Source organism: Gavia stellata, chromosome 4 (assembly GCF_030936135.1).
Source record: "Gavia stellata isolate bGavSte3 chromosome 4, bGavSte3.hap2, whole genome shotgun sequence".
NCBI classification, from domain to species: Eukaryota; Metazoa; Chordata; class Aves; order Gaviiformes; family Gaviidae; genus Gavia; species Gavia stellata.
Genome location: NC_082597.1, coordinates 8,014,403 through 8,302,760, shown reverse-complemented (window position 1 = coordinate 8,302,760; position 288,358 = coordinate 8,014,403). Strand labels below are relative to the sequence as shown.

The 288,358-nt window shown below is 46.2% G+C and overlaps 1 protein-coding gene across 3 annotated transcripts; it reads left to right on the top strand.

Annotated features, from left to right (window-relative positions):
• The first annotated feature begins 73,222 nt into the window (after positions 1 to 73,222).
• Positions 73,223 to 285,904, top strand: FRMD4A (FERM domain containing 4A). 3 transcript variants are annotated; one of them, XM_059816142.1, is made up of 24 exons: positions 94,587 to 94,763; positions 149,431 to 149,496; positions 182,930 to 183,024; positions 190,975 to 191,067; positions 205,133 to 205,217; positions 209,540 to 209,596; positions 212,109 to 212,131; positions 219,817 to 219,900; positions 229,028 to 229,093; positions 229,304 to 229,361; positions 231,157 to 231,243; positions 246,549 to 246,625; positions 251,114 to 251,252; positions 258,059 to 258,200; positions 267,107 to 267,240; positions 270,594 to 270,716; positions 273,863 to 274,091; positions 275,320 to 275,376; positions 275,858 to 276,095; positions 276,513 to 276,677; positions 278,496 to 279,355; positions 281,896 to 281,992; positions 283,760 to 283,831; positions 285,872 to 285,904. In XM_059816142.1, the coding sequence occupies exons 1-23, from the start codon at positions 94,605 to 94,607 to the stop codon at positions 283,827 to 283,829; spliced, it is 3,204 nt and encodes a 1,067-aa protein (XP_059672125.1). In that variant the 5' UTR covers positions 94,587 to 94,604; the 3' UTR covers positions 283,830 to 283,831; positions 285,872 to 285,904. The 3 variants fall into 3 exon arrangements, with proteins under 3 accessions (XP_059672126.1, XP_059672125.1, XP_059672124.1); XM_059816143.1 differs by lacking the exons at positions 94,587 to 94,763; positions 285,872 to 285,904 and adding an exon at positions 73,223 to 73,315 and having other exon boundaries at positions 283,760 to 283,910; XM_059816141.1 differs by lacking the exon at positions 285,872 to 285,904 and having other exon boundaries at positions 283,760 to 283,910.
• Positions 285,905 to 288,358: the final 2,454 nt, after the last annotated feature.

Below are 288,358 nucleotides of genomic sequence, written 5' to 3'. Positions count from 1 at the left end.
GAATCACAGGTTGTATCCGCTGGGGAAGGTTGTAAAGTCTTAACTGCTGTAAAAATGGGAAAGCTGAAAAAATGGGAAAGTTGTGAGGATGGTTATGAAACAAAAATGATGGTTGTCCCAAAATGCCAGCATAGTAGTTATCTGTGGAGGAAAATAGCTATCCTACACGGCCGTCTGATGTATTAGGTCATTCTGAAGGCAGTTACTGGTAGGGACTGTGTGCATTTAATATTTGGGACGATATGGAATGCAATAAAGCACTTGCACAATGCATATTTCACGTACAAAACAGCTGATCTGTGACCAGTGCATACCAGCATAGCCCTAAGCACGTCAGCACACACTTCAGTAGTGGTCAGCTATTATAATATTTTACTGGTTTTAGATGAACCCAAAAATATGTGTGCAGCTGGGCATCTGGGCTTTCTTCCTGAGAATGCACACCTAATGTACTTCAACTTTCCCTGCATTCCTTTTTTATCTACATTGCAATATAAACCCCACCAAATCTATGACACCAAAAGTCTGACCCCATTTGGGATTCAACCAGCAAGACAAAAATCCCAGGCCCTGCAGGTTGTTCCAGTTCAGAGGAGATCTGAAGACAGATACAGGTGTCTTTTTGATGTGATTTATAAACATATAACAATGTCAATAAACATACGAAGTCCTGTTTCCCTGAGCACAGCAGGTATCAAACAAATGAGAGGACAGTTTTCCTGCTCAAGGTGCCGCCTTCTTTCATGCAACACCCACCACACCTGTGTTTTTCCTCGGTGCCTTGGTCCTTAGCTTGGTTGTACTATGAGGGAGGTTTTTCTCCTCTCCCTGATGTAGTCACAGGGTATCACAACACATGGAAGACCACCTAAGGGAGTCAATCCCTTCTTCTCTTCAAGCTCCAGGTCCCCATTTGGGTTTTTTAAGGAAAGCGCTTGTCCCTTTTGTGCAGGAGCTCAGCTTTTGTGGAGGTGCTGTGTTGCAGCTTCCCAGCACCCAGCCTCTCCCCTCGTTCAGAACAGCAAAACCTCCCAAAATGCAGCTGTCCCCAGGCACAGCCATTGACTCGGGTCACATATCACAGGCTGGACGCTGCTATTAAAGGCTGATTTAATAGTAAATGCTGTATAAATAGCAGTAATAAAAATGCACCACTCCTTCTTTTACAAAACCTTGTTCATGGGTCTCCCATGCAATAAAACCCAGAGGAAAGTGGTGGCTCTCGTGGCATGTCATGGGGTCCCCTGGGCTGCAGCGCTGATGGGGCACAGCCCAAAGCAGCAGCCAAACCCATTCCAGTCTCTCTGAAAGCGTGCAGATATCATCGCTCTTCTGCTCATCCAGGGTTTGGTAGCACAAACGCTTGCAAAGCTTGGCTCTGCTGAAGGAACATTAAAGGTAGAAGCAATCTCCTGGGTAGACAGCACTTAAACCACTTGGGGCTTTGAAGGCAGGAGGTCAAAAACAAAATATCAAGTCGGTTATCAGCCAGTCCTGTCTTCCCTTCCTCCCCTCCCTCTGGCTTAGAGCTGCAGGAGCTCCGGTCCTTTGATGTAAACCTGTCAGACACTTTGGTTTCTTCCCTGCTCTGCCCTGCCCTATTCTTCCACATACACATTTGTGTGAGATTTTAATTATAGGCATGATCATATTGGTAAGAAAACCCTTCCTTAATTACACGCTCAATTAATTCTAGTAGCTTAGGAGCTGAAAGACGAAGTTAGGTGAAATCATTACTGCTTCATCTAAAGCTGGATGTCTCCACGGCCAGGTTTGGAATAATAGTGTGGAAGTCATTTTTCCTTAGAAAAATGGATTTAATTTAGAAGACATTAAATTATTTTGGATAGAGGGCATTAGAGTATTATCTGGTGCCACTGAAACTCTTTTCCAACAAGACTAATTACTTACAGAACTAATCTTCTCAGTAAATATTTTGTGATCAGGCCCAAGAAATATATTGTACAAATAAGGCAATATTCAGCCTCATTATGGCTGGCACAATGCCTCCCATAATGTATTGTGGTCTTTAAAGAGAGAGATCAGGTGAGATGAGAGATCAAACATGTCTTCATGATGTCAGATACCTCTCCATGGCACCAGTGCCTCAATGTTTATCCTCACACCCTCGCTGGTAGTTGGGTAGCACAGTTATGGGTACTGATGGGACCCGGGTAAGGATGCCTGAGAAACACCCAGGCTGAAGCCAGGTCATCTGAGCTTTAAGTCAGGACCTGTCCCTGTCTCTATTAGACCGGTGGCTCCCAATATCTGGGGCAGGAACCCTGTGTTGCATCTCCAGGATCCCTGCTGACACACACAACAGCATGGAAAATAAGGCACAAGTGCAGGGAAAACAAAATCCAAGCAGGAATAAACGGTCTAGGAGGTAGGGGGGGATGCGGACAGAGGATTAGGACTGGAATAAGGAGTTTGAGAAGTGGTGACCAGAACTAAATAGGTGAGGTCTGGAGCAGATGAGTGAGGGATGGAGGGGCAAAGATATGGCAGAAGAGTTGTGCCTGTGGTGTGGAAATCTCCTTCTGCCCAGACTCCATGTCCCAGCTGGATGCGGGTGGTAAAATGCACACGTATAAAACTGCTTTGTAAAGAGAGAACACCATCAAGATACAAAGTTGGGAAATACCGAAGCAAGGGACATCCCTGCAGCCCTGTCGCATCTAATTATGCAGTCCCACACTGGTTTTCCACAAGTTTCTTCTCATCTTGTGCACAAGATGGACAGTAGTCAGATAATGAGCAGCTATTCCTTATTTTGTATTCTCCTCATTTCTCAGTGAATAACCCTAGGTCTTATTTATTGAATACTGCCCTGAAAACAGAATTATTCATTTTCTCATGTATTTTTTTCTGTAGAACTAATTGCAACAGCATCAAAACCTGTAATCAGACTCCATTTAACTGATGCAGAACTGAGCTATGAAGGAATTATTAAAGGTCTCCTCCAGTTTTGGGCCATTTCTGACTTTTCCGCATCCTTAACATCATACAGCGCTTTCTGTGATCAGCGTGCCCCTCACCATTTGCCTCTGGCAGAGCCCAGGCTTTCTTCAAGTCATGTGCCAGGGGTGTCGCTCACAAACCCAAAAATAAAGCGTAGATGTCAAGGATCATTAGTTAAAGTTTGGGATATATGAATCACCCATCACCAACTGTCTTCACCCAAAGACTATTTCATCTTCTGCAGTGCTCCTCCGCCTCACTCCCTGTGCACCTTCTGTCTGCCACAAATGCCAGCGAGCCCTTTAGAAACCAGACGCCTTCACTGATTCATCCTTAAGACAGCTCCACCCTAGACAAGGAAGAAGGAAACCATGGGGGAAGAGGTTAGGGTGAAGAGAGCATATGATCATGCAATTAAAAATTGCGTCATAAAACATCCACTTATGCCTGGCATTTTCTAACTTTTCACCCTGATATTCACCCAATGCAGTTTCCCTGTGTATAATACCAACAGGCATATGACTGTTGTCATATGGCTGTTTTTTACTTAACCTCATGTTATTAATTCCCTCTAAGAGTTCAAGATAAATTGACTGCAGTTAATCATTCCTCCTTGCACCTTTTCGGAGTAACCCAGACTGACAAAACAGATAGTTGTGGGAGTAGATGTGAGCAGAGCTGAACCGATGATACGAAAAGGCCAGGCAGCTTCTGAATGCACAAATAAAAATACAGCACTGTGGCAAAACCGTATGCTGCTGGTGGGGAGTGGATTTGTGTCCTTCCATTTGCATCTCTCTCTATGCCATCTTTGCCCAGAATAAATGTCTTTGTCCATATGGAAAGCTGCATCTGATTATTTGCCCTCAGCTGACAGGGTAGCAAAGAAAGCTTTATAAAAGGGGTGTGAATTTTACAATGTGTTGCAACGCATTTTTAGAAATATGTGTCTGCGTATGCCAGTAGTTACTCTATTTTAAATCACTCATGCACATTTACTGATGGTATTTGTGTTTTTGTTGAGTGCAGATTTTCTACTTAGTAAACACAATATTATTATTAAGGTACATTGTCAGGTAGATTAAGAAGAAAACATTAAACATAAATATTTTTTGGCATTTCTTTAACCTCCAACCAGCTCTTTTCAGGTTCTAAATACATTTTTTTGCTTAGACAACAGTTTTGTCACATATGTCTGGGTTTGAGGTTTTTTTGAAGATCCTCTTAAATGGGTGATAACAGTATTCTGGTGCTTCAGCAAGCACAAGGGGAAACGTCAGCCAAATGTTTGAAACCTCTCCCATAGACATCACAAACCTCTTTCACCAAGTGAGCCGGCATTTCTCCTGGATACAGGAAAAAGAAAAAGGAAAGGTGGCAGAAGAAGTGGGTGACTGAGATAACATTGTGTAGGGTCAGAGTCTCTGCTGGCATAACTCCTGAAACTCAGCAGAGATAAACTGTAGTTTCTCACACATGCAGCTGAGTCCCAGGCTTATTTGTGAGAATGACTCACGTTAATATGGGAACATCACAGATGAACAGAAAGATGGTAAAGTTGTTTGGGAGGCCATCAAAGGCTGGAAAATAACAAATACCAAAGAAAAAAGAAAATATGACATTTTTCAATCTGGACAGAAAAAAAGAGAGGGTTTTTTTCCATGTTTTTTTTTTCTGTGAAAAGTATGTACACCATTAAAGCCATTAATCTTCCCTGGGAGATATCACCCACAGTACAAACAGGGAGATGAAATACAGCTATGTTGCCTATTATGTATGTTGCAAAAGAATTAATGTCAGTGGAGAAAAGACCAAACCCAAAGGGAATGAAATGCAGGGCAGAGACTCAGCAATGCAAACTTGTGCTCTACCACCAACCTTGAAGGAACCGTGCCAGTTCATATTCAGTCAGGAATGTGGCCACTCCTTTGTCTATGTGATGCTCCATTCAGTGCAGAATAAGGACCAAAAACTAGGAATTCTTTAAAGCTTTCACTTCTAGAGATTAACTGGTAAATTCTTACAAGATATGATGCCTTTGTAGACAAGCCATGGAATTTTTTAGCAAAGAATCAGGAATATTTGCATTGGTATCAAGAAACAAAACTAAAATCAAACCAGACTGAAACTCAGAACCAAGGAGACATTCCGGGTGATTTGTGAAAACGAGAAATCTTAGAAATATTTCCAAATACCTAAGGAAATGGTTAAAGACTCCCAGAAGCAAAAATTAATGCTGAGCATTTACATTCATTTGACAGAATTTATCTACTCTTCTGCTCCATAAAACCTCAGTGCAGTACTTAACCTGCAACCCCCAGTGATGTCTGGTGTGTGTTACTTCCCAGCCCCAGCGTTGTTCAGAGACGTGCTCTGGAATGCAGAATGAAGTATATGGTGGGGTCTGTGGGCTGAAGGGAAATCATTATTACACAGTAATCAATACTGTGCATCTTCCGTGGCTTCTCAGCATCTCTAGCATCCTACCATAGCTGTCAGAGGTTGGGATTGGTTTTTTTTCTGATTTGAATAAGGTCATAGTTTGTTTGTGGGCTTTTGATTTGAATCGATTTTCTTCCTTTTATGATGATGACAACACTCCTAAATTAGCCAGCAGCACTGAAGCCTCAGTATACATCATTTTAGCACCTGGGACAAATGCACTGATGGTGGGGGTAAATGTTATTCTCTCAAAATCAGTGCAGCTGAAAGTGCAGTATTTTGTATGAATTTATTCCATATGTTTTGTGGTTTTTTAAGTGTAGGAGTGAGACAAGGAGAAGGGAGCAGGATCAAGTGCTTTCCTCCCTGTAATTTGTTGATAAAGGGGATAGACACAGTCCTACTGATGCCAGACTTGCAAAAGCAAAGACTTTTACCATTCCTAGGTGGTCCTAGAGATGGACCGTCTGGACACAGCTTGGGGTGGCCCATGATGCCAAGATCCCTCTGCCAGAGAGTAATGGGATTCACTGAGTCTCTAAGAGCCACACAGGGTGGAAATTTGGCTTAAAATTTTCCTGTCAAAGCTTTTCCAGATTGCTTACTTCCAAGATGTCTTGGTCATAACATGTTAGCCTCAGACTTTCTCCAAATCTACATCAAGGTTTCAGGAGCATCCCAGAGCACTCAGTTGGTGGACTTCCCCAGGGCCAAGGACTCTGCATTTGCCCAAGAAAACTCACCCACAGGTTCCCTGCACCCCAGCAGTTCTCCAGTGGGAAGGACCTAGCATGGCAAGGTCTTGGCCCTGGTCCAAGAAGGACCAGGAGCTTGCAGGTCCTTTGGTTTGGTACTGAGGACCTGAAGTAACTGGTGTCCTTGCTGTTAAGTCTCGGCTCCTCCTCAGGAGGGGTGAAGACCTTGATACTTTTTCTTTTCACAAGGATTTAGTTGATGGGTCTTTTGCTGGGACTAGGGGTTGCAAACACCCTGGAGAGGGTGGGGAAGGTTTCAGTGTCCAGGTCCCAGAGGGAAGAGGCCAGTTGGGAAGTAGATGTTTTCCAGCCCAGCACCATCACTGCCCCATGATGCCTCATCTTCTTCTTCCAGCAAACTTAAGAGCTTTCCACTGTGGCCTCAGAAACCTCTATGTGTTGGCTCCTTTCCCAGCTCTGAATCGTCCTCACAGATTCATAGAAATACTGTTGAAATAACACACTCCCATGGATAACACCCTATAAACTTCTGCTGCATTCTCCCACTGCACTTACTGCGAGACGAGAAATGTTAATGCCTCCAGGGTGTCCTCTTAACTGCATGGCTTCAGTCCAATAGAAGCATATGTACAAATTAGCTGTGATTGCCAGTGTGCACAGTGGTAGTGCTGCTCAGGAAGATCTCTGCTGGTATTAACACAAATACAGGAGGTAATTCCAGGGAGAAGTCAGCCATGGTTTGGTATTAATCCTCAGGGACAAGGCATAAGGATTTTCTGGATTGAGTCTCATGCAAAAGAAACCATGGTAATAATAGGGTTCTCCAGCCAGCTGATTATGAGAGATTAATTAATACCTGGTGCAACGTGAGTATATTCCATACCTTATGTAGAAAGGCAGAAGAAAGTGGAAACGTATTTTGGTGAAGGAGCAAGTAAGTGCCCGTGAGGAACGGGCGAAAAGTATTGAATTACGTCTGTATTATTCTTAAGTGATTGTTCCGAGTCCCCGAAGGCCATGGATGCCTTATAAATTAATTGAAAAAACAATGAGGGGAATAAAGAAAAAAAGCAATGGCTGTAAATCCGAAGTGATGCCACTCTTGTGCTTGCTGCTTTAGCATGTAGGGCTCTCATCTTTAAATGCATTTGTGGCGTGCTCAGAGTGAGCAACCTCCTTCACCAGCAAACTCGCAAAACACCAGCCCTGACCTTATCCCAACGCTGTATGAAAGTTGATTAAGTCCTAAAGATTGTTTATTCCCCTTTGAAACTGGTATTCTGAGTTGGCCAGGTTTTGTTCTGGGGATTTTTTTAAAGGAACAGGTCAGGCAAGCAATGAACACTGATACATGTGCTCTTGCCATGTGCTGGCCAGACCATCTTCCAGGCAAGATAGCAAACTCTTCTCCAGTCCCATCCACGTCGTGGTCTGAGGCTCTTGGTACCAAAGGTTTGGTGGTGTCATCGGTGGCAGCCTTTTGCCCGCTGGTGCAAAAGCATGGGCTGCTCCTATGCTTTATGCAGCTCAGCAGAGCTTTGATAATAGGGTTTGAAGGCTGGTTAGCAGCTGTATTCATCTGTAATAAGGCAGCTACAAAGTTAAGGTATGCAATTATTAATGTGGTCACTAGAAAAGCGCTCAGGAGGAAAAAACAAGGGAACTGCCAGGCAATTGCATGAAAATAGAGACAGATGAAAAATGAGCCCCAGAAGGTAGATGCTCTGAGAAAGAAAGGGTGGGTGTGAGCTCTTGAGGACTGCTGGATTCAGAAACACTTGCAGTTGAACCTTGCTTGACATGCTTGTTGCTTCCCTGGCCTTAGGGAAGTTATTAAATCTCTGGTTTTATCTCCCCCCGCTTTCTAAATTGAAGTTGTAATACCTGCCCACCTACTCACCTTTCAAAAGAATATTCTGAAGCTCTGTTTGTAAACTTCTCAGGAAATAGCATATGCCAAACTCTCTCAGTATACAGCAACATTTATTAAAAAAATAGGGCTGGAAGACACTCGGGCTCAGAGACAAAATAGGCACATTTGCACTGTTCACAGTAGGAGTTTGTCCAAACAGTTGTCAATACTTCCAGCACGGGATATTTGACCCCCAGGTAACCAGCTCCTTTCCCTGTGCTTAACTAGTCTTATGGTTAAAGAGGGTTTCCTAATGGCCACTTCATTTCTCTCTGCAGAGTAAGCAAGATATTGTCCTTCTTTGCAATTAATCCCAGCCCTATCTACCACCTTTTTATGACAAACTGCTTCACAATCCCTCAGGCTTCTCTTTTCTGGACCACAGAAACCTACATCATTTAACCTTTCTTCACTGGTCACATTTTCTAAACCATAATCATTCTTATTGCCCTCTTCCAGAATTTGTACAATAATTTCTTAGAAGGTGGTCTGCAAACACGGTCACAATCTCTAGGTCATAGAGATGTCTGCTACTTCTTGAATACGTCCCTCAGATGAGGTTTGCCTTTTTATCTTTACTATTTTTTTGCAATATAGCATCATGCTGTTAATTCTTGTGCAGTTTGGGATTCAAAACACTACAATCTAAATTATATTCTACATGGCATGGAGATTTATCCTACCTGCTGCCTTTTATTGTTGCGAAACCTTTTACATCTTTTCTAATTTGCCAACCTCCAATATTTTTCTCTCCACACATACCCACATGCCAATTTTTATTGGCAAAGTGTTGTAAAATTTAACAGAAAATGCTACTATTGCTACAGGTTTACTTTAACCATCCTATAAAAAATAATATAAAATAAAAGCCCCACTGTAAAATGCTTTAAAACCCCATGAGCAGAATATTCATCTCTGTTACGTTTTATAGGGTTTTAGAGCGACTCCAACAAACCCTTATGAATTTAGGGCTAAATCTAGCTTGTGTAACTTGCCGTAACTTTGACTACATTATAGCCATACCAATTCACAGCAAGCGAGGCGCCAGCCTGTAAGCTCTACTGCGTGCTGTAGGAACTGTGCTTCTCAGGGCTGACTGAGGCACTGTACACTTTGGACCAGATCTCACACCTCGCAAGCCTCATGCGTGCAAGGAGGGAGTAACATAAGTGATGGGAGGAGATGGCCTCTTTGCATCTCTGAAGTGTGACCTCGATTTCTCTTTTCCAGGGCAAGTAATAAAAAGCTGGCACAGAAGTGCAGCTAAAACTCCCTCTTTTTCAAGCATGAAATAACAGAGGTATCTTCCAAGTCCTCAGCACTGTAAGTAGTTACACGAGGTGCTGATCTTTCAGTGCTGACCACCAGATGTGGGTCTAGCTTGTGGTGAAAGAGCAACCCCAAATCCCACACCAAGGTTTGTTGCAGACCTTTCTATTACGCTTCCAGTGGCTCCATCGCACCCAACGACAGCAGGAGCCAACATTTAGTCTTTGATCCAAGCCCAGACTTCTGCTTGGCTCATGGCAAGGCATTGCATGCTGGGACATATAGTCCTTGCTGGGTAATTAAGGGAAAAGATGGACACAATTTGGTAAATCACCACTAAATTAAGCCCAACACAATGACTCTTGGCAGGCTGCGAGCGCGACACTTAATTGAGGAAAATTTGGCCCTCACCATTGTTCCACGTGAATCTACCAAGTACCTTGCATATTGATTACTTACTAATCAGGAAACATACTTTAGCAGTTTATTCCTGTATAAACTTCTCAGGCATGCAGATGCCTTAAAGCAGGCTACGTTGCTACCAATTGTATTTTTAATTGCTGTGTTTAGAGAGTCTCATTGATCTAATCAGAGCTAAATAAGCCCCATGGTACTTCCCATAGTAAAGTTTACTGAGGATGTGTTTCTTTAATTTGCTATAATGAAACCTTCTGCTGTGCTGTCACCGGTCAAATGCAATGCCAGCGAGCAGAGGGGGATGCTCCATGCTTTAATAAATTTGTTGTTACTTCTGCAGTTCAGAAATCCTGTCACTGAGGCAGTAGGAAAGCAGCTGGGTGACATTATCAGTAATTGCTTAATATTGTCATTGCATTTGCTTACAAGGAAAAAAAGCCACAGACTATCAATCAGCTGACAGAATATTCATAGTCTGTGATAATAGTAAGTGCTTTTTGAATGTCATGGCAACAGTCACACACGCAACGTGATCTTGTACTTGATTACTTCCTGCTGCATTCCTGATAGCGTCCATATTGCTCCATTAATTTTGCTCTCTCTTTTTTTTTTTAAATCTCATTTGTGTTTGGCAAGGGCACAAAACAGGCAGCAGCTTTTCCCAGAGACTCCCAGTGAGCAGGACCTCTTGGGGTATCTGTAGCTCTTCTGTAGCCTAGATATGTCCTATATTGGATGCAGCATTCCTGAGTGTATTTTAGGAATTATGTCTGGATTATTACAGCAAGTAATCTCTGAAATCAGATTTGAGAATGACTTTTGTGAAAAAGATTTAGAATAATCTCATTAAATAATTTGTTGGAAGGGCTTTTCAGACAAGGGGAAATAAATTGATTTGTCAAAGACACATCTGGACCTGACTCATTCTCTGCTTGTCCTAGTGGCCTGTGTTTTTCAATTGCTTTATCTCATTCATATTTGTGGATTCATGGCTTTTAAAGGCCAGAAAACATGAGCATTTAGTCTTCTGCATTAGACTTTACTAATTAGAATTAGTAATTTCTGTATCAAGTCCATAACTTTTGAACAGGCAGTGGCATATATTTTTAGAAAGAGCTGCTTGGAGGGCTGCAGCTGGTTGGTAAGCTGCTACATCCTCTTCTAAGTTGTTCTAGATATTAATAACCATTCTTCTTCTTCAACAACAACAAGAAAAAATGAAAGAAGACGAAAAACCTGAGATCATTATTTGCAGTCTGAATTTGCTCAGCCTCAACTGTTGTCCCTTAGAGCTCATTACAACTTTTACTTGAGCTTGAAGAGCTGTCCTGGGTGAAATCTCCTCATGCAAGTGCTAATAGGTCATAATCGAGTTATCTCTTAACCTTCCCAAGGATAAACTGCTTTAGATAAATTGGTTTAACAAAAGTGAAAAGTTCTGCTGGGGTGCAGGTGTCTGAACTCATGTTAGACAGCTCCTGGACTCCAGTTTGACCTCCGTTGTGTTTCACCTAAGGACCATTTCTAGTCCAGCAGAGACTTGAACTGCAGGGTCACTCTGACAAGAAGGTGCAAAGGTGTGAAGGGACCAGCAGGAATGGACTTAGAAGTATTTGTTTTATAGCACTTGAACCAATAGCCCAGTTCAGCCATCACCCACTGCAAACGAACTCTGCCAACACAAATTTTCTAGCTCAGTTTGCCTTCCAAATGTTATCAAAAGTATTTTAAATACTTTGATAATTTTGTTGTAATACCTTGGCCATTTTCCTCTTTCTTTTTAAAAAAAGAAGAAAAGGGAAAGGCAATGATTGACCAGGAAAGTAAGGAGAATAAGTAGCCTTGTCTACCCTGAAGGAAGACAATTGCAACTTCCAATTTTACCTTTTCTTTTCGTTCCCAGCTCTATCAGATCCTCCTTATGTCATTTCTTATTTAGTCCTCACGTGCTCAACTTCCTTGATGATCATAGTGGGAATAATGGCAATGTTGGGCATTTAGTCCATCCCTGTAGGCATGGCCACCTCTGGGGCAAGTGACCACTCCCACGATGATGTCCAAGGACTCTGCTGTTCCTCTGCTAACAGATTATTTGGTTGTATTATTTATAAAGTGCTTTGATAGGCTCGTTTACCGGGAGCTAAGTAATGGCAAGGCCTTTGTGGGCTGGATGCTTGTCAGACGCTACTATATTAAGTCTACAAGTGAAAATCAAACTGCCTGGCTTCAAAGACGTTTGGCTGGTGTAAATTAACCTGTATTTCAGAAGTTCTGGAGCAGATGTCATACTTTGCCCTGGAGACCTCATTACTGCTCAAATGTATGCATGGATTTTGCCACATTAACGAAGCAGCGGGGCCCCCTCCCCCACAAAGCAGGATTAGCTGCTGGTGTCTGTAGTTATTTTTGTCAAAAACCTTTTGAAAGCCTGTGCAAGGAGAGGAGGAGGAGGGAAAGTTCAGAAAAAGCCAGTATCTGTCTTTATTAATTACAGGATGATTAATTATTTAATCTGCCCAGATATCTGTATGCACAACTTGGCCGATTCTCATTTATCAGGCTTTTAGCACCATTAATCAAGGGAAGTTTTAAATGTGAAGGAAGACAGGTTGATTTAAGGTGCTGCATGGTGGTGACCCCTCCATCACGTGTGCTGCCCGGCCCCAGCGCTGCGGCCATTGATCACAGCGGGGGCTGGCACTGCCTCCTGCCAACGAGCACCCGGCGTTTGGGCCACTCCGCGATTTGCCTCGGGCTCCTGCAGGGCTACTTCTCCAAATTTTGACATGAAGTTTGACACCCACCATGGACTCAAGTGAAAGCACAAGCTAGAGAGCAAAGGGGGGTCTGGAAACAGCATTGACTTAGGGCAGCTGAAGAAAGGTTGCCCCTTTTCAACCGAGACCATGACGGTCCCTCTTCTGGGACCATATTCTGGGATGGTTCTCAGGAGCACTGGATGATGCCTTAGCTTAACCCTCCTCCATCGTGGTTTGCTACCTCGGGAAGTGCATGCAAGTTTCCAGCATGCACGTAGTCGCTCAGGAGATGCTCGGTAATTTGTCATGCTGCCACAAGGTTGATCGTATCTACTCAGCTCCCGGAGTACACATCCAAGCAGAAGTCATTTCCCTACCTTCTTTAAACTCCTAGGCAAGACCCAGGTCTGGGGTTCAGGAGGGAAAAGAATAAGCATGCATGGACAATAAAGCGTCCTACTTTGCCGGAGTGCTCTTCTCCAGGTTAACGAGGGCGCAAGGAAGAGGTAGGTGGATGTTAGCTCCAACCTGGGCACAGACTGGTTTTTTCTTTTTTTTTCTCCCCACCTTCTGCTTAGGACTTGGGAATTGCCAGTTTATCAGACTGCAGTTGCCAACTCCCATGATTTTAGAATAATTTTAGAATGAACCTTATGTTATTGGAATTGGTTTTAGATCCTTAGCTCCTGGAGTCAGGTTATACTGGAAGGTGGCTGCCAGATTTCATTTTAAAGCACAGTTTAGCTTCATGATTGCTAGGAGAAGCTTAACAGTAAAACCCAAAGGATTATTAGAGGGTTAAAAGAAGTCAGATGGCATATACAAACTTCAATTTTTATTTTTCATGTACTACTTTTTCCTGATTTATGACGAATATCAATGATTTAGGGTATGCAGAAATATTCATAAACAATTGAGCCAAGGTATCTGGAGCACTTGCACACTCCTTTTTCATGGCAGAAGCTCCCCATTGCTGAGGTTGTATATCCTCATGCTGTATAATTGGTTTGCTTGCCACTGTGTGGCCATACCTGACATTGGCTTTGCCACCCTCTGCTAATCATTCTTGTTCAGCCATTTCATGAGCTGGTTAGAAAAAAAAAAAATTAATCGGTGTCCAAATTTGCCTGTGCTGCACTGAAGGTAAATGTATACCTTGCATTTATAATGAAATCTTTGTTCAAAAAATGTAGTTGAATAGCAAAGAAGTCTTACAGATCTATTCAGTTTTTATTTTAAAATAAGGAAATTGGTGGCCGTTTAGAGTTGCAGTCCTTGTTCCAACTCTGGGTGGCAGAACACGGACGTACCTACAGTCTCAAACACACTGCCTCTGCCTTCTCACGCACAGATTTCTGTTATTGAAGACAAGAGAAGACCCTCAGCCTCATTAGCCATAGCAGTATCCTGAGCGTTAAACATACCCATAAGGCCAATCTCCAGGCATGACGCTGGCAGCAGAACAATGTGTGTTCTGTCTGTCAGGAGGAGCAAGGATGATTTTTCCCTTCTAAGGAGGGTTAAAGATCACCTTTCATTAGTGAACTGCCAGTGAGTGAGGTGTCTTATCATAATGATCAGGGAAGGGTGGTTCGTGTCAGTCAAGGACACTACAGACCACAGGATGCCATTACAAACGATTCATGAGGCTTTGATATGCCTCATTTTATTGTAGACTTTTCCTTTCTAAGGAGAATCTCCCTCTTTCTCCTGCACACATCTATTTTTGGAAATGACTGGTCATTAGTTATCATTACAGTGTTATTTCACTGAAGTTACCTAAGTATCGCTTTGGTACCCAAATAAAATGCACAGAGCTCTTAAGATGCCATGCAGGCAATGGTGTGGCTACTACAGGTATGGATAGACAAGAGCTGGTCTCCAGCAGATACCTGAATATAGGCTCTCACCCCTTCCTCATTCCCTCCAGTACATCACAGTAAGTGGCCATGGACTATTTCTGCAGATTAACTGCCATCCTGTGAATTCAAACCCTCACCTAGCCCACAGTGATTTATGTAGGACCATAGGAGAAAGAACATAAAATGAGGATTTATCTTATAATGAGACACCAAGCTAGGAGCCAAGTGATAGGAGTTCTGTTCCTATTTCTGCTGCAATTTTTGGCAAACCACCTAATCTCCCAGTTTCCCATTCCTGACAAGGGATGACAACACTTTTTTTCCTAATCTCTATTTTATGTAGGTAAATTTTCATCTTCATTCTGCAGAGTCCACTTCTGATGTGCATGTTTAGTGCCTCATTAATAGGACTTAATTTGAGCAGGGAACTGCCAACCAACAGACAAGCATCAGAACATGTCTGTGGAGTATTTTTTGACCTTGCTTTCCTTTTTGTGTCTCAGTGATGGACTTGTGAGTCATAGGACTCACCAACAGAGCCTCTTCCCATCATAAAGCTCTAATTGCAAATTAACCTTTGTTTGATTCCTTGTAAAAACATTATTCTTCCTGTAATTGAAAAAGAAGGGAGCACAGTAACAAAGCACTTATTTATTGCTCAGCTTTGTCTGAAATGTTAAATGTTATGTTATCAACTGCTGCCTAACTTGTGAACTAATTAAAAATAGTCCTTTGAATAATGTAAGTACATAGGATTCTCAGGGATTCTATAAGTAATAACTGCACTGCCAAGATACTTTGACACCTTAGAAATGCTGCTTTTTCATGGAGCTAGTACAACAAGTTTTGGATTTTTAGCATGAATACATGTTCATACTAATGAGAAAGAAAATTTAACAGTGTTTGTAGCTAAATTATCTTTTACTATTAAACATTTCTTTACATTGGCATCAATTCACTTGTCCTAAAAACATTTAAATACTGAGGACTGATTTTGCAATTTCTTTGCATGCAAAACTCTCAGTGAAATAATTTGAGATTTTTATGTACCATCAGCTTGCAGGACATTAATAATCGAATTCAAAGCTTTGTGTAACAGTGGGAAGCCTCCTACTGATATCAACTAGTTTTTCATCCACCCATAACTGAAGAGCAAAGATATTTTTTCTGTTGAAGCTCTTTCATATGAAAGTCTCAATAGATACCAATAAACTGAGCATGTCAGTCGTTATAGAAAGATCAGAAAAAAGGCTTTTAGTTAGTAGGGAATGGCACCCAGTATTTTCCTGCCTCTTTTTGTAGGCTTGAGTCAACATGTTTGATGATTAAAAACATCTGTGGGAGCAAGTTTTGAGTCTAGTGAGGAGAAAAGAAATATTTCGACTCTGTAAGTTCTCACTGTAATAAACAACTCTTTTCCTGAGTCTATAATGGACTAGATCAATAAAACAATTGACGGTAACCATGGGAGAAGAAGAATAACAGCCTCATTTAGCATTTATAGACTGCCGCTCCTGAAAGACTTTCTAAATGCTTTAATTAAGCATCACAACAACCATATGATGTAGTACAGGAAGAGTAATTATCTATATTTTACAGGTGGAGATTGGCACAAAAAGGCACCCTCTCCGAGGTCACGTGAGGATGACTGGGAATGACTGGTCATTAGTTATTATTACAGTGTTATTTCACTGAAGTTACCTAAGTATCACTTTGGTACCCAAATAAAATGCACAGAGCTCTTAAGATGCCATGCAGGCAATGGTGTGGCTACTACAGGTATGGACAGACACGAGCTGGTCTCCAGCAGATACCTGAATATAGGCTCTCACCCCTTCCTCATTCCCTCCAGTACATCACAGTAAGTGGCCATGGACTATTTCTGCAGATTAAATGCCATCCTGTGAATTCAAACCCTTTGAAAGTCTTTGGCAAAGCTGATAGTGGCAGTCATGTTACTTCACTCCCAGTCTTTTACCCCAAACTTTGGAGGACATACACTCCCCTCTATGTATTGTCATTTGTAGGCCAACCTTGAGAGATCTCTGTAGGTAGAATTCTGGGTGAACCCACCAGGAATTAAGTGAACAAAGCGTTCATAGGACAAAAGTAGACTATAGCCAGTGTTTCATTAAAGGAGGAGTGAACAAGTTTTGGAGGTATAGGAAGTACCCAGTTACTGCCAGATCTCTGCAAAGTAGTTGGGAGTGTTCAGCTTGTGTATATCTTTGTCCCTCATTTTTTTCCTGATGGTTTTGTCTGAATGTGAAAGAAGTTACTAAAGACATGGATTATGGAAAAGTCTCTGTTGCTTCCATTTCGAGGAGAATTTCTAGCCAGGATTGCTGCAGATAAGTTCTCCAGTGAGGCAGTTTTCATACACTCCATCTTGGTGTTGCACACTTGGGTGTTCTGGATGACTCTCAATGGCTTTAGGGGGAATATCCATGTTCTTGGAGTGGCATTTCAGTGCTCTAAAGGCTTACCAGGCACCGACTACAGTGTCAACGTCACTGATAAATCAGTGTCAGAAAATTCTGGAAAACGCTCTCGAAATTGAAGAAACCCTTATATCTGCCAAAGGGTGGTCCTTCCCTTTGCAAAGCTTGTAGCTTACCTCTTGAAATCACTGTCTGACAATTTATACTCAGTGCCACTATATTTTCGCTGTATAGTCCTAGAATAAATGGTCTTGTGACTAAGACTCAGATCCAAGAAAGGACTTAGATGTCTTGAGCGGAACATGATGCTGCTTTGGGTACTGAGACTCTCCATTGTGTGAGGGGAGATTGGCGAAAATCAGAACAGAAACTATGAGCAGGCTGAGTGGGGAACTGCCTGAAGTCAACACTTTCAGAGTCATATTCAGACATCAGAAATCTCACCTATGTGTTCCTAGTATTTTTTAGTGTTTGGCTCCAGATTATCAAAACACCTGGCTTATAAGACCCAGTAGCAATGCTGGGTGCTCCCCAATGTGTGATCACCTGCAGCTAGCCAAGAGACAATGCAGAAGAGAAGGTGCTTTCATCCTGAAATTTGATGTGTAAGTACTTATCTGCAGCCTTCCCTTCAAAAATTAAGCAGAAATTATTTAAAGAGAAAAATTACAGAGGTGAAAGAATCTCCCCTCCTGCCTTACACTGTTGTGCTCTCCTAAGAAAGGAGGGAGCAAGGCTCAGTTTTCAGTTCTGTGAGGAGGTGTCACACCTTCATTGCTCATGTCCCAGGAGCATGGTCTGACCTGGCCAGAGGTGTCCTCAGATAGCACCCACTCTCCATCGTCCCTGGTGAGGACCTCCCACCACATTTGCCTGGAGAGAAAGGGAGCATTGAAGAGCAGGAGAAGTCTTCTTCCAGGACCTCCCCATTATTTTATCTGACGATGTTCAGTGCAGAGTGCATCTACTCTGGGGATTTTGAAGTACAACTGTGAGACATGTAATTCTAGATGCTAGATTGGTACATAGCAAAAGTGGGCTCCATCCCCAGTGAGAGATTTTCTGTGTCTTTGATTTTCTTTATCCCTCGTCGTTCCATACCCCATCTGAGAAACATGACCAGTACTCTTTCTTTTTCTGTCCCCTCTGTCTTACTGAACTAAATAGCAGCTTCTTCCTTGTTTTACTCTTGGCACATTTTTGTTGACTTGGATAACGGGCAACTCCAAGGGAGTGATATGTTATGAAAATAAATAAGAACTAAGCACTTGCAAATGCAGCATACCAAGTCTACCAAGACTGGACCCTACTTTCTGCGCTAGCTTTTCCCAAGCTGCCTTCACTTACAACTTCAGGCCCTTGACCTTAGTTGGCAGTAGAAGCTGTGGAGGAAACAGCGATGAATGCAATTCTGTGTAGGCAAAGATATTCTTCCAGGCAGAGATCCTGGAACCCACTCACCAGGTGCAGCATGAGCCACAAGACATTTATTTATTCAAGGATGTTTATGACATCTTCCATTACAAGCACACATGTGCCCAGAGAACTGAACCATGGCTGCTTTTCTACACCACAGCCTCACCTCTCAGGCAGCCAAAATGACCTTCTCTCAGAAGCATGAAATAACTACAGGCCAAAATCCATGGCTCTGCTAGGAAGCATGGCAGCCTATACTTAGAGAGGAGAGAAGCTGACGGAGGATTTCTATTTCCCATGTATTTTTTATGCAAGCAGCGTTTGGAGTAGATTGTATTACAAGTAGCATAATTGTCTGGAGTGCTTTTACCAATGTGTGCCTAGTAAAAATGGCCTTTCGCTTTCCCCTCCACAGCATTTTCAAATATCTCTGTGCAGAGTGCATCTTTTATCTTCAGGAAAACCATCCAAGGGATGGAATTTTAAGCCGGGTGTTTTTCTGTTTGGTTTTCTGTTGCTCTTGTTGTTGTTTGGTTGTTTTTTTAATTTATAAGCTAGTCTGTAGGGTTGGAGAAATGTTTTGACAGAGAGGAAAGAGATGATAATAGATAATGGGCTAATCCATTTGTTGTGGCTGCTTTACCACTGAAATTTGTATACATTGGAGACTGCTAATAAAAATGGAGACATTTACACATAATTTAGTTGATTGAGTTAGTTCTAACTCTTTCACAGCTGCCTCTGAAGTGCATAGTTACTTAATGTTATCATTTTGAGAAGGTTTTTACTTTAGATGGATGCCAGAGATGCAGGCTACTCTTATTAGGAGACATTCTGTGCCATCCTTGTACTGTGCTTTATATAATTAGTGTATACTTAAACAGTACAGCTATTTAATAACCCCTCTGTGTGTTCCATGTAATGATTATAATTATGCCAGTGACTGAACGCAGAACCGGAGCATCCAACAGGATGTCCCTGTGATGCAGAACGGCATGAATTTTAATCAATTCCTCACCCAGATTTGGCCGGGAGATTCCAGGTGCAGGCTGCTGGGCTGCCTGTGCAAACCACGCAATGCTCAACCACACGTGGAAACAAAGGTCTTCATGAGGCCCTTCCAAGGACTGATTCTTCTCCCAATCCACAAGCCACTCCAGTACTGGGAATATTCACTCTGACTGCAGAAAGCCTTGGACTGGGTACGTGGACAATAGGAACTGCGAGCAAAGTTATCTTCTGGCTGAGTCAGCGGTGGCTAAAACTAATGCTTGCTCCCCAAAATGAAGGTTTAATTTAATTTTTTTTCCCTCTTATTAACTGTTCACATATCGCCAACATACTGTGCATACTTCTTGGCAGAGAGAGCTCTGCAAAGGATTCCAGATAAGAGTAAAAGCCTAGAGTGCATGGGCCTCCATGTGCCTACAGGCATTAAAAATTAGCCCTCAGCCCCTCCAATTCATTACGCACTTCTCTGCGAGCTACATTTCAGCAGCTGTCTCAGTGGTGTTTGAGCCAAAGAAGGACAAGACAGAAGTGTTTTTAATGAAAAGATTATTTCTGATCAAGATTATTTTCCTATTAGGAAAATCCAGAAAATCCCTTTAAAACTAGTGTTCTGCAACTTTGTGTGAAAATTACACTTCTTCCAAGTTCACAGGTTGTTCATAAGCTGATCTGCACATTCCTAATGTAAGGTGTTGAAACATTTTCCTGGTGGGAATCATATCTTAATAGCAAAATAGTCCAGCAGGCCCCCTCCCTTCCCTCTCTGAGGTTTATGCTTCCTGGTGTCGGTGACAGTACTTGGCCAGTTGAAAAGTCACATCAGAAGAAAGTGCTCAGTGGTGCTCAGTGCCATTGCTTTGAAGCCATTACTAAGGATAAGCCTTTATATTGAAAAAAACAAAGCAGATGTACCCTTCTTCACAGCTTTGCCCATTACCAGAGGCAGCATCATCTCTTCACTGAGGTGCTCTACTCAAGCTTAGTGTCTGGGGCTATGGGAAGGAGGCCACTGACCAAATTCAGGTGCCATCCATCACCTCCTATGCTGCTCCTGGTGCCAGACCTCGCAGAGATATCTCTGTTCAGCCTTCTGCCAGGTGGATGCTGGCCATGGCCAGGGCATCATAGTCTGCTCTTCCCTGCAGTAATGCATTATTTATGCTCAATTATTCAGCAAACAGTCTATGCTAACAAACTTCAGTTGGTCAGTTGTTTCTAAGTTGCCTTGTTCCCATCACAGATCCCACCGTGACCAGAGGACATGCCACTATTTTACACCAGTGGAGGACCTACCCTAAATTGCTGACATCCCTGATTTGCCGCAGTGATCTTTTTATTTTCTCCTTTTGAAAAGGAGAGTAGCAAAAAGCAAGTAACATGCAGAATTATTCATGCAAAACTTCTTCAGAGCTCTTCGATATTCAGCATATTCATGAACGGTTGTTAGTTCTTGGCATACTTTTGCACAAAGAGTAATCTGATGACGAATCCTTCAGTTTACCCTCCTGCAATCCAGTCTGCTCTGCAAGTTACTCCCTTTGGCATCAAAATCCTCTCAGCCAAAATGTCTTTTATGTTCTTCATTGACAACCCTTTACTTGTCATGGCTTGGGTTGCCTAATTTCATTAACTTGCTGATTAGAAGGACAATGACAGTAATTTTGATTTCTTTGGAATGATAAAATAGAGGTCTAGATTGATTTCTAGTACAGGTGGTTGAGCTGGAAGAAAATCATACCTGTAGGAGGACGTACTGAGCTCAATGTATTTTGGTGTAGTACACTTCAACAAAAGTTAGACCTTTTCTTGCTTCATACAAATGTAGAACTGTTTGAGATCAGGCTCCTGTACAGCTAAAGGAGAGACACAGCCCAGTGCTCAGTGGTTTCTGTCCTTCTGTGGCTACAGCCATCCCCTGGGGTGGGGAGGGTGGGATAAATTTCTGTGCTCAGCACATGAAGATCATCAGAAAGCTGTATTTTGGATTGATCACAGTTGTTACTATCTGAAATACCTGACTGAGAAGTTCAGTCTGCCCTAGGCTCCTTGTATACTCCGTGGAGAGAGACAGGCACACCAGGGAGGGGAGCAGAAGTTAGACTGAATATCACAAGTGCTTCTTTTTTCAATATATATCTCTGCTCAACTTGAGACTGAGATCTGGCATGAAACTCTGATATAGGTCCTCAGCATCTTTCAAACCCACAGCACTATCACCACCTATCAACTGTGAGTACCTTGAGAGTCAGAACTCAACATCCCACTCAACGAAGATGTCTTTTACCCTAGAAACAACAGTAATGTTGAGGGAATAATAGAAGGAAGATTTGCTAAAATGCACTATCCGAGCAAACAGAGAAAATGTGTTTCATAGGTTAGCATGTTGCCCGTAAGCAGATATGACAACTTAATTTCCTAACATGGCACATGGGAAACTTGAAATGAGCTTTTCAGTTAAGTGCAGAACACAGAGCGTGTCTCCACAGTGTGTTTAATGAAGGCTTTCAGCCATATCTCTGCTCTGACTGCTTTTCAGCTTCCTTATTCTGTCTCTTTCCTTCCACAAAATGTATTTCCAGATATAACTGCCAAAGAGAGTGTTTCTGTCTATGTCTATTGGCTTGACAACACCATAGTGTGGACAGGGATACCCTTAGATGCTTCTTTTACAACAAAAACCTTCAGGACCTGAATTCTGGGTTTCAGTGTTGCACTTATGAGTTTTTCTAGCTGGGAGAAATGATGTAAAAATGCTTCAGCACACAGGCAAATAAGACGCTATAATGGAATCATCTTGGCATTAAAAAACACAACTAATTTTCATATCCAGGATGTACAAGGCTAGTCAACATTGACATCCTTGTTCCTGTAAGGTAAGGGTTAAATGGGACATCTCTTCTTATCCCTGGGAGAGGGAGACGTCTGAGGATCACATAGTCTAGCATAGAGCACGTATGGCTCAAGATATCAGGCAGACACCCAACTGCTCTATGTTGTTTCAGGACAGCAGTCTTGCACAGTTCCCGGAGGAACAAAAACCAGAGACATGGACATGTTCAACAAAGCACTTAATTTACACTGATTTACAGCAGTTGACATTTCAGCACTTAAAATTTTACCTACTAAGATAATGTACATCCCAACAGAGGATGCCACTGAGCAAGCAGTGACAGCAGGTAGTGTTGCAGAGAAATGTAGCGGCTGTGATCCAGGGTATTCAAGGGGAAAAAAAAGTAAATCCAAGCAGAAGTCTCCAGATTCAGCAGACCAAGGACAGGCATTGGCACAAAGGTTTTCCAAAGTGCTTGAGAGATGCTAAAGAAAGTCTTTTGCATAAGCCAGATGCTCAGAAAGTAATTCTGAAACTGGGTGTCAATTTTTTCCACCTAAACCATATGTGTGCAAACATTTGCCAGTCAAATGATTGCTGATGCATTCAAGTTTCTAGCTTAAGGCACCCATGGGCTGCAAGTATGGACCTTATATTCTGTGTGTGTGAGGGGGTGTCTGCAGCAAAATGAAGAAGACTACAGCTCACTCCCTTCTTGCTTTGGCATGCTTTTGGTGACCTGCATGTAGTAATGGCCAGGACACCATGTGTGAGTGCCACTGCTGTGTGTGAAGCCACATGAAGCTGTTGCGGGTATGACAGCAGATGTTTCATCCAGCCCTTCTCTTTGCTGCTGTCTCTCCTACCACGGAGGCACAAATTTTTAAGGCTGAAAGGTCTGTTTTGAAAATCAAGCTGGGTGGCCCCTTGGTTTGCCTGCAGCAGGCAGTAGGCATTGCTATGGCCTGGGTTAATGGGGAAAGAGCAGAGTGTATTTCCCCAATGTGTTACTTGCTCATTAAGGTCAGATTTCGGCCAGTAAAGTCTTTGATCTGAGTCCCTGTGTAGCTGAGGAACAAGCATCTCCACCCTTGAGATCCTGCTCTGAGCAGGAGAAGCTGCGGTGATCTCTGAAAAAAATTAAAAAATTAAGCCGCAAGTGCTGGCAAATCCATGATACGACCATGGGAGATCCATTCCCACAGCCAGCATCCCTCCCAGTCAGAAATGAGTGCCATGTTCCCAGTCTGATGCTGCCTGCCTGCAATACCCAGCTGTTGGATCTGTTCTCTCAGCCCCCCCCACCCCCCGAACCTTTCCTCCCTGCAGACAGCGGTGGGTCGCGGTGGTGCTGGGTCCTGACACAGGCACGGTGTTCCTCAACTCCTTGTGCCTGCCGCATAGCTTAGAAAGTTGCCACTGCAAAGTGCTACAGGAGCGAAAAGTGTTATCACTCTATATTGGTGGCCTGAGAAAATTATAGCTGACTTTCTGAGGTTTTTTTAAAGCTGGTAGCTCTACCTCACTGCCCAGAGTAATTTAACTTTGCAGACTATGAAGGGAGAATGCTAAAGTGGTTTTGACTGGGAGTTAATCCATTAATTCCTCCAAAGTACCCAAATGTGTCAATCTTTGGCTGCAGCTTTCAGCTTCTAATAAATTGTCCAGGGACACAATTCGGGTGTTATTTCAAATGTGAGATGACAAGATGAGGAAACCAACCAAGCAGCTTATTGCAGAACATACAGGTTTTGATCTTCATTATCAGCTTCCCCATCTGCAGAATTTGGGGTGCACCCAGCAGCTGATCAGGAAGGGAGCTGGTCTGGGGAAGGCTGACCTCTGCTTTCCCAGCCTTGGTGACCGGTGTGGGTAAGCTCTGCAGCATGCAGAGCAGAGCCAACCTTCCCGGCATACAGCACAGCTGGAAATCCTAATTCTCATTTGGCCAAACTTCTCATTATCTCAATGACTTTATAATCAGTGCTGGAGTAGCCAGGAAAGAGTTACTTCAAACAGCTCTGATTGTGTTAAGGTCCTTTAGAAAGTCTTTGTTGGCTTTGCCTCCCCAGGCAGGGTGCTCAGGGCTTAAAAGGACACTAAAATTTAGCAAAAAAAAAGAGAGAAAAGGACAGAGCAGAAGTGAGAGGGTGGCCTGGCCCTACCACTCCGCCTTTTGGTTGTTCCCATCCCCTCCAGGATCATGGCTTGTGGACCAGTACACAACACCAGAAGTACTTAGAAACATCTTTGCATGGAAAAGAATGAAGCAATAATCAGGGCTTAATTTTGTACATCAGGTCAGCCAAGTGAGCTCTCTTGTTTTATTTCTGAAGGTTTTTGGCCCCTCGAGTCCAAGAGGCACTGAGATGAAATTGGGCTGGGATGTCTTTTGTGTGTAAATTACAGTTTCAGGTACAAGATGGCTCTTGTATATGTTGGAAAAATGGGTGTAACACATCATGTGTGTTTATAGCTCATAATTGTTGTTTTTTTAATAGATGCCTGATGGTCTTTAAGCAGACTGTGATTCCAAGTGTCGTTATGACTTTCATATAGCGTGAACACTGCAAAGTTATTAAGAACATTGTTCTTGCAGATGAAATGATTAACATAAAAATGAATCATACAGCTAAAGAAACCCAAAGCTAAACTTTGCTCACACAAACATGGTGTGCATGTGAACCATTGGTGTTTAGTTAGAATCGCGTGTTACACAGATCTCACTTACGACCACTGCTTTTGCCCACAGAGCATGAAGATGTAAAGCTTTTTATTTTCTTGCTGATATCTATCCCAAGGGAATGTCATTTCTTACAGGAATCCTTCACAGTAGAGTTTAGCTCCTGCAAACATGTGTCTCACCTTTACTTTACATTGAGAGTAAGCATCTTAGTTCTGTTTTGTGCCGTTGCTGCTGCTTTGGAGTCCGGTCCTGCCAATTGTTGAGCACCTTCGCCTTCCACGAACATCAGGGCACGTTTAAGAGGCACGGTAGGAACTCAGTACCAAGTAGGCTCAGACTGCAATGCATCAGTATTAAGGTCAGACTTACAATGCATTAATATCGCTCAACAGAAATATTAGCTGTCAAGAAGCTTTGAATTGTTCTTTTTATGGCTTAGGGAACAGTATTATAGCAAGAATGATGAGAATGTAAATTTAGAGGGTGTTTACAAGGTGGGAAAACAAGAGTCAACATAAACGGGCTATTATCTGTATTTGGTATTGCCTGATTCTCAGTGAAATGAACGTGAAGAATTTGTGCTGAGTAGGCTTTTCCAAGGATAGTTGAGACAAGGACTTGTTCCCAGGGGAGGATTAAGAGCAGACGGTGATGGAGATGAGCCGCAATACAAGACGTCAGGTTTTGCACCCCACAGCAGTGTTTCCAAAAACAAATGATGGAAGATGACTACAGCCTTGATGAAGCCATTTACCTCATCATGATCTATGAAATAGTGTCTTTCTCCCCTACCCCAAGCCCCCAGAAGATCTGCAGGGGTTAGTGGGGTCAGCTCCTTCTGTCAAAAATGCTGTGGCTTGCCAAAAAGATGTTGAGACAATGCAGAGAACAGAGATGAAATTTCTTCAGACTATTTTTAAAAAAAGCTTCCAGAATAGCTCCAAATAATATAAAAACTGTGAGTTCATTATGGATGTCGTTTTTAGAGCTGTAACACCAGCACAAAAATACATGTCAAGAAATTCAGAGGTGAAACTGCAAGAGGCAAAGATGTGAAGACAGCCACTATTTCTTAATAAATGTATTTATGAAAAAATATTTTGCTCTTAGGCACTGTTAAGTCCACTGATGACATCAACCCTTAAAGTATGTCTCATAAAGGTCTGGTCAGGTCAAAGGAAACACACTGGGCTGACCTTAAAAGGGAATATTTTGAAAAACTTTTGGCAGATTGGAAAATATAACTGCCTTCAATTTAAATAAAGATGGTGATTCCAAATATTATAGTATCTTTCATGTAATGGAACACCATGAAGTTATTAAAATATCTGTTTAGCAGAGGCAGCAGTGAGCCGAAAAAATAAATATTGTGTATAAAGAAAACCTGAAGTAATAATTGGCTTCAAGGGCCATATCGGGCATGCATACGGGTTGTGCTAAATTGCAGTCAGATATCAGCTGCTAGTTCAAAAATGGTTCATTTCATTTGAAATATTTTGCAATTATTTACCACAAAGCAAAATGAAATGACAAAACATTTTAGCATATTTACCGATTTTTTTTCCTTTTTAGGAGATAAACCTACTCATTCAACTCTATCCAAAATTGCAAATAGCTTTGATTATTCTTTGGAGATGCTTAATCAATACATGTTGTTATTTTACTTCCAGAATAGGGTTTTACAAAAAGGTCATAAGTTGAGTGCTTCTGGAATATGAAATGTCTTGGAAACCTTCTAGAAAGTATGTCCTATAGGAGACTTCAAAATGGTTCTGTGGGAATAGGAAAATCCTGTTAGCTGTGGTTCTGCCACTGAATTAATGTAAAAATGGAAATAGTCTTTGAAAGCAAGAACGATGAGGCAAAATTCTATGACCTGGTGTGTACAGGTCAGACTAAATAATGAAAATTCTCGAATTGTAGCCTTAATAATCTATGAAAAATATCCTTAAAGTATCCCAGGAATCCAGCCATTCTTCCTCTCTCAAAAACAATTTTACCACGTTGGGTTTTTTTGCCCTCTCTTCCTTGTGATGAAGTGCTCCACATTCCCAATACATCACGATATTGCTATTGTCTCCAATTTAATCCACTGGTAATCATATTATCCTTCCCCTCTATATTGATCTGGATGAAGCACTGGCTCCAGCAGCTCCCTTTGGTGCTTTTAGGCCTCACCAAAGGGCAATATCTTCAACCACTGGAATAAAGTCTGGTGTAATTAAGGACCTGATGTAAGAGTCAGCATGCTGGAGACTGCATTACATGTACTTAATTGGATACTGCGCTCGGTATGCACACACACACCAAGTGGTTAGTCTTTATACAGAAAGGGACTGTAAATGTTTGGGCTGGTACTAAAACAAAGCTCCACGACTGAAGAATTAATTTGCTTTTCCCAAACTCTCTGGTGGTGCCTAGCACTGCGGTAAACACTCGATCCTGAGCGATTCTGCAACGTGCAAAATATCCCCCAAGTGAAGCAGACTGTAACAGGATTGAGTTATGGGGCTTTGCCATCTTGTAGGCATTTGGCTATGGCTGGATATTCTGTACATGTTAATGTAGAGTGAGTTCCAAAGCCCTTCCACCATCTGATGATGTCTCTGATAGGTGCTAGATTTGGTAAAATACTATCCTTCTTGGTTCATAGAAACAGCATTGAAAGTATGTGTTTGCCTCACGCTGATCACGTTTATCTATGTATTCATCTATTGTGAGAGCCCATTGTTGAGCATCTTTGACTTTGCTTAAAATAACAGAACAAAGCAAAATCAGCAACAAAAACTTGAGAAACCTTCAGCCGAACGTGCCTCAATGGGTAGGACATCCATAGCAGGTCTTTCAACACCTCCACCTCAATGGTCACCCCTTCTTTTGACTTGACAGTGTGAAAAGATAAAGTTTGGCCCCAAAATCTTCAACACCAAGACCTCCAGATTTGGACATTTTTTCTAAGCTGAGAGCTGAGTGGAGATCACATTCCCTCCCTGACTCCTCCTATGCAGTTCCAGACCAGGTCTGGAATGATCTAAGCATGTGAACATCCCCTTGAAGGTCATCAGTAGCTTCAACTCTTTATTGACTTTTTAGGGCTAAGTTGTTCCTGTCTGGCTTTTTCATCTACCTGAAGTTCATCTGTCCCACTACTTTGGGATAATATGTCACACAACTCTGTTGCAGTCAGGACAGTTGCACAATACGCAGGACATGAACCTGATTAACATCTGTAGAATAGCTGTGTTACTGGCTGTATGTTTTCCAAGCAGGTGATCCTCTGGTTGTTCCCTTCCTTGGAGGTAGGATAGGATCTGAAGTGCCTCAGTGCTCTTCATGGGGCACACAGGGAGAGGAGAATTGGCGCACTTGCAGCTTCAATTTCAGGATGTATTACATTCAGTGCAAGTGTTGGTTAGAAATGCTATGTTTCTTTAACAATTAGCAATTTCTTATTTGAGTGTGGTAAATGAATAACTTTTTATATATCAGAAACAAAACACGTTGCCTATGATTTAGTGTAGCTTACCAAGCTCTTTATTTATAATAAAAGCTTTTTGATTAGGAGCTGTGCATAGTAAACATCTCTTTCTGTATTTGAGGAGCTGAGGTTCTGGGTATCTTCCGGCCTTCACCAGGATAGCGTCCCTTCTCCCTTCAGACTGGACTCTTGTTCCCAGCCTGTCATTCCCTGGTTTGGGTCTGGCTGTTGCAGACCTTAGCTTAGCATACAACCGCTCGTGCTGCTAGCTGCCCACAGCCCTCATCCAGATCCCCACATTTTGACCACACTGGCATCCATAATTTTATTCTAGAGATTAAAAACAGGAAAAGAGAGCTCAGCTCCATCTTCCTAACCTGTTTTAAGAAAACAAACTACTTTGGCAGCTCCCCTTCACCATCACAGCCCCACGCGAGGCTCTCCACTTGGCTAAGTTAAATAATCCATAGCTTTACCTATGCTGGGGGGATCCACAGGGACAATCACATGAGCAAAAGTCATGCAGGCGGCTGGCTGAACCACTCTTTGATCTAAAATCTTCTGTGTGGAGTCAGTAAACCTTTCAGAAATGGGATCATCAAGTATAAAGCATCTTCCTCTCTCTCTGTCTCTCATGCTGCTACACACTGACTTGCTTGGAACAACTGTTGCCTAGAAGGAAAACTTCTTCCTTTTAATGTGTTTTTGGGGCAAGGGGAAGGAGGGAGGGGGGGCTTAATCGTCTTCCCAGCAAGCTTCACTAGATGGCAGCAAGCAGAGGCAAATAAGTTAGAAACCTCAGCGACCAGCTGCTTACTCCAGCATTACACCCCAAAACAAAAGGCTGTTCTTGTGACGGAGCAGCTCCCTAAATAAGATCAGGATTTATTTGCAGTTAATGTCTCTTCAGCCTCTGTGAAGGCTGCGATTGTCAGGAGACTAAGTCTGAGCTGGAAAACGCCTGCCTTCACCTGCTCTTCCGCAGGGATGCAGAAGCGTGCATGCCTCTCAGCTTCTCTCTCTGTGGGGTCAGTTTGTCAGGTCATCGCTCGGTTGTTCTTTTCCCTTTGGAGGTCCAGCTTTGCTGTAGCCCCAAAACAACCTCAAAGGGTCTCCAAATGACAAGGAAGCTGCCGTGTCCAGTACCCTGAGAGACTCCCCCGCTGTCCCCAGGGCATGGGGCCGTGAGCCTCACAGCAGATTTTTCAGTGCCAGCAGAAGTAGTTTGGCTTTCCTGCTGAAGACCTCCCTCCCTCCTGCTCGGCATCTGCGGTTTGGTTTGGGCAGGAGGTCTTCAGCTCAGTAGTGGCTGTAACCCTTTGATTTGAAGCTGGGCACCCAGCTTGCCCCTCTCCTCTCCTTTCTCGGTGGCACAGTGGCTGGTGGCAGTGCTGTGCTCCGTGCCATGGGTGCCACCTGGGGACGGCGTGTGGGGATATCAGAGATTAATCCCACCGCTCGCTGTGTTGGACTAGAAGGTGCTAATTGCTGCCAGGAGACTTTTCCCTGCAGGTTCCCTGTGGACACTGTCAAAGCAGGCTGAGGAGAGCTGGGCAGGAGTCACTGTGCTGTCAGAAATGACAGATCGTCAAAAACAGAATTCACCAAAATAGGTTTGTTTTAGCAAAACTCTCCACGGGAGACTTCCCAGGCCAGCTGGTGGGAAGGAGTGCGGCAGGGTGACTAGTCACTAGACACCATCCTCAAGCCCCTGTCCCAGGCAGGTCTTGCAGTGCTGGCCTGGTACCAGCCGCCTGTGGGAAGTCCCAGAGGTCTCAAGTTTTCTTTCCTGCAGAAATGCAACAAACCCCAAATTTAAAATCCCATTTTTCTACTCAGAAAAGATTTTTTTTTTTTTTCTGACCAGCTCTCATCCCAGGCCCCCCAAAGGAGCAACCCAACCCCTCTGTGCCGTGAAGACACACAGCGCCCAGCTCCTGGCAGACCCAGAGAACACAGCAAGGTGTTCCTGGTGCAAACACAAGGCTTGAATGTCCTTTCACATTTTAGCACCGAAGGGAAAAATCCAGAGAAATGTTTGCAATTAGCTAAGACTGTCAACACAGAGCTCACTGGAGCAATGGACAGGGAAGACTTCTGAGCTGCAGAGAATCATCTGCTGTCATTTATATTCAATTTAAGTATTACCTAATACAGATTCAAAGGACCAAAGTCTGGAATACAACACTAGTCTGGTCTGTCCCCATCATTTCCAAATTAAAGGCACAAGTCCCTCTTACTATCTCTCTTGCTGGATCTGTGACTCTTTCTTCATGGCCAAGAGAAGATCCATCTTCCGTAAGAGTGGAGAGGGTGTCTGCACCCAGAAAGCCTGGGAGCCTGGTGATGAGAGTGCTCCTCACGGGCACCAGCTGCAACGTCCCCCAGAGAAGCCCTGGAAGGCCAATCTCCCTGTGTCCCTAGTAGATGGCACGTGGTTAAAATCAGGAGATGGGTTAGTTTAGATGGAGGGTGCTACCTGTGAAGGTCTCTGGAGGACCCTGCCTCTCTCCGTTGGCTTTTGGGGGAACTTAGACTCTTATTTTAAGAGGACTGGATGACCTGCTCAGGGTTAATCATTTCACATTTAGGTGATGTAATGCCTGAGTGAGACAGAATGGACCCAAGGCCCGAGGCTATGTGTCTCATATCAATTTCTCTTACAAACAGAAATAGCCTTGCAAGACTCAATTCTCCCTGGCTTCATTATAGCCCTCAGAAGTTATTTTGAATTGAAAGTCCTTTCTAAAGCATGGTTTTAAAGGAAATATTTGCTGCTTGGATAGATTTACAAGTTAGGTAACACTATGAAGAGATTTTCTCACCTTTCAATAGCCTTCCTTTCCTGCGGGACATTGAAGTGTCATACAGATGAACAACACAATGCCATTTTCAGTCGCATAAAATCAACCTTAGTTTAATGGGCGATAACAGCCCCCAAATGCACCTTGCCTATCCCTGGGAATCAGCTGTGCAAGACCCATACAGCCTTGCTGACATCAAGGATGACACTCCCATGACTTTCCAGGGCAATTACTGGGAATGGGAAATTACTCCCTTTTGTTCCTTATGCCCACTTAGAATGAAGTTGCTATAACGAAATAAATATATTAAACCCAGCTATTCCTTATACCTACTTGTTGTGAAACCATGTGATGTTGTCCCAGGAAGCCTCAGCAATCTTTCAACCTCATTACTATTAAGACTCTTAAAATAACTACGACCAAGCAACACCAGTGCTTGGATTTTTTAAAAGTGTAAAGTAAAAACGAGCTTTCAGCAGTAACACTGATGTTGATAATATCAGACTCTCCAGTTCTGGGCACGAACAGCCATCTTCTGCTCATAACCCAGCAGGGACTCCAAATCTGTATCAGTTACTTTGAATGCGAAGCTTTTGAAAGCACCAGCTGTGCCGTGTTAATTTGCTACTACGGAGCTTAGCAAGACCAGAGCGCTGAATTGCCTGCAACGCTCGTGTTATTGATGTGGCTGATCAGGAGCTTTCAAGGTTGGTTTGAGGTGATGTAACCCACACCTCACTAAGGAGATTGGACGTGTTAAAGTGAGGTTACTGCAAGCAGTGGACTGTTGCATCTTCTGCAAGACTTCGCTGCTAATTATTGCAAAGCCACTGGTCTCTGCCACGAGGATTGTTTCAGCTTTTGATTGCACTGGTTTAGGAAGCAAAGAGACATGTGGTACATTTTAATATCCCAGTTAAAAAGGAGTCCATGGAAAACTAGCAGAGAACTGAGCATACCACCCAGAAAAGGACAGCATCAGCATTTTCCCTCCATTCATAAGGTCCACCCTTACAAGCAGCTGTTTTCTAAAAGCTTTGAGGTTGCCATGTAGGAAGATGGAAACACGGCCTGCTACTTGCTAATGAGATTACGGACTCTAATGCCCTCCACAGAGACCAAAAATCCCCACTCTGTAAAGGACTTAGGATGATTAAAGGTGAGCTCTTACACAGCACTGTCACAGCGGTGCCTACCCCCCGGCAGGGACAACCTACGGCACACACCGAGGGATACCTGCAAAATCCCCCATCCCACTGTGGTCAGCTGCTGAATTACTGATAAATGCTCTTGAGAATCTATTAATCACCACTGGTTTCGTGGGATGACATCATTCGGCGGAGGAGGAGAGCGTATGGCCTGTGGCACAAAGCTGGGTTTTAGGTAGAGCGAGTCTAGATTTTGAGTAAATCAAAACCAGAAGTCCCTGCTTTCAGATCCCTCTCCAAAAACCCAAGAAAAGGTCTCTTAAAAACCCTCAAGGGAGCGAGTTTATGACAAAAACAACAGAGGCTCCCCGGCCTCTGGATTCCCTTCTGCACCACATCTGCCACATGCTTTAGGCCATAACTGCTTTAGGGCAGTATGTTCCTACGTGTTTAGCAGCCCAGATCCAAGCCTTGGATGACACAGAACAAATAATGATAGATTTCCCTCCCAATTAATGCTGGTAATGGCACTGTTTAGTGAAAGAATCATTTCAACTTTGATTTGGCAGTGGGATTCACTGCAATGCAATGGTTGAGGCTCTTATTTATCCCTGCTATGACACTACAGGAATGTGTGGGAGCACCTCATCTCAGCAACTGGCACTGGAAAGCTTCTTCTCCTGTGCCTGATCTGCAGATCGGTTCAATATCTGTTTCAACACACACCTCCCCTGAGCATCACTGAAGAGACCGGTCTATTTGTCCTGGTGCTGGAGCTTCTACTGTTTACAAAGGGAGCATCTTCAGGGTCCATGTTGGTTTAGCTGTATTTATTTCACACATGTAGGTGGTCAAGCCAGATGTGGGCCAACGTAAGATCATGATTTCTACAATACTATGAACCCAAGGAGTTTTAGCAGTTTGCTTAAAGTACTGTGACATCTATACGTCTGTATGTGGGGGGAGGAAGATACTGTTGTTATCTTTTATATTGAAAGTCTCTGATAGCATATGCAAGAAGACAGGGCACAGACTTATTAGAAGAACAGCCTATGGTGAATTGAATGGTTTCTGGCAGCTATAACAATGCAAAATTGAAGGAGAAGGTTTATCACTCAGGGATGAGACCTGAAGGCTCAATCCTTCCAGCTTAAAGGAATAGGTAGCTGCAAATGTGAAGCTGGGTCTCCACCTGGATTGGACCTAAAACAGTGTAAGTCAGTGTTTCTGGTAAGTTACTCTTGTTTTTTAATGCTGTAAATTTGAGATCAGCCAGGTCCTTTGTATCCGTAGTGGGTACACTAAATTCATCATTGTTTGAACTCAGAGAAGCAGGTGGCTGTGCCATGGAGAAAGAAGAGCTAGGGTTTGACAGACCCTATTCCTGTTACTGTCTCTGACCTCCTCAGTTACCCTCGGCAAAGCTCTCCCCATCTCTTAGCTTCAGTTACCTGATGATAAAATAGGGGGAACCATCCTGCTCCTCCAAAGGAGAATGGCTGTATTACTCGGACCATACATCCCCAACCTGCTGGAGCCATTAGCATCACAAGGTGGAAGAATTCCACTCGACAAGGAGAAGTAGGTTGACTGGTGATATTTAGTATTCCCATATCATCAGAAGAGAGGATACTTTCAGCAATGAAGCCTTGGGGTCTTGCTCTTGGGATCACTTCTCCTCCAGTTCCCATAGCCTCTGTCAGGAGAGGACATTTGCAGCTGAATTGGTGCAGACCAGAACTTGGCTGCAAACAGCCAGGGCTGAGCTCTGGTCCCAAAGCGCAGGGTAAAACTTGCCCTGAGCATAATTGTGTTCTTAATCGTCTCTCTATAACATTTTCTTCTTTTTCTTAGTATCACTTTAGTTTGCCAAAGTCAATATTTCAGGTGTTGTTTGCTTTTAATTTGACGTTTATTCCCAGCGTTCAGATTTTATTAATTCAACCCCTTTTTATTATTGTTTGTCGACATTAATTGAGGAGCATATATCATTTGTAGATGGAGTAGTATGACTACTAAAAGGCTCCCTGACATAATTTGATGCCCTGTTAACAGTAGCAATAATTTGAGCAATTAGTGAGGCCTTGACACGGGCTTTAGCTTCTCCGTCACATAGGAATACCTCCTCGGTGCAGCTGCCATGCTATTTATACTCCCCCGTCAAGTCCCAGACTGAAATAGTGCCCCAGGAGAGCAGCCTGTAATCAGTCCCTTTGCAATGACTGGATGAGCACTAAATAAGTCCTGGCCTTGATTATATTAACGAAGCTGCGTGGGGAATGCCCATCCAGAAATCCCCAGATGCCGTGCTGATAGAGAAGTTTGTGTGCTGACAGCATCCCTTCCCCCTTCCCCTGCCCCAAGGAAATCCCGGACAGTCCCTTTGCCAATGACCATGGCTTTGATAACAGAAGGGTCACTTCAGTTCTTGGGGACTGAACCTGCTGGGACCCTCCACCAAGAGAAGCTGAAGCAACCTCCTAACTATTCATCTTGGTCTTCTCTGGTGGATCATGGCTTTGTCCCTGAGGTTAAACATACCTCTGTGGCTCCTTGTGTAAAGTGCAGGGTGGCAATGTTAACGGGAGTCTCCTACACCAGTAAGTACTGGCTGAACTCCTGGAGACTGGCAGGGCATCACTGGTACGGCCAAGTGGCACATCAGTGTCTCAGAGGAGGTCTCCAAGGGACACAGTCCTGTGTTTTACCACCTCATACTTTGGATGGGGACTTGAGGCAGCAATGGCTCACACACAGGAGAATGAAAACTCTCGATGGAGCTGGAATTGCCTCAGACCCTGAAGGTACCTCTGCACCCTGAGACCATCCCTTTCCCTAGCGATGCAGGATTAGGGCCTGAATCAGAAGAGTCATGAAGAGCAACCCAAGTCCTTGACTGGTCGGTCAGGCAAGATTCAGCCCACAGGTCCCTTTGGTGCACTGCGACACAAAAACAGATGCTTTATCTCTAGCAAAGAAAAGCTTCATTAAGCACCCTGGAAAAATTCACACGGAAAAAAACCCTGTGCAACGTCAGAGCTTAAAGCCACCATGTTAAAGCTCTATTTTTGGATCTCATTAAAATAGATACAATCTGCACATAAAATAAATTACTTGCCTTACAAATTTCAGATCAGTTAGAGAATTACCAGTAAGAGCAGTAATTAACAAACTTGTTCTGCTTTTTACTATCAAGACCCTGATTCAGCACAGGGTTTTGGTGGGGCTTGTGCTTGGCTGAGCTTCCCTCACATGGCAGAGGGCAGGTCACAAGCATCCTCCAAGCCCAGCGGAGTGCTCCCCTCTGCCTCTGCTCGGCAGACTTGGAGGGCTTCACACTAGACAGAGCCCCATGAGCTCAGTCACCCACACCTCAGCGTTTCCTCCACGCACCAAGACCAACACAGGAGGGTTTGAAGCCACCTGCTCGCCGCAGCAGTGGCGGGGATGCAGTGGAGACGCAATGGCAATATTTGCAGGTCACCATCCCTGATGTGGTTAGCAGGATGTGCTTGTTAGCAGTTTGGGCCGGGGGCAAGTTTGAGCTGGCTTATAGGTATCTAACATACCATGTTGATTAACTATATGTTGTGTGTTCAGGAGGAATCATTATGATCAGCTAATCTGCCCTGCAACACGACACGGACCTGCAGCCTCACTCCTGCATCACCAGCGTAAGGAAAGGTCCGCTCCCAAGAATCTCTCCTGCCGGAGGCATGCCTGCAGCCAGGGTCGAGTTGCCTCCTAGACTTACCCTTTCCTTTCACTGAAGTTCATCAGCAGGATTTTGGTATGAGCTTAAAGCTAAGCCAGGTCAGATCTAGTGAACTCACAGTTAAAATAGCTTAAAGTCTGTATTTCGCAGAAACAGACCTCAAGACTGACAGGTTGAAAGACTGCATAAAATAAGGGCAGAGGAGACAAGAGAGTGCAGTCTGCTGTTGCTTTAGCAAGCAAATGGCCTCTGCAACTAGGAACAATTTCATTCTTTTCCTGTGAGTTACTGCATGACGTGATCAAACAGGAATAAGTATCTGAAATTAAAGGCCAAAAAAATAGTGCAATTGAATTGCTGATTTCTCTGTAAGGCTCCCTGAGATAAAAGAGTTGTCCCCAGGGAAAAGAGAGACCGGCGGAAAGCATGAAAGGCACGGTTGATGTCTTTTCTGCTTTGCATATAATCCCCTGAAAATTGGAATGTCCAAACGCTTGTGACGACACAAGCGGGACTAATACTCTGGGATCACATGAGCAATTATCTGATTCACAGGTGAAGATGGTAATAAAGTGGCTGAAAAGCCGACTGCCAGTGAGAGGGCAAGAAACAGCAGGCTCGCCTGGTTATGGGTCATGCCACAAACACCTCTTGAGATCAAGCGGTAAAAATAATTAGGGTTGGGAAGGCAAGGAGTGAGGTTCCCAGATGGTGTGGGTGATAGATAAGGAGTCGTCCTTTTTATCTGCTGCCAGGCCATCCGTTCATCCAGTTTTGTGGCTGACTCAGATCTCTGTCGACATGCGGGTCTCTGTGCCGGTGGAGCTGTCGGGGCAGTGTTGCTTCCAGCCTGGATTAAAGGATAGGCAAGCTGTGTCTTGCTTTGAGACCTGGTTATTTGATTTTATGTTTATACAACAGAGGAGAGAGAAACTCTTGCCAGGGTGAAGATGGGTTGACACCCCTTTCTAGAGGACTAGCAGCTGGGAGCTCGAGGGCGGATAACTCGGCTGCATCACCCATGACTCCCATTCCACGCTGTGTGATGCTGGGTGTAGCAGGGATGACCTTTGCCCAACCTGTGGCCCTTTATGATGCTTGTGGAAGCCCTGTCCAAAGAGTAGCTCCATCCTTGTTTGCTCCTTTGTCAAATAACAAACACGGTGGTCATCCCACCATAGCCATGATGATCTGCCATGATGATCTGCAAACCAATCTGCCTTTCCTTTCCAGGTCTGCCAGTGTCCACACACGAGTTGCAATTTGCCCAGAGAGAAAGTAAAAAATGGTCTTTTATAGCTCCCTACGTATCTGATTTTGTGCAGGAGAAAGATCTGGCTTTAGTCTAATGGTGCATTCAATCAAGATCTTTGTTGAGGAGCATGTAGAAGGAACATCCTCTGTTGTTGCAGTTACCTGAATAGCAGTAACATTTGCAGTTACACGGGCTGCAACAAAAACCTCTCTGGCATCTTCGGCCTCCAGGGAATAAGGTGATCAACCCTGAGGTCAGGAAGAAACACTGTTCCTTAGGGCAGCATTGCACAGCTACGGCTGCTTTGCAATTCCAGGGCCTTTCTTTTAAAGCACACAGCCCTAAGCCTCCAGCAGATAGAGTGGTTGGCTTTTCCCGCGTGGAGATGTGTCCTCAGAAGGACCAATTTTTGCATAAGGTCTGTCCGCAAAGCAGAGAGCAGTCAGCAGCTGCCCATTAAGCTACCCAGACTTTCTCTGGCTATATCGGCGATGGCAGAACAGAGCAGACGCAGACTGTCTTGCATGTTCACATGAGGGTTGCTTGTGGTGGAGTCTTTCTCTGTGGGTCATGCTGATAGCAGAAAGTGTGATGCTGATAGCAGGAAAGTGTGTGGGCAACCCTGCCATTACAGACATGTATGACCACACCAGCAGTGTAGGAGAAGCTGTTGATGGGCTTTAGTTGAAAGGATGCCAAGCTAAACTGGCTTGCTTGAGAAGGCATTTTATGGATCCATTTTATCTGCTGTGCAGTGGCATGCCTGGTGCTATGTTTCAGGTCAGGATTGGTAATCTCAAAATGCACGGTCTGCACAAATAAGGTGCAGAGAGGACGGGCAGTGCCAGCATCTTCCCCTTCCCTGCACCCCCCTGCAGCAGGTGATGTTCACAGGCACCTCCTGCTAAGTGCTCCTAGAGGGAAAGGAAAATCTAGCAAAATCCCTTCCAGTGTGACTGCGAAACAGACTCCTTCCCAAGCCCATGCTGCTTTTGAACGCATTCATGCTGTAGAGGATTGTGTAAGAGCATCCTTCTTTGGACAAAGAGGCAAGATGTGCCAAAGGCAGAGATATAAACCTCTAGAGGAAGATACTCAGTGGGAAGAAGAAAAGGAACTGGGGTTACAGAAGAAAAACCTGTTTTCGTGGGAGTTGGTAGGGGTAGCGTTTGCAATGATGTGCCCGCAAACCATCCGTCTTCAAGAGGCGGCGAGAAGCAGAGGGAACACTAGGTCGTGCTGTTTCCCCAAATTCTTGTGCAGCGGTGCTGGGGCTGGATTGCACATTTCTCACAGGGACCGAGGGGTTTTTTCTGCTGTGGGTTAGCAGAAAACTTTTATCACACTCTTTGGGTGTTCTTGCAAGGAAAGTAATTGCATTTGCTGCGTGAAATGCTTTAAGCAGAGAGGTAAAGGCGCAGGGCAGGTCTTTATAGGGAACCAGACTTCCTGCGCTCAAACGTGAGAAACGCTGCTTATATTATAGAGAAGGAATGATGAATAAGAGCAACAGTTTGGAGGGTTTAATTAGCCTTCCTGCTATTCCCATCAAGAGGGGAAAAATAAAGTGGGAATTCTCTTAGGATACAAACTCAACTTTGTGCTGGCACGAGGACAAAAGAATGCCATCTGAGCGCGGGAAGGAGGTGGCCCTGTCTGAGTCTATTGTACTACTTAAGTGTGTTGAACACTTGAATTCACTCTACCTTAAGGCTGAGCATTTAGCAAACTGCTGCAAAGTAATCCTGTGTTTCAGTAGGGAAAGAGCTCAAACGAGTGGTGTATTGGCTTTGTTTCCTTTGCACGGTAAGGAAAACTCTCTGCTCCCAAAGAAGAGTTTCTTTGTGTTCCTGCTGTTAAACTGGCTTGTGCCCCCCAAGGCTTTTAAATGAATACATGAAATCAGTGTGGGGATTTTGAGCTCTGTAAAATTCATTGCTGTGTGCGCACTTCAGCAGCACACAGGAGCTTTAAGTATTTTCCTTTAATTTAGCAGGGAGCTGTTGCAGCTGCTGTGGCACTTCAAAGACCATTCTGTGTATTGCTCCTGCACCTGACTAACACAAGGCTACGGCGTTGTTCAACTGCCAGTTTAGAGGGAAATGGCTTTGCAAGCAGCAGCCAGTGCTGCCTGATGCTCTTAAGCCTGGCTATAGCCACACCAGGTCTGTGTGTGCTACCCCATCACTCCAGTCTCGTCCAGTCAATCCAGCTTCATACCAGCTGGGACCATCCTGAGCCTCTTGTCCAGTCTCTTGCCTAAATATAGACCACCTGAGCTGGTTTCTGTCTTCTCATGGAGTGTCTGCAGCACTTCCTACTGCAGGACAGTCTGGATATTTCCAGTGACAATGTTTTTTTCGTGTGCAAATCACATGCTGAGGACTCTTCACTTACTAGCAAGCATGTTGCAGCTGTGCTGGGACATGAACCATGTTCTCAGTCAGAACCAAACCACTAGCCTCCCTTAACTGCATGCTGCAAACCTCACATGGCTTCAGAGCCACAGGATGCGTGTTGTGGATCTCAGAGAGCTGAGAAAAGATGAGCTCCATAAATAATTTGCAGGTGATAGCAGCCCAAGACCCAGTGCAGGCAGGGCTGGGCCAGCTCACCTGCTACTCCCACAGCTGGGGAGTCAGATTGACCTGCAGCCCTTTCCCCATCGCAACTGACCAAATAATTTATATGCAAAAGTAATATTTACAAATCCATGCTCTTGTGCCTGCCTTTGTAACCCCATTGCTGAGTTGATTGCTGGAAAATAGCCATGAGAAGTAGCAGACTGGTAAGAAAATGAGAGGTTTCTGCTGTTTAGGTCACCAAGCTATGTCCTATCTGAGTCAGTAGCAGCCAACAGATGAAGAAGAGAAGGCTGGTTTTGGTCACTCAGGGGCATGAGGCAGCTGTGAACCTGGTCCATCTGCCTATCTGGGCAAAGCAAAAGCAGCGATTCAGTAAAACCAGCCAATGCGGTTTTGTCTGCTTGGAAAAATAAATATAAAATGAGTGGATGGATTCATCCTGCTGCTTGTGAAATGAAAGCTGTCAACCCTGCGAGGGTAAGTGCAGGTCTATGAGCAGGCACGTGTTAAAGGACCTGCACACACTGCCCAGTAACTGTCCTGGAGGCGGCATGGTCCCAGAGCACCCTCCCAGAAAGAGCCATGCTCGGGACGTGTGCTTGTATCACAACATAACGGGAGGTTGGAAGAGAACTCTGGAGATTACCTCATCCAACCACCTGCTCAAAGCAGGGTCACCTACATACAGCAGGTTGCTCAGGGCCATGTCCAGCTGGGTTTTGAGTATCTCCAAGGACGGAGACTCCACAACTTCTCTGGGCAACCCGTGCCAGTGCTCGGTCACCGTCACAGTAAAAAGTGCATCTCCAGCCCTGCTCCCACCAGCCTCATCACAAAGGGCGCATTGCACAGATTTCTTGCCTCCTGCAACAGAAGGCTGAGACACCCTGCAAGACAGGTGTGATTCAATTTATCTGTGCTGTACCTATTTCACAAAGAGAGAGAAAACTTCAAATGCCAAAGCAAGCAATCAGGCTTTTAAAAGATCCTCAGAGTCATGAAATCATCACTGTTACAAGCAGAAGTTCTAATGCTTTTTTCCTCCCTTCATTTCTCTTTTTCCTCTTTTTTTGGCTATATAATGAAAAGTTTGAAATGGTCATAGTTCCCCAGCTTCAACCCAGAAGCGATCTCTTACTAATAGGGCTTAGGAGTAATGCTTTTATTTTACTACCTGGCAGGGTTTTTTGGGAGCTTTTTGTACAGGGTGTTGACAGAGTCCTGGATGCAGGATGCTCCGTTGGTCTCAGATGTTCCTGTCTTCCTAAGCTGTGTTGTGACCATTTACATCTCAAAGCTACTGAAAACAGGGTATTTGCTTATAAGAAGTGCAGTCATATCTGTCAAAGACTATAAGACTGTAGTCCCTTATATGACATAATAACTGCACAAACAGGCACTGAGGCTCCAGAATAGAATAGCTTAATTGGTTTGCTTTCCCTAGGAGATACTGTGCCAGACAATGAACCACAACAGCTTAAATCTATGCTTAACAATAGCTTCGTCTATAAATAGGATATTTTTAAGCAATGGGAAGAACATTCTGGGGTAGAACTAGATAACGTTTTTCAGATGAATGGTTTATTAGCTAATAAATGCAGTTTCAGGCTGACTGAAACTATCCACAGTCACAGACTGAATTCAACTAATGTTTTCTGCTACAAAAAGGGGGACCCTATTTTTCTTGACAAACCAGAAAAGCTGCGTTCTAACATCTCAACATGAAACACTGAAATCATTCACTTAAAAAAACTCTTCATCTTAGAATTCAGCTTGGTTTTATTTCTTTATTTTGAAAAGCATACCCCCAAATTAAATGAATTGCTTTGGTTTGGGTCCATCCCAGATAAATTCTTTCAGCTTTATAGCAGGGAAAGCAAAAGATTTAGAAGGGACCGTCTTAGTCTGTTCCCACAGGTCTGCTCTGGGGCTTTGCTTGCTTTTTCCAGTGGCTTTGGAGTGTGAACATAATGTACAGCTCATGAGCTTGTCTTTACAGCTGATAAAGCGAGTTACACCAGGGTCATGCTGAAATGAACCCTGGATACAGGTCAAGTACATAAAATAGAGTTCTCCTCTAGCGGCCCCACGTTACAGACCTGATTTATGTTTCTAGCGCTTGTGGTTCTGTTTGGAGCCTGGCATGGTTACACGCAATCTGCCCAGCCAAGCTTGAAAGCTTCTCTTTTCTCAACTTGCTTTATAAGGTGGGGAAGGTAAGAGGCGTAAGAATCAGCTTTAAAAACCAGAGATTGATGGAGGCGACACCAGTGGGTCTCGCTGCACCAAATGCATTCGCTGTCTGTAATCTGTGGGAAGAAAACTTGCTGAAATCATTCGTGCAAATAGACAAAATATGCCTTTTCCAGGCAATCTAACATTTGAAAAGTCTCATTAATAATGGTTGCAAAGTGTGGAGAAACTATGGTTTCTGTCTATGGGTCACAAGGCATTTTGCAAGTATTATCTGAATGTCAGAAGATAAAAGGGAAGAGATCATTCTAGGCCTGATTTTCATAAAGGTTTTGTGGAGGTGCGTGGAGAGATTATTCAAAATATCTAAGCACATTAAATGTATGCAAGTCCTCTTAAAAGCAATGGGGTTTAGACACCGAACTTACTATTACTTTTTGCAAATCATAATCAGAAAAGGGGACATTTAAACTAAGCAACTTCAGGTGTCTAATGCACATGCTTAAATAGACTACGATGTCCCTGCATTGCTCTGCATTCCATGCCGAGTGTGGGAGGGAAGGTAAAGCTACATCACGCTCCTGCTCTGAATCACACTCAGGAGGACTCTCTCTCTGAGATAACATGAACCATGATGTAACGTAACAGCTCTGCTAGGTCAAACCAAGGTTCATCTGCTCCAAAACCCAGCCTCCAACAGCATCCAGCCACAAACACTCAGGAGAAGGGAAAAACAAGGCAAGTCTGGAGAGACACTTCCCCAGTTCATCCTCCCACTGCCCAACAGTCGCTAGTTCAGCCACTTCCTGACTTCAGCATATTTAACAACCCTTTATGGACTTTTCCTATGTTAATTTGCCTAATTATGTTTCCAATCCACTTACGCTATTGACCTCCCCTGCATCCGCTGGTGATACTTTCCCTACTTTCACCATGACCTATTCAAATAAGAGCTTTTTCTCGTTCTAACTCTGCAGCCTCATCGTGTCATTGCATAGTCCTTAGTCCTTGTGTTATACCATAAAATAATTAAAAAAAGAATAATCCTTCTCTATTCACCATCTCTGTGTCCTTCCTGATTTTATACACTTTGATCTTATCTTCAGTCTGTCATCTTTCCCAGCCTGAACACTCCTTATCTATTTAATCCCTCTGCATAAGAAACTGTTTCCTACCTATATAGGGATCCTGTGGTTAAAGCTTAATGTGGCTTGCTACATCAGTCAGTGAGGATACATTCCCCTTGCCCAATACTGAAGTGCAGATGCCTTTGAGGTGGCATACAGCAGGCGTTGGACTGTGCCCAGTGTCAGGACTGAGCAGGGAAGGTAATGGAAAGAGTTGTGTTCAGCTGGCTCTGTGGAGGAAATGTGTGAGGCAAGAAAATAATAAGCCAGTTCAAATATACTCTCTTCTGGGCACAGAAATGCTGCTTCTCTGGGATTCACAGATCACAAAAGGTCTGCAAACCTTTTAAGAGAAGCCACAGATCTTGTTTTTTCTTAGAAGCCATGTAGACCAGAAGCTACTCTAATGCATTCAGACCTCAGTCCGTGATGTGCTTGGTGGTCACAGCTCCCAAAGAGGCCCTTAGGAAATGTAGATTCTCAGCATTTATAATGATCAGTCCAAATATACATGATGTAATCAAAATAACTGGGGGTTGGCAACAACATCCACAGTTTGGGTGTGCTTCTCATTCATTTCCCTGTGCTCAGGTGTTGTTCTCAGAAGCTGGATTTCTAAAACTGTTTGAGAAAGTCTTTCTTCAGCAATCCTGCATGCTGCCTTTTCCCATCCCGTTTCGGTTTTCTAAGTTGCCTTTCACACTAGAATGAAAACAAATAAGACTTTTCCAACTTGAGGAGACAACAGCTAAGGGAGACAGAACAAGAAAAAGCAATGGGTTGCAATAGGTGAGAAGCGAGTGGCAAAGCATGTCCTAGAGAAGTGGGAGAACCGCGCTCCTCTTCCATCTGCTCAGCACTCTGCCTGCTTGGCTGATGAGGCACACATTTCTCTCCCATTTTGCCAAAAAAACTCCTGTGCTGATCATAGAAAACATTCCACCACGTTTGTCAAAATTGGCCTGTTCATCCTAAAACTATGAATCTTCTTTCTGTTCAATATATGTATTTAAGAACATCAGAAAAATATTTTTCTAGGTGGTATACAAAGGGAAATGTTCCATGTGTGTGAGTGTCTCCTCCTTCCCTCAACACAGTGAGAGCGGTCACATAACCAAGGGGTATGCAGAGATGCTTGCAAGTAACTGAATTATCACAGATTAGCAAGTTATTACTGTTAATTTAAATTAATGTTTTATGTTATATTATAATGTGCTGGAAGCATGCAAACATCTTCACTTCGAGGTGATGACTAGTAATCTGTTAAGCCACGATAACTTCAGCTCTTGCAGTGCATCTCCCTTCTTGAGTGAAAAGCTGTAATGTTTAATGCTGGTTTAGGCAGCGACAGGTGACTGCTGCAGTGACATAAATAAAGTTTGCATGTCCTCGGTACTTGAGTCAGAGCACACTAAAACATCCTTTTAAAATTAAGCAGACCATATATTTTAATATCCACAAGCATCAGAAGGATGTTTGGAAGAACAAAAGGGTGATTCTCTGTCCTGGGGGTTAAATGCTCCTTGTGCCTCCCACCGTTCACATGCAGGTCCAGGCCAGTAGAGATGCAAATGTCAAACCCAGCCCAGATCCTGTCCTTGGAGGATCTCATGTGCCTTCCAGAAAGGCTGAGCACTTTTACCACAGCCGCAACCATCCACCGCATGTGTTAAGTGGGATTTTCACGTGCTTCAGCTGATCACTCAGGTGGCGTTGAAGGCTTTTGCCATACAATCCCAAAGCAGCAGGGATCTCCAGGGATGTGGTCCCAGCCATTAAGCTGCTGCTTTGAGAGTTTTCCTCTCACTTTGTAGCATGCATAACATCTCTGTGCTATATGCTTTTTAATCTTTAGAGGTCTCTCACCGCCCCATGCCGCCAACCTTCCCCTCTGCCTCTCCAAGCCCTTTTTTTTTTTTTTGGGGGGGGGGTTGGTTTTTTTTTTTGGTTTTTTTTTTTTTTAGGTTGGACTTGATGATCTTACAGGTCTTTTCCAACCTTAGTGATTCTGTGATTCTGTGATTGATCAGGTACCGTCAGTATCAGTGGAGACATGGCCATATATAACTGTTGGGGACCTGCCCCATTGACAGTGATGAGCAGCTTGATTTCCAGGCTGCTTTTCCCTCCCTTATCTGCACCCCGCTTCCCCTCATGCCACTGCCCCTTGCTTTCACCGGGAGGGTGAATCATGTCCCAGAGCAAAGCTGTTCTCAAGGGCTCGGAGCTGAGCCTATGAGCGGCTGTGAACAATGCAAGACAGGGACAGCCTCTCCCTCCTGACCTCCAGGAAGGTGAGAAAATGATGTAGGGAAATGTAAACACCAAGCTACATGGCCAGGATGGTGAAAAGAATGGGGATATTTTCATTCGTTTTGATTGCTTTCCTTAAAGTGATGAATAAACCCAAATATCTGATCTCATAACTCTACACCTGCCTGTTTTCATCAGCAGAACAAGAGTAGTCTGCAAGCGTTGTCTGTCCATATGTTAGATCTGATTGCTATGAGAGGAGGGATGTACCAGCTAGCAATGTATGAGTTTATTCAGCTCCAAAATCGTCCTTCTTCATTTCTTCGGATTAGCCAGCAGGTCATTTGGGACTTGGTACTTGTTTTACAGTATAGAAAGTGTGCAAAGGTACAGAGGCAGGAAGAAAACCCTTCCGTAGGTGTTTGCATGACACCTCGCACCTGGGGACTGCTCTGTTGAGCTCAGCGGGGTCCCTGATGTGGTGACTTCTTACATATGGAAAAAGGAAAGAGAAAGAGGATGTGAGTGAACACTGCTGAGAGAGGTGCCTCAGGAGAGGCTATGCCTCAGCAGAGAGAGTAAGCACCGTCACCTTATTAGTAACCTCTTTTTTAAGGAGGAAGAGGGCCATCTTGATGCTCTCCGGTGTCTGGGCTTTGCTAGAGTGCAGCTCTAACAAAGGGCACACCACTGTTAGAGGCGTTTCAGGGCTGAAGGAATTAAGGATACTGGCTTGTACCTAGAGTTGAAACAGAAATTGCTGTGGGGCTTAAACCTGTTTTTAACAAGAGTACGTAGCTTGCCAGATCTGGTGAGAGATTAGCAATTTAATTATATAGGCCTTGGCTTCCTGCTTTCCACTAAGTGCCTAAAACACCTCCAAAGAGGCCCATTACCTTACCTTTTTTTCCACTCTCACATTAACTAGGCAGTTCAGAGCAACATAAACACAGAAGCAGGAGAGGGGTTCCCTTGCAGAGGTCTCGGGGTTTTGTAGTTAAGTGCCGCCGGATGGATCTGTCAGAGCAACCGACGAAAGCAAAACCCGTCACTCCCCGGAGCAACCAGAGTCCAGAGTCCAGATTTATCTCCAGAGTCCCTGCAAGCGCTTCCCGTTTGTCCCCTGTTGAACTCACCGAGGAGACACCGGCTCTTCTCGGGTGGCTGGGGCTTTGAGAGAGAGGGAGGCAAAGTGAGCGGTGTGTCTGTAGGCACAAAGATTTGGGGCAGAAAGTCTCGGCAGGAGCCTCGGGGATGTCACAGCGGGTGGCTGAGTCCTGATCATGTGGGAAATAGGGGAAGGGCAGGCAGAAAGCTGCTGAGAAACGTGTGACATCCAACCTGCTGAACTCCAAAAGGCTGTTTGAAATAGGGATCCAGGAGGAAGAAGTGGCAGCCAGGGCCTTTTTGTGTTTTCCTTTCGCAGGAAGCAAATTTATTAAGGATTGTGAGGTCCCATAGCATAAGCAATGAACTCTCCACAATTGTTTTGCTTTCCAGCACTGGCTGTGGAGCATTTTCAGACAGTCCTGCTTCACAGATGCTCTTCAGAAGTGGGAACTGACTTGTGTTGCTTGTGCAAGTCCATGCATGCAGGTAGCCATTGCAGTCCCCGTGATGTGCTAAGACTGTTTTAGCATCTCTGGATTCAGCCCTGCTCTGCTCTCCCAACATCACCTACATCCCCAGCAGGCATGCACTGATCCACAGGGTTTGGGTCCCACCAGTTTATGTACCTGAGCCTGTTTTTGCAGTAAGGCTTCTGCTAAGGAGTGTAGGGAGCAGATACCATGTGCTTTTAACAGGGATTTTCCTGGCAAATGCCCGTATGACTCAGAAAAGTAGTGATTTCTGCATCCCCTACGCCTTTGTACATCCACTGGGCAGAGCTGGGAAAGGATCAAACGCAGGAGCACAGGGCTGCTGCTGCTGTCTGTTTTACCTAAAATTCTTTAGAAACTAAAGCAAGAACATCTACTCTGCAGGCAGCACAGGAAATCTTGCAAGGACGTAATGGAGCGTAATCAGTGACAGATTTGTCATCTCTATTCCACCGCTGCGGCATGGGGAGGAATCGCCGCTGATCGTTTCAGCGAAGCACCGTGATAGAGGAGACCACTGCCTGTTCAAGCTATTTTTACATTGTGTTAAGCCAGGCTTCAGTCTCTGGGACAGGGAGAGAGAAATGCGTTTCAGTCATTTGGCCCTGGGGGTCAGCCCGCTTTGGGGGTCCTGCTGGGGTAGGGCGAGGATATAAGACAGGGTGCAATGGCACTGCTCGAGGTGTCACAGTCTCCGCAATGCCTGACTTGTGTGATCTAATCATGCCTTCAAAGGTAAGCTATGCTTCAGACTTGGGATCAGAAAGTCATTTCCCCAGATCATATTGTCAGGAGTGTTGTGCCTTTACCAGGCGCGGCTTCCAGTCTGCTCCCTGGAACCCTCCGGGAAATTCGTCTAATGCATCCTAAGGTTGTGTAGGAGCATTGGCAATGCTTTGATACCTCCTGCCATGGTTTCCAGCCTCATTTGCAATAGACTGTTGGCGGTTTTTGTGATGATGGGGGCACGGGAAGAAGATGCTCTCTGGCTGTTCCTAAAATAAACATCGTTCCTAGGAGCACCTCCAGCGGAAGGAGTGTAAAGTGGCTGAGCCAGCCAAGGTGGTCTTTCCCATCTCCCTCTTGCTGCTGGCTCTTGCCAGGCTTTGAGTAGGGGATTCATCCGACTGAGTTGTCGAGGGTCCCTCTAGGAGTCAGTGGAAGGAAAGGCTGAAGGCCCACGGCATGAATGGCCGCCTTTTTGGAAGTGCTTGTTGGTCTTCTTTGACCATGGACAGCCAGGTGAAGCCTGTGTTAGCCAAGATACCCTCCCTGGAGGGAGCCCAGTGAGGGTGAAATGAATCTGGGGGACCAGATGTCAGGTCATGGAGAAGGACATCCCCCTGGGAGTCTCATATTCCCTGAACGCTTCCTAAAGCCTCGACTCCTCCAACCAAGTGTATATCTGCCAATGTCAGACTCAGTCAGAAAAGAGAAGATTTTTTTACCCTTCACCATCCTGGAGAAGAGCATTACAGTACAGCAAAGTATAACAAAACAAGGAGGCAACGAGAAAGAGCCCAAACAGTATTTTCTATTTTGAGTTCCATAGTTGGAGGCTTTTTTTTCTTAGCAAATAAAATCATGCTGAGGTCTGATTCATGTTTTTTTAATGCCTCAGAAGTCTGCAATGTCATTCTCCTGGTTTGGCATCCTAATTCAAAGTGAAATACATAAAGCCAAAAGGAGTGTGTCAAGGAGTTTCTCTAGCTTTCATCATCTTTTTTTCCATAAGCAGGCGCTGTCCTTTTTTAACTGACTAGCAATGTGTAAAAAGGAATAGAGGGAAGGGCTTGGTAATAAAATGTTAAAGAGATTGTTATTATTATTTTCAGTGGTATCGGGATAGAGCCTGTATGCATATAATACCAGCTAAACATTCAGCAACTGAAACTTGTTCTTACCAAGCTCGTAACAACGCACCGCAGCGTACTTGCAGTGTGCAGCTATTAGGACAAATTAACAGCTATTAATAGTTGCTGTCAGCAACTGGATACATACCATAAGAGGAACTTTACCTTTACACAAAATAAGGATATGAAAAAATACGCGAGGATGAGGCGCAAGCTCCCGCGGCTCTGCAGACCCACGCGGGTGCCGGCCGAGCTCAGTGTCTGCACGCCCCTGATGAAGGTGAGCTGCTCGCGCCGGGGCGGAGGTGGATGAGGGGGATGCGGAGGGCTGGGACGGGGCAGTGGCGATGGGAGAAAATTTAATTACGGACTTCTGTGGGAGTTTCCCAAAACACAAATCTTTTGAAGGTGGAGGAGGGAGCGGGATAGGGGAATGGGGAAGTGGGGACTTCTTCCCTGAGAGATGGAGACCTCTAGGACATCCTCTGGCCAGGTTAAATGAGAGATTTCTTCACTACATTAAGTGTTTTCAAATTCAGGCTAAAAGAGAAAGTGGGAGCCCACAGGGACTGCTGAGAGCGGTCAGTTGGGAGCAGGTTGGAAAAACATCCTCCTTAATCCCCATCCGCAGTGAGGAGAGGTGCAGGTTTCTGCTCCGATCTGCCTCTGGAGAAACCTCTACCTCTCGCTGACTATGTACAGACCAGCTGCCTAAAAAGGGGGGTTAAAATCACTGAAAATCTGCCGGCTCCCCTCCATCCCCCATCACCTCTACAGCATTTTATCATGTGCATAGTTTAAAGTTTCAGGACATTGCTTCTTCTTGAGTCATCAAGCTCTGTGAGCTAAAAGCCCATGCGTCACAGAGCAGGAAACATCGCAGATGTTTCTAAATGCCCAGCCTTACAGGAGGTGCCAGGGAAATACCCTGTCATTGCCTGAGGATAATTTCTGTGAGCTGTGTTAGACATGAGCTAGAGGAGGAAGGAGGCAAGAGGACATGAAGTCAGGACATTGTTTCGGTACTTTTAGGTGTATTAAATTCCTCTGTGCCTCCATGTATCTCACTATGAGTAAGTGATAACGCAAGCTGAGAGCGTCGTACCCACCGCATCAGGCAGGTTAATTCACTTCTGCTTGCAAAATACCTGGGAATCTCCGAGCAAAGTGGAGTGGGTGTCCCATGTTCACTGCAGCAGACCCGAGCAATAAAAGCCTTCAGCAAGCACAGTGTGATGGAGAGGGGCTCGGCTGCCTAAAGCCCCGCTGGTGTGGACTCCAGCCGCATGGGTAGCGCTGAGGCCGAGGACTGCCGTTTGCATCGCCGGGCCCCCAGCCCTCTTGCTGTGCCAGACTTTGTAGAAATACTAATAGCAGAATTACAGGCATGCATCACCAGGGGACTGTAAATATCATTTTTAATTAACTGGCTATTCTACAGAGAAGACTTTGTGCAGTGCTGAGAGACATGGGAACAAAGTTCAGCCTGTCCCTGTGACAGAGCTCCAAATTTCCCCTGCTCTTTCCCGACCCAGTGCCAGCAAACAGATGTGCTCTGTGCCTCCTATTTATGCGCTCCCAAGAAATTAGCACCCCGTTAAGCTACACAATGCAGTGCATTTATTTTTATTTCACTGTGCTGCAGCCTTTCAATGTTAACTCTGCACAATTTCTTACTGGAATCAAATCCAGGCTAGCAGCAAGAGCTGCTTAAATCAACGGCCTATGAGGGCATGAATTTTGTGCAGCAGAACTAGTGCCTATAGCTTAAGATAAACCAGCCCCCAAGCTGCAAAGTCCGGTGTTTGACCCAGGTCTAAAAGGGAAAGGACAGAGGAGGAAGACTTAACTTCCAAATACCTGAAGCTGGGACTGTGATTTGTCTGCAGACCCATTTTAAGGCAATAAGCAGCTACATTTATATCTCCTGAATCTGCCTATTATTTCAAGATCTTGCCCAAATGAGTGAAAGTGACATGACAAAGCAGCACTGTAGGGAGCCAAAAATGTATAAAAAGCAATTGATCCATTATAGATGCGGTCTTGGGCAAGCTCAGTCTATTTTTAATCATTTTAATAATGCAGCTGATTTGCTACATCAAGGAGGGAAGCTGAAGAGGGACCCCTCCCAGCAAGCTAAATAATAGGCTCACGTGTCTCAGTGGCATCTGGACACCTCTGAGAGCATGCACAGCCCAGTGGTCTCCCGGGAAAATGGTATCACTGCGGAAGCCCTGCCCAGCAGGTCACCTTGAGGCATGGGAGACCCCAAAGACAAACAGATGATGCTTTAGAAAAGCAAAAGGAGAAGCCAGTGAGACATTGAATTGTGGCAAATAGGATTAGAAAAGGGGAAGGTTTCTTGATAATTTTAAAAAAGCACATTTCTGTTGCTGTCATTTGGCCAGGTGAATTGTGTTGCAGAGATTACTGCCCTGGGAGGCATATTTGGGTATGCATAGACTAACCATGTCAGGGAACCACTGATTTCTCCATGTTCTCCACGTTCTCAATGACCACAGCCCTCTCTCTCCATCTGAAAAAGCCAAGACCCCTCGAGCATCACTGACTCAGCTCGCCTCTGTCAAAGACAAAATGGCTCCTCCATCCTTGGGTGGCTTGTTTGGCCCCGAGGGAACTCTGGAAGAAAGAAAAATTGAGGTTTCCCCTCCCTTTTCCAGAGTGGCCTTTAAATGAGAGTGCATGTGAGAAGGACAGGAGACAGATGCCTTCTAGCCAAAGGATGGCTTTCAGGGCACTCAGTTAAATCATGAAAATAAAACAACATCTTAGTTACAGAGAGCAGTGTGAGGCCATCAAAGAAAGAGGGACCACCCAGCGCGGAGAGCAACGCGATGAGGGCAGTGAAAAAAGTCAGACAGCAGCAGTTATGCCCAGGAAGGAGATGAGATACTGGTTGAATATAGCAACAATAAACCAGAAATTATAGCTGTGATTTTTAAACTTGAAAGCTGAGTGCTCTACCACACCTGGGACTCTTCAGAGGCAGGATCATCCGGGACTCCATTTTGCTGTCACTAATCTCGCTTCATAAAACAAACAGAAATATCCACTTTAAAGGCTGGAAAAAGGCTGGGGTGAGCCTTGATGCTAAACCTGCCAGGGTAAAGCGACTCTGGTCATCGCTTTCCTTCCTTGTAATACCTCGGGGCTGCTGGCGCTTCCCATCTGGGGACTTTCTTATAAAAACGTTTATCTTGTTGTCGTGTGGAAGCGGCATTTTTTCTCCGTTATGGAGCTATGTCAATCCCACTGCGGGTGAGAGGTCAGGAATGGGACTCCCACGCTCATTCTTCATCTGGCGGCATGGGCCAGCCCCGGCCTGGCAAGCCCGTCAGCTGCAAGCAGTGACTTCTCCGTCCCATTGCCAGCAAGGAGATGGACAGACACGTGGGATCGCGGCTGGCCCGTTGAGCAGCCCTCAGATGCGTTGTAGCCTTGCCTGGCAGTGCACTATGTACCTGCAGGCTTGGCCCGCGCAATTTAGGACAAGGAGTTGCTCTCGAAGGAAAGCTATGTTTGTAACTGGGGTTGCCATCGGCCGTGCTCTGCCTCTTTATCCATGGATGTTCCTGAAAGTCAGCTTTGCCAGCAGTAATATAGTTACAGGTCAAAGAAGCTGCCCCTCCACGGGGTGTCATCACTTTGGGACAAAGGCAAGACTTACAAATAAAGGGAAATAAACATACATAAATCCATCTTATAAAAAAAATAAATAAAATTTAAAAAAGCATACCTGCTGTGAGGGAGACAGGTAGCTCCTGTTCAGTAGATTGGAGCTACAGGCTGCTTAGGCCATTGATCAGCAAACAGTGTCGCACCACTTCATCAGCTTCAGCATGCACACACCTTCCATGCAAGCCTAGCAGTAATACCCAAACATCTGGTGACTTCATGGAGTCTCTGACATTTCTGTCTTTTGGGGGTCAAGGCACTTCATGGAGAACTTTGTTGTGCAGAGTCTGGAATTGGCTTAGGCATTTAGGAAAATTCGTGATGAATTTGGAGCAGTTTTCTCACACGGGACTGAAACTTAAGAGCAGTCATACTGGGTCAAAACAAAGGTCCGTGCAGTGTCACATCTCCAGCAGTGGCTATGAGTGATGCAGAGAGGAGAGTGGAAAACATACATGATACTTTCCCTGTATATTCTCCCACCTTCCACATGTTTTCAGTTCAGGGACCTGCTGTGTTGGATGTCGTCTCTAAATGTCCGGTGTCCCTCTGTGGATTTATCATCCTTTAATTTGTCCAGTCTTTTTCTGAACCCGGGTAAAACTTTGCATCCTTACCATCCTTTGGCAAGGAGTGCCACAGATCAACTATCAGCTGTGCTTGTATCACTTCCCTTAATTTGTTCCGAGAATGGCTCCTGCCAGCTTCATTTGATGCACCCTTACTCTTGTATTGGGCAAAACATTGAACAGGTGATCCCTTTTTGCCCTCTCCATGTCACTCACCATCATTCCATATATCTCTTCAGCGTCTCCTTCAGGCATATTTTTTTTTTTCCAGATCAAAGAATCCATTTTGCTTACTTAGTTATTTCTTTCTAGGAGACATTTTTTTACATGTAATCATCTTTACTGCCTTTCCTCGAATCTTCTCCATCATCTCTGTATCTTTTCTGGAGATAAAGGGATCAGAAGATAGTATTCAAGATGTAAGCAAACGCTGGTTTTATTCAGTGGTATAATAATATTCTCTTTTGATTGCCCCTTGGTAATTGTTAATATTTAATTTGCTTATTCCACCACTACTGAGCAATGAACTGACAGTTCATAGAACTACTGTAATCCAAATAGCTTACTCCTGAGTGAGCCCAGAGCCCATAATTTTACATGTGAAGTTCAGAAGATTTTCCCTGCCATGAACATTACTTCACATTTGGCTACATTAAATTTAATTTGCTGTTTTATTGCTCATTTACTTAGTCTCTTCATATCTTTCTGTAGGTCCTTGTTCTCACTACCCTGAATACCATGGTGTCACCTGCAAACTGTGCTCCTGCACTGCTCACCCCTTTTCTCAGGTTGTCTATGAATAGGTAGAGCAGCACATGTCCTCACCTAGATGCCTGGATAAAACCAAAAGCCCATCTCCTTAGTGCTTTGACTGCACAGGCTCAAGGTTTTCAGGACTCCTTCTCAGGAGATATTTTGTCATAGCTAAATCCCTTCATCAGAAGAAGTTGTTCCATTTCATCCTGGAGCATAGCTTTGAGGCTGAGCTATAGGGTGATCTTGAGCCTTTGATACAGCATTAGGTTAATTCATTCATTGAAAAATTATCAGCAAGGCCTTCAGCTGACATTGAAAGCTACTGCAGGATGGGGTTGACTTGCGGCATCCTGAACCAAGGTGAAGACAGATGGCTGTGCCCTGGGCCAGCTGGAGCCTGCACGGGTTCACACTTAGCTCCAGATTCGGCGAATTATTGCAATCCAACCTGGAGGTGTCAGGTTGATGAGTTCCTAAGTCCAGGATTTTGTGTGGGAAGGAAAGCTGGAGGTGGAAGGAGGGTTTTGGAAGCTGATGCTTCACTGTCATCCAAGTTTACCAAGAGGACGGGACCTCTCTCTTCACCTTCCCCAAAGAGAACAGCTTCACACTTTGTTGCAGCACATCTGTTACTTGCTCTCAAGAGGAGAAAGCATAGAAAAACCTATGTAGGAGATGAAAAAGACTCATCTTCAAATCATCACTTTGATTATTTAAAGCAGAGAAGTTCATAAAAGTTCTCCGCTACTTGGGTAGAAACACATCCTTGCTGAGTTGCCATCCCGTCTCACACTTGCGGGGTGGCAAAAGCACTGCCCCAAAGGGGCTTTCACCCATGTTTTTCATAAATGTTCATAATCCAAAATTACTTACGACTTGGCCCTTTGGCTAAACCAGTGGAGGTGACCCAGGCTTCTTTTTCTGGGAGGCTCCATGACCTAGGCATGCTTTTTGCCTCGCAGGAATTATCAGCCTGTTCTTCTCCCCAGACTCCTCAGCTCCAATCTTTGCAAGCTGGGCTGGCCCAAACATAGCATCCTGGGACTAAATAGTCTCAGATCTGCTCTCTAACCCTTTCTTGTCAGCTTTTGGCTTTGCTCACTGAACTTTGTGCTCTGTTTTTACACTCCTGTCTTTGTAAGCCAGCCCCTGCAAGGGCTACTTTTTCCTACCATCACCAACCACCTTCACCCCTAAAACTCCCCTAAGAAAACACTTCTGGGACCCAGTGTGTCCCCACGTAACATTTCAGCTTTTGAAAACCAGCATATTTTGCTGAAATCTCATTTTGGCAAAATGTTCCAACTGTCTCCACTTTTCGGCTCTCTTCTGATATCTTATTCCCAAATGGCAGAAGAAAACTAGGAAGGAAGTGGAGGGAAAATGTGGGTGTAGAAGAACATCCTGTTCTGCACAAATACCCTGGTGTGTTGTCAGATGGATGCTCTGCTTTAAATAGAAGAGGTCTCATGCTTGAAAAGGCCAAAATAATAAATTCTCAGAATTAGAAAAGATGGAAATAATGATTTAATAAAGAAAGTGTTTGGACTTAACTGCATTAAAGTTTCAACCAAGTTAGAGCTTCTCATTATCACATACTATCTCACTTTTTTGTGCACCTATAATGCAGAGCGCAGAGGGTTTCGAATAGTCCCTGGGGAACCCAGTGAAATTTTGTTTCTTGTTTATTTTATTTGAGAGGCTATTTCCATAAAAGAGGTCATCTGGGGTAAGCAACGTTAAAGTGAGAGTTAGAAGAGAGGCAATGGGATAGATTCAGAAGTCCCTAAGCTTTGGTGCCTTTGAAGAACTTCTGCTTAGATTTGATTATGTGACTCTGATTTCTGCTATCCACCTTTTGCAAGTGGTTGAGTGAAACAACTTTCTGCACTGTGGTGACCTTTTATTTTTTTACCGTCAGTATTTTTTTTTACCACGGCCACACCACCTGCTTCAGTTATCACTAGAACAAGGAGACAATTTTTTTTTTCATATTCTGCACATTTTCTATATTTTAGAACTTTTCCCATTGTGCTTTGCTTTGAATCTGAAATTCTTAGTGCAGTTTGAAGGAAAAATTGAAAGAGAGATACGCAGCCAGCTGAATATGAGGCAGCAGTGTGCCCAGGTGGCCAAGAAGGCCAACGGCATCCTGGCCTGTATCAGAAATGGTGTGGCCAGCAGGAGCAGGGAGGTGATCGTGCCTCTGTACTCGGTGCTGATGAGGCCACACCTCGAATACTGTGTTCAGTTTTGGACCCCTCACTACAAGAAGAACATTGAGGTGCTGGAGAGTGTCCAGAGAAGGGCGACGAAGCTGGTGAGGGGTCTGGAGCACAAGTCTGATGAGGAGCGGCTGAGGGAGCTGGGGTTGTTCAGTCTGGAGAAGAGGAGGCTGAGGGGAGACCTCATCGCTCTCTACAACTACCTGAAAGGGGGTTGCAGAGAGGTGGGTGCTGGTCTCTTCTCCCAAATGACAAGTGACAGGAGAAGAGGAAATGGCCTCAAGTTGTGCCAGGGGAGGTTTAGGCTGGATATTAGGAAAATTTTTTTTACTGAGAGAGTGGTGAAACACTGGAACAGGCTGCCCAGGGAAGTGGTGGAGTCACCATCACTGGAGGTGTTCAAGGAATGTGTGGACGAGGCATTGTGGGACATGGGTGGGACATGGCTTACTGGGCATCGTGGTGTTGGTTTGATGGTTGGACTTGATGATCTTACAGGTCTTTTCCAACCTTAGTGATTCTGTGATTCTGTGAAAATACCCTGCAGTCTAGGAGTTAGGAAAATTCTACAAGACTTACTTCAGCAAAGCAACTTTTTACATCAACAGCATTTTCCCCAAACTTCTGACCAGCTCTAAAGACAGTTAGTGTTGATCAGTAGGAAAATTGTTAAGCTGAGTATTCCAACCGCAAGAGTGTAAGAGCTGGTATATCTCATATCTCTGCTATTTATTGTTGTGATAATGGAAGCCCAGGCCATGTAAAGCCAAGCCTGGGTGAGAACCTATGAACCCATTCATCTTCCTTGCCGTCACCAGTGGAGCATGTGGTGTTTTTAGTGACGGGTGTTTCTTGAACGGGAATCAGGGAAGCCATTATGTGTTCCCTTAAGCCATTTCTTGTGCCTGACACTATTTTCTCCATCAGTTTTGAAATAATCTTGGAATTCATCTTTCTGAAGACAAAAATAAGCCTGTGTTGGAGTCAAAGAGACTGTCACATGGACACTGCGTTCTGACCCTGGAAGATGTCTCCTGTTGTTTTCGCTGTGGCCAATACAATGCAGCACAAGTGACGTGGTTGCTCTGTGCTACTGCACAGAGGGATCCTACAGAAAAGGATCTTTAATTTCATATTTTAGTATGTAACACATAGCCTTTGTGCAATAAATGGGGTGGGGAGGGGAGAAGTGATCACACGTTTGGTTCCAGTAAAGTTCTTGTTGCGGTCAGACTGGTTGGACAGTGGTATCAGTTAGAGGCAGACAAACGCATGATTCAATCCTGGTGGACCTCTGTTGGCTCGTACTGACACAGCCTGAGCACTGCTTGCTGTGGACCAGAGACGGGGACTTGCAAAAGGGCAGTCATGCATCCTTGTACCCAGCCTGCTCTTGTTGACACTGTAGCTTCCTGGCATCTCTGAATTTCATAGAATCATCGAATCATAGAATCATTTAGGTTGGAAAAGACCTGTAAGATCATCAAGTCCAACCGTAAACCTAACCCTGCTAAGTCCACCACTAAACCATGTCCCTAAGTGTCTCATCCACATGTCTTTTAAATACCTCCAGGGATGGTGATTCAACCACCTCACTGGGCAGCCTGTTCCAACGCCTGACAACCCTTTCAATGAAGAAGTTTTTCCTAATATCCAATCTAAACCTCCCCTGGCGCAACTTGCAGCCATTTCCTCTTGTCCTGTCACTTGTCACTTGGGAGAAGAGACCAACACCCACCTCTCTGCAACCCCCTTTCAGGTAATTGTAGAGAGCGATGAGGTCTCCCCTCAGCCTCCTCTTCTCCAGACTGAACAACCCCAGTTCCCTCAGCTGCTCCTCATCGGACTTGTGCTCCAGACCCCTCACCAGCTTCGTCGCCCTTCTCTGGACACGCTCCAGTACCTCAATGTTCTTCTTGTAGTGAGGGGCCCAAAACTGAACACAGTATTTGAGTTGCATGCATACCAGAGGAGATGAAGGCTTACCAGCAGTCAGGACTCCTTCTGCAAATACTTCCTAGAGAGCAGAGCACATGAAATCCTGTCTGCAGTGAAACCCACGTGGCCCCATGCAGCAGTGAGCAATGCATGCTAGCTCACTCATCAGCATATTGCATTATGGTTCCCTGAGTTTTGACCGCCTTCGGTGTAATACCCTTCAAATATATTTCTTTGTGGTTTGAGCCATGCTCATTAAAACACCCCTCCACTCAGACTGCTGAAAATAGACACTTTGTCAAAGCTTTAATGAAAGGGCAGCGTGTGGATGATGAACAGGTTTTCTCTGCAGTAGACAAGCTTCTCGTGCTGGGTTTATTTCTGCAGCAGCTAACCTATTATCTGATGCAGGGCCTTGTGTGAATGAGAGTTGGTCCATCCAGAAAATGAATTACATGCCCTTCTTTGCTAGTGAAACTATCCATCATATCATGTCCCAAATGGTCTATCATGTTGTTGTCTAGTAAAACTCGGCCATCAGAGGCAGCTCCTGTTCAGATGCTGATGCTAGATGTCTGAAAATGTGATTTCAGCTATAACTCTGCCGACATTTAGTTGGAATTTATGACTAGAGGTCCCTCTAAGCTCCATCAACTCTATCCATCTCACACCTTTATAAATAATGATGGTCTTCAGTTTCTGAATCCTTTAGGGCAGCCTTGTGGGTTTTTTTCAGTGTTTGGAATACATCACATGCAAGATTTCATTCTGAGATTTCAAACTGTGTGGGTACATAACAAATAAATAAAAAAGAGTTTGGCCAAGTAATGTGGACATCATGGAGGGCAGTTTAGTGAACTTGGCAAGGTCTAGGATGCAGGAGACTTTGGCACCGCTCCTGGCCACACCAAGACTTTCAGTATTTCTCCTTTTTGTGCCTCAGTTTCCTTTCTATTTGGTTCCCTGCTAGCATTAACCAAAATCCTTGAAGGATCGCTATTGGGTTTAGCTTCGGTTGGATCAGGTCCATCAGTACCTTACATGTGGTGCTGTGAGAGCTGCAGACAAAAAGTGCTAAGCAAGCAGAAATGTCACCTTTTCTTCATTGACTTAAGTAGGAGCGGATGTGTGGAGGAACAGCAAGCACTTAGGATCATGCTTTAAACTTTCCATAAATATAGTAAAAGGAAGGGTCTAGACCTGAGAAGTGCTTAGCATCCTGGATGGGGATGTTGCAGAGCTGAAGGGGTTGAACGGTGGAAAGACATTTCAGAGGGGGTGACAGGGTGTTTGCAGAGTCAAACCCTGTAGGATTATTTGAGGTTATTCCCCTTCGTACATAACCTCAGCAGTCACCACTGTAGTCCGATGCTTTGTGGAGCGGGTAAGGGAATCTATTAATACTCTTAGGAAAAAATTAGTATCCAAACAACTTTTGTTTCCTTGTTTTTTACACGTCTGTGCTCTCCTCTGTCACTAGCTACAGCGCAGAGCCTGATATGCTCTGACAAAGAGCTATTGATGGTGTGCTTGTGTGAATTGGCCCAGCACTGGTCACAGCCAACTTCTGTGGGACCTGCTGCCCCGTTTTACAATACGCTCCAGTGTGCTGAGCCATTTGTGAAAGGTCAGAAATGAACAGAGAAATGGACTGGAGTCAAAAACAAGTAGTCCTATAAATATCAGTCATAGTCAAAGGCAGTTTATTCCATTCCTCCCCTCTCTCTCCCTCTGTGTGTGTCTCTCCCTCCCTCTGTTGTGGTTTCCCAGATATAACTCCATGTTTCTCACTGGAGAGCTCTGAAAGGAAAGCAGCACGCACGTTGCAGCTTCTGCTCCCATCTTGCACACATGGAATAATCCTCAGTCCCTCAAGCAGGACTGACAGCCGGCACGGAGTCCAGGCATCATCTGGACTCAGATGTTAAGTTTTGATTTCTCGGATTTTCTTTATCTGTGAGAAACTCATTTGCTACAGTTTGAGAACTAGCTTTGGCCACAGCCAGTTTGGATTGGGACTCCTGAGGGCTCTTCTCCGTCCGGAGCTAACATTTGCCTTCACGATGACTTTAGCAGCTAAATTAGAGGATATTGAAGTGACACTGGAGCACCTACTAATGGATGTGTTCGTAAGTAAGCTACAATTTCCTATTTAAAGCAAGATGCTAATAATCCAGAAGGCGGCGTACAAATTTAATGGTGTATCCAAGTGCTGCATTAACTTAATTCCTTTACATTTCATGATAAACTGTGTGTCCGACCCTACCAATGTGTTGTGGTATAGCTGAAGCATCTACTGCAAGAGGTAATATGCAAAACTGGAACAGTGTGACTCCAGGGCAGGCTATATTCTGCATTAGTTTTTTATATCATCTGAAATTCTGTTGAAGCACATGAAGAGGAAGAGAGATTTGGTGGGAACAGTTTGAGGAATATCCCTGTAAAAGAAGTGCATTGACAGAACATTTAATCTATGTATTGCTTAGCATCAAGTGTCCTTGGCTTTAGGATTTTGACAGCTATTAGATTACAGTCTTTTACTAGTTTAACTTCTGGGTTAGTTTTGCAATAAATGGAGGAACAAGCAAAAGTAGTCATGTTTTCAAGAAAATCAAGTTTATTCCTCCTGGATATATCAAACTCTTTAAACCAGTGTTAATATGGAATTGCTTCCTTGAAATCATCAAAGGTCAGTGAAGCAATGTATGATTTGCTTCTGCACGCCTAAGATAAAAACCTGTCTCTATAATCTCTTTTTAAGAATTTCTTAAAAATACCAAAACATTTCAAAACAGACTCCTGCTTTTTCTGACACAACTTGATGGGTTTTGCCTAAAGGTCAGGGATGGCCATGTTTTGGAACTTTTGGGGGGCATGGGGGGGAAAACAATGATGAGGGATTGCCAGATCATTTATCTTCTTCAAAAAAAAGTAATGCCAAGGTAATCTGTACTCTCTGAATTCAGGTTATGAGAAATAAGATGGCAAGTGACATTCAGAATTTTCATTTTGGCATCTCTTAAATCAAACGCTTCAAATTTCAGGGTCTAGCAATGAGGAATCTTAGGCATCAACGACAAAAGTGAAAAACAGGAGAGCTTGCCAGCTTTCTAGCCTGTGGTCCGGTTACTAAGGTGTCCATCTGTGCCATGAAATGGATTCAAGTCCCTCTGGGTTGGCATCTCCTCTCAGCCCTTTGTGGAGTGCTCAGTCCCCTTTCCCACAGGTTCCTGCGACGGGAGGTAGAGGAAATCAGTTGGAGGCTGCCCTGTCAAAGCCTCTACGTAGGGTATGAAATACTGAAATATTCTTTGGGCTGTAATATTTGAATCAACCTAATAACTGTTTGCCACTCTGGGTTGAACTCCTTTCCCCAGCTCTGAGTACCATGCACCCCAGGGAAAATCCCGAAGGGTTTAAAACCCCATGACAAGCAAAGATGCAACATCCGCATCTTATGACCACAGCATGCTGTGAAAGTTACTCTGCGTGGGAAGGGGCCAGTGCTTTCTTTAGACTGTTTGCAGTTGCTGTAGAATAAACTTGGTGCCACGATCCCTCTTGGTCTATTCGTAGCTCAGCATCACTTCATCGAGCGGGGTGCTTGACACCTGGGAGACTGAAAGCCTCCATGGGGCAGGTGTCATTTAACAGTGGGTGCTTAGAGGCATTTTGTCGCAGCGTAGCTCCAAGCAGTATCTCAGAGACTGCCAAGATCTAGAAAGTCAGGGTTGACCGAGTTGATTGAGGCTGAACAATTCTACATGTGTCTGGCTGTGTTTGAAGGGCATGAAAAGCCTCCCACCTTGCTGGGAGCCACCCAGCCCTATAAAAGCAGTCATAGGGAATAATTCCTTTTCTGGCTTTTCATGTCCCATTGTGAGCACTGTTTTGGAGATGTGTCTAGACTTTGTCTATTCTTATGTCCATCCCTTGCTTCCATCCAAGTGTCTTTCCTCATGCGTTTTGGGGGTATTTGGGTGTTTTTTTTGTAATGAAGGTAACAGTAGACCACATAAAATATGGACCAAATTCTCCAGAGGTGCAAGTGGCCTCAATCTGTGAAACCAATGGATCTCTTCTCAGGTTGAGTTTTGAACTGGTCCCTCAAATGTGTAATTCCAGAAACCCAGTGAAACGTCCCCAGCTGGGACACTGCAGTCACAGATGAAATCGTGATGCAGGGACATGTATATGCGGTGCCACGCTGTGCCATGCCGGAGCCCCAGCTGGCTCTGGAAGAGCTAGTGTGTCTGTGCAGCATTGTGCAAGGGCACACTGCAGTAGTGTCGCGCTTCTCCCCCCTCGTCCCTCTGCAGAGCCTGGGGCTGTAAGACTCGGGGGTAGCATGTCCAGACTTCACATCTCAATTTGACTATCAGGACTGTGAATCTAATCTAGCATTTATGCAAATCAAGGAAATAAGCTTTCCCTGACAAGCAATCATGTTTCCAACTAGCTGGGTTCTTTTAAAAACTACCTAGGAATTATGGCACAAAGAATTTTGGATAACCTAGACCAAATATTCTGAATGCAGAAACATTTCATCTGACACGATCAGGCACAATTTTCAGACTTTACTCATACATCACCTTGCCTCACGGCTATTTTTGATCTTAAACTACCTGTCCATTGAGCGATGCTAAAAATGATCTCTACTACTGGATACAGAAAAGTAAATATGAAAGGCAATATGAAGGAAAGGCAAAACATAAAGCTCTGGCTGTTATAGATCATACTAGCAGCTAGGTTCATTGGAGGTCATTAATCCATTACCAAGTGTTTTGCCGTTACCGGCAAGACTAGTACTTGGGTGAGGAGCACGGGGCCGCACCAGCAGGGCTGAATGGGCTGCAGGCAGATGGACTGCCAGGTAACAGGACCCTCCTGGGAATGATCTTGAAGCCTGCTCCATACCATGCATCTTCATCCATGTCAGGTTTATTGCTGAAAGAGTGAAGCCATCTGTCACCATAATGCTCCTCTTACAATTCTCCGGTGCCCTCCACTGCTCCAAACCAGGTGATTGCTTACAAAATTGGGAAACTGTGGTCTGTGGAGCCTTGACTTGTCTTTTTTTTCCTTTGAAGAAACCTAGTTTTAATGCTGGTTGGACTGCAGGGGCAGTAACCCATTCCCAGATCAGTGGACCCTGACAAAGCCCACTTGAACAGCTTGTAGCAAGCTAGCAAACCCATTTTATCATAGTGTAGAGAGAAAGGTTATAGTAGAGAGCAAATGAGAAGTAACCAGCAGTTTCTAAAGAAAACTAAGTCCTAGCTCAGCTCAAACTAACCCTGTTATTGTAATTTGGCTTCTGCAGGAATACAGACTGAAGAAAGACTATAGGATTGGTCCAGTTTTTCTCTGGACAAGGTTTTTAGCTTAGCTGCCCTGCAGGAGCTCACCTGGAGTGAGTTCAGCAGAGTTTCACAGGGAGGATGGCAAGCCTTGGCAGCAGATATATTTAACACTTCCTCTGGAAAGCTAATATTACACAGGAACACTTTTTAATTTTGTTGTTGTTGTTTTATTTTTTGCGGAGATGGGATTTGCATCCACATGGCATGAGCTGCCACTTTCTTCCAGGACATAGTGTATTTGCCACGTTGTCATCCCGCTATCAGAAAAGCAGCTGTTGCTGCACTGACACTTCCTTTCCCCTGTTACCAAGGGGTGTTGGAGAGCTTTGCTGGGCTCTATGAGGTGAGATAAAAGGGAAGCCTCTGACATGACATTTCATAATTAGCTGTCAGCACCGGCGGGCTGCCACCAAGCTGCTTGATGAGCTGGGACTTGGCTGCCTGGAGAAACCCGGACAGGGAGACAGGGGCCGAAGTAGGGAAGCAGTGCAGAGACAAGCTCAGCAGGTTTCTCGGGTGTGCTCAGGAGAAAAGGGAGTCTGGGTAAGAAATACAGGCTCTGAGTCCTTGTTTTACTGCTTGCAAAAGATATCCCTGAGCCAAACCCTCCTTGTCTCTGGACACGCTAATTAGTCTTGCGCAGTCTGTGAAAGGAGACCTTTGAGGTACACCTCAGGTCCAACCTTGCTGACTTCCAAGCCTCACCTTAGGCACAGCTAGATACAGCCTCCATGATACACCATGCCCAGCATGCCTGGGGCACTTTGCATGGGATGTCTGGGAGGGTTCGGGAGTGAGGTGGGCTGTGGAGCCCACCCCGCTGAGGGATGCTTTTCCCTGCATCATGGATGTGGCTTTAGACCTGGAAGAAACAGACTCTCGGGCAAACAGGCAAAGGGATAATAATCCTGGTGGAAAAGTGAGCCTGAAGTAGTCAAGCACCAGCTGGCCTCAAAAAGGAGACTGATTTCTGCAGGCAGGCGTGATGGAGCTGTAGTGGATATCCCAGGAGAGAAAGAGAGCCTTAGATGAAGTCCTTAAACCAGGAACACTGTATCCCTGAACCACTTCAAATACAACCTGGGAAACAATAGGCAATTTATCTCCAATGGTTCATGGGGTCTTAGACACCATCCAAACACAACCAAGCCTGTCAAATCCGCAGTACACTCCAGAGCTCCATCTACATTCCTGCAGACATGTATTTCCACAGCTGGCTCCTCAGCCTTCCTCCCACCACACTACACTGATAAATATATATGTATGCATATATGTGTATATATATATAAAAATATATGTTTTTTATATATAGATATATATATAAAAATACCTGTGTGTATATACCTAGGAGACTCTCTGATGAAAGTTACATTCATGAGGGCTTCCTGGCATGGAGAGGGGCTGTGGTTGCTTTGCCCTGCGTGGACGTAGCAGTCAGGATTTGCTATGCTCCAGCCTGAGAAACAGCTGCTCTTCTCCTTCCCCATGTTGTCAAGTCCTGTCAGAGTTAACACCAAAATAGCAAGGATATGAAACGAAATCTCTGTCTCTAATACCATAACTTAGTCAGAGGAAGTCAGAGGAAATTACCTGGGATGCTGCAAGTATTCTGGCTCATTCTTCTGCCAGCTAGTGATGAACAGGAATTAAGATCTGAGTCAAACTCCAGTATCCAGCCAGACCTAAAGCTGGATATTTGAAGGAGAAGAAATCAAACTCTAACACTGAAGGGTCCAAAATGAGGGTCAGGTCCCTTGGCCAGAGGGTGCCAAGAGGAGGCAGGGCTCCCTGGCAGACTTTAGCAATGGGGATGGCACCATGAGATGGACAAGGCCACCACATCCCAGTAAGGATCTGGAGTGGTCACTACCAATGCCCACATATTCCAGCTCTTAAAACCAAGCTGCCAAGAGAGGGGCATTTAAGCGACCCAGCTCTTTATTAATAATAGAGAAGTAGCAACAAAAGCGGCTGTGATAAGTGCCAGCTCTTCTCCTCATCATTATACAGATAAGGAAACTGAGACAGAGGGATATGAAAAAATTGAAGCAGCACCCTCCTCTGTCCTGCTTAAAAAGGAGTAGAAATCCAACTTTCAGAATCACAGTTTGATGATTTTTTCCCTCCAGAGCATAATGCTGCACCACAACTGCAGAATAATCCAACCGTCAATGCCTGGGACACAGATGTCCAGCGCCAAGAATTAAGTGTGCCTTTGCATCTAGTCCTAGCACGCTCTGGCATAGATGGGTGTTATTCTTTGTTCATTCTTGAGGCAATTACACCATTAACCTTCGTATTTTCTCATGCCATCAACACTGGTAAATGGTAACCATTCTCATAGCTGGTACTGAGGACAATTGGAGAGAGGAGGGGTGCAGAAAGATGGTTGTGGCAACCTTGCTTCAACCATTTGCACAGTGAACCCTGCACACAGCAGTCTCCATCTCTGCTGTAATCAAACAAACATTCTTGCAGTTAGTATCGACTCCTGGTGTCTGTGTTACATTTTTCTTAATAACCATTGCAATAATAAGACATTATCAACGTGTAAAGCGATCCATTAACCTCTATAGCGGCAATAAATTGTGTGGCTTTGCCAGGCTGCCAGGACTTGCTAATTGAAGAGCAAGCAGCAAGTTCGTACTTGGAGCAGTCGCAAATCATGCATAATGCAAAAGCGTGGGTGCTAACCTCACCCTCTGCAATATAATGGCTATTTCCATGTGTTTATTTATCGGAGAAATCAGTTCTTTGAAGCAGCTCCTAATGTGTTTCTCTCTGGCAACAGCAACATCTTCTGGTTTATCTTCAGCATCTGGCTTGCAGGAGATTTAAAGCCTCATCTTGCACTGCTGGAGTCAGCTTGAGTTTTGCCAGTGTGGTAGGTAGGAGCAGAATCTGGCCCCTTGACCTGCAGTAAAAGCTGAGGTTGCTCAGCATGATTGTTACATTAAAGAGATCCAATTAGGTAGCTGTTCGTCAGGTTTTGTTTAGACACTTCTGAAAATAACAACATAAAAATGATCCTGCCAGGTCTTTCCAATGAATGATCTAGTCCAACATCGTGTCTCGGGCAGCAATAAACATCAGGTGCCTACAGACAAATGTAAGAACAAGGCAAGTACATGGTCACAGTCTCCACAGTCATCTTCTAGCCACCAGTTGTTTGCACTTGGGGGTTTCCTGACCCAGAAGTGGTGTCTTTGAATTTAGCAGCCCACAGTAGATGTTCTTTCATGAATTTGTTGAGTCATTTTTTGAACCCAGCCCAGGGACCCAAGTTACTAGGCACAGCTGCCATGAAGAGTCCTGGAACAGAAGAAAAGCCATAGTGTTGTGCTGCAGCCCAGTGCACAGTGCTGTCAACCGCAGATAACTCCTAACCTCCCTCCCATGAGAGGCAGGTTGTGCTGTTGACCCTCAGAAAGCCTCTGTGGAACAGAAGAGCTTTGTGGAGCAGTCTAAGCTTGCTCGCCCACACAAAACAACGCACAAAAAGAAGAGGGTGAGAATGAAGAGCTGGGAGTACAAATGCCAACAGGGATGTTAGCAAAGGCAAGGTAATTAAATACAGCTACCAAGGGACACAGCAGAACTTCTGATAGCTGGAGAGGTAGACCAAGAGTGGCCAGTTATCAAGCTGATTTTATAATCACTGGGGAGACACTGACCCCCCAGTAAAGTAGGCAGCTGAAGCAGGTCTGGTATCTCTAGTGCCCATTTCTCTTCACTGATGACAAAAGGACTCCAGATGACAAGCTCAGATGAAAGCAATCAAAGTTAGGATTGGTAAATGCCACTCCAGATGTCTCCTACAACTGAGGTGGGGTGTTGTTACAGCTTGGCAGACACAGGAGAGCTGAAACAATAAAATATAAACTGATAGGAATTACAGGGAGAGACTCCAAGGCTGAAGATCCAGAGAGTCAGACAAATTTTTCACATTTCTTCATCTGTCCATATAAATCTACAAAGAACATAGCCAAATTAGCTTTGTATTTTGCCAGTGTTAGCAGTTCCTCTTTCAGCTTTGTGCAAACACAGTTTTCTCCTCACTCAGAGAAAAGACATCATTATTCCATGCCTGTGAGACCCAACTACAAAACAAAATTTGCCTAAGAGGCTGTTACCAGGTCTGGCAAGGCTTAAAAAAACCCTCCTAAAGTCCCTCAGTAGTCTTCAACTTCCCTCCTTTCTTTAGGGACATGTTGGCCTCTCTGCTCTCCATGTGGCTTTCTCTTGGGGCAACATAACTCTCTCTCCTTCCCTCACATAGAGACATATGCTTTCCCACAATATATTAAGATTAATCAAAGCAGTGTAACAAGAATGAAGTTTTAAAAGAGAGAAAATTACACAGAACAAAGAAGCATCTATTTTCACAGAGTTTGACATAGTCCTTATGTCACATACCCTGTTTAAGGTTTAAATCTAGCTAAAGGCTAAGTACCTTCCATGCCGCGCTAAGCAAACTCCTGTTTCTTCAGGAAATGAAGCAAATGAGCAGCGCTAAGAACTACACAGGAATAGCCCACTCAAATTTTAAGACTTGATACTGAGATGCACCAAGTATTTGCATGTTCCTTGCAGTCACCAGGATTTGCAAAGTCTTTAGATCCCTGATAGAAATATTACACAGTCATGCCCCAGCTGAGTGCACGACTGCTATTCCATGCATCACATCCAGCCTCTGCTACACATCCGCAATGTGGGAATGTGGTGTTGTTGCCAAATACCTCCCCTTTTGTTTATATAAGCCCTGGAAGTCAAAGGTGGCCCCTGCAATCCCTTCGTGATGTTTACAGGGGCGTGTCTCCAGGGCAATGGGGTCAGGCAAGTTCCCTCCTAATTAATTACTGTCTCTCTGAGTTATGTGGGAAAAGAGCCGACCTACCGGCACACTAAAACACAAGGGAAATGTCCTTCCATCTAGCAGAGGCCCCACTCCCTAGCTGCTGCTGTTCTTCTGGCCAGGGTTTTCCAGGATCCCATCCGCCTGGATGCACGAAGGCTGGGACTGCTTTCCTCAGCAAGGACCATACACGGGACAGCAGGTGTGGCGGAGAACTAGAGGTGGGATGGAGGCTGCTCCTGGAGAATCTGCTTGCTGGCAGTAGGGGAAAAGGAAGGGTGCAGGTTGCTCTGTCCCCTTTCCTGAAAACATCTTCTGGGGTGTCTACATCTGTGCCATGACTTTCACTAGAGTCTGTGCCAAGAACTTGCTGGCTTGGTGGACACACCAACTGATGGGTCTAAGCACTTGGCTAGGTGCAGGCTCAGCAGGTGACATCCTGGGTTTCACACTCTGATCTGCCAGCCATTCCTCGTGACACCCAAGGCTGAGGTACAAAAAGCAACAGATGAGTGGCCATGTGGATATTTTTCCTGGAATAACAATGAATGAGGAAATTTAGGAACCTCTAACATTACATTCTGGGTTAACCTACAGTAATGTGCATCAGATATGAACTTCTCTGCATCCAGAACTGCTTGGTTCTTGGTTTTGGTTTAGGTTCATACTAATTAGACCTACTAACATATCTAAGAACTGCAGATAGTTAAACAACCTTACCGTAGTAGAATGCAAAGCTGTCACAGGAGCCTAAATTCCCAGTCATCTCTGTTGGTACAAGTGATGGACATGCTGCACACGCAGTCCAACATTGTCCTGATCACTGTATAACCCAGAGCACCAAAACAGAGTAAAAAAAAGCAAGAATCTCTGTTCAAGTATGGGGTTGACCTTCATATTCAGCCTGGATTGCTGCACCCAGCAAAGGCACTCACATATGCTGAAGCAGGAGCAACAGCAGAGCTGCTTGCCCAGAGGAGACAGGGACGTGTGACGGTCTGCGTGGCCCCCAGATGTGACACAGCCTTGCCGCACACAGGGGAAGCCCTCGGGCTTTCCGTGGCTGGGGACCGCGAACGTCCTTTCTCACCCTAGCAGGCTGCTGGGTTATTGCCAGCTCTGATGAAAAGACTCGTACAGGAATGAAGCTCCACCCGGTGTGTTTTCCCACATCCCTCCCCAGGCTAGAGTGATCGTAAAGTTTCTCTGTAAAACAGCGTGTAAGACTGGAAAATTGTGGGGGTTTTTTAACTTTAAGGCAAGCTGGATTTGCAATGACAACCTGTGCTTATCTTTCTCTCCCAATGAGGCAGTTTCCTTTACAGTCTGATTCTGGGTGCAATAAAACATAAGCTAAGTCACTGTAGGGACTGCAACCCCAAAGCATCACCCTGTTCTCCTTGTCTTCCTATTGCTTTGCCATGCCTCAAGAAATCAGCTAGGGAGGATTTCTTACAGTGGGAAGTAAGAAATTCCACCAAGATTAATAGGAGCTGCTGAACAGCTCAAGTACAAGTAGTTTCCCTATCAGGACTCCAGGGAAGAATTTGGCTTTGCTGTTGATAGAGACCATAGATATCATCCAGGATGGAAAATACTGTCAGGAGCTACAAGTTATCCCCATTCTCCTCTTATTCTGTTGCCATACTCATGTCTTCATGGAGTACAGAACTTAATGGGGTTTTTCTGTACTGATGGACTTTTCAGTTTTACAAAACAGTATCTTATTGATAGATACCGCATACTGCATTTCAGTCTGTGCCACTGCTGTCACTGGTTTCCATTCACTGATCTCCACTGGGCATACACTGACTTGAAACTTGACTCCTCCATTGCAAATATAAGACACGCTTTGCAGCAGTAAATTATTCCTCTATCCTTTGCATTAAAGACCAAAAAAATAATATCTAGTCTAAATAGCAATCTATTGGAACATACTTTCCTCTGATGCATTGTTACTACAAACTGCTGTTCCTGGCAGCCTGCAATTAGTACTGAAAAGCATCCACTGCTTTAAAGAGTTTCATCTTTCAGTGGTTAGTAAATACGGCATGTCTCTTTTGAGGGTCTGCGGTGGCAAGGCCAGGACATTCCCTTACAATAGTTTGGCTTTTATTTCCTACTGTGCTGTTCAGTCAGAGATTGTCTCTACAGACAATACAGTTGAATGAAGCCTCAGTGATGAGTCTGGTCATCTTAATCTGCCTCTGCAGTCAACTGCAAGAGAGAAGGGGCTCTCCAGAGAGAAATTCAGAATTTGATGGGCTGAAGTGCCCTTGTACATGCCTATATCTGCCACAAACACCTAAACTCCCTCTCTGGGAACAGCTAGAAAGACCATCATGAAAGCATGTTTTACATTACCTATCTTATAGGCAATCTATCAAACTAATCCTAATAGACTACCCTATACACTTGCCTACCAATGTACCTTGAACAACTTGAAAAATAAAAAGCCAACATCTCATCCTTCCGGATGGTTTCCACAGTCCTGATGATTCTGGTTTGGCTTTCCGTCTCCAGGTTCATACCAACTGGGAAATGAGGAATGAGAAAGAAGAAAGAGAAATCATCATAGTGGGTCCAGGTCTCCAGTTTTATGTGGTTTCTGTGGAGGATACCCATAGAGCTGTGCCTGGGGTGCAGCACAGTGAGGGAGGGAGGGAGGAGTGAGGCCCATTGGGATATGCAGGGATCTTGTTGGAACTGGTTCCAATACCATGCAAATGGATGGATTTCTTCTACTTTTCACATGTGCAAGAGGTTTCCTGCGAAGAAGAATATCTGTATTATTATTCAGCTGCCTTAAGCAATACACAGATTTGCATTTCATTTGCAAGACCTAAAAACCTACACAAAGAACTTGTGGTTCATGGAAATGACTGAATGAACTAACAAAAGCTCTCCTTTGCCCTGTGGAGAAAATGAGTCTATGTGGTGCTTCATGCTGGTACCACTAGACTGTCTGCCTCTGGTCCCAGAGCTTGGTTGCTTGTAGACACTGGTGGAGATGTACGTTACGGCTCTTTGTCCCCTCTAGTGGATAAAGTTCTGTCTACAAGGCTGGTCTTCCTAAGAGTTGGACCTGAAGGGGACCTTTCTTGCAGGAATATGAGAGCTTCTGGGGAGGGGGCCTGGCATGAGCAGGAACCGCCCCTCCCCAGGGCTTCAGATCTGGTAAGCAGGGGGATCTTTTCTACTCTGCTTTCGTAGGAGGGCCTGACTCAGGGGTGACTCAGCTTTTGTTTGGGGAAAGCTCCCAGTAAAGCAGATCGCAGTTGCCTTTGCCCTCTTCCTCCACCGGTAGATCCCCCGTGGCTCTGCTGATGCAGGCAAGGGTTCCCAGTGGGCAGCTGGGAAATGCCAGCCACCTCCTGCTTAAATAAACAGGTAGGCATCCTGTGAGATAGCAGGGGGGCATTAACAATCATTAAAAAACCCTGTAAGAAGCAAAGACCCTAACTCTGCACCTATTCCACATAAAGCACCTATATAAGTCAGTCATGCTTAAGATATTTCCATCTTTTCCTGTCTCACTCTCTTTGGCAAGAGACATATGGAACTACTTATGAACAAAGGCCGATTGTTTTAATATTTAGAGTTTCCCACATCAAGCTGCTGGCTTTTTTCTTTGACTGGTTTTAATGCATGTGCATATGCTGAGCAGATACAGAGTTTCTCTTCTTTATTTTAAACAGTTGCTTTAATGTCATGTCCCTAACACCTTCATCCTGGCTTTTGGACTTCGATCAAAACAAAGTATTTTTAGTTTTGCATTAAAATGAGAACAATACATGGAGGAAGGGATTGGCTCCACAGCTCAGCAGATTTTGCTCTCCCAGCTAGACTGCTCCAAGGAAAAGAGTGTGGGCCAACATCTTTTCCGTTTCACTAAGCAAATTCAGAATATCACTACGGAGTTGGTGGATTGAGAAGCTCCCACTTTGCACACATTAATTCTAAACTGCATCTGGAGCAGTACCTGTAACTGAGCATGGAAATGAGCACAGCATCGAAAACACATTTCTACAAAAACACAGGACCGTACCTGGCTGCTTTGGGACAACTCCTGGTGTTGCAGAAAGTCTGCGGGAAGGGAAAGAATCTTTCCCATTTCCAAAACACTTGTGTACAATTTAAAGTGTAAATATAGTTTCAAACTTTTCTTCCAGAGAAAGGAAATATCATTGTCTACTAGTCTCTAATGTGGTTTTATAAGAGAAAAAAAAGTAGACATTGAGACTGACTTTGTGAAGACAACACTTCACAGTTATAGGCAGCTCTAATATAATAATTTTTCTAAGTACACATAGAAGCTGTAGGCATCACCGAGCAGGTTTTCACTGATACATGTGTGTACAGATGTGAATGTGAGTGGTAATGTCTGTTCTTTGTACTTATGCATGCGCTGCACTACACCATACACAACACACCCCGTAGCCTGAACTGGAGAGTGCTTGTGTTTAGCTGAGCAGCCCAGAGGATTTGTTCGAGCCCTGTGCTCTGGGTATGTACTTTCCAACGTCTAGGAGGGAGGAATATCTGAACATAGGATTTAACATTAATCTCGGCACCAGATGGTGATACACCAGATATTCTTTTTAAGGTGAACATGTGATCTACTGTACAGCAAACCAGAGGGGTCTGCAGTCACATGGCAATATGTATAATAACTCTGATAGAGCTTTGATTAGACAACTGACCTGGTTACCATCTGTAGCAACAAGAAGCGAGCTTGACGTTTTTGGAACATTCTCCCCAGAAGCTTAATTCTTCCACCTCTGTGGCACAGCAATCCTGCTGAGCAAACTACACCGAGAAACAGAAGGAAGCTAAAGATACGCTGCTTGAAGCATGTTGTTAAGGTTACAAGGCTTGGGCTTTCCTTTTTTTTTTTTTTCCTTTCCCCCCCTCCTTCTTTCAAACAAGCCACATCTTGACTCATATGGTCTGATGTGAAAACCCACTCAGCTATTTGATAGTTGGGAAATCTAGATGAGACTGTAAGTTATTTCAGAGGAAGCCTGTGTGTGCTGTGAACTCTCACACACACACGCACACACGCGCGAGTTAGCTCTGCACTATGGTAGTACAGACAGCTGTGACTCCGGGTAGGACCCGAAGACTTTTATTCAAAATACCATACGGATCACTGAGGAGACGCAGTGTGGAAAGGGTAAGCCATGATTTCTTTGTCCTGAATGCATGCCCAGAGGATGAGGAGGGTACCATTTGACAGCAGTTGTCTGCCTTGTTAGTAGTGAGAACTAGTTGGGGTTGTGTCATGGTGTGTAGAAATTACTATTGGTGTATGCCATGGTGTGTAGAAACCACTATTGACGGGACCTGAATGGTGATGAATGGGAATTAGCACTACTCAGAGGCTGTGTGATAACCTGGGGTAGTAATCAGTGCCAGCAGGAACAATAAGATAACATGCAGCAATTAAAACTAGTTAAAGGCTCTGTGATAATACTTGGAAGTAATAATTTCTAAAAAGGATCATTTCTAATAATCAATACTTGTTGAGACAATGTGATGGCATACAGTAGCACTGACCTGTAGCAGTGGCGAGTAAATAATAATGTCAAATAATGAATGCCAGTGGAAGGCTCAGGGTCATGTGGAAGGGCTCTGTGTAAATGAACATATAGATGCAGATGCCCACTAGTGTCTGTCCCAGCAGAGATGTATAGCGAGCAGTGGTTGCACAGAGCAATATGGGCTATAAAGCGCACGAGGTGTTGCTTTGGTCGGTGCCAGCCAACGTGACACTGCGGGGCTGGCAGTCCCTGGCTTGCCAAGGTGACGCTGTTGCTTACTTGCGGGAGCAGGCGTAACAGGGGGTCCCGGGGAAGCCGTAATTATGTCATAAATTTCCTGAAAGCACGTCATCTCAGCGGCAGCACCCAGGGGGACCAGGAGGGTCCCATCGCTTTGAAGGACTGACAGGCTGACAAAGAGGCAGTGTCTGGGACACGGGTCTCTGCTCAGCGAGTGATGCACACCTGCGAAGCGCACACCGAGCACACGCCGAGCGGTTCGGGCTGCCTTTGCCTGTCAAGCTGCCTCTGCCAGAGCTGGCAGGGATGGCACAGCCCCCCAGGGACAGGGACACCTTGCATACCCCCTCTGCTTGTCACTGCAGACATCCCCTGAAACGGTGTTTGGCTCAAGGGAATGGGCATGATCTGCAGCTGCTGGCCATAGGGGATTTGGGCAGGGTGCCCCAGGGGTGGGCAAGGGCTGCTGCACCCACTGGTCCATGGCTGGTGGCCTGTGTAGAAGCTTTACAAGCCCAGAGTGGCTCAGAGTTGCTTTGTGCAGGATTGAGGGAAACCTTTGCTCGAGGCATCTGTTTTGCTGAAAAGGAGTTTTGCTGCAGCTGAAGCCACCTTTGAGTTTACTTTGAGTCTGTTGCATGTGTCACTGAAAAAAAAATCTGATTTTGGACATTTTGAACCAATTTTTTTTCCAATTTTTTCTTCCAAACAGAGTGCAATTTCATTTGCATGAATGTCTTCATTTTTTTAAGGGATATGAAAAAAATCGCAAAAATTAAATGCAGGTCAAAAACTGTTTCAGTTAAACACAAAGCCCTTTTTTTTGTTTGTTTTTCTTCCTTCTCCATTTGGCAGAAGGGAAAGCAGAATAACTTTGTGTCAACCTGAAACATATTTTCTTTGCCTTTCCAGTCCATCAAGCAAACCAAAGATAATCAATTATTCACACAGCTTTGGTCTGCTATTGTTTGATTGCTGTTTGTTGCTTTGGAGCGCATTCAGAAATGTCCCTCCTGGTAAATTTGGGCTTTGTGGTTCTGAGAGGGGCCCAGGGCAGTCCTGCCTGCAGCCTTAACCTGCCTTGGGGACAGGTTTTATTTGTGTGCCCTGTACAGCGCCCAGCGCTGCTGTAACATCAGCCAGGGTCCCCCCCTCCAGAGAGGCACTGCTGTTGCTGACCCAGATCACAGGAGGTGGGTCGGCGTCTGGCAGCTTTGCAGCTGCTCTTGCAAGTGTGGGGAGGCAGAAAGTCTGGTGTCTCCTTCAAAGGCGGCTTCCTGCAAGGTGGCAGATGATTTTTCATCCAGAGCAAGCTCTCAGCTGCTACGGGGCCACCATCCTCTGCTGCTGCTAGCCATGCCGTGTCCCTCCCCATCTGGAAGGGCTTATGCTTTCATGCAGACCATACCTGAGACCGACGAGCCTAGAGACAAGTCATATGACAGTGTGGAAAATGGGAGACCACTCTCCTCCATGCACGCACATGTCCCCTTTGCAAATATGCTATCCACACTGATCTACCCGAGCAACAGCTGCCCGAGTCTGTGCTTTGCTGTGTGCATTAGTCCATCTGATGGAGAGGTGTAAAAAACATCAGTACTCTCACAAGGTGTTTGCAGGAGGTAGCCCATGGTGGGGAGCAAGAGAGAGGATGGAAATACCTGCAGGAGAAGGTGTCGGAGAAGGTCAGTATTTATACAGGAGGCAAGAACGGATATATAAGAATGACCAGCGCTGCAGGAGATTTGGCAGTGCGTACACACTTAACAGCTCTACATATAGCCCAAGTGACCAGCCACTGTCAGGGGAGTTGGTGTTGTTTTATTTTCATCCACAGTTTATTTCTCTCCTTCCCACTTCTTGACCTAAGGTTGGGGTGGTTTAGGCTTCTTGTCAGGCAAATGCTGAAGCCTTGCTATAAGGGTTGCCAGAGGATTTGGTAGGATGGTTTTTGCAACTGGCTCTTTTTTGTCCTAAATATCTGTCCTTGCCATTATTCTCTCCACCTCGTCACAGAGCTGCCCCACCAGGCACCTGGCCCATGAGGTTGTGGTCAACCTGGTTAAAGCATGCATCATGTTCTCTCTCCCTGGAACCCCCCACCAGCTAGAGGTGGCAGAGCAGATTGCTTGGGGTCCTGAGGCCACAGAGAAGCTGTGTCTCTAAGCTCAGAGTCCACAAAATCCCACTGCAGCAGTGAGAGAGCCTGAAATACAGTCCCAAGTGAACAAGTGTCACATGTAAAGCCTGAGATGTGAGAGATCTGTGCAGTGCGTGGCATGCACCGAATAGAAGAGACGGCTTTGCAAAGACTTTTACAAGTTCAAATAAAAAAAGGCAGTGCTAAATATTAGTAGGTATGGCACAGAGACCACCAAACAGCTGAGGCAGAATTAAGTTTTGTGCTCTGGGGCAGACCAGCAGCCAGTGTCAGGACTGAGACATGAGTTGGGTTCATCTAAGTCAAAGCTGGTGTCTATGAGACATCTCCGTCCCGGCCAGCACCTCGGGCTGCCTTTGGGATCACTGCCGAGTCAGAATACTCTGAGGGAGTTGCAGAGGTGGTCCCCTGAACACCCATGTTTGGCTGAATTAATACCTCCTTAAACCTCAGCCTGCTCTCCTTTAGCCAGCGAATACAGGGATGCCTTGGTGGGAAGAGGACCCCCTCCAAACCAGGCAACATGAATCCCATCCCTAACACAGCATTTCTCAACACAGAGCCATCCCCACCAGCTCTTCCTTCTCTGGGTCTCCTTCCCCCACCAGTAAACATGCACGTTAAATATGTAGTCCTTTCTCCCTCTGCATTATTAATGTGAGACGGTTTATGCCTGCGAGCTATCTTTATTATATCCATGTGCTTGCAGATGTGTGTGAAAGGAAGATGAATAGAGTCCTGCTAATGTCTAACAAATGCCTAGCACCATTCAGAGACCTCTTTCTGCTGTTGCAAGGCACTGGTAAAGAAGAACACATATTTACTCCTTCTCTTAAGACCTCACTGGCTATTTTCCAGCCATGGGAATGTTTCTCACCGCAAACACAAGGCATTGTTTTTTGAGTTAGAAAGCCTAGAGAAAACATGCAGCTTTCTTGTATTAAAAAAGAACAAGTCTGCCCTCTCTTCTGCCTTCAAGGCGCAAAGGATGGTACTACAGATGCTGTGTAAAAAGGAAGGCCATCTCCAGACTAAATGAAGTGCTGTAAGAAACAAATCAAGCTGGGAGAGATATGGCTGGAAAAGCCATTTTAAATTAGGTCTTGCAGTTTGCACCCCAGCTTTAGGTCCCAGCTCTCAGCTGCAGTAAATTAAAGGCCCTGTGCCCAGTTGTGTCAGTGGATGCTTGCAGCTCAGCAGGATTTTAGTCCAGATTGCTTTTTTATTTCTTGTGGCTGTGAAGAAGATAAGCTAAGATTAAAAATGCGGCCAGAGCCCCAAGCCAGAACTCCACTGTCCATTACACAAGTGTAAATCTACACCGACGTGGAGCTGGGACTGGTATTTACCTATGACACTTCCTCTCTGAATGGATATCCATGAACACTCATTCATATCATGACTTTAAAACACACCAGGCAGAGATAAATCCGTAAATGGATATTTATTGCCATAGAAAACAGATGGCAGAAGACAAAGCTCCCATGTTCTTATCCCAAGCTGCTAGCACGTTAAGAATGCGGCAGGAAACGTCATTCCTCCTATAAATAAATTTCTCTTGAGAAGAGAGAACCCAGGGCTGAAAAAAAAATCAGTCTTTCTGCTCTGCAGGCCAAGTCTGAGGCAGGTTTTCCCACGCTATTCTGCAACTTATGGCGACCTTTGCTTTTAGCAAGAGAGGAAGTTGCCTTCAAGCAAACCCGGCCAAAAGTTTGTGTATGTCTTGCTGCTGTATTGTATCTACCAGCACTTTTACTACTCTGAGTTATTGATTTTCTTTTTCTAGTAGACCAAGCATAATTCAGCATTTGGCTTGTTGTTAATCATTTTTCCAGCATGGATTCAAGAGCAAAGTGGTCAGAAACCTCTCACGCCAAGGACTGTAGTGCAGGGCAAGGCAGATCTGGTGGTGTTCATGGTGGAGTGGTCCTCATTTGTTAAACCCTCTCATGCAAGCCTTCTGTGAGTGATGCTGCGAGCACTCACTCTGACACCACGACTAAGTGAATGCTTCAAGGGAAGTTGATCTTTCCAGTTCACGCTATTTACTTGCAAACTCTTAACACTGGCATGCAGGTTCTGCAGACCTTTGCTTAGCACCTTCAGTGACATTTTTTGGATGGGCATCTTACCTTGACGGCAGCCCTACCAATCTGATAGACTGCCGAGGTGACAGCAGAGTTACTCAGATACAGTGGATAATGAAAGAACAGTAGATAATTGAGTGTGGAAGTTGTCCAAGAGAGAAGAGAGACCTTGAAGCAAGGAACTCCTGTTGTCTTAGTTTTTTTCTGGAAGTTACTGAAGTCTCAAGGTGATGAAACCAATATACAAACTTAGAGTGGTGAAAAAAAAAAGCAGCATTTTGCAACACACTTTATTTGCAATGAATTATTCACCAGCCCTATAGACAAATAATTGTGTCCAAAAAAAAAAAAAAAAAAAGAATAAGAGGATAAGCCTAAGTAGCAAAACTGTCACCTGTATAATGCTCTGATATAATCACTTGTGGCTGCTGAAACATCAATTTTATCTGCTTCATCTGAGCTTTGTCTTTTCTGACCTGTTCACAAGTATTTTGGAGGAATTGGTTTAATTTGAACTCTACCTAGACAGATAAGTTCTTGATGCACCCTCTCAGGTGTCTGGAAGTTGTAATATTTTGTGACACTTCTAAAAGGTGTAACAAATCAAAACAGACTTTCCTGTGAAACGGATCAGGAGCTGTGCCAGACTTTATCCCCCAAAGATGGATGCAGGTTAACGGTGCAAGAGGTGAGAGCACGGCAGAGGCTAATGAATAGTGACTGGTGAACTCTGCGGAGTTTGAAGCTGGGGTACTGCTCAAATTAGCTTTGAAATAATTGGAGTTTAATTGAATTATCGGAAGCTCTCAAGGCCTGGAGACCTCATGAGCAGAGGCTCTGCTGTGAAATTTCCAGTCCTTCAGATTCTTATTTTGATCAGAAAAGGAAAAGTTTTTTTCATTACAGTTTCGCATTTGTTGCCTTTGTGTTGGCCAGACCCTGGGACATCAAGGGTAGGTCAGGGGACAGAGCAAGTGCAAGCCAGGGGACAGAGACTGGGAGCCAGAAATCATAGAATCATAGAACCATAGAATGGTTTGGATCGGAAGGGACCTCAAAGATTATCTAGTTCCAACCTCTCTGCCATGGGCAGGGATACCTCCCACTAGACCAGGTTGCTCAAAGCCCCGTCCAACCTGGCCTTGAACACTTCTAGGGTTGGGGCATCCACGACATCTCTGGGCAACCTGTTCCAGTGCCTCACCACCCTCATGGTGAAGAATTTCTTCCTTATATCTAATCCAAATCTACCCTCTTTCACTTTAAAGCCATTACCCCTTGTCCTATCACTACATGCCCTTGTAAAAAGTCCCTCTCCAGCTTTCTTGTAGGCCCCTTCAGGTACTGGAAGGCTGCTAGAAGGTCTCCCTGGAGCCTTCTCTTCTCCAGGCTGCACAACCCCAACTCTCTCAGCCTGTCTATCTCCTGTCTAGGAGAGGTGCTCCAGCCCTCTGATCATCTTTGTGGCCCTCCTCTGGACTGTCTCCAACAGGTCCACGTCCTTATGTTCAGAGCCCCAGAACTGAACACAGTACTCCAGGTGGAGTCTCATGAGCCAAATGTTTTGGATTAGGGTGAAGGGAAGGGGAGGATCATGTGAATCCAGTTATAGACTTTTGGAGGGGGTGGAAAGGCTCCTGTAGTTCATGGACCCTTTGGTCATCCAGCTAGTGAGCCTGCTCAAAGGGCTTTCTCAGGTAGCTAGTACCATGCCTGGATCATACTCCCACCAGCAGCCCAAAGCTCAGGAGTTATGATGGTTTAGCACCAGAGTAGTTTGCCTCAAGGCAGCGCACTACAGCCCAAAAGGCAAGAACTTGCCACCCCTACAAGGTGTGGCAAGTTTCCTGGAAGAGCTTTTCCATACAGAGACTGTTTGATCAATCTTTTCATCCATTTAGATCATGTTACTGTAAGTTTATGGAAAAAAAATACACCCACCCCAAAGCAGTGGATGAGCAACAAATTTAGCCTTCATAGAGCTTTTCCATTTTCACTCTTGGAACATCTTTGGTCCAGACCAGGCACCAATACAAGGATGGTTAAACACCAGCAGTGACTTTAGTGAAGCTCACAAGCACCAGGGCCATTCTAACCAGCCTGATAGAAATCATGAAAGAGGCTGTTCTCAATAAAAGGAAATCTGTTCTGTAGGTAGTCGCACAGTTTCTATTTTGCTGATTGAAGAAGTTCGGAAAGTTGAGTTTAGATTTCAAACACGCTTCCAAACTTCTGGTCAAACTTGCTGTCTAGACTTAGCTTATTTCCTGGTGAAGTATGTATTATCCTCATTGTCTCAATCATTTCTAATGGCTTCAAAGAAACGGTGACTTTTCATTCTACCAGCAGATGGATGTGAGTGATTCTTACGCTTTAATTTTTCTTGTTGGGACCAAAGTATCAAACTCTCCAAATTGCACAGGCAAGGAGCGCAATTAGTCTCCACTTCCCAAAGATACCACATGAAAAGCTTTTGAAAAGATAATGGGCTGCAAATGATGCGATTTAGTCACCCGCACACACTCTACAATCCAGCTGTACTTCTGGAATATATTTAGAAGGTGTAATTATGGTAGCATGCGCTTTCAAAAAAGTGAGCAAGTTTCTTAACTGAGGTTGAAATTCATTTTAGTTCCCAGCACTCCCTCTACAAAAGCCACCAAGTCTTGATGGGGTGGGACCATGGATATTTATTTTCTCTCCAGGTTTTGCATCATCATAGATTAGGTAAACTTCATGTGAAACAATAGCTAAGGACTGATAACGTGCAATTAATGTTGCTGCACTAAGCATCTGCTCTTTGGAGATCTAGGTTCAGAACAAGTACCATTTTACTGTTTTACCATTTTAGTTCAGAACAGAAATCACTGCAAGAATGAACCAAATTGGCCTCAATCCAAAAGTTTCTGCTACAGGGAGTTTCCACCCGGCCAGCTCCTGACAGATGAGTGATGGGATGAGATGTGTTTTGGAGAAACCCATCTAAGAGAGATTAAAGGCAGGGTTTTATGTTCTTGCAAGTGTGTATTTCCCATGTCAGCTGCATTCCACTTGTACCTTCAGCTGGCCTACATTTAGTCATGTCACTGTAATAATTTTGACTACCTTTTTAGGCCTCTTCAGTAGTCAAAGAAGAGACAGGTATGTGTGTATTCTGGTGACAACTCATCCTCTTATCTTCAAAGACAATTTAGGATGGGATGAATTGCCCTCTGTGTTGACATCCATCTTCCATTGACTGTAGAGGGAGCAAAAGCCTTTCCAGTTAGAGGAGGTAAGCACAGACTGCCATGTCTGCACTGCATGCTTACTCCTGGAGACCAGATCCAGATGGAGCATCCAGGTTAGCCCAGCTCAGATGTGAACATCCTCACAACAGAGGTCTGACCCCATGACTGTGTGTTCACTAGCTCTGCACATGACCCTGTGAACCTTCATTTTGTCAGCCCGGGGTTTATCCTGGGAAGCCCTGCATTACCACCTCTGATAGTTGTGGGACTTGTGGGAGAAATTGTCTGTCCTTGGAGAGGAGTTCTAGGGGAGCACATGCACTGCAAAACAGATGGGCTGCACCCACTTTTAGAGAAGATATAAATCGGTTTCACAGCCAGGAAAGCCACCCAGCTCATTCATGCTGGAACTACTGTACGCTTCTCACAGCTTTTCCTCTGTGGAAGATCAGATGAGCAAGGGTTGGCTCTGCGTAGTTGTGCCTTTAGTCACGACTTGCAAGTACCATGCAAGCCTGCATGCTAACAAAATGTGCCTCTTGCAATATAGTTTATTGATTTTGCAGCAAACTAGGTGGCTACCATTGGCTTTACTGAGAGGTGTCAAAGATGCCATCCTTCTGGTGGCCCCACCCTCATAGCCCTGGGGATGGTCAGCTGCTCCTCTAGACCAGGCTGGAAAACTGTAGCACAACATGATGACTATGTTGTCTTTGGAGTCAGAGCCAGGCAGAAGGCTCTGCTTCCTTATCACTGTGGATTGCTAGATCGTCGCCTAAATCCCAGAAGAGCTAAAACTTGTGTCACAAGAGCAGCAACACATGCTTTTGTCCACCAAATGGATGACTCCACCAGATGTAGAGCAGGTGCCAAGCAGCAGGGTCCTGGGCTCCAGCCCCCTCTCCGTGTCCTTGAGACAGTGTTTGCAGAAGCAGTTGTTCAATTTTAGGAGCCTTTGTCTTTAAGTTTGTATTGGGGAGCTCACGGTGCTCGCTGTTTCTTTTGGAGACGTGTTCAGAGAGCCTGAGGGAATGTCTGAACCTGCCCTGAAGGACAATGCCATGGCTGTCTTCTGGGTTAGTCTTCCACATTTACATGCTTGCAGGCTTGAGGTAAGGACACCAGAAGTAGATCATTGAAAATGCACAGTGTAGCTTTATGACCGATGGCTTGGTAAAATGCCGGATACCTCACCTGAGTACTGGGCAGCTGGGGAGATAGGAAAGGGACTGGATCCTGTATTCACACCTTCTCCAATTGACTCTCTTTCATTGCAGGGTAGATACAATCTGACTTTCAAAGCAATATATATCTCATACCAGTTTCTGTGCATAAATGCCTGTATTTACTGCATCTGAAAGGGATGCTGAGATTTGGCTGACAGCACTGTGAGATGCTCAGGGGAAGAGCACAGGATCGGTGCGCTCCCCTGATCCATGTGATCCATGAGAAATTACTACTCTTCAGAGAGGAGAAAGCCAACGGCCTTTTCCTCCTCCACAGTACTCCAAATAAGCTCTCCAACATGTTGCTTTTATTAATCCTTTCGCTGTATATTCAGTAGCCATGGTATGTCTCTAACCACAAGGCTTTTTCTGCATGGATTGTAGTATTATCCATGATGCTTTGGAGCATCTTAGGAAGCTAAATGAGGGCAGCAACAAGTGACTTTCTGTCCTTCAGTCTTCCTTTAATCAACCTTAATGCATCAGCAGACAGCAGGCAGGAGGAGGAGCAAGGTTAAAACCCCACAGGTAGTTTGTCCTCATTAAAGGTCCAGATTTTCACAGAAAACCGAGGAAAGTGACTTACAAATGTTTCATAGGCTCTCCTTTCCTCAGAGCTGAGCTCAAAGTTGTTACTGTTGCCTGAGGCCAGAGCCCGGAGTTCCCAATTTTTGAAAATACCATCCAAGAAAACCTGCCAAGGCTAATATGATGGATGAGCTATTGCGAGAGGGAAGCTTGGCAATCCTAGGTCACAATTTAAAATGATTCCTTATAATACATCAGGCTTTACATATTACAAAGGCTCTGCAGACATTGATCCTCTCCAGACCTCTGCAAGACCCAGCCAGTCCTGTCATTCCCACTTGGCAGCCAGGATGCTTTCAAGGTAAAAGCCAAGGTGAACTGCCGACACGGTGCAAATCTGGGTGTGTTTGAAGCAGGATCAAACCTCAGGGCTCCCGTTAGCAGGAAGTGCACATCCACACCCCCTTCCTCCCTCTCCAGCATCTCTCCACCCAACCCGTGCTTGCAAACCACACAAGGGACTGGGAGGAGGCTTTCTAATTTTCGTAATTTCCACTCTGAAATGTTGGAAAACTTCCTTTTTCCATCCTGGACTTTGCTGTAATGCAGCAGTCGTGTATCCTCCTGTAAACTTTCAAATGCACCAATAGTGGCAGTTTCCTGCAGATGAAATAGGGTTTGCTTCAGTTACAGCAAGTGGGAACCCGGCCAAGAAGAGTCATAAAACTAGACGACGTTGATTTTTAAAAGCACAGTTATGTTAGCGCATTCCATCGCATCCAATCAGTCACCGGAGGGCGGTTAAAGTGGCCTTGGGGCCAACCTCCAGCTTCTGGAGGACGGTGTCAGGGGTAAGATAAGCAGGCTGATGCCAGCGGATGATCTAGCCCCTTTTCCTTACAATCAGTCACAGCAGACTGCGTGGTGCTTGCCAGACTCTGGGTTGCAGCAGCATTTTGAAAACTTCTCATTCCTGAGCTTTGTTTTATACTAATCCATGAACGCTGTTATCTGCCCTAGGCTGGAAGATTCAGGACAAGGGTGTAGGCAGCATGAATGCTTTCTTGCAAAGGCCAAGAGATGCTGTGAGGTCTCTGAACATTTCTTACAGAGCCCAGGAGTGGTGTTTTCTCTGAAGTCAGCACCTTCCCTTCCCCAGGAGACCTCTATTTAAGGGGCTCATGGTGAAAGGACCCTGTCTTGTAGGGAAGGGAGCAAAACGTTTCTGAAAGTCGGCACCTTTTAGAGAAACTCAGCATGGAAACCCACAAATTCAGATGCCCTGTATCACCTGAAGGCAGATCAGGGATCTTCTGCAGCCCAGGATATGTACCACCACGCTCTCACACACAGGCCCTCTCCCATGAGGTCAGTGTTTTGCAAGGAGAGACTGCAGGACTGACCTCAAATTCCCCAGGCACCGGCCTCTGAGAAACCCTTCGTTGTTTGTGTTTCATAACGATTGCCCATCAGGGAGGCACTGACCATCTCTCCCTCCTAGATTCTAGCCTGCAAAGCCAAGAAATACCAGCATGAAAAGGTCCACTTTCTCTTATCCTGGACTGAACTGACCACGTCCGGTCAGACGGGGACAGAGTCCAGAACACCATCTACGTGGGCTTTTCTTTCCCGTGACAGTTTTCCAGTCAGAGCTTGTGTAAACATGAGGTCATCACCAATTTATAATTGTTGAGATTTATGTCTCTCCTGATCACATTTTTATAGAAGCAGCAATACGCTTTCATTCTTGCTATTCTTAATCACTCTTCTAACAAAACCAAACACCCTGTTTTGAAATCAAGCAGATTCGCAGAGGGTGTTCCCTGCCAAGGCAGTGATTCTTGTCTGACTGGACCACTGCCCTGTACAGTGTTGATTTTGGTGGGCTTCAGACATAAATCTTCCCAAAGACCATATCTCTCACTGCATAGAATAAGAGCCCTATTGTTATAGCTACAATGCATTTGGGCCACATATCTGCTGCCCTTTAGACCAAGGCAGCTGTTTAATGGGGCTGTTCTCATCGCTGAGTACTGTGTTCCATCTCCTTTTCATGATGGAGCAGAGTGGTCCCAGGCATCATACTTGGGGAAGGTGAGGGTGGTGGGATTGTTGCTTTCGGTCCCCTCTTTTTGGCTGAGCAATGGCTTGGAAGAGTGTTTATAACAAAGCTTAGGCAAAAGCACCATGACGGAAATGTGCAGCCATTTACGCTCCTCCTGAATCCTGCAATAACCCAAATGAGATCACTCAGGACCAACTTCATCTTGAAGTGCCTGGTTCACGCGGACCAACACCTCAGCTCTACAAAGGAAGTTTTTCCTGGCTTTGCAAGGTTGTGGCATGACTTTGTCAATTGATGCTCGTGACGAGGCTGAGCCCCAGTTCCTACCCCTACTGTCAGGGCCCTTCAGAGGTTGTTCTCCAACCCACGTGTGCATGGCTCGTTAAGAGCAATGGACCACGTGCTGCCAATACTTGTCTGTGGGGTGAAGGCAGTCATGCAGGGACCAAGAACAGCTCATTGTCCTAAACAGAGATGGGGTGCGAGCCAAATCAGGGCAACATAACACCAAGAGCCATGAGTGGAGATCAAAAGACCTTCAGCCCCATGGGAGCTTCATGTCTGGATAGAGACTGTGCTGTGACTGAGTTGCATCTGGAGTCGCACAGGCGGTGTGCTGAGTGGGACCAGCAGGACAGGGCATAGCATGGCATTTCAGGCTGACACGGAGGGCCTGGTGGGAACTGCCTAGAGGAAATGAGGGCAGTCTTGCATGTGGTTCAAAGAGAATTGCATGGATAGAATATATGGCCTTAAGCAATGAAGAAGTGCGTTTATTTCAACCACATAAAGCTATTGAACTTGTGAACAACATTAGCTGGGTTTTGATCACTCTTTTTTTCCGAGCTACTGTGGCGCTTGGGCAGAACTTCCAAGTTCATTATTCTCTTAAAAGTTCCTATATTTGTTTTCCTTAGACTTGAGACTTCTTTAAAAAAAAAGAGAAATCTGCCATATCCTTCAGCTGCAAATGATTTAATCGTTCTTGGCTTTGTGTGATCTGAATATTTTCTTGTTCTCTTGCTTTGCAGCTGTGACCTACTTAATTACAAGCAGGAAACAAACCCCAGAATCATTAGACATTCTGCCTGGCTTAAAGAAGGGGAAAAAAATAAAAATCTCGTGTTGTTAAATACTAGGATGTCCTTCTTAATAACAGGAAGTCAAGCTCCAGATAGCGACAGTGAACATTTGAATTCTTTGTGCGTCAAGATAAGGACAGCAAAGAGCTTATGGGTTTTATTTTTTATGGCATGGATGTTTTGGGGGCAGGGGAAATGACAGCCACTTCTAACAACCAAAATGGGAATGAGTCATAAATTTCTAAATCAAGAGTGTAAATCCTCTTTGTTTTAACTTCTGAACAGTTTCAGTCTGCTGTCCATAGAGACGATTAAGTGACTGACTCTGCTTCGATCCAGAAGCTTTTGATCCATTTTCTCCTCTTTTCAGGAGGTGTGAGCAAACAAGATGGACAGTGAGTTTGTATTCCACATTGCAAATCATCAGGTTGGAAGGCAGAGCGTGGGGAACTTTGATTAACTGCTCTCCACCTCTGCAGTTGGAGTCTGGGCTACTATTTATACCTCCTGAAACTCAGCACCCTGTCTGGATATGCTGGTGGGTATGTGGGTGTAATGGTAGCTATAGAAAACAGCCAGAGAAAGGGAAATCTAGGACTGCCAGCCTCTGTGACTGGCTGTCCCACACAGCCACTTCAGTCCTCTTGTCCCTGCTTATCTGCAGCTCTGGTAGCAGCTCAGTAATACAAATCTCTCCATGCATCGCGAGGCAATAGAAACTGATATTTGTACAGGGTTTTAAGTCGAGCAGCAACAGAAGTGCAAGTTACCATCTTCTGTCAACTGTGCATGCATTATCACTGTAGATGGCATGGATCCAATGCTGTCCTACAACGCAAATGGAGATTTTCCATCAGCACGAGCCACAGGGGTCTGCGTTTCGGGAGCAAACAGGGTAGAGGTCAACTCTTATTCTCTACTGAGAAGGTCTAACTGGTCCCAGCTGGGGAGATGTTCTCAGCATGAAGATCTGCTGCAGTACAGTAATCCCCCTATGTTGACTCCTGAGTTTCCCATCTGCAGATTAATTGTGCTTTGGCAATAGAAACAACTAAACCACCCCACGTGAGTCAGCCCCAGTGCAGATGCCATGAATGAGTGTGCAAGCGTGTGCATGCACTGCGTTCTGTGGTGTTAGCAGCTCAGCATGGCTCACTCTGGGACCTCTCTACCTCAGAGTCAACAGAGCCATCATGTACCTCCAAGGCACCCTCCCCACATGCATTTAGCAATGCCTGAATGTATACAGCGCTACTCCCACATATGTATACCTAACCAGTCTTCACCTCAGGAAACATTTATTCACCCATAGTTATGCTCATTTTCATAATCAGTGTAGGAGCTTTCAACACAGAGGATACATTATCGATCTAAGGTATCTTAAGTATTTCTGCTTTTTACTGCATAGCTCTTGTGGAATATGACCAGTTGGCTTTCTAGCAGGCTGAACACATATTTACTTTTTCATGTAAAACAGTTCCTCTGAGATTTCATAGCACCTGACAAATGTCTGTGAATTAATCTACTGAGGAAATGGAGACCCATAAAGTGATGTGACTCGTCTAATATTGCTCAGGAAACTGATGACTTTTCTGGAATAGGACCAGAACTCTCCTCATTTCTACTCTGAAGGTTATATTTGACCTGCTTATACTATATCTTTCCTCTCTGTCCAGTGACAATTACATCCTAACCAGCAAGACCAGTATTTATTTGTAATGACCATTTATAAGGAGTTTCAGAATGAATTAAATATATGCGCTTTAAATGAGGTAGGAGCAGGCTTTCCAACCCATAAGCAAGATCAAACATGAGAAATCTGGACCGTTGATTTTCTAAAATATGTTCCCTTTGCCCTCTTCTTTTTTAATGAAATGCTCAGCTCTTGTCTGTGAACAGAAAGGACTTTGTATTAGTCATTGAATGCAGTGAGTGTTACCACTGGGTCTGAATCAGACAGACTACTTAAATATATCTGCAGGATAAGTTGTAAGAAAATGTTCTGCTGAAATGGGCCATTTGTGCTGTACGTAGGCTTGTTTTGCATAGGCAGCAAGGCTGCCCTTCATTAAATTATCCATCTTGCCATAGGGCAAAACTGCACACTGGCTTTTTATGAGCCACCAGATTTGTCCTCTCTCCCAAGCAAATAGTGCCAGTTAAGAGACACCTGCAACATAAAGCAATGTGTCCTCCAAACCACAACCCACAGCCAAGGTCATTTTGACAGCTTGGGCATCATTTTCTGATCAGGGGTGGGAAGCATGAGCTAAATGTAAAATTCAAAATGGTATGAACACAGGGGTACAGGGGAACCTCTCATAATGGTCAATACTTGCTCCAGTCGCCAAAGGAATAAGCAAAAGCTTGAAACATGAAAAGTGTAACTGAACAAGTGTGTGACTCCTTCCTTGAACAGTCAGGTGTGTTCCATCTGCAGCCTGCAATTCAGTGCCCACCTGATGGGCACAAACACAGGTTTGTCTCAAGTTCGTATTGTTTCACCCCTGACCCTTGCCGGATGCTATTAGAGACACAGGCCAATAACATGGAAGGAAAACAGCTCAGCTGCTGGATGAGCTTTAGGTTGCCCCCTGTTCATACCTGCCTCCTAGGCAGCCTGTGATTTTTTTCTGTTTTCTTCTGGCCAAATATTATTCTCCCAAGTATTTCTGCACATAATACTAGAGAGCAGCGTGACGATAAACCTTGTGGCGATGGGCACGTGCAAGCGCGTGCTACTTCAATTGGACACCCTGGTCACAGGACTTTACAGTCCCCAGTGGGATCAGAGTTAATCGCAAGCTTGGGTTTCCAAAGTGAGTAATCGCATTTAAGATCTCACCATTCACTTTCTGTGGCTGTTCTGCAAGATTTACTTAATACGTTGTCCTGACCTACATCCCCTCCTGCAGACTCATTCACCGCAGTGTTCACAGAGAAAGAGGATTGAATAGCAAATCTCTGCGCAATCTCTTTCACATTTCTGCGTAGTAGAAGTGAAATCACTTTAGCTGGTGGAATATTAGGGACAAGTATGAGCCCAGCTGTATAGGATTCACCTACTTTTAAACCTTGTTAAATCACTAACACAGCTTACTTTAAGAAATGAAATGTGTATGATTTGAGGATATGACATACTCTCCTGTGTCAGTCAATAAAAACCTCTCTAAAGTGAAGACACGTACAGCCTTACACAGAAGGAGCTGCTGTTTGCATAACGATAATACTTAGCACTACCAGAGCACTTTACATTTTCAAAGAGCTTTAGAAATGTTATGATCAAGGTGGATGACTGGAATAGCAAATTTTCATTTGGTTACTGATGTAAAGCAGCAGTTCATTTCATTATGGAACATTTTAGGCCATATGGACTCATGAGAACATCTTGAGGAAATTGGCCAGGATTTCTGACTCGTGATGTTTGTCCTAAAATGTAACCAGCAGTGAAGTCTTCAGTTTCTTGCATTTTCTCTGCAGGAGGGTTGTAGGACTGTCAGTGGTGGCAGAGCAGGGGGTGAGGGGTGGAGGCTGTTTGTATCTATGGTTTTGGTAGCGTGGGATGGGTGAGAGTTAGAAGGTAACTGAAGCAGTGCAGGCAGGGCCATCACATTTACATGGGGCAGCAGAACTTTGGGGAGATACTTCCAAGTACAGCTTCTTGACCTACAGCTCTGGAGAGGTGAGGTAGGGGTGTTGGTGCCTCCTCTGTCTGTGAGGTTCAGACATGATCATTGTCCAGGTCTTGTGGCCCAGTCAGACTAAGCTCATGAAATTATAGCAACACAAAATGATTACAGGGTCAGCAGACCCCTAGTTGATCAAAGCTCTCAGCAGACCCAGTATGGACATCCATACTTTATTTTCCCTCTCTTTTTAACTTCAGGTAAGTTTCCTTTGCTTAGTACGTATATGTTTTATAATATAGTCCTCAAAGTCTGAGGATCTGCTTCTTCAACACAAATGCCATTCCCAGCTCCTTCTAAAACCCTTCTCTCAAACCTTTCCTTACACAAAGTACAAAACCTGGCATAGGTACAAGAAATAATGCCAATAGTATCTGGTCCTTGCACTCTTGGAAGCTGCCACTGGACACGTAGAAACCCTCTATGGTCCCTCCTTGGGTGGCAGCGAGGCCACTTGTCAGAGGAAAGACAGAGAGGCCCAAATGGGTCAGCATGATCGACGAGACCACCTTGGTTGGGGTGGGAACAGGGCACTCAGAGGCTCAGGTTCTCAAGTGGATTTGGTGCCCAACATCCATTTGGAAATCTTTGCAGAATTTGTGGTCCAGCGCAGTTACAGGAGGGAGGTCACTTCTGTAGGTCCCCACAAGGGCCCTGGTTCTGTGTGGGCACATGCGAAAGAAGAGAGTGGCTCCTTCTCCGTGTGTTTGATCACTTGGCAGTGGGTCATCTCTAAATGTTCCCATCCTATCAGCCACAAAAATGATGTGCCATTAAGGCACAAGGAGGAAAATGCAACTAGTTAAACATCTCCAAAAAACATCTCCAACATAAGAAAGCATGAAGCTGCAACATGAAAGGGAACTTTAGACACGAAGATCTAACAACATTAATCCTCTTAACATTACAGAGAAATAAAGATCAAAAAGGGTAATGGATTTGAAATAAGACCTAAAAGACCACATTGAGCTGGAGCTGCAGGGACCATTGGGGCCATATGTTGAGCAGAAGCAGGATGTTTCTGGTATGTCCACAGCAAGCTCAAAGAAAACCACCCTCCACCCGGCACGTCTGTCTTTCAACGCGCCCAAATACATCCACACCCATCGGAAAGTTGTGGGTAGAGATTTACTCGAGAGCACTCTGGAAAGAGATGCTCAACTCCTCCTTCTGAGACCAGAATATACAATCTGCCTAAAGGTAAAACACAGACCCATCTCTTGTGCTCCCGGTGCAGGCAGCATCTACCTACATCAGTGCACAGCAGTGATTTGCAGGGTCTGCGGTGAGGAGGAGCTGTCTGTTGGGGTTGTGTTGAGAAGTCCACGCCCAGCCTTCAACCCTCGGTGACAGTCCCATGAAACAACACAGCAGCCCAAAGGGTTTTGAGGGTTTTTTTCTTTTTTTCATGGGAAGTAAGGAGCTATATTTATACCCTAGTAACAGCCTTCGGACTGTCAGTAAAACGTGGGAGGTTTCATAGTAAATGTTTTGCCTGACATTTTCTCAGAAACAGCGGGAAATAATCAGTGCATAATTAGAAAGGCTGTGTTGAAAAGACCTGCAAAAGTCTATAGATCTATGTGGAGTGCAAAGGTCTTTTTTTATTTCCTGATTGACCTTAGTGAAGGTGAAGTTCAGCATGTTTTATAGAAAAGTAAGATGATTTTACAGAAATTACACAAAGTGTACACCAGCAGAAGAGCCAAGCTGCTGATTCTTGGTAATTTTTTCTCCTCTCTTCTGCCATTCCCTGTAGCAATGACCTCTTCTGGCCTTTTTGGATAAGTAAAAGCATCTTCTGTGGTTTCTCCCTGGAAAAGAGGACCTTTGGTGGTGTATCCCTTGGCTCTGGAGGGGATGGGTAGTCTTTGCCTGAGAAACATCCATGATTGCAATTCCCTCGGAAGCTGCGAGGTGGGACGGGTAATCTGTATTCAGGCAGCTTTTACCCCCTCAAAAATAGTATGTGCCTAATCAGCAGGAAAACCTCCACAGGAAACCAAACAATCTGCTCTAATCATGAAGGTAAATCTACACACTGAAATGCTCACTGGGCCTCCTGTAGACTCAAGTGACTCCTAAGGCAACTGCTCCAGTCTATCAGTTAAATAAATACATAGGGGAACTGTTTTCAGAAAGCCTGATTATGTCATCAGCCAAGTGAAAATGCTCCTTCAGAGCTGCCCTCATCTGTTGAGTAATTACCAAGTTGGGACGGGAGACTGAAAGTCTCCTTTCGAGCATACGGAAAGACTAGATGCACATGTGGAGTAGCTAATTTTAAAACTGCAGCATATCCTCCATTTCCCCTCCTCTCCTTCTTGCAGAATACCAAAGGGGTTAGGTCACATCCCAGAGCAATCACTTGCTATGGTTTCTTTTCCCCCCTCTGTTTTCCTTTATCAAACACATTTCTTTCTTTTCCTCTCTTGTGCTCCCAGGCAGAGATCTTATACACCAGACTGTAGCCTGGAGCAAATATTGTCTAGTCAAGTTATATTAAAAAAACCCCTTTCTTTCAAATGAGGCTTTATAAAGGAGATGTTCCTGGTCCCATGTCTACATTGCTGCTAACGGAGGCAGTGTGTTACCTAGTTTACAGGCAGGCAAAGAAATAACCAAAAGATGATGAGCATAGGGAGACTAGCAGCAAAGGCTGGACACCAAGGAAACAGATAGGTAGCGACAGAGAGAGGAGGAAAGAAAACTACACTTTGCAGAATGAATAGCTTCTAACAAGTTTGAAGAAAATATTATTAGGATTTTATTACCATATTTTATGATGCCACTCTAAAAATGATGTCCTGAAGAAGCAATTAGGCTGAGAACATGAATTTTGCAGCTGTATTTTCCTGGCCCTCCACCTGCCCTGTCAATGAGCTGATGAGCATCCTTGTGCTGTTATCGTGATGCACTGCTCGCTTCGTGCCCTTCAGTCTTCAAAGATCAAATTATGGAAGGGGTCAGGGTAGGAGAGACCTGCAGAAAACCAACCAGAGATGAATATTCCTGCTCATTTCCCACCCTAGGAATTGACTCAGAGAAGACATCGAGGCTTTTGGGAAATGACGACTTGTCAGCTCTGCTAATCCAGCAGTTTTAGGGGCTCAGTGCGTGCAGATCACTCATGATTTCAGCTCAAAGTGGTGTTGTCCTGTCTACCCTTCTAAAAAGTGCCTCCTCAGAAGTGCCTCTGTGTAGGCACTCCCCAGCTGACTCCCATCTGCTCCCTCCAAGTCCTGCTGACTTTTTGTGCACATTCCTCTGAAGGGAGAGTGAAATGAGTGAAAAATAGCACTGACAGGCAGCTGTCTCCAAGGCCGCTGGTTTGCACTGTGCCTTTGGTAAAAATACTTCCACCTCGGTTTCCCCACCTAGTTATTAAAATTTAGCCCATAGGTAGAAGGAGCACTCATGGTATTTAGTTGGAAAAGCTGTTGCAATTTAACCGTATGGACTTTGTGGTGATTTAACTGAACTGCAAAACCCTTGTGTTGATAATGTATTTTTACCCTCACTGGACCAGTTCCGTCAGCCCACCTCATCATAGATGTTGAGAGCATTGAAGTCTCCACCCAGACAAGCTGCTCCTGGGGGGAAATGGGCAGGGAACTTATCTCTTCTCAAGACCTATTTTAGGAAGGGATGCCAGAAATGAATCTTTGCATCCGTAAACTAAAAAGGGTGTTTTGGCATCCACCTCAGATGTAGAGAACTGTATTGCATTCTTCTGGGCTTGTTTAGATGAAACCCACCCTTATGAACGCAAGCTCAGCAAGGGTTAAAAAAGTGTCCACACCAGCTGAATCAGACTGATTTTAAATGGGCATTGTTTAATCCATGCAACTTTCCAAGATATCACCCCTTGGGTAAATAAGGTGCTTTGCAGACTGTTGCATAAGTCTCGTATAAAGATTAAGTCCCATTCTGAGTCCAAAACATATAAAGGCTCCAGAAGAGACAGTTGGGTGGAAAAAAGACTGGAGTGTAACTGTGCAATGGCTAGTCAACACACGAAACAAAAGGATGAAATGTTGCATGTGGCAAAGCTGTCTTCTCAGCTGTTCTTTGGGAGTGTTTGAAAGAGTTAAGCCCAATACTGGAATGTCTTGGGAATGTTGGCAGAGGGAGAGCGAGCGGCTTTTTTCCTCCCTCTGGATGGAGTCCCAGGACTGAGCTTGTAAAGTGATGACTTTGGATCCGAGTTCGCTTCTTGGTTCTGCAGCGGAGGGCTGGGAAGTGATGCAGTGTAACCAAGAAGCCCTTTGCGAGGGATGTGCAATTGCCTTCCTAAGTCAGGAGAGGTATTTTTACCTCTTCCCTGCTCATCCCTGGGTGCAGCAGAACTCGCTTTGAGAAGACACACGGAGGGAGAAACCACATCCTGAAGGGCGTGTGCGAAGGGAGAAAGACACATCCCCAAACAGTTTATTTTGGCTGCTGGTTTTTGTTGTCGGGTTTGGTTTGGTGGTTTGGGGTTTTTTCCTTTCTTTTCCTTCTCCTTCTTTGATGGAAATTGCAGTGACTTTTTAACCTTGCAGTTCGTAAGGCGCCTTGGGATTAGCTGATTGCCTCCGAGCGGGGAGACCGGGGTGTTTCACACGGAGAGCTGGCATGGCTGCTGTGCTCTTTGGCTTTGAGGATCTGCTCTACAGCTGGGACAGCCTGGTGTGGAGCCTGACATCCCGGGCTCTGAGGACTTGCCGCTTTGGAAACCTGAGGGTCCTGCAGCTCATGCTGAAGCCATGGTGCATTTCCAGAGCCGTTTATCAGGTAGGGTTACAAAACACCAGGCCAGACCCTCAAACCCCGGTGCTGCAGAGGGGAAACCCCCCGGGGAGTCGCACAGGGTCCTGTCCTGTTCCTGCCAACCGCTTCGGGTCCTACCACAGGCAGTGGGACGGAGGAGACACCATGGGCAGGGGAGGTCTGGGAGGAGAAACACAGGTTTTGAGGATGGTGGTGGGGTCTCCTGTGGCTGAACACAGGTCCAAACTCTCCTTCCCACACAGCAGAGGGGAATAAGTGAATGCAAATTAAGGGTCACTCTGCTATATCCCCTTTCCTTGAGCTTTATACTCATAAGTCCAGCCAGCCTTAGCTGTGTTGCATCCTTGAGCTGTTGCTGAGGCTGCACAAGAGTAATTTATAACTTCCCCAGAGGAGAAGATGCCTAAAGACACATAACCTGTGGAAAATGGGCAAATGCGGTTTTGAACTGCAGTAGCACTAGTTATCCCTACCTGACTTGTGCAATGCCTTCTGACTGCTTAGTCTTGCAAAGGCTGAAGGATCTGATCATCTAAAACTTTTGTTTAACTTGGTGTGTGTTTTATGTGGTATAGAAAGTTTTGAGGCTTGGTCGACTGGCTTCTCTGTACAGTTACGCTAACTGCTTGCAGCTTGAGGTATAACAAAACAGCTGTAATAAACTGTGTGTTTCTGAGACTAGCTAAACTGGGTTAAACAATCTGAACATCACAGCAAAGGCACTAGAACTGGATACCACCTTGAATAGTAATTCATTCCAGTCTATAGGTGACGCCAGGTTGAAATGACACTGTAAACCAACCAGTATCCAGCTCATCTGCTTTTTTAATCAGCCTTAGACAACTGCAGCTAGACATTTATTTTGCTGTGTGGATAAACCTATTACAATATTTATCAGCTTCACAGGTTTGGCTAATGTCAGACACTGGATTGACTGATCGGTGTTTGCATTTGGAAAAGGCATTTTCTGCTACTCCCATTTGCTTGGTATTTCTCTTTTCCTGTGCTTTGGAAGTGTCCATATGTGAAGCCAAGTTATACAGAAGAAGCCAGATTAAAAGCCTGTAGAAATTGCGTGCGTTGCTTAGAGGGAGACCAAGGGAAGGCTCTTAGTAATTTCAGCAAACTTTGAACCAGCTTCAGATCGTGCTCTTGTTTCAGCAGACTTCAGGAATAGATTTTATGGCCTCCTTTGGAGTTCAGCAGGCACAGGCACTGTGTTTATTTTAAGTATTTGTTTGTCCTAGAAGATGCCTGCAGCCACTAACACAAACCCGTTACCCAGAAGGACCTCTTGTCCCACCGATTGCCCTGGGGGCCCTGGAGCACAGCTTTGAAACCCCCATGAGAGGTACCACAGTGATGGCTCCAAGTGAACCAAGCTGCCCTCCCTGGGCTGCGCTTGGGCTTGGCCGGTGCCAAGAGCCAGCGGGTCAGTCTGTGCAGAGGCTGCCTACGGTGTGGGGTTGCCCCTTCCGCTCTCTGCAGCTTGTTTTCAGAGCCTGAACTTGAGGCCAATTAGCTCACGTGGGCCTGGTGTCATGAATGAGTGGTTTAGGCTGCTTGAATAATCACCATCAAGGGTATTGGCAAAGGCAATTTTAATAGAAGTTTGTAAAAATGCGACTTAACAGAATTTGATGGCAAGGTCCACTCTATTACTTACTAAAACATATGAAGGAAAATCAAATTAAAATCGAATCTGAATTATTTATACAGAGAGAGAACAGAGAAACAAAAGGGGTAAAGAGTAGGGAAGACCCTCCGTTGAGTCACAAGGTTCAGAATGGACTCCCTTGCTTTCTAAACTTCTCAAAGAGGAGTTTAGGTGCAGCTGAATCCAGACTTAGTCTCAGACTTTGTCAACAGTTCATGTCTAAAGGAAAAGAGAGGGTACAAGGAACAAAGAAATCCTTAGACCCCCTTGCTTTCTAAACTCCTTCTCAGAGAGGAGTCTAGGTACGGCTAGGTCCAATCCTAGTCCCAGACTTGGACAGCGGTTTATGTCTAGTGAAAGGAATACAGAGAGTAGGGAGGCCCTTCCATTGAGTCACGAGGTTCGGAATAGATCCCATTGCTTTCTGAACTCCTTCTTAGAGAGGAGTCCAGGTGCGGCTAGGTCTAATCCTAGTCCCAGACTTGGTCAATGGGTTTTATCTGAAGGATTATGTGTATTTAGCAACAATTTGAGTTCATTCATGGCTTGAGGTAAATCGTATGATTTTAGCAACACTTATCATGGATTAGTTTTGAGATTTTCAAAGTGAGTGAGTTAGTAGAATTTACTACAATCACAACAGTAGATTGATTACAGATTGATTCACACACGCACGCAGACAGACAAAAAGATATAGATATATACAAAGGTACCTGTTAAAAATTCCCCTCGAGTTCCACAAAAATACTGACTTCAAGTGTCTCAGCATTTCTCGTCGGGCCAGGGTTGAGCCTCGGGGAGAAGAAGGTTTTAGCCCAGGTCCCGTTGCCAGCTCCACGCGGTCCTCCAAAATTCCACAAACTGGAGAGTGTGAAACTCTGAGAGTTTCCCCATTCAGAGGGAGATGCTGGTCGCAGCCCGCTGTGGTCCAGGAGAGCTCGAAAGGTTTCACTTGGAACTGCTGTTTATAGGTTCACAAGATGATTGGCTTTAGACATTAGCAAAATGATGGAGTTTCAGTAACCATGGTGTTGTTCCCCTTGGGCTATGATCCAGGTAAGGAATGTCCCAGGCCTGTCAGGGAATGACTGATTATTCCATTATTCTCGCTCTCATTACCCGCCTCAGCCAGGTAAGAGGAGTGCTTGGTACGGTCAGTGCTGTTCTCCACCTTAGCCGTGCAAGAGTTCTTGGTACGGTCAAGGGACGCTCAACCGCCCAACTCATTGCACAAAGGCCAGGGTCTAGCTGGAATTCCTGAGATCGTAGAGTGTCCCGGGGCTGGGGGGGTGGGGAGGGGAAGGAATGCACCACCACAGCTGGGAAAGGGGAGGGGGAAGCAAAAGGGCTCAATGCTGAATCCCCTTTTGACCCTTCACCCATGTAAAACCGTCCTCAAACCTGAGGAGTTAGTTTACAGATGTGTCTAGATTCTGACTACGAATAACCTATCTCAGCCTATGCACTGTGCCTCAGGGAATGCTGCTGCCTGTGATAATGCCTGGGATCAGTGGTCTTTTAACAGATTTACTCTGTTGTGAGCACTGAGCACAAGCACAAGTGCACTTTTTCTGTTACAACATGCACACATCCAGTCATCCGCCATGGCATTATATCAAGTTCCTGCCATGTTATCCTGTTATCCCCCTTTGCTGGAGTCACCAGGGAAATGGGACAGGCAAAGGTGCCTTCCTTCCCATCCAAATGAGCGTCAATGCAGCCTGATACTCACAAAGCAGGGTGGACTTGAATAGTTGTCCATTTCTCAGACAGAGTCAGTGAACATCTGCAAAAGCTCAGTAAAACCACGTCACCTTATTTGTCAATGCCCATGAGCTTCCAATTCTTTGGAGAGGACCTGAAATGGTGAGTCAGATACCAGGAGAGTTGCTGCTGGGTGGAAGTTTGCTTGGGAAAGGCATCTCATAGCTCATCACCACAGAGAGCCAGCAGCAGCAGAATTATTAGTGGGCAGCATGAGCTGATAGCTAACTCTACACGTACGTATATTAATCCTAACAGCATTTCCTCCAGTAGCCAGCATCCTCCAGTTCAAACGCTGACAGGGTATTTTAGTAGAATATTGCTTGGACAGAAAGCCTGATAGTTTAATCACTTCCCAGAGACAGAGACTTCTTCCACTGTTTATTATTTAGGTGAGCAAATAAGCTCTGAGCATGCCAGTTTTGTTGCTGTAATATATTAATCCCTGTTGCTACCGCATCTTGAGAGCAAAGCAGATCAGCTGCAGGACCACTGCATGGTACCAGAACCGAAACAGCCCTAAAAAGAAACATTAGTGAACTTTGTGAAATTAAGCAAAACCTTTTCATACTCCAAAAAAATACATATATCCCTTTCCTTTATGCTTTTTTCTTTGAGTTAATTAGATCCCAGTGCATCTGTGCTTCTGGAGTCATTGCTGGCTCACCCTTGATGAGACTGGCTGGGGGTACCGCAGCAGTGTACCACACAGCCAGGTTCCTGGCTGAGCAGGACCCATGCTGCTGTGCACGCACCACTGGGGAGGACTCAGGTCCTCCTTTGCACCATCAGCCAAGACTAGGGCTCCTCAGGTATGACACCAACTTGGAGAATTTTTTGGTATCCTTTCCCTAGTCTGTTGTCTCCACCACACAAATCCTGAAAAACTTCCATGGGTTTGGTAATTCCCTTTTACTGTCTCATCTACAAAATATCTAAGGACAAAGCTAATATTGTACAAAGGGCACAGTCCACATTTACTGCCAATGCAACAGGCAATGGGTTCTTGAAGAGAAAAGGAGCTCCAGGCATCAACATAATCGGTGTAATTCTCCTTATTTCTGACAAGTGAGACTTTGCTTTCTTGGCTCTTGGGAAATCAGTGGCAATGCATTAGCAGAGGTAGATGGAATAGCAATTTTGGGGTGATGCTGGCTGTGGTGGTCAGGATCCCATCCCACTTGAGATTTCAGTCTTCAAATCCAAACTGACACAGCAGTTGGAAGTCTGGACTTGCTCAGGTTGCACTCTGAGCAGTAGTTGTTATAAAATAGGTTAAAACAACCCAAATTTTTTCCTTTGTCTCCAAACTGGATTTGACTTTCAGAGATGCTGAGTAACTCCATTTCTCATTGTTTTTAAGTGATGCTGTGGTACTCACGACATCCAAGAACTAGAGGCTTTTGATACCCTGAAGCAAAATACCATCATCTGTCTCAGACTGCATTTTCTTCTCGGCAAGGAAATCCTCCTGCAAGTCTGCTGCAATTCCCAGGGATACATTTGTCTGCACAGTCTGAACAAACCGCTTGCCTTGCTCTGTTTTCAGTGGGGCTAATATTCACCAGTTGCTATATTTTAATTACCATGAATGCTTGCTATATTTTAATTGTGTTTAGTGATCCACCATGTGGTTTTCTGACTGCGTGATCAAAACGCTTTTGAAAAAGGAGATTAACAAATAATAAACTTCCAATCGAGGCTTTCAGACAGTCAGTTGTGTGAGAGCCACAGAGCTGTCGGGTGTATTTTCTCCAATGCCCAGAAGATGTCTGACGGCTCTGACCTACTAAAAAAATGGCCCTGTGAACTAACAGAGTGCCTGCTTTTGCGGAAATACTCACATTTCAAGAAGTGCTGGGGGAGGGCTGGTTTATTATGGGATAGGCAGTCAGTTCTGCATTTTAACATCCTGAAGATATTTCACTATTTATTTAATCTCCAAATGCATCAACAACTGTTTTAGTTTCCCGGCTATGTCTGTGCAGTGTCAAAGAACATTAGGCAGGCCAGGACCTACATCTTCAGTATAAATGTGTTTATGTGTCTGTCTGTTTAAAATCCCACCAACCGCTCCTACCAAGTCGGAGGCAGACCGCTGGACACAGAGCAGTCTCTCGAGGAGCTGTAATACCAATCACAGAGGTTTAATTCCTTGCACGCTGTACACAGTGGTGCTGTGTACTTTTTACACGCTGCTTCTTATCCACCAAGTACTTGGAAAGGCGGTTAAGTAATATCATGCTTATTTTACTGCCATAGAAACTGAGGCAGAGAAGGAAAAAATTACTCACTTCAGGCTATAGACACAAGCACAGAATTGTCTTCAATACCTCATTGGTCCCCATATATCCAGTTACAGGTAATGGGATTAAGGAAGGAGGTGGGCTGTAGCATTTAGGGGCTGGATGTTAACCTAAAATGAGGAAGAGAAGAGAGTTTTTGCCATGCTGGCAGGAGGATAAAGGCCCAAGGAGCAATGGGAGGAACAAATGCAGAAGCCAAGGTCCCATGATGGGGGAAGGATATCTGGGGGCTCTGGGCACCCCCCGCGCTGGGAGGGAGATTGCTGCTGCTGCTGTGGAAACTCCCAGTTCCTGCAAGGCAGAATCAAGTCGCAGATCCCAGCTCAGTAACTGTTTTCCAGCTGTGAAAGTCACCTGTGACTCCTGGTCCCTTAGCGTTGAGGGTGTTTTTGCAGTGCTTTAACTCCCCGCCGCTCCTCTCGGGCCAGAGCTGGCAGGTATCACAGACCAGAAGGTGTTTTTTCATCTACATACACGCAGATGTACTCAGCCACGTGAGCCCATGTGAGAACCATGTCCTCCTTGGGCCTTATGTTCAGCTACTTCATTCCCCTTATTTTCCAGACCCTGCAATTTTATTTTCCCTGAGGAGAACGCATCTCAGGTGTGTTTCCCACACGGTACCCACTGCTGGCAATGGGGTGCTAGTGCGCTTTCACCCAGCTGCCGCGGGCACTGGGGAGTTGAACTGAAGGGCTTTGGGGCTTCTCCTCCGTTCACCTGGGGGATTGTTAGCACCCAGCTGGGTATTGCATCGATAAAGGGACAGGCTGTTATCCACCTCACAAGGGGCTCAGAGACATCCCCACAACCCCATGTACCCTATCAAGAACTCGGTCTTCCTTCTCATAAAGGAGCAATTTGGGAAATCCGTTCTTGTTTCAGCATCATTCCTCACCCTGCTTGCCTTGAAGACATCTTATTATGTCTAAGTACAATTAGGGATTCAGGAGCAAAAGCGGCATTTTGCAAGCCTGCCCCGCTGCTGTAAAAGGCTGTGCAAATCAATGTCGGGCAAGAGGGAGGAAGGAAAGGGCTGAAATGTTAAACATATCATTTCAGACTAGTAAAACTTCCAGGTTTTGATTTATAGCTTCATCACCCAGTAGATTAATGTGGAATTCAAACACAACCAGCTCTTTGCTCTCCTTTCAGGCCTGACATATTAGCATTTCCCATTAATCTAGTCAGCTCCAGCACAATGAAGGCTGAGGAAATGGGGGATTAGGTGTGTGGGAGAGTTGGGTGGGCAGGAGAAAAGAGCCAGCAAAATTCGCTTTAGCTAACTAGATAAAGTAGACAGCATGGGACCTTATTCAGGTCTCAGGTTGTAGCTGAAGCTGTTTCTGACTCCCTCGAAGTCAGCAAACCCAGATCCTTTCTCTTCTGGTTTTGGGCAGAGGGTTTTTCAGTGGGGTTGTTGGTTTTCTACTCATAAGCACAACGGTGGATGTGGGTAGCGGTGCCACCCGTAGAGCTATGCTTGAAGGGCTCTTTGCTGGCAGCTGCTCTGTCCGCGGAGCACTGTGATGCCCTGGTACAGCTGGTGTTCAGGAGACTTCAGGCCCCCTAAAGCCATCCTGTGGGGTATCGTAATGGGGTCAGGCCCCTCTGAGCTTGCAGCCTGCCTAATTCCCACTTTTAGTGGGAGGCAACTATGACTTTTTTCCGTTGCACTCTTTGCTGAGCTAGTCCACAAGCTCTGGAGCTGCCCTGGAGACTTCTCAAACTTTATTGCTACATATTTAAGCATTTATGAGACTTGAACTGCTTCCCTTAAAAAAACCCAACAACAGCAACCGACACAAATCACAAAAAAAAAGAGGAAAATAACCCTCAGTCCAAAAGCCCCAGAGTTGCAGAAAGGACTAATGAGCCTCACATGTTTCCGAAAGCCGCTCAGGAGCTTTTGGCTTGCAGAGTTTCTCACCCCATCTTCGTTACAGGCAGAAGCAAAGAGGGTTAGACAGCAAGGGAGGGGAGAGAAAACGCAAATGTTAAAAAATCATCTTTGCCAGAAAATGTATCCAAACAGACAGAAAAAAAAAAATCAGCCTATGGAGGAACCTCAAGCCGTTTCTGCTTGAGGCGTCAGTGGAGAAAGCACAAGAGGTGTTCAATAAGTTCCCATCCCCAGGTATTTTTACGACACACTGTAAAATTGCCTTCAGTGTTTGATACAGAGTTCCACGGCTTTTCTAGAGCTGGTCAAGAGTCATACGGTTTTCCTGGAGGGCAGGGACAGGCACCAGAGGTGTGCTGGGCAATGGTTGAACCTGAACCATTAAATCATCTCGGGGGCTGCTGTGCTGCCTTCCTGTTAAAGCTAATGTGGAGCTGCACCAGGCTGGGACTTGCACTCACCAATTACTTGCAAACACAACACTGCAGTGCTTTCCATGTGCCGTAGCAAATTGTCCAGTTCTGCTAGAAAATGAGGTAGACTTTAAACCCACATTGACCCTCCTATCTGTCTTTACATGAACTTTTAGGGATGGTAGGAGGAGACTGAGTGGTCAAGTCTCATCACTGAGCTTTTGTTCAAGAAATACAGCAGCCTCTTAAAAGAGGATGCATACTTGGCGTTGTTTTGCTCTTGTGTGGATTTTTCCAACCTGCCTCCCTGTGAGAAACATTCAATCTCCAGTACTAGTCTGCTCATGAGAAAGGAGTCTGGCTGCCCCGGTTATGAACATGGGCAAAGTCTTTTGTGATGTCAGTTCTATCCCACTAATAAATGGGTTAGGATTGCCAACGCAGCTTATATAGGCCACTGGCCAAGGAGCAAACACAAGCGATTCTGAACTGTTTCTAGCCCAGGATGGATTTGAATCTGTCCCAAAGCTGAGCTCTCTTGAAGTCCATCACCAATGACTTGGGTGTTCCTGCCCCTGTCTTTGCTTTTGCCTGCAAGGGATGAAAACTGTGGTCTCCACAAGAAATACAAACCATCTGAACTGAGACGATCCCCAGCAGCTCACCCTGCTTGTAACAGAAATGCACCTACCAGCAAGGCAAGGGAAACACTTTTGATCCCCTGGGTTTGCAGAAGCCAGGTCTGAACTGCGTCTTCCTAGGCTTAGCTATTTTCTGCACAGTGTCTTGAAACATAAGATGGGATGCATCTCACGTTCCTTTAGTTACCAAAAATAAGGCATCTCATCTATGCTGGTTACTTCCAAGATGGCTGTCTTGGTACAAGTCACTCTCTGGAGACGCCTACCCCTTTGTGCTGAAACCAGAAAGAGCTAAGACCGCTAAACCCAACTAGATGCCAAAGTATTAAACACCCACTGTCCTGTGGGGTAGACTTCAGTCATGTTGTTCTGATTAAATATATGTCATCCAAGGCCTGGGTGGACAATGTTGGATGCCCTCAGGAAGGTAGGCAGCCATCAGGACAGAGTGCCCAGCAACCTTGCAGCTGGAGTCATCCAGCTACAGCTGTTGCAGTTGATACAACATGTTCTGTAATCAGACAGGCCCCCAGGAACCTGGTTTTGGTAAAGAGCTTTTCCTTCCCCAGAGACACATCTGTGAACAATTCAATCCTCTGAAGTAATTGAAACCAGCAGGGAGTTTTGCCTGAAGAATTTTTGTTCTATTCAACCCCTTTTCCCTCAAAGAGAAATCCATCCTGAATATATGGCTCAGAGTAGCCCCAGAACAGGTCCACTCCCATCAGGCTTCCATGTGTTTCTTCTCTTGCGTAAAATAAGATGAAAAACCTGTTTTTTCCTTCTCTGTTTCCAACATCCCTTTGTTGGTCCACCAAAGGCTTTATGCAATGGCTGCCATTTCTCTCAGATGTTCTCCTGGAGCAAAGGTGGAGCTGACTAGTGCATTGTTGCGATCCTGTCCTAACTGTGTTTGCAGCTGCATCCGAGATGCTGCCATCGGCACTCTTGCCACTTCACATCCAACCAACAGCATCCAATTGTTTAGAGAAAAACTGTTGCTCTTGGGCATGGGAGCTTTGGGGAAAAACAAGCCCAAATTACGCACTTGAAAGATGATGCTCATGTGATAGCAAAAAAGAACAGAACAAAGGCTTTGAATGCCATCCAGGTCTCAGTACCAGAAGGGATTTAAGTCGGAGTATGTCCTGCCTCTCTTTCCTTCCCTCCGTCCCTCCCAGATTGGATTGAGGAGGATATTAACCCCGTGCACCTTTGACACCCGCACGTGGCTACAGCAAGTCTTTTACCAACACTTGCACATGAATTACTTCTGAAGTTTAAACACAAAGAGCTATTTCTAGTGTCCACTCATTTTGATTCATCTCTAACACTCTTAACTGAAATATCCTATGCACTGCATGCATTTACGTGGGCTAGCAGCAGAGGAGGGTTGTTGTTTTCCTAAATTGGAAGCTTATGGGCCCAAGCTGGAGGGAAATTGTCATGGGATTTCAAACCCTGCCTTTTTTCCTTCCTCTCCTTTCAGTTTGGGAGGTATTTTTTTTAACCATGTGAGTCCGCTGAGGACTCCAAAACAGCTGACAAAGCACAGTTTCAGGCAGGTCCTATCCCCCGCTCCTGGAGAAGAGCTCCACATGACAGCCAGCGCTAAGTCTCAAATACAAAAAGTTATCCAAGGTCAAATTCCTCCGCGCTGTGAACTTCCATCTGGCACCCCAATGGGGGATTAGCGTCTGTCCGGCACCTGGCAGGAGTCACCCGATGTCTGCAGCATTGCATAACTTGCAAACCCCGTTGCGTGCGATTACGCACTAACTTCACCCGTCACTGTGCTGCTGGAGCTGCCGACCGCTGGGACTCAGGGGGCTCTCATAAAGCTCCGGGAGGGCAGGAATGTGGGTTTTGGAGCCATTGCAAATCTGCTTTGCTCCACTTCCATGGGGCCCAATCTCATCCCCTGTGTGCTTAGGGGCTTAACGCGTCTGTACGGTCACTTCCATGCTGGTAAAGAGGCAGCTCACGATGAAGAGAGACCTGTTTGAGGGTTGGGAATTTTTATGTTACTGTAAGTTGCTGTACTTGGGTTGACCTCTGCTTTTTCTTTTTTTTAATGTTTTTTTAATACTCTTTAGAGCCCCACAGCCACAGGAGCCTAGAGTCAGGCAGGTCGTCGTGTATGTAGCCACAGCTGAGACAACAACTTTGAGTGTCGGCAGGGCTAGCGGCTGAGCTGGGCTTTGCAAAACCTCAGGCGATCAATCAGGGGTTTTGCAAAACCAGACTGCAAATGAGGAACGGTTTGCGCCAGACAAATTATATCGGAGCAGCCACCGGGACGAGGAGGTGGGGAAGAAGGAAGGGGAATAAGCAGCACAGGGGTTGGATAATTTCTAATTAAAGTGAGAATAGAGTCACTGTTCATCTTAGAAAAGAGAGGTTCTGGCAAGTTCACTGTGTCGCATATTCTCAGGCATTCATCATCTGAAATGTCTCTTAATTGCCACTATTATATCATATCACAAACATTCCCGTAATTTATCAGTCATAACCTCCTACAAAGGGATTCTTTCATTCAAGCCGTTTTCACAGAAATCTTTTCCCCTTGGATCCTGGTCCTGTAACACACTCAGACCAGGAATCTGGAAGTGAGACTTTTTTTTCTTCTTTTTTCTAAATGCCAGATGTTGCTTTGCAGACAATATGTTTCAGTAAAGGACTATGTCCCATTTTCAACTTCTTTCCTCTTTGTCCCAAGATAATCAGCTCTTAACAGCTCTTCTTCCTCTTATGGTAAAAGCTGAAATGTAAATACTCAGGACATCCTAAGTGTCAGGAGCCAGCTGAGGCCTGCTAGCCCAGACGAAGGGTCCCCGACACAGGACTGTCTTAAACATTTGGCTCAGCCAAAGGACTGTATTTATAATGTAAACTCCCCTTGTCGGTTCCTAACTCCTGGCTCCAGTTTTAGAAAATTTAATGTTTCTGGGGGTTGTATTTTCCCACCACTTAGTCGAGAGCCAAAATTTTTCCTCTCAGAAAATACACTTGTGTGTCAAAGGCCAATGACCTAAAAAATATCAGTAGTTTCACAGCCTAAATATAGTGCAGGACTGAAATCCTGAATTCCTGTGAAGGAGCCAGGGTAAACAGCCGTCGTCTGTGTGACCGGGGTGGGGGGGTGGGCTGCAGCCCAGGGCTTTTTCTTTACGTTATCACACGCCGCAGCGCCTGGATGTCCCGGCACGGGTGAGGAGCCCTTTGTGCAGGGACCTCCTGGCCAAAGCCCTTCCCATCTATGGGCTTCCTTATCCAGATTCAGCAAAGGGCTGGAGACACCCCAACCTAAAGATGCTGCCCTTCTGCTAGCTTACACCCACTTGTCATAAGGGGTTAGTTGTGTGGTCTTGATGTGGAAAGCCCCAGGTTCAACTGCTGCCATTGACTTTGCCAAGGAGTTGTGTCACAGTGATAAGCCACGAGGACGATCCCCCTTGTGAACACTAAACCAGCCAGAAGTGATTAGGCTTTGACCCATCGTTGGGTGGTGGTGATAAACACTGGCTCCGAGGAGAAGTAATCCACTGCTGTCCGCTGAGTGGGAGGCTGTGATTCCCAGCCACACTACTTCATGGCAGCGAAACTAATCACGTATTTATCTGTGGATGCTTTAACAAGTACAAACTCATTCCTGTGATTCATCTCATCTTACAGTTCATACATAAAGCAGATCAGAAGTCTCTCCTGCCAATGCTGATGATAGCTGGGGGTGACCAGGAAAGATGGACCTCTCTGCCCTGCAAAGGTCTGGGATTGCCCAGGACCACCTCCCACCCACTCCACCTCCAGCCTGGGCTGGAATCTAGTATTTATTAATACACATGCGTAATGTCTTAACCATTAGCTGTGGATGTGGAAGGCATGATAGCTATTAGAGCTTCCTCACCCTCTCACGTCATACTTGGGAGGGTTGGAAGTAAATGAAATCCAGCCAGGAAAATGCAGCAGGGAATATGGTGCGCACAGCGTTGAAATGGTTTGTGAATGCTCAAGGGTGGGCAGAGCTAATTTTTGTCAGAGCTGATAACCATGGGTTTACCTCACCCCTTTTCATTTCACTAACCAGACTCTCAGTGGATCTCATTATCCTGGAAGTCGTTCAAGAGACTCCCCCTCCTCTAACAGGGCTCCAGAGACCTTGCAGGTCTCCAGAGATTAATTGCTATTAATATAGGCCAGCCATAACATTTCTCAGTGGGGCATTTGCTCCCATGTCTCGCAAGTTTGTTGTGTTTTAGGGATGAGTGTATCTGGATGGCCTCTTGGATTTTTCTCCAAAGGTTTTTTCAAAGGAAAGGACTTCTCCAAGGCTTTCTGTTCACATGCATCTTTTCCCAGGGCATGCTGTCCCTCTGCCATTCTCAGCCACTATTTGCTCTGGTCATGTAAAGAGAGTGCCTGGTGCAACCAGGCTCCTGTCTGAGTGGCTGGTACGAGAACTGGGCAGGATGATAGACCCAAAATGATGACTAGCCTTGAAGAGCTGCACTGCCCTTGAAATACTGTGTATCTGCCGTTTTACAAATTCAGGCAGACCTGCTTCCCTCCCATCTGCTGCTTCTCCCCTTGCTTTTCAGTATTTTTTGCTCTGGCTGTTCTTTCCAGGAGCTGCACCCCCATTTCCACCCTATCTCCTGTTCATAAGCAAATTAAAGTGCTTGCAGATGACACTGCTTCTACCTCCTCTGAGGCAAAACCTAAATGTCGCTTAGGATGCCAAGCGCTGCTTCACATGTCCATGGTACACCCCAGGAGTGAGTGCAGCTGAGTGATTGAGCATTGTACTGCAGCAGCTGTGGAGTGCAGGACCAGTTATTTGAAGAAGACTCGTATCTTAGTCATCACTGACCTCATTTTGATCACCCATCAATATGCTCTTCCTTTATACAGCAAACTACCCAGAAGGTCTTCATGAAAAATGAAAAACACTCAGAAAAATACTCTGAAAGGATTTTGCTGGGCCATTTGGCAGTTTGGGAAATCTGTAGAATCACTGATTGTTTGACAGTTTTGTAGCTATGAAAATAAAGGGAGTTTTAAATTAGAACCATTACAGCAACGTGAAATCTGGAGGCAGACTGGGACAAAGCTGGATCTCAAATCAGCAGTTCTTCTGATGCAGTTTTGGACTGGAGGAGGCTTTTGGGGGGTAGTTGAATGCTGGGAAGTGCTGGATAAGCTGCTTCATTTTGGAGGGAAGAGGGAAAAGACAGAAACTAGCAATGCTAATTTAACAGGTGAAATATGCCTTGGGTCCATTGTCCTCGCCTGAGACAAGGACACTGGGCTCTGCACCCAGCTTTGCCAAGGGGACTGTAAGATCTTGTGATCTTGCATGACCTTTGCCTCCTGTGTGTCGGTGTTTCCTCCTCCCCTTGTTCAGACCTACTTTGGGATGATCTGAGTTTATAACAGTGCACTTCACAAGAGACTTCAACCAAGCTATAAAAGCTGCAATATGCATAATAAGCAGGTATCTTAATGAGAGAGAGCACAGTCGCTCAGCACTGAGTTCATATGGGCAATACAGCCTGCACCATGCGCTCTTGTCTTACAAATCCAAGAGACGGCTTCTACACCATAGGCTGGTAGAAGTGAGAGTCGCTGTACAGGGTTAAGACTATACATTGGTAGGCAGAGCTGGATTAACAACCTTCTCTGCACAAAACATGTACAGCAGGACCTGGTGTGGAAGCAAGGGTAGGTGTGTGATGGGGCACTGCTGCCCCTGGGCTGCTCGGGCTTTCTTACACAAGCAAGCAATACCCTCCTTTCCAAGTTCTTTTGAATCCCTTGAGCTTGGATTTTTGCCAGAAAGCTGAAGGAGTGCGGTGAAAATCCAACAAACCTCTCTGTTGTCCTTTCCCAGGCAATGGTAGGACTGATCAAGATCTTTCAAAGAGCTAAGTGTTTCATTACAAAAAGAATCAAAGGTCTTTTCTCTTTCCTTGTTTTTATAGAACCATCCCTGGTTTGTTTGGGTTTTTCTTCCCTTTCACGAGTCTGAGCATCTGGAGATGAAAGGTGTCATAACCCGTCACCAAATGGCTCAGCAAGGCAGCATTAAACATGTGCTCTTTGACAGCAGAAACCCAAATCAGGCACCAGCACTGAACATTAGCTGGGTCGGAAGTCTTTAATTGTCTTCACAAATAAAAGTGTGTGAAGTCAGGAGCACATGAGAGGACTTGAGCAACAGGTTCCCTCTCTCAAAGCACAATATTTACCAGCGAAACATCTAACCAAAGGATGGAGAAACACAGGAATGAGGAATTAGGGGAAGGCACGAAGCAGTGATGCACAGTACCACCTAGTGACAGAGCCCGGCTACATAAGAAGGGCAACCCCGCGTTTGCAAAGTTCAGGGTCCGTTTCCCCATCCGATCTTTAATCCTATTTCCCAGCTGCGCCACGTGTGCTACTGTCTCCCGCAAGTGAAGGGAGAGTACCATTCAAGCAACCCTGATTTTTTTATCTCCTTTTCGTGGTTTCCTTTTTGCAAAGCAGACTAGGGTTGCAGGAGACAGGGCTTCTTGTGTCCGGTGAGAGGCGGCCAGTGGATGCCGTTTTGTTTGCTATGTGGGGTGTGCAGGTTGGGCTCAGCGTGAATCGCCCGCTGAATCACCCACGAGGAATTCCTCAGTGCATTGTGCAAAGGAGGAAAGGAAAAATGCAGGGTCCAGTGAGTAATGAAGCCTTTCAGGGCATCTGAAATGAAAAGAAATGCCACGGACTTGTTCCATTTGTAGCAACGATGTGAAAGAGCAGTGTGACAGGCTCTGCTCAAGAGAAGGCTTGTAACCCTTACCATTAATTCCTTTTCAAAGAATTGCTTATTGAAGGCTAAGCTGCTTTTTATAAGCCTTAGAGGCTGAGTGTGTCTTTGTCCTTTTTTATTATTATTGCTGCTCCTCTCCCTTGTCTCTCTTTTAAGAGAAAGCAGTTACTGTACATGGGTGGTGTTTCTCTCTCTGTGGCTATCTGAGACAAGCCCAGCATCGAGATGGGAATTTTGTCACCTTTTGGCAACAGTGGGTTTGCGTAGAGCGAAGTGAATTAGAAGAAATCCAGATCTGTAGAATTTCCCCATACTCCAGCCTGCAGATTTACCCACGATCCAAGCAGCTGGGTTTAAAAGGATTTCATTTCTTCTCCTCACTAAGGTCCCTTTACACAGACGCTTGAGAAGGAGCTAAAAGGCTCCGCTTGGTCTCCATGTGTGGGTGAGTGAGCAGAGGCGACCTGGTGTCTGGGTACCGTCCTGCAGCTTGTGGGAGGCAGCAAAAGAGCATTGCACCTCCCTGTGAGGCCCCACGCTCATTTAAGGCTTCTGCACAAAGCCTCATATGTTTGCATGAATTACAGTTGGGCTGAAAGGGACTGGAGCCACCACTACAGTCTGTGCTCTGCATGAACAGGCAGGAGGGGTGTATGCATAAAGTTAAGGTTAGGATTAGGGTTAAGGTTAGGGTTACTGTTAGGGTTAGGGTAGCCTTTTCTTCCTCTTACCCAGGAAATGGCTCCCCAGGGAAAGGATATTCAGACCCTCTCCTGGACCTCGGCTAGAAGCTGCACTAGTTGATAGGCAGTCCCTTGCTTGTACACCAGGCAAGCTGAGACAATTCTCAGAGGGTTTAAATCAATAACCCTTCCCTGACTTCAATGGAACTCTTCCTCTAAAGACTGGTTGGGAACCCAAACCCCAACGCTGTGCTTCCTTCAGTGGCTAAAATTTACTAAATCACCTGAGTGCAAAAAAATAGCATATTTGTTGGGGCCACCAGCGTGATTCTGTCCTGAAAAGGTAATGCATGGCCACTGAGCGCACTGCTCCCAACAAGAGCACCTGCTCACTGCTTAGCCAAGGGATGAGGCTGTCTCATGCACACGGCCATCCCATGGTAAAGGTGGCATTTCCAGCAGCATTTCTTCCTAGGCTTATCATTCTTGAGCTTATTGCTGTTTTCTTTCCCACAATCCATGGTGCTATGTCCAGCTCCCGAGCACGGCAGCCCCGGAGAAGCTCCCACAGCTGGGTAAACACGCCTGAGTGAATAGGGCCCTTCACAATGGAGTGACCAGGAAATCCAAACACTGCAAAGGCCAACAATTCAGCGGGGACATAATCATGTCATTACGAGACATGCTCGTAATGGAAAACAAAGCCTGAACGCTGCCTAGCAGAGTTGCGCCTCAAACAACAGATTCTCCACCCTACAGGTCTCCAGGAGTGGCTCTTTCTCTCTTGTCTTCTTTCAGCCATTCATGGTGGTGAGGAGGAAGATGAGTTTCTGCAGAGCGATATTAGGATCTTCCCTCCCACCCGGGACGTTTCAGCTACAACAGGCTGCACCAACCCCATCCCCCTTGCAGGGCCGAAGTTGGTCCTGGGAAAGGATGGAGGGATGATAAATGCGGAAATATTAACAGGCTAAATTCTGTCTGTGGTTACACAGGAGTAAATGTGAATTATGACAGTGGGTTTACTGCTGATTTACACCAGATTGAGGGAGAAGGGGGTCAGGTCAGCTACTTCCACAGGCATGGGGTTAGATGGGCTCTTAGGCACCAGGGTAAGGAGCAGAGGCAGAGGAGTCTCCATCCCCTTACACTGTCCCTGGCATGTTGCAAAGGCTGTTGGAAATACAATGTCATTACTTCAGTCTGCACATTTATCCAGTGGCTTTGCCCTCTGTGGTCTCTTCTGGCTCTTGGGTTTGTTGCTTGGACCCATGCAAGCTCCCTTTCACCCAGGGGACTCATTAATTCCCATCTCCCACCATGGAGCAACCCCTCCCTCTCCTGCCTGGTAAGAAGGTGAGCTGGAACCCAGAGCCACACATTGTGCCCTGTGGAGCACCCTTTGGCCAATGGCCCAGGGCTGTGGCATTGGACCTTGGGAGAAGCCGTTGCATGCCCAGCTGTTGCTTTATTACACTTTTTTCCATGTAGAAACTTCAAACTTTGGAGTTTTTAAACCACCTGGAAACATACTGCAGGTTATAGTTCCACAGTGGGTCCTCAGATCTCATGGCACTTTTTTTTCTGCATATGACCATTTTGCAGGGACTTTATCAGTTCATACATCACAGTTTTGAAAAAAACTCTTCCAGCTTTGAGGAAACCAATGTAAGGCTGGTGGTATGATTACCTCCAAAAGGTTGGGAGATGCAATGAATCTTAATGACATGTCCAGGAATGCTGATTAAGACCTGGACACAACAGGCCATCCCATCCCACTTTGAGGAAGTTTTGACATTTTAGATTCTGTTCTGATTCCAAATGAAATCCCCAAATTGTGCAATTCCCCACGGCAGGGACACGGTTTGCTCCCTGTGCTCACTGTGCATGGAGACAGTGGGAGGCTGGGTTTTAGTGAAACCACGGCCAAGTCAAGCCTTCTTTTTGAAGGTTTCTCATTAAAAAAGAAAGAGGGAAAGAAAGAGAGAGAGAAAGAGAGAAAAAGAGAAAGGAAGGAAGGAAGGAAGGAAGGAAGGAAGGAAGGAAGGAAGGAAGGAAGGAAGGAAGGGAAGAAAGAGAAAGAGAAAGAAAGAAAGAAAGAAAGAAAGAAAGAAAGAAAGAAAGAAAGAAAGAAAGAAAGAAAGAAAGAAAGAAAGAAAGAAAGAAAGAAAGAAAGAAAGAAAGAAAGAAAGAAAGAAAGAAAGAAAGAAAGAAAGAAATCCTGATAAAAATAAAAGTTCCTGGAATTTTTTTCCCTGGATCTACTAATCTTACATGTTTTCCTGAAATGCAATGGCTAGCATGCAAAGCAACTCATATTAATCTCCATCCATTGCTGCAAGACAAACTTTTCCTTGCTGTAAATTGCAAATTTTCAGGTCAGGATCTGACCTTGAACTCAGAAGCCAATATAATATAAGCTGATATGGGCAAACTGGCTATGAGTCTCAAGTGGGTATATACCAAGCCAAATCCTGAAGTCAAGAATTAGGCATCTTTAACGGAGGAGCTGGCTCACTGTGTTATTGGCGTACATGAAAATTAATCATATCCTGCAACAGTGTTCACAGGATGCTTTTGATTTATTACTAATCCCATACACTCTTGCAGCTCCTGATCCGCTGCCAGAGGGTATCATAATGATGCAGCTGGCACCCCTGTTGCGATGGCCATCAACATAGTCAGTGGCACACATTGGATTGGTCATCCTCAGCAATACTATTGCATTTGCTACCTGAGCTGAAAAATCAAGCCCTGTAGCTGTGGTTTTAAATTTGTCTCCTATATAGAGAATAAGAATATATTACTCTCATATATTCTTATATAAGGATAAGAATGTATGATGTGCATAGACCGGGGGAGCACATACAAAATCTAAAATATTTCAAAATATTCAAACCTGCAAAACAAAACTGATTTTGGCTGAGACTGTGGGATTTTCTATCATCCCAGCTCCCCTGTGCTAGGTGCTCAGTGGCAGAAGTGTGTGGGGAAGATGTGCATCGCCCTGAGGCCAAGATGGTTTGTGATCAAGAATGGAAAGACACAGCTACTGCAGTGTTGTCATCCCAAAACACAGCTGACCCTCCTGAGATTAAGCTACAGAAAGAGGAGATGGAAGACATGAAATTCTTGTTCTCACAGGTTTCTTACCTTGTTTTTATCCTAGGCCCTGCCTGGTACAAGGCATTTCAGATTTTAAAATTCACCACCAAGTGTTTGGAACAATTGAAACATGTTGCCTTGACTGTGACAGTATTTATACTACATGTTCCTCGTAAGCTTCAAAAAAATTGCAAATTAAAGGGTTTTTTTTATTTTTTCGGGAAAGTCAAAATAGATTGTTAGGGATTTTCCCACTTTTTCACCACCAAGTATGACTTTTAGCCAAACACAAGTTTGCAGGGCATTTTGGCATGAGTGCTTTCTCTACCAAAAGCCTACTTTCATCAACATTTTTCCAGTTTACCAAAACAGCACCTTTGCCCAGGGGCTGACCATGCAGATATCATTAAACGTGCCTGCTGACCAGGAAGGGGCTGAGTCTATCCCTGCACCGACAAGCTCGTTAGAGGTACGCGTGGCAGAAGGAGATTAGAATTATGCAGTTCAGCTCATTCCCCGTGGATGAGCCTGCTTTGTGCAGACCAGGAAAGTCTCATTTTCAGAGGAAGAGTGATGTATTTCCAAAGCTGAAGGTGAAATGCGAGGTGAAGATAGCTGCTCAAGAGGGTCCCACTGAGCTCAAGGCTGGGTCAGAAGACTCTACCCTGCTAGGATGTATAGTCATGTCATGAGTTGGGCCTTGCTTTAATTCACCGAAAAGCAGGGATTTAGTGCTAGGGCTGGTTTAAATGCACATAACCCATAGCCTTGGATATCAAGATATAAGCCTTTACCTGTGTTTTTAACACTGAGATAGCATTTTCACTTGACCTCCCCATCTCATTCCACCCTGGCCAATAAAGCAGGGGAAAGGTGGTGCACAGCAGAAGACCCCTGCAGCATCTGGGGACCCTTCCCCAGGGCAGGGTTCTCCTCGGGCACAGGCAGGACATCTGTCACCCAATGTGGGTGACCCTGGGGCAGAGAGCCTGGTCAGACGTCGCCCAGCCTGGCTGCCAGTTATCCCGCAAGGAAAGGGAACTCGCTGCGCAAATTGTGGAACATGAGGGCTGTCAGCATCAGAGAGGATTCACGCTGGGGATGACAGGCATGACCTGCTTTTCCTGCTTTGTTTATTTATTTGGTGATATGCAGTCATTCGGTGAATAACCTGAAGTTTTCCTCTTGTGTGTTTCTCCCTTGTTCCTTCAGTACTGAGGATAACCAGGGTGGGGATGGGGACATACACCCCGCTCCCTGACTCTGGCAGGACTTCAGTGATATCCCCCTTATACTGGGGGGAACCAAATGAAAAGGGTGAGCACACGGTCCCCAAAATCCTGGGAGAAGCTAGTCTGAGAGGATCTCCCATCCTCCTCAGGGGATAGCAACGAAGGTGATGGGACTAGAGGAATCCCATCCCACTCTCCTGCTCTGCTGTCTCTTCAACTAACTTCCAGCTGCATCCCATTCATCCCCAGGTGGCTGGCAGCGTGAGCTCCATGTGGTGCTCACCAGGAAGGCCTTGTCCCACATTGCCACCTGCATTTCATTACTTACCTCCATTTAACGATGTAGAGGGCAGGGAAGGAGCAGTCCCACAACTTCAAATGCCCCAAACACAATCTGTTGCAACTGGGCAATTCTAGTCAGCTCGGATGCATAAAGCCTGATTAAACTGTGATGGTACATAATGTGCAGCACCTTCAGGATTGCCTTCACAATTGCTTCAGCACAGCCATCCACTAGCTCTGGTTCTTGCTGTAATATGTCCATCGTTAGAGCAACAGCTATACATTAAAATTGCACATAAGCATATGCATACGTATGAGAAAGAGTCCATAAAACAAGCAAACTGCCAGCCTTCTTGCCACAAACTTTGGTTTTATTCTGTGTGCATGTTCAAGGAGGGGAAGGTGGTTCTGAGTTGGGACATTTCTTGTTGTGCCAAGAATGGAGATACCAGTCCAAGTGGAAAAAAAGCCAATTCAAACTCTTCAAAAGAGCAGTCAGTCTCTCAGCAATTGGGCTTCATAATTTACTGGCACATCACCCCCGAATGAGTTGCCTCAAGGTCACTGCAACCCTGAGTCTCGATTTGGGCTGAACCGACACCTGCCCTCTGTGCGCCTAATGGTGCCTGATATTCAGCCACAAACTCTCGCAGCAGTGCACCAGGGCAGCATTAGGGACCAAACATTTTGCATGAGAAGTGGCAGTGTGTTTAGACAGGGGGACATTCAGGCCTCCCTTAGCTGATTTCCCAACCAAAACCTACCAAGTTCAGCAGGAGTCTTGCTTTCGCCCCTTCTTGCCCCTCTAGCTGTCTGTAGATAATTATAAATCATAATTAAAGAATTATAATGATAAGCCAATTACTAGCGCAAAGCATCTTTTCAAAATCACGTAATAGAAAGAGAAGTGCAAATGTTCTCTAAACTCATGCTTTTGCAAAGTGATTTTGACAGCCTTTCCTCGGCCGACAGCACCTCACATCCGCAATACCGAGCACAACAGCAACCTCAGTAAGGGTCGCTGCCTAAACGGTGGTTGCGTTTTTATTTCACTACATTGCATGTCTTACAGTGGGGTCCAGCAAAGTGCAAAGGCACGAGTCGTGGATCCCATCCTGCGTGTCTGTGGTGCTCGGTCTGCTCTGAGCATTTTGCAGGTGGAGGATGATGGAGGGCGCAAGTCCTGTGTGTCTTCAAGACAGATGAGGCTGTGCTCTTTGCTCTTGCCCAGAGCAGCCACCTCTATGAAAGCTCCTGACAGGCAGGCAATGAGCTGGGCAATGTTCTCCTTCCTGTCAAACTCTTGTCTTCCTCAACATGCCTGCCTCAAGCATTCTGCTTTTTCTTATTTGCATGCCAAGTTGGGCAACCCTTCAAGTGGAGGTGGCATCGTGAAGCTGACTTTGTTCCTAAAATGTGTGTTTGAGTAACCAGTTGCTCCGTTTTGCTCTTCTGAAGCCTGTCCTGGCAGGGCTGGGCAGGCAGCTTGCACATGGCCGTGATACCTGTGTGCTCGGACAGGGTGCGTGGGAACAGCCACGGCCACCAAGCTCCTCCATGGAGGAAGCACAACGTCCTGGCCTCCAGCTGGGTGGTCCATGGGGAGCCCAGGTGGCCCCACACCTCCTGTGTTCTGTTGTGCTTGGTGGGAAGGGCACTGCTAGGTGCATCTCCCCACCTTGCCTGGATCCCTCCCTGGCCACCTCTTCCTTGTAATAACGATTTTTTGCATCCAGGGTGGATGAGCAGAGGGGAGTCCGAGAAACCCTGGGAGTCAGGGCCCCTGGCTATGCCCACACCTTCGCGCGGTTGTGCCTGTGGCTCCTGTAGCTTCATCGACCACTGCAGCACAGGAGCAAACACACCCTTTCACAAGCATCTTCCATGCCCCAATAGCAACCAAAATGCAGGGTCAGCTCCTCCAGCCTGGCCAATGCTGGATGCAAAGCAGTTTTAAGCACATTTTGGAGTGATTTGAGGTGTAGCCTTCCCAGGCGATATCATCCCTCCACAAAACCCCAGGTGGCTTCAGGTACCAGTGCTTCCCACGGCCACGAGGTCAGGGAAGAGCAAGAGCATCATGGTTGCTCGAAAGAGGCAAAGCCCAGGGAAAAGGGAAAACCAGGTTACATTTACACCTCTGGAGTGGGCTGGCATCCTTAAACACATCTTAGAGATGCTATAGCCATAAATCTGGTCCTTAAGCTGCTGCCAGTAGAATCAGGGCATTTGGCTGAAGAAGGGAGCAGCAGAGCACAAGCCACCTGCTCCCATCCCATCGCCTGAGCTGCTGGTAGGGTGCAAGGAGCAGCACTGGAGAAACAGCCCCTTCTGCATCAACACCCATCTGCAGAGCGCTGCGCAGCCAGGACTAGGGTTTGTCATATTTGTGTTGCCTTAGGCTCTGCTGGCTTCAGATGAAGAAGGGGTTTTGGGTAGTCCGGCTTGTCGGTGCTGCTCTGTAATTAAGTCTAAATGCCACTTTTCACTCAGAGGCAACCAGAGGCCACTGCAGATTGCACCGGGGATTAGTCACGACCTTCAGAAAACTATGGAAAAATACACTGTGTTCGCTGTCCTTTGTCAAAACGCTAAATAACAGCCCTGCCAATGTTGGTAAATATTCCGTTGAAGGCTCAGGAGGCCACAAAGAGCATGTTTTAACAGTCACCAGTACAGAATTTGCATCTGGCAAAGGTCCTGCTCTGCACTGAGAGCCACGTGAGACTTCGGAGTTAACATTGCGCTTTTAATGCATTTTTCACCCAACCTCCTCATTTCTAGGGATGCCATTATCAACAGAGGACCCGGTTTTATTATTAAGTAGCAAATCAATCCGGCTATGCGGAGCGCAATTCAATTATGGCTTGAAGTTACTGTAGGCTGAAGAAGTCATAAATAAATGAGCATGCTGGAGGTATTTAACATTTCAGTCCCACCGTAAGCACCCAGCCCCTTGTTTGCACCGCGTGCGCCGGCTGGGCATCGATCCTGCTGTGAATTCCTTGGTTTTGGAGGGATTTTCAGTCAGTGTGGCAGGGCAGCGCAGTCAGAGGGCAGGTTGTGGTGCTCTTTGCAGGCTCAGACAATTGCAGGATAATCTGGGGTAAATGTAGACTCCTTTTTTCTTTTGTTTACCGGGGCCAAGGCAGGGCAGGGGCCTCTTCCTGCTCCTCTCGCACTCGCCCAGTGGGAGCGGAGCAAATGCAGACTCATGTGTCGGGCCGTGGGCGCAGGAAAGCCAAGAAAAGGCGCTTTGCGAAACCCCAGCCATCTCCCAAAGGGAGAGGGCTGAACCCAGTGTTCACTTTCCTTCTCTTACTGCTATTCCCAAAGCACCCCAGCTGCTTGGTTTGGGGTTTCAAACCTTATTTTTAGAGGGTTTGGGTGGAAATAAAGTGGAAATAAAGCATCTTGTAGTATACAGGCACCTAGTTACTCACTACCTTGTTAGCACAATGATGTATGAATGGCCACACAACTAAAATGATGCTCAACTGCGATATAAACACGGTCACTGCTAAACAGACTCATTTAAAAAAATATTCTGGCTTTCTCTTGGTGGGACTTTTTCCCCCTTCTTCTTTCTCTTCCTTTCCTCCAGGCTGGTTTTCCACTTCTGCTTATTAGGATCATTTTGAAGCATCCACCCTCAGTTATCACAGTTTGGGGGGCAAGTGCTGCAAGCAGAGGAGGAGTCCCTGTGCAGGCAGCCTGCAGGCAGCTGCCACGTGGACCCTCTGCTCATGCCGGTGTCCATCCCCAGCTGAAGCGGCATGCACAACGAGCTCTGCACATGCGGTGCTAACAGCAACGACGATGCTGGTGTTTAACTTGCATGCTTGTTAGTATTCAATTGTAGGGTCAAAAGAATCATTTTTTCTAAACTTATTATTAGTATTAGTATTAGTATTTGCTTTTTCTGCCAGGGAATGAATAAAAATGACATTTACACTCCTGCACCATCACTTACGTGATTTTGTCCATGGCCACTTGGTAATGCAGAAATCAGTTGTCTTCACTAGTTTAGCAAAAAAAAAAGGCAAGCTGATTTTGCATCAAAGCCAGTGGCAACTTCTCCATTCTGTTTGTCACAAGCAGCAAGCCATCTTCAGCCGTCCAGTTTAAGGAGTTTGTTTTGAGGGAATAAAAGGATGAGAGGGAAATGGGGTATTTCCTATGGATTGCCTTGTTTATTTGCTTGGGCTTGCTTGTTTCTCTGCGAGGGGAAATCAGCAGGAAAAAGAACTTCTAGTGAAAGCCATGAAAGGGGATGACTTCCAGATTTCCCTCCAGACATTTTGCACAGCCCTACATAAGGTATTTGGAAAGCTGCTACTGAAATCAGCTCCTCTCAGGGGTTGTGCTTTCCTTCCCTGACAGGAGCAGAGCACGTTACGGGGTCTCCACTCCCCAGTCCTGGGTGCTATGTGAATTTTAGCTGAAATAGCTATCTGAAACCTTGAGATTTGCCATCCTTCTTCTCAGGGGCAGCCTTGTAACCTTCTCCTCATTCCCATGGATGTGGTGCCATGGAAAGCCACCAGGCCAGAGACCAGCCATGTCCTGATCTCCAGAGCTTCTCCCGTGGGGTTGAAGAGCAAACCGGTGGCTGCTGCCCGCTGCCCCAGTTGTTCTAAAGCTACAAAGCACCAAAACCTAAAGCACGTTTCATAAATATCCATTGTATTGTCCTTGAAAATTAAAAATCTAGTGACACGACTTGAAAAACGTTCATATTACTAGGTAGGCTCTAATCAAGAGGCCTGAATTCAGAGGTCATAGGATTTCTCGCTTGACTTTGGAAGTAGAAGCAGAAATGGGCAGGTGTATTGGCACAATCCTCTGACTTTATTAAAGGTCTGCACCAGCTCAAAATCTGAGTCTGTGTGCTCTTCCTAGAAGGTTTTATTTATTTTGGCTACATGCAGGTGGAAGCACCGAGCCCAGCGCTGGAGGCTGCAGGAACAGTGATGCTATAAGGGCTCTGGGAATAAGTGTGCAGAGAGACAACCTACGTGATCACCACTGGAAAAACCCACCATTCACCACCAATTATCACACTCAAGGTCTCAAGAGAGGCTACAATTATTCCCTGCTCCAAGTCTAGAGCAAATCAGCATTTTCCCAGTAATTGCAGTGTAGTAACTATTGTAGATGTTGACTTTTTAATAGCAAACACTGCTCAAGTGTTAGATTTACAGTCATGACAGTTAGCTTTAGTGACTTGGGAATCAATTACCTTGCCGTACAACATGACCAAAGATTATAGGGTAGCCCATGAAATAATTTATACTGCCACCTAGGAGTGAAACTGTAACTTCATCTTTTCACACAGAAATACACTCTGTACAGCAGTAATTCCAGTAAAAAGAATAATAACCATAAAAAGAAAAAACGAGGAAAACATTGATTACAAAATAAGGGAAGACCTGTGTCTCCTACTCCCTTGACCCTAACCAGCAAAGTACACTCTGTTTTTAAAAGTGCTAAGGCTCAGTATTAAGACTGCCTTAAAATAATGGGATTAATAAAACGCATAGAGTTGGTCTCTCTTCTCCTTCACCGTCTGGAATCAGGCTAGAAGAGCAGGTTTTCAGAAAAACATCATCTGTCATGAGATGTGGCAACCTTGTGCTCTCAGATCGTAAGGTCACTGCCACCGTGGAAAGGCAGCCGCCTCTGGAATGAGGACCAGGGGGAGAAGCGTCTGCCTGCAAGCCGGGGGACGGGAAAATTAGCACTGCTGTAAACGAGGAGCCTGAGCTGCCATGGGGAAACAGCATCACTGCCCTCTGAGACGGTCCGAACCTGCTGGGAATGTGCAACCCCTGCTCTGCCCACGCACCCATCGGACGGGTTCGTCCAAGGCAGGGTCTGCGGAGAGCAGCGCAGCCCTCCCATCCCTGCTGCGGTGGGACACCAGTGAGGATCTGGTCCCCATCCACAGTGGTGGCTCCCAAGAAATTTTCAGACAAGGCACAGGGGATCCTTTTATCACTAGTTTCCCCTGTTACAGCTTGAAGGTGCAAAGGATAATGTACAAATGCAGTCAGCTCCTCGCAGGTGTTTGTCCCTATTTTGGAGGTGCAGTTTAGTTGCATCCTGCAGCTAAGCAGTGATATTGCAAACATCAGGGACTGGGGGGTTTTATTTCCTCTCCTTCTCCCATGCAGCCTCCCATGAGAACTATCACAGAAATTCTTGTTTTGCCTGAAAATATGCATTTGACCAACCATGATTGTATTTAAGCCTGTTCAATTGCTTTAATAGCAACCCTTCCAACACACTTAATCTGAAAATGTTTTCAACGTACTCAAAATCTTACACACAAAGGTTGCAGTCACCATCACAGTGTTCCTGCAAAGCCAAAAGCCAAACATTAGTCGGTTTGGTTTATAGCTTAATTTGCATGTATCCTATCTGACCAATGGCATACGCTGCTATCGCCAATCTCAATATAATTTCTCCCCCTTTTTTAAATAAAACAAGCCCAAGGAGTCATTGTAAAAAGTATCACCTTAGCAAGAGTTGACTTACGTGTTGCATCCAAAGTCTATATTCACCTCTCAGAGTTTAACGAGTTACACTTCACAGTCCCCCCAGGAGAGAGGGAAGTGTGTAAGGACCAAACTCAGCTATAGGTGAGGATAAGGTGAGAGTGCAAGGCAAAATGTCACTGAGATACGGGTGGGAGAGAACAGATCCGAGCATAATCCCATCCTTCCCCATCCTAAAAACAGGCACCTAGTTTTCTGTAGCCCAAAGACTGCAACGACACTATGGAGCTGCAGAAACTACCATTGTAATAGCCACCAAGTAGTGTTTTTGATGGTAGTTGAATGGTTGATGGGGTTGATCGGTCTTCAGAGACAAAATATCTCCTGCTCCCCACTTCCAGGAGTCAAGGTGGTCATGGGGAATAGGTGCTACGGTGCAAGTCCCACGTCTCGTCTGCAAATCCTAGCTCTGAGGTAGCGTCAGCCAGGTTAGAGCTATACCCAAAGTGGGGATTGGATGTTTAATGCTGACTTTTTAGGAATCAGCACACCGCCTGGGGGCAGGAACCTCCCTCCTTTCCTGCAAGAATGGAGCAGGGGATGAAAGGTTGAGCAAGGGAAGCATTTTTGAAGCCACAGCTAGTAGGTGAAATCCTCCCCCTCTTCATGGAGGGGCTCTGTGGTTTAAGACCTGCCTTGTGATGTATGAATTTGAGTTTCTCAACTTTTTTTTGGAGGGGAAGTGTCAATGCCGCTTATCCTACAGCCTCGCATGTGTCTGCAAGGCCTGTTACAGCCATTACGTGAAAGACATAAAGAGTCCTCAAAGCAGGCATCGACACCCAAGACTCTCCCATCCCAAATAGCAACCAGCAAGGACAAATAAGTCCCATCGATGGGCCACTTTCAGGCTCTCCTGCCCTTTTCCAGGCTGGTCTGTAGCAGCTCTGGGTCTGTGTGACCCCGTGCAAACACAGCTAGGCTTGGCAGAGACATTGCTTGGAGGTAACCGTGCAGACCACGGGGTGCTCAGAAACCAGGCCACCACAGCGTACGGAGGGGAAATGAGCAACCTTTATGGAGTGAATTAATCAAACTCTTCAATCTCCTTAGCTGAGGGTTAATAGTCTTGTGGCGACCGCCCTGGACAGTGTATCAGGAGAGCTGGGTTTTATTCCTGGTGAGCTTCAGTAATGAAAAGGAAATTGTGTTCAGACGAGTGATAGAAGCCCATGCTCCCAGAGACGTCAGATACGCAGCCATTAGACTCAAGTTAAACAATAAATCAAGTAACACTGAGTCTTTGGCTCTATCAGAGCACCATTATGAGTAGTGCTATGTTTATTTAGAAGATGCTGAGCCCATTTTAAATATTTTCGTATTAAATGTAATTTGGGTGTTTGTTATTAAAGCAATTGACTGGGCCTAAATGCAAACATTATTGGTCAGATAAATATTTCCTGGCAAATAAGATCTGTTCATTGCACTTTTATGACATGAGGGCTTACTTGCTCCAAGATTTATTTTCTGTTTGCTTCCTCTCTTTGCGAGGATTGCCTCATAAAGATTAAAAAAGCCAAAGTGAACCAAAGTGTAAAGTAGAAATCACCGATTAAACTGTCAGGAATGGAACAGCCTTTGTTAATCACTGATTCATTAGCTGGGGGAAGAGGGGTCTCGAGTTAGAACAAAGGTTTTGGTGTCACGAGGTTTGCAATTTATTCCCAGGTCTCTCCAATTTGGTACAGGATCTTACCCAGGTAAATTGATCTCTCTATGACTCCATTTTCCCATCTGTTCAACTTAGATAATGATCTTGCCTCAAAGAGATAGTGAAACATTTCAATAAGAAAAGGTTACCTTAAAAACCACACCTGCATCTGAAATTAGGCTACCCCCTACTAACACCTACAAGACCTTTGGCTAGAAAAGCTATTTCCTACTACAGCCAGGAGGTTTCCCTGATTTTGTTTTGTGGGCAAGCAATGGAGGAAAAACATCTTAAGAAATAAAAAAGTATGACCAAAAAGTAACAAAAATTGGAAAGCAAACTTACAGCACCTTTTTTTTTTCAGTTGCTTAAATTGTCACTTGGCTGTGTCACTTTAATATCTCATGAGCCCTTTTTTTAATGTTGCAGTGATGTATTGAAAGCATTGTCTAACTGGCTTTTGGAACGTTATCTGCATTTTCTGCAAAATGTGGCACCCTTTGAAATAGGAAGCTTTTCCAACCGTTGTAACTTTTGCAATCCTCAGTAGAAGGCAGTGTAAAACTACAAAAATATTCTTCAAATCTGACAGCATGCAAAGTAAAAGGTTACTTCAGTACAAAAACCCTAACAAATGAGAATTAATTTGTTTTATTCTTCCATACAAAAGAAAAGTACTTCATTATGCCGTTCCATGCAAGAGCTACCTGTAGTTTTTGTTTAACAGGAGGCATGTTTCTGGGCTCGGATGTCTCAACTGACTCATTTGATGTCCTTCACAATTACCTGTGCTGGCTTTTTCATCCATCCGAGAAGGTTCATGGGTGGCTTTCAGCAGCGCCAGTCAACCGCAGCATCTGAGGATGGGGTGGGGAGAATAATCTCACCTTTCTTCAGCCTTCTTCTCAGGTTCTTGCCACTTACTCATTTGCCATTTACTCAGGAGTTCCTTTGCATAGATGAGGTTGGTTCACTTGCCTTTGGAGGAACAAGATTTCTTCTTATTGCATTTTATTTCTGTCTGCACTGGGGTCATGTCCGCAGTCGCAAGCATCTCTCCAGGTCTCCCCCAGCCAAACAGTGCCCTTCGCCAGCAGCAGGAGTGCTTCCTGGTTTTCCTCCATTCCTCCACCAACCATCTCTTCCACCAGCCCCTGTTCCTCCTCTGGGGCAAGGCCTCCCTGTCTCCCACCACCACCCAGACCATTTTATGGATGGAAGGGGCCCCTGCCATATCCACTTTTTCCTGCATTGTTCTGCTTTCAGGCCATTTCAGGTGAAAATGGCAATATTCTAGGAACAACAAGAAGTTCCTGAGACAGAGCTTTGCTCAGCTTTGAAGAAGAGGGCAGCAGGGCCCCATGTATCCCCTCCACCCCATGGGAGCTGTGGGGAGAAGGGACTGGTGAGGACCTGACCTCTATCAGAGAGGTGAACCCTCACCCCTCCTATTCTTCCGGCAAGGACAGGGTGGCTCCCAGCGCTTTCCATTGGGAAGACTTCCTTCTCTCTTCCCCTCACTCCCAAACCCAGGTGGGTGCAAAGTGGGGGGGACTGCAAGGACAGCCCCTTTCCCCAGCTTTACTGCACCAAGGCACGGGTCACGGAGGAAGGGCTGGTGGCACACCCAGCTCATCTTTATTCCCTTATGCACAATTCAGCTATTCGCTTTGTTTGGCCTCTTGGATGCCAGGATTACCCGGAGATAACTGGGACACGGGCGACTTACACGTGAGTCCTGTCCCTCTCTGCACCAGCCCCAGGCTAGAGCTGGAGGCAGCAGACTGAATTTGCCAGCCCACGGGTCATAGCACCAACCAGCTGGAGTTGGCTTGTCCCCACCATCCATTTCAGCTGTCGCGCAAAGACCAAGCTTCGTTTGCCTGCATAATAATCCTGCCAGCATGCACTTTCTTCGCCTAATGATGGGAGGATTTATTGCACCTGCTCTTAGGGAACGTCAAGGTCTGCTTACTTCCCTCTTCAGCTCTCAGAGATCCTTTAAGTAGAGTCTGTGTGAAAATTAATCAGATGCCCTGGAGGCTTATTTTGTCCAAAGCTAAAGTCCTGCTTCTCCCTTTCCCCCCTCCTTTTTTACCCCAATTACTTAAGCGATTGTCCTGGAAATTAATGAAAGCATGGCATGGGAAATAACACCCACTGTTCATCTCAGAAGTGAAGTATTTCTGTGGAAGGCTTAGCTAGAAACATCTCATGGTTCACTCAGCAAACTTGGAGATCTTCCCAGTTTGAAGTGTGCTGCACCATGACAGTTGGTATTGCGTGTGCTCTATCCTCTAAATTGTTTGCAGGGCTGGATCCAGTTATATGATTCAGATCCTGCTCCTGAGTAATTGGATTTTACTTTTCTGAATGAGATCCTTGTGGTTTCTACCTGGTTTCCAAAGTTCTCAGTATGAATTATCTCAAGGACACAATTCATCCCAACCTGTTATAGAGGGAAAATGAGGTGATGGGGACAGGTTTGGTAGTGGTATTCACAACCCTCCACCTCTTTCTTGCTGGCCCTGGTCCATGGAAGCGCGTGAGGGCAGTCCGGTGGCTTGGGTGACCAGTTGGGTCACATCAGTCCCCTTTCTACTTCCCAGCATTGAGACATATTTGTTGCATGGAGGATACAGGTTGTCTCAGCTGAAAAAAGGCGAGGCCATTACTTCGTCTCCAGCCAACTTACATCAGAGCTCATGAGCAGACAAGACCATGCTATACCATGAATTTCAAAGAAACTGCATAAATTAACCTATAGGCCAACCTGACACTTCGCTTTCTAGGGCTGGCTGATCTTTGTCATGGTTAGAATAAGTCAGCTGCATTGATTTACAGTGCGATTCATGTGCGTAACAGATTATATCATCTCTGAAAATGGATTTCAGTTCCCAAGTCACTTAGGTCCATGTTGCTTTTTAAGTTTTGGGGCTTTTTAATCTTTTATTGCTACTCAGATATTATGAGTTAAGAGGTGTGTAATCAATGGGATTTAGGCCCTTAAACACGTCCCACAGGGATGTAGGCAGTTAGATACCTTCAGCAAATCCTAAATATTTTTTGAAGGCATTTCCTTCGCCTTCCATGGGTTTCAGATCTACCGTACGGGGGAATGACATTGACTTCTGTAAAGCAATGCACCGCTTATGGATGCAAATCGTTGTGTAAGTGTGAATATTACTTCATGACATGACATCTCCTCCAACCCGTTAGTGTTAATTAATGCAGTTCTGGGATAGACAATATTCATTAAGCTTTTCTGAAAATACTAGCAATGTTCATGTAGCAGCTCACACATTTTGATGGCACCCACAATCCTATCACCACGTTCCCTGTAAAGTATTTTGATACTTTAATCTTTGCTAAAGAGAGTGGAAATGAATTGTCAACAATAGTTCTCCAGCACAAGGCCATGGTGTTTCTTCCTTGTGTTGTTATCAGGAACCAATAAACCAGCGTGTTGTTATTTTGGCGCAGAGGCATCTGGTTGCTGGAGAATTCCCTCTTGTGTATGTCAAAGTTAAATATTTGGGTTACTGTTCTCTTTTTGGGACTTGCCATGATACGAGCCAGCTTGGAAGAGGCGCAGCTATGGCCTGCTTCTAATCATTGCAATGACAGCAGCTCTGCTGCCTCCAGACTAAATGTTTGTTACCGGGCCGTATTGTTTGGGTATTGACAGCTCCAGAGACCTTGTGAAATTACAGAAGCTCCTTGAAGAAAGGGACTCTTGCTGCCGCTGCTGAATTATAACTAGGAAATATAGAAAGGAATGTGCATTATGTGAATGCTTTTTTTTTTTCCTGAAAGGATGCTGTTGAAGGAATCTGAATTACAGCGTGTATGTCTGGGAGAGGAAGAAGGGTAGAGCAAACTCTGGGTGGCACAAGGAGTTGCCTCTGCATTGCAGTGCAGCCATCTTTCTGCAGGCTTTAATCAAGCTGGTGGGGGCTTTGGCAGCTGTTTCACTGAGCAAGCAGCGAGCCCTGCATGCATTATGATGTTCCATCACCCTTTGGTGTCCTCCTTGGGCTAGTGGTCCCAGCCTCGGTGGCCTCATGGCTACCAGCATCTAAAGAGCCATCCAAAGCTGTCCCAGGTATGGACACACCAGTGTATGCTGCTCTCCCAGCAGTGTACTCCTACCCCATGGGGTGGTGCCCCCCAGTTTTTTAGCTCGATTTCCCACACACTGAATGTCCCTGAGTGCCATTCTGCACTCATGTGTGTTTGCCCATCTGCAAAATGAGGCTGGCAGCTCTCCCGAACCTCATGGGAGTGCTGCAGGGATCAGTTAACTGTGGCTGCAGAGCTTTGCAAGTGATGCCATGTAACTGCAGATGACTGTTACTCTTCACCCAAGAGGTACTTTAACATCCTCTGCTGCCCCAGCTCACTGATTTACCTGAAGTGGGCAAGTGAAAGCTGGAAGGAAGGATATGGATCCCAAAAGCATGATCTTCCCCTTTGAGGCTTTGCTAGGGACAGCATTTCTCACTCTTCCACCCCAGATAGATTTTCTTGTTGTTGAGGTCTGCAGCCACTTGGAGAGCTTCTCTTCCTCTCTACTTACAGACCCCAAATTAAAGGTTCTGCAAATATTGGTCTATACCCTCCACAGACCCCCTCTTCCACTCCACTGCACTTGTAGCTCAGGGTACCACCCTGCTACCAGGGAATCAGCCCAAATCTGGCTGGGGTGTTTCAATGAAAGAGGTGTGCAATGAACCAGTGAGAAGATCTGGAGCAAATTCTCTGTCTAGTTCTGGGGGAAAACAACTCTTTCTAGTTGAGCTTTCATGATTAACTCCTGGCAGGGACAATGCTCCACTGCCTTCCCATGTTATAAGATACAGTCCCCATTTCTAAGTAAGTAAGTAAGTAAGTTCTTTGTTAGCTCCATCAGGTACCTAGAGGATGTAATTTTCACTCAGACCAGTAGTTTATTTTTATTACAAATGTTGTATCGCAAATTAGAGGATTAAGGCAATGTAGCAGGAATAGTTCCCACTACTGCAGGACATTTTAAGCCTTTGTACCAAACCCATTTTACTCTTTATTTTGGGGGAATGTAATGCCTGTGGTCGTGGATGGGTAGGAAACTTCATGTCCTTAGAAGGGATCTGAGGGGGATGCACCTTGTGATTTCACAAGTATGACGACCCAGCCTTTCTTTCTGCTTAGTGGTGCTCAAAGGCTGCAGAGGTGCACCTGGGAAACCAAGGGGTTCCCCATCCATTTCTACCCCAGACTGTTTCTGTGACATGACACGTGTCAGTGACTCAGGTCCTTCCCTGTGACATAAACCAACCAAGGCCCCAAAGATGTTGGAGGACACCATTAGGATCACACAGTGATGGAATGCTCTTTCGGCACCTCTGGTAGACAACCCCACCGTAACATGGGGCATGAGAAGGGATGCTTTCTTGCTGCCTCCAGACCAGTCCAAAACCCATGCCTGTTTATCCAGACTTTGTGCCAAAGGAAGAGACTGGACTGTTGTGGGGAGCCTGTAATTTCAAGCTAAGTCTAATGAAACTCTCCACACCTGCACTTAAAGCTGAAAATTGCAATTCTGGGCAGAGTGAGCCTTGCTTTCCAGTTTTGCTGCTATGCATGAAACAAATTACTTTCCAATTAGATGCTTCCAATCGCTGTTGCTGCTTCTTTAACCCACCGGGCGAGCTCTTTTGTCACCAGCTGAATAATGCTGCACCACACCCTAGCTCTGCTCTGGGTTTGGAGACAGATCCTGGCAGGAGAAGATGAGTTACCTCGAAGGGCAACATGTGCCATACAGTGATGGGTGGGGAAATTGCCTTGGGGCTTTGCTAGTTGAAGGATCTTCCTACCTCAAGGGCAAAGTCCATTGCCTTGGCATATTCCTGTAGAGCAACAAGCACAAGCAGGCATCTGCATCGTGAGTGCACCTTTGAAGCAGATTCGCCTCCTGTTTTGGTGAAAGACAGCCTGGGAAGGTGATTTTTCATTGCTAGTCTCGAGCAGGGTTTAGGAGCAGGGCTGAACTGGGGCTGGGGTTCAGGTTTGCATACTCTTCTTCGCCACCACCACTGAAGACGGCAGAACCCACTTGAGATATGTTGTGACCTCTGTTGAAGGAAAAGAACAAAACAGAATTTAGGAGGCAACTTGAAGTTTTACCCCTTTCTGAAATTATGGGTTTAAAATTCCAGGAGGTTTCGAAGTTTGTGTTTTGGTAGTTTGCCCCTTGGGGGTACTTCAGCAGCTGGATCTAGACATGGGTTAGATGCAACCTGAAAACCTGAACAGGATCTAGTTTTACCTTTGCAATGTAGCCATGGTCCCCCTGCTTTTTCGGGAGCAGAGATGGGTACCTTTGCTGCCTCTTGTCACTGTGTCCTGACCTTGGGATCACCTCCAAGGCAGAGTTGGGCCACCTCAGCCGCTTGCTCTTAACCCTCAGCAGCCAGAGGCCAGAACTGCCTCTGTATCTATTTCCTTAATCAAAACCAGCCTCTTGGGTGGAATGAGCTGGATGGGTGAGCCTGCCTGTGGCTGCATGCGCAGCTCTGTTTTTATAATGCCTGTGCCCTTAAAACAGGAGAGGGAACTGTGCTCATGCTCTAGTATTTTCCTACTGTACCCAAAAGCACTTTACAGCCCGCTGGCCCCTTAAGTCCATTGCAGAGTTGACGACATCAAGGTTCGTGGCATCTCCATGATGGTATGGTCTTGGCTTTCAGTCTGACAGCAGACCAAACCCAGAAACACCCCCAACTAAAATCAGACATCCATCCCATCCACCACCACCACATTGGGAGAGCAACTTTGTCATCTTCCTACAGGGCAAAGAGGAAATTTCCTATTTCCCATGTAAGTCCCAGCTCCACCCTTGCCATGAGCATCCTCGCGGTGGCATAAATGCCAACTGGAAACAAATGAATAAAAGAGCTCGCCTCCACACCTCCCGTCCCGAAGCAGATCTCTTCCTGGCCAGCCTGTGCCAGAGCGTGGCACAACAGCAACCTCAGGGTTTTACCTAGTGGGAATAACCCCAGTCCATGAAAGAAAATGCTGACAGGGAGGCAAAGCAGCGGCAGCAAGTCAGAGCTCTAGCTGCAGGCATCGTGGTGTGGGTGCTTCGCACTGTGCTTGTATAATCAAAAAAATCAGCACTTTTTGGAGGCTCACACACATTGTCCTTCTTGACTGATCAAATCACAGAATCACAGAATGACAGGGGTTGGAAGGGACCTCTGGAGATCATCTAGTCCAACCCCCCCGCCAGAGCAGGGTCACCTAGAGCAGGTTGCACAGGAATGCGTCCAGGCGAGTTTTGAGTATCTCCAGAGAAGGAGACTCCACAGCCTCTCTGGGCAGCTTGTTCCAGTGCTCTGCCACCCTCAAAGTAAAGAAGTTCCTCCTCATATTTAGATGGAACTTCCTATGACCAAGTTTGTGCCCGTTACCTCTCGTCCTGTCACTGGGCACCACTGAAAAAAAGACTGACCCCATCCTCCTGGCATCCACCTCTTAAGAATTTCTAAGCATTGATAAGATCCCCCCTCAGTCTTCTCTTCTGCAGACTAAAAAGACCCAAGTCCCTCAGCCTTCCCTCATAAGAAAGATGTTCCAGTCCCCTAATCATCTTCATAGCCCTTTGCTGTACCTTCTCTAGCAGCTCCCTGTTTTAATTCTATTAAAATTATTTAATAGACTCATAGAATCATAGAATGGTTTGGGTTGGAAGGGACCTTAAAGATCATCTGGTTCCAACCGCCCTGCCGTGGGCAGGGACGCCTTCCACTAGACCAGGTCGCTCAATAGTAATACTTATATACTTATATAGCGAGTATTATTATATAAATAATCGCTTCATAGTAATACCCTTGCATGAGGGCTACCGCTAGTGCAGTCTGCAAAGATGCTTTATTCCCGGGCAGCATCCTCTGCTGGTGGGTGCGCTTTTACACCCTCACAAGCTCCACCCTTCTCCCAACCGGGAGCAGGGGGCAAAATCAGCGGGAGAAGGGAGGATGCCCCCCCGCCCCCAGGGCTGCAGCCTGGCAGGAGCTGCTCTGCCTGCCCAGCTCCACGGGTGCCCGGGGCCCTCGCTGCCCTCCTCTTCCTCCCTGACGGGGCTGCATGAGCACTCGGAGCATCCCCGGTGCTCTCGCCCCTCTCCGTTATCACGTCAAGGTGTGCCCGCGTGGGTCGGGGCGCGGGGGGATGAATGCCCCCACCCCGCACTCTGCCTCCCTTCATCCAGCCCTTCATCCTCCTCCCAGAGGCGAGGGGGAGCCCAGATGTTGGCAGGCCCGAGCCCGCTTCGTCTGTTTCGCATGACCCAGCGCCAACTGCTGCTCGCTGCCCTCCTCTCTCCTTCCTCCTCCTTCCTCCCCCTCCTCCTCCTCCTCCTCCCTCCCCGGCTCCAACCTCGCAGCGCGCCGCGGCCGCGCAGGAGCCGGGCGCCGGGGGCCGGCGGGCGGGGAAAGGGAAGAAGAAGGGGAAAAGGAGGGTCCCGGCATCCCGGCACGGAGCATGGGACCGCCCTAGGACCGCCCGGGGAGCCCGCCGGCAGCGCAGGGGAGCGGAGGGAAGGGCCGCGCCGGCCCCGCGCATCCCACCGCGGAGGCGCGGGCGACGGATGCGGTGCGGTAGAGCCGCGGCCTGCCGACGCTGCTGCAGCGGGGATGCTCTCGCCCCGGGCTCGGAGCTGAGGGGCCGCCGGAGCCGCCGAGGGAGCGGGAGAAGGTAACGGGGTCTTTGTCTGCGGAGGGGAGGCGAGGCGGGCCGGGGTCCCCTTCCAGCCCCGGCCCCGCGGGGAAAGCCCAGCCGCAGTGTGCGGGTTGCTCCACGCCCCCCTCCCTCCATTTATCTCGAGCAGAGAGAAATGTGGGCAGCATCTGCTTTCGCCAGCCTTTCCAAAAAAAAGCCCAGCGCCAAAATCCTGAATTTGGTGGGCGAGCAAGGGAGAGGCGCTCGGCGGCTGGGGTTTTTGCACTAGAGGGAAGGAGAGGGTGTTGGGGGGAGAAGCTGGTGCTGTGATTTCTTCCCCCCCTCCCCAGCAATCTGGATGCCTGTCCCCACTGACTGCTAAGATGGACTGCTCCTTCCCTTTCCAAATGGCTGCAGCAAGTTTAATACAGAGCTGGGGGCTTCGCAAAGGGTAAAGCCGCTGGCCTGGTTTTCCTTTCCCCTGTGCACCTTTTCCTAAATCGGGGCAGAAAAGTTGCTACAGATCCAGGGCTAGAAAAGACAAATAAATAGCTCTGTTTCCAAACTGAGCCTGTCTGGGTGTATCTGCATGCCTTGCAGACGTGCTCCCTGTAAGGAGGTTTCTCGGCTGCATTGTTAGCCCGCTCACTGCTGGGGAGGGCATGAGAAAAGTTGTTTCAAGGCTCTATATAAAATTTCCAGGAGAGACAATTGTTTCTAATAATAGCCCTGGCAGCGGTTTAGCAGTACAACACACACAGATGCAGGAGTGAGCTAGCAAATCTCCTCTCCCAGGCAAGCCAGGTCACAGGGAAAGCTGAACTCCCAGCTCGTTGGTTTGGTTTGGGATTTTAAAACATTGTCCTGAACAAAAAACACGGCACAGCTCACCCTTTCTGCTGGGAAGGGGGTGTGGTGCCTGTGCCTGCGCGCTGCACTTCACAGGCACTGCTGAGCTGGGCTTTCCCGGTGCCTTGGGTATCGAGAGAGGCTGAATGCCAGCTCTGCCCAGTGCCAGCTGGATATCGGGGTGTCTCGGGCTCGTCTCCCTCTAGATTGGCCCCCGGGGTCTGATGAGCAACCTCCACCCATGCAGGGAGGGGGCCATCACCAGGGTGGGTGTCTGTGCCATTTTCCCTGCCTAGAATTGCCTGCCAGGTACCAGAGAGATCTCGATGGAGCTAAAGCTGTCAGAGTGATCCCCTTTCTCCTTGCGGCGATGGCAGAGGGCCCGGCAGGAGGGTTGCTGCCTGCGTAGCTGCCTGCACACTACTTGAACCCGTGATGCTAACCCTGACCGGGCAACGGTGCACCAGCTCGGCTTGGTGGTGCAGAGCTGCTTGTCTTGACCTTCCTGGCGCAAGTTACCAGTAGCTTGTCCTCTTCCAAATATTAGTATTTTTATGGGGGTTTTAAGTACTGGTGTCAGGAGGGGACGTGCCACGTGCTGCAGGAGGGAGAGCTGCTCGTGGGGCGATTTCCACAGCCCAGCTATGCCACTGAGCGAGGGGGGCTGTGGCAGAAGCCACGGGGAGCTAAGGAGACATTGCTTCTTTTAATGACAGGGTATAATTTGAAGGGTCTGCAGCTCAGCACCACCTTGCACTGCTGCTGAGGTCAGCTGCGTTTCTCTGAGGGCCAAACAGGCTGAAGGGGATGACAGGACTTGGCATTGGTCATCCCTCGCGCTGTGCATGGCCCCATCCAAATCAGTTCCCACAGTGGGGATGACTGCGCCAGTGGGGCACAGAGTGTGGATTTATGAAAATGTAAAAGAAACATTTTATTCTTAGGCAAATTTTTGTTTTAAACAAAAATATGAAATATGGGATCTTTGTCATTATTTGAGTATAGATACACTAGTGAGCCACTCGCAACCCATTGGGGCAAGCTACCCATTTCTCCTGGGAGATGGTTTCTGGTGGTCCTGTTGCCTTGCATCTGAACTGATTATTGCATTAAAAATGCAAGTCATTATTTGGTGACACCTGTGGTCACAGCATTGGGTTACTCAGGGCCCTACAGTAATGCAGCAACACTTGGTGCAGAGACCATCTTCCGTAGAGATCATGTCAAATTGTTTAGCCAAGTCAAAAGCTTCAGTTAGTGGGTTGGGTGTTGTTAGTAGGGACGTAAGACTGGGAAAGACTTCGCAAGTCACAGAGTCTAGTTCCATATATCACAGGTAATTACAGTCATGCATATGCCCTTTGTTGCTACTGTTGCTTGCTATATGAATAACAGCAGAAGGTTTGAATGCAGCTTAACAGACAGCAAAAGCAAAGTAAAACTGCACGGTATGGATGAGGGAGAAAAAGCTGTATTAGGGAGAATTTGAAAGGGGCTTGGGAGTGACTGAAGTCTCAAGTCCCAATCTGGTAGGACTGCGAAGGAGAGGGAAGGGTCATGCATTGTGAGAGGAGCGAGACACACAGGGAAGGTAAAAGGAGCGTCTTGATCCAACACCAACCAAATCTGGGGTCAGGGCTTAGTGTTATCCCCTGAAGATGCAGTAAGGCATCGTGTGACCCACTTCTCGTGGGCTAAGCAGGAGCACGCTGGATCGCTGGGGCAAGCAACGGCTGCTGTCAGGCATGGGGCCACGCTCACGCCCAGCTCTCAGGGGCCTGGGGTGTCTTTCATTCAAAACACTCGAGGTTTGAGGCAGTCAGTATTCCTGTGCCTCTGAGCTGCACCCAAAATCTCCACCTAGCTGGGAGCCATCCCACAAATGCCCCATCTAGGGGGAGGCAGTGCTGTGGGGTGAGCTGTAAGAGCAGGTGACGGTGACTCCTCGGCGTCCCCATGCTTTGTCGCAGGATGGCGTGTGCTTGGGTGCACAGCTGAATCCCAAGGTCACTCGGCAATGTCAATCTCCAGTCAGCCTTGCTGGCTCGCTCCTTCCAGCGGCTGGAGGTGCGGCTTGCCCTGCAGCCCCAGTGCAAGCAGAGCATGGCAGCCCAGCAGGCAGCAAGGTCTGACAAGGTTAAGCTGCGGTTGAATTGCTTGCAAGCCTCCTCCAGCTCCAAATCCCAGTTTGTCCCGGCCTCTCCCAGGCCATACCCTTCCCTAAGTCAGCAGTGGATTGCCCAGCATGGCCTTGGGGACCACTGCAGCTGACAGCATCCCCTGATATTTCTCATTCTCCCAGACTTTTAACAGCTTAATCCCCATCTCTCCTGTAAATCATAATATGTGCCATTTCCTAGAAAGCCACAAACTATTTCCCAAGACTGCACGACGAGTTGGAGCCCCTGTCTTCTGCTCTGGAAATGAATCCCATTAAGGACCAAAAAAGACTTTGACTGGTTTTCTCTCTGATCTGACACTGAGAAGAGGCCCCAGCCAGACATTTGATCAGCTTCAAGTTTCTGGGAGCACTTTCATGTTGCTGAATCACAAACACATAGGGTTTGATCCTGCCTCCCTCTGCCCCAAGTCACCTTTGCACTCCACCTACTTGCAGGTCGATGGGAGCCTGGAGGTTTATTCCTTGTCTAGAGCCTTACCTGGCTCTAGTAGGCTGCCTGTCAAAATAAGTAGAAGAAGAGCCTGGTGTGCCCCCGCCTCCCAGGGACCCCCTGCTTTGTCGTTGTGTTATACTTCTCTGTGGCCCTGTGCATGGTGCCAGGTGCCCCGGGTGCATCTCCATGGGGTGCGGTGGGACTTGCCCAGCCTTAAAGCACAACGTAGACCACAGGAGCAGGGACCATCTGATTTCCAGCGCAGTTAACAATGTTCTTGCTTACAACCCCCTCAGCCACCTTTCCTAGCAGGTACAATGTCCTGCTCTTGTCCTGAGCTGCTCTGTGATGTTTGCACGTGGTGTTAAACAGTTGCTGTGTCCCACCCTCAAGGAAAGTTCACCCGTGGGTAGCAAAATGCCCTTTCACCCTCTATTTGCACTGGTGGGATGTGGTATGACCTAGTGTAGTAATATTTGGGAAAAGTCCTTGAGGGCAGAAAAAAGGGAGGCAAGTTGACTTTTTTTATTGAAATTCACTGTAAAAGGGTCCACTGAAAATCTCCTAGAAAGCCGCAAACCGAAAAGGGGTTGATGTTCCCATTTTGGCTACAGAAATCCTTTGTGCATATGCTTCCACGTGTAACACGTAACATTTTGACAATGGCTGTTGGGCTTGCCAACCCGCAAGGCTCAGGCTCTGTGTTTAGATTTTTTTTTTTTCTTCTTCTTAGAAGTTCCCAGATCTCCCAACCAAAATAAATCCACCCTTGTTTGGGTTTCCTGAACGCGTGGGATCGAACAAGGCTGCAGCCGTACCACACACGCTGCAAGTGCTGTTGGCATCCCGTCCATCCAAGCCGAAATATTTCGCGCCGGGAAGTGCTTTGCAGACAGCAGAGCAGCCCCAGGCTGACCCTGCTGCTTTCCCACCGGGTTTATGCAGGACAAGCCAGGGGTGGAAAGCTGCTGCATCAAGTGAGCAGCTTGGAAAGTCAGCACAAAATCGGAGGCTGAAACATGGCACCTGTCCTAGAGAGGGGAGCATGGAGGACTGAGCTCTTTCTCCCTTTAAAAATCAGTTTTGTCCTTGCTCTGCACAGACAGTATCTCTCCTGGCTATTCCCAGCTAGGGTTTTGTGAAGATGCCCATTATCTCAACACGTGGCTGCCACGTGTGTGCTTGTGTACCACCAGACACCCTCATTTCCCAGTGAAATGGGGCACTCAAGGGGACACGGATGATTTAGGGGACGTGTAATCAGATACAGTGCTTCCTTTGTGCAGACACACCCCCCCAGCATGGAAGCATGCTGGAAAATAAATTTGCAAGGTAACTTCTACTGCCTTCTGCAATTCTGAACTGGAAAGACCAAAAAACTGCAAGAAAGCACTGTCTGAAGTGGTCTGGGCTCCCTGGAATGCTTTGCAGCCGTGTTGGGGGTGTTGATACAGCCATCAAAGGTGTCACCTGGGTTTGTGCTGCAGGAGGTGGTAGGAATGGGGGGGGAAGGAGACTTGTGCCTCACCAAGACCAGGGAGAGCTGGAGGGAAGCACTGAGTATGCTTTGCCTTTGTGTTGCACTGTGGAAGATGCTTTCTGAAATGCTCTGGGAGTGCCGATGGCGATTCTGGGGGCAATCTGCAAATGTAAAGGTGCTGGGCTGTGTCCTCACTTTCTCAGCCCCCTCTCCAGGCACAGCCAATTACACATGTGGCAGAAGGCTGCTCCAAAATGGGTATCTAATCCTGGGAGTGTAGGGCTCGGGGGTATCGGATCCAGCCGCTGAGTTTGCAGACATTGCATCAGGCTGTTTGCTTCCCATCCTTAACTCTTCTGCATCAATTCTGCATGGTATTAAAGAGCTGCTGTGTTTTCTTCAAGAAAGGAACATCCTTCCCTGGGTCTTAAAAGGCAAAGGCATCTGGTACAAAGACAGGCTCGAGTCGAGGCTTTTATTCCAGGTTCCTCCTGTGCAGAGGTTACAGAATGTCCATATTTATTATGTTGTGAGGTGTCCTGAGGCAGAGAGGACCTGGTCTTGCTGCACCAATAGCCAAAGCATTCTCAACACAGGCGATGCAAAACCCTGGCATTACTTAGAAGATGAATGGGAGTATAAAAGCGCAGGCTATGTGTCCTGGAGGCAGTTTTCCCTGCTTGAGCCCAGATTGGGGCTAGTCTTAGCTCTAGTCCTCACCAGACATGCAGGTGCTCAGCATCAGGAGCTACCAGGACAAGGGAAGGCAAGTAGGACGCCTTCATGCTCCTCACCCATCTAGGTGTGCAGGCAGAGCCCATGGGAGATGTCCCAGTCCTGCAGCCCCAGCTCTGCCCTGCTCAGCACGATGTGTGCTCCCAAACAAAGCAGGAGCAGAAATGGTCAAACCAGACTTTTGCAGGACCTGTTCCTAAAAACACCCGCATCTCTGAGGATGAGTAGGCTGCTTGTCGTTTGAATGTGCTCTGCATCTCGCTCTGTCCTTCCTGTGAATCCCTCTTGGGGATGATGTCCACCCAGCACCGACCCCATCAGCTGCTGCGACTCAGGCAGAACCGCTGGCGGCTGCCCAGCCTGGGCACCAGCCACAGCCCTGGCTCTCGACATCAAATGTATGTCAAACCCGCTGATTAGCAGCGGCTGGAAACAACCCGGTGACATATTTTTCCACTGCAAGAATATCAGTTCTTGGAGTGTTATTCAAAACAAGAAGCAAAAAAAACCCACCACTTCTGTGTACAGATTAACATTTTACATTTTTTTCTCACATCTGGAATGACTTTTGCAAGTGTGTTTTCTATTATGTGTTACATATAACATTGCTCAGTGCTATCTATTGACCCGCTCTGTTACAGAATGTCTGAGTGATGCACTGCCCAGTGCCTTGGCTCCATTGATCAGGGCGATCACCACTCACACCTCTGAATGCTTGGTGATACAGGAGGTAAAAACACTCAATGAGTGCTAAAAGGACACTTTGAGCCTTAAATCATAATTTGTCCTTTAAAAATATTTCACACATACTACTGCTTCCACTGCATTGGGTCACTTTGGTCATCTTCCTATGAACCGACATTGATTTTTTTTTCTCCAGCAAATCGCACTAGTTTCAGTAGCAAATAAATCGTCTTGTTCTCCTCTATTACGAAACCAAACCTCCTGCAAATGTTTTCCCAGAAGACTTGGATGCTGTCCTGTAATTACCACCCTGTCTGCATGCACAAACGAGTGATATCTGGAACATTTTGCTGAAAATATGCCATGTTTGAAGTGTGAAACTGTACAAAAAATTACATTTTTATGTATGTTTACAAGGAATTAAAAGTCAGATGCAGGAGAGATTAACAGACATGCTAACATCTTTGGGAAAAATAATGATAATAATCTATTGCTATGTACCTGTACTTCAGGTCATTACCGTGATGATGACTCACGGTGTTTGCCACAGTACATAGTAAAGAATGAACCAGAAGGTGACCAGGAGTCTCTGCAAAGAGGTTGATGTGACTTATAAAAGGCTGTGGAGTCCATCATTGGTAAAGGATTGCCCTGGCAGATGATTTAGATCCTTTTCCCTTAGACCATGCTGTGTTCTTTGTGCATAGCAAACAGAATAAATACAGAGCTCTTCCAGGGGAAGTGAGACCCTCCCAGGACATGGCACGGTTTCCTTGAAGCACGGCTATGCTCAAAAGCTGATAAAGCACCTATTCTAGGACCATGCCGCTTGTCCTTGTGCAAAGACACCAAAGATCCTTCGTCCTCTTTCCCTCTGAGCAACCAATTTTAGTTCTACCATTGATATTTATTTCTTCGGGCTGTGTTAGGGACTGGCAACCCAAATGATGGATCACAGCCCTGTTGTCTTACTAACATAAGCGTGAGGATGCTTATTTTTTGCTATGTTTTTTGGTGACAGTGGCACTTTTGCAGCCTTTGGGCATTCCTTTGGCTTACAGATGAATAACATAGTACGGGTGAATATTCCCAAGGTCCGTAAGGTGGGATGAGGCTGTAGGCTGCCCTAGCCACTCACTTTCCACCTCCCATAGGATGAGACCCTCTGGTTGCAATGGTTTCACATGGATCAAGTGGTTTCACTGCACCTAAAGATGCTCCTTAATGCTCAGTGCGAGCAGCTCGGTGTCTGCTCCATGGGGAATCACGAACGGCTAAGCAACACTGCAGCTCTCCTCTCTCACTGGGACTTGCGGTCAGCTCCAGGCAGGAGCTGATCTAGCAGGTCTATGAGGCTGCACAGGCAAGTCCGGCAGGAGAGGATGGAAATCCCATCCCCTAACTCAATTAAAACTCATCTGCACAAAAGCGCTGACCGCAGAGAAGAGCCCTGAGCTGGCAGGAGGAGGAGTAACTGGACCACCTCTATTGCATGATTACTTATTTATTATTTATTCCCCACGCAGCCCTTACCCATTGCTGGGTGCAGCCAGCACGCTGCACATTCAGAAGGACTGTCGGAGCAACACAGGCTTCCCAGGTAAAAGTGGAGGAGATAGCTACAGGATCCCAGTTTGAAGCAAGGTTTTAAGATCTCTAGCATGTTCTTGACCTAAAAAAGTTGGCCTGAAGCAGGTGTCCACGTTGAACCACCTGCACAACTGACCGGCTGAGTCAAGATTTATCAAGACACGCTTCTCCTGATTGCAGAAGGGGTTGCAAATCTGGAAGGTTTAAGACATCTGTGGCCAGTGAATCCTCTGGACTAAAAATAATAAATAATATTGAAAACTGTGCCACCTCCCTGTGGTCAGCCTCAGCTCTAGAGCTCAGCGGATGCTTTGACCAACCATCTCAAAGCTCCTATATTCTCTACTCCTGCCATGTAAATAGTGGGGATAATGCCTAGATGCTGATATGTTTTTAAGCTGGCAACTGGGGTTTTTTTCTAGCCAGGAAAGGGAGTGGAAAGAGTTACTAGGGCAAAAGAGTCCGAAGGTGGTGAAGAGTATGGGATTGCTCTTTTCTCCGGCATCAACACCAGAAGGCAGGGAAGGCTCAAGATGTTCTGCTTCTCTTTGTATTTGAAAAGATTTAGATCTGTATTATTTTTAAGAAAGAAAACAATACGTGACATAAACCAGCACAACCTCCACTCTAGTGAGGAAGCCAGACTGTCCAGGAAAGGACTTTCTTATCTCAGGATATAACTGAAATCAGGCCTCCGAGGCCAGCAGCTCTCAGAGCGGTGATTTAGGCATCTGCCGGGTAATACCCTGGTTGGTTTAAAATGCGGCGTCGGAATTAGGTTTAATTCTAACTGCATGGCTCAAGCACCAAGTGTTTTGAGGTTAAGACGCGGCATTCCCGGCTTTAAAGTTCGCCTGAGAGTTATTGCTTGATGTTGTAAATGGACTTAAGGACCGTAGGAGACGGTTTTTCATTTCAGCCCTGATACAGTAAGCCACTTAAACACTTGCTTATGTCACACTGAAATAAAAGGGATTTATGGACACAGCTATGCGCTTTGCTGAATCAGAGCATTTTTGCTGAGCGCTGTTTAGAGGAAGCATGAGAAATAACCTGTGCAGATGTCCCCGGGTGATGCGGGAGCCCGAGCAAGGCTGGAAAGCACTGCACGGAGGAAGCAAGGAGCCCCTGGGCAGGCCAGGAACTCTTTTGTCAGCTCTCAAGACAAAACAGGGAAGTCAGCAGGTCACTCAGCCTTTAGCTCGCCTTAATTTTTATCCCATCACTCCCCATTGGCATCCGCACAATGGCTGGGTTGTGCCTTTCATGGCATGCTTCAGCCGGGGTGACACTGCGGCCAACAGCGTCCCACCTCCTTCCTCAAGGAGGACTCTTGCTTTCGAATTACTGAAGCTCTTTTTTTTCCTCTCCTTCTGGCAAATGAGCATTTGCAGAAATGAATGCAACACTTGATGAAACACCTTTTAAACACATCCCCCGTGCAGATCCCCCATGCGATGGGTAACGTGAAGCTCCTCCAAGGGACGGCAGCACTCCCTTCTTGCAGGATAGGAGAGGTTTTTAAGAGCTGTGTCTGTAACCATGGTTTCAGCAATTTCATCTCCATTCCCTAGTCCATGGGTAAGGACATTGATTTTTCAAGGAGTGGGATAAAGAGGCTCACAGGCATAGCCAAAAGCCTTGCACATGATACGTCCCTCTGGCCCTACCAAACCTGTGGGAGATGCTGTATCATCATCAGCATATATTTTCTGACTATTGAATCCAGCTATGGACTGTGCATGTATTTCACAGAGCCTCAGAGCATTTCCATAACAGGGAAACGCACGCTGCATTAGAAGCTGGAGGCTGGTTATGCATCAGCCATGGGCTATTTCTTTTTGCATTACCATTATCTACATCTACAGCGTCTTTCCTGGGCCCATCTTTTCAGCTCCAAAGCTCCATTTGCCACCAAGTTCCCTTGAAAGGGAATGCTAAAAAGGACGCTCCTGTTTCTTTGAATATGCAACATCTTCATTCTCCTACAGAAGTACTGCTAGAAGATGGCAGATGCCTGAGGATACAGACTGGGATACCCTTCCTAGGGAAAAAACAACTGGCTTACAGTTAACCTCTCCAGCTCCAGAGCACCACACAGCCTTTCAAATAAGAAATCATCACATGAACAAATTTGAATGGCAGAAGTGTTATCTAATGGGTTCCTACACATTGTAGTGAGAAACATTGGTACTTCTGTATTGGCTTATTTCAGAAAGATCAACCGACATTACGTACTGTGTTGCCGACCTTTACAGACAGGACAGGCTATATAGACCGGTGTTCCCTATGCCAGGAGCCTTGTGCCAAATTAAAATCATTTTTCTCCCTCCTGAAAAAATAATTACAAACCAGACTTTCCACTATTGGTTTAGGAAAGACTCGTGGAAATAAATGGTAGAAATGAGGACCGTATTCAGAAACAACAGTTTCTCCTGACTGTCTCCCCATCCTCAGAGCTTCAAGCCACCGAGGCCCAGGTGGAAGCCAGCCTGCCTGAATATGGCCCATTCTGGTGAAGAGGAAGAGCAGGGGAAGTGAATGTGCACGAGGGCTTTGGACCTGGACCGCAAGATGGCATGAGCAGTGCTGCAAACCGCGCTGACGTCCATGCCAGCGCAGGGCGGCATGCAAGCCCCACGACTGGGACAGGTGAACCGGATCTGCACCAACAGTCATCTCACTCCTCTTCTTCAGGGTTTGCTCCCACTGAGTCACAACCAAAGGACTGCAAACATGAGCAAGCCCTGAGGGCAGGCTCCTCTGGGCAGAGCCTTGCCTGCTCACCAGCTGCCCGGACAGTGCTGCTCCCTACCAAGCAGAGAGTCAGCTGTGGCCATGTCCCCTCTCCCCAGGTGCCCATGCAAGGATCAACCATGTAGCTCAGCTCTTTGCACACTATCTCGCAGCCATCCTCATCCCAGTCACTGTCAGTATTATTTATTAGGTGCTGATGCAGACCAGCAGCTGGGGAGGGTGCTCTGTGAACACATGGTATAAAAAAGAAAGATAGTCCATTCCTCCAGGGTCTTGCAGTGTGACTGTAAGACAGGAGATGACAGATGGATGCAGGCAAGTGAAGAGACAGTGCTGGTCAGTGTGACAGGCAGCCGTTTGCAAGACCGGCCCTGATTAAGCAAAGTTAAATGCTGCCACATACACAAAATAAACAGTGCAGACATCAAAAACACGCTGCTTTTCTTCCCCCTCTCTCCCTACAAGCTTAGGACTTGCCAGGATGAGAAGGCAGTAAGAAGTGGTCAAGTGGGAGCGGGATGTTTAATCTAATAGTTTATTGTAATCAGCGGGCTGTCATCTCTTCCTATCTCCTTTCAGCGGGTCTGTCCAAATGACACAGATTTTTGTGTATCCAGCATAGTAATTGCCTCCCATACAGGCACGGAGCATTTAGGAAATATTCTGCCTCCAATTACAATTTCTGATTTGAGTCATGGAAGAATACGCCGTATTCCTCTTTATTTCTGCAGTCACCACCTAATGAAATGTGCCATGGATATTTATAGAACTGCCATTGTAAATAGCATTTGCATTTGGTGCCTTTGAGTAATTTAGTGTGACGATGCTTTCACCAGGAGGGTTTTTTCATTTTGAAAGGGAAAGGTTCCCTTTGGAGCTGTTTCCTCCCGTCGCCTTCGCTGTTTTTGTTGGATGGAGCAGTTCTGTAGGCAGTTGCTGATAATTTAGTGACGAAGTGACGGGCGTGCGGAGATTAGCTGAGCACGGTGTGGGTTTTCAGGCTGTGTCACGGACAGTTTATAGGATTCTCCGAGACAATGTTTGGAGTTACAGTGAAGATGAATAAAGAGGAGGGCAGTCGCCGGAGCAGTTCATGCTGCAGAGCAAAACAACCGCCAGCCTGCCTTCCCTAGGAAACCCATTGTGTAAATATTTGGGTAGGAGCCTCCAAAGGAGATTTAAAGTCTTGTGATAAAAGTAACTAAAACGTCCTTTCCTTGAGAAAAACAGCAACAATTTGGAAGATCCTACAAGTAACTACAAGAGAGATTTCCTTTCTGTAGCATCCCTGTATTAGAGTGAACAAGTGTGTATGTCAGGTCTTGTCACTGATGGATCTCAAAGCGTTTTGCAAAGGAGGTCAGCATCAGTTTTCCCATCCTCAAGGTGCAGAAGCCAAGGAGCAGAGAAAGCACGCATGCCTTGTGTATGATCAGCTCTCCTGCACACTAAGCCAACACCTTATCCACGCAAACACGTTCCTTCACATCTTCGTGTGCCTTACAAGCACCATCTGTGTTTGTGTATTGAAGATGTATTATCCCTAGTCTTTACACACTCATGTATATAATAAAAGTGCTCGTGTTCAGCTCTTCAAGAGCTCAGGGGTCATGCCGCATGGGCAGGCACTAAAAGAAGTGGCAGATTTTCAGAAAAATATGACATACTGAGCTGTTTTGGAAAAAAAAAAAAATCTGTTCTGTATTTTGGCGCATGATTTCCATTGGAGTTCATGATAAGTCTGGCCCATGAACTGCATGTGGCCCATATTCACACTCCGTGTGTGCAGCTCCCTGCCATATGGATGAACTGTTAGCAGTCAGGAGTGTGTAACACAGTCCCATCTCTTCACGTCTTGAGAAGCATCGGAAATTTGGGGGACTGATGTGGATACAGCATCCTTGGCTGTTGGAAGGCTTTCCTGGGCTGCGCACTAGAGCTCAGCTCCAGGTATGGGACAAACCATGTGCAAGCGTCTGAGCAAGGAGCAGGCACAACCATGGAACTCACCTGGGAATTGTCTCTCCTAACTTGAAATGTCTGAAAGTTCTCTCTGCTTTGAGCATCAAGGGCATCTTGACTGTTAGGTTGAACTAGACACTTGACTTTTTACTTTCTGCCGTTAGGGTAGGGGGCTCTTCCCCTCCAGAAGAAAACTGGGGGGCTGCGTTGGTACAGGAAAACTCACTCACTTTGCTCACAGTGAAACCCAGGACTTGATCAGGAGCAAACTCCCCCGTTTCCTGCTGCATCAAGTGTCCTTCTCTTCTGTCAACAGCTCTGCTCAACCATTGCTTCTTGTCTCTGATGGGATTTTGTTTTTCCATGGTGAAGGGAAAGCCATGCCTTTGTGCCTCTTAGCTCTCAGTTACCCCCATCCTTCTCTGGGTAAGAGTCTTGGGAGAGGAAAACCTCAGTCCACTCCTTGTAGTCTTCCTCCATCCAAACTCTGTTGCTTCTGAGCTCATGCTTAGTGAAATCCTGATCCCACGTTCCCGTCTATAGGGATTTGGTGTTGATTTCCCTTCTCTGGTTAAACGGAGAAGCAGAAGGTGTTCCTTGACTTGTCCCCCTAGAGCCAGCCACAGCTCCATCCATCACAGTGCAGCAGATAGCGCAGATCAGCCAATTTGCAAAGCGTCAGAAGCAGCATCTTTCACGCAGACAGACTGTGCTAAATCAGTTCCTTCTTGCTGTGCTTTGAAATGTTCCCGTTTCTTGCACTGACAAACTAGCAGAGTTTGTATTGATCTGACAATGCAAAAAAGCACATAGTGTGGGCTTCAGACACCTGGTGGAATAATAAAACAGAAAGGAGGGAGGGCAGGATCATCATATTTTAGCTTATATCAAGTAGGAAGTCTGTCTTCTGTCTTCTTTTCTTTTCTCTTGGAAAGCATCCTTTGTTTCTAAGGGAAGTGAAAAGCTCCATGGCTGGGCATCCTGTCTACAGAAGGAAATACTATAGCAGATCTCCAGCCACGTACACTGTGGTCCTTCTGAGCTTCAAGGTATCACCCAAGACAAAACCAGAAGCTCCTTCACTGTCTGCTTTGGCACCCGGGGCTGGGAGCAGGGGCCAGCGCTGGGTCTCTTTCTCCCCCCGAGCCTGTGCAGTGGCTGATGCGTCCTCTCCAGCTCCTGCAGCAGCTCTTCACCCTCTCTTGTGCAGAGAAGCCTAGGTGGAAACAAGCCTGCAAGCCACCAGCTGGGGTCATTAGTTTGTAACATGAACGTTCAAACCACTGAAAGGCACAGAAAGAAGGTGGCACTACAGAAATAAAGCACGTGCCTTGCTCTGTGCTTGCACACTGCATGACCAAACTTTAAAAACGATCATGGTCTTTGACAGCCACTTCGCTGATGGACAGAACGGCTGGGCACAAGCTGATGTGAAAGCAGTGTGCTTTTCCCCCCCTTCACTCCACCTCCCTCCCCCTTTCCTAGAAGTGATGTTAATGAAATGCCTTGTAATTAGTCAACCATCATGTGCTGCATTTCAGAGCTTCACTTTATTCAGATACTTCATGTTACTATCTGTTTGCATTTGGGTTTTCTTTAAGCAGTGAAAGCACTAAGGGGATATGAAACTCTGGCTTGGAAAAGCACAGAGAGCTAAAGAAGATCCACATGGAAAGCAAGCACTTTGCTGAAACACTAAACCACAAAGTCAAACATCTCAGAAAACTTTCCCTCTTCCCCCTTTCAACTTCTTTTATTCTCATTTCAACTTTGGTATAACCGATGGGGTGTAACACACGAGAGCTGGACTGTGTTTCCATCCCTGCCATCGCATGTTACCACCACAATAAACTCACTGCTTTATTTCTTGCCTTTGGTAAACTCATATTAAAATGGAATATCAGTGCATGCTCGCCATCCTGGGGATGCAGCAGATATGTGACAGTAAGAGGACGAGAGATGCTGAAGCAGAGCTCAGCCACTGAGCTTTATCCACGGTGCCACGCGGTGCGGTGCTGGGGGGAAGCCCGGCAGAGAAAGCTTGTGGCTCCCAGCACCCGTGTGAACATGACCTACACCACTCTTATTCCAAGCAGGGCAAACCATTCCAAAGCCCTTCTGCAAGCCTCTGGTGTAGCTTTACAACTGAGCTGAAAGCTGTTTAATACAAGGTTCATAGAGAAAAATCTCACTCACCAAGTAATATACCTTATGAGAAGCCATATTTTGCATAACATTACTTACCAGAGGAAACTCTTGTAAGAAGACAATTTATTGCCATGGCGGTAACTGGCTGACATTTATGAGAAGCCTTGTTTTACATGGCTTTCCTTTGGCTGCAATGCCAGGGCTCCAGTTGTGCTCATGGAAAATGAGGAGAGCAATGTTATTTAGCGTGCACGATACTCCGGAGGCGTTCTAGTGTGAGTAACAATGGGGGTAAAGTCTGCTTGGACTGCATGGGATTGTGCGTGCCAGAGTTGTAAATTTGGGATGAGTTGAAGGGAAAAGCTTGTTTTGACTGAAGTTGTCTCATAATAAACTCCATACCTTGCATGGCCAGCTTGAGACTCAGAGTTGTTGGCACATCTGGATTTTTGCTATGGGGAAGAGGCCAGGGCCAAGCTAAGACTTGGTCTGTCCTGGCCCCAGGAAAGGGGGAGATGGATGTGGGACAGAGCTCGCAAGAAGGAGGACAGCAGCACCCAGGAGAGCCTGGTGGGCTCCTGCGCAGAGAGTTGGTGACCGGCAGGATGAGGGCAATGCTGCCAGTGACAGCCAAGGTTGCAGACCCCGTGGCGATGGCCACGCATTGCCTGGGCTCTCAAACAGGCAAAGTTGATGGTGGGGCATCCACCAGCACCTCCTGGATGCCGGTTCATCCAGCCTCATCAAGCCACAGGAACGGGTGATTTTTAACCTGCAGAGCTAAAGCAGAAAGCTGAGCTGTCCTCAGTTAACCCCCTGAGCCCACATCTCCCTGCTGTCTGCAAGGTGGCTTTGCAGAGGGCTCAGCGCAGCTGTCACCAGTGGGGAGAGGTGACGGGTGAGGGCAGAAATGCCCAGGGTGCTGTGGCAGCCACACCCCTGACAGCCTGTAATCCCCCTGCCAGGCTCCCGTGGACCCTCTGCTCCCTTCTGGTGATGCTTTAGGACTCGCCATGGGAAGAAATACCATTAAATTGAGCTGGGGATCCATGCAGCACTCAGGAAGGCGCCTTGGCTGGAGGCTGGTGGGTCCTTGGTGGACTGAGCCATGCTGTGGGGCTGAGATGGGTCTGTGCCGCCGTGGGTCCAGGCATGTGTGAGTGCCGAGGGGTGAGCCCATGCTGGGGGGCTGCCTGCATGCTGCCTAAGTCGCGCTGAGGAAGGGATTTCCAAGAGCCAAAGAGGCTTAGGCTGTCCATATCCCATTAGCAGATAGCGGGATTTTGCCTGTGCCTGTGTACGCTGAAGGGCTTTGCGGGTTTGAGTCCAGATCCTTAACCCTGCAAAGCAAAGTTGCTCCTCACTTACAGTGCTGTGTGCAAGAGGAGAGCCAGGAAAGGCCTTGACTGACTGTAGAGGAGTTTCCTCGGGCTCATTTATTTCTTAGCATCCCAACCTACAGGACCTTGGAAGAAATAGTCTTCTATACTTAAAAGTTTTATTGATATCATTTGATAACCGTTGTAATAAGCTATACTGGTATGGAAGCACCTTTGGCCCAGTAAAAGAATATCACAAGTGGCTCCTGTGGTACATCTTAAATAGGACACCCCAAGTAGGACAAGCCCGTTTTGGGATTCAAGCCCAAACGAGCAGCTGGTGCAACCCCAGGGAGCACTGTCAGCACAGCCCAGGGAGGAGCCTTGCTTGCTCTGTGCTGCCTCCGGGATGGTTGAATCCTTGCTGTTGATGGGTTTGGGGGAAACTTGTCTGGATGTCTCTTCCGCCGGCCAAGCTGGCTGTGAAGCCAGAGGCTGCGGTATGAAATGCCGGGGCCCCTGTGCTGCAAACCATCCCCCTGGCCCCATTTTTCACACTGGAACAGCCTCCTCCCGGCAGCTGCGTCCAAGCAGACGCCACACGCTGCTCTGTGACAGCTATCCGGGTGGCTTTTCTTTTTCTCCTTCCAGTCTTTTCTTTCCCCCAGTGCCAAAAGAAGGGGGATTAATTAAAAAAAAAAAAAAACCAACCACAAACTGAAAGCACTGCAGCGTATGAAAACCTCCAGCTTGCGCCAGGGGAGCCGGCAGCCGCGTGCCGAGCTGGAAAGCCGAGCGCCCTGACACACGTGCCTCTTCTCTCTTGCAGATGACGGAGGGCCGCAGATGCCAAGTGCACCTCCTTGACGACAGGAAGCTGGAGCTCCTTGTTCAGGTAGGAACTGCACGCTTTGCCGTGCAATAGTTTGCTATGGCTGCAGATTTTTGCTCGGGTGGGGAGATAAAAGGGCTTTCAGCTGTTTTTCTCAGCAACTTCATGCCATGATTGCCTGCAGAGCTCGGGGAAGCTGCATTAGTGCTGGGTGGGGAGCATCTGCAAAGACATATCTGTGGGAAGGACTAATTCGGGACATATTTTTCTTTATTCTGTGCCAAAACAGTCCCAGTCACTGCCAGTGAGAAGGAAAGCAGCTCCAGTCATTTTTGACACTGTTACTATATCACTTAGGGGGTTTTTTGAGGCATTGCTTAGCTTTGAGAAATGCATCTGCTTAAAATATCTCCAGCATTGTTTTTTGTCTTCTTTACTTGCCATCCTAAGTTTCTGGGGTACGATGCCGGGCTCCATGCTGGAGGTGGCTGTGCCCCATGCACCCACCTGCGTTGGGAGCGCAGCTGGCAGCGGATGAGGCTGCGGCGGTGGTGCCACAGGCAGGCATTGCTTGAGACATTACAGAGGCTGTAAATCATGTATGAAACACAAACACACATTAAAAGAAGCCTGTGCTCCATCTGCCTTATTTTTTATTAAAAAAAAAAAAAAGGAAAATTAGGAAAAATGAGAGTCTGGTGCTGGCTGTGTAATGATGGGCTGATGGAAGCTGTAGCATCCTGCGCTTTTCTGACAATTTTGGCTCCTGTCTCAGAGATCACTAATGGGTTAATAACAAGAATTAGAAGAATGTCTTTCCTTTTACCAAAGCTGCCGGCCAGCCACCGGCAGCCCAAGAAGCAGGAAATGAAACTTCCCATAGCGCCCAAATCCCCGGCTGCAGCTGATAAGCTAGGAGCAGGGCAGGATCCTACCCCGCACAGGGAAACCTGAATGGGGACTGCTGAAGGCGACTTGAATCGCCGGAAGCACATTCAGCCTCACTTTCTGGAAAGGTGCTTAAAAGTATCATTAACAAGATGTTAATGGGGAACGTTTTTTCAAGTACATAGTTACCGAGAAGTGAAATCCCTCAGCTGCTCGTGACACTTGGTGTGGTCAGAGAGTGCTGGGATAACCATGAACGAGCCAGGCCAAGTCTGGAATGAGAACAGTTAAATCAGGATAACTAATTAAAACAAAACACTATAGCAATGGTCTCTGCACAGCGAGCATCCCTGCACCAGGCTGTACCAGGCTCGCTGATGCTTAGCAGCTGGCTGGAGGAAGGTCATCCACCTTCATCACTCGGCTTCTTATTTCATATGAACCTTTTCCAATTTTTCTTAGTTTAATTAAAAATGAATGGGCTATTGGAGAACAGTTCTGCTAAAGCACTGCTCACTATGTTAATAATCACAGTTTAAAATATACTGTGGGAAATCTCTATGAGCTGCCCTGGCCAACCTGTTTTTTGGGGGTTTTTACCAATAACACAAAAAAATGTAATGAAGATGACAGCCAAGGAGGCTGGTTTGAAAAGCTCTGTGTCCACTTCTGAGGGAGCAGAAACAACATCACATGATTTTTTTTTTTTTTAAGTGTTTGATCACACCTTTAATGGGAATTTCTCATGATCAATATAGGAAGCGAATTGCTCTGTAAATCACACTAACTGGTTTGCAAGTGACCCATGGCTGAATTTTATTCATACAACAAATCGTTTCATTGTTTTCAACTAGCGTATGAATGGGGAAAGCCAGAAGGTGTGATTATGAAAAATTCATGCCCAGAAAAAGCAGTAACCTCTGCTGTATGCAGGTTGACCCAGCTCTCTGAGCAGCACCATGCCTGTATGTGTACAGGATTGTCCACTGAGGCATCTCACATGCTTTTCTGGTTAAATGAGGCTTTTCAGTGCTGTTAGGTAGCCTCTACTCAGGGCGATAGTAAATAAATCGCTTTCGGGTGGAGCAGACAACAGAGGAAGAAGACGTTTGGATTCAAGTGTATCTCCAATACTGATACTCTTTGCAGACATAGGCACAACACTTTCGTTTGCCTGCCTGTAAAACACAGACAAAACCACCGGCTTTGGGGTGGTCCTAGGGCTGCTCCGCTCAGGGCGGGAGCAGGCTGATGCTACCCGGAGGAGTAGTGCTTTGCCCTGGCAGGTCCCAAATCAACTATGCTCCCTCTGGGAGCAACATGCCCTTCACCAGGGGAAATCTCTCCTGCTGACCCATACTGTTTGTAACTTGGGCTGAGATTTCAGATAAAAGTTGCTTTGTAAGTTCTGAGCACTGTTATTTTTATTATTACCTTATCTTGTAGCTGAACTGAATAAGAAACTGTAAACAAAATGTTCATCCAACCCTGGACTTCTGGCTGTCAATTCCAAGCTGTATTTTTCTGCAGGTATCTTGCCACGAGCTGAAACAGAGGGTTGATCTGCTGGTTTATGCCATGAAAGAGATTCTTCCATAGCTGTGTTGGGCCTTAGCATCTAGATCTGCATTGGTTTGAATCGCTCGGGAGGCGGCTTCTCAAATTCTCGTGTGAAATTTCCTCCTTCCCACCAACCTCAACCTTTCCTGGAAGATTTTCCATAGCTAATTTCACACTCCTATGGCAAGTTTAGGAAAGACCATTGGGAATTGGTAAAACTGATTCCTCTGCCATAGGTGAGATCAAAATTCCATCCTCACCTGGATCTGTCTTTATGCAGACTTACAGCGCTTGTGTGTGTGATATCAAGTGCTCTGCTTAGAGAAGGGTTCGGGGATCCTGCTGCTGTATTTTGGTGTGGAAAAAACCAGCAGAAGCAGCTGGGTCTGATCGAAGGAGGGAGATGGGTACGGCTCCCTCGAACGGACGCAGGAGGGCTCCTGGAACATCTTGAACCTGCTTAGGCCAGTGACTCTCAGGAGCTGAAATTATTTCCTCTCCTGCTGCCTCGAGTGCTGCTGGACAGAAACAGATGCATCTGGGAACGATCAGGGTGTTTGCAAAAAGCAGTGTATTAAGCAAATATACTCCCTTTTTTGGCTGTGAATTAGCTGTGATCAGACTCAGGGGTTTATGAATATGTCGTTCGAAACATATCAATTGATGGTTAACGAGGACCATACCTCAGGCGGCAGGAGGACGGCAAGTTGTAACTGTGCTCCTGCAGTTGCCTGTGGGAGTCAGCCTTGGCTCTGTGTGACAGCTCCACCAGACCAGATTGAAATGTTTTGCCACCACAAATTCTCTCCCAAAACTACAAAGACCCCTCAGACTGGCCGCACAGCTATTGCCAGTGGGACCCCTCACACACATATGTTTTATTTGCATCACCGAGCCCCAAAAGTGAAATTTTGGCTCAGAGGTAGCATTTATAACCCCTTCTGCGAATGCTGGCTTGCTTCGCTGTTGGCACATAACGCAAGGGCTTGGGGTTACCACCACCAGGAAAGTGATCCTGGGTTTAGTCAATCAAAGGGTCTTGACTAAAGTCTTTTCCTCCCAAGTTGAGTGGCTGAAGAGTGGTGCAGCAGCAGCTAAGGAAAAGCAGAAACACGGGCTTTGCGGATAAAAGAAAGCCTTCCCCAATGTGTTTTGTCAGATAAATGCTGAAATTTAGAAGGGCTAATCATAAACGGAGACAGAGGAGGATCACATGGAAATCTCTTCCTGAGGGTCTGAAACTCAAAGCCTGTTTGACTTGGGATTAGGAAGCGTTGCATTTGGTATGTGTTTCATTTGATAAAATCTGGGGTGTGTGGCAAGTTTACATAGGATATTTTTTGACAGAGTTTTCTTTCTGAGCAGGACCAGAGCATGGCTCCTTGGATCTTCTTACAATCTGTTTTTTTTTCCTCTTTCTGTTTGATGCATGTTTGGTTTCTAACACAGTTTTTTTTAAAGTGTTTGGCTTTATCCAGCTAATCCTTTTCAGTGAGCAAGTCCCCTTTCTTGCTTCTGGAAAATGGATTTGCTCACATTCCCTGCTCTCAGCCTCCCTATCTGTTATATTATTTCCCCGTGACCGTGTATCATTTGTCTGCTGCACATGAAAGGTTTGCATTGCTTTATTTAAAGACTTTTGCGTAATTGGCAATTCGTTCCTTTTCATGTGGGTTTTTATAAACACAGCTTTTTTCCGGGCTGGCTGAATCAGGCAGCCTGGCTCGCTCCCGGCTCCTGTGCCGGCTGCCAGTGCCTGTTATCTGACGGCAGCTCCAGCAACTGTCATCCGAAAGTGTTAAGCCTCCTAATTTTTTCTCTCTGAAAGAGTTATTGCAGAGACGGAGCTCATCCAAGGCTCGTAGCAGAGCCCTCTGTGGGGTCTGGAGGGCTCTGAAAGTAGGAAATAACTGGGCATTTTGTTTCTAACCTTCTCCTCGAGGAGCACTGAGCCCAATTTGGAAGAGCCAGGGAAAGATATGAAGGTCAGCACCAGTACTGTCCATAGGTATTTTGGTGGTTAACCCACCAGGATATCCATGTTACCACTTCTTAAGTAACTCTTGCTACCCAAACAGCTCAGGGTAAGCTAGGTAAGCTTGCAGCATTTCTATCTCCCAGCTGTGATGCAAGTGCATCCAAAAACATGTTAACAGCAATACGTGCATTCATACAGGCAAAATTAATGTGATGTGCAGAACATCCCTTTCCAACCTTTTTGCCTTGCGCACCGACTCTGCTTTGAGCGGGTCAGGAGTCCTTCAGGAGCCCAGGACTTGTCTCCAGTGTGCCTGCCGTGCTTCAGCATCTCATCCCCAGGAACTGCCTCCAAGCCAGACTGGGAAATGCTGGTAGCTATGAGCCAACGCCGGGCTGGCGAGGTGCCTTGTGGGCTGGTGACTCACTGCCGTACGGATGGCTGTCATCAGCGTGGCCATCCCGGTGGAGACACTCAGTTCAGAGTGCACCAGTGTCCCTTGCTCCTCCAGGCTCAGCCTCGCTGGGGCCAGGCTGAGGCATGCTGTCCTGGGGAAGATACAGCATCTTTTGAGAGCAATAACTCCACTAATAATGGTTAGAAGGAGAAATAAAATGTTCCTAAGATGCAGTTAGAGTTTTTGCAGTATTTTCAGTATTGCTTATGGTCAGGAAATTGCAGTTAATGGGGGTTTACCCACGTTTTCTTGCTGCCTCACTTCTGTATGCCAATAAGTAGGGTGGTTACCTGGGCTGGCATGGTGGAAAAACTGCAAAGGTTCCCCTTCACGTGGTACTGAGGATGGCACCCACCTGCTGTCAGGGAGAAGCTGTCTAACTTTGCATACAGGTTTTGCCTGAGGACCACAGCAATATATCCCATCCTCAGAGCGGGATAAACAAGCCCCAGGATGGGCTCAATCTCCCCCAGGAAGCCATAAAAATTGCAGAAAAATTGTGTCCATTCCTGCTCCACTGCTGAAACTGAGGATCCCTTTAAAAGCACCAGCTCCCAGGCTGATGCAGAAATGCAGCCGCACAGCCCTGACCGTAAATGGAGACGTTTGGGTGCCAGTAGCCGTCCTCGCTGTGCAGGAGAGGCAGCACGGTTCCCTGCAGTGCTTGCAGGCTCTGCTCCAAAAGCACTTTTAACCATCGCTGTGGAAGGCAGCAGCAGCCAGCGCTGGCCTGGGAGCGAGGAGGCAGGAGCGGGCAAGAGGGTGAGTACTGCCCTGCCAGCCCCGCTGCCCTCCCTTACACCCTTGCAGAAGCAGCACAGTGAATATATTGCTGGGGTTTCTTATAGGGCATGTCCTATAGGGCATGGAGAGCTGGGATGGGCTGGCACTGATGCCCTCGGTGAGTGTCCGAGGAAGGCTCCCTGCACCCACTCTTCCCACCCAGCCTCTCCATACCTGTAACGAAGCAGCTGGAAAGTGTCCCCTTGTCTTAATGCAAGGGCTCAGCATTGGTTTGACAACTGCCCTCTGAGTGGCTTTGTAGTTTGTGGGTTGATGTGTTGCTCTCCAAAAAATGTATGTTTTCTATAGGTGAGAGGAACACCTGGAGACCAGGCTGAGCTCAGGTGGAGTTTTCTGCTATGTATCTGGCAGGATCCAGATCCTTGCACTGAGAAAAATGTGCAAAAATTGGATTTGGATCGTAATTTAAAATGGGTTTGAGCTGAAGGGGTGCTCAGATCTGTGTTCTGGAAAGGAGGCTTTCTTTTCCCTAACTGCAATGTTAGGACTGTGGTATAAGTCTGATTTCAAAACCAAATTCTGATTTACTGTAGCAAAAGTGAGACTGTAGTCCAGTTCAGGAAGTGTTTGGATAATTGCAAGGTAGATTTTTGCACATCTTTGGCATTAAAAATTATTGAGATCCGCAGCTTTGGATCGACTTGGAAGACATAGAAGGATCCTGCCAAGCAGTGTCTGAGGTGGGATTGATATCACCGGGACAAACCACGCAATTCCCCCACCACAGCCTGTGGCTCCTGGCAGATGAACGGTGTGGAGCCATCTCTCTCCTGCAGAAAAGACTCCTCCTGGCCTTTCACTGCCTCTCGGGTTCCCGTTTGAGAGTTTTGACCATTTTGAGCGTAGCTACAAATGGGGCAAATATATGTCTGGATTTGGTCACCATGGAATGGGGAGGGATGGAGGAGAGATTGCTCTGCAAAAAGGGAGGTGGAAGCCCAGACTGGCAATTCATGTCTGTGCTCTTGCTCAGCAACCAGTGAGCTATGAGTTAAGAGCTTTTCTGCTGAAAAGTTGGCTGTTTACCAAAAAATAACATTAGGAAAATACGTTCAGCATTGCTCCGAGGGGAATGTGGTGCTGGGAGCGTTGTTGGCTTTCCCAGTCAGTGCACCTCCTGCAGACAAGCTTGCTGCACAATACCTAGATGTTGTCTTAGACTGGATAAATGGATAAATGAAAAATGGACCAGGAGAGCCAGGTCTGCTCCCAAACCCAGCCTTTCAGCCTGCAAGGCGTGACTCTGTTGAGATGCTCTGTGGACCCTCAATAAATGCCCTTCAAAAAGAATCCACCACCGCCATCCGTGTCAGGCTGGAGGGCTGTATCTCTAGGGTTCATTTCTCAGTTTAGGCTCCAGTGAACCCAGAAGTCCACAGAAGTCAAGCCTGGAGGGGAGCATGTTTGCTGGGAAATGGGAATGGAAGAGCACAGGGGCAGAAGAGAAAGAAATTCAATGTGCAGAGGTGGGGAGTGAACGATTCAGCTTAAGAGCCAAGAGGGATCTCAGGCAGGGTGAAGGTGGCAAAGCAGATTCACTCAAGGTTGCCCTCAATTACGAGGGCAAAAGCGAAGGGATTTGGGTCAGGAGGTGCAATGAGCATCTCAGAAGGAAATCCTGAGCAGGACTCAGAAACTAGGGGTGGAAGAGCCTCTGCCATGCACCCTGGCTTGGCTCCATCAAGGCCAACACAGTGGTGCTGGCCCCAAGAGGCTGGTCTAAGCTCAGCAGCTCCCAGGTGTGCTGGGTGCTCCAGGCTCCCCTGAGCTCACCATGGGTGACCACAGTGCTCAGTGAGAACGGACATGGCCTCTGCGCTACAGACGGCACTCAAGGGATGGACCTGCCAGGGGAGAACATGCCCTAAGGTCAGACACCAGCAAGGCAGGCTGTGCAGAGCAAGCTGGCAGGTCGTGCTAGTTGGTGAGGTTCACCAGGAGCAGGATTTGAAGAGGGTAAGTAGGGTGCACAGCTCCAGGGCAGGGATCAGCAACAAGCCCAAATGGACAGGGAGCATGGAGACCCTCCAAGGGGATCTGCCATGCAGCAAAGGTCAATCTGGTCAAGCATCTCTAGAGAAAGCAGAGCTGCGTCTAGCAAAGACAAGACTGGAAATTAATGAAACCCAGCAGGGATAGTTCAGTCCCTCCAGATTTGTTCCTCAGCCGCCTGTGGGTTGGCATAGGCATGGGAGGAGCATTAGCAGAAGATGGGACAAGTGGAGGCAGGGGGCAACAGCCGCTGGGAGCAAAGTGATCCCGGAGAATGAGTCAGGTCAGGGCTGACCTTGCCTATGGCAGAGGTACTTCTGCATCTTGAGGAAGTTAACTGCAGGGGATGATGCTTCTCTGGCACAGTAATGCTGCACATTCCCCACTTTCTGAGCTGCCTGCTGGCTTCTGAACAGAGCTGAGAGCAGGTTCCGTCCTTTCTTGCCCTAAGACCCCTGTAACCCAGACCTCCACATCTATCAAGTGCCACGTTAGGAGCCTCAGGGAACAAGCTCCCACAGCAAAGTGCTTACAGCCTTGGAAAAACATAGACAGGGAATGGCAATCATGCTCCTCTGTGGAGTGAAATGAGGGTGTGATTTCCAAGGGCCTGCATAATCAATATCCCTATTATCAGTCTTCCAGAATAAATTGTATTTAAACTAATACAGGCTGGGGAGCTATCCATGAGCTGTCAGGAGAGACATTAAGCTGAAGACATATGTTTATTGATACTTCATATGCTGAGAGCTGGATATTCTTTACAGCTGGCCAAACGTGGGTGAAGATATTCAGTAATATTTTTTTTCAGTTGTTTTGCTAAAACTTGTCAAATACCCTTAATTTTGAGCATACATGGATCTTTTCAAACTTACGGGGTGGGGCTAGTGACAATCCCAATAAAACATCTGATGAAGGGAGAAAGCACTTTCCTTTCCGATCAGTTAACTCCTAAAGTTTTGTAGAGCATCAGCAACTTAAATTGTCCTGGTGACCTCCCACCACATACTCCAGCACAGGAATGGCACATCCAGCTTCTAATGGCTCCGTTACAGAGAAAACATCTTACTCACAATTACTTGGGAGAAATTCGAAAATTCGCTATTGTTTCTGCCCAGCTCAGCTGCTCCCTGGCTTCAGTGGAGCTTTTGTTCGTGCCTGGGCCAACCAGCGAGTGTCCGACAGTGGCTGTGAAATACATCATTGTAGCCCATGGGGATGCTGCTCCAGTCATGGACAACCCAATGTCCCCTGGCCTCTCTTCCCCCTCCCTGGGGCGACTGCAGGGCTCAGCCACAGGGCACCACCAAGTAGAAAGGTGGAAATAAATTGGATTTAGCAGCAGGATGATAGGGCTGAAATACATAGAGCTCCTTCTGCTCTCCACTGCTGCCTCTTCATGGTAGACCAGCCCTCGTGTACATGATGTGTCCTGTCCCTTGCCGCTACCCCAGCTTGCCTGAGCCCCTGCCTGATTCAGCCATGGTGGTCACTGGTGAGGTTCATCTCGCTTAACTTAAGGCATGTACAGCATAGGCTTCTGTGCCTGAGCCAGGCTTTCACCAGCGGTGGAGAGAGGAGGGCACTTGTAGGGCATGGCTGAGCTCATCCTAAAATAGACTGTCTGAAATGAATCGTGCCCCTTTGTGTCCTTGACTGCAAAAGGACTCTCAGCAGTTAGGTCTTGGGTAGGTGTTCATGCTGTGGACGGTTATGTGTGACCAGAGCAGTCCCGCTTTGGCTCTGATGCCTCCTTTCACATCCCCCTGCCTGGACGAGGAAACCCAAGCAGTAAATTCAGGTAAGAAAGTGCTAAATGTGGCACAGGACAAAAGCCGCCTCCTGGAAGGCAATGGAAATGGAAATAGAAAATCAGGTTTTTATAGCACGGTCTGAGTGAGCAATTTTGAAAAATAATAACGTATGTACCAGATGATTTCAGGAGATATTGAACAGTCTAGAAGAGTGTAGCTCAGAAGAAATGATGAGCAAGGCAGCATAGCAGATTTGCTTTCAGGCCAGGGTAAAAAATGTGCATTTCCAATCTGAGCTAGCATTTCAGGATGGAGCGTTTCCCCTTATTGCTGCCATTGGGCTGTGCAGTACAAATGCTAGGTTGATAGTGAATGAGAGATGCCAGACTTGATTGTCTAAGCTACATTACTCAACTTACAGAAAATTGTTTTCTATTCCCTTTTCCTTTCCTTTTCAGCCACAAGCAAATGCAGTTTAGACAAAAGATATCAACTTTCAGCCAAAAGGCTCTTCCTTCGGCATGGCACAGTGAGAGCCTCAGCCACGAGTGAGGTTCTGGGGCACAGGGGTATTGCACGTAATGAGCAAAAAGGGCCTTAAGCTGTTACCGTCTCCCTGGGAAATGGTATCCTTTACCTTGCTGCAGGTAACCAAAAGCAGCAGCTGGCTGTGGCTGCATGGTGTCAGGTTGGAACAGTTTGCCAGCAGCAATGCGTTCGGGCTGGTTAGTTTAGGGCAGCCCACGTGTGCTCGCACAGACACAAGTATCAGCATCACACCTGGCAATGGCACTGAGCAAAGCAAAAAGGAGCCGGATCCGGCATTGTGGTGCTACCAGCAAAGAATTCTGGGTCTGGTTTGCCCTGCTGCCCGCGCCATGCAAGGGAAAGGAGACATCTGTGACCACGCAGAGGGGGCAGGAGGTGGGGGACGGGCAGTCTGGGGATGCGAGGAGACCACGCTGCCCTTCCTGAGGGAGACCTGGGTGCTCCCCAGCCCTGCCCACCCCACCTTTCCCTCTCCAAACCCCATCTGCTCCCCCTGCCTTTGCCCAGGTGCATGTTTTTTAGGCCCAGTCTCTTTGGGCCTAAGGGAGATCAGGCCCAGCCAAAATGGGTTCATGAAGGGCAGGTCCTGCTTGACCAACCTGATCTCCTTCTATGACCAGGTGACCCACGCAGTGGATGAGGGAAAGGCTGTGGATGTTGTCTACCTGGACTTTAGTAAAGCCTTCGACACTGTCTCCCACAGAGTTCTCCTGGAGAAGCTGGTGAATCGTGGCTCAGACAGGTGCACTCTTCGCTGGGTAAAAAACTGGCTGGACGGCCGAGCCCAGAGAGTTGTGGTGAATGGAGCCAAATCCAGTTGGCGGCCGGTCACAAGCGGAGTCCCCCAGGGCTCAGTTTTGGGACCGGTCTTGTTTAATATATTTATCGACAATCTAGACAATCTGGACAATGATCTGCGCCAGGGGAGGTTCAGGCTGGATATTAGGAAAAAATTCGGTACTGAGGGAGTGGTGAGACACTGGAACAGGCTGCCCAGGGAAGTGGTGGAGTCACCATCACTGGAGGTCTTCAAGGAACATGTGGACGAGGCATTGTGGGACATAGTTTAATAGGCATGGTGGTGTTAGTTGACAGTTGGACTTGATGATCTTACAGGTCTTTTCCAACCTTAGTGATTCTGTGATTCTGTGATCGAGTAAATCTCCATCCCCCAGCCTTTGCCGTATTTCCAGCGTGTGGCTTGTCAGTCCTTTCTGTCTTTATTTCGGGGAAGTGCCTACTCATGAAGAAGCTTTGGGCGATCTGATGTCGAAATGGATTTGTCTCTCTCTTTGGTGGTTTATTTTCCCAAATTCCCCTCCTCCCCCAGGGATGTGCTAGCTTGCTGACGGCAGCATGCCCGTGACTTAGGTGCCCGGAGAAGGAGTGAGGCAGGCACAGCGTCTGCTGCAAACACAGAAAGGCTGCCTGTGGCATCATGTCAGCCGCAATACGGGATGTCTTCAGAAAAACCATCAGCTTTTTTAATTTTCAGGACAGAGGAGATGGCTTTCGGCTTATAATTGGGTCATGCTTTAAAAAAAACTGCATGACCTCATCGTGAGCAACAAGACATGCTCTCGTTCTCCCCTTACATTCCTCTCCCAACCTCTCCGGAAGAAGCAATCCTTTTGAATGAGAGGCTCTTAATACAGATAGGACATCTTTTACTTTCCCATCTATCTGCACTCAGAGATGGTTCATCACCATTATGTTTGAACAAAAATGCTTCTGTTATTACCTTTTGCTGGGAAAGTGCCCATATTTGGGAAGGAAGAAGCACAAATCTAAACCCACCTTGGGAGGAAGCTTCAGTCTCTGTCCCGACTTTGAAGATGATGCTATCTTAGTAGCAGGTCAAACCAGAGGCCTGGAGCTAGAGCCAGCAAAACATGCCAACTCTGGAAGGTGTTTATCTTTGGGAAAATTGATTAACAGTATAGATTTTGGTTTAGTGATTCATTCGTATTTTTGGAGAGGACTCTGCCCTCTGCTGTGCTGCCTGTCTCTGGCATTCCTGTTACCTGAAAAAGAATGATCCCTCCTGTGCAAGCAGTGCAGCGGTGCAGCGGTGCAGCCTGGCCCCCATCACATCTGCCTTCGGGAGCCGCCCACATCTGCCTTCGGGAGCCCCTGTCCCCTTCACCCCCTGGAATAACATGGGGTGAACGCTACAGGCATCCCCTCATCCTCACACGGGCACAGGCACATTTTGGACCATGGGATCAAAAGGCTGCCACGCTGCTGAGGTACCTCTGGCTCACTGCTGTGCTTATGGTGGAGGATGGAGAAACAAAGGGGGGTTGGAGCAGGAGGTGAGCGGTGACTAGATGCGACCTGATGAGATCATGAACAGGCCAGCAACTTTCAGCTCATCCCTGCCCTCCTGATTTGGCAGCCCCAGACAGTGGTAGAGTTTTCAGCTTGTCAGAGTGGATCTTATATTGTCTCTAAGTTACATTTGTCTCCTGGAAAAGAAATGAATTAAAGAGATTTGCCTTTGCCCTTTTTAAGAATAAAATAAAATGAACCAGCCAAGCCATTTACACTTCATTTCCCCTCCTCGCTTTGAAGCCAGGACAAGCATTTCATGCATAGAGTTGTTCTGACCCACATGACAATGTGGGTAATGCTTTTGCTCATGCTTCCCCAGTCTCTCTGATGTTTATTGAAGGAGACCATTCCGGCATCCGTGCATCAGCCCTGCGTAGCAGCCAGACCATTGCATAGGATGAGCCTCCAGCTGCTGAGCAGCTCAAAGGCTGTGGGGTTTTGGCTGTGGCATTGGTCTTCTCTTGGTTACTAGGAAGACTGGTTTTTGGATTAATTTAATTCTCTCTTTTGAAAATGTTTCAGCAGTAGATGCCTAATGAGAATACCTTTCCACTTAGACTCTGCCTTTACTCCTTCTCCATCCTTATCACTAGTGGGCAGGGGATGAACAAGCCCATTTCTTGAAGTTCAGTTCAGAGTTACCTTCTCTAGTTCTTTAATTTTTCTTGTCTTTTGAGCAACCAGAGAGTTTCTACAGATAGGTTATATGTACTAATGTTCTTTAAAGAGGAGGAAGCAGCATCCATGCCCCTGAGCTGGTCCATCTCAGGGGACTGGGTACCCATTTCTCATGGCTCCCTGCTCCGCTGTTTCCCTCTGTTCCTCTCATGGGCAGAGCCAATCCAGGACCACAGGCAGCCGCTGGGATATCCCTCAAGCCCCAGTGACTCCAGTGTCCTTTCTCTCTGCACCCATGTCGCATTCACTGGCCTCCTGCTGCCCCTTCGGCAACTACAGCTCCATCAGCACAAACATCTGTGTGCTCCGGCACGGCTTTGAGTCCAGGCTTTGGGAGCAGGGGGTGAGATTTGCACCCCAGCAGGACATAATATATCCTTGAAGATGGAGACTGCAGAGCCAAATGTTTCCGGAAACTGGGGGTGGTCACTTTTATATGTATCCATGATTTTCTCAAATTATTCAGCAAATGTCTCTGAGATACAGAGATACTGATGGTCAAGCCATTTGGCATGATTCAGAGCTTGTCACAAGCATTTTGTACAGTTCTAGCTCTTGGGCTTTAGCAAATAGTTTTAAAGCAGTCCTTTCCCTGAAAAACAATATGGAGGCAGATAGCATGAATTATTATTTATTTTCACTGTGTGGACAGTTGATCAGTGACAGATGTTTCTAATTGCATTAAGCAAGTGGAAATAATGAGAATTAGATAGCAGATTCTCCAGGAATTTACATTTAGATTGAGTTACAATTTGCTATTAAAAAGCAAATTCAATGTAGACACATTGGTTCTACAGCAGAAATGGAGCCGATTATTTTTAATTATTATTTGATTATTTAAAAATGAGCTGTGTTACTATACTTAAAAATATTTGACTCAAGGGGATGATTTAATACATGTACTTTATGTCTCCCAAAAAAGACATGGAACAATTAAATTGTTCATCAGCAAACATCTCCTCCACCTCCCCATTAGGGTCATAGTGAAAGGCAAATGAAAAACAGGGGCTGCCACAATCCTGTCTCACAGTGCTTGTGCAAAATTTGGCCAATGTCGGGATGGCGATGACCAGATCAGGCTCACCCAAACCGTCTGCATCCCTGACAAATTGAATTAAGTTGCACTGATGGAAGACAAGCTGCATGCCCCGCCTTAGGCACCATGCTATGCTGAGCTTGGCAGGAATTTCAGGTTGATTATCTCCACGCCGTGCGTTGCATGTAGCTGATGTAGAGCCAGCTGAGGCAGAGCAGAGGTGGGTGCGCAGGCTGGAGCAGGGTGGGGGTACAAACAGGGCTTCAGTGCGCAGAAAGGAGCAGCATCTGCTGCCTCCAAATGACACACATATGACAGTTATCTCCCAAGTCATGCCAAGAGGAAATGAGCTGTGGTTCAAGTCGCTGGAGGTTTTCCTTTTGGGACTCTCTCACAGCTTTTTTTTATTTTATTTTATCTCCTAGATTTCAAGTTCAGCTTCAGACACAGAAATGTGTGAGTCCCCTGTCAGCAGAGAGGGGATTTATGTGCAGTGCAGATTATTGTATGTCTCTGTTAAGGGCAGAATCCAAGCTATAATATTTTTTTAACTAACTAGCTGGCTCAGCTTTTAATTTTTTTTTCCTTTTGCCTAATGAGAGCCTTATCCAGAACTCCTTGAAGTCAGAGAGTCTGTCTATCAGCTTCAGTAGGCTTTGGATCAGATTTCAAATCACTGATTCATTATTAATTACACATCTGGGACTCCCTTTTCAAAGAGTTCATTGTTAAATAAATTCACTTTTAGACATTACAGACTTGGCATTCTTGTGCATTTAATAAAAGTCTGGCAAACCAGCAAAGAGCCATAGGCCAACTTCTCTTCTGGTACTGATGGATGAATCTCTACTGAACAGCAGTGGTTTACACTAGAAGGATTTAACATATCTCTTTGCTTTCATATAACCACTTTCTGTCTGAGACTAAGTCTGTGTTTGAAACTTTTGCTTTTTTTGTGATTTCTCCTTACTTTTTCATAACTTTTCCCTACCAGCAAGAGTTCCTTTGTGGATTCAGACATTGCAGGGTGAAATATCTTTGCTATCTAGTTTCCTTTCTCTTCAAAGAGATATTGGCACCTTCTTCTTGGGACAAACTGCAGTCACATCTTCAGAGCCTCCTGGGAGAGCAGACAGGCAGGCAAATGTTTTCCTGATCCCTATGGCAACTGGAATGGAAAATGTCTTTCTAAAGATATATGGTCTTTCCCATAGTCCTCAATAATCTAGTTCGAGTCCAGCCGTTGAGACATTAAAGTGACCAAGGAGCTGGTCTGGAAGCTCCGTTTACACAGAGGCAGGGGAATTGTAGAAATAAAGATTTTCCTACTGAATTCTGTTCACCAGGAGGCTAGGCCCTAGATGAAAAAGCAGGACATACTATGTTGTGATTTAATGGCACAGGGTATTCCCACTTAGCAGCTGAAGGCACAGGGACCAGCAGCCCTTTGGGTGTTTCCTGTGCTGCAAGCAAAGATCTCCTAAGCTGCACTGAGCCCATCCTTTGCTTCTGCAGGGCTACCCAGACACTTTGGGAAGGAGGGATGGGGCAAGTCCTTCTTTCTTCTCCTGATGCCAAATCAGAGTTTAAAATAGCTGAATGGTCCGGTTTATACCAATGTCCACAGAGATTGTGGAGATAGATTCAGATTACAGCTACACAGTTTCCAAAGCTTTCACTTAATCAACAACTGTTTAAGTTATTTGGAAAGGAAAATCAGTAGAAATGCAGCTCCCACCATTTAAATAATGAAGCTCTGAATATTTATCAGAGGCAGACATCCACTGAGTCCATGGCATGCTTTCAATGCACGAGATGATAGAAATCATCACACAGTTGTGGAAGGGACTATGAAGGAAGAGAGGATTGCAACACTGGGGCACTCGGACCCCTGAGTAGTCAAAGCTAATTCACCACTGCAAGTCAGACATCTCTCCTGTTTTATCACAGAGAAGGACAAAACCTTTCCTCTGCCCAAATTCAACTTACTCAATTTTTCAGAAATACGATTACTCTCTTCACCCTCCCATATGAAGTGCAACTCTTTCCAAAACTGCAGCCCTTGAGCATTAGAAAGGATAAAGGCATTTACTCCTTGTGGTAGAAGCAAGTTTTGGGGTGGGTCCACAGCCACCTGGTAGGGCATCAGTAGGGAGAGAGAGATCTGTCACACAGGCAGCATGACTGCTGGCCGGTCAGCAGAGATGCCTTTAGTTCCCAGAGGGCCATCGAGATCTCCAGCATCATTTTCTGTAAGTTTTTGTGCTTCCAGCAGCAGCATCTGCCAGCAGCATGACGGATCTCCAGGCTGGCCCAGTTTATGAGACGTTGGCTCTATCACTCGAAGAAATGGACTGGGAACAGTGTCTCTGATTCCCCTGCTGGCACTGCTGCTTTAGAATCTGCTCCTGCCCGTCTTTCACCTTGGTTTTAATGAAAGCATGAACAGATATAGTTACTTAGTCACTTCGATCTCACTTTGCAGTGAGGAGGTGTCTGGGTGAGATGTAGAAAGAGACTTTCTGAATGCTGGCAGAAAGGTTCAATTCTTTGGGATTCTTCCTTGGGGAAGAGGAAGGGCTCCAGCATCCCTTGAGGGCAGGCAGCTGCTATCCCGTCCACGAGGGAAGCGTGGTCTCAATGCCAGTGGCAGTGGAGGACATCAGTCCCTAGGTCTGCTTACAGAGAGATGTGCTTGGGTTGGTGGCACTGTGGGTGAGTCTTTGTGCAAGGAGAGAGCGTTAGCTGCAGTGCAGGGTTTGGGTCGACATCACACCAAACCATCTTCCCGTTCCTGGCAGTGCTGAGCAAGCTTTTAGGTATTTTGAGAGACAAAAAGAGCTGTGCTGTCCTTGGGTTAAAGCTGATTGTGCATTTTGGTAGCATATCTCAGACCCCATAACTCCAGCTGGCTCAGCCCGTGGCTAGCAGCTCCCTGTACCATGCCACCGCATGGCACGCTTGGTCTGCTTTTGACTCCTCTGCAGTGTTCCTGAGCAGAAAATGCCCCAAATCCCATCTCTGGGACACCAAGCCTGTGGGCAGATACATGACATTTCAGTTCAGAAACGGGACCACCTTTGGAAGTCAGTCCCAGCCTCAAACCAGTGGGTAAAGACCACCAGGGCCAGTTACAAACCTTGTCCTCAACGCTCATTCTGCAAAAAGAAAATGAGGCAGCCAAGGATTACCTCTACCTGAAACGAAAGCTCATGGGGACAGAAGCGGGTATGACCATTGTCCCTTCCTCCAGGCCTGGAGGCACTCCTGCCTTCAAGTGTGGGAAGCGGTGGAGCTGGCATCAGCACCCCTCCCTAGATCCCCTTCTTCAGTTATCCTCCCCTTTCCTCTTCCCGCAGACATTACACCAGCAGCGGGCCAAGTATTGCTCCTTTTCAGAAACCAGGCTGCCTTTGTTTGCTTTCTACCCCTCCTGCTTAGAAAAACCTTCCCCAATTCTCCATAAAGTCTCCAAGCTTCTCCTTCCACGGTTCATTACATTTATTGGCTAATTCTGCTATCGCCCAAGTACATGGGTCATCACCCACATTTGTATGCGTTTACATTTTCCAATTATTTCCTTAGTAGCTGTTTATCACTAACAGTTTTTACCCTGCCTGATTTCTCTCCTAATCGCTCTATCTTATTTCTTCTTTATTTTTTCTTTGCCGAAAAAATATTTTTTGTTTTTTAATAAAAGACACTCACTATCTCATCCGGTCATTCATTTCACCCTCCTCCTTTTTAATGGGCCTAGTTTATCACCAGCACTTCTTTTTACAAATATCAGGGGAAATAAGCTTTTCTTATCCCCCCATTAATTCCTATGGTGAGCAAGTATTATTTTGCTTTCTTTTTTTTCGAGCTGTGGCCAATTATCAGTACTCTCCTTTGCCTCCTCCTTTATTTACGGGGTTTGCTGTGTGACAATGGTGAGCCTGCAGTCAGGAAATGAAGGCCAGCACCCTCGTCCCCTTCTCACCCACCTTCAAGGTGCCTTCAAGCGGGTTAGGAGCAGAGTTGTTTGAAAGGGGAAGTGGTAGGACCCATTTGGGCTGCAGGCAGTCCTGACATGCACCAGGACGGTCCATGTGCTTCAGCCGCACTGAGTTTTAGCGTTCCCTGTGTTAGTTCAGCAGGTATCACAACAGAAATAACTGAACACCTAGAAATGGAGGCAGGACTTGCCTGTGCCCAGGGTTTCTCCACTGCAATTTGATCTGCTCCTTGAAGTGCCCTGTCCCTGTCTCTCTGCTGTTGACATGGGTGACTGCTGGCTGTCGTGACTGCCGTGACTGACAGAGGGGACCAGCCCAGGGGACCCAGGCAGCTTCCTTGCTGTGTCCCAAAGCATGCTGGGCATGGAAACCTTCGCTTCTTAGGGACACACACAGTCAGTTGGTTAGCTTCATATATAGGCTCTGAATGTATAGACTCATTAGGGAAGACTGCACATAGTGCTTAATATGAGTAGGTAAAGGCAGGGGGAGTTTCTATCCTTCTATAGATGACAAGTTGTTGACTTTCTCCATTCCCTGTGAAATAACCATGGTTTTATCACAAGCCTAATCCTGGATTATATTCAGCACCTTCTGCTGATTCAAGAAGCAAAGACTCCCTTGGGGTGCTCACCAAGAGTGGAGGGGACTGTCTCTCTTGCATGACAAGTTGTATTAGACCCTGCCCCATGGCCCAGGAGAGTCACAGGCAGGTCCTAGCCATCACTCTGGTGAACTTGGGGGACATACTCAAGCACATGAGATTAGAGGGAGAGTATCAGTGGGGGTGTAAGTGGAGTAGCACTGATTTACTATGCCTTGGGAGCCAGACCTATGCAATGGGTACGCAATTCTTTTATTCAGCTTCAAGGTTAAAGCAGTTTGCTTAGCTATCCCATTTCTTGCGGTCTCTGACCACTCGGCTCCCCGTAGCATCTGAGCTTTGCCATCAGGCATTAAGCAATATAACCAACATCTGGCAAGTGAGGTTCAGCCTCTCTCTCCTGACCCTCCCAGGGGAAGAACTGTCTGTCTGATGTGTAGTATTTTCATAGCATGCTTTACATTTGAGTGTGTTAAGCCAGAAGCTTCAAAACATTGTGGTATGTTCTTAATATAGCAACTGTATGTGTACAGATAATTAAACTGATGAAAGCATCCAGGAAGACCAGTATACTTGAACTCCAAGCTCTTTAGGGGAGGCAGTATCTAATATTGCTGTATGTATGGAGAATCTAACAGCGGAGTCAGCTCTCTTGACTACATCCCTAGGTTATAAGGGCAGATAAAGAAGATGAACGCATAAAAGCCTGTGCACCCATTATGCTTCTGAAGGCATCCCCCTTCCCCAGGCTCAGCACATGAGAATGTAGCTATCATTAAGTTTAATTAGTTTCGCCGCACTCACAAACGGTGTGTGTTGGATAAAACAGGAAGACCTAATTCTATGCATCAGACATAGCACTATTATTGATTTTATTTACTTTTATTGCTGTTAGATTTGTTAAAATCTGAACTAGCTTATCATGATTCATGAGATGGTCATGTAGATTTTGCATGGGTTTTTTTATAAATTATTTTAATGTGTTTAGAAAATGTGCTACAAAAATAAGCATTCACTTAGCTTATTAAATACTTTCAGCTATGAAGAAGTGACTTAGATTCAGGATGGAAATAAACATCCTTATTCAGGAGAGATTTTTAAAAAGCAAATAGAACATAAGAATGCAGCTAAGCTAGTATGTCTTGGGAAATTATTTTTCCTTTTCCACATCAGCAATAAGAGATCAAGAGCATTTCCAAGCACCAATTCCTTTAGGCTGGATGAAGGGAGATGGACATTTCTACAGTTGATTTGAAACTGGATGAACTAGAGCGCTTCAGAGGTTTACAGTCGAAAAGATAAATGGATTGTGTGAGCTGTCCAATTTTGTTATGTGCCCTAGCCAAACGCTTTCTTTAATGTTTGATAGAATTATGATCAAATATTTCAAAATAAAAATGCTGACCTCTGAGAAATTGTTGTTGACCCTGTCAAGGTAGCTTTAATGCTTAAAAAGAATACCAACAATCTCTCAGTGATATAAAACTTCAACAGATGCTACCAAATCAAAATATATATAGAAGGCAGCTGGTTATTCACACTGGCCAAGCTCTTATCAAACCCTGTTGTCGGCGGGGTGTGAAATGGATTCCTGCTACAGAAAGTTGGCTCCTAAGCTCGCTTCATGTTCGAAGTTTGATTTGCCACATGTGATACAGTCGGATGATTTAAAACACAATTGACTTTCTTGCTGCAGTTGACTACCCTTTTTCAAAATTATACAGATCTCCACAAACTGAAAGGCAAGTACACACAAAGACCCAAAATACTTTAAGCCAATCATTTACGATACAGATTATCCGCATAAATTTGTCATGTTGGAAGTGCATTCTTAAACTAGGCCATATAACTTTTAACCCAGCATGCTGTAAAGAATGCCCTATCTTTTTTCCCTTGCATTAAGACAAGGGTTTGAACCAAAGCCCTGTACACAAACCCTCTTAACTCCGCAGCATGTGCAATTTGCATCTTGAGCTGCTTCAATTTGTATTAATTTAGCAGCAATCTCCATCTAATCTGGTCTCTGTATCCATCACTGCTCTGTGTCACATGCAAAGGAAGGTGAAAAATCCTCTGCAGACTCCAGTTTTGTGATAAAAGCATGAGTACGCTTAGTGCCACTAATATCTCTGCTTGCTTAAATTGATTACAGATAATTGCAATGAAATCCAAAATTCAGCCAGTGTGTCTGTTAGTATCTCTATTGCAGGGGCAACTTCTGCAGATTAAATGCCTTTGTGTTGCAAAATGAGACTTTTTTGACTCTTTGCAAGGATGAGGGAAAGAAGAAGAGTTGCCTGGCTACCCAGGCTTCTTCCAGGCCACTCAAAGATATTGGGGTGTAGGAGCATGCTAAAAGGACACTTATACAAAGCAGAAAACTTGTAACCCAAGTAACAAAACGTCAGCTGTGTTACGCCAGTGTAACTCAGGTCATCACATCTCTGCTTCACAGCTGGAAGTGAGTCTAGAGGAGCATTCCTTCCCCTCACCAAAGACAAGTTAGAGGAAAGAGACAACACCTTGAGTTTCTCTTGTATTTGGGGAGTCCACATCTAGGGACTGAACCCAAAGCAGCACACAGCTCTGTTGCTTGGCCAGGTTGCAGTGTCCTTCACCGTGGGACCAAACGCAGGGGAGGGGACAAAGCCTCATTCTCTGCCCATGGGATTAAGACAGCATTGCGTGGGGCTGGCTGGCTGTGGTTGTGGTTAGGTGACAGGCAGAAAGGATGGGACATGCCATGCACATCTGAGCTGTGTCTTGTAATCTGTGCAAAACATTGCTACAGAACCTGCTACCACATGAGCTAATTCTTCTGGTTTAGGAATATGTGAAGTCTGGGTTTACCTGACTGTGACTACTGACAGCCAATTTGGCACCATCCTTTCTCTGACTTGGCTCATAGGGGAGGAAAATCAATAACTTTGTCTGTGCTAGTAGAAGAAACAAGTCAGAACTTGCTCACTGGCTCATGGACTCTGCTTGTATCCAGCCGGCTAGACTCTCTTCCCCTTGAATGAGATGGACAGATCCATACTGACATCTAGAAGTGGTTTCTGGCCCAAGCTATCCCCCAAATGGTACTCAGGCGTTGTCTGGGAGAATGTTAGCTACCACAGGCCAGCACTGTGCAAATGGTGCTGCAGTCTGGAGACCACTCAAGTCCGTGCTATGGCCCTCTTCAGGTTACTAGCAGTGACATAGCCAGTGCTGCTAACCCATGGGGATCCAAGTGCTAAATATGCCCAGTGCCAGTTATCTGGAGATTAGGTGAACTGGGAGATGCTTAAGCAACTGTGACCTTGAAAATAGTGTTTTGCTTTGAAGCACAGATGCTTCTGTCTTCTGCTTATATGAAACGGATGGTCTTCAACCAGGGCAAAGTCCTTCTGCATGTGGGTTTCTTCCTTCTGCTCTGCTCATCTATTGTCCACATTCTTCTCACTTATACATAGAAATCTCATAGATGTTTCATGCAGAAGGAGATGGAAAGCTACTGAATAGATCATTAATAGGTTCAAGACATTGAGAATGATTTGAAGGGCTAGTGAATCTAGCCATCATAGCTGGGAAAGTATTTTTTTCTGCTCTGAGGGAACTTGAATTGGATTGAAAGTTGGTTGTTTGGGTCCACATAAGTGGGTACCTTTTTTGTACCAGTCTTTCTGAGTTTCTTTCTCTAAATTCCCTGAAAGCTTGAAGAAAATCTCAGTCAAAACTGTCAAATTTGGGATGTATTTTCATTAAAGCTGTATTAATTGACAGAATGCAGCTCCTGACAATACTATAAAACCTCCCATGGAGTTCAGAGTAGTCTCCTGAAAACATAGTATTTGCTAGAGTAAACACATAGCAAAGCAAGCAGCCAGCCAGGCTTGCCCTCAGGAGTGTCTTGTAAAGGACAAAACAGATTTGATGTTGTCTTAGGTTTTGGGAGAAACCCAAAGAAAGATAATAGAGGAAGGATCTGTTTCTTCCAACCATCCAAAAACAAACCTAGAAAGTTTAAATAAAGAATAATAAAAGTTGCCTGTGCAAATTGACTCAGGGCAACTTTTTAACTTGCTTCAGTGATGTTTTCATGGCTGATTAGCTGAGCTGGCAGTGACCTTGGCAGTGTTACAAAAGCAATTTTTACATCAGTCAGCACAAGGAATTCCACACTTTCCATCAAATCCCTCCTAAAAAGATGCCTGCTTGCCCTTGCAATCTGGGTTTGCTTCTGTGGTTGGCCAGATCTTCTCACTCGGTTCATGCTCCTGGGCGCTATTAGTTGGAAAGGACTTGAGGTTACCCTGCACGATCCCTTTTACTGTCCAGAAAGATTACCCAGAGGGAACATCAGGATTTTGACCACTTGCCTTCAATTCTCAGGCCTCTGGAAACCCTGTGCAAAGGCTTGTGCATGTGCTCAGCACTCTGGCACATGGGAGGTGCACATGGGAGGTACACTGGGAGCGTACACCTTACAGTGTGCTGTTCCTGCTGGTACCCCAAGCAGCAGCAGCATCCCAGGACATCATTCTGAATGCCAGGCACAGCATCCTCTCCCTCTCCCCAGCTCTGCAGGAGACAGCGATGTAGATTCCCACATGAGATGTGGTGCTCTAAGCAGCCACCAAATCTCCTTGTGCTTCAGGTCTATGGATGAAAAAATACATGTACACAAAGCAGGGGCCAGTCACAAAAATCATCCTTCTTCCATCCTCAGCATATCAGCTGGCTCTTTCAGCTGTATGTCGGGACATTAGCTGCTTCCAGCAGAGACAGAGGAGACGGAGCAGGCAGAGGGCTAAGGGAGGAAAGAGGGAAGCACTGAGGCTTTTGTCATGCATGAGAGAAAGGCCTGAATATGGAGCAGTGAAGACGGCCAGATTTCCTGTCCCAGCACCAGTAGCAGCTGGCTGGTCCTTTTGGATGCAGTCACCTGAAAATGCTCTTGGAGTCACAGGACGATACAGAAGACAAGAGAGATGAATGGGGTCACTGGGCATCGATGCAGACCCCATCTGAATGGGGGAAGCATGCAGCTGCCTCTGTGTCAGGCAAGAAGGGGAGGAGGGATGCTACAGACCCAAAAAGTGTTTTTCCTCCCACCAACTGCTTCTCATTTTGGCTTTAACATCAATTTGCCATGCAGACTTGGCCGGTTAATGCTCTCTGCTTTCTCTGACTACAAAAATATTTAAGCAGATTCACATTGCTAATATGTAGGGGAATTAGAGAGTGTCAGCAATGGCTTCTGACTTAAGATACTGAGTGTCAGGTATTAGCTGAACCCAGAAATGAAGCTATCTGTGAATATTTCTAAGGCAACTTGTCAGAGGGTGTTTCTAATCCTTTTACCAAACAGACTTTTTTTAAAACTTGGGAATTTTTTTGCCTTTGTCTCCCTGACCCTAATAAATCTTAATTCCCACAACTCGCGGGTGTTGACTTTCCAAGAAAAACGTCAATGGCACTCTGTTACCACTCTCCACGTTCCCGAGGAGGCTGCTGGAGGCAAGTTGTCTCATTTTCCTATGTAAATGAAGAAAAGAGATTTTTAGAGCCAACCGCTGACTCTGGGAAAGACGTGCTGCATGTGCCAGCACGAGTAACGCTCCCACCACCGGTTCCCACCACTGACGGAGTTCAGCTGTTTTGTGATAAAAAATAAGGCATTCCCTCTCCAGGCATCTTCATTTTAAGGAATAATTTTTCACACAACTACATCCCAGCCTGCTTTGATTATGTGCACTCCAGATATTGACACAGTAATGTGGAGTTGAGGAATGGTGGATCTATCCCATAAGGGGAATTGCAGCCCCTAAAGCCCCAAGCCTTCAGCCTGAGCGGTTTCGTACAATGTTATTACGTTGTATTCGGACTAGATGATAGCTGAAAGGGCTGTTATTTGGTATTTACATAACATTACCATGGAGCGACTTTGGATTTTTCTTTTCTTTGAAGTGCGTAAAATGGGTTAAACAATGGGATGACAGAGCTGTTGGCAGAGCCAATTTGACAAGAAGAGAATTGCGAGTGAGTGACAGTTCAATGGCCCCTGGATGAGAGATTTCTGTGTTTCATGCACAAGGAAGCAGGGGCGGGAGGGAGTTACGGTCTGTAACTATCATGGGGTAATGTACTGCCTAATGCACACGGGTATACGCACGCTGCTGGCCTTCAGCAGATAAGGCTGCTGGCCACTGAATAACCAATGCCTCGAGGAACAGAGTGGGAACACAAAGGGTCTATATGGACATCTTTACTGCCCTTATCACCGTGGCGTTGGAGCATAGCTTTGTGGCTGGTTTTAGTAGATGATCTAATTCAGTAGGGGCACCTGGAGTTTGCTTCATTAGCAAATTATAATAGTTGGTGGAGGGGAAGAATTGTGTGCTAGTCACCATTTTGCACTTTTATTTCATCCTGATTAGACCGTCCAAGGTTCAAGATAGGTGAGAGCCACTGCTGGCTGATGAAGAAATGTTGTACCCTGCCTGGCCGTATCGTGCTGGGCACAGCCAAGGCAGGAATTACTCTGTATTCATGCAAACTGCTCCTTTTTCCACCTCACCTCCCCTGCTGATGGACTGGCCACACCGCGCACACACACACCCCCAGCCTACACTTCAACTCAAGCCACCAAGGAGATCTTTTTCAAACATCCAACCTTTGAAAGTTTAGCAAAATTGAACCGAGTCAGCAAGACTCGAGATGCTGATTTGAACTAGACACACTTCACAGTCCATCCTGCAGAAACCAAACCTGCTCGGGAACTCGCCAGACAGCATCTGCTATGTCTGCGCTCATAAATAAAATAGGTCGGGGCTTGCTGGCTGGGCTGGAAGCCACATGGCACAGCCCAGCTTGTGCTTCTAGGGGTAAACTCCCTCTCTGCCCCAAACAGGGGGACCATCCTTGGGACTGTGTCTGGGCTGGGCTATGCCCTGGTGGCTTTGGCTTGGAGGCTACCAACGGGCCAGCCTGCACCAGCATGTGCTCACAGTTAAATACCAATGATTTGAGCCCTGGAGCCTATGCCTGACCACTGCTGGGTTATAGCACAAAATTAGTGCAGGCTGAGCACCAGTACTGCAGTCTTTACCATTGCAGCACTTGGCATAGCAGTGTCTCATCTCTATAGTCTCATGATATATCTTGTCTCCAGCAAGGATACAGTGGATGGTAGCAGTCTTTTTAATCTAATGAAACGAGGCATTACTAAGTGTGATCTAGTTACCTGGTTCCCACAGTTCAACATGTCTCTGTGCTGGATGGATTCAGGCAGCGCGTGTCTGTCCATATGTTGAAACTATGCATTTCCCAGAAACCTTCTGCCACAGACAATTAGGGAAAAACTATGAAATGGGGGAGGGGTAATAGATAGGCTTGTTTGACAGTTAATAAAACAATGAAATATACTTTGTGTGCGCCTGCATTTCTAGGGACGTACCAGCAGCTGCTAATACCATGTCATCTGTTTTTTATTCATGGCACTGCTGGACTGTGGATAGATAATCTCGCTCTATAACTCACTCATTTCTAAGCATAACGCGAACCTGTCACTGAGAAACATGCTTCCCTGCCAAAAGTGGGCAGTCTGTCTTTCCACTGGGGAAACACAAGACTCTGGAGTTCCTCAGGCTGCTCAAATCCCAGTAACATTGTCTTTTAATTATATTGAATATTTAATACTGGAATGCTTGTGTTTCTGCTGTATTTTCCACAATGACTGACAGAATGATCTTCTGAAGCTACGGAGAAATCCTTGCACTTCTCTGATTTTACTGGTTGAGATAGGGAGATGTTTACTCCCCAAGTGCTGTGCCAGCTGAGGCACCTGTGGCTTGGTGAGATGAGCTCCCAGTTGCACCATGGTGGCACTTGGGCTACTTGGTTTGTAGCCACCAGGAAGCCCCTCCTCGGATGGCAGCACTGCCCTCTCAGGGCAGGATTTGGCTCAAGTCAGGTTAGATATTTACAGTGCTGATCCTCAGCTGAGTCAATCACTACGCCCTCCTGGAGAGAAATAGGTATTCGTAGGAATTTGGGCTGGTTTTAGGATGACATTAGTTCCCTAGAATCTTATCATAGAATCATAGAATGGTTTGGGTTGGAAGGGACCTTTAAAGGTCATCTAGTCCAACCCCCCTGCAATGAGCAGGGACATCTTTCACTAGATCAGGTTGCTCAGAGCCCCGTCCAAGCTGTCCTTGAATGTTTCCAGAGATGGGGCATCTACCACCTCTGGGAAACCTGTGCCAGTGTTTCACCACCCTCACCGTAAAAAATGTCTTTCTTATATCTAGTCTGAAACTGCCCTCTTTGAGTTTAAAACCATTACCCCTTGTTCTATCACTACAGACCCTACTAAAAAGTCTGTCCCCATCTTTCCTATAAGCCCCCTTTAAGTATTGAAAGGCCACAATAAGGTCTCCCCGGAGCCTTCTCTTCTCCAGGCTGAACAACCCCAACTCTCTCAGCCTTTCTTCATAGGAGAGGTGTTCCAGCCCTCTGACCATTTTTGTGGCCCTCCTCTATACCAGCTCCAACAAGTCCATGTCTGTCTTGTGCTGGGGACCCCAGAGCTGGACGCAGTAGTACAGGTGGGGTCTCACCAGAGCGGAGCAGAAGGGCAGAATCACCTCCCTCAATCTGCTGGTCACACTTCTTGTGATGAATACAGGATACAGTTGGCTTTCTGGGCTGCAAGGGCACATTGCCAGCTCATGTCCAGCTTTTCATCCAACAGTACGTCCAAGTCCTTCTCTGCAGGGCTGCTCTCAATCCCTTCATTCCACAGCCCGTATTGACACCGAGGGTTGCCCTGACCCAGGTGCAGGACCTTGCACTTGGCCTTGTTGAACCTCATGAGGTGCACATGGGCCCACTTCTTGAGCTTGTCCAGGTGCCCCTGAATGGCATCCCATCCCTCAGGCACGTCAACGGCACCACTCAGCTTGGTGTCAAGCTTTCCCCAAGAGATTCTTCTCCCCAGAAGCCCTCTTCTTTCTCCTCCCATCCTGTGGCCAATACATGCCCATAATGCATCAGTATCATCACTAAACCTGTGTGACAATGACTGTGGATGGTGTTCAGAGGCACCAAAATGGGTTTTGCATGTCACCTTGTGTAGCAAAGCCTTGCTCTGCATCACCTGCATCTCACCTCCTCCTTTTCCTCTCTCCAGCGCTGGGGAAGTCTCCCATGATCAGATCCCAGCCTGCTACCCCAGTGGGTTCAGCAGCCCCTGTTAGTGTGCTCATGCTAACGAGACCTCATCCAATAAATACATGGAGGAGCTATGATACTCAGGGGTTTTTGACACTGAATCCGTATGACTCATCCCTCATGCAGTATCCATCTCCCCTATGCAAGGAACTCTCAGGCTTGCCTTTCTGCCTTTCCCCTCCCTACTTGCCTTTAGGTCTTGCTGTGCCCTGCCATCATTATTCAGGGAAGTTGCCTTCATGACTAATTGGGAAGCAACACCTGTATAGAATGCACCTGTATATAGTGTCTCTACAGAGATAAGCACAGTGCATGGAAGAGATACTCATCCCCTGTGGTTAATTTGTCAGTGCTGAATGCCTCTTGAAAAAGAGCCAAGGACATAAAGACAGAGCTTGGGTATTGCATGCACTGAAGTTGTCTTGGTGTAGTTCTCTCCAGCACAGGCTGTACCTGCAGCCCAGGGTATAGGGGGCTCTTTAAACAATGCGGAAATGCAGGAAGGCAGCCCTGGGAGGGTCAGCCAGCTGTGATCCCACACATACCTTCTTGCACTGTCTTTGGTACCTTTTCATAAGCTTTCTTGGTGCAAGTTCAAGTCACAGAGCTGCTATTGAGGCTCCGTTCTTCCCCTGCCACCTCCCGACACCACTAATAAAGCTCTCCCTTTCCTCTAAGCCATTATTTGAACAAACTTAAGTTGCTTTGGCGGAGAGAGAGGGAGTGAGTTCACTGCTTCAAGGCTGCAGGAGCTGGGGTTGCAGAAGAGCCCCAGCCATGTGCTCACTGTACTCCTTGCTGCTGAGGCAGGAGTGCTTTGTGGTTGCAGAGCATTATGCAGCATTTCAAATAAACCTCTCAGGCATGGCCCAGGGCACGGTGAAGGGTGTCTGAGTCATTCTGCTAATAAGGAGGCAGGCCCTAATGTGTCCGTCTCTGCTCTCCTGCCTCTCCAAGAGGGAAGAGAGAAACCTCAAAGTGCTCCCAAGTCAGGTTTGACTTCACAGAAGAGCTGCCCACTCTACCAATGACCAGGAATCCCCTGGATGACGCATTGATGCCATCATATCTGGCAGGTGGATTCATTGACCCAGTATTGAGGTATCAAGTTTTGTGGAAAGTGTCATGTTTGCAAGTCCAGAGAGCCCAGGCTGCAAAGCATTGCTTGTCCCAGGCTGGCGTAGGAATTGGGGAGTAAAGGTAGGGGTCCAGAGCTGTGAAAGCTCACCGCCATGCAGAAAAGCCTCAGGGACAGTATCTTTGGCTAGGAAATGGCGGGTGTGTTTGCCAGAGACTCCACTGTATGGGAGCATGGGTCCCTCAGCCCTTCCTCCTGGTGGGGGGAGAGCGCTCACCAGGAGCAGGGTCTTCTCCCCCAGGGCCACAGCTGCGCTGTGCTGGGACCACAACCGAGGCCCTGCTGAATTCTCTAGTAAAAATAACATTTGTTTTACAATGCATTGTTTTTCACATGCATTTTTGCAAAGAGGGTCCTGTAGCGGGAGGGAGAAGTAGGGGAAAGCCTGGCTCACTAACAGTTGCTCTGACAACCCACCCCCACCAGCAAAGCATGCTCAGCCCTCGCTGCTCCAGCTGAAGGATTTCTGCTGGTCTACCCTGTCCCAAGTTCTGGCCATACAGCTGCAGCTCTGACATTCTCTCCCAGGCTGCTTTTTCTGATGCAGGTTACATGGAGTATGCCAGGAAGGTGCGGGTAGGAAAGAGATGAAGAGCAGCAGATGCAGAGGGGTCTCAGCAGCTGCCCAGGCAGCTCACAGTGCACCATGGTCCAGCTCTGCAGCTCTGCAGCACTGAGGATGTGGTTCAGCTTCTTGTTTGAATGCTCCGTGTTATTCCTGATTTATGCCTGTGGGATTCACAAGCTATCTTGCTGACCATCCCGCTATATTGGATGTAGAAGGTCCTGGGCCCACTTTCTACTGATTTCCTTGCACTCAGAGACCAGTCCCCATCTTCTTCACTGTGTCTGTGACGGAAGTTTTATTAATGCAAAATTAATATCCCTCTGGAAAATGAAGTCCAGAAATTAATAATGAATTAAAACAACTTGCCACAGGCATTGTTAATGAGCTCTTTGTCTGCATGGCTCACATGAAAGGAGGTCATTGCTCAGCCATTCCCATCGCAAATGGCAGGCAGATTAACTGTTTACATTGAGCGTGGGGGTATCTCCTGAGACAGTGGGACAGGCTGCAGCTCGGCTTGTGCCTGGCAGGGTTTTCCTGCCCTTATACCAGCTGGTTTGTCTTGAGAAGTCTTTGCTACCTGGAGAAGACACCTTCCTCCTCTCCCCTCTGAAGGCTCAGGTTGCCCATCTGTGTTGGGAGGACATGGGAGTCATCCCACTGGGAAGGAAAAATAACCTTGCAGAGCTTAAGAGGAAAGCAGAAAGTAATCTTGGAGGGGACTAGCAGGTCTTAACTTCACTGCCTTAAGCCTCTTCAGGGACTCTGGCCCAGTAACTAACTTGGCACCGCTCCAGCGCTGGGTCTGCATCTATTGTTCTTGTCCCTTATCTTGCAAGGCAAAGGGTTATCCTGCCTTATCTGCTACCACAGGCTTTGGAAGAGGCCCCACAGCAAGGGCATTGGAGATCGTGCCCCTGCTGAGCCCCATGGGCAGGAGGGAGGCTGTGCTGGGAGAGGAGAGGCCGCCACTGGGCAGTAGAGAAAGGAAAGCTGTCACGCCATGCCAACCACCTCTCTGTGGCTTTTTCAGCAGCCAGGTCACATTCAGCAGAAATAAAGAAGCAGCACGTTGCATTTACCCATCTTGCCTGGGGAGGGTGGCTGTAGGCAGGTGATTTCAGGTGCTGCTCCTCACTCAACACCTGAGCTGGATGCAGCGGTGCGTGGGGCAAGGGACACTGGGCATCACTTCTCCATGATATGGCTGGACATCAGATGGGGATTTTACCCATTTTTCAGTGACTTCGTGACACTGCTGGCTGGCTGGAGCCAAGGGACCCATCACTTCCCTATGTCCATGGGCAGCCTGTTCCACATCAGCCATTTATTGTTCTGTTCTGCTTTCCTGTGAAATATGAAAGCTCAACCTGTCCCTCCAAGTGCTTAACCCAGGATGGAGAAAATGCTGCTGTGTTTGAGGCATGCTTTTTCACCACCCTTCCCCACCCTTGCCCTCTCAGGTGGAACACCTAGCAAGGCTGGCTGATGGCTCGCTTCCTTGCTTGGCAGCACAATTGCTCATTTATCAAATAACTGAGTCACCTCAGAGAACTGGCAGCCAGGCAGTGCCAGCCACGCAGCACTGCACCTGCAATGCACTTCATCATGGGGATGCCCAGATTCACCTCCACCAACTGCCCCCACCAGTGGCCTTGGCCATGGAGGGGTCAGTCCTGCCCTCCCCTACACCCATCACTGGCCATGCATTCCCACCTCTCCTCTTGCAATAGCGCTGGGCTGAGAAGAAATCCCTTTCTGGCGCAGAGAGAGTTTGGCCTGATCAGGAGAGAAAGGAGCTGGGAGGCTTGGGCAGGGGTTGGGGAAAAGCAAGACTTAGGCTCTCAAACTGCACATTGACAGGCATGTCCTCTCTCTCCTTCAAAAGTTTGTGTGTGTTTGTCTGTTGTTAAGCTGAAAACTCATCCAAAGTCCACCAGTAAGTACCTACACTGAGCCTATGTATTTCTGAATTCACCTGGCAGTCTTGCCATCCTCTTCATCACAGTATCCAGGTACCTCATAAGCCAAACTGTAGCTTGTCCTTAAAATGCTCTGGCAAAGGGAGGTTCATCTTACAGGAGACAGGGATGCTGGGAATGTCCATCCCCCCAGCACAATGCCAGGAGAGAAGTATCTGAGGAGTCTTCAAAGAGACTGGTGTAGCTGGTGTGCTCTTTGCTTGGGTCCCTGAAGGGACTCAAGGGGACAAAGGACATGACAACAGCCCCACGCCTGGTCTACTCAGCTCTGAGTGCCATTCAGGAGCTAGTTCAGGAGTCTGTGAAAGGCAATATAGCAGGTAGCGTAGACATAGCAGAGACTCCAATGGTTGTGCCTGAGAAGTCTGATTTGGGAATTAAAATTAAGCTAGTTGCATCCCACCTATTCGTTATCCACCAGGCTGTCCCTCCTTCACAGCGACTTATCTCTTATTCAGAGACTTCAGGCACAAAGCTTCAGGCTAGTGCTGCATTTAGTCACAGCTATTGCTTCTTTCTTTGCCGGCATGACCTAGAAACCACCCTTGCATTGGGTGCATAAAGGAGCAGTATGGACATTGCTGGTAACTGCACTTGGACATAGCAGGGAGATGAGTGGGTAGAGGACAGTGTAACACTCACGTGAATGCCAGGGAAGTATACTTCAAGTTTGTCTCAGCTGTGTCAGATACTATGACAATGCTGGGTTCAGGGATATTTTTAGAGAGAGGCTGAGAGCCTTATGAATCTTTTTGGAAGTACAAATCAGGGATTTTTTTCAACACAAGTTGTGTTTGCATTTACAGGACAGAGCAGTCAATCAGGACAGCAGGGTTCATAGGTTCCTGCCACCCATTTTCTGCATAGCATCATCATTTCATCTGCATTTAACAATAGTTCACTTCTGGGTTAAGTCTGGCTCAGCCACTTGGCAGACTTGTTGGAGCAGTCAAGCCTGCAGACAGCTTTATTTTCACTGAAGCTTGCAGCATAGAGATTTGTAGACCAAATCCTTATGAGCAGTCACCAGGAAACATTATTGGGATCTCCAACCCCAGCTGTGCCAGTGCTGCTGTAACCATTGCAGCTCTAGGATCTGGGGCTATTACAGGCTGCGGGATCACAGGTTGCATCTACCTGGATCCTCTGTACTCCTGTTTCCTACCAGTGACAGTCAGGACAAGAGCTCTGTTATGGCCAAGACTTCAGTAGTCCGGTGGGAAACACAGGAGCTCAGCAGAGCTGGTGAAAATTCATAGAGGCAGGAGGATACGTTAGACTTAAAGGCCAAATAAGGTTTTGCAGAAAAAGTAGTAATGCACCGTCCTATGTATGGAGTGAATAGTTACTCTGAGCTTGGCTTTTATGCTCTTACTAAGGGTATTTTGAAAGTGTATGTTACTTTCCTCTCCTTCCTTCCAAGTGCCTAAATTTGAGGATATATCCTTATCTCTAACTGACAAGCAATACTGAATGGGAAACTATTTTGTTCTGTCATTTACTCCTCATTTGGTCCTGTCATATCCTATCTTTTAGCACTATGTATTTTCTTAGTGTTATGAGCGTATATCTGTGCTGTGTGTGTGAGAGTGGGTGTTTGAAATGTGTTTGCAAAGGTCCTTGATAAAAAGCTTTAACAACTAAAATTATCAGAGAGGCATGAGTGAGCTGGTCATGGTAGATCTGAACACTGGCAGGCGGCAGGTCATCTGTCTGCAGAGACACTAAACACTGAAGAGGTCAGAATCGCCAGGTTTTTAGTGTTTACCCAGGAGGGAAACTACTGCTCATTTCAAGGAGCTAATGTTGCTTGCAGATTTAGCTTGAACACCAGAGGGAACATAAAAGCAACAGCAGTAGAGTACCTTCAAGTATAGCATTTCCCTCCAGAAGCACAGTACAGTTCTATTCAAGTTCTCCTCATTAATCACTTTCTTTCATTCTTGTTTTCCAGCCAAAGCTTTTGGCCAAGGAGCTGCTTGACTTGGTGGCATCTCATTTCAACCTGAAGGAGAAGGAGTACTTTGGAATTGCATTCACAGATGAAACGTAAGTGTGAGAAATCAAAGGCCTAGGAGGCAACTCTTAGATCACAGGAAACCTCAACGGTTTTGTCCAAAGCAAAATGACCAGCGTACAAGACCTGTGTACCCCAAGGTCCTAGACCAAGGTCTAGGGAGGCATAGATCTCACCTTAGAGTCTGTCCTGCACTGCCTCTTCTTCAGAGGGCCAGAAGACCCTCATGGCAAGTTAAGCATGGCTGGAGGTGTACAGAGGCAGTAACAAACCCTTCCAAATCCCATGTTCAAAGAGTTGGTATCATTTGGCACTGGTAAAAGGTTAGCTTAAGCTCTCATGGATTTATGATCCACTCAATAATTCAAAATTATTAGCAGATTGGAAGAACTGTTCAATTAAAGTGTTAATCAGTTTATTCGCTCAAGCACACTTAAAAGTAATGTTACATTATTTCAAGAAAAGAAAAAAAAACCCAACCTCACAAAATTTCTCTATTATTTCTGATGTTTTAGATCCCATATCAAAATTTCTTTAAAAAGGGAAAGAAGAAAGTGTGGGAAAGGAAGGGATTGCCAAATTTCACACGAACAGAAAGCACTTTTAAATATAAAATTTTCATTGTGGAAAGGATTTGTCCTTACCAGGAATCACAGAACAGCCTTATGGCTGAGCTAAACCAAAGGATGGGATCCTGACACTGCGGTCATCTCAAGCAATGTTGGTTGTTCACCTTGAACCCCAGCTCCCAGAGTTCTAGTATTACCACAAAATTTGAGGTTTTGTCTCAAGACAGGCCATTTCTACCCCCTGTTTAAAAGGCAAGTATAAAATTAGCACTGGAGAAACATTAAAGGACTGCCAAATGCTATGATTAGTCCTAGACTGTGACCTCTCAGTGCTACTGCACAGTCCCTGCTACTTTCTTCCAGCTGCTTGTTTTCTCTCTGTAGTTAGACTGTCCTCAGCATATGGACTATGTCTTGTATGCGCACCCACCATACTCCACCTCATTTTGCAATAGGGGTTGTTTTATATATTAATCAGGAAGAGGCTTCCTGCACCTATATTGTTGTAAAAAACCAAGATTTTCAAGCCAATGCTGTGTTCCCAGAACAGCTGAGTCAGCAGTATTGCTGTCATGAGCCAGCTCCGCTCTCGTGCTGAAGTGGCAGGGAAATGTAAATTATCTGCTGGAATAATGATTCAGAATCGGGTAATCAGAGGCTGCTGGATAATTGCACAAAGATATCCACATTCATCTCAGCAGCAATCACCCCTCTAGAGCCAGTTCCTTTGGCAAGCACCTGCCTTGGGCAGCCTGAGGCCATCTCAGGACACAGCTCCCAGGATGGAGGAACACTCAGCATCAGGCTCATGCAGAAGCAGGACCCAAATCAGAGGAGATCCCAGAATCCACCCCATCTCACTGACATGTGGAGCTCAGCCCTGTAGGAGATCTCCAACCCAACACAAATTAATGAGATTGGTCCTCAAAGGAGGAACAGCAGGAGGCACTGGCAATTTATAAAGCAGGAGGAGGAAATTGCTCCTCACCAAGGTGTTATTTCTTATTGGAGCGAGCAAGTTACTCAGAGGGTGCTGACTGAGGGGTGCAGGAAAGCCATGCAGGGAAGCCAAAGCAGACTAAGAGATGAAAATATTCCCTTAACAGTCCTAACAGCACAGGTTAAAAACAAGAAACACATGTCAGACTGCAACCAGATAGCAGCTGAGCAAGTCCCAGCTCTCAGCTCAGCTGAGTGGGCACGGGGCTCCCCTGGGAGTGCAAGGGAAACTAATGAGGAGGTGTCAGCAATTAGACAAAGCCCAGTCTCCCCCGGGGCTTCCAGGTTTAACACGGAGCAGCATGAGCAAAGATCTGGGTTAGCAATGGGAGGAAGCGCAAGAAGCTGACAGAGGCTCTCAGAGCAGTGCTCAAAGATGCGCAGTGGATGTAGATGGATGTGCACTGTCTAGAGGGGATTTCAAAGGCTGAGGTGATGGCATCCAGTCACTTGGTCACATTCTTGACCTGTAGTCAAGATGGAGCAGGGTGCATTTTAGGAGATGAAAGATATGGGGACACCCTCATTAAATCTAGTAAACGCAACCCAGAAACATGCCAGTAAGTCCTAGCTGATACGAAGCTTGGTCTGCAGCCCTTCTGCTGTCCCATAGTGAGTCTCACCTTTGCAAAAATAACCTTGACAAAAATATCTCCTCTCCAGTTGTAAAAAGCTTTGAATAGAATTGGCACAAAAAGCAATTGTTTTATTTGACTGAAGACAGCCAAAAAATATACTTGGGGGGTTGGACTGGGTCTTGCAAATAGATGTCCCATGTCACATTCAGAAAATAAACTGGGCTGTCTGTACCACAGATCTTAAACTGCAATGTGAAATGGAAGTTTAAAAATCCTTTCTTCAAAAAGTAGGAAAACCAGTCTCTTAATGTGTGGTTGCAGCGCACCTAACACACCCCTGCAGCTGACACAGACCAGGCACACGAAAAGAAACCCTTTCATTCTGTGATGCAGGCCCTCAGGGATTTCCTTCGCTCTTCACTGACATTCCATGTGCCTTACTTGAAGGGAACTCATAACCAGCTAAAACAGAACAAGTCTGGTTCATAAATGTAGCCTGGGTTTGGCTAAATTGCAAGTTTAGAAAGAAGAAAAGCCACTAAAGTATTAAATCAATTCTTCTATTTAAGAGTAAAAGCTCTATGAGAGTAACTTACTTAGAAATGATTTGGACTGGGGATTTCCATTCATTAGTTGCGCTCTATCATGACAACCTAAGAAGAAAATCAATAGGAACAACCTTTGCGTTGGCGACTTAATAGTTTCTTGTGATAATATAGGGCCATTACTGCATTCAGCGTGACTAAAATTAGATTGTCAGACTATTATGGAGGAGAGAATAACGCCTCCTATTTTAATGATCATAGGAACACTTTATGGTGTGAGCCATTAACTGCGGGAGAGCACAGGTCAAAAGGGTGTCCCGGTACAGCACGTGGGGCCAAGCCTCACATGAAGCCAGAAGAGCTATATGCTGGTCGATTAAGAGTGAAAAGGAATGGGGAAAGGGCTTTTTTTATTAGTTCAGCTGATTATGAATCTCCACTAACCGCCCTTTCCCTTGGCATCAGCTCTTCTATCATTCACTGAGAGCAAGCGGTCAGGATTACCCTTCTGTTTGCTGCAGATGCCCCGTCTGGGCCACAGGCAGGTTTTCCACGTCCTTTACTTGTCCTTAAACATGAGTCACCTGCTCCATGAAGAACTACCAACTTTTGCATCCCACAGCTCCCCCTCTCTGTGGGTCCAACAAAAGCCGATCCAAACCTTTTTGCTCCCTCACCAAAGGAGAACCTGCAGAACAGCTTCTTCATCTAGCTGATATATGGGATAAAAACTGCAAGGCATTGAGGCCCCCATTATTTCTGTTACACTTGTGCTAGAGACTGTACTAACATCATAAGATAATGACAGAGAGTGCCCTTGCTCAGGCCAGGATCCTATGGCCAAGAGGATGGCAAGGGAAGAGCAGGGTACCACTCTTCCCTGGAATACTCTCTCATCTCTGGGAACTGGGGGGAAGCTTATTTCCACCATGCAGCCATGTGACAGAGACAAAATGAGGGATCAGGTGTCCCACATCCTGGATGAACAGCCAGTTCTGTGGAGGGTGCAGCTCTCAGAATAATGTCCTGCTCTGGCATTAGACCAGTTCCTTTGTCAACAAGTTCATCATTTTGCAAAATCTGTAGTTAAACTCATATAGCTCCTTGAGCTTTGCAGCCCCTTCAAAAGTATTTCTGTTGAAGGATTAAGACCTTAAACAAGAAAATCTGTGAGCTTAAAGGTGGTTTTTTTTCTGTCATGATTGATGGAAATGTAAAATAGTTTATATGGTTTCTATTACGTTAATTGGTCTTTCTCAATGTCCATTCAATTCAACATGAGTTTGACACAGAAGGGGCGTGAGTTGGTTTATTGGTCCAAACACCTTTATAACACAAATCAATGTGGAACCACTTTTCAGAAAACTGGACACTAACCAGTGAAACTGTATAAACAGAACCACCTGGAGGCAAAGTATTCATTGATGTACCATTCTTTACTGAAAGCCCTGATAAAAGAAAACAGTACTACTGCATGCAATTGACAATATGAATCCTGGGCACCAAAATCCATACTCAGACTGTAACCTAAATGGACCCAGTTTCTTTTTCTAAAAGTGATTATGTATTTGTTATTGACACACCAGTTTAACTGCCAACATGAGTACAACCAAGAGAGAAAAATGATACGGCTTCCAATATTTGACCTTCCTATAGGTCACCCAAAAACTGTTTGCACCATTATTTCTGAATACACTGATATAAATACCCAAATGAACAAGCCAATGGTGATAATGAAACAAAAGCTACTTTGTGTCTCTAAATTGAACCGTGAAGGAAATCCAGCTAGACATAGGCATGTATGAATGGGATCCCAGTGCAAGCTGCCTAAATTGGTCCATGAAAACTGTCAGGATTACCACATGCCTAGGGTTATATGCCCATACTTTTTTCTGTCTTACATGGGATTGTTCTCCATGAATAGTTCTGCTGAAGACAGGATGACAGCTTCCAGAGCAAAACGTTTTGTGGTATAATGGTACTGGAGTTTGGCTCCCCGATAGACCACATTCACAGGCAGATGCCAGTGACTGTTCACTGCTGCTGTTCTCTACATGCCACACATGCATGCTTGAAAACAAGGAGTTAGGTGACAATTTGCAGTGCAGAAACCCTCAGCGATGAAAGATTGTAAGTGGTAATTGAGTACAGTGAGCAGTTAGCTCCTGGCAGTGATTTAAGTGACCTTCCTCCTCTGAAGGAGCTTTGGATTTAAGCTCCATGCAGATGAGAGTAATGAAACTCTTCAACCCAAAAACTCAGTGGCAATTAAATGTGTTATTTAGTACGCACAACCCTGTACGTGTACAATAGAAATGTGTAACCTGGTATGCATACATATATGCATATATTTTTTTTGTACTGATTATATCAAGCAGTTTCTCAAGTTAAAATGCAGTGAGAATGAAAAGAGCAAGTCTTTTCAAAATAAGAAATACCTTGAAGTGAATTATTGTTCTGGGCACCATGGCTTCTCAACCCTTCATTGTACATGTTAGGCAAACCCAGACATTTCTGTTGAATAAACACAGAGGTAGACAGTAAGTCCATTGTCAACAAATTGGTCTCGGTGGGAACCGGTGTGTAATGCCATCAGTTGCTGGTGGCTGCTACTTTGGTGATACAAATGCAGCTGGACAAGTTCAGGATAGGATGTCAGGCTTAGTGTGGCTCTTCCTTGCTCTGACAGTGTTTTGTACCTTGGCCTACATGGTTAAATGCTCGTTTCGTACTTTGACTAGGAATGGGTGAGCATGTCTAGTTTCAATCCCCATGCGTACTGTGACCTTCACAGTTAATTTCAGCCTTCCTGAGTCCTGTTAAAAGAAACAGCACTTCAGGACAAAAAAAAATAGGGAAAAGGGAAGATTTCAAGAAGGGGGATGCAATGGTAAATATGGACACCTCTAATTTTTGGGTGCCCAGGTTGAGAATCTTTCAATGATGGGGCTTATTTTCTGACAGCCTGGAGCACGTGTCTTATAAAAATCAAGCCTTGTTAAAGTACATATCTGTGCTGAATAACAGGACACGATGAAGGGATCCCACACTAGCACTGCGAGACTGCATCCCAGCAGCAGAAATGATGGAAGGAGACCCCATCGTGCTGCGTACCCAGCTATGCAGCCTGCCGAGAACAAGACTAGTTAGCCCATACGCCCGGCCCCGTTAACACGGCCATCCTCACCCCTGATCCCGGGCAGTATCACTGCACAGCACTGTCCCAGGCCGGACAGACTTGCCCTCAGCCCATGTACTGCAATAGAGACATATGAAATGACTAGTTTGGCTTGAAAATCTGCATTATGTCACCCCTTTCCAGTAGTCTTTCGGCTAGGAAGTCTGTGTCCCTAATACACAGTTGAGGCTGCCCTTTACCTAAAGAAAAAAAATAGAGAAAAAACTTACTTAAAAACTGTATCTAGAGAAAAAAATGACTAAAAGTTAAAATATCTTGGAGAGAAACACACGGGTGTCTAGAACAGGCGATAAAAAAGGGTTTGATCCTTTTTGTACATCAAAAAGACGCCCAGGATGAGTGAAAAGTCCCCAGCTCCACATGTGTCACTTGTACCTAGTTGAGAATTGGTACTCTTGCAAAATAGATGCAAAGGCTGCTTAAACTGAACACCTGACTTCTATATGGCAAAATTTGAGGTGAGATAGCTTCTTTATAAATGTCTGGTCCTGAACCCACTGGAGTGATGAGTGGAGCTCACAAGTAATTTTGAATCCCGTAGTGCAAAGCAGCGTGCTGCACTGAGGTGAGCACGCACAATGTCCCAGTTGGTCTCCAGGGCAGCCCAGAGCTGCCTGGGCTTGAAGGTCCCTGATCTATCCATCCTCTTCTGCATCTACATAAGCCAGGGCAGCTGTACAGAAATTCAAATTGAACCCAGGGGATTCAAAGCCTCCTGAAACTGCTACTTTCCCTTTATTTATTTTTCTAGAAAAGATGGAGTGGGGGAGCTACAAATCTGGTTAAATTGCTAAATAGATGTTTTTTACTTTCCAAAGGGGCTTCTCAGTTGCTGAAAGCACGTGCACTGCTAAGGAGTAACAGACCGACCCTTGTGAAAGCTGAGTGTGTTTGCTGACAGGGTACATAGCTAAGGATTGTGGCAACCCTAGAAGTTAATTTAACACTTTTTTAAACCGAGCCTTTTTTATTCCCTTTTTTTTTTTTCATTTTCCGTGGAATGAAGAATTATTCTTGAGAATTAGCATGAGCTGGCAAATAGGTACTGGAATAGAGCTCAGGACATCTGAGTTCCATTTCCTGCTTTATTTGCTGCAAGATTCTCCCCAAAATCACTTCAATTCTCTCTCCCCTTGTTTGTCTACACAGCAGAGTGCTGAAGGCAAGGGCTGCCTGCCTCTCCCTCTGGGTGAAATCTGGTCTGACTGAAATCAATAGCAAAATGCTCACAGGATGCAACCCTAGCATCACTGGAGGCAGTGGCAAAATTCCTGCTGACTTCAGTGGGGCCTGAATGTTACCCTATGTATTTCCACAGTGCCTAATTTAACAGGGCCTTTAACTCAGCTGGGGAGTGAGATGCCCCTGTAATGCAAATAATGGTATTTATAAAATACCTCTCACGCACACACAGCACTCTTCAATGTGGGAAACGTGACAAAGAACAGAGCTCCTGCCCAGGAAGGCTTCCAGCAGCAAGGCACGAATGGATAAATTATAGGAGAAAATAATAGCGACAGGTACCATCTAGGCAAAAGAAAAGCAGCATGTGGTAATTGGAGCTGGAATGCTTCATGGAGCAGCTGTTTTTCAGGAGCTCTCTGAAGGAGGAAAACCAAAGGCTGGGCAAACCTAGAGAAGCTATTGCAGGCACGTGGGTGGTAAATAAACTGTCTGAGGCTGTAAAGTCAGGTTTAGCCTTGAGTGAAAAATTGCAGGCGTTGTGGAAACTCTTAACAATAAGGATTTCTAATGAAAATCTTGACAGACCTCTAATGATATGACTGCTCCAGAGGGTTGTAATAAAAAGGTGAAGCTCATAACATTTTGGGCTGTCCTGCCTGCTCAGTGCTGCCAGCTTTCACCCTGACAGACTGAACTTCAGCAGTTCGATTCCCAGGCTGAAATGTTGCCAGGATGATATCGCCTCCGCTTCTCAAACATTTATTGTGTGTTTTTCAAATATCATGCAATAGCCGAGGGCAAATAGCATGCGCTTCAGTTCTTCTTTTGTAACACCTCAGACCTCATTGCCATGGGTAGTGAGAAACCACTTTGGTGCCAGGCTCAAAACTGTCTCTTCTCTTGCCAGGGGACACTTGAACTGGCTTCAGCTGGACCGCCGGGTGCTGGAACATGACTTCCCCAAAAAGTCAGGACCAGTTGTTTTGTACTTTTGTGTCAGGTAAGTACATGATGGCAAGCCCTTCCCATGAGATACAGCTATGGGTGACCTGTTCCCCAGAGGCCAGGAAACAAGGCTGCCAGGTTCTCACACTGTAGAAACGCCTGTGGACAAACACTTTTCAGAGGTTTCTTTTGAGCTCTTTGGCTTCGAAAACTCCTCTCGCACAAGTGTAAATGAGTAGTAGCCACACTAACACCTGTAGCTGCCCAGAGAGAAACCTCGTATGAGGGGAAGATCAGATGTTATGTCTTTACATTTTCATTTGTGGGTTTCAAACTCCTGGAAAGTCCAAGCTGGGTAGGGCTGCAGAACAAAGACCTCTTTCTGCCAGGATAACCAACCCGAGCCAGCCACCTGGAGGGAAAACACTTGCTTCCTCAGCAGCAAGCCATCCGTTTCCTCTGGATTGTGCTCAGGGTGTGCACTGTGTCAGGGACCAGATTAATCCCCATATAGCTCTGTTGTATTTGCCTCTTGGACTCAACCATATAATGGTATAATGAATTACCCGCAGATAGCAAATGATGGCATTTTATGGCAACCAGTTGGCTTCTGCACGGGCATACAAATATTCATAGACTGGACTGGACCAGCCTAGAAAGGTCTGGATGAAGATTATAGCAGTTTGGGAGAATGTTTCTTCATCTGGGAATTTTGCAAGGAAGTGTTAGTGTCTGGAAGCCGCTAGAAGCTGCCAGTGCTCTTGTGTACACAGCGCCTTTGCCTCCAAGGGAGATATTTGCTGAGAAGACAAATTTGCTCTTGCAGCTTTAAAATACCCAGAGAGAGGCTGGGGGTTGGGATGGCATATGTACAAAATTAAGTTGAGGGTTTTGACTTACTTTTAATGGATAGCTCATGTCTAGAACTAGCCAGTGCAGTGTTACTGTGTCTTTTTCTGTTAGCCTTTCCACTCCAGTGTTGTATTACATCTGTCATGTCTCTCATTCATTCCATAGTACCCACAAAAAATGAAAACCTACTGTTGAGTTTCTTCCCGAGTGAAGCTTTTTTCCCCCACATAGTGATTGTCATTCATTTAACTTCAATTACAAGGGACGCTTCTCAAGAGAAGAGACTCTTTGTTCTTTTATGTCCCCATATTTAGTGGTGGATATATCTTAGGACAAATCAGGGCTGCGCAAAGCCCCATGACTCCAGAACTGGCCCGCTGTCTCTCCCAAAAGAAGAGCTTAGTCTACATTTTGGGTGCTTCAAACCGCAAAGGTAGATCCAGAGATGAACATTTCCAGTGTCTATGATCCAGATCCACCTGTGCTTAGAACTACACAAAACTGTTGGTGCTCTTCTGCAAAAGTGTTAGGCTTTGAGGCAAATTTAAACAAAAAAAAACCCTAAACAAACTCATTAAGGCTATAACAGCTCTGTTATCAAGCATCTTGCCTAGGGGCCAAATTGAGGAGTCCAGGCTAGGGCAGGGATCCCACGGAAAGCAGGGAAAGCTCTGACTGAACAAGAGCTAAGTGCAGATTTTAGGACAGGAACTGCTAAATGTGTGAAAGCCGGTGCTACTGAGCCACTCTCATATTCATTTCAAAGACCACTCAACAAGCATAAATATTGCCATCTGTATTGTTTTATGAAAGTTGGCAGCACAGTGGAGACAAGTCATTCTAGCAGGATCTTAGCCAAGAGACATCTTAGGACTATGGATCCATACAACAGTAAATGAGTGAACTCTCCTGTTCTGGAATCATAATCCATAGGGGAAATCCACAGGGGGAAAGGCAGCATTCTGTGTCTGAAAAATGAGTGTGTGAAAACTAGGCTGACTATGGGCTTACACTCTTTTTTGTGGTAGCAATGAGCGGATTGTCACACTGAGTTACAATTTGAAATGGACTGGAAGGCCAGATGCCTCAAGAGTTAGGAATGGGCTTTAACTTACCACGGCTTTTCTACTGGTTTTCTGCCCCTGTGGATGTCAGATGCTGGCAAGAAGTTGAAAAAGTTTCCCAGCACTTAAAGAGTTCCCATGTCCATCCCCAAATCTGATCTGAGCAGAAGGCAATTGGAGAAGAAATTGACTCCAGCCAGCTGGCTGAAGTTGGAAAGGCCCCATGTATCTGTTACCAGCAGTTTCAGTTTTGTCTTGGGAACTAAAGCAAGGGCTGAAGGAATGGTTGTGAAGAGACCCACCCATAGACAGGGTTGTATTTTGATAATCTGGGGGTGCACAGCGGCTTGCAGAGCCATCCATACCATAAACAGAATGCTCCCTCCCCCCTGCTGCCATGAGTTGGAAAGCAGAAATAACTAATGCTGTACCATACCTAATTACAAATGTGTTAATTTCTAAGCAACTGGGTGGCCATAACACCTACTGTATTATCAGTAAAGGTTTGCCTGTGTTCGTAGATACCTTTCTTGAGTTACCTCTCCCAAGCATTGCAGCTGAGAAAGCTTAGGTTGGTGCTGGGGGTCCTAACTGGGGGGATAGTAATACAAGTAACTGGATGTGCCAGATGTTCATTACAGAGAAATCTGTTTACTGTATCAGGATTTAGTAGTCATGTGGGTTTTTTCCCTCTAGTCGAAGTAAATGTACAATTCAACCACACTGGGTAACTACTGGAGACATGAAGCTTCAGGCAAGAAAAGCAAATGGTAGTTTGTGAAGAGAAGAAGCTACAGAGGAATGATTTTCACCTTTTATGTGACCATCAAATTGTTTTTACCCTTAATATGCCTTCAGCAAAGTTGATGGGCAGCATGCCCACCAAAGATGCCGTAGTTTTCAGATTGCTGTAAAAGTACATTTAAAGGAAGCATGCCTTTTTAAGCAAAGGCTTCTTGGAAGAACCATGCTGAAAATAGGAAGCTTCACAAGCTTTGCAGCGTGAAATTCTCCTCCCTTATTTAAATCTCTGCAGCACTGCTGAAGCTTCATCTTTTGACACACATTTCCTTGGGGTTTGACATTGTTGAACATCGATGTCCAGTCTCTTTACTCTCTTCCATAATCAAAGACCAAAAATTTCACAGCACTGTGTCAAAGAAGGAGGATTTTATAAGAACATTCTTAGCATTAGTTTGAAGAAATTGCTTCTGCCTTTGTACATTTGCACAGCTAACTGAAGCCTTTCTGTCTTCAGGTTGTCATCTAGTGCTTCTCTGGAAGCTTTCTGCTGAGAACAACATAGGAATATAGGAAGCAATGAGAACTGCTTGGGCAGCTGTGAACTGCCCCATGGCTATTCTTGTGCAATATTATTTTATGAGGCTCTGCTAATATCCGTTTATATAGCTTTAAAGCCACACATGAAAGCAAGAGGGAGTGGCATGTGTCTTGCAGGGGAGGTGGGATGTCTGGTAACAGGATGGGAGTGATACTAGTTCTCATCTTAGAATTTGCCTACCTGGGTGGCTTTCTAAAGCCCTGGTTGCTTGGTTGTTGGTGAAACTCATTCCCTGCCTCAGAGGGTTTACAGTGCAGATAAACCAAGTCAGATGAAAGTCACAGCTGAAGTCCAGGAGAAGCAAAGGATGGGGATGAAGGAAGGAGGGATTACGTGAATAGTTGATTTTACAGAGGTGTTTTGAGACCAGGAGAGGACAGTGAAATTGTACCTCATAACATGAGCTGCATGGCAAAGGACAGGAACCTAAGTAAAGTGTGGAGACCTGGGCGGCAAGGAGGTCAGAGGAAAACAGAGCTAGCAGGGGTTCAGATAAAGGTTGTTAAATTTTTGGTAGGGGAAGAAGCATTTTGCTCTGACTCACACAGGCAGGAGAAGGAAGGCAAAGTTACTCCCTTTGTGTAAATCTCTGAGGTGAGAGAGGACCAGAACATAGACACGCTGTTTGTTCATGGAAAGCAAAGTTGGCTAGGCTTTGCAGTGAATTCTCACCCTCAAACAATGGCCTTGTGGGATTAGCAATCCTTAGCTAGGGAACCACCAGCATGGGTCTGATCTCTTTATCTTCTGGATTTTTGTCATGCTGTTAATTTATATGAACAAGCTTAGCAAATAAAATTCACTTCACTGGTGGATCTTTTCCCAGGAATGAATATATGTGTTCTCAGGGTAGCTCCACCAGCTAAACAGTGACAACTCACTGCAGAAGTCGTCACGCTAAATCAGAACATCTTTTATGTGGAAAGGCTTTTCTTTCAGAAAGGCGTGGAAAAAAATGTGAAATAAATCCTCAATACTCAAATACACTGTGGGGCAGAGTTTGTATCTATGGCCCAGCAGTATTCCCACAAAGGAATGCCTGTGTCCAGCAACGTCTGGCATGTGTTCATACGTACTGGCTAGGCTGAAGTCAGCATGGGAGCCGTGGGGGCTCAGGACTCTCAATATTGAGGCCAGACATTTTGCCAGGTTACCACAGTTACTACAGAACAAAGTGGCCTTAAATAAGAGACCAGCACTGAAACACAGAGAGCAAAGCATATCATTGCTTCCTTTAATCTGAAGGAACTCTGTGTGCACCAATGGTGGTCCAGGTCCGAGGAAGGTGGGAAGGTGGGACAGATGTTTGCGATGGCACTTACCACACCAAACCTCAGATGTTTACCTGGTAGACGGCTCTATGTCAGGGCTAATTAGCACAGCCTCCCTGTATAACCTTTGGAAGGAAACAGGCACTTTTCAGGAACAATTAATCCGACTTATTTTAGATGACTGCTTTGGAAGTCAGTAAGTTGCAGTCTAATATACCTATATCTCTTCTCTGACCTCAGACCCCTGCTCAGATGTAGGCATCTACATTGTAGCTACCTCTTTTCACCTGATGAATCCCCTCCATATGCATCAAGGGCAGCCTATAAATTCAGATTATTATTTCAAACAGCGTTGGCACAGCCAGGGTTGAGGAGGCATTTCCCATCTACAAGGCTTTGCCTGACTACCTGAACAGAATTGGACTAGATTTCAGCTGCTAATGAAGCCTTGGGCTATTTTAGTTTTTCAGCCTTCCTTTACATCCAGTCTTTAAAGCCGTATTCCATTAGAAAAGGACTAATGTTAAAAATAAAAGGAGCAGGAGTCCATTTGGAAACAATTGACCCTGGAAAGAAGAGAGACAGTGGTTGCTAATATGGATTGTTCGTAGGGCTAGATGGACCTTACAACTTGTCGCTGAAACACACTGCTGACTCCCACATTGGCCAGATGACACGTATGGGATGCAGATTCATGGCATGCTGCTCCCAACTTGCCCAACTCACTCACGTGGTGATCCCAGCACACACAGTTGTGTGTGCCATTCATTTCCACTCAGCTTTGCATGTCTCTGAGAAATTAGATGAGGGAGTGGTGATGACAGCAGCCTGCTGCAACAGGAAGAGCAGAATAGAACAGCGCTAAATTAACTGGAGCAATTTATTTGTCTCACATGTAATGGGCTGTGTTTCTCCATCCACAGTTTTTCCCACCAGACAGGGGTATGTGGTGCTCCACTGCTTTGCTCCAAGCAGGGAATGAGGGGGGTGGACGAGCTGCAGTGGCTTCTGAATACATCCCTGAGCAAGGCAGGTGGGATGAGGGAAAGCCAGCTGATGCCAAGGTGAGGGAAGAGAAATGGTGGCAGAAGTGTCCTTCCCCCACATCAGCAGCTACTGTCTCTCCCCACCAAGGAGGGAGAAGGAGCAACCCCCTCTCTGCCTCATGATGTGAGACAGGGGTTTACAGGCACTGGGGAGAGATGCCCAATTAGATTACCAAATACATCAATTTTGCAGCCAGGGGAGAGGGAGAGAAGAGGCAGAGTTTGCTCCCACCCATGGATATGTTTCATCTCACCTGATAGCACCCAGGAGAAGATGCTGAGGAAAAATCATGTATACACACATTGCTCTGCTCCTTTGCTCTTCCCTGGTCTGCTGCAGACCCCTCTGCAAGGGGAGCTGGAAGGAGGCCAGTGCTGGACCCCACTCTGCCATGGAGCTTCATCTTCCAAGGAGAACTTCAGGGAACTGCCCTGAGATGTTTCAGCACCTTGGGGTGCTCCGTCCTCATCCTCATGGCCAGCCGTCTCTGAGCTCCTTCCAGCTGTGCTGTCTCCCTCACCCACTCTCACTATCAGCAAGCACTGAGCTGGTAACTCCCCACACCAAGCTCCCAGGCAGTTTATGCTACGTGTAAAGGAGACAAAGAGACATCTCCTGCTCACATTCTAACTCTACAGCTCCATGCACTGCTGGGGTGCTGTAGAAACAATAGCAAAAATCAGAATGTTAAACCTGCGTAACCAACCCAGCCCAACCAAGCTGCTTTCAGGGGTTCCCGTGAGCTGCTCTGTCTATAAAGTCCAGCAAAGCTGTTCCATAACCCAGATCTCTTTGTACAGCATGTATTTTGCTGGTTGGTGTGCATCAGCTGTATGTACACTAAGGGGGAAGATCGAAAAAGCCAGCAGCCCTGCAAACCCCCTCCTCCCACCCAGCCACAGCGTATAAATACAGCCACTCAGACCTTGTTTGTGCTGGAAGACAAGGCTCCCTGCAGACAATTTATTGCAGCCTTCTTAGGGTGGCCCCCTGCTCTGTTCACCAGGGGGAAGGTGTAATAAATTGCCTGCGGGGAGGCTTTGCTCCTCAGAGTCTCTTTAGAGATATGAGAAACTTCTGTCCAGTCGAAAGATTTACTTGTGTGAAAACTGACCTTTGCTTGAGGAAGGGAACTAATGGGGCTCTGCTACTTAGCACACAGCTCTGAGCTAAGCCATCCATTACACACACATCTTAATAGCAGTCTGGCTCTTGAGTCCCATAACATCATTTCTGTTTTCTGCTTAACTGGGAATATATTTGTATAAGTGAGCTGTGTTTAGAGAAGGGGATAAGGTGTTTTCCTTTCCATTCAGCCACCCGAGAGGGAAGAAAAAGCAGCATTCTAAAAGTTTGTTGTTTTGGGCCACATTTTGAATGTGTTGATGCTAGCAGCATTGTCTTGTCTAATTTCAGGAAGCATTTAGACAGCATGATAGGTACTATGCAGAAATGATGGATGCTGTCAGTGTAGGATTTGTACCTAATTTGGCTCAAGCAGCAATAGCTATGGCAATGGCCACACACAGATTCTCTGACTGGGTCAAAGTCACACAGACATTGTTTCCATTTTCGTTGCAATTTGTGCATTTATACTTTACACCAGTGGGTGTGATTTGCTGTCATCAGTGAAGCAAGCAGAAGGGTCTGCTATGAGGGGTCCCGTCGCCGTGGCATTGAACAAAGGGGTAGAGCCAGTGAGTAAGTCAACCCCATGCCAGCTTTCACAGCCAAATCATACCTTCGTGTTCTGCTGACAACACGGTGGAATGGCTGGAGGGATTTCTATTCCTAAAATGGTTCAAAATCCTCAGATGAAAAATGCTCTACAGATACTGAGGGATGGTGTTACGCAACCCAGCAAGTTACCTCTAATAGCCAAGATGTCACTCTTGGTAAGGATTAAAGAGCAGGAAAGAGGTGGACTGGAGCTCAGGAGAGTGTGGGGAAATTCCCCTGGTGACTGAGGGAGAGGACGGGAGGAAGGCAGTGGGCTGCTGTGATCCAGTCACTGCTCTTGCCTCACACTTGGGACAGATAACCACATCACTCCAAGCCAAGAGCAGCTGCAACAGCCTTTTTGTACAAAGCTGCACTTCTCTTGCAAGCTAGGCTCCACACAACATTTCAGGGGTGGAGCGATTTGCAGAATGTATTGAGCTGGCTTGCTGCTTTTATGGCTTTGTCAGGCCTGGTTCCCCAACTGGTGAGAGGGCAGAGGGCTCACTGTACTGAGGTCAGTGCCTTTCCATGTGATGCTTGATGCTGCAACCAAACAACAGGGAGGAACGTTTGTGCATTACTGCCTTGATTCCTTTCCTTCTCTATGTTGATACTGGAGCACGCACTTTGTGGTTTGCAAAGACTCCCAGGACATACAGCCTGTAAGAGAGCTGGCCTTTATATATTCCAAAGCAGATCCCTTAGTATTTTGTACATGGAGAAGATGAGGCATAGGAATGAGCAAATATCCCCAAAACACATGGTTTTCCAGGAGTTCAGTGGGCCAGCCTCTTACAGACACTGAGAAAAACAGATGGGCGGTGGGTAAAGGTGCAAACAGCTTCATAGTACAGTACAGCCAGTGGGAATGAGAGAGGGAACAGGCTCAGGTTAAACAACATCTACAGCTTTTTTTTGTTGTTGTTAGCTGTAATTCCCTATATTCCTGGAATCACATTCACCTCCGGTTTTGTGGCTTCCTTGCAATGAGGTAAAAGTTGACATAGGTCTCTCTTGCTGCGTCCTATCCCCTGCATACCAATCCCTGGCGCTGGGCGAGGGTGGCCTGAGCATGGCACAAGCACAGGGGACAGGACATGGGATAAGAATCAAAATGAATGCAGAAGGGGAGGTAAATGGAGCTTTTTAGCACCTCTGATTTTCATTCCTGGCTGATTACTTAACGGGCCAACTATTTAGCATGACCATTGTCTGCTTTAAGCATCAGCACATAAAAGTGCGCACCCACGACTATTAGCAAACAGGGCTGGAACATAAAAGAAGCTCTGCAGCCTGAGCTGCTCAGAATACTCATTTAGCATGAGACACTGGACATAATGACATCTGCATTTAAGTCCATTATACCGATGGATATGATTTTTCTTTTGCTGGTTAGCAAATGGCCTCATATTTTTCAGATTATCCTCTGAGGTTTTAAATGACATGGTGAGGGATAATGAGCCAGACCCCAGGATGAATGAGGCAGAAAAAGGGTGTCCTCCTTTATCCATTGCCTTGTAATAATGAAATAAGAGGCAGTGCACTGAGCTCTGTTGACTGCTCTCTCCTGCACCCTAACCGGAATGGAGTCAGCCATCTGGGAAGGACATGGGAGACACCTCCGCCCATTTCAATCCCTTCTCTCGGGTCTGAGTGTATTTCCCATCCAGGGCAGGAGGAAACACTGGGGAAGGTGACTGCACATCAAAACCAAAATCCTTTTGCTTCATTCTGGCTTCTTCCATGAAATCCGATTTTACCCTTTATTTTCCTTTTTCATGGGAAAAATAATGTTTTCACCAGGGGAGAGGAGAGCCACTTGGATTGTTATTCTGTGATTTTTCCCCTTTCTTATTCTTAATAGGTCCAAAAGGGGTGTTCTGCCTCCCTGCATGGAAACAGTATCACAGGGCTGGATGGAAGGTACACCCCCTTGCCCCCCCTCACCAGCTCCTGCCCTTTGGAAAAGGCAGGAACTCACCCAAAAATCACTGCCACGCTGTTATCAGTCACAGTCACCTTGATCAGGGGCAAACATCCTCAGTGCCATCCTTGGCCTCCCTGGCACTGCCTGGCACTGCTTGCCTCTGTTTTGACTGGCCCTCTTACAGAGCACTGTACCAGCATGCCAGAGCCACACGTACTGCTATGTCCCTCGCCCGGCTGCCTCCTGTGCCCCTGTGGCCAACACACTGCCTTCCTCTGAAAGCAGGAAGACATCTGAGGAGTGAGGGTTGATAGGACAGTAACAAGAGAGTGCTTTGCTATGCTCTTGTCTGGTCTGGGCTCTCCAGATGGCAGAGGGACCCTTTGTCCTAGTCAGGGCTCCAGTTTCAATTACATTTTTCTCTGGTAGGGGCATTCCTCAAGAAGATGCTGTTCCTCAGGGAAACCAAGTATTTAAACCTTTTTGAGGTCTTTCTTCCAAAGTCTTTTCAATGTTTTCTTCAAATTTTCTTGGAAGAAAACACCATAGCACCAGAATGGGAATTTTGGAGTGTTTCTTTTTGTTGAAAAAATAGTTTTGTTGTTGGATAAAAGCCTTTTGGACCAGCTGGTTCCCACCAGAGTCAAACGTCACAAGAACTAGGATGATATCACTGCCCCAGGACAGATACAGACCTGAAGTAGACAAGACATCCATTTGCTGTGGTCATGCTTTGAAACATAATTGTGTTGAAGAACACAGTGAAATATGTTTACTGTGGCAGATTCTGCTTGGAAATAAATACATGGGCATGTGATCTCAAATGCTATGGCAGTACATTTGCACACTCAGGAACTCAATTGCTCAGAGCCTGGTCCCTGCTAGGTGATAGATGGCCAGGTTCAGGCTGACGGCATATGTCCAACGCTGTGTGTTAGAGGCAATGCTAAATAATTTTTATTTGACAGTTTCTTTTGGTGCGTGGAAATTGGGATTGATGCTCATTTCAGCTCTCACTGGCCACACAAGCACACCACCAGCTCAGGTGCTTTTGGAGGCCACTTCCCTGATAGTCCTGAGGCCTCCTATCCCCACTGCAAGGTCAAAGCACTAGTGATCAAGCACCTTCTGAAACACCGCTAAATTTGCCCATCTGCACACACACAACTGGGTTTGCATACGAGGCCTGTAGCAGCGGCCAGGGATTCTTCATCTCCTGAAGAACCAGTAATCTCACTGATGAGTCCAAGGCCCAGTCAGGCATTTCTCCCAGCTGCAAGTCAGAGCTGGGCTTGTGTGTAATACAAGGGAGAAATTACAGTAGTGCCAGTTTCCCATCACCCAAGGATCAGGAGTTTCCACAGCTGCTTCTCACAGGCGCCACTGTGTAAATGTCTGTGCTTGGCTGGTTACGATGGGAATTGCCATTCATCATGGCACGAGGGGGCTTAAGCTGTCTCAGAGTAAGTTGTCAGTTAACCAACGCTTAATATAGAGCAATCTGATCAGCAGGAGGCATGTCCTCGCAGCTAAAAAGCTTTAAATGTTTCAGATGCAGCAGCTTCTGAAGTCTTCCAAGATATCTTCTGCAGTCTTCCAAGATATCTTCTGCAGTACTCATTATTATCTTCCTGCTGCTGAGAGGGAGCAGGACAAGATAGGCACTTTGTGTTCATTACCCAGCGTAATATTCACTGGTCTATTTAATTAATGCTTAGAAAATGTACTTGATGAATTATAAGTTACTGGGGGTGGGGAGGGATGGGGAATGCAGAAATAGATTAACATTGGCTGATCTTTTAAATTTTTTCAAAAATTATTTTTTTGTTTTTACACTCAAAAAGTCTTGTGGGATCTTCCCCCTTCTTGCAGGCACCTAATTTCTCACAGCAACAGTTGCTGGCTATCCAGGAACCTCTTGTAGGAGCTGCTTGAGGCAAAGCTCTTTGTTGGCTGTATTGCAAGAGATGTAGGTAGCGGAGCAGGGGTGTCGGACACACTGTATTGCCTGTTTCTCTGCCCAGCCCATCCATTATTTCCTGGATATATCAGCTTCACAGCACATGGAGGAATGCTGCTCTCAGGGGAGTCCTCAACAGAAATCTGAGAGTTGCTCCTTAAAACTGATGGTCTTGAAACATGCCATAAGAAAGGGCTTATAAGCTTAACAGGCAAAACAGACAGAGGGGGGCAGAGGAGGGGGGAGTATTTTCTAAACACAGCACAACAGCCCCAAGCAGCTAAATGATTTTCTGAAGGTCATGAAGGAAACCTGTGTCTGAGTCAGGAATTTAATCCAGATTTTTTGCTTGGTTCATTGCCTTAGCAGCTGGATGCTTCTTCCTGCCTCCTTAGTCACTGACATTGGTCATTGTAAAGTGCGGTTTCCTTCACTGTATTTGGAAAAGGTGGTAACAGGAGGTCTGACAGAGATTCATGATCAGTGCAAAAAACGTGTCTTCCCCTCCCCTTTCTGTTGTTGCAGCACTGGCTGTGAATACAGGGGAGTCTGCTCCAGTTCGGGTTTTCTGAGCTTGCCACACAGAAAATCCCATAAGAGTTATCTCTGCAAATCTGTTTTCTTTTAAGTAGCAGCAATTTCCTGGTGCATGTGCTTTGCATTTGTCTGGGTGCATGTGTGAGAGCCAGTAGCTCCCCAGCACACTCTACACTCTGGAGATCACTTGAGAATTGGCTTTTCTTTGTGAAGATGAAGTATCATGTGCAGGCTCTGTGCTCTGAGAGACTCAATTTTGTACAGAAAATTATCTGTGTGTCTATGTGGAAAGCCTTGGGAAAAGATCTGTGCAGCCTTAAGAAATGCAATATTGCCCTCTAGTGATGATGAGGATGGTCTCATTTGAGCTGATGAAACAAAAAGGATTTTGACTAACCTTCACTGGGATTCAAAAATGGAATAAATGTTCCTGATTCCTTCCAACCCTACCATTAAAGATCCTATCATCACAACTTGGAGAGCACTGGTAGTGGTGGTAAGCAGAGGGGGCTCTTCAAGAATCATAGAATGTGTAAAATTATCATTTTTCTCCATGAATTCAGCAGATGGAAAGTCAGCTGCACTCAAGAGAGCAGATCTAGTAAGAAGGTTCCTTTTTTAATGCAGCATCGTTTTTTGCATTTCTAAAGCCAAGTACATTTTTATTTGGGAAAAAAAAAAAAAAAAGAAAAAGTGAGGCAGTTTCAAGGACAGGAGGTAAAACCCAGTGGAAACCAGAAAAAAAATTTAAGGAAAAGTTTAGTTTTTGTGCGTCAAGATCAGTACATTCAAATGTTTTTTTAATTTGGGTTTTATTTTTATTTCTCATTTGAAGTCTTCTGGAGGGGTAGAAGGAGGGATAATAGCAGGAGCACTTCAGCAGATGAACCAAGAAGAGCTCAAAATATTTCCTCACCCTAGTAAGCAAGTAGTTGGTTGTATCTGTCAGGAAATAAACTGTTTTGAAGTGTCTTCAGAAGACACTTAGGAGCACTACAAAGCTTTCACCTTTACCCCTAAGAAGGTTACATTTAAGGCCCTCAATTCTGCAAATAGCTCAACATGGACAATCCCTCCAGTGCTTGTGTGAAGCCCCAGGAGTGTCAGCAGGTCTCAGCTCCACTCCCAGACAGTAGGATCAGGGATTAAGGTTTCTCTGTAACTGGACCCCACATCTCAACCCAGATTTTTAAGGTATCTTGGTTTTTTAAGTTCCTGACACAGACAGCATTTCCCTGGCACCTTCCCTATTCTAATTGCCTCTGACAAGGCATGATAGTACTGGAATTTATGTAAGGAACATTGCTGCCACTGTACTGCAACTTAAAGAGCACTATAAAACAGGTTGGGCAGACAAATGTATTTTTTTTTTTCCTTACTTAAAACACAAAGTAAATGCAAAAGTCACGTTAATCATTCACTGAACCTAACCAGGCTTTCTCTGTTACTACAGGAACACACAACATACTTATATGCAACAATCAGCCATTAGCTTTGACAGTATCTTGAGCTTTTTTGCCCAAAAGGTTACAAGGCGGAATTAAGGGCTGGAGTTGAATCAAGCCAGTGCCAAAACTCTCATGGTGTTCACTGCCAAAGGATCAAACCTTCAAAGCAGGCAAGACATGCAGCACTGAATTGATTCATACGTATCATGGGCTTTCAACGTAATTGCAAAGATTTGGGGTAATCAGCCAATGCAAGAGAGCAGGTTTTTCTGACACTGAAGGTCTGGGCTGGTCAGCTTTCTATTATGTTCTGAGAAGTCATCTCAGCTCAAAAAAAAAATTAGATTATTGTCATTCCCATCATCCCCAGCATCGCTACTCATGGTACCAGTAAGTTGTGCAAGGTCCTTAACTATTGCTGGTTGCTTACTCTGTGACCATAGCTGCTATGTGCTAGCTGCTAAAATATGTAAAGAAGCCTTATAAAATTTGCCTTATGCAGAGCTGAAGTGGACAGGGAAGAAACCCCGAAGTGGATTTCTGTCAGTGAACATCTTACAAGATGCAGGTCAACAGCACAGAAATGGGCAAGTTAGTTAACGGAGTGAAGAAGGAATGCCAAAATGTGATGGAGAATGAATGGGGATTTACAGACAAAGAGAATAAAGGATTATTTGAAGTTTAAAAACAAAACAAAGGATTATTTAGGAACAAAATCATTCACTTGATGATCCAGTTCCTTGGGTACGGCTGGGGTAGTGGTGACTGATCACATCCTGGACCATGCACAAGCCTCTTTTATCACCCCAGTCTGTCAGAAGCAAAGAAACTTCATTTTTAGTATACTCATCATGACTCTGTTGACGACATTTTTCATGTAATCAATCAGTGCATTTCATGTTTTGCCCCAGCTTCCCCTTGTGTGTCACCTCTCTTGCTTTCCCTTTCAGGTTCTACATTGAAAGCATCTCCTATCTAAAGGACAATGCCACCATTGAGCTGTTTTTCTTGAACGCCAAGTCCTGCATCTACAAGGTAAGGACTCGGGGAGCTCTGGGTTGCACTGGGGTGAGCTGAGACACCTGGGGCTGCATCCCCTGACCCAAAATGTACATTGGTCACACCCAGACTTTGAGATAAAACCTCCTCCTCCTCCTCCTCCTCCTCCCAGCCTCCCTCACTCCTCTGTCTCCAACCGCCCTGGCCAGCTTCCCTGTCCCAGAGAGGTTCTGAGGTAAAACACCCCTTGAAGTAACTCTTGTGGTTGGTAGGAGGGAATCCGCAGCTGCTAAAATGATAAACTGGCTTGGATTTAGAAGGAAATGTCTGGTTTTGTGTTAAAAAACCGCCGGTGGAGAAGCTGTTGGGGCCCGCTCTGGGCTGAGTGGATGTCGTTAGCGGTTCCCGCCCGAAGAGGGCGGCAGTGGCCGCGCGGGCTGCGGCGCGGGCGCCATCTTCTGGGCTCGGCGGCGGGGGAGCGGGGGGGTGTGTTGGGCGGGTGAGTCTGTGAGAGAGTGTGTGTCTGTGTGTGAGATCGTACCTGTGTGAGGGAGCGTGCAAGGGAGGTGTGAGAGTGCTTGAGGTTGTCTGAGTGCGAGAGGGGGGGTAGGCATGGGGGGCCGAGCGTGTGAGGATGGGTGACTGCATGCATGTGTGACTGTAACTGTGAGAGTTTGTGTGTCTGAGAATGTGAGTGTGTAAGTGTGTTAGGGATGCATATAACTACATATTTGTGACAGTGTGACTGAATCTGTGGGCCAAGGGGAGCATGTGGGTGTATGAGGGGTGGGGAAGGGTGTCTGTGGGTGTGTACTGAAGACCACCTTCTACAGGAACTAGCCATGCACAGAGAAATGTTTTTTGTACCAGAAATGGCCCTGCCAGGTAGGCTACTGAAAACACCAGCCTGCTGTCACCAGCACTGTAACTCTGAGCTGCCCCTTGCAAGGCGCTCTGTGTGCCAGAGATAAGGGCCCCCTGGCATGGCCTTCACTTCCCCACCGGAGTGCCCGCGGCAGAGCTGTGAAGCTGATCCGTACAAGTGAAGGGGCAGGGTCCAGAAAATTAAGCAGGCCCAGAACCCGCTGAGGTGGAGGCTGGCTGCATGCAGACCTGGCCGGGTGGGCTGGAAGAGCTGCTCGGTATGTGGGACTGGGAGAGGTTTTTCAGCAGCTGGGATTCCCTGGGAGGATCTGACCTACCTCCTGCTGTGCTGGCAGAGGCCATTTTCGGTGACTCACCTCCATCTGCCAGGGAGGAAGTGGTAGGAAAAGACAGCTATAGTCAGGGAGTGATTGTACTGCCATCCCACAACCCTCAGCAGGTTTGTGACCTGCTAAGCCAACTAGCTTACACCAAATCTGTAGCCTCGCTTCCTGATATCTGCATGTCCTAAAATGCAGGTACTAACTTTGCATCTCCTAAAATGCAGGGTAGAAGCCAGAAAATGCCTCTTTTCCAGTGCCCAGGAAAGAGGCAGGGCTGCTGAGCTGAGTTGTGCAGAGCTTTGTTCTCTGGCAAGGCTGCAATCAGATGTGCTTAGTCAGCCCTCTCCAGCAACAAGCTCAGCGAGCGTCACATTTTGGTTCCTGGGGAAAAGTTCCTTTTTGGAGTATTGCCAGGAAAAGCTTACACTGATGTTCTTTTTTTTGGAGAAAGCTTAATAAGAAGAAGAGGAAAAAAAAAAGAAAAAAGTGCCTACAGATCTAGGTTGGTCTATTTTATTCTGACCTCTCCTGAAACCATTACTTTGCACATTTGAGCTGACTGTCATCTCCATCCAAAAATAGCCCTGTTGGATTCCCAGTCTCCCATGCGGGTCCTTCCTCATTTGACTTCCAGCCACAGCAGGTCGTGCTGTGCTATTAAAAAAGGCGCTGAATTTGAAAGTTGGGTGCAAAGTCTTTGCTAAGACACAGGGCGAGCACTCAGCCGGCATGCCTGGAGGATTCTTCTCAGTGTAGGAAGGGGGATTCAGTGTCTAAGCACAGCCAGTGCTTGTCGTTCCTGCAGCTAGCAGGGGGTGTTGCATGCTCCCAAACCTTGAAAGCTTCCTTGTTGCACAAAAAGTTTCCTCATTGGACTTCCCACAGATAGCTTCACCCCAAGCTCCCCTGCAGCCTGGAAAGACGATACTGTGTACGATATAAGCGTAGTCCATAACGCTATCATAGCACCTCAGACCTTGCCCTGTTGATTCTCTAGACACACACCATCAAATGTCCCCATGCACAGGACTGCTCAAGTTGGGAAAGACAACTGTGGCCTGTTTATTTTGGGGCTGCTGGTCCCCTGGGTTGCCAGCTGGCTCTGCGTTAGGCGCTGTCCTGCCCTGGCTCTGCCCACCGCTCCTCCTCACTCACCCTGTTGTACAATGAGACATTCATGGACCCACACACCCAAACCGCCGCACAGGACCAGTAAGCCACTGTTGTGCAGAAAGGCCAAGCTACATTTGTACTCCCAAATGAGGCAGGGCTTGGCATCAGGCACTGTGCCTCAATCAGTCAGGTTGTTTAATTACTAGCATGTTCTGGCACGGGTTTTGGCCTGTGCCCACTAGCCCTGTCCCAGGCATTGCTTGGGCACTGTTCAGGGATGAGCACCTGTTCCCAAGAGGCAATACAGCTGAGGTAACCCAATCTGGGACCGGTGGAGGGAGGAAGAGTGTTTAATCATGAGCTATAATGTGCCACATACCCTTAGGGCCAGAGAATGGGCTCTGGTCCACTTTATCTACTAGTATAGACTTGCCATAACTTCAACATGGGGTTGCAGAGGCTGGTTTGTCCGTGCAATGCCTGGTGCTCCAAGATGGGAGGAAGACCAGGCACTCTGGTTCTACTCTGCATGGCCCCTTGCTATGGGGTGTGCCTGATTGCCCCAGCCCGGCCCCGCCTGCAGCTGAATCTGCATCTCGCACCAGCTGCTTCCCTTGGCACATGCACATTGTTAGTGCAGGTACCTGCGTGAATCAGGCAGCTTAGCCAAACGGGGGAAGGTGTGTTTATGGCCCGTAGCAGAGCTGGTCTCCACTTCCCAAGGAGTTGTTATGAAGGAGGTGAAGGAAATGGAAGTGCTTATTTTAAAAAGCTGGCACTGGTGAAAGCCAAGGACACCTGGATCTTATCCTCTGTTTTGTTCCCTTTGTTTTTGATTTTGCCAGAGACAAGCCAACGCAGCGATTGTGGCTTGTAAATGAGGTGTGGCCATGACTTGGCTGGAGCACGGATCACAGCAGTGATCTATATTTAGATCCCTCATTTCTTGCCAGATGAAGTAAAATATTAAAAGCAGCAGCTTAAATAAATACAACAGAAAAGCCACCACAGGAGTGAGCTGAACTGACCCAGTGTACGTGGCCACATATGTACGAGTCAACGCAGGAGATCTAGTTGCAGAATTGAAGCCTAAACAGTAACTCAGTAAAAGCCCACTGTCTTCCCAAAAGCTGATACTGGCAGGGACCAGACACTTGAGAGCACACTTGGCCACGAGATTAACGCTCCTGCCTCCCATCTCAAGCATCTTTGATGCCAGGTCTGCGTTCCACACATTCAGATGGAGCAGTGCCTGGATCCCTTGGTTCTGTGACCACTATCTCAGGCACAGCAGGAGGACCCTAAGAGGATCTCATGGGACCATCAGTGTCCTTCATGTGACCACGGTGTCCAAGCAAAACACTCACAATTTCACCTGACCCTCCAAGATTGTTTTCATAGGGGACTGGATCCTACAGAAAGGAGCAGTGAAGATCTACTAAAAGATTTGTTTTCACAGCTCATTCTCAAAGCAACACCAGCCCCAGTGCTCATGGGGATGAAGGGGCTGAAACCAGAGCTCCCATCCTGCAAGAGGGTATATGGCTCTTTTTCCTGTGAGTTTACCCTGGGCAAGGGCTGGAGGAGCTCGTCGGGGGCTTTGACACAATTTCAGTGAAGACAAATTTTCTCATTTCCTTGCTTCTGTGAACCAAGGACAAGGCTGTGTTCCCCTGAAGCACGGGTGACTACCTTTCACTAAATCACGCAAGAAAATAAAAATCACCCTGATCTTCCCCTTCCACCTGTCTTCTCCCTCCTCCTCCCCAGGAATCCCTTCATGCCACATCCAGTTATGCTTCATTTACCAAGCCATTACACTGAATGTTTGGCTTTCTCCATATATGAGTGGGCAGGTTCTCCCTCACTTTGGTCTCCAGTCCAGGAGCACAGGGAATGCTTTGAAGCCTAGCCAGGGGAGAAAACTGGCACTGCACGCTTCACCATGCAGTAACCAGGAGGAGATGCAGGTCCTCCTTGCAGGAGCTCAAACTGACTCAACTGTCTCTTTCTTTCTTGTTCTCTTCACCTTTCTAGGAACTCATTGAGGTTGACAGTGAAGTGGTGTTTGAACTGGCTGCATACATCTTGCAGGTAAGCACCCTCCTTCTCTTGCTTTGTGTTTCCTTGTGTTGCATTAAATCGCTTGACTTGCCAAATCCAAAATGGCTGTACAAAAGTGCAGGGGTTCACCCACTTGCAGGAGAAAGATGTCTTTACACAGTTTTCATCATTTATACCAATGCAAAATAGATACAGAAGGCTCTCAAACCAGACCTCTCCATGCATGGAGCAGATTCCACTACCCAACATTTTGCATATATAAATGCATATTATGTTTGCACAGATATCCAAGTTTACACAGATATCCAAGACCCTGAGGTATGATGTAAAGCCAGAGAAAATCTAAAAGTGATGAATGCAATTTCCTAGGTGAAATCCATATGCAATGGATTCTTCGCCAGTGACTTTACTTGCATTTGTTTTCCCAATGGAGCTTGGCCCTCTGATGATCTCTGTAAGGTTCTATATATGCAACAGTCTGTATTCTCCAAGGTGGGCAGAAGGGCTTAAAGCTTCCCAAAAAGCTTCTCCAGAAAAAAAAAGTGTCTTTGAAAGTCCTGCTCTTCAGGAAGAGAGAAAGGGTCAGAGAGCAAATTACGAGCAGCATTTGATAAATCTCTGATTCCCAAAGAGGAATCTTCTTAGGGTAGTGGAGGTGTTTTTTTGTAGCAGATCTCTTTTTAGGAGCATGACTGTGGGAACAGAGCACAGATAACTGTCAGATGATCCTTGTTCCCCTTTTGTACAGTGTAGTTTTAATTTTTTTTTCCATCAGCCATGAAGCTACAAGGAGCCATGTGAGCAGACAAGCCATCTCATCAGGCTGCACTGATAAATAACAATGCATTGCACTTCTATAGCGCTTTCCATGTTAAAGAAGCAATTAATGTGTAGAGATTTTAATCTTCATTAAAATCATTTTATGTAACAAAAATGGAGTGAGAGAGTCAGGATGGGGGACTCAATTAAAAGCACATTATAGAAATTGCATATGGGCTGTTGGGGGAATACACATCAAACAACAGGCTCATTGTGAGAAGCAGCAGTAGGGTTATGAATCTATTGTCTGCTCATCCTAATGAATAACTTGAGCACTTAGTAATTATACAGCCAGATCCAGATCTGCCACTGTAACCGTTGTTGCTGTGATTGTTTCTCATCACAAACACAGGATGTTACGTGTATTCCTGTAGTAGTTTGATGTGTAACTTAATGAAAACAGTCAAAACAAGCCACACCTCTGTGGTCTGTAACCAGAAATTACTGCAACCCATGTTTGTGACAGGATCCAAGCAAAACAAGAGGGATCAGTACTTCTCACTGCAGCATGTACATCAAAGAACTGAAGTATGGAGAATCTACCCTACAAAATTGTTTTTTAAATTCAGTATGTTCACCCCTGTGCAGGCCAGGGCACATCCTTTGGGTTTTGCTCTGTGTTGAATTATGATCATGATATGCTTGAGGACTCCTTCCCATGAACCAGAGGAGAGCTTGTCTGCCCTTCACTTCACTCAGATGGAAGTAGGAAGATAGTCAAGAACTGTCAGAACTCAAGTGATTTAGTCTGCAGCCTTATTTCAAATTGTTGTGTTACCAGAACAAATTAAAGTACCACCAAAGCTCTGAACTTTACCCCAGCCTCAGGACTGAAGCACCACTAGACAGGGGCTGGCAGGTTTGTGGATGGCTGGATGGATGTAAAGACAAAAGACCTGAATGCAAAACTCAGTCCTCTTGCAGTGGAAACTCTCTCACTGCACAAATTACATTCTTGCACTGTGCTTTCTGTGTGGCTGACAGCAAATGAGGTGCTTTAGCATGCATCATATGAAATGCATATTGCCTATGGAAAATGCAAAATGCGTATTACATCTGTTGAGGTGGGGACTCACCAGATTTTGAGGGTTCGCCAGATATGCAGTTAGACTCAGGTACTAATCTAACTACTGAAGTGGAACATTACCCAGCCCTTTAACATTGGACTGTGATTGTAATAAATAGAAATACCTAGATATATAATTAAGGGAGCTAAATACTCCCCCAAACACCCAGCAAGGAGTTAGAGAAACCTGTGTCTTGCATCTCCTTGAAAGCTGACAGTAAGGTAGCTTTTTGAAAGTCTAGTTACTAGAAAATAACGAGAATACTTGTAAAAAGAGTCAGGGGAGTTGCAGTCTCAGAGGCTACAAAGTCACTGAGACTTCAGAGATCTTCTAGTAATGTAGCATCCACATTGACCAAAAAAATTACTTATTTACTAGCATTATTTTCTGCAGCTTCTTGGGTATCCACTAGCAGAATGAGGAATAATCTGGCCCTGTATTAGTAAAACCTTTTGTTTGTTAATCTGCCCAGCTCACTGCATGTATCATGGCACTTGACATTAGATACTTGTTCCAAAAAATACATGAGGAATCAATTACAACAGGAAATTGCTGCTAAATGAATTTTGCAAATGGAAAATCTTGAACAGTCGTTTTCTTAATTTTTTTTTCTATTTCTAATAATATATTTTTAATTTTTCTCCCTCGTTTTGCAGGAGGCAAAGGGAGATTTTTCAAGGTAGGTGATCTTAAAAATGTTTGTCATTGCGTGTTGTGAGAATGAATATGTTAAAATCACTGTGTGAGCGATGCAACTCAGTTGTAGCTGTGTAGCGACAGGAATGCATTGCTAACATAGACATCGTGTCTCCTGAAATCATTTCTTCACAAAACACAGCCTTTGACCAGAGCATGCCTTGAAACAGCATTGTTTGTGATTTTGTTGCTGACAAATATGCCCATGAAGTTCAGGAAATAGACTAGTCTTCAGAAGAAGTTACTAAGGAAATGACTTTACAATACTGTTATATCACAGATCCAGCCAGAGGCAACATTAAAATTCCATCACTAATTGATATTTCAGCTTGAATTTGGACAGAGTTCTCAAAATCACAATTTAGATAATTGGTTTTGTTGAACTTCCAGTATCCCTTGAGCCAAATCTTCAGACTTGCTGTAAGAAATTCAGAGAGGTGCCTGTGCTTGGTGTTTCAGGAGACTGCTAATGAAATGCCCAAGAATTTTCATTTAAGTTGATAGTATCTGTCAGTTACACATTAGTAGCAACCAACGGTCAGATGGCTGTTTTATGCCTTGTGAGAAACATGAAAGTTCTTAATCTGAAGTTCAGAAGAACTGTCTGTGCTAAGAATTTCACATACTCCATATATTACTTCTGCTGACCTGAATGTGAGTTCAGCTGGAGGACCACAATATCCATTGCAGTTAGTTTCAGAGAAGAAAACAAGGTGTGAATGGGCAGTGAGGTTGAATTGCCAGATGAGCCTAAAGAGGTGTCTTAATGTTATCAGCATTGAGATACACGGAGAGAAGACTGTAATGATACTCTGTGCACCCATAGGAGGCTGTGAATAACAGGCAGGTTCCACCTTCTGGTGGACTGGGACTTCTAGCCAGCTAGAATTGAGACAAATCAGTGAAAAGGAACAATGCGTTGCAAATATTGCCTGCCCATCATGGAATCTGATATGACATAAGGTAACCCTTGCTAAAAGGAAGTTTAAGTTCTGCCTTATCATTTTTCAAAACCTTAATCAACTTGCAAAATCCTGACATGCATCTGACCACAGAAACACAAGCCCAGTCTTGCTTCATTTTTCAGTTCCACCCGATTTGGAATAACTCAGCTATCAGCAGTGTTTATTCAGGGGGTTCTGCAGTACATGTGGCTCTTGTACTTTTCAGTCTGGTTTTCAATGCACTGCCGAGTGCTTAGCCCAGAAGAGCTGGACCAAGCAGAGTTTTGCCATTCAAACCTGTGATAAACCACATCTTCCACTGGTTTTGCTATGAAGAACAATATTTAGTATTTCTCAGAATATCTTGGACATCACGAAAACACACCCAAAAAGTGCACATTCAGACTACGAAACACAGAAGAGAAAGGAATCAGATGGCTCGGGGTTAATAGGACTGAAAGCATTTTATCTTCAAGTATCTGTTTCCAGACCAAAAGTGGAAACAGCCTGTGGAAAGCATCCATCTGCTAAAAGCTGTTTGATGTCCCTTGTAAAAGGAATGGATAAGTTTATCACAGTGCATTTCTCTAGGCCACAGAGAAATGAGGAACCTTCTCTGAGAGCACAGAAGATACCTCAAAACATGGTGTTAACTGCTTCCTCCACATTGGTGTGGCAGTCATCACCATCCCCATTAAAACAGTTAGGTCTTAGGTCTTTCCACCTGTGGATCAGAATGGTTTGAAGTGGAAGAGGGAATCCTTACATCCAGGTCAGGCAGAGAAGTGGTGTTGTAATAACAACTTGCTGACACTGCCAGGGATCTTAATTTATAAATGGGCTTTGGTGGCAAAGCACTCTGCCATATTAGTGGAGTTTAAAGCCTATTCTTGGAGGAAGGTAGAAGAATCCTACCCTGACCCTCTACAGTCTAGGAGAAGACTTAGCATCTCCAGAGATGTCTGTCCAGTGGCTCCCCTCTAATGTGCACTGACATGGGTTTATGTGCTGGGTGAGATCCAGGTGCTACTGAAGTCTGACATGAGGTCACTGTGGTCAAGATTTTGCCTGCTGAGATTTGTGGTTATTTGTATCAGCAGTGTAAAATCTGGGAGGCAAATCAAGCCTGGGGCCAGCCAGAGGAACTGCAGATGGAGACAAATGTTCTGACTTCTCTTAGGGCTGAAGTTAGCTTCAGTGTTTGTTTGAAGTTAGTTGATGTTGAAATGCTGTTTGAAATAGAAGTGGCTACTCTTTGAAACAGAGAAGCTCTGCGGTTGTGAATGTCTTGCTGCTGAGATTTAAAGATAATATGTTGTGCATGGCAGCATACATTGCGTGAAGGCTGAACTCTTGAACTCCTGCTTTGTTTTTGAAGAAATAAGTTAATTCTAAAGGGTTGCATGCTTGGAACGCAGACTGCAGATTTCCCACACCTGTCCTGTCTACTGCCACCATCAGATTTATAGCCTGTGAGACTACAAGTTTCTCTTTGGCCTTGATCCAGAAAAGTGCATAAGCCCTGGCTCATCTGTAGCAATGGGAGAAATGCTGTTCCCCATGGGAGCCTTCCTATCAGTCACTGCTGATCACCTCAGGTGCTGGGATAGCTAATGCCAAATTGTCACAATTTCAGCTGCAGGGTGTCACCTGCCCATGGTGGCCTCCAAACTCCCACTGTACCCAGCTGGTGGATCACAAGGGGCTGGTTCAGGACTCTTGAATGCAGTTGCAAGCCTGCTTTTTGGGCCTCATGGGAGCTCAAAAAACAGAACTGATCTTACAATCAGTTTTCTACCTCTGTGAACTGCTGCATCTACAATGACAGCAGCTCCTACTGCTGCTTTTGAGGAAATCATCCCATGCCTCAGAATAATAACTGCGCTTATAGTACTCCTCTTTCCTTACCCCAAAAGGGGCTTATGTGCCATTTCAAGCATGTATCCTGCATCCTTTGGTAGGGCTTCATCATGTACGAGTCCCTCAGTGCTGATTCTTGCCACCTTGGAGTACTGCCTAACTGAGGCATCGCAACGACTGCCAAGTGTTTGGTAAGCCTGGAGAGTACATGGTCTGAATCGCCCTTATCTGTCTTGAACTAATATGCCACAATAGCCTTGACAGATCAGTTTGGCATCTATATATAATGAACAATTTGTCTGAGGCCTTTTCCATTTCTAACGTGTGTTTCATTTCAAAAACAAACCCATCAGAAACCCGGAGCTCCTGAACCTATTTAGCTCCATCAAGAAAAATATTTCTCAGAGTTTGCTGTAAGTGGCCTGGTCCAACTCAGTATTTTGCAAGCAGAGTTGTACAAAGGGCACATCTCTTAGTTGATACAGATCGAGGCAGAACTTGAGCTCAGCAAGGTTTTAAAAAAAAAAGTTATTCTCCTTAAGAAGTTCCTAGTCCTCTGCATTAAAGGAGAATGATTTTCACATTATTTAAGAGACTCTGCAATTGCTTCAGCTGACAAGACTGAAAAAGGTTTACATTTAGGCAGGGACAGACCACTGCATTTAGGACATTTGGGTATCTCTATTCCACTGATTGTCAGGTTGAATAGGACACTTAAGGTTGAATCTGTGCTTTTCAATATTAGCTGCAAAAATTTTGACTTCAAAGGCACAGAATCATGTGTATAAAGCTCCTAAACTAGTATCCTGCAGACAGACGTAAAGGTTATTAACTCAAGCTAATCTTGTTCTAGTTGGGAGCTGAGTCACACTTGGTTGGCAGAGCATCGGCAGGACAAATTTCAATTCCTTAAATGAACACAAATCCTACAGGTGAGACTCTCTTTAGGCCTACACAGAGGAAGGAACCAAGGTGCCCTGGCTAATTTGGAGGGGAGCATACCATATTGTTAAAATAGTTGAGATATTTCCCCTAAATTAATCCTACCAGACTTAGAGTCCAGTCTGACATTGACCAAAATCTTTGGGGAACTCGCAGCAACTTTGGTTTTAAATGTTCGGAATCCAGCTCTTCAACCTTAAACAGCATTTACATCAAAGCAGCTGGAAATAACATATACTGATCATTTATCCCACAGTTTGAGGAGTGGAGAGAAAAAAACCCTAAATAAAACAAAATCCTGAACCGTTGCAGCTAGTTCCTCAGACAGGTTCTCATTGCTATATTTCTTCCAGTTAAGCAATATGAGACATTTCGAGTGAACTCCATGCATCTCCCAGCAACATATGAAAGAATAACAAGGGAAGAAAGCAAATGGCCAGTTTCCTGTTAAGCAGAATTTCACAATAATTTCAACGTTGGGCAGATGGTAATCTAACATAGTTTCAGGCTTACTTTTCTTTCTGTGTAACCAAGTGACATTTAACCAATTAGAATTTATTAAGGGGTTACAAAACCCAGGCTGCATTCTTGCAACCTTATGGAGAAGATCCTAAACGCTGTATTTCAAATGGTACCGTTTAATCTGAGAATCTCAGACTCTGCATTTCCTCTTGCATTCCACAGAACGAATTATCATGCTGAGAAGAGTTGATAAATTTAACCAGCAGTTTAGTTTTGTTACTGATCATTGTTATTACACATGCTAGAGAATGTATGGACTTCCTGAGGCATAACTGCATATGTAATCTTACTCAAAATTACTGCAGGCAGTTTGCAAAAACTTGTTTTTCACAAAATGCTTATGAAGTGGCTAGGTAGGCCTTTTACCCTCATGTGTAGACACAAGTGCTGAGGTGTGGTGACTAATTTATTTGGCCAAGACTCATTAAACAGGCAGTACCAGAACTAAGACCAGAACTCTGGAGTTCTGTTTTCTAGGTCCATTCTCCAGTCAGTCGACCTTATTTCTGGATATCTAACCAGCTTTCAGGAACCCATGCAGATGGCTTTTGCAATTCAGTCTTTTAAATATTACAATTTCCACCATAGCGCAGGAATAAAGTGATCTAGAGGACACAGAGAAAGTGTATTTGGAGCCTTTTCTCTGTATATTAATAAATCTGTGTCAAAAGCACCCTTCCATATCTAACAACCCTGGAGGTTGGACACTTTCGAATATAAAATAAATGCAGCACAAGTGACCGGATTAAACAAACACTTTCTAAATGCAGTAATAAAATAAATACACTGAGATATTTCACTAGAAATAGTAGGAAAGGCAGTATGTACAAAACCACTTGTGATCCTGCTGGAAACATTTTAAAAATTAAGGGGTTTGGTGTTTTAAAAGGAGCCAAGAGGAAAGTGACCTCATGGCCACTAGTTCAAATGCAACCTGAGTCATTATTTTTTTCCTTTTTCTTGATTTGACATCCTTTTGGGAGTCTAAATTCATTTGTCTTGAGACAAATGCCAGAAGACTTAGTGAATATATGGACCATGGAAGGAAATACCTTTTTGTTCCTGGAAGTGATTACCTGAAATAAATACATTCGGTGCTTTGAAGTTGTGAGGCATTACCTTTACTATATTTTCTAGGTACTGAGCAGAAATGCTAATCCAATCCAACAACATCACTAAGAATATCTTTTTCTCTGATTCTTAAAAGACTTTTTATCACAGTGCAAGTAAGCTTTGCTCCTCATTGACAGAAAAGATAGAGCTGAGTGGTGTTAGCCCTTTCTTTTATGAGAGCCATTACGGGTTCAGGCTTTTTCCCAGACTCTCAAAGATAGTTAGTCACCACTAATCTTGTCCTATTTGACAGTTTTTTGGGCTCAGAAAGTCCCTATTTGGAAATTACTCCCTGTGTTCCCAGAAAAGTTTTGGAAATTTCTCAATTTCCTTCTGTGAGCAGCCAGCCTTAAAAAATCTTCACTTGAGGGGAGTGACTGCTGCTTGTGCTCCAATTGTGCTGGGTTCTGTTTTTTTTTCCCGGTTTCTGTCATTATGTCAAAAAACTCAGTAAGAGCTGAGTATGCACATGCTGTGGAGGAGACATCCCTGGGCAGACCCAGTAAACTCCGTAAACAGCAACAGCTTGTTTTCTAGGCTGTCAGTCACAGAGCAAAGCAGCCAGATCAGCAGATATCACAGAACAGAGTAGCTTCTTGTTCAGACTTGTGTAGATATTTACCTGCTATGGAAGGAAACATCTGAATAGCTTTTGAGCATTTGCACTCACAAAGGAGGATCTATCTGATGGTCAAATGCTCATGAGATTTAGGCAGGAGTGGGTGTTCAAACACTGTTTGTCAAGAATCATTTGACTTGTCATATGAGGTGCTACTGAGTGGTTTTCTATGTGTTTAGCGTGGAAGTGGTTGCCTTAGTCATTTCTTGTAAGCGCTGTTCACTCTGCAAAATTTGAACCTAATTAAGACTTGGTCATCTCTGTCATAGATTTCTCTTGACTAGAAGTTGTGGTCCTGTTTTAAAACTACTTAATCAATTGTCTGGGAACTACCATGACAATAAATGCCTGTAGAAATACCCAAAATGCCGTCTCCAGGATTTATGTTAGTGGTTTACCCTATGGCTCAACCTAGCAATTAACCTGCAAACTCCAATTAAGATAAACCCACCTAGGTCTCAGGCAGAGTCAGCTGCTGGGATGTGCAAATGGAAAAATGCTGTGGGAAGATTTTTATAAGAACTGAAGCTCATGTCTCTACAAGCAACCATACAGACTGTCCCAGAGACAAGAACAAAACTCAGGGTGACCTGGTACGTGCAAGGGCTCCTTGGGCCTTTAGCAGATGTTAGGATGGCTGGTATACAGCTGGGGATGCCAAGACTACCTGTCTGCCTGGTTAATGGCCCTGCTGCCCTACAGGAGAAGCCAGTGAGCTGGGAAATCTGGAGCTCATATCTCCCTCCACAGCTTCAGGACAGCCACACTTTTTGGCAGGATAAAGGGCAGGGTACAAGAAGGCAGAAAAAAACTGCTATTAAGAAGTAACACAATAAACATTAATTCTTTGGCACGCCTCAGTGTCATGTCTGGCCCTCTTGGCTGTGTATTTCTACAATATTAAAAGTAACAGCAACACTGTCTTCCTTCCCAAGCCTTTGAGGGATTTTTTTTCATGTGTACACAATTCCTTGTGTGTTTAAAAGTGGGAAGGGAGGCATTTTGGGTTTGTAGGAGAAAATCCCATGGTATCATTTCATCTGTGAGACTCTGTCTCCCATTTCATGAGCTCTCCTTGCTCTCTGGTGTGCAGTGATGCTGCACCAGCTAGCCAGCATGGCCACTAGAGGTTGCAGGGAGGAGATCCCACGGAGGGTTTTGTGTAGCAGGACGTAAATTCAAGCTGGAGTCTTATCAGTGAAGATGTGCAAAGGCCAACATCTGGGGCAAGAGGCTAAGAACAACCTGTGATGCTAAGAAAGCAAATCATTACTTTTTACAGCAAGTTGTAAGGCATTAAATAAAGATGCTTTATTGCAGCTGAAAGCACCACTTTTTCTTCTCTTCCCCTTGATTTTTTCTGTGTATGGACACGTCTGTGGGACCCTGCTCAATGAAATCTGACATGGTGGCTTTTGTGTCCAGTCACTGTTCGGAAGTGCTTCAACATAACCATCTGGGAGAGCTTCTCTCCAATTTTGATAATAGAGGGAAAAGTTAACTGGGCTGCCATAAAACAAATAAAGAGAGAAGAAAAAGGAAACCCCTGTGCCTTTTGTTAAGGAGGAACAGATGTAGAGCTGTAGCAGCCTGCCAGCTAGGTCAGGTCATATCAAATATTGTGGTTGTTTTCTTGTAGCCTGATCTTCCTTTTGAACTCTTTTTCAGCAATGAAGTTGTAAGGAATGAATTAAAGAAGCTGCCAGCCCTTCCAACACCAGCGCTGAAGGAGCATCCTTCCCTTGCTTATTGGTAACGTATCATTCTGCTGAGCAGCTTTGCAGTGTCTTATGCAGAACTCGGCTCTGGCAATAAGTGATCTGATAGTGGAACTGGGATGCAGGGATTCCTGCTTTCTAGCTCCGGGTCTGCCACTGACTCATTGCATGATTCAACACAAGTAGAGCTACCACCCTGGGCCTTATTTTCCCTGTCCACCAAATGGCTGCAGTAATATCTGTCCAGAAAATTCACTGTAAATGTGCAAGTGTCCTGATGAAATCAAGAGGCCTAATGTGCCATTTCCTTTCCCAGCAAAGTTTTCCCAGTTTGAAATGTCAATGTTTTGCACTGCTCTGTGTTATTTTTGAGTGATTGAGCTTCATCTTTCAAGTCCTCTCTGTATGGCACAGCTGAAATAAAAAGGATGTGTTTCTCCTTTTATACGAACTGGGTGATATTCAGAGGTGGAGGCTTGTGAGTTCTGTCTTTATTGCACTGAAAATTAAATCTAGGCTAGGAGCAGGGTCGCAATTAAATTTTGTATGCCCTACACATAGATTCTTTGTGCCACCCTGCCTATCCCTTTTATCTGTTCAAATAGGAAAGAATTTGGGGAAAGACTGTTCATTAATGGGGAGATGCTTTCACTTGATTTTCTGTTTGTTCCTCTTTCATGTTTGTCTTTAAAGCATTAGGCTATAAGCCTGGGGGTGGGAGTGAACTTCTTTATCTGCTACTCTTTTAATTTCAGCATCTTGGTAATCTGAGGACAGCATGGGGAAACAAATCAGTTTGTAGTTTATGATGATCTCAATTCTTCCTTTTGCCAGGAAGGCCATCCGCTTTTCCTGGCATGGCTACAACACCAGAATTAGCTGTACCTAGTGTCAAGCCATAGGCAAACTAGTCTGTCTCCTAATCACTTTCTGAGCACATCAGGAGAGACTCGGAGTCCCAGGCTGAGGTCAGGAGCACTTACACAAAATCTGTGGATCATCACAGTCTCCTGGCGTTTCTATCTAAAAATCAAACCAAATCTTTGTGAAAATTTGATAAATGTAGGCTGTTGTTTCACTGTTTTCCCTGTTTGGAGCATCTCCTTCCTTTTTGCACACATTAATCCACACATTAAAAAAAGTGCATTTCCAGACAGGTCGGTGGCCTGGTCTGACAGACAAACTTGTAGCTCAAGCTAAAAGCTGCCACAAGAGGAGTGGTGGGAACAAGTAGCCATGGGCAGGGAAGGCAAATCTGACCCTTCAGCAGCAACATGGACTGAGATCTTACTGAAGTGCCCACATAGCCTTTGCTTCGGTTGCCTGTGGTGGTATCCGTACACAGGAAAGCAGTGACAACCCAGGCTGCCAGTCAGGCCCCGTCTGCCCATCAGGATCTGTCTGCTCCCACTGTCAGCAAGTGTTAGTCAACATGCCTATGCTAAGGACTTCTGCTGGGAAATCTCAGTGAGGGCTGGGACTGCCTCTGTCCGTAAGACACTCTCCTTGGTTTGGGCTATGTTCAGTCACCTGAAGCAAGAAGAGCCATGTAAAAACCTCATGCTCAGAATGTGAGTATTTACAGTTATACACAAGGTACAGCACTTCTTGCAGCTGTACTTAATTTTGTGGGAGTTCTCATGTGACTGAGAACAGGTCGCAGGTTGGGAAGCTGGTTGTTTCCAATGGGGTAATAAAACCAGTGGCTACAGTCCTGTGACTCCCTTGTGATTTCAGTTCAGTAACCAAGTCTCAGAGACCTCTTATACATCAGTAGTTCATTATTTTTTGATGGTGGCTTTTTCATATACACCCTCTGAAATGCTGAATGCTCTCAAGAAGAGGCTGCTGGTGAATCGGGCAAAAAGCCTCTGAAGTACAGATCAAACTTCAGTGACCTAAGAGGGCAGATTTTTAAAACTGTGTTTTCTGACATTTCTGCATCTCATGCAGATTACATACAGGATACAAATTTCATCCTGTTCTTTTCTGTGTGCCATCAGTTTTATGCTGCAGTTCTTCAGCATTAGCACAAAGCAGTAACAAGTGAATTTCCAACTCTGGAAAGAACCATTTAAAACATTAGAGGTGGGATGGGTAATTGCTCTAGTTAGTTTGAAACAAACAAACAAAAGAACACTGTGCTACATTTGTGTAGGCTGAAATGGACTAAGAGGCCATAAAATGGATAGTCAAGTAAATACTATGATACCTTCAGCAAGATACTATGATAGATCTGCATGAAATAATATAGCATTTCCATCACATACTATCAAAAAGCATCACCTGTTGCTCCTGTCAAACATAGTAAGACCAGTGGGATGAGTCCTGGATTCTTAAGATGCAGCGAGGGCTGAATCGGCACAGTTTGGTGCCTCCGGCTCCACCTTCATGGAGTCTCCTGGTTGCATAACGTTGCTGCAGGCCTTTCCCTTCCCTGTAACCTCTTCTTGGAGATTTGTAGACATCACAACAAAGATGAAGGTTGCAGTTTTTATATCATCAAGTTTTTGTTTCCAGCTCTATACAGATGAAGAAGAATCAGTTGCACATCTTGTCCTCAAGTATCTCTTAGCATCACTGATTACTGGTGAAGCAAGGAGTGTGGGGTTTTTTTTTTCTTTTAAATGAAAGCTGAGCTTCTGGTCCTCCCACACAGTCCAGGAACTGGGGCCCTGAGTTTTGATTTCTTTTGCCCATGCATGGAAACAACTGACAGTATTTATTATTTTAGACACAAAACTAATCACAATGAGACAGGAGAGAACTTGCATTAGTTCACAACACTCCTTTCCAGCCATTGTCATTGCATTTTATCTCAATTCAGATCCTCCCCAGCAATCCAGCCCAGTACTAGGTTGCCAGTAAGAACGCAAGGAGGAGATGCAATGGCACAAAAGTGGGTGCTAGAATGGGATTTTCAACAGACCAGGGCGAAGATAAACTTCTCTCAGGTTCCAACAGACTTTGAATGCAAGCTTGTTTTTAGCAACCTAAAGTGTCAGCATTGCCAGAAAATTCACCTCTGAAAATATCAGTTGAAAATCACTATTTAGTTTCTGTAATACAAGAGAGACCTGAGGCTCTGATCCTGCTCTTGGGCCCTTTGGCCCAAGAGATACTCTGCTGGCTTCAGTGGGACAGCATATGACTGCAAATAAAGCTGTTAGTAAGTTTGAGAATATAATCAAGATAGGCAAAGGTTAGAAACAGAACAACAGTAAGGCACAGCAATGTGTGGACAGCTATTTAAAACAGCTCAGTGTGCTGGGAAGAGAGGGGGGAAACAATTACCTTTGAAAATCTGGATCTGATGATGAGAAACCCTGGCCCTGCATTTGCTTGCAAGTTGTCTGCCATCCAGTTCTGTAAGCTACTGGGACAGGAGGGATTTCTTGGTAGTTCTAAAGATCTTTATCAGAGCTGTCTCCTGTAGGATATCATCCATGTACTAATTTTTGCAGCTTTGGGGGGAATGTTTTATGAGCTGGCAAACAGACAGTAATGCTTCAGCAGCCTCCGTGTCTCCACATTAGTTAAGCATCCTCTTTCAGCCCTGCATTATGAATGAGTTTCTGTGTCACAGACACAGCAACAAGCCAGAGCAGGGGGCGAGGAGATGTCAGCTGGTGGTCCAGGCGGTGTCCCAGCACTCTCCCAGCTGTCAATAGCAGTATGGCAGCTGCCCAGAGACGAACAGCTGAAATGATAGGGGAGAATGTTTATAAGCTCTGCTAATGCTCCTTCTGACCCATGAATGATTTTGCTTGTTTTCCCTGGCACGTGCTGGGCTTATCCCTCTGTCCCAGAGCTGGAGGCAGAAAGTGACCTCTGTGCTGGATGATCCTTCTTGCACAGGGCAGCAGGAATAAAAAGGAAGTTCAAAGAACTGTTAGAGGATCGACTGTCATGCATCTGGGGTGGAATTCATCTGACCATGAACATTTCTTAGTGTAGACCTCTCTGTCTGAGCTAGGTGCCCTCAGCTCCCTTTGCTGTCAGGATGAACTGTGCTCTGGAGTATCTGTTTCTTTCCCCAGAGTGTGACTAACTCAGTGTTGCAGAAATGTGAAAGGCAGCAAACCCCACTCTTAAATATTCATGGCTCGATTGATAATTCAGGTTTTATATTTTTTGTCCAAAAGTAGAAAAAAGGATGATACTTATCTGGCATTTAACATCTGTAGACCTCAAAACATTATACAATGGAGAGGAAGATCATCAGTATCCTAACGAGGCAATGGAGGTATAGAGAGTGTTGCTTGCATTTGTTCAGGAGAACCTGGACCATCCCACATCTTTTAGTATGGGCTGAGAACATAACTTTATTTATCCCACTGTTCAGGAAGGCTCCCTGACATCTCATCTGTCCTTTTGAAAGAAATGGGTCATTGATTGTCTTCCCTACCCAAGGGGTATGGTCTGGGAACATATCCATTATTTTATAATAATCATCTATAAGAAAGCAGAGCACATCCGGAATCACGTCAGGTAATGACCCTGTAGGTACATCTATCCTTTCCTTGAATGGCATCAATATGAGAGCTTGATCTGCACAATAAACTGCACAGAGTGGAAACCAAAGCTAAGAGCGTTTTCCACTGGAGAAACTCCATTGTTTTCTGAGAAGTCACTCCTGGTTTGTTCCTGTCTGAGACAGAGAGGAATTGCATCCACATGTAATCACGGTTTTAAGAGGTAATTTCAAAGGGCTGTAAGCCCTCTCCGTCTATCTTTTTTATTAAGAATGATGGGTTTTGGAGATCTTCCAGTACTGAACGCTCATGTAATTCAGTTACTGCTCCAAAAGTAATCCTGTTTATGATAATCATGGCAGGAGACCCAGGCTCTGCCTTCATGTGCACGCCCATAACATCTGCGGTACTTGCTTGGATCAGTGGGCTGAATATGATTTCATAGCTGTTGAATTTATAGCTTACAGATAATTTTCTAAGCATTAAAATTATTCTGAGGGATTTGATGGGAGAGCTGGGCCATTCCTTTATGCATGAAATTTGTCACTGACTCAATCAGCACCCTGTACCCACTGTGGCGTTCTGGTGGGACATCACTTCACCTTGCCACAGTCAGAGCCCTTTTATTTTTGCAAGTGACTTTCGGAGGAAGTCACTTGACAAGTGAGTAAGGAAAGCAGTTACTCTCAGACAAATTACAGGCTTGTGCGGGAACAACTGGCCCTGCTGACAATCCAACAGACCGTCTATTTGAATCGGTCTGTGCTGTCTACACTGGTGTTTCTGGCCCTCCCCCTTCCTTCCTGCATTACCAGGGATGGATGCAGAGTCCTCAGCTCCCCTGTGCCAAGGCCCCATGTCCCATCTGTGCACAGCATGTCTTGTTTGTCATGTCACAGTGCAGTTTGTCCTCCTTGTAATGTCACAGAACAGAACATCCTGTGTGTGATGTCACAGCAGTCTCTGTGTGGCCTCTACCCTTGACATCACTGTGAGGGCCTTATGAAGGCTGTGCCCAGCAGGGGCAGGGGAACTTCTTTCTAAAAGAGATTCTGGCTCCACACAGATCTCTCTGGCACAAGGATGCATATGGGGAAGGCAGGAATGAGAAGACGCAGCCATGTTAGCAGGGCTATTAAAACGCTTTGCAGTCTTCCACAAAAGTCCCCGTGGACATCTCTGACCAGTTGTGATGAGGTCATCTACCAGACCATCCCACGCTGCTGTGCTCCTTCACACTGTCTAGCAATAAAAATAGCTTCAGTTCTGCCTGGGGAAGGATTACCGCATGGTGGACAACCGTGTGGCTGTAAAGGCCCCATTAGGGGCCCCAGCTGGACCTAGGAAATGCAGGGAGGGAGGAATGCCAGTTCACATTGGCCTAAACTGAATGCAGCATGGCATTAGATAGACACTTGGTACTACTGGAAGCTTATGCAGTGCCAGGTGGGGAAGGCACAAAGGTGGCATAAAGGTAGTTTAAGTTTCCTTCTTTTTGGACTGGCAAGGTCTGTACAGTATCTCGAGGGGACTCAGCAGATTCCTTATCCTTGGTGTTGCAACATAAAGAGCAAGAGATTGGGTTTAAACCTGAGGACTTGAGTATTCTGTCATGTCAATGTAACAGAGCTGGTCCTGTGGGCATTACATTGCTGGAAGTTAGAGAAGAACCAAAGTCAGAGCAGTCTGAAAGTACCAGGCTTGGAGGCTGTGATGACTTGCATGGCCGTAGATTGAGGAATTGAAATCAAAGGAGAGCACTGTGAACCTTCGAAAGGAGATCATCGGCTCATACTTTGCCATGCTGCAACCTTGCTAGCACAGCTGATTGTGTGCATCAAATAGCTCTGGTTCTGTGCTCTCCTGCTACCCATTCACTGGAGAAGAAGGAAGGAGATTCTTTGAAAGTGAACTTACAGATGTCTGTCATTTGGGTCATGCTGATCTGCTCTGGATGCTACATCTCTACCATGTATAGGTGAATGTCTCAACATGCATTTATCAAACACACCCAGAGCTCTTCTCTGACACAGAGGCACACTGGTGTGGAACCACATCCATCTATACCATGAAACTGTCTTAGTCTCCAAAGCAGTGTTGGGAATGGGTCCTGGTGCATGCTAACTCCCCCATGCATAGCCAGGCGTTGCCTGGGGGAATGCAAGTTAGTATAACCCATGCAAAGTATGCAAAGGCACATCAGTACTTTAACAGTAAAAGGACCTAAGTTTGGGTGCCTTGGAAACATTCCCTGCCACTGTTTAACCTGCTGTTACAGACATTGCCTCTGTGAACACTAGGAATTTAACTCCTTGCTGAGAGATTTTTCCAGAGCACTTCCACTAGTGCTGCTGTACATGTTTTTGTGCAATTTCAATGAGGAGTAATCTGTGAGGCTTAGGGCTATTACTGGTCACCAATTTCTGAAAGCTTTGCTAGCTTTCAGAGAACTTGGTGGGCTTGGAAAGAAGTTGCACCAGCTAGGGCAAAGCAGAGCTTGAGCAGCTCTGACACACATCTGTTTGCCACACAATGTAATATCATGGGTTTCGTTTCTAGATAAGAAAAGTAATGCAGAGAAGGAAAAGTCTGTATACGTAGATACCATGTTTGTAAGTAAAAAAGGTCCCTACAGAAAGCCAGCTCCTAGGAAACTATTTTTATTCTCAGTCTGTAAGTCCCACTTGTTTACCCTGAGCTGCATCAAATCCCCTCATCTAACACACCTGGCCACAGTCATAAGGGATAACAAAAAATGTTTTTACAAATACATTAACAACAAAAAGAGAGCCAAGGAGAATCTCCATCCTTTACTGGATGCGTGAGGGACCATTGTCACCAAGGATGAGGAAAAGGCTGAGGTACTATTAAGCCTTCTTTGCCTCAGTCTTTAATAGCCGGACCAGGGATCCTCAGGGTATTCAGCTCTCTGACCTGGAAGACAAGGATGGAGAGCAAACTAAACTCTCCGTGATCCATAAGGAAGCAGTTAACGACCTGTTATGCCACCTGGATACTCACAAGCCTATAGGGTCTGATGGCATCCACCCAAGGGTGCTGAGGGAGCTGGCGGAGGAGCTTGCCAAGCCACTCTCCATCATTTATCAATGGTCCTGGTTAACGGGGGAGGTCCCGGATGACTGGAGGCTTGCCAGTGTGATGCCCCTCTACAAGAAGGGCCAGAAGGAGGATCTGGGGAACTACAGGCCTGTCAGCCTGACCTTGGTGCTGGGGAAGATTATGGAGAAGTTCATTTTGAGGGCGCTCACAGGGCATGTGCAGGACAACTAAGGGATCAGGCCCAGCCAAAACGGGTTCATGAAAGGCAGGTCCTGCTTGACCAACCTGATCTCCTTCTATGACCAGGTGACCCGCCTAGTGGATGAGGGAAAGGCTGTGGATGTTGTCTGCCTGGACTTTAGTAAAGCCTTCGACACTGTCCCCCACAGTATTCTCCTGGAGAAGCTGGCGACTCGTGGCTTAGACAGGTGCACTCTCCGCTGGGTAAAAAACTGGCTGGATGGCCGAGCCCAGAGAGTTGTGGCGAATGGAGTGAAATCCAGTTGGCAGCCGGTCACAAGTGGAGTCCCCCAGGGCTCAGTTTTGGGGCCGATCTTCTTTCATATATTTATCAATGATCTGGATGAGGGGATAGAGTGCTCCCTCAGCAAGTTTGCAGATGACACCAAGTTGGGCGGGAGTGTTGATCTGCTGGAGGGTCGGAAGGCTCTGCAGAGGGATCTGGACAGGCTGGATCGATGGGCCCAGCCCAATTGGATGAGGTTCAACAAGGCCAAGTGCCGGGTCCTGCACTTGGGTCACAACAACCCCATGCAAACGCTACAGGCTTGGGGAAGAGTTCCTGGAAAGCTGCCTGGCAGAAAAGTACCTACGGGTGTCGATCAACAGATGGCTGAATATGAGCCAGCAGTGTGCCCAGGTGGCCAAGAAGGCCAACGGCATCCTGGCCTGTATCAGAAATAGTGGCCAGCAGGAGTAGAGAGGTGATCGTGCCCCTGTACTCGGTGCTGGTGAGGCCACACCTCGAATCCTGTGTTCAGTTTTGGGCCCCTCATTACAAGAAGGACACTGAGGTGCTAGAGCGTGTCCAGAGAAGGGCGACGAAGCTGGTGAGGGGTCTGGAGCACAAGCCTTGCGAGGAGCAGCTGAGGGAGCTGTGGTTGTTCAGTCTGGAGAAGAGGAGGCTGAGGGGAGACCTTATCGCTCTCTACAACTACCTGAAAGGGGGTTGCAGAGAGGTGGGTGTTGGTCTCTTCTCCCAAGTGACGAGTGACAGGACAAGAGGAAATGGCCTGAAGTTGCGCCAGGGGAGGTTCAGGCTGGATATTAGGAAAAAATTATTTACTGAGAGAGTGGTGAGACACTGGAACAGGCTGCCCAGGGAGCTGGTGGAGTCACCCTCACTGGAGGCGTTCAAGGAACATGTGGACGTGGCATTGCAGGACATGGTTTAGTGGGCATGGTGATGTTGGTTTGATGGTTGGACTTGATGATCTTACAGGTCTTTTCCAACCTTAGTGATTCTGTGATTCTGTCACTTTTGCTTGGCACCTTTTGATTCCCTCAGTCGGTAGCTGTGTTAACAGAAGTGTCTCTTCACCTTTTGGCAAGATTCTTAGTCATGATACTGCCATTATATAAAACATCTCATTTCTTCCTTTCCAGTGAGGATCGAGTCATTGAACATTACAAGAAACTAAATGGTCAGACAAGAGGTCAAGCAATTGTGAAGTAAGTGAAATAAGAGTGACTTCTTGTGACCCTTGTTTTATCAGGAAATATTTATACTGGACTGTAAATACAATATGTAACTATGTCTCCCATCTCATCTAATGCTTTAAGTATTTCTGTACTTAATTCTTTATTTATTTAAGCATTTTTTTCCCCAGATCATCCTCTCAGCTTCTCAGACATGTTATTCTTTTATGTGTTGTTTTGCAGTTACATGAGCATTGTAGAATCCCTCCCAACATATGGAGTGCATTATTACGCAGTAAAGGTACGTGCTACAAGAAAGGGTCATTTATTGAATTAAACTGTTGTTGGAGAGGGAGGGAGAGAGGTACAAATAACCATCCTGCTTTCAGAATACAATACACTGCTACTAAAGTCTCGTTTCACTTCCTGTGGTAGGATAAACTTATTTCAACTGTGTAGTGAATGTTTGGTAAATACAGCTCCAAAGAGGAAAATCCTGTTCTTGGAGATAAAACTCTTGCAGTCCTATTGTGCTGGAGATGTTCAGCCCACAAGCAGCGGCAAGCTCTGGTGATGCCAGTGAGCCAGCACCAAAGGGACAAGCCAGCCACATGGCAGACTCGATGCTTCACTCCTTTCTGTAGTTCCAGGAGGTCAGACTTTTCCCAGCCAGCAGATCAATGAGCAACTAACTAGGGCCAGCCATGACCTGCAGACTGCAGCTCCCTTTGCTTGAGATATAGGTAGATGGATACAGATACAGTACATCTTTTTAATGCCAAATCATTGTCCCATACTCTAGAGATAACACATGCCCCTCCCCAAACAGCTCTCCGCTTCTATGTGGATTTAATTCAGGTATTCATTAAATCCCTCATTTCTTTTGTCCAATAATTTATCACCAGATCTTCCAGTCTCATATTATTATTATTACTTCCCTGCCTGACCAGCTGTGTAGGGTTCTTACTTTTTTTAAGTAGAGAAATCAATAAACATATAAAGAAAGCTAGATCCACAGTCCCCAGAGCATATTCCCTCGTTTATCACCCCTGAAGTTTTGATGTGTTTCATCATTATCTCTCTGCACAGATCATATGATTTTTCATACATCTGTAATGTCTTGCACACATGGGGTACCATAAAAACACAAATATCTAACAGTACCTGTCTCAGGGAGATGCGTTTCTAGTCTATTCCTGCTAATGTGTATGGCATTTTGCGAAAAGCATTAGCCTCATCTTCTGCCAGAGGGCAGGATCCCTCCAGCACCATTTGCATCCATAACTCTTGGACTACTCTAGACCAAAAAAGATCTGCTGGATTGGGCTGGGTGTTCAAGCCTGCAAACACTTGAGAGCTATTTCAGTGAACTCCCCATGATCAATAAGTACCAGTGAGCAGCAATGAGGCAGCAAATACTGCACATAATAGGTTTTGCTTCTGCCTGATGTGGGGGTTTTGATTTTGCTGTGTTTTACCCTGCCATTCTCTATCACATTAACAGAACAGATGTAATTTCATTGAGGACTCCAGTTCAGTAAATCGCAAAGAGGCTGGTATCAGATATCAGCCATTACTCCATAAGGCCATTTTATTGCACGCTCAGACACAAAGCAGTTTGGTCCGAGCCTGTCAGACCTTATCACTTGGTAGCTCTCAGATCCCATTACTGCTGCATTTTCAAGATTAATTCTAAAATCTCTCCACATAATTCAAGTCAGCTGGGTGATTCGCTTTCCTTCCTCTCCAGTCTCTGAGTGTTCAGACTGAATAATTTGCAGAGAAGAGAAGGAGGATGCACCACTGCACAAGGGACCCATGTCAAACCTCCCCACCTCCCCTGGCAGCATTTTAAGTAACTTGGTCACAGGTGATGCATTTTAAATGGTTTTCTATGTCATAGCTAAGAGTGAAACAGATGTCTCCTAAACACCATGTGGCTTTGTGACTTTAAATTCAGCAGGGGTAAATTTAACAGCACCCACGACATTCGAAGATACTGCTTAGAAACAAATCTTCACCTTGAATAACAACCTAGGAAATCTCTAGCATTTCCCCATACCATTCAATATAACTCCCTCTCTTTTTTCTTCCAGGACAAGCAGGGAATTCCTTGGTGGTTAGGACTTAGCTACAAGGGGATTTTTCAATATGACTACCATGACAAAGTAAAACCAAGAAAGGTAAGAGTTTACTTTTCTGTCAAGGTCTGGACTTGCCACACATGTTATAACTTGATTTGAGGGTGCGATGTGTGCCAAATGCTGGCATTGATTCATGTGATTTTGAAGGATGTTGTTTCTCCCAAACTTGTCTGAATGTCTGCAAAGAATTAATGGACAAAGGTAGCTCTTAATTTATTAAATGGTGTGGTACAGGGCAGAAATAAGCATCAATCTTGCAGCTTATGCTTCTTTTTTGCGTGGTTCATAAGACTTAAATGGGAAATGAAGGACTGATCCTCTCAGGTGCTGGAGACCTTCCATCCCCACTGGCTATGGTGGGATAGAGAATGCTCAGCCAACCCTTGATAGTGTACTGTCAAGCCATAAATGATCTGAGAGAGGGAATAAGGGACAGGAAAGCTCCTTCCATTTGTTACAAAAACAAAAAATTGCATGGTTGTCCCAGGAGCAGCATTACATTTGATAAGCAACAATTTTACTAACTAAAGAGTTAATGTCAAGCTAACAAGGAAAGAAGACTTTCATCACATGCCTAAAAAGAAGGGCATTAAAAAGTTTGTGCCCAGTATCTCATTTCTTTAGGAACTTTACTTTGAAACAGTTTGCAAATCAAGGCATGGCACGCATAGATGTGATCACAAAACTAAAGCTTGGTCAGTGATGACTAGCCATTCTGGTCTCTTTATTCCTATTTTTAGTGAGGCTTTCAGTGCATTTGAAAATCAGGATTTGTGTCAGTCCTTCCAAATTGCATTTCAGAAATCCAGCTAAGGAATGTCCTGTTCATTTGGGAGGAGGAAGGTTCTGATCCCCTGAGCTCATCCTACTAGGCAGACCCATGTGTTCTGATTTTCCTACCTAGGATGCCATCTAATACAAAAAAGCTCATCTCTGAGCACATGCCCTGCATGTGGGCATGCACAGTCTGTTAGCAACAGTATTTGTTATACTGCAAACCCGTGGAGACATCAGGAGGGGAGGTTTCAGGCTTGCTTGCAGGCTGCAGAACTGGATGATTTGGAGCAACTAGGCAGCTCTTCTATGAATGCAAATGTTTCCATGCTGAATTAACATACTGCATTTCTCTGCATTTTCTCTTTCTTATGTTGTCACTGTGCCAATGTCCCCCCTCCCTTTCTTTCACCTCCTCTGATCACGTTCAAGTTGGACACTGTCTGATGCTCACAGATAGCATCTTCTATTAAAATAAACTAGAATAAAGGTTTTGGTAGAAAACAGAACTGCTAAGGAGGCAGTAGGAGATAATAGGTGCGTTTATTAGCCTTTTATTCACTAAGGGCTATTAATGGGGCTTTTTATTCATTGAAGAAAAGAATGAGGGGAGTAAGGGATCTTCACAGAGCATCTGCGCTCTAAAAGACATATCTATTTGGGATCAATCATTACCTGCAGGGCAAGCCATACTCACATGTGATAGTTTAAAACATGTCTAGGCTAGGTGTTTGCACCCACATACCTCCGTTAGTGCCAACCCCCCAGGGAAGACATGTCCTTAAAACATGCCTTCAGAAGTCTGTCTTAGTGATAGAAACATTTCTTTGGAGGAAAACAGTGCCCTGCCATGACAAGGACTCAGCCATTCACAATCTATGGCCATTTTAATCTACCCTGCTGGAATGAGAGTGTTGGTGGAGAGCATCAGAAGAAATTAAAAGAAGAGGTCAGGTACTCTGACTGCGTGAGAGGAGACAGCCGTTTCTGCTAGAAGAGTCAAGCCTCCTTTCTTAGCTTCTTTACTTTCTCTTCTTCTCAGCTGCTCAGGGTGATCCAGTCTGTAGCATTTGTTTTAGAGCTTGATAACATCTTGGCCAGCCTCTCTGTGCCCCCACTAACCTACCTCTACTTCTCATGTTGCCCCTAGAATCAGGGACTGTAGGCATATTCTACCCTTCTTCTGCAAGTGTGACCCTAAAAAATAGGGTGCCAGTTTTCTATTTATTGGGAATTACTATTTTTTGTCTCTCCACAAATTATGTACAAAATCCAGGAGACCCAAAACAATGGTGCTGCCTTATGCATAACCACTGAGCACTTCTGTGGCTTAGCAGAAGTGATCATAAATCTGGAAGGGAAGGTTGGGTGGGAAGGGACAGCAGGAATTTCCAGGCTAGAATTCGTCCATTGCCATAATCCAGAGACCACAGCAGTGAAGAGACAGCCTAGGTGAGCATTTCTCTGCTACATGATGCTTGCAAACCCCATCTATTGGCAGGGCTATTCCAAAATGCAGAACCTAAATCAGGGACAGGACTTGGATAGAGTGGCTGAGGCTTCATTATTTCGCTATCGTGTGCTTTTACCCTCTGTAGAGCAAGTAAAAAGACTTCTTACCCTACACAGGTGGTAAAACCCCTCTGGCGAGAGCAGCCCAACTCCCTCAGCGAGGCGCAATGTTTAATCCTCTGCTAATTAGATTGTAAAATTGCACTTGATAACCATGGTATCTGGGAGCTTACCATAGTATCTGATTCATTCCGCTATACCAGCATGGGCTGGTTCCAGTCTTTGCTGTGCAAAGGGGAGGGGTAAACCTTACTGAACTTTCTGCAAGATAAAATTAGGGGGGAGGGGGAAAGACATTATGTCTTTTTTGAGCTTTATTATTTTGTTCCTGCACATTGGCAATGCCAGAAACAAATTGAAAAATTACAATGGAAAAATAAATCTCCCTGGAAGAAACACAAGCAGAAAATTGTAGCAAGAAACCAGCTGAAACCAAGACATTTATATTAAATGCATATAAAAACTTTGCTTGTCTTATAAAGGAGATTGTAATGTTTTCCTATTATGTCATCCTAGATAGATTTCCATGCTTATTGTGTTTGCAAGTAAAACTGTAACCAACACTAAGCAGCTGAGCCTATCTCAGGCAATCCCATTAGCAGTCAGTCAAAACCACGTTTCTATTAAATTGCTGGAGTAAATCAGCCATGTGTCTCTAGAAAACTAACTAGGTTTGTCAGCAAGTTGCGTGAGTCCAGAGAGGAAAATTGAGGCTGACGCAGGGCCAGAACCTGATCTTGCTTGCGCTATTCTCACTCAGGCATAAGTCCTCCAGCATTACTGGGGATGCAGCTGAGATGAGTATCTGGCACCTAGTCCAAGGTGGTTCAGACGGGAATGCAGGGCTATTAAACTGGAATGCAGCTTGCACTGGGCTGCAGAGCATAATGTGACTCTGTGTTTCTATTTTTATGTTCCCTCCTGCCTCTGCTTGAATTCTGTGGAAGCCCTGAAGCTACCCAAAGCCATCACTTTGAGGCTTATCATTCTCCCTTGTGTTTTTCTCCTCTGTGCTCAGGGGCTAGCTCACAGACTCAGCAAGCCCTGCCAAAGGCTTCCTCTTGAATGTTGCCTGTTCAAACCCAGATTTGGTCCGTATCAGTTATGATCTGATAGCCACTCATTCTTAAGTATTAAATAAATGCAAAAGTTTCTGTATACCTCACAAAATCCATCAGTGCAGCTGAACAAGAAGAAAGGAACATCAAGTGTGGAAAGATGTGTGCTGTCCTGCTAACCATATGCTGAGGCATTCTGGAAGTTTAGTCGTGGCTTGCAGAACCAGTGTCATTTCTGTAGTAACAGCACACAGCATCCAGGATGGGCAGGATCCATCTCCCTTTATGTTAGACTTAGCTTCTACAAACTCTTCCCTGTGAAAAGAAAAGGCCCTTCAAGGCTCGGTGTGCCTTGAAAAAGCACAACAAAAGGGAGTTATTGTTCTGCTGGACTCTACCCATCTTGGGTCAGCACCATCCAATATTCATGATAAACCAAGCGAATTCTTTGGAGCCAGGTCTTCAGATAGGATGTGCCAGCACCACTCTCCCACAAGCCGCTGAGGCTGTAGTGACCAAAACCATCGTTTTCAGAGAAGGGTCGTTAGGGCTTTTTTTTGCTTGTATTGCAGAGCAATTGGAAAGAAAGACCGAGGCACTGCAGCCCCCCTGTGTGACTATATTGTCTGTGAGTAGAGTTTGTTCATTTTAACCAGCAGGTAGGGATGTAACTCCACTCCATCCCAAGAGACCTGTACATGATGCAGAAGTGGTATAGCCTGGAGCTGTGAGACCTGCATGCCCAAGCAGTTGTAGTAGCACTAGACATGTCTCTGTTGTTCTAGTGAGATATTCCCACTGATTTAAGAGCCCAAAGGCATCTTTTAGTGCACACGACTTAACAGTTAGTAAACAATTAACTCCAAGCTGAAGAGTGAATGATTAACAAAGTCAGCCAAAGGACTTCCATATGGCCAATAAACAGACAGAGAAATCGTTTAACTTATCACCAAAAATAAAATAACCTTAAAGGATAATCTGGTAGTGTTTGGTTGCTTTGCAAGAAATACCTCTATATAGTGTTATCCCATTTTCTTCCACAGAAGGCTAGTGGCAATGAAACTTAAGGTGAGCCTTTTTTCTCAGACTCATAAACATTATCAGTGTTTGCATTTTCTGGTTGACTGAAGAGAACCCAAGGGGAATAAAGAGTTTTGGAAACAAGATAAAATGTGAGGCATCCCAAAATACAGCTGTGAATGTAGCTTGACAAACATTTTTCCTGTGACAGTCAAACATCAGCTTCTGCCATTTCTTCCCAGTGTTATACTTTCTCTAAGATGAAATGAAGCATGCTATGAAAATACTCTTTCCCTTGCCATAAGGTCTCCACAACGCTCTATGGATTCTCATTACAGAAGAATTTAATTTGTAGTATTGTTGTACATCCAAAGCTTCAGTAGCGGACTGACTTCCCATTTAAACATGTAAAACCAAGAGCTGAGCTGGAACCATCCTACCAAGCAACACAAAGCACAAGTAAAATCAGTATCTTTAAGTGTCTGATCAGAGAGAAATCACCTGCTTGTCGACAGCTTGAGCAAAGTAATCAGCACATTAATTGTGTCCGGAAAGTGAAAGATTGCTGTGTGATGTCACTTGGCCTTTTCCAAACAGCAAGAGATAGAGTGAACTTTCCCAATTCCAGAGGCAAAATGAGATATTTACACAGGAGAAGCAATAGCCTAATTAAGGGCTGCTTTATTGCAGAACAAATAGAGATCCTTTCTGCTTTAGGGCATAATGAAGCATTGTCAAGTCAGTAATTGCATTGATGGAGTGGTTAAACTTGTGCTTCCTGTGGTGAAGAAACAACAGACCAGTAACTTAAAAAACCATAAAGTAGGGATTGATGTGAAATGTATAGAAACTAGTGCACGATGGGGAGGAGAAAGCTGACAAATTGGTCTCTATCCTGACCATAGAACATCAGGACAGTCAGAAAGGCAAAAGAAACATGAAATTCAGCTCAGTTAAAGGGAGTCCAATTCACTTGCGTAACTCCTTGCTGCATCGTGCAATAGAGGTCAAGAGCTTAGAAGGGCTTATGATAGGACTAAAAGTGTGTATGCATGACCCCTCCATCCAGAGTTATAACACTGAATTGGTTGTTTTCGAACAGGATTTTGGGAGGGGTTATAAACCCTCAGGTTGAAGGAAGGTGTTTGATTTGGCAGCAAGTTGGTTTCTGTTCTCAGAGGTATGGAGCATGTGTAATGCTCCTCTCACTAGCATGCAACTGAGCCACAGGGTGTATTCAGAAAGGGCTGGCCTTTCTCTAGAGCACCCGGAATCAAGTGGGGTCAGAGACAGTGTATTGGACTCGTGTCTAATTGGGCTCTTCTTGGAACGGCATCATTTCCTAAGACCTTTGCAAACATCTTTGCATTGCAGACAGGGATAAAAGATTTCAAATTTACAAATCATACAAGAGGAGCAGAAAACATTTCCAGGAAATACTGGTTTAAAAGCTAGTGGAGTCTCAGTGGCATTGCTGTAATAAATTATTCACTGTGATTAGCTGGCTGTTAAGGACTACCTGCTGACTCCTTCTGCTCAGCGCTTTTATTTCTCTTCCCGTTGCTGATCCTTCATGCTTTTTGGATTATGGACTTGGCTGTAAACTGAACCAGTCTTCAGGTCACGGTGGGTTCAACTCATTTTATAGTGCAGTAATTCAGTCTTGGTTTAGCATTTGGAAATGCGGAGCACTGGAGGAGGGAGACGTACAAAAGCGAGGTTTCTTACCATGCTGTTTCTTCTTATGGAGAAAGGTTGCTCACCCCATTTCCTTCCATATCAAAATGTAAGACCCAGACCTGTGACTGCTGAACAGCAGCCGTAGTTTAAGACCTTCCCCTGCTGAAATGTCTTATTCCATCCCTGTTACACAGGAGACCATATTCTCACTAGCACCTTTTTTGCTGCTGCTTGCCCTCGATTTGGGTTGTCTACCATTAAGAACCAGGCTCTTCCCCTTTCAACACGAACTACTCCATGCCTTACCACTGCACTTCATTGTGCCAAAAAACTGCCAAGAGCACTGGGAGATGAATAAATTACATCAGAGCACACTGAGCTGGAAAGCAGGATTTTGTCCCTGACACTGAGGATTTCCACAGTATTTGGCCGGACATGCCACTGGGCTGTCATTCAGTGAGCATTTCTTTTGGCAGCAGTACCAGCTGAAGCGGCCTTCACCACCCTCCTCCCCCATCGCAATCCTGCCACCACTGCTCATTTCCTCCCCTGGGCCCCTTCCTCAGTTCTGCTGGTATAATTGTGTGGCCGGGAAGGAAACCGCTCCAGAGAAGGGATCAGAGCTCAGCATAACCCAGCCAAAAAAAGTGGTCACTTTTAACCTCAAACAGTTCTTCCCAATCCCATTCCCCATCTGGCCCACAACCAGTATCCTACTGCACAACTGTAGGAGCTGGGTATAGGTGCAGGCTGCATAAACCATGGCAGCCAGAGAAAGAAACTGCCATTAACCTACACAATAATTTTGTGGAGCGAGACAAGGGCTCCATAGCTCGAAACAAGACGGAAGGAGTTTGGGTGCATGGAATTTGCCATGGTTGAACCAGGATGGATTAACAGTTAGGTATAGGTCATCATCATCACTTTTTCTCATACCAGCTGGAAAAAGTTTGCTTCAGTGTCTCTTCCAACAGGGCTGATTGCAGACTGCTAAGTACATTGTCTAGGTAAAGCAATTTTTTAAAATCATAGAATAGTCATGCTCAGTTTACATTGTCTAGGTAAACAAGTACCTTGATCAATGATAATGCTTGTAAACACCAATACATAGTGTAAGGCACTGTTGTTTTATAAGGAAGCCAGCACTATTCTGGTGGCTTAGTGTACATGTACTGTGGTTATACTGTCAGGCATACAGACCCCAGGGTCTTCTGCGACAATTTACGTTCACAGCATGATGTCCCATCCCCTGATCCGGCCAAGTCAAGCCCATGGCTACCATTAAATACAGGAGTAGTCCCATCAAAGTAAAACTCCCTTGCTCTGAGTGCTTTGTCGTATTCAGGTCTTAAAGGATAATTCTCTATAAAAGCAGCAGCCAAGTCTTAAACGATTCTGCAGCGTACAGCACGAACTTCAACAAGATGCAAAGACAAATCACCCCGACAGCACAAAGTGAAACAAATTGGACCTCAGCGCCCTGGAGTTAGGGTGGAGATCTGGAGCAAGATTGAAACCTCCTTGAGCACTTGTGCTTGGCTCTGAAGTAGTAGCAGGCTCCACGTGTGCCCCACCCTTTTCAAATGCTGTCTCTTAGTTCACCAGGACTTGCTACTCCGAAGGCATGGGCATTTTTATTACCAGATGAAGCCAGGCAGAGGCCCAGTTATTCAGTGGCTATGAATATGAGGCATCTTTAAGTCAGTGGCCAGGGCAGGAGGCTCAGAAGGTCAGGCACTGCAGCCCATTGCCATGTACGTGGGATGGCTGCTGCTGTGGCACCCCATATGCAGACACCCTGCATCACAGGAGTGTTTTTAGTCACACAACCTAATATGTGTGTGCATCATGACAGCATGACTGGGTGTGGGGTAGGGACAGTGGTTCCTGCATTTTGGTTCCAAGATAGATGTACTTTAGTCATGCCACTAGAGAAGACAAAAGGATCCTTAGAAAAGAGAGTAGCAGGAATGGTTTGTGGGCGGCATAAATCATTCTAGGGTGCCACAGCTGATTCACAGGCTATAGGCTGGGCATCCTTTATCTAATACATAGTATATTATGTCAGAAAGGAGAGATCTTCAATGCAGAAAGATCTAATCCCTTTGATTTGCCTGTAGAGGATAAAAGGGAGAAAATTTAGCTTAAAAGAATCAGGAAAAAAAGTTCTCTGTAGACTTACTGTTTAGGCACACCCAGCATGGTGACAGCAATGCAATATCTAACAGCATCTACCAGATACATGTGCAGTGAAGGTGGCTTTGGTTGTATATAAAGTAAAAGTGTGATCTCCCAGTCTGTATACACTTAGAGACACAAATATCAAGTTGCATTATGTAGACAAATAATGCCTTGTCCAAATACGGCTCTTCCCTCTGTGATCTGATGCTTTGCTGTCTCTCTAAGCCAATAAACCACTTTGAAATTTAATAGGGAATTGTCTCTCCATAATGGAAATGAACACAGAGTAGTGATTATATAGATCTAGATGCAATTTCTGTTTGGTCAAGCCAGAAATGTTTGTTGGGGTGGTGTGGTCCCATGAGAACAGCACACAGCAAAAAGGATCTCAAATTGGACCAGAAATTGTTTGTCTGTTTGGCAAAAAGTCCTGAAGCCTGAGGGGAAGAAGTAATTAGATAGTGAGCTGGGATTGCTGACAGACCACTAAAGTCCCACTTAGCCAAGCCACTCTCTCATTCCATGGGGGAAGGGAGGATGGCAAGCCTCTGGGAAGATCATTGGTGGGGTTGTTTCCCACATCAAATCACACAGGAAACCTTTTATTTTTTTGTTTTGGGAAGTTAAAGAAAAAAAAATACCCCAAACTAATAGAAATACAGGAATGAATGGAAGTGTGGCAGGATGGAGGGCTAAGTTACAGTGCAGCAGCATCCCCATCTCATGACCTGGGGGCACCCTCAGCAATGGATCACACTAATTCACAGGTGACAGCCCACGGAAATCTCTTGGTAAATCTGCCCGTGAAACAAGAGTCCATTTGTTTGAGCTGAGATGGTGCTGTTCTGCCTGGACCAAATCCTTCCTCATTCACTCTAACTAGCTTGACAGAGGTATGATTGATGGGAGCAGGGTTGGCTTGAGGCAGAACACAAATCCATGCCCGGAAACCATGGCCCCACTAAAATCACTGGGACAAAACTGCCATTGACGTCTCTGGAGCTGTGATTTTCGTAGAGTTTAAGGCCAAAGAGGGACCGTTCATAACCTCCACCCTGACCTCCTGCATAACTCAGCCCCTAGAATTTTGCTTGCTGATTTGTTCAGTGGAGGGAATTACATTTCCAAGGAGGAATTTTTTTATTATGCTTGTTTTGCCTTTAAACTGCAAAACAAAAGACTTGAGAGTTTGTAGCTGCACTCATGCAAGCTGTGTGAAAATACCGTCATTGTATAGTTCCATTGTTTAGTACCAGTTTTAGTATCAGGATGTCATCCAGGGTTGGCTCTTGCCCATAGCATAGGCGATGAAAGGGGTTGCATTTGGGCTGTTAGAAACGTACCATGTTATTTCCCTGCCTTTCCTAGAAGCCTTTCAGAGCATCCAGTCTGGGTGGTAGTGCATGCATTTGGAGGGGTGATTGTTCCTTCTGCACAGTATGATTTAACAAGTCATTAATCGCCTAAGAAGCTGAAGGACTGGGAGACGCCATATAGGTCAGTAAGTCCAACTGCAATTACAGTTGGTCATTTATTAGATGCTTAGAATCAAAGAAAAATACAGGTCAAAAAGGCCTTTGGGAGGTCTCTAGCCCAACCTCCTGCTCAAAGTCGGGCCAACTTCAGAGTTCGATCAGGTTACTCACAGCCCTGGTGTTTGACCACCTTCACTGATTGTTTTGGTTTTGTGGGTTTTTTTATATATCTAGTCAGGATTTCCGTTGCTGCAACCCTGCAACCTGTGTCCATTGCCTCTTATACTTTTGGTGGGCACCTCTGAGAAAAGTCTGTCTCCATCTCCTTTGTAAATCCCCTTTAGGTCACCAAAGAGAGCAGGCAAACAGCCGGTAGATCCTCTGTAGACTTCTGCAAACAGTTTGATTCTGAACAGCCACCAAGCGTGATACCTGAAACCCCTGAGAGTATGTGCATTGCTGAATAATCCCATTCTGCCTGTGCCCCATCTCAGGTGCTTCAGGGAAAGATATGCACACAGAAAAGGGAAAGAAAATGAGACATCAAATACCTGGGCATTTATATCTGGTTCTTAAGAGATCCAATGCAAAACGGTTCACACTGTGTCCCCACAGGGTCGTCCAGCCACAGTGCACACTGCCCAGTTCAGTACAAAGTCCAGCTCTTCTGGGCACAGCAGGCAGAAGACGGTATCAGGGACCCAGTATCCCAAGCCCATGATAGAGAAGCCTGAGACTTATTCCAAAAGGTACTATTTAGGCACGTTTCTCTAGGTACCATGATCCAGAGAGCACTGTGCACCAACCACCAGTGCTGCCCTACAGCAACGCTCTCTGTCCTGTCCCTGAGCTGCAGGGTGACACAGGAGCCAGCAACAGCTTCATTACTGCCAGGGGTTCCGAAATGTATGGCATGGTACCTCCACTGGATACTCAGGCAAGGCTTCCCAAGCACAAAGGGACAGAGCACGGCCCAGTGCCTAGCATAGATTAACTCAGCTCCCCACACCTCAGCAAAGTCCAGGTCACCCAGGACATGAGTGACCAAGCCAGAAACACTCCCCTATGTTTCATTCGCAAACCCCCCCTCTCTTTATCAGGAGCCTCTGGCATTTTTCAAATGCTCTCTCGCTGACCCTACCTCCTGCTGTGTGCAAACTCCACGGCACCGGCCCCACAGTCAATAAAAATGGTAAAAACTTTCTTCAGACTCGCATGGCTGAAACGGATGCAGATCCCTGGGCCTCCTCTCCTCCAGGCTCAGCTTAATTAGGGAGCAGCCAGCAAACCACAAGTGTGCTCACAAAAGAAGCTTGCGTCTGAAGGGCTTTGACTGCAGCTCTTTGTAACTAGTCACAAACATCTGGTGCCTGGCAAGCTTGCCTGCCTCTTGGAAGGGGTTTCCAATGAGAAAATTCCTGTAGCTTGTACCTGAATTCTCTGCAGTGCACCGTACAGCACTCAGATCTCTCCCCTGGCTCCTCTTCTAAGCTGCCAGCTTTGCAAAAAAGCCATTTCTGGCACTTGCTTCCCCGCCATAGCCTCCCCACCCACCCCAATGCATTTTAAACAGTACACATGGTCTGATAGGGAACAATTACTCCCTTGAATGTTTGTGGGTTGATAAGCAGTCTTGCAAATTCAAGTGATAGTATTGGTTCCAGTTTTATTGGCACAATGAAACAGAGCCCATGGTGGGGACAGTCCCCCGAGAGGAGGAGGGAATAAGGGTAATTCTTTTCTCCTCTTTTAGTAGCCCCTTTCCCTTTTACGTGCATGCGTGAGTGTGCAGCTGTGCTCGAAAGCCAGTCTCAGCAAGACTTCCTTAAGTATCTATTGAAGACTAAATGATCTCGTGTGCAGCCTGTAATGATGGCCACTACCAAAAATTGTTCCCATCTGAAAGCTGCCCAGTGCTGCATGATCCAAAATGGGCTGCTGACCTCAGAAGAGATCCCAGTGGGTAAACTACCACATCACAGAAACTCAGCCCACCGCAAGCACCACGAATTGTCCCCTTGTCTGTGGGCTCCGAGTGAAGGCAGCTACTAAAGGGCAGGGGAACTGTGCTCTCAGCTTGTATTACCAAGTGACTTTCTCCTAAGCCTCATTTCCAGTGTGTTTGGGGAGATGCTGTCCCAGTCACTGCTGTGAGGTACATTTTGTCTGGCAAAAATCACTACGCCCCTAATACAGAAAAAGCCAATACGAATTGTCCCAACAACAAGGGCAGGTGTTGGATTCGGTCCTGCAAATCAACCGAAGATGATCATAAGCCAAATAACCCAAAACTAGACCCAGACTCGGTATAGGAAGAGGCAAACCTGCCATGAACATCGATGCTTTGACTCAAACTAGCCCCAAAACCAGCATGCATCTGTTGTCACTGCATTTCTGCAAGACTGTTGAAATTACGACCCGCTCCTTGCTGTGGCTCGTATTCCCCAGTGAAGGTTGCAAGCATCAGCATGGTAAAAGGATCTTGATGGGTAAAAATTATGCTTTCATTTAAGAAGACCCACTAATGGCACCTTGTGCATCTGTCACTGAATTAACAACATCAATTTGAAACCATACATAAGCTGGGCAACTGGTGAAGGGAACAGCTTGCTTACATTAGGAGGTCTGGGTGAAGGGAGACCTTAGGCTTTGTTTCTCCTGAGGGGTTGTGATCGGCTAACAGGAAAATGGATACTTTCTTGTGGGTATTCACATTTTTGCAGATTGGATTCCTTATGTATAGGAAGGGTGAGACCTCTCAGATCAATGAGGGCAAAAGGAGTGGGAGGCTGCAGAATAATATTTGGGGAGCAAAGGGAGAGCAGTTACAGCAACAGTAAAACGCACGTGTATGTTCTGGAGAGCAGGGCTATGGAAAAAAAAGACATAAACCCAGGTTGTGGGGTCACTTTCACCCCCTCCCTCCCAAGACTCTGGATTTGCCTCCTTCCGCACCCTGCCAAGAAAAACAAAGAAACTGCATATAAAAATGCAGCGATCTGGGGAACCGCTCTGGTGCCCAAAACATACGTGTCTAATGCCATTTTAGGCACTCCTGGGGATCCAAGAGGTCTGCGTGGCGCTGGCAGATACAGCACTGGACCTGCAGCAGGCTCCCTCCCTTCTGGGTCAGCAGCGGGGGGCCAGGCAGGGTACCTGGAGCGTGGAAAATGGCACTCAACGCCTACGTTTGGGCATCTGAACAGCTCCTGCAGAGCCCTGTGTGTTTGGACAGTTGGAGTTAATCATCGAAGGGAAACGGAGCTGCAGTTAACGAACTGAGCACTGTGAGGTTTGGTAGCAGAGAGGATAAAATAGGAAAGGATTGGAGCACAGGGGACAGTCCGGCAGAGTCCGAGGGAGGAGGATGGGGAGAAGGGCGGCTGCCAACAGCTCAGAAAAGGGTTTCAAATTCCTTCTGCGCCACGCCGAAGTTTAGTCATAAATGACAACGGGGGACCCAGGGACAGAGGGATATTTTCTGAAGGGTGTGATCTGCGGGTTTTTTAGACTCTTATGTGTTCCACATGTCTGTGCGCCTCCCGAACACATCCTCTGCACAGGCCATGCGGCACGGCCACGTTATCCTCCCCACCCTGCGGACGGGCATCTGGAAGCACAGAGGGATGTTTTCGGCAGCCCACATGGCAGTCTCAGGCTTGACCCCAGTTGTTGTCAGTGGGAGTTTAGGCCCTAAACTTCCTTTTCGTGCCTTTGAAGCTCGGCTGCAGTGCTGGGCGCTTGCAGGGAAGACAGACTTCAGGTTCAGATCTCAGCTCCCGGCTTAACCCTTTCATCCCATGTCTGTCCTTCCTCGGTGGGTAAAATAGTGGGTATTTCTGTGCTTCGTTTGGTGACTACAACTTTTATGCAGCAGTTAAGTTTTCCAGTGGAGGAATAAAATAATCCTCTAAGGACAGTGTAACCCAGCCCTTCAAGCTTCCCATCCCTCCTGGCCCCCTTCCTCCCCTACCCTCCTGCGACATGGATAGACCCAGAGTACAGGGCACCTCAGCGCCCTCCTTACCCCATCCTTCCTTCCAAACACCCCGTTATAGAAAGAAAAAAAGAAAAAAACAACCACTACCCCCCAAAAAAACTCCCAACTTTTGGTTGGAAACTTTTACAAACACAAATATTTTCAATTTTGCTGCCCCTGAAGTATTAGTGAGGAGAAAATGTTTGGGTCCTCACTGTGGCTTGTTTTATTTGCTAGATTTCACCTCCACCAGCAGCTTAAACAGTGCAAATCAAATTACACCTCCTGTTTTACTTATCTCCAGAGCGCTGACACCGGCAAGCGGCTTATCTCGGTGTGGCAGGAGCCAGCGCCTTCCTTGGGGGTAGGACAGGAACTCCACAGAAGCTGCTTGTAGTAGGAGAGGGAGTATAAATCAGGGAAAGCTCTGCTGGCTCTGCTCCTCAGCAGCGAGGTTGCTTGCTAGGGGCAGCATGAGGAAGCCGAACTGCAAGATGCCCAGGGGGTGGAAGCTGCCTCCTCCCTGTGGATTAGCAGCCTGGAAAATAGGGTTTGGATTTTGGCTTACCCATTTGTAAAGAGGAGGTGGTGGTGGACCTGTCTGCAGCAGTGATGGTGCAGTGGTTTGCAGAGCTGACACGGTGTTTGGCAGTCACCACGTCCTCCCTCCTGCCTGGGAGACGGGGCTTGCTTCACAGCAGAGGTGTGGGTACAGGGACCGTGTGAGCGCGTCCCACTGCCCAGGAGCACGTACACTCAGTGGGCAGGCGGAGACCCTAGGGCTGGCCTGTGCTGACTCAGGGGCGAGGGCACGCAGCCAGCACCCCGGAGACCTGTGTTTTACTCTCACGTCTACTTCATGCCTCAGTTTCCCCCCTTGGTGATAGTGTTGGCTTTGGCTGTGTGCTGCTTTGAGATGCCCCAACCGGGCAGCCTGTAAAATGGAGGCAGGGATACGACTTGCTTATTGCTGCGTTTCACACCGCCGGGAGCACGCTGGAGCCCTGGGCATTGCCAACACACGCGCTGCCAGCACCCAGTATACATCAACTGACTCCGCTCGGCTTATGCTCATGCGAGTTTTACGTTGATTGCGGGGGTGAAAGCAGAGCTGGGTATCGCGGTTCAGCGGAGCGGTGGAAGTCGCCTCTGTGGGGGTCTCACCTACCCAGCCGGGCCACCTTCGCCCCTCCGAGGTCTGCGCTGCGCTCTTTGCCCGAGGGAGAGGCTGCGGTGCCAGGGGCCCATACACACCAGCTGCCCGCCCTCGAAGAAAAAAGTAGCTGAATCCCCGTTTTCCCGTTGCTTGCATGTGTTTAAACCGTATTTCGCCCTGCACAGCGAAACCGGCTCCCTTCCCCGCCTCCCCCCGGCACCGAGCCCGCCGCAGCCAGCAGGGGCCGGGCGGGAGGACGCCGCCCGCCCCCGGGGCTGCCCCGCGGCTCCTGGGCGGAGGGCGCGGGCGGGACGCGGGGCCGAGCCGAGCCGGGGCGGAGCGGAGCGGAGCGGGGCAGCCCCGCCGCAGCGCCGGGAGGAAGCGGCGCGGCGGGCAGGGCTGGGCGAGGGTTTGCGCGGAGGCGCCTCACCCCCTTCTTCTCCCCGCAGATCTTCCAATGGAGGCAGCTGGAGAACCTCTATTTCCGCGAGAAGAAGTTTTCGGTGGAGGTGCACGACCCGCGCAGGTGAGAGCGGAGCCGAGCCGGGCTTCGCAGTGCCGAGCCGAGCCGGGCTGAGCCGTACCGAGCCGGGCTGAGCCGTACCGAGCCGGGCTGAGCCATGCCGAGCCGGGCTGAGCCGTATCGAGCCGGGCTGAGCCATGCCGAGCCGGGCTGAGCCGTGCCGAGCCGGGCTGAGCCATGCCGAGCCGGGCTGAGCCGTGCCGAGCCGGGCTGAGCCATGCCGAGCCGGGCTGAGCCGTGCCGAGCCGGGCTGAGCCATGCCGAGCCGGGCTGACCCGTACCGAGCCGGGCTGAGCCATGCCGAGCCGGGCTGAGCCGTGCCGAGCCGGGCTGAGCCGTACCGAGCCGGGCTGAGCCATGCCGAGCCGGGCTGAGCCATACCGAGCAGGGCTGAGCCATGCCGAGCCGGGCTTTGCAGCGCCTAGCGATCGTGACGAGCCGTGCTCCCCGCGTCGCTGTGCGGGGCTTGCTGCGCTTGGTAGCTGGGAAGACCGTAGGCAAGGGCCAGCGGGTACCGAGCCAGGGGCTGCCGCATCCTTCCAGCCGGACGGTTTGGGTTCGGGTGGGTGTTTTTGAGGATGTGTTTCCCCTCGGCTCCTAGCGGTATTTTTTAATTCCTTTCCTCTGTTTTGGCACCTTCTGACCCCTGGGGCTGTGCAGCTCGGGTGCCTCAGCTGCGGTGCCGGCAACCCCCGTGAGTGGAAAGGGGGTTGCCTTGTCCCTGTGTTGCACTTGGAGCCTGGAGATGGGCGCCAGATTTTGTACTCCCGTGCTTCCTTGTAAATAAATATTCAGTAGTGCAACTGAAAGGAATGGCACGGTACCAGAGGTTTACCGGCAGTCTGGATGAAAGCCCATCAGTCTTTTTGGCAAGGAGTCTTTTTTTCTTACTTTAGAGACCGAACATGGGAGAAAGTGAGTTCAATTGACTGTGCTGCATCTAATCAGTGCATTCTGCACCCCTTGCTCGTTTGTGTTAGTGGATGGTTACTGCAGACGGTGACCAGTGTGTATATTGCTCTGTAAGTTGTAGCTAAAAGCCATATCCCACTTGCAAAGTAAGTACGAATACAGCTGAGGGAAAACAGCACTCTTCCCAGACTGATTTGATGTGCTGCTGGTAGTAGCGTGTTTTGCTGATCGCTCAGCTGTGATCCTGTTTCACCTGTTTCCCGTGCTTATCTGTATACTAATATATGGGTTTTTATTAGGGGAATTTTGCATGCAGTTTCTGTGCTTATTTGCCCTGATATGAACACAGTTGCACCAATACAACGGTGCCTGTCTATAGGTGCATTTTGTTAAAGCAAAAACTGAGTAGAGCAGCTCGTACCGTTCTGCAGCTCCAGGTCAGCAGAACCTTGAAGCATCTGCTTAATATTAAGCATGTAAATAGTCGCATGAAATCTAGCAGTGCAAATGCCCAAAGCTGAGAATATGCTGGGAGATCTTCCAGCAGCGGGAGCTGGGGGTGGTGTAGTCCTTCCCCCACTGAGCCTCCGGTAGCGGGCGAGGTGTCAGAAACGCGTGCTGCAAGCAACCAGCAGCAAGAAGCCCCTAAACGCCCAGGCTGGCTGTTTCCTGTAAACAGCGATTGCAAGGAAGAGAAAGCAAATAGCTATGGGACGTTAAAATCATGATGATATTTGCAACTCAGTGTCATGCATGAAATGTCACCAAATAGAGGAACCTCTTCTGTCTCATTTGTATTTAGATGATAGGAATTACTGACACAGAAGAGCTTCCGTTTTGTATTCCATTGCGCTGTTTCCCTCAATCAACACCAGGAGGACAAAACCCTGTCCCAGGTTGTCAGCCTGGTACTTTCTTACTACAGGGGGATTCAGTTGGTTGATTTTTATATCCAGGGAGTACCATCGTCCAGGTCAAAATGGTATGCTGGCTGTAAAGCAACAAGGCACATTGCAGTGGCGTGGTGGGAACACAGCTCTGGTGTAGTCTCCCGGCCAAGTGGGATGGACTCCTGTGAGGAGCTGTTCGGCATGTGGAGGCGGAGGAGTAACCAACACAGTGCTCTCCCCGCGTTCCTACCCTTGTAGCCAAACCAGAGCCTGAGTCAGCGAAGCCACGCTCACAGGAGAGCAAGCACAGCTCGGTGGTTGTGGCCAGGGCTGGGCAGCACAATGTATGTTTTTAAGCCCTGCCTCTGCCTGTGGCTTCCTGTCCTGAACAAGCCATTTAACCTCTCTTCATCGTGGTTACCTATCCTGTAAAGGACAGGAATGATACATTTTAGGGGGTATCAACAGGGTTAATTCCATAGCGCATGTGGCATGTGTGGAGGGAAGTCACGGAAAAAACACCAGTGGGCCACCTCTCACAGGTCCCCAAAAGACAGCTGTGAAAAGCAAGTCCACAGCTCTGACCAGCTAAGTCTGCAGACTTTCTAACGGGGTCTGCAGTTTTGATGGGAAACGGGTACAGATCCCAAAAAGAAAAAAAGTTGGAAATCACTACTTTTAAGATGAGAAAATGAATGGCTTGCAGAGTATGTTTCTGAGAGTTCAAAATGAGTAACTGCATTTGAACTGGATAGGATGACACCAGAATTAAGGCTTTAGCCCATGTTTGAGTGCCTTAATGCCTTAGAGCCTTATATGCCAATGTGCTGCAGTGGTTTGCGTCCCTTAAACCAACATAAAGCATCCAGAGTTGGATCCCCTCTCCAGCCTCAACTTCAAGAGCACCTCCCAGCACAGCCTTCATTCCCAGTCCAGTGACAGGGATGAGGCCCAGCACCCATCTTCATTAGGACCATCAGCTGCCATCCTGTTGCATCCGTGGATAGTTTTCTCACAAGAACAATACTTACAATGGAACAAGGTCTTCTGCTCCAGTTGCATGGAGAGGGCTTAGTACAGGGTAACACTGAGACATGAGCTCCCAGTTGTCTCAGACCTCGTTTGCATTGGCTGCAGCTGTTTTCTCAGAGAAATTTCATTCTGATGTGTAGCTTCACAATTTGACTTTAAGACATTTTGCAGCACTGAAAAGGCCCTGACATAAGATCTGTCAGCCCTCTCCCAGGCTGAACCTGACCAGCAGCTCCCATTTCATTGCAGAGTTTTGCTTTTCTTTCATTCTTGGCTCTATCACAACTTTCTTTGACCATGTGCCTCCCATCCCCACATTCACCTTCAATTTTGGACAGGGCAGTAGCCCACAGGCACCAGAGGAGAGGTGGCCAGTGCAGGTGCAGGAGGGGAACCACTGCCTTAGCAGGCTTGAGGACTTCCGAGTGCTGGTAAAAGAGTAGACCATCTCTTGCACTACACAGTAGAGCTCCTGGGCTGTCCTGCAGTGTGATCTCCACATCTGCATCTCACAGAGTGCCTGCTGGCTATGGACTGTGGCAGCCCCTCTGTAGCATACCCTGCTCCCCAGGCTGTCCCTTGCACTGGCCCCTCTTCACCATCCACGTTACTACATGAAAGGCTCTAACAAAAGTGTCACATTTCTGAGCTAGCCTATGTACCAGTGCTCACATTCATTTCATAATTGTACTCCGCCACAAGGCTCTTCTTAACAGACTGGAGAGAAGGACCTCATCTGGGGCTCTGTAGATTGGTGTCTTGGTTTACTCCAGCCAGTACTACATCCCTGCAGTGGGAGGGGTTCTGCACACCAGGATGCTGCGAGCCTGTGTGTGCTGGTGTGCCGGTGTCAGGGGCTCTGCTGGTGGGGTTAGAGTTGAGGGGTGGGGAGGAATAATCAAGCAGTTTTGTACAGCTGTGAAAGCATGGGGAAACCTAACCTGTGTTTTTTGCTAATATTTGAGGACAATTGAGAGTCCCAGAGAGGAAACATTTAGCTCTTATTTTTCCTGTTTTTATATTCACTCAGCTAATCGCTGAATAACATTCCTCTCTCCAGGGCACTAGGCAGCCCTCTCCAAGTCTCACAACTCCCCTTTCTCATACCATGTGGCAAGTCCTGCTACATTTGTTTACAAGTGGGGAAGTCGAGGTACCTGAAGAGTTTCTCCCACATTCTCTAAAGCAGCCATTGATCCTGTGGATCTTTAGTTGTCACCTGAGTCCTGATATTTGAGAGCCACTGTCCAAAGCCAGAGGTAGTGGAGGGTGTGAGAACTTGGCCTCAGGTATCTCAGCATGTGATGAGACACAGTGGATTCACACATGCTTTGGCATTGGTGACTCCCCTAGGACACGTAGCAGGTCAGCATCAGCCCAGCCAAACCCAGGAACACAGTCTGAACTGGACAAACTGGATGATCTTTACTGTTGGTCCTCTGGAGCTTCCTAACTTGAGGAGTTATTTAAAGTAAATGCTCTCCTGGCTTGATCAACTATTTATTGCTGTTCTCTAAGCATTTTTTCCCATTAGCACACAAGGGTGTGTGCAGTAATGACAGCAGCTTTTACTATGAGGTCTGTGATAGGTTCTGCCACAGAAAACAATCCAAGGAAACCTTGATGTAACCCCAGTTCATTCTTTTCTCCTCTCCAGGGCATCTGTGACCAGGAGGACTTTTGGGCATAGTGGCATCGCTGTGCATACGTGGTATGCCTGTCCAGCACTAATAAAGTCTATCTGGGCTATGGCCATTAGTCAACATCAGTTCTACCTGGACAGAAAGCAAAGCAAGGTAAGCAAGTTGGAGGTGGGAAGTGCATGGTGTGGTGGATGAGTTCTTTTCACTCCCCACAGTCCCAATAAGGTCAAGTCCAGATGGTGACTCCTTTCCTACCCTCCCTTTCCACTTGAGATCACAAAAAGCCAAATTGACTCAAAATATCTGCTGGCTTTGGCCAGATTGAGGGAATTTGTATCAAATTCATGTCTATGGGAGTGAGGATTGAGGGAAAGGTTGTACTGAACTGTGGCCAAATTGGAGGATCCAAAGTTTGCAAGCAGATGGGGTCGTGTCCCTGTCTGGATGGTTTCCACAGGTCTTCTGGTTCTTGAACTCTGTCATAAAGTTAGGGCACCTTCCAATAACTGAGTTCAAAGTAGCTTCACACTCTACACCTGTTTCTGAATCCTTCTTGCTGTCCCTTGCTTTCTACTATTGTATTTTCCTAGAAATGAGGAGTAGGGATATTATTTCTCTCTCCACACAGAATCTCACAACAGAAGGAGGGGGGCAGGATACTGACAGCCTGGCCTTACAAGGAACTGTCTTGATCTGGTGCTGCACAAAGGGCCACTCAATACACAAAAGAAACTACCTTGAAACCAGAGGAGCGTGTGTTCTCCCTCTAATTCCTTTCATCAACAGTAATTTTAGGCATACCCAGAGCAGCAGGAGATTGCTTTGATCACTTTGAGATCACTTTGAGACAGAAGAGAGACTGCTCAGGCAGACGACCCTCTCCTTACGAGCATGCTAGCATAAGACTTTACAGAGAAAATAAAAAGTGGTTTGAGTGGGTACCTGCTTATACAGCTGCCTGCATTGACCCCCATCTCTGGTGAGGTGGCAGGAGTTTGCAGAGTGATACTCCTCAAAATGGCTGAAACAATCTTTCCATCTTGCTGTTGCTGAAAGCACTGCCCGCATTTTCAGGCAGGGGCTGCTCCCTCCCATGCACAGGCCCTGGCCCTATCAGGTCCCTTCATGAGCCAGTTTAGCTCACTAATCTGACAGAAAAATCTTTTTTTCCTCTTTTTCTTTGCTGCATTATTTTTCTTCCAGTTCAGTGACTTGAGTTGGTTTACTGAAATTATGTGAAGGGCCATCAGTGTGCCAGTAGTCCATCTCACACTAAACCCTTCTGACATTGCTTTTCCCATCAAGATATCTGTGACTTTATTGTAGAGTGGGTAGGACTTTCGGATGCCTTGGGCTGAACACATGGTTACACCCACTTTGGCCATGTCCCATCTAATGAAAAAAAATCCGGGATTCATCTTAGCTGCTGTGAGCTGCCTAAGTGCCAGCTGTGAATATGGATAAAATCGCACACTCACCCGATACCAGGTAATGCTTTCCTGTCCCCCTCCTCTGCTCAGCACCACCAGGACAATGCATAGCTCTCTGTGTTTTGCTCTCAACTCAGCAAACAAACAGAAGTTTATTTTTTTTACTTTTAGCCAGATAGATTTGCTGATCTAGCTGCAAGGTATTTAGGTCACAAGCAACCAACAAACAAAAGGAGATTCCCTCCTCCTCCCATTTCTTTGGTAAGAAACTGGGTCTCTTAAATGCCCAGGACTTCCCTTCAGTGACTTCTTTTGTTGTTGGCAGATTGTGTTTCAATCTGATCTCCCCTCTCTCACACTCCTACAGACAGCACCACCCACCAGCCCTCATTTGTCAGCCTGTCTCGTCTGTGACCATGTCAGTGTGCTTTGTCACAGTAATGTCAGTGGTCACGCTGGGGCTTTGAAGTTAAGGCATACAAATATTTTTGTCCCTTTCTCTTAAGGGAACTGGTATTTTAGTCTGTTGTCCTCATCTTTGACATGACACTGTCAAGATTGATAGATCCATCAATTTTAATTGATCTGTTCAATTCATCCTGCTGGTCACTTCAGGACACTGTACTTATGTGCGCTTTGCTTTTGAAAACCAGTAGAACGTACTCCAGAGTGGGGTGATGTGAAATGTCTTCATTTGAGCTCTCAAAGGCTTAGACAAACAGTTATTTGAGTTTCAGGTCACATGGGTTTGCATCCCCTTAAATCTCAGTCCCCACTTCAGTTGAATCCCCAACTTCAAAGCAAAACTTAGATATTCCTTCCTTTCATGTTCAAACTTGGCATTTCGTACCGTTTTGACAAAAGAAAGAAAAATAAAAACAAACTTAGAAGAAAAAGCCTGCTGGAGCTCACTGCAACTGAGCCTTCACTCCAGTGATGTAGATTAGGTGGCAGGAGATATGACATAGTGATAAAGCAAGCTTGAACTCTGTGCTTCTCATATAGGTGGGCACCAGTTGGATCTGGACCTTCTGCACAGCTCCACTGGAAAAGCCCCTTCACTTGATTTTAAAAAGAAATAAAATCAGCTTTGCCTGCATTTTGACCCTTTTGCAAGGAAGGGACGTCCCAGCCTTCTTTGCAGCCTCACTCTGCATTGAACTCCTGCCAGCTCACCGAGTTCCCAGCGTCTTGCTCCCCACTGATCTGTCTCTCTCTCCTTGCAACTGAAGCGTAGTGAAAAGATCCCCAGCTTTCCGAGTGAACATGTCAGCAGGCAGAACTCCTGTCAGCTTCCCGTTTTTTTCAGGAGACAGATGCAGCAGGACTTCAAGGCATGTCTTTGCTCTGTTGACTGCACAGAGTCAATCAAGCACTTGGCCTAGAAGCCTTGAGAAGTCCCCTTTTGTGGGAATTTCCAACAGCACCTTCCTCCAAGCGTGAGGATTTTTGGCTGAATGAACCGGTAGAAAATAGGCCAGGGGTTTCTAAAAAATCACCTGCAGCAAAGCCCCATCACTGCAAGCAAGAGGGATAAATTCATCCCTAGTGTCCATCTACTCTTGTTTTTCACTGATGGATTTTTCTTCACCTTCTGACCCTGTCAGAACAGCACTGGGAATCAGTTTGGCCCCATGCTTTGAAATGACTCATGAATGAGTCAGTCTCCCTCCATGTAAATGGGACTTGGCAGGTCTGCGCTAAGTGCTTTAAAATTTTTGAGCCTGGAGGGACTGGAGGGCCCGAGGGAGCGCTAATGGGATATAATCTAGCTCTCCACTGTTGTGCTGTCAGTACAGTGTCTAGCCCAGGCCTTGCGCTGGCTGCTGTTCAGTGGCCTGTATGAAATGAGCTGTTGGTCTGATTCCTGCCGTTGATGAGTGGCTGTCTAAAGCACAAGACCAACCAATGCTGATTGGCATTGCTGTAGGCAGCAGAGGCAGCAGGGATTGAGCAGCATGGAAAATTAACCCCATTCCTTTCAGGAGATGCCTCATCCCCACTGTTAAGCACAGGGCACCATTAGCACAACTGCAATCTGATCTAAAACCTTCTCCTGTGGTTTCAGCAGGTTTGGATTGCACCCTCTGTGGGGTGCACTCTGCCCTGGTGATCCCCTATCTGCTCTCTTCTGGTTTGTTTTTCCTCTCTCCTGGCTCCAGGGATGCCAGGTTTTGGTCGTATATAATTTTTTCGTTTGCTCTATGTAGGGCACACTTCCAGCCACTGCTGGCTTGGCATGCCAGCCAGGACCACAACAGCATCCAGCTGCATTGCCTTCGCTCAGCATTTTAGTTGGTGCCTAGTCAAACAGGTAGGGCCAGAGTGTGCCCTAATTTATAGTCTGAATATGAGTGGAAATAAACTACAGGGCTTCTCGCTGTAACTATCCTACAAATACAGGAAAACCACTGCCTCGCAGAGCGGGAGGGCAGGATCTGTCTGTGCAGACTTGGGGTTTGTACCTTTCCTAGACATCCGCTGCAAGAGCTCAGTATATTGGATTAGGCAGATACTGGGTTTGATCAGTATGGCTGTTCATGGGGTTATACAAAGTATGCATAGCCCTACATATATGTAGGGTCATACAGCATATATACACCTGCAGGGGATAAATCACCAGAACAGCAGCAGCCTGAAGACTTGTTACCTCCAAAGATCTGGCATAGCAGCAAGACAGCAGTTCATGCTCAGGCTCCTTATCAAGACTTCAGTAGCAGGAAATCTCATTAGATAAAAGCAGTGACTTTCCTTTTCACCTAAAACTAACCTTCCGGAGCTATTTGGAGAACATGTTTCATAGACCTTGTTTGTGACCAGAAGTGTCAGATCCAAGTCAGATCCAAGAAGCTTACAGAGTGCTATCCTTCTCCTGGGGCTGATTTTGGGGAGGAGCTGCTGGAAATGAGAAGTGTCTAACTGCTTGTATCATTAGTTTAAGAGGGTCAGTACTGGTTGCCCGATCTGCTCTGACATCTTGGCAGGTAGTTCAGCCTCTGCACTCAAATGAGTGAGTGCACACACCCTGTTCTTGGGGTTGTTGTGGAAATAAGCTTGTGAGGCATTTGGGTACCTCTGAATGGTAATGATGAAGCCTATAAATACCCAAGAATATTAAATTATGATAATACTTCTGAGGGTGTTTTCAGTGTAAGGCTCTCCCAGTGCTGTCTTCATTTGCAGTCTTAAATTAATCTTAAAAATACAGTGTGCAACAGGGAGACATTTTACTCCCCTTTTATTTCACTGATGTGCAAATGGAGGCAGGGGCTCGCTAAGAGCTTAACCTTAAGTGTCTTACCCAAAGCCCCACAGCAAATCAGTAACAGAGCTAAGAATGAAGCTCAGTGTGGTGAGCATTCAGCCATCAATTCAGCCTTAGTTCTTGTTAAAATGATTTCTGCTTCCTGAGGATGTGAAATAACATTGAAAATCCCATCATGGCAAGTGTTCCTTGTAGTCCCATCTTGTGTTAGTTCTGGTGGGAAGAGATCATATCCTGGTACGTGGACGTCAATCAGCTTCCAATTTGTTAGCACTGTAATCATGTGCACATCACCTGAACTGTATGACTAGAGCTGAGTCTCTTCTGGCCTTGAGGACATGCAGAGGTGAATGCTCAGGTGAACTGGGGCTTCACCATCCTGTTGAACAAAAGTCTTTGTGCAGCTGGAGAGCCTTGGCACAATGTCCCAACAACTTTCTGGGTTCTGGGAAATAGAAATCAGTCAGTGGCCCTGCAAGGCCAGGCTAATTAAAGCTCAGCAGCACAGGACTTGTGAGATTGGGGCAATGGGCTGAGCTGCAAGCTCCCTCCATCCGTGACTGAGGACCTCACTTGAGGGTCAGTGAGCTAGAAGCCAATTTCCAGGTTGGAGATGAAATAGTAGTCATCCTTGTGTGCCCTGTTACAGACAGTGAGCTGCTTCTTGGTTGTCAGTTTCCTCCTTGTTAGCATGGCTTGTTACCTGAAGTGAATTCAACAACCAATACATAAAATAGAGCTCAGAACATAAGCATTAGTTCAGAAGAGGCAGGAGGAAATTTTCCATGTGCACAGATTATTCCACAATGGCTTAGTGACAAGTTTCCTTATATTTTCTTCTGAAGTGCTTGGAGATTACTGCAGTCAGAAATGAGATAGAAGACTAGAGAGGCTTTGGGGTTGTTCTGATGTGGCAGTTGCTATTTTAAGGTGATCCTAAGGCTGTACTGGTCACAAAAAGGACTGAAAAATTCTTGTGGCCACCCAAGATACCCTCATATGTAGGGTTCTTCATCCTATCAGTGCTAGGGATATAACTGAAGGACCATCCCTAGGAACTTCAATCAATGTTCTTGATCATCTTGTTCATGTTAAGCACCTGCTAGAGGCTGCCAGGAGAATGGACTGGAGGTAGATGGTGAGCTACTAACAGTGGTGTTTGTATTGCAGAGGCAAGGGAGACAGTAGTACTGAGTTAGCCCAACCCTTCAAGCAGCCACCATGCTCATTTCATTGCTCAGTGCCGCTGACCCCCTTGCCCTGAACGTTTTCTGCCTTTGTTGGCTCTGTGGGCATAACCACAACGGAGCTCACTGCTCCACAAAGAGAAAGTTCTGGAGTTACCTTACCTGAACTTTCTGGGCATCTTGTCTCAAATCCTTCCATAAACAATGGAGAAAGGGCGACATCTTAGGAAGTCAACTCATTCCTTCCTAAGATAGGAGGAGGACTAGATGATCGTTGGAGGTCCCTTCCAAATGAAATCTGCTCTTCTCTCTCCTCTCCTCTCCTCTCCTCTCCTCTCCTCTCCTCTCCTCTCCTCTCCTCTCCTCTCCTCTCCTCTCCTCAGGTTTATGCAGTATGCACATTTCACTTTCCCCGGAGGTGCCTAGATTGTTGACATTTGGTGGTGTACAATGGGTGACTCCTTTCCCTAATGTGGCCAGTTACTGAGCTGGGGTCGGCTGTTGTTTCTTACTGGAGTAATGTTAATGCTTTGAAGAGGTCACTCACGGTAGGGGCACTGCAGGTGGCTTGATAGTCTGGACCATAACCTGAACATGTTTTCCTGCCTTTCCTTTCCTGTATTTTCTTCCAGCTTCTCATGACAGCCCATTTAAGCCAAGTCCTCACTGTGTCTTGGTCCAAAGCTCGTTGCAGATTTGTAAAGGCCCTTCCTGGCTTCCTTCAGATGCTAGAGATGGTCTTTAGCCTTTGGGCTTTGCAGTTTATTATGTTGGCATTTCTGAAGGTTTCTTATTGTATGTGGTAACACAGTGACCCCATACGTAGTTTGTTTTAGAGGGAAAAATGTGCATGGCAAAGCAGAGAAAATAACAAACAACAGGAAGCGATGCCAGAATTGTACCCACTCAAGAATGTAAAAAGTGCACCACTGAATACCGTGCCAGATTGCTTCTATTCTTGTAAGATAACCCAAGTTTGCTGTGGAGGCCTGTTTCCTGCCACAGCAAAAGGACTTTTTCCTACTGTGAACTTTAAAGAAGCACTAGATCATTACTAACTCCTGTGTCCATGTCCAGTCCAAGATTCACGCTGCAAGAAGCCTGAGTGAAATTGCAATTGACCTGACCGAAACTGGAACGCTCAAGACCTCAAAGCTGGCCAACATGGGGAGTAAAGGCAAAATTATCAGCGGCAGCAGCGGGAGTCTTCTGTCATCAGGTATGCCCTTTATCCTGTAACTGGAGAGAATACGGTGGGGAGGGCCATGGTCATGGTATAATGGGGAGCAGCCAGAAGCTGCACTGCAGAAATGAAAGTCACTTCCCTTTAGCCTTTCTGTCTGTCCAGGTGTCAGTCTGTCTCTCAGCACATTGCCCCACAAACAGTGCAGGCAGGAGCCTCCTCCTCTCTCATTAGCGCTGCTCATTTCCTCTTTGTCCCCAGGATGTCATCTCCAACCTCTCACTTTCCAGCTGAGACCTGGTCTCTCTTCACAGTTTCTACCATAATCACCCCTTGCCACCCAGCTCATCTCTAGGCAGATGCATTTGTGAAGGAGCCCTCAACCAGCAGTGAGGAAGCAGTCAGCCAGTGCAACTAGCTAGGAAAACTGAGGCTGGGAATTGTTGATGTCCTTCAGCAGTGTTGAGGCAGGGTGGCTTCTTCACAGAGTACGCATCTGCTTTGCTTCTCTGTTGCTGGAATTTGCCTAGCATCCCAGGCTCAAAAGAGCTATTTCCTAGCATTCTCCACCATACTAATGTGGGGATCTAGAGGTTTCTTTTTGTGGCTTAGAGCACCTTCCTGTTATGAGGAAGACATAATCTGTGAAAGAAACTCAAGAGAGGTTTATATGGAGGAGAGCTAGAGCATCAGCAGAGAAGGACCGGGGAAGAGGAGTCAGGAACTTGTCTGTATTTCTTTGAAACTCTTCTGTCAGTCTGAACAGGGAAAGCTGAGTGTAAAACAGTGCTAAACGTCACTTCAGGAGCAAAGCAAGAAATGATAGTTTGCGAAGAGCTTGAAGCTGCTCAGGTAAGAAGCTCTTCAGGAGGGCTAAGTTGCTGATATTACTATAATTAACAGTTCCATCAATTAAACTCCCTCAGTTAAGTGTCACGTCAAGTTGCTAAAATCCATTGTTTTGAGATACATAATAGAGAATAACTTTCTCATACTTGACAAGGGAAGGGTCCATCTGAGAACACAGGTGCTTTAAAACTGAACCTACACTGGTTTAGTAGATCAGTTTTACATCACCGTATCCTTCATGTCTCTTAAAAGCCACTGTCTCCTGCCTGGAAAATGTCCAGCAAGGGGTTAAATGTGCAATGCTTACAGAGTTCCAGAGCAGACTGCTGTGCAATTCCTTGCCTTGCCTGCAAACAGAGATGCCTTTCTGCTCCTTAGGTCCTCCTGATGAAGTATACAATCCACTGTCTGTGCCTCCCATCACTAAGAGAGTTGCAGTAGCTGAGCAGCTCCCAGACTGGTGTCAGCTTGTTGGAGCTCTTTGGTTTTTTGGCATTTTTTCCAGCTCTCCTGCTGGAAAGTAAATAAAGTTAAGTACCCCAAGGAAGTTCTTAAGGTCTTTGCAAGATCTCAGCCTCCTGGGCACCATTCCCAAGTTTGTGAGAGCTACTTGGTAGTAATCCTGTTTTCATGTTAATACGGTGACTTTTCGCCTTCCTGGAAAAAAACATGGCGGTCTGCTTCTGTTCTCACACTGGGAGAGCAGTAGCCAGGTAAAAGCCAGCAGAAAATCAGGCCTGGAAAAGCTTCTGTAGGGCCAGCACCTATCAGGGTTATGTGGATGGAAATATCAAACTGGGAGCTACCCATGCTTTTATTTCTGTATGTTTTTTGCTTGCTGCTCAAATCCCTTTTGGTTGAGCATAGGGTTTGCAGACTCAGCAGAATTGCACTAGTGACTAGACCCGTGCAAAGTTCATTGACCAGGTGAGTCATTTCTTCAGGCCCGGGTAGTTGGGTTGGTCTACCTGGATGCCTACGTAGGACTGTGTGAACCTCTGTTTCAGTCGAGGTGGTGCTGGTGGGCCAGGTGAGCATGGCTCCCTCCAGGTTCGTATGCATTCAGAGATGCCTTTAGGTCCTACCAGCTGTGAGGACAGGACTTGCCCCAAAATGTTAAGGGGTTTGCTGCTGCTGCGTGCCTTCCAGTAGCTACAAGCAGCTACAGGGAAGTATAGAGAGAAGATGTCTGGCAGAGGAGGACAGATAACAGGGAACTGGAGACCCTGGATTGCTTTTACACAGTCACCCAGACCCCTCTGCTCCAAGAGCCCCTCGAGCCTGGCTGGCAGAGGTGACCCACCCCTGTCCCACTGGATGGGAGGAGGCATTCGCTGCCTGTCCCACTGGGCACAGTCACCAGCTCCATCCCAGCCTTTGTGTTTCCTCCCATTGTGCCGAAGATTATCGGCACACAATCACAACAATGATGGGTTATCACAGTACAGCCTGCACACTGGAGAGAATAAGTGCAAATGATTAAGTGGCCACAGTAGATTTCCAGGCTATAAATACCCTGAGTGACTCAAAATCACAAGGGCAGGACTGAATCTCTGTTTGCCCCCACTTCCCTACTGTTCTCAGTCCTTTTTTCCTGGAAATTACTTGTAGCCATTTCTTCTCTCCATCTCACTCCTCCTCACTGAAGGGGCTATCAGTGCCACGAGGAGCATGCCGAAGCTGGCATGTCTCCCTTGGATTTGCAGCAAGACTGCAAGGAAATATTTGTTGTTGCTTCCAGCTGTCACACTGTCTGGTCAAGATCCTGCTGTGCAGTGTGAGGCAGTCGCTGCCCCACATCACTTACTTACAGTCTCAAGACAGCAGGAGGGAGATGGAGTCTTATACTGGGGCAGTGACTTCCACATGGTTGCAGCAATTCAGGGCCAAAGCCGAAGTTCCTCTGTGTTTCCCAGGCCCTTGATCTCAGTCTGCATCCACTGCAGAGTTGTAAGTTTGATACCTGATGCTCCCAAGTCTGTTTCTGACAAGCTCGCTCTTTAATTTTTGTCCTCATTTTGGCTGTGAAGGGGGGCCTCCAAAACAGTGGGCTGCTGGGATTTAGCTCAAGGAACTTCTGCTCAGGATCTCTGGGCCATCTCTGGACATCTGGGGCAAGATTTGCCCTGGAATAAAAGCTCTGCTTTCACACTGGCATGAACCCTAATCAAAGCCAGCAGATATCAGAGTGAAATCAGGTTAGGTCTAAGGTGGATTTTTTCTTCAGTCTGTGCCCTAAGAGCTCTGCAGGGCTCCTAGCTAGTGAGGAGTCCTGTTATTGCTGGGTTATTGTTGCACTGAACCCCAGACCGCCTTCTTCATCTCAGTGGGCGGAGGAGATACCACAGAGGAGCACCTCTGCTTTAGCTCTGCAGACGTGTTCAAGGAACCTCCGGCCCCCTGAGCCCCGTTCCTTCTTCAGCGGTGGAGGTTTCCTGTGCAGGGGCCAGTTTACGTTTGAAAATGCCATGACAGAGTCCAGCCAGCCGGTTCTCCAGCCCCCGCCGCTCCATCTGGCAGGGCCGTCTCCCAGCTGGACCTCCCCGGCGGGTGTCGGAGCGGATAAACAGCACCCGCACGGCCTCCGGCACGGCCCGCAAGCACGGGGCCTCGCAAAGACGAGTCGCCCACAGGATGTCTGAGCGCATCCTGTGCAGAACAGCTCCAGCTGGGCTCCCGCACGCCACAGAGGATATCCTATTTGTCTGGCAGAGACAAGAGATAGCGGCTGTCTGAGGTTGCTGGCTGTTGTGCGCTGACATCCTGGCGCGATGAGTCAGCCCAGGCTCTGGCACGGAGCAAGTGTGGGGGGACCTCCCCTCCCTGCTTGGGGGACAGCCTTCCACGGGGACCTCAATCAAATGCCAATGAGCTAGAGCCAGCAGCCGGATGTAACATGAAGGGTTTGCCATATTTAGTTGTGTTTTTCCTGGAGCAGGAGACTCACAAAATGAGAAAGAGAAGAGATGTCTGGAATACTCTTGCCTCACCGCTGCTCAGCCACCTTGTTGCATCTCCTTTCCCTTCACAGATGCTGGCACCAAGCCTTGGCTCCCTCTGCTCTTCAGCATCCCATCTATCCTCCCTGCTTATTTTCATCTTTCTCATTTATCCTTTTTCCAAGCTGACTCCACTCCACTAAAATAGGTGGAGGAAATGGGAACAAACAGTGAGTCACTGGTAAGGCTTTCGTCTTCAAAATGGTGGCTCACATTGCTGGTCTCGTCTCTTTGACAGGCTTTAAAACAAAGCTTGTCTTGGAGCCGACACCTGGTAGCCAGCAGCCCCTGCAGATCTGCACAAGTACAGCACATCACCTTGGTCAGATCCTTTGTGGGTGTGACTCACTTGCTTCATGTCCCCCTCAACATCACCAAGGCTGTCCTGACATCACTGGTATTGGAGCAATCAGAAACCAGCCTGTTAGCCCTGGTGAAGAAGCTCAGCCGTGAATTCTGCTGGAGGAGTGAGTTGGTCAGGGAGGACCATGTTCTCCCCACATTTCACAGCTCATGTTCTCCTGAATGTCAGTGGATGGAGAAATTGCCCAGAGAAGCCAAGTGAGTATCAGAAGATGAGTAGTGTATCCACAAACTAATAGGGTATTAAGTGGATGTTCAGGTCACCAAGACCTGCATCCCATCCTGTATGCTAAGGAGGAAGGGGCATGTATGGTTGCCTTGGCTTTGAAATTAAACCAGCAGCATCAGCTATAAAAACAGGCCCCAATGCAGCAGGTTCCCAGTGCCCACCTAAGAGATGGCCCTGTGCTTGCTACCCGGTGTGTTTTCACCACCCTTTTTCTTCTAGTCACATGAAATCGTGCTGCAGAAGTGTGTGTTAAAATGCAGAGTTTGGTAAATCTTTGCACAGCAAATGGGAAGGAGGCTGTATAATAATTTTCACAGAAAGGGTCAAAAGCTGTACAGGGAAATTACATATTTCAGCAACATTTCTCTGGTTTACTGCATTAGGAATTAGCCCTAATTGTAGGAGATAAAATACCTAAGAAAGCTTCCCAGTCAACCATTTCTGTCACAGTAGGAGTCTCTCGTGTTAGGACTGGTCTTTCAGGACTGATTTTTCTCTGTTGATGATCCCCTTTGGAAGGCACTGGACAGCCGTGACTCAGTAAGCATCATATTTAATAAGGCTGATTTAAGGTAGTGTCTGTTTGATTGGTTTGGTTTGTGCTGGTCTTTCTTTGATTATTTCTTTGGTTGGTTTTATGGCCTTTTGATTTGTTCTGACATTTTTGGGTCAATTGCCACTGGGTTTAGAAGTGGGTCTGTGGTCATAGCCTTGCTCGCAGCTGGATTAATACATATTTATAAATAAAGAGCCTCTAATGGCAGCTGTAGGCACCCCAGCAACACAAGGTACTGTTCTCTGCTGCTTTACAAGCATCTCACACGGGTGTGATTCTCTTGACTGATCAAGTTTCCATCTGTTTTTCACCTGTGAGAGCAAGCAGGTGAATCCAACAGATAAAAATCTAGTAATACACCCCAAATATAGTAATACACCCCAAAATAGTTCAGCTTTTAAATTAAAAAAAAAAAAAAAAAAAACTAGCTAGAACAGAACAGTTTCTGAAGGAGAAGTTTCAGGAAGGTCTGAAGACATAAGTCCTGCGGTATGCCCAAGGGATCATCCAAGTCAGGTATGGTCAAGCTATAAAAAGTCAGCATCACAAGGACAGGACAAGAGGAAATGGCCACAAGTTGCGCCAGGGGAAGTTTAGATTGGCTATTAGGAAAAACTTGTTCACTGAAAAGGTTGTCAGACACTGGAACAGGCTGCCTGGGGAGGTGGTTGAGTCACCATCCCTGGAGGTATTTAAAAGACGTGTGGATGAGGCACTTAGGGACATGGTTTAGTGGTGGACTTAGCAGGGTTAGGTTTACAGTTGGACTTGATGATCTTAAAGGTCTTTTCCAACCTAAATGATTCTATGATTCTAAGCCATGAAGTGAGTGCCCTGTCCCCTGGCCTTTGTACCCTCACTACGCTAGAGGAGTTTGTGATACAAAGACACACTTGGAAAAGGTTAATTTGAACTGGTTCATTAGTGCCAAGGAGTGGTTGACTCTGGTTTCAGCAGTAATCCCATTGCTTAACTGAGAATGTGACAGTGCACTTCCAGATCTCCCCCAGTTCCTTTGCTTTCTGGGAGGGGTGAAAAAGATGGCAAAATGTGCACTCAGTGGACACTGCCACCAACTGCATCAGGGTTGAGACCAGCGTGGTTCTCATGCAGGGTGAGCACAGCTGGAGCAAACGCCATGAACTGACTGTGCTTGATTTGGGTCCATACCAACTCACCCAGAAGCCATTCGTTTTCTTCTTGTTAGCACACCTCGAATCAGCTCAGGCGTCTGGCCAGTGTTTAGGCTATTCATATGCTTTTAAATATTTCAGCATCTATGTAGCTGCTGTGGCAATCTGCAGTGCAAAAACGAATAGCTTTTAAAAATAAATCTGAGGCTGGTGTGGAGGTAGGGAGCAGAGAGGGGAAGGAAAGGGGAAGAGCAGTTGAAAGGAAAACGTAGGTCTTTAAAGTTGTCCTAAAAGAAAAAAATAAAGGGTTGAAACATCTGCTGGAATCATGAGCAACTTTTTACCTGGACTCAGCAGTTTGTTGGCAATTCAGTGAAGAAATTCAGCAGTTCAGTTTTCGCTAGTAACTGCTCACCAGGGTTACTATTAAGAATTACTAAATGCTGGAGAGGGCTTCCCCTGCCAGTGCAAACACAAGGCTCCTCTAGAAGATCCTGTCAAGTTCCTGCAGCACTGATGTGTTCGCAGAATTGAGTTCTGTTGGTCTATGAGGGCAAACCCAAAATGACGACGACTAGAGCAACTAAACAAACATCTTACTATGAGGTTGTCCTCCTTTATCAGATGATGCTCAACCTGGCTGACCTCTAGAGAGCCCTTTTTCCACCTCCCCCACTCCAGGACAGCCCAATAAAACATGTAACAAAGGGGGGTGGTGATTCACAGAATAAGTGCCAGCTGTCTTCCTGTATGAAAACTGCAGAAAGTAGTGGTGGAAAAGATTTGTGAGATTCCCTGCTCCCCCTGGGCCAATGCAGAACTGTTTCATGGCAGGGATTGCTTCAGTCATCTTTCAGTTTAGCTTTAACGGTCTGCTGGAATAGTAGCAATGAAAGATGAAGCTGAAAGCACAAATTTCACTGTTTTGCTGCCAAAACAGAGAGTTGTTCCCAGGTTCCTTCCAGAGCTCTGTGAAGTGGCAGCAGTGTTTTCAACCTCCTTGGACTGAGTGTCTTCACTGTATGCTTGGAGGCCAAGCTGCAAATATATCTAGAAGCCCCCTCTCACTCCCATCCTACAGGTGCACAGAAAAGTCCATGTAGCATCGTGTTGTATCTGATTCCTGCAGGTATATATGCTTTCTCTGTGTCATTGCTCTGGAGGGGCAGGGTCACCCTGGGACAGTGGGTGCTGGAACCACTGAGGACTAGGAGGAACCTCCTTCAAAGCATTGCCAAGTCAAAGGCTTTTCTGCAGGCATAAACCTACAGTATCCCACAAGAAGTCCCTACAAAGCACTGGGCACAATCCAGCTGTCTAAATGTAGGTGTCTGGTGCCATTTTAGGTGGGTTAGAGTATCCCACTGCCAATCCAACAGAGTGTGGGTCTCACAGGGTCCTGGATCATATCTGCCACCCCATGGAAGACATCTCAAATGCTTAGATAACCTAGCCACTTCTGTTGAGGCAACAGCAATCCCTTAGCCACAGCAGCCCTGTCCGTTTAGCCCGGCTCAAGACCCACAGGGGAGTTTATTAAAATAAAAAGGGATCAGATGCAGACTTAGGCTTAGCTCCAGAGCTGTGTGTGGGGCAGAGGTTTAGAGTGTGTGGAGCTGTAGGTGTCAGTGTCATCTGTGGACAGGCATGGGATGCTCCTGCTGAATCCACCACAGATACCAGAACTCAGCTTTCTGTAAACCTAAGGTGGATGCTTTGAACTACAGCTGTAGCTGAACCATAGTTAGTAATATGAGTGAAAAGCATGTAGAGATGGCATTTATCCCTTCCTGAGCTTGCTTTTCGTCTCACAGTACGGCCATAACCTTCGTGTTCTTATTCTGTGATGAAAGGATGCACTCAGCTTATGCAAACAAGGAGTTTGGAGGGAAGTAGTGACTTCACTACAAACTCATCCCTGAGCCCAGAGGTGCACTAAAGAGGGTGAATGCTAAGCACATCCTGAAAAATGAGCTGCTCAAGTTGGGGACCCAAAAATGGATGCAACCAATGTCGCCCCTTCTTTGAGATGCTAGATCTTGGATAGCAATTGATGCACCATCCCAAACCAAAATAAAATAAGGAACACCATCAATAAGTTCCCCTAAGGAGCTGAAGTTACAAATGCTGTCATGACACCTGAGCAGCAGAGTCTGACTTAATGCATGGACTTAACTTCAGTAGAAGTTGCTGGGTAATTGCCACTTGAAAAGTCAAGCCATTTGGACATCCAGTTTAAATATCTTGATCCACGTCTTCACAAGAAACAGCTACTGTTCCAGAAGGACCTATGGGTTATTGTTGTTTTGATGTGTTTTGCAGGAAGCTTGGTAGGAAATTTTGTTCCATTACATTTTTTCATAAAACAGGCCCTGTAAGTGAATTGAATTAAATGTTGGCTACTAATTGCAGTTCTTACGAAGTAGGCTGTATTGTCAAATGGTTTATCCTAGGCTTAATTTCCCAAAAATGTATCTCCAGGGCTTCGTAAACTGTACCGTTATTTGCCATTGGGAACTTTCATGGGAACGATATATCTTTTTTTTCTAGGGTCTTTACATGAATAATTTTGTTGCTTTTATTTTTCTGGATAATGATCACAAATGTCTTTTTGTACCCCACTGTCCAATCTCTGTCTGTTAGCATAAATATTAAGAATTTGCTGTAAACAAACGTAACTGGGTAACACCTGCTTCATGTCATAGTTTGATTTCTTTTTGGAAGGACTGCGTCTAGGCTTTGGTAAAATTACAAGCACTCCAGATGTGTATTCTGCTGTCAGCTGGCCTAGTGAAATCATTGTTTATTGATAGGTTCCCAAGAGTCAGATAGTTCTCAGTCTGCCAAGAAAGACATGCTGGCTGCACTGAAATCCAGGCAAGAAGCTTTGGAAGAGACACTGCGCCAGCGCTTGGAAGAGCTAAAGAAACTGTGTCTCCGAGAAGCGGTAGGCAATGGACATTTTATAACCTGTACCCCTTTGTTGCTTGCATTGTTATAGCATGCTCGTTGTTTGGAGGTGGTGTGGAGGCAGGAGAAGAGATTCCTTCCGTAGTTACCTCTTGCAAAGCCCATTGCACAAAGGCCTCAGGAAAGTCCAGCTGTTTCAACTCCAGATTGCAATGTCACAGGACATGACCCCCCCAGAGAAGGGGACCCCATGTCAGCTGAGTACCCAGTTGGCTTGGGGCTAGGAGGGTGCTCAGCACCCATGCCTGCTGTTTGAAATTGTGTTTAAGATGCATTCAGCCAGGTTTGTTATTGACTTTGGTGGGAAGGTGCAGCTACCTAAATGGCATAGGAAGGCTATCCTATGTACTGGTAATCAATTCTCACATGGTTTTGACTTCATCAGCAAAAAAAGACCCAGGCTGATGATATACTTTCTTCTTGGAGCAGGCCTGATATTACACGCTTTTCTTCTCCCAGCACATTCTTACGTACAGCACACGAGGTCTCATCTGCTCCATGTAGACTCCCTTCATCCAATAAGCTCTGGCACTGCTGGAGAGGAATGGCAGTGTGGTGGCAGACCTTGCAAAGCAGAACCACTGTGGTCATCCCAGGACATGCAGGACAGCTCAGGAATTCATCCCATAACCTTCCTACTCACCTGCCAGTACATAGGAGGCCAGTTTAGAGATCAATTTAATGTTTGGGGAAGTCACAACAGTACTGCAGATGTGTGTGGAGATTAGCAGCAGCATACACTTGGGTCATTCAGCAATCCTCCTTTGTTTACCAGGCCTGAAAATCTGAATTTAACAACAAATCATGGTGTGTAACACAACAGGAAGCTGGCTGCAGACAGTGGCACCGAGATCTTCCACTTACTGCTTAATATTTGATGTGTATCCTGCCTTTGACAAAAATGGGGGAAATAGGTCACTGATTCAGCTCTCATTGCACTTTGTTTCAATTAGGCTATATAGTTTTAATGCCAACAAGAATAAATTGTGGAAAATACTCTCTACAAAGAACGTCAGCAGAACCCTCTGCTGCCCCAGTTGCCGTCCTTTACTCCACATGAGCAATCCTTTCCTACCTGGGAAGTCTTGGTTGACTTCAGTGAACAACTTGTGCTGATAAAGGTTGCAGGACCAGATCCAGTCTTGTAAGTCCATCGAGTACAGAGCTAAGATCATCTGCAGGAAGCAGTCATACACTCTTTGGGGGCTGGTGGACAACGTCTGGAGGGCTCTAATTGCCCTGGAGGAATTTACCACCCTAAGCTAACACTGCCTGACTGCTGAGGGCTAATGCATTGCAGCAGCAGTGCATGCAGGGGAAGATGTGCCTGTGCCACAGCTGCAGGAGCTTACAGCTCAGTGCCTTTGCTTTAACCCCAGCCCCGTCTGCAGTGCAAGCAACCGGGATGCAGGCAAAAGCTCCCACTGGGGCATGGAGCCAGTGGTAAGGAGCGCTATTTCCTTAATGTGCTGCAGCAAGGCTGGCCAGAGCACATCTGTCAATACCTGAAGAGCTGGTAGAAAGTGTTTGTGCTTTCTGTAGATGACCCGAGAGAGGCACTTGATGGACACTTGGAATCTGACCCCATCTTGCAACCCTACGGCTCATCCATCAGCAGCCTGCAGTTGAAAGTATTTCCTCTCAGGCTGCCCTTCGTCCTTTCTGCTTTGGCATGGGAATGGCCAAAACAGAGGGAGAAGGTGGCAAACCAGGAGATAAAAAAGGGTTAAAAGTGGGGGCATAATCAAATAATCATGGCCAGAGCCATTCATAACAGTGGCATCAGGTTACTTCGGGCCATCGCTACTCCAGTTACCTATTTAGATTACATTTCAGGACCATGCCTGTGAATACTTTCCAGCTTATGGAGGCAGAATGGTAGCCCACATTTTGTTCTGCTCCAATCTTGGGCATTTTACAGAAGATACTAACTCTTTCCCCACTGCCCTGCTTCATATTAAGTTAGGGGTTATAAAGAAAATATCCTTGTTTCCCTCACGAAAGGACACAGGAATCTGTGTCTTGATGCAGTGCTAAGAGCCACATCTCACTAGAAGGAACACGTTACAGAAGAAGAGCTGAAATAACCCCACAGGGCTGGAGGGGCAATGCAGAATGGGACTCATGAGACATTGCAACAGTGCCTCTCGCAAAAGGGAGTTGTGCGCGTCGGCACAAAGCTGTGCCGCAAACCCATTTTGCTGGGAATTGCATAAAGGAAAGATTTGAAAAGGCCAGGTCCTTGTTTCCTAGTGACCTGAAAAGAGTAGAAAGAAAAACCCCATTAGGGAGCGGGGGAGAGGCCAGGGCAGGCAGGGGCCTGAGCTGCGCACTGGCATTAAGGTCAGCTGCTGTTCTTTGGGATTCAGATGATTTAGGTTACTCTGCCAGCTGGATCCTCTCAAGGCTGATGCTAAGGAACACAAAAGCCTTTTGTCCTTCACGGGGAGACTTTTGAGTACAAGGAGTCGGGCTGTGCTGGTAGTGAGGCTCCTGCCTTTTTCTGTAGGCATTTGAATGCCTTCAGTTCAGATATGTGTGGCTGTATTGTGTAGTCCAGGGGAAAAAACCCACAGCATTAACATCAGTATTGGCGCTCACTGCTTCCTGTGTTCCAGATATTCCTCAGTTCTGTGGGGTTTGTTTCAGATTTTGAACAAATCTTTGCAAATAACTCCATCAGTCTGACAAAGCATCATCTAATATTGCTCCAAAGCTGCCCATGACATCACTGGGGTTTGGAAGGGGCTCTGATACATTAAGTGTTATCAGACAGGTAATGAGGTACCAGGCACTGCTTTTAGTGACCATTTTCACTGCATTCCTCTCAGACACATCATGAATCAGGTGGGAATGTTTTTCTGTGCCGGTCATAACCTGCACGGCTGTTGCCAGTGGGGCTTTCTGACTCAGCAGACCTGCATCCTGCATGAAGGTTCTTGCGTCTGCTCACTCCCCTCTCAGAAGCAGCTCAGCAGATAGAAGCTCTTCTTTCCTGCTCACCCTGCAGCAGAGATGAAAGCATGTGTGCTGCAGTCTGTTCAGCCTCAGGCCCCAACGCTCTAGGGATGGGCACCACCTACAGACCTACCCTGGGCAGGCCACAAAAATCCGTATTCATGCACAGGTTAAAGAAAAGTTCCCCACCCTCAATGTCAGGTCCTGGAACGAGTTTGCAGGGCTGGGTGCTCTCCTGTATGTTTATCAGCTAACTGACTGGATATGTTGTTAATGAATGCCTGTCATTTTACGGTCACAGTTCAAGAGCGGTGTTGTGCTTTGCTCTGCTGCAGGATTTCCCAGATCACTAACAGCATTTTCTGCTTACAGGAGCTCACAGGAAAGCTGCCACGAGAATACCCTTTAGATCCTGGGGAGGAGCCACCTATTGTAAGGAGAAGAATAGGAACTGCCTTTAAACTGGATGAACAGAAAATCCTGCCTAAGGGAGAGGTGAGGCTGTGCCCTTCCCTTCCAGCCCCGTGTCCCCACCTCAGGTCTCTTAAGATGTCCATCCAGCATGCATCACATAGGAACCATCAGTTTTACAGTCATTTTTGCTTTAAATGACTGTTGTTGGTCACGGTACCCTTTTTTTTAATATCTATCAGAACAGGGAAGCAGCAAGATAGTTGGTGCCCTTAGTTCAGACTCGGAGTAAAGGTTAAGCACTCAAAGTTCAGCCCTGGCTTTGCCCAGAAATAGCCTGGGTGACCAACTGGACCATGACAGTCCAAGCGCTCTGGTGACCAAGTGGAGTGACTTGTGTGAGTAGGGAGCACATCAAGAGCCCCTTGAGCCATCTGAGCCCTGCTGCTGCCCTGTGTTGTTACTGCAAACAGCCACTTGCTTTTCGCTTCAGTAGCAATCCGAATTCAGATCTCCCCTAACAGGGAGAAAAGCATCACAATTATCCATCTTAGCCCTGCAATAGCAAGATGAAAGCATTTTGCTCCCCAGTCTTTAAACAAAAGAGCCTTCGTCCCTACCTATGGGGAGCTGGAATTATGTTTTTCTAAGTTTGCCAGGGAGTGTTTGTTCTCTTCCCTTGCTCCCACAATGTGCTGGGTCAGTGCCCTGAACCGTGGCTGTGAAAACAGGCCTGCAGCAGCTGTAAGGCGGGACCGGATTCACAGAAAAGCTATTGTCTGCAGAGACGCATTTGTCTCAAGACACTTGTGTATACTCCAGTCTTGAGTTTTCTTTTTATTTTTGTAAGAGGAGAGATTGAAGCTGGTGTGACTGTGTGGTTTAAGGCTCTGTTCAGCCAGGGAAACTGTTTGTCGTTTTGTTGGCATTTTCCTTCTGCTGAAAAAATAAGCAGCTGGAGCTCTTTAGTTTTGTTCTCAATGGAGCCTGGGAGAGGAATTCCACCAAAGTCAAATATTCATGAACTAGCACATTTAATTAAGCTTTTCAAAGGGAAGCACAGCTTAGCTGAGTTACTCCTAAAACCCCTGCAGTCTGTTGGCTGCTCAGTTATAACCTGATCTCCAGCTTCCCAGATCTTACTGCTACAAGGCAGCTTTTGGGGCTAGTGGGTGAGTGTTAGGTGGGGAGAGCATGAAGGTAAAGCAGCTCCTCCCCATTGCAGGCACTCTGCCTTTTGGCATCAGCAATCCAAACACGCTGACTCAGCTTTTCTCTGCCTCCCTTTTAATCTGTCAAACTTTAAGACTGTGTTGAAAACCATAAATTTCTGTTCTCGAAGAATGATGTTGAGCTGTGTTTATTTGGCTGCCAGTCTGAGAGCATTTAGAGAGGCCAGCGATGATTTTCATGCACTTTTCAGGAAGTGCAAACACAAGAAACTAAGTTTAAAACAAAAGGTGAAATACTCCCTCAGTCACGTAAATCCAGGACTGATGCTACCAACTGTGGCAAGGACATGAAGCAAGGCACTTCCATCTGAAGGCAGATGATAGCCCTCATTTTTTGAGGCTTTATTTATAGTGGCTTCACTGGAAGAAAATAGACAATTATGGCCAGAAGGAAAATGAGTATGTTTTTTCTAAGATATACTGAACAATTTAGAACTGAATCTGTGAAGGTCTGAAATGACAGCTCACATCAAACTCTCCATACCTTTAGTAAGAGCTTTGTCAGAGCAAGACTTGCAGGGAAGGGTCCTATTGTATTTTTCGGTAATCACCTGTAGCTGGTCCATAATTCCTGACTCTGTGAAGGATTTTGCCAGAAGGCGGTGAACCAGGTTCCAGTCCTTAAAACTCCGTAGTGTCAAATTCACTTCTAGTAAGTTTGGCGCTGATAGAGCTTATAAACTATTCAAAGCAAAAAGGGATCTGTTAAAGAGATGGGGGGTGGGTTCAGTCTTCAGTGAAGTGAGGGAAATGATGATTATAGATTTAAGGCAATGCTGACTCACCACTGACAGCAAAGGAATTTTTTTTAATCCAGAAGCCCAGAACAAAAACTTCAGAGAACGGCTTCAGTCTGATTAATTCCCACAGCATCAGCTCTTGCAGCATACGCCGCTGCTAAATGAAGAGAAAGGATTTGAATTTGCGTAAGGGGGATCTCCATGAATATATGGTTGTCAGTGCTTGCGATCTGAACTCCCACCATTCACTAAAAGTAAAAAAGCTCATCATTTTTTCCCTAATTTGCAATGATGTACTGTGTTCCCCTTTCTAGCAGACTAACACCAAAACCTCTATGGAGCTGGGGAAGGTAGCCAGATCTGTTGCAGATTAGCAAGTCCCTCACAGCTTGGGGTCCTGGTGCAGACCAGGAAGCTCTGTATCAGCTTCTGCATTGGCATAAATTGGCCTAAATCCCTTGACTTTGGAGGATAACTAAAAATCAGTAGGTAGCTTCCAGGGTACACCTGGTTGCATTTAAAAACTCAGCTGAGACCCTGCAGGGGCTAATGTTGGAGACACTAGTCCTTTTTGGCATGCAGAAAGCTTGCTGTTACACACTGCTCGCTCTGAAGTCGCCCTCCTGGCTTGTAACTCGAGGAGACAATTTTCTGGTGCAATCAGCTGCAGCAACCCATAATTACGTCAGTGTATACTCCCCTGGATTTTGATGGCCATACACCAGGGAGGAATTAATTAGTCCATCTTTCGCTTTTTTACCCCAAAGAGTTTGGTGGGTGCCAAGCAAACCTGTCAAGAAGGTTAAAGCTGTAGCTTTGCATCAATACATAGCACTGATATCAAATGAGGCTCAAATATGGAGATAGGAAACAGGGAGAAGGAGTGGGTGGGAGGCAGATGTTACCCATAAGATGGGTGTAAAAGGATGAATGTGTCAGCAGCAGAGCACTGTTGAACTAGGCCATATTGAACTGCGTGAAAAGTCAAACAGCACAGCAGGGTTAGGGCTTGAGCACACATGTCCACCTTCTATGGGTCATCCCTTCCAGCAGCTGTGCTCCCAGACACTCGTGTGAGCAGATGAAGGTGAGATGGGTATGCTCAGGGAAGCCCTGAGATGGGGGGAGCATCGTGATTGTGGATGCTTTGCTGATGGAGAGCCTTGGTTGGAGGTCGCTGGCCAGGTTCAGGGGGAGCTTCTGCATAGCTGGGCTGGAAGAGTTTGGTGGTAGCCAAAATCCACTTGCCTTTCCCCAGGAGGCAGAGCTGGAGCGCCTGGAGAGGGAGTTTGCCATTCAGTCCCAGATCACAGAGGCTGCCCGGCGCCTGGCGAGCGACCCGAATGTCAGCAAAAAGCTGAAGAAACAGAGGAAGACATCCTACCTGAATGCACTGAAGAAACTGCAGGAGATCGAAAACGCCATCAATGAGTATCGCATCAAATCTGGAAAGAAGCCAACCCAGAGAGCCTCCCTGATCATAGAGGGTAAGTGGGGCTCAGCGCCCACAGCATTGCTGAATGGTCTGTGGAGGGCAGGGAGCAAAAGTCTTGCCTTGAACTCGTGGCTTGAGGCACAGATTTCCCCTGCCTCCTCTTCCCTCTCCTGTTTGGAGGACTCCACGGGTGTTGGCAGTCGGGCTGTCCTCTTCCGTACCAGCATGCTGTCAGATGGGTGTCTGGGCTGCGTGCCGTGCATTAGGGACGTGCTGGTTCACAGCACAAGAAGCAGTGTCACGCTGTAGATTATAAGCATGTCAGGAAAGCAGACTGTGACTCCTTTGTTCACCTATAAAATCAGTCTGTTAACGTCTCCTCCGGAGTGGTGCTGTACAAATGTAATTAATGTTAGCAGATTGGGGTGAGCTCTCTAGCTGAAAGGCATCTGTAAAATCAAAGTGGTAGCAGTGTCATTGCTGTGTTCAAATGCTTTTTTTCTTTTTCTTTTTTTTTAAATGTAATTCTCCGAGCACTTTATGGTTTACTGGGTTGTTGATTGGTTTTTCATGAAATCCATTAACTTTCTGCTGTGGTTCTTTCCCCCTTGCTGATTTTGCCCTTTCCCTTTGACGTGCAGAGCTTTTCTCTGTGCCTTTGTAGCAGGAACTGAGATTAGAGCTGCTGTATTTGTGACCTGGGTACCAAGCTGCACCGCAGTCAGGGATAACAGACAGCCATGAGGACACGGGGTGGGGGAGGCAGCTCAGACGTGTGCATGCCAAGGACGTGAGAGCTTCTCCTGCTGCTATGGAGGATGCTCAGAAAGTGTTTCCCTGAGTTACACAAAACTGGTACCTAGTGTGGGCCTTTAGTTAGCAACAGGATGATCATTTTAAGAAGGCAGAGATCAAACCCAGAGTCCTTAAGGCCCGAGATACAAATCTCGCTAATGGCACCATGCCATTTTGCATCCTCTGGGGATCTTAGCTCTCCGTTGTGACTCAGTCTTAATCCCCATTAATTGAAAAGAGTTAGCAGCTCCTTGAAAGGCAGCCTGCTAGTGAGAGACCTGGCCTGCAGCTTTCCCCTCCGAGACTGAGAGTGGGCTGAGTCAGTTGTTTATAGGAATCTTCTTGCCTCTCAGCTATGTGAGGAGGTAGACGTGGGTGACTGCTTAAGGCTAAGACTCAGCGGACAAAGGTCACAGTGCCATTCAGCACTCAGTCACTGTGATTCTTGGGACCATCTGACCATCTTTATATTTTCTTCCCTTCAGAAGGAAACATTGCCAGTGAAGACAGCTCCCTCTCGGATGCCCTTGTTCTTGAAGATGGTATGTTGGATGCTCTATGTTCTAGAGGGCAGGAAGGAAACAGGGAGGGATGTGTGAACTGATGATTGACACTTAAATGGAGGAACTGTTCTGTGTAATAATCCACCCAAACACCCCAGTACCAAAAACGCTTGGTTTCACCTCACTCCACCTTGTAGTCAAACATCAGGCCTGGAGAAGTGAGTATTGCCATGGTTACTGCTCTGAATTCTTTCAAAAGGCAGGCCCAGAATGCCCCCTTATTTTCTCTTAAGATTTCAATTATTTTAATACATCACACACTCTTGCTGGCCATTCCCTCCCAAAATGGGAATGTCAGCCAGCACACTTGTGAAAATTGGGTCTTCAGGTTGCTCCTGAACGCAACCAGGGGAAGCAGGGTAAGGAAGGAGCCTCTGAAGGTGTGATGGTGTCCCCCAGGGCTGTGTTGCCATTGGAGATGTCACACGGCCATCACCTCTCTCCCTTCTTCTCTTCACAGAGGATTCTCAGGTCACGAGCACAATATCCCCTCTCCAGTCCCCACACAAAGGACTGCCTCCCCGACCACCCTTGCACAACAGGCCTCCTCCTCCGCAGTCACTGGAAGGCCTCCGCCAAATGCATTACCACCGCAATGACTATGACAAGTCCCCCATCAAACCCAAGATGTGGAGTGAGTCATCCTTGGATGAACCCTATGAGAAGGTCAAGAAACGCTCCTCACACAGTCATTCCAGGTGAGCCAGCTATCTTGAAGCTCCATCACAGAGATATCCTCTGCTTTCAGGAGGGATAGGTGTGAGCCCTTTCAAAATTTACAAAGCCATCCCTTACCAAAAGGAGACTTCTAGGTGATTTGGCCAATAGGCATGTCATAAAAATAGGCTGCAGCCACATGACTGCTGCTTAGTATCTCAATGTTATTTTAAAAAACATTTAGAAAGGAAGGATGCTGGATCATCTGACAGGGCTTGGCCTTGACCTCTGGCTACTGCAGAAGCACAAGCTCTGGGATGCAGCTCAGAGCAGCAGCTGACCCAACTCCCGCTCACCCCCATGAGATCACAGGCACATACCTGAGATCTGGAGAGAGACGTGGGAGCCCCTTCCCCAAATTCCTGCTCAGGAACTGAAGAAGGGTGTTTACTCTGCAGCAGTCACAAGCGGTTCCCCAGCACTGGGAGCTGTGCCGAGGCGGGAGGGAGCAGCTCGCTGCAGAACAGCCCCATCCGGAGCCTTCCCCACTGGAACTCCCAGTCCAGCATGCCGTCAACGCCGGATCTACGGGTACGCAGTCCGCACTACGTCCACTCCACACGGTAAGTCTTCCCGGCTCCAGTCTCACCTTGTTTACCCTGAAATACGTACTTTTTGCTTTATCCTTCCCCCAGGATATGAATTAATTCCCAGTTCAGGAAAGGATGCAAACCAGTCCTATTCACATCAGAGGCTCAAGTACTGTTCCCAGTAGAGAATCTCTCCTGAACTGAGATCCTGAAATCACTTCAGATAATGTGATCCTGCCCTTCATCTCCTTCTCAAAGTAATCAAGCTTTTCTTCCGCTGGGACCTTTCATCCCAGGGACTGTTTATAGGTGCTACAAACCCCATGCCACTTTTAAAAGGGATGTGGTGCTACTGTTAAATTCTGCAGTAAATTCCTCCGTGGATCCAGCAGGAGATAACATGTTGTTTCCTGTCCGATACAAAATGTTGCATAGTGTTAATTCTCTCTCATAGATAAAATGTTTGCACATGTGTGATCTTACATGGAGAGAGAGCCTGTATAAAGCAATACACCCAAGGATCCAGGTGGCAGTGGAATAAGCCCAGGGTTGACAGAGAAAAGAGCTGAAGTGTGTAAGGGAGGTGTTTTGATGTGCGTGGCTCGATCTGACTCCTGATTTTCAGTAGGATTTCTACAAACTGTTCAGCTTCATGGCTATTTTGGTCTTGTGGCAAACTCCATGGACACTGTGGGAAGCAGAGCTGAGCCAAAGCTGCGTGCTGTTAGGTATCCTGCCCTAAGTGGTAGTGCTAACATGGTTTAGCTCAGCATAAATCAAGAGTCACGCCAACACATCAGACTCGGGCAGAGACAATACAAGGCATTAAGGCCCTGGGTTAAGTTTGTTACCAGTTTTTGGCTGAGAGTGCCTTTCAAGAGTGCAATGTTTGTTAACACTGGAGCCAAGCTGCATGAGAAATGAGCCTGGCACAGAGCTTGAGAAGTGGCCTTGACCAGGTAGGGGCCATTTGAGTGTTTGAAACAACCATTGCTCAGTCTGTGGCTCATTCATGAGCTGCGTGTCCTGGCCTTGGCCGTCTGTCATGTGGGTGTGTGACTTGTCGCGGGGTGTTCCTGCTCCTTGAACGGACGGCTGAAGCTCTCCCAACAGCTGACATGAACAGAGACCACCCAGACTTGGCTGTGAATCGAGCCTTGTAAACTTGTGATTCGGGGCGGTTGCCTGAAGGGCTGTCACCCACTGACAGTCCTACATGTGCTACCTACAGCTGGACCCTGGTAAAACCTAGCTGCTTGACAGAGGTGACTTTTTCAAAGGCCAGTGGAGAAATCACTGCATTCTGGGCTAACTATGGGCAGTCTGTCTGTCTGTCTCACACCAGCTGGATTGTACCTGTGCAGGGCATTCATGGGCCACTTGCAAGGGAATCCCACCACCTTTGAGGCTAAGGATTTGCAGAGCTGGAATGAGGTGAACCTGATCGCACGGCAATGGTGCTGATTCAAACAGCTCTGCCACAGGGCCGCACCAGCAAAGAAAGGGGCTTGAGGTCCCCAGGTTTTGCCCTTCAGACTGGGTCTTTCCCAGGGTGGCAAGCCACAGAGGAGTCAGGCTGGGCAAGGGTTTATGTCCCACATGGTGCTGCAAACTGAATACCACCACCAAGGAGACTGGAGAGGAACAGGAGTAGGACCTAATCGCCCCAAACCCTGCAGTGGGGAAGCAGGTTGCTTTGCAGCCAGTAGCCCCACTCAGTGCTGGAGGGGTCCAAGTTTTCAGTGCCCTCAGCTTCCCTTGCCTGTGAAGCTGGCCATGTGTGCAGACGGGGATGGGAAGTGCTTCGTCCTGTTGACTAACCAGCCTGGATTTTTTTCCTGGTACCTGCAGGTCCGTAGACATCAGCCCAACCAGACTGCACAGCTTAGCTCAGCACTTTAGACACCGGAGCTCCAGTTTGGAGTCACAAGGCAAGCTCCTCGGCTCAGAAAATGAGACAGGGAGCCCTGATTTCTACACCCCAAGGACTCGTAGCAGTAACGGCTCTGACCCCATGGACGACTGCTCTTCCTGCACCAGCCATTCCAGCTCTGAGCACTACTACCCTGCTCAGATGAACCCCAACTACTCCACCCTGGCAGAGGACTCCCCGTCGAAAGCCAGAGAGCGGCAGAGGCAAAGGCACAAATCAGCGGGCAATCTGGTCTCTTCCAATTCAGGGAGCATGCCCAACCTGGCTGCGAGGAATGGGACGGGGCACCACCGCGTCTACCTGCACAGCCAGAGCCAACCCTCCTCCCAGTACAGGATCAAAGAGTATCCCCTGTACATCGAGGGCAGCTCCACACCCGTGGTGGTGCGGAGCCTGGAGAATGACCAGGAGGGACACTACAGCGTGAAAGCACAATTCAAAACCTCCAACTCCTACACAGCGGGGGGGATGTTTAAGGAGAACTGGCACGGGGATGAAGTGGACTCTGTCAGGCTCACCCCCTCCCGCTCCCAAATCATAAGGACTCCATCTCTGGGCAGGGAGGGCCACGAGAAAGGCTCGGGTAGGACTGCCGTGTCGGATGAGCTGCGGCTGTGGTACCAGCGGTCCACAGCCTCCCACAAGGAGCACAGCCGCCTCTCACACACGAGCTCTACTTCCTCAGACAGCAGCTCCCAGTACAGCACATCTTCACAAAGCACCTTTGTGGCACACAGCCGGGTCACGAGAATGCCTCAGATGTGTAAAGCAACGTCAGGTGAGAGACAGTCCCGGGCAAAGGGGCCGGAGGGACAGGGGCTTCATGCAGCCCGGATTCGTGCCAGGTGTTACACCCCGGCTGGAGAGCAATGCCAGACTGTAGCACGTTATCTGGCCATCACATCCTGCTCACCAAGCCTGTAGGCGTAACACTGGGGGCAAGCCTTGTCTGAGACACTCATTGGGTGAGAATTTTTTTCCATGGAAATCATCACTTCGCTGTGATGGGCTCAAAAGACAGGGAGGGACCAAAGCCCCGTTGTTGCCAGGTCTTTCCTCAGAGGGCAGTTGGGTTTTGGGTGATGGTACTAGGAGCTGAACTTGGAGAAACCACTGGGGGAGGGGAGGGAGCGAGGGGGGCAGGGCGGGGTGTCGCTGTTAGTAATAACAGCGAGGGGAGCAATGAAGCAAACGGGGCTCAGCACAGAAAAGAAGAATGCATGTCCTCAGTGAAACAACAAAAGCATGAGAAAGGTTAAGTGGGGAGCATGCCAGTCCCTCCACCCCCTGCGAAAATGTTTGAGTGATGACATCTTTGTGCACTGCTAAGACTTGGTTTTCCCATGCCGCTGCAGTAGCTGTGCTGATAATAGCCTGAAATTCACAGCACTTAAGTTTGTGCAGTATTATGCCTCTCTGTCATGTACAGAGCTTTGCAATTCTCTGTGCTGTTAATATTAAATGGTAAGAAAACAGTCAAATTCATTAAACTGAGGAGGCCACTATGTATTATGAAACAGTCCAAGGTTAAATATTTACTGGCCATCAGTCACCGCTGGACAAGCCAGTTTGGATAGATCAAGGACTTGCTAAAAACCTGAATCCAGCCCCGCATGGACAGGCTTGCTGGTTAATCAGTTTGCTCCCAGGCTTGGCCTGGGAGACACTGTTGCTCCAGCCTCCCTTGCTGCAGGCCCTCGCGGCCTGCCTGAGCAGACCAGTGCATCGTCCACCCATGCTGGCTGTTGGCCTTCTGACATCCCAGCATGGTGCCAGGTCCACAGTGACCACCATGCTGACACCAGCGGGGCTCTGTACTCGCTGCTGACTCCAGCGTGGAGTCCGAGAGGCAATTTGACACCAGACTCCTCGTGGGCCACCAACAGCTGCCCAAGAAGAGGCTGATTTATGTGTGATGCCAACGCTCGTAGTGGGCCCAGATGTGGACCAAGACACAATCAAGTAGCTGGTGAAACTGTTCTGTGTCTCCATATGAAAATCTGTCTTCCCCCTTTGATTAACGGTCATTTCTGTTCCACCCAGCAACAGAAAATACTTGAACACTGGAAAGCTTTGCCTTGCTTAGCTTTAGAAACTATACCAGTTCAGTTAGGTAATCTAGAAAGGAAAATGGTGCAGTCAGGGGGAGAGCACGTAAAAACTGCTGTCAATCAGTCTGTTCCCCCACCCAGCTGGGTCTTTAAATGGGATATCTGGGCAGCACAGTGGCAAGTGTGCTCAGTAGTCACAGCTTGTCATGACCGGTTGGCAGTGTAGATTGGTTTTGCGTTCAGAGTGAGCTCTCAATTACAGCTGTGGGAGGATAGTGAGCTTGGGGGCTGTCGGCTCCAAGGAGCAGATTAAAATTTGTTTTTCTCTTCCAGTGTCATTTGGCAGCAGCTAAAAAATTTAACAGCACAGGAGGGGATGCTGGGTGGAAACATATATCATTTTAGCTGATTAGCTAAATAGGTCTGTTGGACTTCACACTGTCCTTCAAAGAGGATCATACTTGTAGGCATATATTAAATTCAGAGGGTCAACTCTGTATGGACTTGAGGAGGAGGAAAGCTCAGTCAGGTGGATTTCTTAGCTAGATCCTCACTGGGGAAACTCCCCCCAAGAACCACTGCCAATGGTACATTTTAGTTCAGCTTGCTTCTAACTTTATTGAAGTGAGATAAGCCTTCCTCTGGTCCCATAGTAGTAGGGTCAGCAAAACCCAGCTTTAGTTTATTACAGATGCACAGTGAAAGGTAGTTTCAGCTTTTGGAATCTTCAGAGCTGTCTTCCTCCTCTGCATCTGAAGCAGTGTACGTGTCCAGACTCTCACCAGTGCCATCTCTGGCTCCTAGGGACACAGAGCATCTCCCACCACCCAGGGAAGCAGGAGGCTGAGCCTGATAAGCTGAGCTCCTCCAGTTCAGGTCCCGTGGAGATGTGCAGCCAGCCCCTGCCAGTCCAGACAGCAGCAAAACCCATTAGCTTTCACGATGGGAGAGGTGCAGTGTTTCCCAGGCAGGGCTCGGAGAGTCCAGGGTATATTCAGTTGGAGGCCAGGCTGAAACGAAGCATTCCTGCAGAGCTGAGGATGGATCTGGCCTGTGACATGCAGCAGTGTCAGCAGCAGGCTGGCTGCTCCCATGCCACGTTTGGGCACAGCCATCCAGGAACAGGATGAGGTCTGACTCCCAGACTGTGTTAACTCACAGCAGGACATGTTTCTGCTGGTCTGACCAGCAGATGTTTCTGAACTACACTGACCCTTGCACCCTCACCTCACTGGTTATTTTTCTCCACCCTTTGGTTGTTTTTCAGCTGCCTTACCTCACAGCCAGAGGAGTTCAACACCATCGAGTGAACTAGCAGCCACGCCACCAGGCAGTCCCCACCACATTCTTGCATGGCAGACTGGGTGAGTGTCAGTTGGATCGTGTTAGAGAATTCACCTCACTCAGTGCCGGTGAGAAAAACCTCCCCACATGCAAGCAAAGGGAGAGCACAGGTATAGAGAACATTTTCCAGGTGCTCAATAGCCTACACCATTTCCAGCCTCCCACCCATGATCTTGTAGCGGTGGAGCTCTAGGCTGACCAAGACATGGCAGTGCCATCTGCACCCAGCAGCTCTGCTCCAAGCATATCTACAGGGAAAGAAGCCTTGCAGGTTCCTCCTGCTTGGACAGTCTCCTTCCTCCAATTTTCCATATGTCAAAATAGCTCATCTTTTTTTATAAACCGTCAGGCTGGCTGTCCAGACCAAGGAGATTTTTGTTGAAAAGGCAAGGTTAGGTGCCTACCATATTTGTGTGTGCAGCAACCACATTTTTCTGCTAGGTTTTCCCTAGCAATGTGTCTTAATGACTATTAAGTAAGTGCATCTTTTTTCAGCTACCACTAACTTAACATGCTTCGCCAAAGCGTGAGTGAGTCATTACATGCAGGTAGCCATTACTCATGTAAATATAGTATTGGGTTCCTTGGCACCTCCTTGTGAGGCAGGGAGTTCCAGGAGTAAACAAAAAGCCTTTTGCAAGCTCCCAAGGGTATTCTCTAGCAATCTCCTGTAATTCTGTCTGCCACATGAAATAAAGATCATTTCCAGATCCCGTCTAACTCCACACATCCCAGATTTTTGCATCTAAATTGAGTTTGGTGAGATCAGCTAGAAAGTCTCAGACTACAGTCCTCAAAATACCGTAGGCCCTAGAGTAGGAAAACAGATATGATCCCCTGAGTTGTGAATTGGGACTGGTAACTTTGCAGACATTTCACTGTGCAGCCACTGGAAAATCTCATGCTCTTTAATTTCTTTTGGTCACCTATGACCAAGTTTGACCTCTAGTTTTACTCCAGCACTGCTCATGACTGCACTTTAAAATGGAGATGAGAAGAACCATAACCACAACCCCCTTAGGCCTACCTTGGATTTTAAATTCACACATTTGACATCCAGCCTCACATGGTCTTTGTACGTGCTTCCAGCTTTAGAACAGGAGAATTTTCCTGGTCTCATTTCACAAAAAGTCAAGGGATCGCAAGATAGGCAAAATGGCACTGAAATTTCCATTATTAAGGGTTTGAGTCTAGACTCAAATCTTAGTCTCAGTCTCCAGTCCAATCCTAATTCCTCTAAATATCTGCATGATGATCAGAAGTAAAACTGGTGAGCAACCAGTTGAAATCCATTTGGAAAATGAGAAATCTATTTGGAAAATTCCAACTTTTCTTATTTTTCCATTCATGAAAACTCCTGCATCCCATCTCTCATAGCAAAAATGCATCAAGCCAAATTCTGAGCTGGTGAAAGTGAAGTTATCTAGATTTATAGCTTAGGCCCTGCACCAACAACCAGTGCAAAAAGAACTGGAGACAAATCAGCACTTATTTCATGCCTTAGCATAACACCCAAGGTGATATGAATACAGCAGGAGCAGATAAAGTTTGCCATTAGATGCACAACACAAACTCCGCTACTGCAGGATCAGCCTGTGCCCTCCCAGCATGACTCAAAAGATTGATAGTTCTCCCCAACATGTTTTTGTGTCACTAACTTTTTCTAAAGATGATTCATCAACTTGTTTCCCCACTGGATTAATAAGCTCGTAACAATGTCTGTGTCACTTCTTTTCTTTAACATTTCCTCTCTCCTCTTTCCTCCTTTTTTGCTCTCCTTTGTTCAGAGAAGCAACAGACAACTCACCCACTATGGATGAGTCTCAGTCTCCAACCCACCAAAGTACTGATGAATAGAGGTATAGTAAGGGAATGTTTTGTTCTTTCATCCTTCTGCCTTATAGTCCATGAACACAGTGCGAATGACGGGCATCCCGCTGTCCCAGAGGAGCAACCCTTTTAATTGTGTGCCTGTTTGTTTGGTAACAAGGCTTCCTTCAGCTCTTGGAAGAACAACTTGAAAGCATCTCAAAGCCCACTCTGTGCCTTTTCAGCAAGTTTGCGGCTGTGGCGCTTTCCCCTGCGAAAGAGGACTTTGGGCCAGCCCACTCTGCATTCGTGCAGAGGTTGAACAGGCACAGAGAGCAGGCAGTAGCGACAGATTTGTGGCTGGGGACATTTCAAAGCAGCATGGGCAAAGTGCTGTGGGGAGAGTCTGGGAGTGGTGTGGCGGGGAGACGAACCCGGGTAAATGGGGACCTGGACTGAGCTCCCGGCAGTGCTCCAGCCATGGCACCAAGCACCCCTTTCTCTTCCTTCCCTACCGCAGCGCAGAGCTGTGAAGCAGAGGCTGTTAGCAGCAGCAGCAGTGAGGTTTCATGGAACGAGAAGCAATCCTGGCCTCGTTCCTGTGGGAAGACAGAGGGGGAAGGGTGGCGGGAACAAAAAAACCCTCGGAGTATTTCTATTTTAATTAAACTGCCATCATGTCTGACACTCTCATTTGAATCTACAACCATTCACAGCTGGCATCTGTCAAGTATTTCAAACCCAGATTTCTAGAGATAACTCATAAACCTCCGTACTCCAGCACAGAGCTGGGAGACAAAAGGCTCAGTAACATGCAGACGGTGATGCCCTTGCTCAGGTTCCTCCCAGACACTGGTCTCAGGGAAACCAGGTGGAAAACAGGACTGAGGAAGCAGGAACTGCTGGGCTGTGTCAGATGTGAGATCAGTCCTGCAAAGCGGGGAGGGAGCTGAGGAAAGAGTGAGAACCCCACAGTAAACAGACAGAAAATCCATCTCCCACTTTTAGCCTCAAAACAACCTCTAGTTTGGAAGATGGTTAAAATGGAAGTGTGAGGGAGAGACATCAATTCTGAATATTACTATGCAGATATAGCAGTCACTTTTCAAAATATCAACATTTTGACCTCAGTATTTTCCTCTGGCAAGAAGCTCCGCAAACCAAGCCAGGAGCCAACCCAGATTGGAGCTTTAAGATAAATAGCAAAGCAAATTCCCATAAACTGTCTCATCTGCTCTGTGCAAGCAAACAAAAAGCCATACAGCAAAAGAAGCATTCGCATGTCAAGAGAGGTGCCCCAAGATGAGGACTAGGCTACCTACAACAAAACATGGTCCTTTCCACATTGGACCTGGCACCCTCTCACTAGTTGCATCCTAGCTCATCCCTGAAAAGCCACGTAGCTCTGGGATTGCCAGCTGATGCACAAGCCTCTGCCCAGAGAAGTGCTACAGGAAAGCACCACCACCCTCTTCCTTCCATGTTGCCAGTAGGTGCTAGTAGTCTATGGCCAGGACGGCTGCTCTGCAGACTTGCTCCCTGGAGAGCACCCTGCTGAAAATCTCTTTACCCCAGCTTACTACCGGGCAGGAAAGCAAGACAGAGCCCTTTACGCAACGCAGAGCACTGCTGCAGGCCACATACAGAGAAAGCGGAGGCAGGTGTGGCACCATGGGTGGTGGGATTGGCCACAAGCTCTCACCCTCCATGCAGCCGCTCTGCTCTCATGTAGCGCATCCCCTTCACGAAGCCCCTGCCACTGGCCAGCAGCAGGCTGAAAACACAACAGCTCTGCTTGTTGCCATTCAGGCATCACTCAAAACCCTGGAGAGGCTGCCAGAGCTTGGCTTTTCCTGCCTCCTCGCACCAGGCAGGTTGCTGGGGGGAATGGGACTGCTGGGCAAGAGCAGACTGGGTCAAGGCAGGGCCCTGCATGCTGAGGCCACCCCAAATGTCAGCTCTAGGGGTACCTGCAGAGTGCAAATGTGAATATCCTGCATTTCTCCCCACCCATAATATGATGTTTTATGCCCATGGCTGAACTTCCCAGGAGCTCTCATTGTCCTAATGAAGTTTCCTTTCTTCTGCAGGAGCTACAACGATAGCTGTTTCCTGGATTCTCCCCTCTATCCAGAATTAGCAGATGTCCAGTGGTATGGGCAGGAAAAAGCCAAGCCTGGGACTCTAGTGTGAACCCCTGACCTCAAGTTAATCACATCAATGCCATTCTGAGATCACCTCACTGCCTCTCATTTGCCTTACCCAGATGCACTGTCACCCAGCACCAGCTTCAACTCTAAGCACTTTTCTCACGATGCAATTCAAGACGACATTACAGAACACTGGCCCTAAGACATCCACCACGACAGTGACGGACCGCAGCGCATCCCATTGCCAGACTGGTGCACGACCCGCGGGGTAGCGGGTACAGATGAACAGCCATCTTAACGGTCGGCAATTTAAAAATTAATTTTCCTTTGAAACAATGGAAGCCTTTCAAGGCTTACATCAAATCTTACTGTTCTGCGGCATGTAACAGCAGTAAGATTTCCATGACCTGTGATCTGAAGCCAACAGAGCATTAGGTTAAGGGGGGAGGGGGGGAACGGGACAGAGCATGAGAAATGGGTATCATAGTCCTGAAAGTACATCTGTTATGAAACAGTAAAATCCCGTCACTTCAAAGATGTGTCAGAGTCTCGCAGTCAGATCTGCACTGCCAAAGATGGCCACACCAACATCAGCAAGATGAGTTTGCTCAGCAAGTTCTTGTGTCAAGAATATCTCTCTCGTTTAACTCAATGGCAGACACGACCACCTCCTGTAAAACAGCATTTCCTTCTTCGCTTTGAGCCCACCTACATGCAAGTAAAATAACCCAATGTGCTGAAGACACACTGGAGGTCTGGGCTGGTATCACAGCATTGCTGTCTACGAGCTACTATTAAACTGGACAAACAAGGTTTACAAAGGCATTCTCTAAAGCAGAGGCAAGTACTGCTACTCACAGCATCTCTGTGGCTGGCACAGGTTGCACAGCAATACATAGAGAGGTTGGGGCTGTGCTGGTTTGTTTTTTTTAATACTCTGATGAAGATAAAAATTGCCAAAAAACCTTTCTACAAACAGATACAGTCAATAAATGCTAATCTATTTCTGCACAAAGCGTTAAGGTGAAATCAAAGGGAAAGCACATCGCCAGTCTAATTGACACCGTAAAGCTGCATTAACGTATCTGTTCCACTCCTCTTCCCTTCATTAGCACCAGTGTAGCAAAGGGCTCGTCACCCGGTGTACTGCTGTGTGGGAGAACCGGTCTGTCAGGAAACGGAAGGGCTCCGCAGCGGGGTTGAACAACCAGCAGACTAGGCAAATCTTCCCATTGCAAGAAGCGACCACAAGAAAGAGAAGCAACTAAATTGGGCGTTGGACACCAGCGAGAGCTGCCTGCTGATACCAAAAGGAATCGTACGAGAGCGTCATGGAAGGACCTGCAAGTTTACACATACTTTTGAGCAATGCTTTATACATGTCAAGCCATGGAACTTTAAAAGGCCTCAAAGACACTTTTGTAACGAACGAGTGCACAATCTAGGTGGATGTTGAAGCTGGCACGTCTAGTCTTCATTGCGGTGCTATGCTGTTTTTATTGCCACTAGATGGGGGGAGGTACCCGGCCTTCCCCCGTTTGTGCGTGCAAATGATGATTTCCTATGGGAAAGGCATTAAAAGAAACGGCTGGAGGGGGTTACTTTGTGAAAAGCAGAAACTGAAGTTAGCTTTAGTTTAAGAAAAAAAGAGAAAAAAAAAAAAGTGTGAGTGTGCGTGCGTGTGTGTGTTCCAAGAATAACAATAGCGTCTACCAGACAAAGTAGGGCGAAACGTTGAAAATTAAACACTGCAACTTGGGGGGCTGCCACACCTTTTGGTATTAAGATTGCTGGAAAACTGCATTCCAGGCTTTGAAAGAGAATGGGTTCTTCGTAATTAGGCTTGGAAAGATGATGGGGTTTCTAAAAATTACTGCAAGTGGCTCATGTGAATACCTCTCTGCAACGCACATGAGAAACATTTGCTTTGGTTCTCTGCGCTTGCCTGCTGGCTGCTGTCTCGCGTCACTGGTGAGGCAGGGGAGGTGGCCTTGCAGAGATGAGGACAGCGATGGACAGCAAAGGCTGTTACTTGTCCAGGGAAATAAATCCACAAAAGAGCCAGGAAGGAAACTTTCATGTTCACACATGAAGCATAAACAAATTATCCTTCTGGAAAAAAAACTCAAAAAGAGCACACTTTTTTATAGTGGCAAGGGGTTTTTAAAGGTAGCCATGCAAGCCTCGTGCTTCTGGACCTCCAGGAAGAACCACCGCCAGAGTACGACCCCCTTTGACAATAGTGGAAGCCTTGTAACTGATTGCTGGAAGAACAAGCAGCGGTGAGATTGCACCCTTTATCTGGACGTGCAAAATGCTGTTTTCACCATCTCTCTGTGCTTTGGGGTCTTTAACATAGGAATTATTTCAAGTTCCTAATTGGATTTTTAACTGGATAAGAGATAGTACCAATTAGCAACATTTACT

Coding starts and splice junctions, on each gene's coding strand:
- FRMD4A (XM_059816142.1), top strand. CDS start 94,605: ATGGCTGCTGTGCTCTTTGGCTTTGAGGATCTGCTCTACAGCTGGGAC. Junction 191,068..205,132: donor GTTTTGTACTTTTGTGTCAG/GTAAGTACATGA, acceptor TTTCCCTTTCAG/GTTCTACATTGAAAGCATCT. Junction 229,094..229,303: donor AGAGGTCAAGCAATTGTGAA/GTAAGTGAAATA, acceptor GTTGTTTTGCAG/TTACATGAGCATTGTAGAAT.